This window comes from Pholis gunnellus (assembly GCF_910591455.1).
Source record: "Pholis gunnellus genome assembly, chromosome: 13".
Lineage (NCBI taxonomy): Eukaryota > Metazoa > Chordata > Actinopteri > Perciformes > Pholidae > Pholis > Pholis gunnellus.
Window position 1 is genome coordinate 9,751,503 of NC_136540.1, and position 254,635 is coordinate 10,006,137.

The following is a 254,635-nucleotide window of genomic DNA, read 5'->3' on the forward strand; positions in this document are numbered from 1 at the left end:
ACAAATCATCCATTTATTGTCACATCAGGCAGCTAAGCTACTGTAGTCGCTTCTGTAGAGGATCGTAATTAGACAACCTTCGGATATTGTTAATTTCACAGCCATAGCAACCACACAAGGTTTTAGTATCAGCATGATTGCAATTTAAGTATCCACGACTTTGCAAACACAGATGCTACAGAGGTTAAAGCAGGTAGCCACAGAGACAGACAAAATGATGCTCATGCAAGGGTGCTATTTATCTAGTTCATAGTGAATAGCTGCTTTGTATTTTCAGATTGAACAAACAGAACAGTCACCGCAACGAACGTACTGACCTTTACCAACAAATGGATCTGAAGACCGTCCCAGATTTTCAGGCCAAAAAACAGCCAAAACAAAAGTGTGGAGGAGGTTGCATGAACTAACTGCAGTATTTGGTTGGTTTTATTTATTTAATTTTTTTTATACCTTTTTTTATATTTTAGGCTTGTCCGCCCGTGCGTCTGTCCGTCTGTCCCATCCCATTCTTGTGAATGCGATAGCTCAGGAACACCTGGAGAGTATTTTCTTCAAATTGGCACAAACTTCCACTTGAATTCAAGGATGACCTGATTAGAGTTGTGTTTGTCAAAGGTAACTGTGACCTCATGGAACTCGTTTTTTTTGACACTCAAGAATGAATATGCTTTTTATGACCATTTTACAAAAATGTCTACTTAAATAAAAATGATCAAGTGATGACATTTAGGACAGACATAGATGCAAACTGCAACTTCACTGGTCGGCAGAGGCATAAAACTGAAATGCAGTAATTCTAGTTGTGTTTTTTTCCATTACCATAGATCACAAACGAAAACCAAACAGACTACTGGAATACTGGACTAGTGAGGAAAAGAAGAGGCCAACACCTGGGTGACACAGCCCTGAGGGACAGACTCGCAAGATGGTTTACACTTTGAGCCAAATGGAGAGAGAAACAGAAGACATATCTTTCACAAACTCCAAGTCAACAACCTGCACTTTAGAAGGGGTAAGTCAATAAGCCAGTGGGTGGAATAATTGAAAGTCACAGTAAAAACACACCCATGCAAAAATGCAAGCATACACACTCTGCTCCTCCTGACATTCACACATCTGAGCACTAGAATTGCAGACTGGTGTAAGCCGGTGCAAACCTTTTAATAGAGGAGGTTGATCTATCAACATATCATCTTTAACTGGCAGGAAGACTATTTGTGGAGCTGGTCATCAGACATTACGCACGTCATCACCCCCCCCCCCCCCCCCCCCCCCCCCCCCCCCTCCACACAACCACCAGACATCACAGGTTGCATTCTTACATTTTAGTCCAGAGTCGGCTTTAATTGCATCACAGAATGTCAAATGAAAAATCTATATTTTATTATTTCTACCACGAATCCCAAAGGGCATGGATTAAATGGATGGGAAGATATCTTGGAAACATAACCTAATTCGGTACTGCTATATATATTATTATATTTTCATGAGAGCATGAATGAAACAAAATAAGGTGGGGCAGGAATTCAGTATTATATACAAATGTCATCAGTTGTGTGTACAGCGGTTTGTCTTTTTAACTGAGGGGAATTGCGTTTTCATTATTGTATGTCGAATTGGTATCAATTAACATATCTTTCAAATTTCATTTTCAAAAAAGTTTGGATCATATGCCTAGACATGGCGACTCATCTTGGCTTTCCAATTCTTTCTTTCGTTTTGTCACTTTGACTGTCTCGATGCATTCATGTGCCGGTGGAGAGCTCTGATATGTTGGACTTGCATTAAGGACTTTGCAAAACAACATTGTATTCAAGTGCTCTGTTTTTGATCACAAACCGTATGAACCACCTTAAGAAGGCTGCAATTTGCAAGCATGTTTTGTTTCTTTTCGTATCCCTTTTCATAGAACACTACAAAAGAAACGTCTTTTAAAGTTTGACAGACAACACAATCTTTAGAAAAGCCTCTGGTATGGCTCAGTAAAGCTAAGATATAAGTCGCAAGATGATCAAAGATTACTTTTAGAAGTTCTGAGTAAACAATATTCCAATGAAGGCCAATGCCTGTGTGTCTGTGTGAGGATCCGTGTGTGTGTTATTGCCTTCAAATCTTCTTTGCTTACACACATGAACTCAATCCCAGCCTTTCATCTCACTGAAGCCCACTCAATGGACAAGAGGCTACATTTATTTATATTTTGTTCCTCCCTCTATCTCTCACTATTGATACCATCATGTCTTTCACAGTCCAGACTTGTCCCCAATCTATCTTCCTTTGTCAATTTCATCCTCATCACTTGTCTTCCTCCACTTCCTCTTCTTCCTCTCCTCTTTATGGTGTTGGTAATCCTGCCATTGTAGTTGCGATCATGTTTGTATTTCTAAAATAATTGGATGAAGTGCCGCTGTCTAGACGGGATTGGCACTTCAATTGTTAGCCATCAATCTCCTTTACAGATGACTTGACTGTGCCAGATAACTTTCTGTCAATGAAAAGAAAGAGAAGAAAAGAAATGCGGCTTTGGAGAAAGGGATGACGTATCCAAATTTTAAAGCCACTGAGCAGATTTTATAACAAAAATACAAATAATCATGTTGGTGCATGCGTTTTTGTGTTTTTATAACACACGCCTGTGAGTGCTCTTGCTCGTACAGTACGTGTTGTTACATCTGACTGAATATGCTCAGCAAGCCGTTTAAACTGATTTTATGTATGCTAACTGGCGAAAACTGAATATATATAATCCAACGACCCTCCGTATTCTTTTTAAGAGAAAGAATCCTGTTGAATGGCACATTTTTCAAAACGTCATGGTGCAGCCAGGAGAGCAATTTATTAAGCGTATGCAGATGAACCCAGCAAATGGAAACAACACCACGGGACCTAAAATCGCAGTGGTATAATGAGAGAAATGTCAGGGTCTAAAAGACACTGCAGTGGCTCAAAAACTGAGCTGAATATAAATGACTGGATTGACATAATAATCTAGTTTTTTTTATAGTGACTCCCCTCTCTCCACCAGTATGACTGTTGTTTACGAGAGAGAAAACACAACGATCACAGAGCAAAAATGGATAACGAGACTGCTTCATGCTGCAAGCCTGAGGCCACTCTGAGCCACTGGGTGGTGCAGTGCTGATAACAACCCATTAGCTGCTAAATGAGTGACCTAACGCAAGAAATGATCTAACAGAGCCAGCGCTGAAATGATGAAAACAGCATTTCGAATCAGCAGAAGCATCACTGGTCAGTTTTCGCCCTTTCTTCTTTCATCTTCTGTCACTTTATCTCATTAAAGTTCTTGTTCATGCTATTGAACAAAACAAAATTTGGCAGGGGTGTATCACTTGCTTGCAGGTGTAATCTATAAAAGCAGCATATTCATATATCGTCTTGTATATATATATATATGAGTTATCCTTATGGTCACTTCTGGCAAGCTGGAGTACTGAGAAAGCTGATACAAGAGTTCTACATTTCAGGAGATGTTGATTAGGAAGCAAAAGACTAAAAGAGTGAAGTAGAAAAATAAAGGAATAATGTAGTTTCAATAAACAAGTAAATATGATAGCATAAACAATGCAGTATGTCGTTGTGGTCCCCAGTGACTCATATATCCTAGTTAGGTTTTATAGTTATATGATACCAGTAACTTCACTCTAGCTTTTAAACTGAGCCCGCTATGTTGGCCGGGCCCACCGGTGGGCTGTCGGATCGCTGACCGTTTAAAAAACTACTTTCCATTCTTCTTTGCATATCCTCTTACTACTTGTTGTGGTGGCCCTGCTTAAGCGCGGGATCATTACACTCTCATCTGATCTATTTGAACCTGAAATAAGAACTCAGTTAAGCAATAGGTTGGACTTGAGGATTTATTGAATGGCATTTGAAATGTCATCTCCCGGCACAAGAAAGGCTCTTCATCTATAGTAATTAGATGAATATTTAACAAGCTCTATTATCTGTTCCTGGCAGCCGAAAACAGCCTGAAAAGATGGACTCATTGTGTTCCTCATGGACACAATGAGTCATTACAGGTATTGTTTCTTGCTCACTCTAAAGGTGACAAACTGTCATTTACTCACCATTGATGGCACAATGTTGTGATTTTGTCTTCCCATGGTAATGGGATACAAACAACAACAGCAGCTATACATTTGAAATGCCATCTACCTCTATGATGCTGTCTTTCTTTACCACTTCCCACATCTCTCTTTCTTTCTCTGTCATACTTTAATGTAATTATTCTATTTTCATGCTTCCCAGATCCCTCAAAGAAAGTGTTTGTGTGTCCCCTGATGGTTTTGTTCACTTCCTGTGTGCATGTTCATGCAATGTTCTCTTTTTTATTCCAATTACAGTATATACTTTGATTGCCTGCGCATGAGAGAAAGAAATAGGTGTGTTTTCCACTTCACACTGGCTTGCCCGTTTTATGAGGTGCACTTAGCTAATGTCATTGTAGTTCGATAGGATTACAACAGGGATTTAATACATTTGACATTTATGAGGCTGATTGTTTGGGAGCGTCAGAGGAGCGTTGATTCCACTCTGTAAGTTATTAGGCTGTAGTTGTCTGCGGTGCTGTTGAAATCTACTGCATTATAGTGAAAAATATGTTTGAACAAAAGTATTTCTGATCATAGTACTGCACATAAATCACAGGCATAAACACTAATTATTTCATAGATAGAATAAGTAAAATCATGTACTTTTTTCCATACTCTCTTTTTTTAGTACACACCGGTGAAAACTATTAAGTCAAACAACATGCCCAATGTACACTAATTATATAATCTGTGTAGCAAAATTAGTTATTGATTCACTTATACACTAATATTAAGTCCATTTAAGAAAAAGTGATCATTATTTAAACCAGTCTTGCCATCTGCTTATTGTTTACAGCTTAGTAATTCAGTCTGTTATTGTTTAAGCAATTTGCTACAAATAAAAAAACGTCAAAATGTATTTTTCACCCAAAGCAAATCGCCACCCTTCAGAGAGAGGCAAATTATAATGCAGTTTAACTTTTTTTTCTCAAGTGACTCAAAGATCGCCTACTGTGGTCAGTAAAGCTCACCTTAATGTGTTGTCCTTCGACACATATGCAACACGCTATGAGCAGCTTCTAAAATCTCACAGCACCGCCCTGCTTGCTCGTGTATTCTGTGGTATGAAGGGCTGCTGACAACAAGGACAACTACACGCAGTGGTAGCAAACGTTACTTAGGTGTCCTCTTTCATGAATAACCCGACAGGAAGCTACTAGTAGCAGGAGTGTAAAGTTTGACCTCAGGGTGGCAGGATGTGTCTTCCTTTCGGGAGCATCAATGCCCACAGTAAATGTCATGCTATGTCTCTTCATACATTACACAATGTCTGATGGCGAAGTGAAATGTTGCATACTGACGAAAACGGACAAAGATCCTCTGGGAAGCATAAAAGGCTTCAGCTAATTTCCCTTTACGTCTCATCCCAAGTGAAATGTTTGGTTGCAACACAGGAAATGTAAAGGGGGTTGTTGCAATCAAACTGCCTACAGTACAGTACTACAATTGATGCTGTCCTCCGGTTTTATGTTGCGTCACATTAATATCCTAATCTTCAGGGTAACTTGTACAATATTTCAAAATAAAACAACCCTTTTTGTTATCCTAAAGTGAATCCCCATTTCTCAGTTCTTCTAAACTATGGCATGAATGTAAAATACAGATTTGAACAATAGAAAGGCAAGATGTAAGTATTGTGTCTCTCGATTGCTAAGCCATCTTTACTTATTTGTGATTGCATTATAACGTTGCATGATACTTTTAAAGGACTTGTCAATGCCCAGGGTTCTTCTCAGGGGGATAAACTTTTCAAAATGCAACATAGCGCTGATTACGCAGAGCTAACAAAACATGACTCGAGCCCCTAAACCTGCTACATTGTTAACAACGCATGTCGTTAACACACCATTCCAAAAGGGGAATAAAAAAACACATAACTAATCAGTTGATGGGATCTGTTGCCGTACAATGAGATGATTGTTCATCTTTCCCCGCTGTGTGTCTTTCTATCTCTGGAGCTGCATGATTCCAAGAGAGAGAGAGAAAAAAAGAATGGTTGTGAGTGTGGGTCACTCTCTCACAATGTTTTGCATACCCCATGATGAGACACTGGCACCATCGTATGAGCACTCAGCCCATGGCGGCAGGTGCATGTGACAGCTATCAGCTGCGCTTATTCACACGTGTGCACATGTGCAAAAAATAAAACACACATTCACACACAGCAGGATCAGAAACAGCCTTGTATTGTTTTGATCCTGAGCCCACACATTTGAATGCTGCTCCATGTGGCACTGTTGGAAGGGTTGTTTTAGTCATTCACAGGAAAGCACAATCCTAGTCGGGGATAGATCTTTTTTTGTTGTTTTTTGTTATACATGTGGAGGTGTGTTAGTACAGTAGTCTTTTGTTGTCCTTAGAAAAGACTAAGGACAACAAAAGGTCCAGAGTTCCTGGTTGGTTTCAAAATCGGTCTAAGCTGTACATCAAAAAAAACCACATACCGCTACCTGGTATGACTTCCTCTGTATTACAGTTCACTAATGCATGCCATAGCTCACATGTCTCAAAGTGTTTAATAAAGACAGGGGGGAAAAAAATGAAAAAAGAAGCTCCCTGCTGTTAATTTCTAAGCGTATGCATAACCTCAGTCCCCGCCTGAGTCCCAAACCATTGCCCCTGGAATTGGCATTAATTGCTTGAGAGAGGAAAGTAATTATCTCAGGTAATTATTACTCTGGGTAGAGTGAGAAACTAGACAAGCCTTCTGTGCCGGTTCCCTGCGGAGAGAAGTAAAGAGAATTCTGCCTTTAACGTGTTATAATTGGAGGGGCTGGGCCCTCAAAGCCATAAGCTCTCATGGCTCAAGGGTTTATAGCGCACACACATGCACACATGAACACACACACACACACACACACACACACAGACGCCATCGCCTTCACATTCATTATGAACGCCGACTTTTAGGCCCGAACAGAGGTGAACGAGAATGACTTTGAAGTCCACATTGACAACAATCTGTCGTAATGAACAAACAAACATAGGATTTCATGCAGTTATTATTTTTGTCTCATTTATACACCTAGTTACTATTCAAATTGTATTTACAAATATGTCTTTTAGACAAAAAATAAATGAAGCCGTTAAAGGCGTTTTTAATCCTGAGAGATAATGTCCTTAACCATCAAACAAATAAAACAACTGAGGGTAGCGAGTGAACTTAGAAAGTATGAAAACAGGAACAAGGTTGTGTAATGATGTCTCCGGAGACGTGCCCATGCTACCTGCTGCGCAACAAACATGTCAGTCAAGCGCCAGGTGGTCAGTACCCTGCTAAGCCTTCACATCTGTAAACACACACACACAGTAGCTCCACGAAAACACATTCACAACCATGCACACATAATGTAGTTAAGACAGAAGAAGAAGGTTGCGGACATCCCTGATGTCCTCGTCCTCCAGACTTCTGAACTGCGATCTGTTGTTTGACATCAAGCACACGAGCTAACGTCATAGGAAATACTTTGGTGCTCTCGTATTTATCGGACTGGAAATGAACAATCAAACAAATGGAGGTGCTAAAGGAGCCACTAAAAAATAAATGTATGAAATTTGCTCACACAAATGTGACCACCATTTTTTTTTGCAGTCCCTATTTATTCGCCACTGCAAGTGGCGATTATAGTCCAACTGGCTGAAAGTGTGCATGTGGTTTTTTTGATGTACAGCTTAGACTGATTTTGAAACCTACCAGGAACTCTGGACCTCTTAAAAGAACTTAGAGAGAGAGAGTATTCTCTGATTTTTCTAATCACCCAGAGACTTAGCTGCAGCTCTCTGGTTGAACATGTGTTGATTAGTGAAGCACACAGTGTACATTAGAATGGAAACCTGCAAACTCTGTGGCCTCTGTGGCAATCCCCGTGCTAGAGGATGTGCTCTCAGATTGAATGAAGAAATCACTGGGAGAAAAAAAACTCACCCAATAGTTCATCAGTTAACTTAAATTCAAGTTGTTCAAATTGAAAGAAGCCAATGAACCAACTGAATGTTACAAATCACTCCCTTTCCTTGGATTTTTACCAAGACAACTCGCATGTTAATAGCTTCAGGGCATGCAGTGTGAAGACAGCTGTGATTCAAATAGGCCATTCCCAACCAGGCTCCTGGCTGTGGCAAATGGCTGTTTGTCGTTATTTCTGAAATGCCTTCATTACTGTGTATTTTTCAGAAAATAAAAATCCACTTTTTCTTTTTTTTTATTCAAATTCCACAATTGCATTCAATTTGTTGGTGTTAATCACAGTGTAAACCACTGAAGTTAATCATGCCCACAGTCAGAAACACTCAAGTAAAGAAAAAAACATATCTAAAATGTGCGCCTTACCTCCTGATGTTTTTGGGCTTTATATGGACAGTCTGTCTACTGTTGTTACTTGTTTTAGAGCATTTATAATTTGTATTGCTTTTGTGTCAGTAGGACACACCTAAACATCATAACAGAATCCGTGGATTAGTTCTTTAGGGTACCACTGAAGATGAAGACTGCACTGTCAAGGTCTAGTTTAGATCATGAGGTTCCTAAACCTGTATTGTTAAAGATGTTACTCACAAACTAATGTCCTCTGAAACGATGAGAGAATCATCCCTTTATAACATAAATAAATTAGGAGGACTGCAATTCCGACTTAGATGAAATAACATTCCCACTTTACAGAAGAGGAAGAAGAGTTTTAACCTGAATGGGAAATGTATTGGTTGCTATAGAGAATAGATTGCAAAACCGCAGCAGGTTCACAACATAGTGCGCAATAGGAAGAGCCGTGCTGGATCATATTCTGGTGAAGGAAGGATATTTGCTACTGTTCCCTCATCCTATGAAGTGGAGTCTGGCTGTGGCCATCCTGGAAAATGAAGGGGCAATTTTGTAGCAAAAGAAAATGTTTTTCAGCATGTGAAGACACTGGTTTGCCACTTGTGGATGAATAATAAAAAGCATAAGGGGAAAAGGCTGTCCTCTGAAATCATCTGTCACTGAGGATATTATATATAGACCTGATCAAATGTGTTAATTGTAATTTGTTTTGGTCTTTTCAACAAAACCTGCTCAAATGGATCATTAAACAGAGTGTATTTATTGATTTGACTTACCAGAATCTGTGCCGTGGGGCTCCTGCCCTTGCACCTCTTATCCCTCTTTTTCTCTATCGCTCCTCTGTGTTGGTCATGCTCATTGTACAGACAGGAGAAATAAAAGAGCAGCAGTGCAAAAGATTATATATCTTGCACAACTGATACTGGGAATCAAAGTAAGCCAGTGTGAGGCTGTGTGATGTGCTTGTTTATTCAAGCTCTTCACATTTCAGAAGGTAAAGCTCTGCTATTTCAGAGATGAGGAGGGGAGAAATACTCAGCCGGCTCTGCGATGAGTACTTGCATTTACATTTCTTCTCTTGATTCTTTCATTAATCAGAGCAATGGCTATAACCTACATTTTTAAATAGGGCGATTCATTACATCATTTAGAGAAACAGAAAGAGACATTGTCCAATTCATGCTGTCAAGATAAAAATAAACCGATCTATATTCTGGGCTGATGAACTATTTCAACTAGCCTACTTCAAAATATGCAGCCCGCTATTGCAAAAATACTGTAATACATCTATAGTATTAGTTCATGAAAAAAGTCCTTGGGCAAATTGTAAGTGTGTAGTCACTCATTGGTAATCAGTTAGGGTACAAGCAAAACAGCAAACACCTTCAAATATACAATATTTATGCATGCCAAAAAAACATTGTCTTATTACTTTGCTACTTTGTCTTCATACAGACTTTGATCTGCCAATATCTGCCAAATTACACAGCCAATTTACTTTTAGATTTACTGTCTACAGTATTTTCAAATTACTCTTCATGGCGAAATGAAAGGCTGAATTTTGATAAGTGCTCCTCTCGCTGGATTGCCCATAACTCCACCTTTGCCGCCGTGCATCAAATTCCAATCAGGTAAGCATCTGCTTAGGATTCACTAAACAACCCTTCATATTTACGCTGGGAAAAAAAAAATTAAAGCTTTCAAGGATATTGCTCATTTTCTCCTTCTGCTGTTTGGGATAACGGCTATGATTTATTCATTTCTAACCATTTTGGGTTCTAGATGGTATTCAGGGCCAGTTTTCGTTTTTTTAATCAATGTTGAGACAAGCAGGAGTTGCATTTTGTAATTTATAGCATCATCTCCGTCTGACTCGGCCTGAGTTTGTGTGTGTCTTAGTGTGAGCGTGCGGGTGTGCACAGTTGCATGCAATTGTGTTTTGGAGAGAGAGACAAAGACATAAATGTGTCTACATATTGGCCCATTGTTCATATCTTATTATGACTCATTTGCATGGGGCTTGTTTTTGTGCATCAGCAGGCCTGTCAGCATGTTCTCTGCCTCCAGAAAAGAAGGTCTTTCACCTTGTTGGCACGGCGTTCATTTACTGTATGTGATGTTTCCTTTTCATCATCCAATAGTTACGGTGACTTATTAAAGCCTCAGCATGGATTTTTATTTTGACATCCTTCCAGTGTGTCTAATTTGTGTGATGTGCATTTATTGAAGCTTCTGTTTTTGTATGCATCTCTGACAGTGAACCCCCCCCCCCCCCCGCCTGCGTCACTTGGCCCTGAATGCATTATTACACTTGAGATAAAACGAATAAAGAGGAAGCATTCAAATTTATCTGGATTTATCTTACCCTTTTCATTTGTTTCTACTTTTTTGAAGCATGACTTGCATTGAGATTCGCACTGTGCATAAAAAAAAAGAAAAAGAAGAAAGGGACGGAAATTGGATAGCCTGGGACTTTTTCAGTGATTATGAACACGAGTAACCTGAGTGTATATCATTACAAGGGGCTGGGTGGTGTGTGAATGTATGTGTGTGTGTGTGTGTGTGTGTAGAGGGGGATTACTTTGTTGTTAACTGAGTATTTCTTCATATGAGCTTTATATTATTTGAGCTTAACATCAATTCACTGCAAAACACATCATCTAAACGGTGTCGGTTTCACAGAGACATTATTTCATATCAGGCAGCAGCATGTGTTAATATGCATACACCTTAGCACTAGTGTGTGGGGTGATCCTTATTGTATCCTCAATTAATACCAAAGCAAGAATTTTGTTTTCCAAAGCCTGCAAAGTGCTTAATCCACTAACCCATAAATGTGTTGTGTTAACCACAAAACAGAGCGGTGCGTTTCTCCAGCTTTCTTGCCTTTATATTTAAATAGAAAGAAACAATAGGAATACTTTTCAATCCCAGGCAAAATGACATGCAGGATAATTAAACGGATATTCTCTGATCAAACGAAGCTAGAGTGACGCTACACACTCGCACGCACACAAAGTCATGCATTTCAATTAGGATGCAAGGCTACAGAACATAATGACATGGGCAAATGGAATATGATCAAACCACAAGGTTAGTGTTTGCTGATTATTGTCTACAATTTGCATATGAAAATGTATGTCCAATCATCAGATAATTCAATTTCTCTACTGGGGGCTGTCTGTGTTGTTTTAGTTTTTTTTATCTTGATTTTGAAAGATTGGGCTGCTTACTTCAAGTCTTTCGGAATTTTCACATCTGATTGTTGACAAGTAGCATGTCTGGATGGTTTGGTAAATGTACGACATTGATATAGCACCTTTCTAGTCCTCCGCCAACTCAAAGGGCTTTATACTACATGGCGACATTTACCCCATTCACACTCATACACTGATAGCAGAGCCTGCCATGCAACCTGCTCATCAGGATCTGAACTAATGCTCGTTCACGCACATCGATTGCACAACCTTTGGGAGAAATTTGGGGTTCAGAACCTTGCCCAAGGACACTTTGATATGCGGACCGGAGGAGCTGGTGATCGAGTCGCTGATCTTCGGATTAGTGGACGACCTGCTCTACCTCCTGAGCCTCAGTCGCCTGGTTTCTGATTTTGTCTGCAATGGGCAGAATAAACCCTCGTGGGTGCAACCAGAGCTTTTCAGACCGGAGCTACGAATCTGTAATTGGGTAGGGACAAACCGGTCTGGGCTGAATTCAGTTTGAACACAATGCCCTCTGCTTTGGCATCATTACACACTGAATAATGAAGCAGAGTACAATGCTAATTCAGGATGAGTGTCAGACTAACAATACTCATCCTAAGAGAACATATCCATGTTAACATAAATTATGAAACGAGAGCTCGCAGGTACGATGATGAGTAAAAGTCTGTTCGTCCTTAAAAACTTGGATGCGAGGGACATTTCATTTCGAGAAAATTGCAAATGCCTTCCAAACACTGCAACCAGACTTTTACGCTCTACTTAGAGCACCACAAGAGAGCTCAGAATAGCACATACTGCAAATCAATATATCCTGTAAGAAAGAATGTGCTCAATATGCTGTAAATCCTTCAATGTGGAATTCATAGGGACCAAGGTAACGCAACAAGGGAAGGCATCACTTGTGTTCAGTTTGCATGTCCAGTTTTTACTGACCGTCAGTATTGTCGAATTATTGTAATTGCAGACGTGGCATCCGCACTTTACTGTAATTAAAACCTGGTCACTCCTCCCACTGCCTTACTGATGATAGACTGTGCTGCCAGATAGCGTCTCGTTCCCTCTTAGGTTGATCAGAGGAGTCAAGACTGGATGATGAGCCATAATTGCTCCGGTCAGATAAAATACATCCTGAGGCTCCCTCTAAGCTGGTCTGCTGGTATATCTCTGTTGACATCTATGGATTTTAGTGGATGCATTTATGTTACATTTATAGAGGCGGAAGTCTGCTGTCTGAATCAACGTGTAGCTATTTTGCGTTTCTTTTTATTCTACATTACATTGCTGTGTAATCTCGATTATGGTACTGTACATTTTTGAATTGTAGTGAACTCAATTTGAATTCATTTGAATACAAGGTGTAACCGGCAGGTTGAATACACACGCCCTCAGTGCCTCACATGCGTAATGCGGCCAATTCAATTAATTGCCGTGTCAATACAGGAAATAGATGCCTCAGGGAAGCTCTGATCTTTCTCTGCCGCTACCGCTGTGGTGTCAGTTGTGGTATGACACTGCCGCTTTGTTTGTTAATTCAGGTCGCTAAGTATTAAATATATTTCAGGCCAATGCTCCTGTGTGCTGACTGTGGGAGCCAAGGTCTTAACTAAAGTTATTGCTTGGCTTAATATTTTTATATTTGTTAGAATACTTGTCTTCTTTTTGTCCCTATAGGACTGAGATTGCCACTGCTGCTTTGCTATGCCCATTATAGCTGACAAGCTCAACTTTGTTTGAGTACTACTGTGTTTTTTTTAGCTATACAGCCTTGTGCTTTTTTTGATTGGTAAGTGAATTATTTTATTGCATTTTAGCCATTTAGGTCCTTCAGATTGATTTTAGTCCCGCTACTTTTATCTCTAGTATTTAGATATATATTTATCTACCAAGCATTTCCCCTGTTTGAATAGTTTTTTTTGCATTCACCTAATGAGTGCCCTTATCTGTTTGTTTTTGAGTGGAATCAGTAGGCCCTTTGCAATAACCCCGCCCTGTTTGCAATAAGCTGCATTGTTTTGTGATTTGAGTCTGAGAAATTAAACAGTGGAGCAGAGAATGAAGTCTCTCTCCCTCTGTGTGTGTTGTTATCCGAGCTTCTCTTCGTTTTGTTGACATTTGCCACGTGTGCTTTTTAGTGCATGTTAGTGCACATGAGCGTGCTCTACACTGCACTCATGCGATTGGTACAGCTGATAACGCCGTCCCGGCCGACATCGCGGAAGTGTAGCACCCAGCCTACTTCAGGTAAACACTTTTTGCTCCGCTATCACATTCACTGTAGTTTGCATTGTTAACACTGTGAGCACTGTTAGCACCCTTAGCTGTGAGACACATGGCTCACCATCTTCTTAACCCAGTTAAGAGCCATGAAAACCAATTGAAATGCTCCCAGTCTCATATATTGTACCTTAAAGTGAGAAATGTAGTCTGAACTCAAATTCTGGAGGTGAAGACCTGGTCGAGCCCTCTTCCGGCTCAGTCACACATTAATTGAATTTGATGCAAATGATAAAAAAAATCCATTTGGTTTCCTGAAAATTCTCCAATAAATAGCTATATCTTGAGGTCCTCTAAATTTAAACAAAGAAAATGACATTTCTGAAGATTCAAGTTTGGTACTTCATGTTGACAAAGTACACTTGCAGGATACATCTGCAGCATTAACATCATTTTAGGCCCAACTATGAAAGAGAAAGAGAAGCTCCCCAAAAACATACCCAATCATGCTTCAAATTCTGTGACATCTCCAGTCCTCTTTTACTTTCGTAACATTCAAAGATTTTGCATGTCAACAAGCATCCACTGGCATAACCAAAAAAGCAATTTGGGGGAAGAATTTCCAGCCAAGAGGAGGTAGGGTAGCAAAGTTCTGAAAGCCGATTAAAAACCTCAAACTCTGAGCCAAATAGGTTTGATATCCTGTCCTCAAGAGCATCGGGTTGTGTATTTACCAATCACTGCGCTGCTTGTTTTGTTGAATGTGCTGTCACAATCCACAAGCCACGAATGAGCAGAGCCTAATGATCTTCGGCAGTCCCAGTTCATTTTGGTTTGAAGTGATACATGAAAATTATTGCAGTGTTTACTTGTACAAATTTAGTAAACCTCTCTTCCGCTCTCCTATCAATTTATTCCAAGCCAGCTTATAGCTCAGGCTACCTCAAGCATGGCCGGAAAAGTACAACACAATGGAGTCAATCCTGCACAAAAAGACAGGTGGGAACTGCACACACACTCATGCACACACAGACACAGACACACACACACACACACACACACAAGCTCGGCACACTGAATATAGTAAAGCTGGGCTGGTGCTGTAAATTACAAACTGCAATTCTGTCGTTGCACAAACACACTTACAAACAATGTATAAACACACGTTTTTTGCAACTTGGCACTGTACGGACATTGATTCATTTTATAGATACATTGCTAATTATTGTGCTTTACCGTCACATCCTTAACCTTAATCCCTACCTTATCATTGTGGTAAATCTAATTAAAATGTGTATCACTATCCTTAAGATGTCTGGAAAACAATCTGTACAAGTGATTACTTTTCACGGTCTCCTGTTTTTTCCTGTTTCACCTAATTAGGTCCATTTACACCAGACAAGTCTTTATGTGCAAACTGTTCGCGTGTAAATGACACGCATGCAATTTGTACACCTAGATATGCTCTGGAGTGTCGAGGGTTATGTTCTTAATTATAATTAGTTGTCATTTGTTTACAGATTCTTCTGAAAAAGAAGGGTATTTTATTTAATGAGTACAATTATTATTCTAACACTGTCGTGTGGGGAATGAAAGCTGAAGGTGGTCGGATTGGGGAGGGACTGTGACTGGAGGTGGAGTGACTGCTTTTCCACTGGCCTGCTTATCACTGCCGAGTGCTAAATCAAAGATTCTGAGCTGTGTGGTCTTTATGGTTTATGGCTCACTAAAAAGAGCGCTGCTACTCTAATGTTGATTATTGTCCTATCTGGCATTGAATTTACTAAATCAGTCCATCATCTGGAGGGTCCAAATGTGTACAGAGGATGGCCTGCTCGCAGAGGGTTCTGCTCAGCTTCTGTCACAGGCTGTGCAGCAGTGGGGGAAGGAGATGCGCCTCAGCTAGAATCTTCAGACCACAGGGTGTAGGAGTCACTGAGGGACTGATTGTGTTACTTTGCTGCGTGTTCGTAGTTATTTGATTGTGGCGGGTCTTTGGTGGTGCCTCTGTCAGGCTGGGACGGCAGCCAGGTGCGTGAAGGGAAGCTGCCAGCCAAGGTTCTGGTGACTCCTCCTTCTATTTGTGTACCATGTTGAACGTGTGCTCCGTCTCTGGAGCTGTGATGGTGGGGCCCAGAGATTTCTCTTTTTTTGTTTGGTTATTCAAGTATCCGGGTTTTACATCACTTTTAACCTACGTGAGATCATACTTATATCTCTAAAAAAAATCTGTTCAGGTATATGTTATTCTACCCTAAATTGGTTACTTTTGCCTCCATTCACTTTTGTTTTGCAGCACATGTCAACAACAAATAGCAGGACTTGGCATCCTTTTTACCAATGGTATCATCATTTCTTTCCCCTAAATTAAAAGTAAACTGCTACCCCACATTGGATGTCTGCATTTTGCAGACTTTTTTGCTGACGGACTGCTTGATCTGTGGGTGGCTCACCGCAAGTGGGCTGGAAGATTCTGTTTATTGCTTTATTCATGGCATGTGGGAGCTTCGATTAATGGGTAACAACATCACCTGCAAATTGCTTTAGTTCCATAATACCTCAGCCAGACTATGGCTAGTATTAAGGTATATGTATGTGATGTGCTGTTGATGCAGGAGATGGTCAATATGTGTCATCCAAACGTGTGACCATTTTCCCACCAGGTTTAACAAGTCTCCTTTGTAGGAAAGGGTTAGGAACATTTTCTGTGATAACGCTAGGATTGCTTTTTGCAATAGAGTTATTATAGGAATACTTCAACCTAATGGTGGAAAGTGGTGTTGACTTGTGCTCTCTTAACCCTCTTGTATAATCTGGTCTTTTTAATCAGAGATATTTAAACATGGCTTTAGAATTGTTGTAATTGTACCATTTAATGTATAAGAGCTCAGAGCTCTCAGGAAATAATTAATATGTCTACAAGGTCAGATAGAATTTCATGGTTTGTCATTGCAGACCTGGGTTTTCTATGAATAAAGGAGCCAAATGCAGGAAACTGCTACAAATTGATCAAATGTGTGTTACACATGTGTTCAGTGTCACCCTTTTCAAATGTGTGCTGTGTGTGTGTAAAGGATGTCAGTCAGTTTGATTTCATGTGATATACAAGATCATCTTGATATACATTGGTGTCCAAGATATGATTTCACCAAGCATCAAGCAAAGCCTCTTCTGGCAAAAAAGCTTGAATTTATTCAAGTTATAATAAGAGAATTTAACAGTAAGATGCCCAAGTTTGCCATGACTTAACTAAATAAGCTTCATGTTATGACTTCATGAGTAGGATTCATATTAGTTAACAGAAGAGGATTGACATGTATTTGCTTTTCATCATATTTTATTCATGTCATGTATCCATGTACCTGATATGTATTGTCAAAATACAGTAATCATTGTCAGCAGTGCAGTTTGGACAAAGCAAATGCAGGTTAAAGTCTGAACGATACAGATCCTAATTCAGCCAACACCTTCACTCCACCTGCCTATGCTATTTCCATCATAATAACTGTAAAGGTTTATGAGGCAGTGTGAGCGTACGTGTGTGTGTGTGTGTGTGTCTGTGTGTGTCTTGTGTGTGTGTTTGCTCCCAGGTGACCACTAAACAAAACAGAGAGCTGCAAAAAGTCTAAAGATTTACAGCCGAGGCATGAGCTTTGAGGAGACATGAGTCACACAGGGACATTAAATATTGCAGTATCTCTTCTATGCGCGTGCCTCTGTCAAGGTTTGTCTGACTTTGTGCATGCGGGTGCATGTATGCTTTCTTCTGTTTGTACACATGCACACAATAGTCCATTTAAGTCCGTGCATATCTCTTAATAGGGATATTTTCCTCTCTTTCGTCCATTACCCTCAAGGGGTTTCTGGCCCGCTCTCACCTCCTTGTCATTAGCCGGTGACCACAGCAGCGACCGTGTTGTTCTGATCTTTTCTACTCAGCTCAAGACGGACGAGCTGAGCAGCGTTGTGGAGACTGGGTGAGAAAGGGGTGAAGATACTGAAGAGAGGGGGTGATGGATGAGGGAGGCTTGATTTAGGAGGGGTGGGGACAGGTGAGAGCCAATGAGTGAAATGGGGCGAAGAGGGTAAGAATAGGTGAGGAGAGATGAATGGGCGCCATAAGGGTGGATACCGATAATAAACTGCAAAAGACGAAAGTGAGCTGGTGAGGAAAATATGGATAACAGAGTGGGCTGAAAGCATGTGGGAAAAGATCAAACCCCTATCCAAAGGACAACACTGATATATGAATACACCATTATATTATTAGAAGCACTTAATCACTCTCCTCTGTCTCTGTCTCTTCTCCTTTGTCTCAATACTCATTTTAGACTATCACCTCCCATTCCTTTCTCTCTTTTCTTTTCCTTTGCTCGTGCGTTTTCTATCAGTCGGTTTCCATCAGGACCGTATATTGCAGGGCAGTATATTATGCCTGCCATTATCTGTGTTACAGTAACTGCCTGTCCACTGATAACAGTAATCAATTACATCTCTGTTCACTGTGCCATTAAGCACTGAAGCAGACATTACTTTATATAATACACTCTTCCAATACGTGATCTTTTTTGGTCTCCGGTTCAAACATATCTACCACCTCATTGTTCCCCTTGAATCGCATGTCTTTGTCTTTTTTTTGCCCATGCTGAGTTATCTCATCTCTTTCTGGATCCCAGTCCCCAAAGCTTGACCATGCATGTAACGAACACCACGCTGTAGGATTTAGACTTTATGCTATTATTTTACACCAAATAACATTTTCCTAATGTATATACTGTTGTTAGAATCAAATACCATCTCTTCACTTTCTAGCTGAACCCATCGGGTAATGTACTATATCTGTGTGTCTTAAAATTTGAATATGCTTTGCTCAGTATGGGCATAATAAATTCATAGTACCACAAGAATTGTCATTCTCTCTTAATAACGCTTGTTAAATATGAACTATTATGTAATAAGATGCAAGAAAAGGTGTCAATAGTCACGAAATAACTCAAAATGAAGTCTTTTTTACTCAGAATATGTGTCCATTATAAAATGAGGTCTTGGTCTTAACTAATTCACTTGTAGTTTGAAACGTATTAACCCACACATGTTCCCTATTCTAAAGTTGTCTCCTCTCACACTAAATGCATTATAGCCCACAACCACTGCATTTAACAGATGATATCCTTAAGTGATTAATGTCTATTGAGATGCACAGGTTCTATTCCCAAAAGTAAAAGACTTGAAGTCACTTGGAAATCTCTGAAGTGGTCTTAATAACGGATATATTTCTACTTGGGCTGACTTTGTTTTTCTACCACTGAATGGGAATATAACCTGTGCATTTCAACAGAGCTACATTTTTTCAAGGTGTAACGCATCACTTAAGATTAGGGTCTTTCACTTGCAGCAGTAGTGTGATATAATGGATTTACTAAGTGTGAAGGAGAGACAACTTTAGAACAGCCTGTTTTTGGTTAATAAATGTCTAATAAACTACTAGTGAATTAGTTCTGAGCAAGACCTCACTGTAGAAGGGGGGGCCTATTCTGAGTTAGAAAGACTTAATTTGGAGTTATTTGGACACTAATATATAATACTTCTTAGTTTTGTATTTTGTTACATAAGGAAATACCAATAATATCATTATTTGTTAAGGGAGAATGACAATTATTGTGGTACTATCACCTTATAAGGCCCATATTGAGCAAAGCCATTCAAGATCCTAATACATTTACAACAACTTCCTTACTTACTATCAATAAGCAGTAATTGGGAGGTTATTGAGGGACAACTCTTAATGGCCTAGTAGTTGTAGAATATGGTCATGCAGAGTAAGGCATTAATAAGTGCTTTATAATGACTCATAAGGGCACAATGAGCTACTAATATACAAGCAACTAGTTCATGGTGACAAACTTAACATAAATTGTAACCCAGTTTTTTGTTGTTATACCAAAGCTGCAACATGTATCGAAGTCTTGCATTAACAAACACATAATTAAGGCTGCAGAGGGCTTTTCCTGTGTTATTATTTCCCATATACATTTTTGGTTTTGTTTATTATTTTATTTTGTCTCAATGTCAAATGTGTTATGTATATGGCTCAATATACATTAAAACAAACATAAAAACTGTAGGTACAAAGTTAGTTGTATTAGCTGTGTATGTGTATGTTTGTAAATGTAGTCATATTAGATGCACTTATCAGGAGTTGTGGCTGTACAGATCTAGAAACAGTTGGCGTGTTGGTGGCCATAGGTTTAGTAACAGCAACAGTTTAAAGTGCAGTACTGGTAGTAGGAGGAGTCTAAATGTCACACAGACTAGTTCATAGGTGCTTACATTTTTGTTTTCTGCAGTTTACTGCTATTAGGGATGAATATAAAGGTAAGGCGTCACACCACGCCAAGGCCCACAGCGCTTAGTGAGAAGTCACCGCTATGGAAAAGTAATGAGACCCTTTTCGAGCAAAAGGAAGACGTATTTCCCTGCAGCCTGCCTCAAGCAATGCAGCCCTCTAGGACTCATAGTGCTAATCAAGACAAAGGATATACAAAGGGGGTAGTATTTTGTTCTCATTAATATATAAAGTTTTGTAATAATGTCAAATGGCAACTCAAAGGTCTTTACATTTTTAACTGGAACACGTTTAGGAAGCCTACCATTTGCAACACATAACCCCTTTATGCATTGGTCTCTACGAATGCAGTGATTGTGATTTCATGGTTATCCATGGACCTTGGAAGCAGATGTTGTGCTACAAATACCTGCTCTGTAGACCCTGTTAAGCAAGTGTTTTTGTTCGCCTAACCTTAAACATACATCAACCATGATGTATTTGCTATGACCGCAATCTTCCCCTAACCTTGTCCATACCAATGTTGCCATGCACAGATATTGTTGAAAACAAGAATCGAGGGTTTTGCAGAACCGTCCAATAACTGCCCTTTAAATTGGGTTCCTCCACACATAAAAAGCATTACTGCGGTGAAGCAGTGAATTCCCCCATCCCTTTCTCTCTAAATAATTTGATTTAAAAAAATTCTACCATTGCTTTTGCATCCAGAAAATCACTTTATGCCAAACACATAATTAATTTGGGATTAAAGCTGCTGTGGTAGTGGGGAAAGATTATATCTCTACTCAAAGATGCGTATACTCTAGTGAATTTGTAATCCTTTTCCTCTTATTCCTCTTAGCTCACTGGTGATGTTATGAAACTTAATTCCGATCACAGCTGAGATTCTAAATGTCATCAATGAGCAGATCAGACATTTGGGCTTACTGTTGGATACTACTGTATAAACAAATCTATGGGCAACATAAGTTTGCACTTACTGCCTCTTCCCCAAAAACTATTGCATACAATGTCTCTTTCTAACCAACAGAGTGAAGTAAAAACAGAAATCTATCTTTCAACCAGAGGTACTCAAGTGAAAAATAAACACTGGAATCAGTAGCTGAAATGACTCATAGGCTTAGCTGCCCGACAACGTTCACTAACATTACTGTTATATAGAGTGCCAGCAATGATAAAAATGGGAATTCAGATTGATTTTCCTAGACCACTTGACAGTCATTTGGCAATTAAACAGGGGGTCCACACTGCATCTTCCCAAATTTGAGCTACTTTACTTGCTTTTTTGGCCTCGCTCCCCACAAAAAATTACGAACACAGCTTCACTGCAGCCCTGCTCGGTTGGACTGTCCTAACTCTCTTCCGTGTTCAACACTATGTCGTAAGCGCAAATTGGCCAATCAGAAGGCTCTGTAAGGGTCACTGGAAGTCTGTGAAACTGGAACTCAGACGAGGATGAGCCCTGTTTTACAGGTTTATATACTGTAGGGCCCAGGTTCTCAAAATGATGCCAAACTGCTGTATTAGATAGATTGACTATTAGTGATAAAAGAAGTGAAATATATAGTTATATAGTATATAAAAGTACAATAAAACAGCTATAAGTGCTGAATTGACATTGGCTGACCTCAGCTGACCTGTACACAGACCTTGATTTCTCAGGTATACTTCACTCTATCAAGCCAATTTATTTTTTACAGACCCCTAACCTGTTGAACTATGACTTGTGATGGTTGATTTGGGTGTATCTGCATCATTTCAAATCGCGAAAATTAGTAAAAGTGCATTTTCTTCAGGCGAACCTGAACATTTTCAATTTGAGCTGTGTTATATTCATCCAGCATTTACCAGTAACATATACACTGATATGTACAAATATGAACAAATCTCACAAGTGTTAGTGTTATAATTCCATTGAAATTATTCAAATAGACCTTGTAGTTAGAGAGATAAGCCCCTTTGAGTATGGGTATGAGATTTTCAAGCAGAGGCCTCAAAATAGGGCTAGGATTCATTAAGATGAATTACAACAGAACGGATAGTCTAAGCCTGCTGTGCACAATACATCAGATTTGGGTGAGCAAAATAACATTTCAAAAATAGATGGCATTCCACCTGCTTGCAGTATGCTAGGATATTAATAGGCCTTATATTTATTTGCAATTACTGTGCACTTGGAGTTAAACGAGCATAACAAGACATCAGATTTGTGAGACATTCCAGCTATGAAACACTTCCCCGAAGAGGAGTGAAGGTACAGCAACCTCTAATTTCATGCTGATTTGTAATGACCCATGGCTTGATTTGCCTTTGCCTGCTGGGTCAAACATTGCAAACCTCACAAATAACTACACTCCAAAGGAAGGCTAATGAATGAGCAATAATAATCAAGGCAATGGGTGTTGGTTTGTAGACAAAGCTCTTAGGCGTCGATTGGTAAATTTATGATTTTGTCAAATCGTTCTGGCAGTATCCACAGTGACCCTGTGGGGGACAATAAGGCATAACACTCTATTTCAGCTTATTTATGCATATCAATGATTTCTCAGCATCTTTTGTCATTTCACCTAATCTCTGGATTGTGTTTTAAGGTTTGGACGACACCTAATCTATTCCAAAGCTTTCTGTGTGCACTGCGGCAAAGCTATACCAGAAAAGTCTATTTCATTCTTGTGCCGTTTTAAATCAGCAGCTGGTCCTCACTAAACAAATTGTGTGTGTGTGTGCGTGTGTTCGTGTGTGTGAGTTAATAGTACAGGGAGGGCCTGTAAACTCAGTGAGCCTGATGCCCAGAAAGTTTGTCAGCACCCAGAAACCCTTCAAGCCCATCATCATCTGGACCCCCATCATAAACCCAAGGTTTATTGTATATTTGGCTCTAGACATGCTCGCCGACACCTCAGTCTTAAAAAAAAATAATAGAAGCAATTTGATGAGCCAGTAAAGTTGAAGGATCCAGCAAAGAGATTACTTGTACGTCAAAGGTTGCAGCCTTAAAAGTGTGTAGTAGTCTGCTGTACAGCCGTCATAGTGTGCAATATCGCTGAGGTTACACAGCGTTAATGGACGGTCTGAACCACCTCAAATCCTCCCCTAAGGTTTCTAAAACTGCTCTTTTTGTTTAATGAAACCCTCAAAGTATCACAAAAATGCAAATTTTCTAGCAACTAAGCTGAACCATATGCATGTTGCTATTGTATCTAATGAGCCTTGAATGGGAATTCATGGGTCCAAGAGTTGATTGTGCATCTGAATCAGACAGCTAAACCCCATAGTCATGTTTGTGGTCAGAACTGAAGAACAATCCGAGCTGTGTTGCTTGTGGCCAACAGTTGTTTATAGTGTATTTTTTGTCATCAAAATGTCACATGAATACTTCCATAAAACTGAAAAAAACCCAGTTAGTTCACCCTTCTGTAAGCACTTAGCAGCGCTGGCGGGAGGCAGAAAAGCAATGGAAGATGAGCTGCTGCATGTAAGCACCACATTTGTGTCTTCTCATGAATTCTGTAAAAAAATGCAAAGTGCGTCTTGAATCAATGTGTTGTATTTGCAATCGTGCACAAGAAAACCCCACATCTACCAGATACTAGTTGGATCAGGTCTAAGGGTTACACACACACTACTTTCAGCCTCCTGCAATGTTAATGTAGTTCACATTGGATGCAGGCTCCTGTGTGTTACTGCCCAAAAGTGAAATATTTGGGACCAGCCTGGGTTGCTTAGATGTGTTAATTTAATGCCGTCACAGGACACATTATTTTTTCTTTCTTTTTATATCTCGCAGGCTTTGTTTGTTTCTGTAAAAGACTTTTTTACTTTCATCCCATACAGTTTATTGTTTCGACTTTCACCTTGAAACTACATTTATATAAAACTCCTTTTCCAAAGCAAATACATTTTGGAGAAAATGTAATGCTGCTTGAATTACATTTTCTATTATCATAATGAAGAAATGTGTTTAATTAACGGATCTGGCAAGTCCCAAAGGTTTATACTGAACATATTCGTTAAATGCTAACAAGCATCTAAAGTGTGAGACACAACGTGTTTATTAATATCTAACTATAAAACAAGGAATATATGTCTGTCTGTCTTTGTGTTCTTTGCCGGTGTATTGCTGGGGAGCCAAGGGAAGGCTTTTTGTATAATTTAGACAATACACTTTGAATAAACAAGCAAACTGCATGATGTTCAGCAGCAGGCTTCAGCGCTCTGCAGACTGAGACCAGCATGTTGGCCACAGTGGGAAAACGTATTACTTTTTTCAAACTTGGCAAAGGCAGCACATACCACATTCCTTTCGTTATCACCTTTCACAATCAAAGAATCTGAATCAGAATCAGCTTCAGGCCATGTATGTGTACGCATACATGGAATTTGGCTCCGGTTTCCACTCCGCTCTCAATGTACATACACTATTTTACAATAAACAAGGACAAAAATATAAGAATAAAAAAGGGCAGCAAAAAAAGTAGAACAGATGTAGGTATAAACATTTAACAACTATATACAATATAAGTAAAAACATATTTAAAAAAAAGGGTGTATATATACATTTATACAATACAAAAGCCCTCGACATATAATATTCCCAATCGAGCATTTTGCATTTTCGTGTCGAGAATTCGTCACGCACTTGTGTGTTAAGGCTTTAAGACATATAACACTACAAACGTTACCACCATCAAAATACCCCGCTAATTGAACCCACGCTTTACTTTATAACCGCAGTGATTATGTCAAAGCAAGCAACTAACACGCCTTTTTGGAAATTGTGGATAGTGTTGCCTGTTTAACCAATGTTTCCCCGACCTGAGTGTGTTTTCAGGGATTAAGTGATTTGAGGGCCCCAGGCAAAGGCTGCCTTGCTTTACTTTTCAACCTTTCTCTAACTGCAAAGTTTGGTGTTGGCAGTGGTATAAGAACAGGGCTACTCAAAATGTTTCTTTCTGAAGTAAAACAGTTAAAACTATTGATACCGCACAGGGAAAAACCCTCAAATTCTATTCAAGTGAAGAGTGAAAGAGAGGCATTATCTGCACAATGTACTTAATGTCTGTTAAGGTGGCGCTATTAATTAAAATGTGATGCTGGCTAGTTTAATTAATATTTTAATTGTTATATTTTGTGAGTCAAATGTGAAGTACACAGTAAGTAGTATATGGTTGAGTTAAATCTTTTGTCAAGTGCTTTGCTGGTAACATAATTCAATATCTTTCATATCTAAACATCATAATATATCTATAGCTCTTTGGGTTTCTTATATGCGGGGGCCCCCAGAGACAGGTTGCCTACTTTGTCTAACTGTAAAGTCTGCCCCTGGTGTTTCTTCCCGGTGAACTAGAGTCTATTCACTGGTGTTTCTGACAGTGCGAAGCTGCTACTTGGGTGTGTGTCACAACTATGGCATGGCAGGTGTATTGGTCAGGACCCAAGGAAGCGCAGTGTTGAGTGTGGAGTTGTTTGAATGAGCGTTTCTTGGGAAAGCTGCAAGCAGCAACACCACTGGCCAAGCGTTCGGCCCATTCTGATCAGGTATGGTTTCGATGGGCACTGCGCTAGTTTAATCAAAACTACAATCTTTCACCAACCTTAACTAAAGTACTTAAGTAGCCTAAACCTAACTTTACATGAGACATATGGTACACCGTTTATGTTTTAAGACATTGCTTACCATACAAATACAATTAGCAATGAATCTTTGACATATACAAAATATATCAAGAGAGCAAGAGCAGTGACTGGGAGATTATTGAGTTAATAAGAAATGTTTTTGGCCATAAGATGACAATTGTAAATGATGTTGGTACTCGCACAAAGCCAACTTTATAGCCTGCAAAGAAAATGCAGCAATACACAAAGAAGCATTTTAAAAACAAATGCTGCTTATAGTGTATTAGCTGAACAGATTATATAAAGATAAGGCCATAACAGCAGACTAAAATGGCAGGGACATTTCAAAAGATGTATGTGAAGTCACCTACAGTGAGCTGAAAGTTTCTGAAAATGAAGTCATGTATTTTATTATCATCAGATCTATAAATGATCCAAGGTCAGCCCCAGGCAAGTGCTTGCCATGTTTAAACATTGGCAAGAACTGTCATAACACCCCTGCAGCACCCCAAAAAGTTCAAAGCCGTTGCCTCATATTTTGTCATAAATGCAGCTCAGGAATTTGTCTTTTCTTTGTGTTTACCTTCTTAAAAACAGTGCCACTGGGGATCCTGTGGAGCAAGGTATTTCACAAATAATGACCTCAGATCCAACCATTGTTGCAATGTGATATGGCACAACGGAATGGATGCAAAATAAGTCTTCTAAGATCAGAAAGAAGGGGTCGCGCTGCCTATAAACAGCCATTTTTGCCAGTTGGGTTGTGCTTCAGATTACTTGAATGTTTAAATATATCTAATGAGGCAAACCATAGCAGAGTACCATGGGTGTTAAAGCCTGGGCAATCAGTCAATCACAGACCCACATAAATTAACACATGAGTGGGACAAAATGACTTGGTCTTAGTTTCTCAGAATTAAGTAATATATTTTATCCATCCGACATCCATCATCAGTACCACATGTAGCGGACCCCAGCCGGACAATGGTGAAGCTTACTGATATTTCCAGAGGCCTTTATTATCGTTCAACTTTCATCCTTCCTTTGATGAACAGAAATATATCTTTCTCCAGAAAACACCGTAAGAGCTACGAAACAGATAAAACATGAGTGAGCTCTTACGAGTTTAAACATTCAGTGGCTTACATTTAAATATACATGGGAGCATTAATCAAACATTTTCTCATGTATACTTATCAACAGCATATGTAAAACCGAAATCTAGTATTAGATTAAAATTACAGCTGAGTCATTTAGCTATACCCGTTAAGCTAACATTAGCATCTAATTAAAACAGTAATACAATAAAACACAATAAACACAATAAACACAAAATACCTTGTTCCCGTTCCAGCTAGGTGCTGAAACGTTAATTATGAAAATATATTGCAGAGTAATATATTTCATGTCACCTTTCCTTTCAGTCTGTACCGTAAATTTCGTTCTTAGCTTGAAGCGGAGTCAAGCTACCATACTCAGACGAGATATGGCTCTGCTTCCGCTGGCCAAAAGGACTTCAAAATAAAAGACCCAAAACGTAAAAAAGGCACTTACAAAATAAAAGCTAGCAGGAAGTGATTAACTTGAGTAAAGTAAAAGGTTTGTAGGAAATAATCACAGAACCTCTTAAGAGTCCTTTACACCACAGATGCAGTCCTAATTATACTCTCTTGTTATATGTACTCAAAGATGAAGTTGAATTGTTTCACTGACTTAACTTCACATGTTATTTTAAGATCAGACTGCTGTAAATTTCCATGCTGGATGAGGGTAGCATGACGGTGGCAAAATGAATTGAGTTGGTGTGGGATTTTAAAGCACAGAGATGAAAGTGTGATTGTGTTTGTTTTTTGTCTTTGTTGCCGTGTTTTGTGGGGACTTCACTACCTGCTGGCTCTGGATTACCTTTTAGATCTCTCTTCTAAAGCAACTTAGACACAGATAGTGTCAGAGACACAGCCAGCATCACAGCTCGTGTCCAGTGTTTGGATAACATTCAATAACTATTCAAATGTTCTGCTTTTCAAAAAATGCTCAAAACAAAACACCGGACTGGACTGAGTTGTGTGGATACAACTAGTAGATGAAGATAAAGTATTTTTCACAATTTTCTTAATGAACCAATGTGTTGAATCTCTATTGAAGGATTTATTTTTGGTTCTTTAAAGATATTAATGATCCTACATTGTTTTTATTGGATCAAATCTCAAATGTTTCGACTGACCTGATGATCAGAGATAATGCAGTTTGTTGGTATAGAACATGTTTGCATATGCTGTGGGTATGCCCTTTAGTTCAGATTTACTGATGGAATATCATACATGTTTTTGTGATATTTTCAGTAGTATGTGTTCGGTGACCTACTAACAGTAGTTAGTGGCCAGTAGAGCTTCAGACCAGCATAATGGCGGGCAGGCACGTTTTATTAAGACTCCACAAAGACCATCTTTTCATGAATGGATTATTCAGTTCGTCAAGGTTGCCTCATTTTGAAAGATCTCATTCAGAATGAGATACATGGCTGATCATTATGTAACCAAATTGGGTGGCCTTTTTGAACACCTTTGTTTGATAGTGTTACTGTAACAAAATAGAACATAGGTCAGGTAAGACTTTATAGATCCTATTGACATGTCATATGTCATGGAAGAAACAAATCCATGGAAAACAGGACAGTCAATATTTGTGTATACAGGCATGTGTTTGTTTATGTGTATACATGTTGATATCTACAGGACTGTCTCAGAAAATTAGAATATTGTGATAAAGTTCTTTATTTTGTGTAATGCAATTAAAAAAACAAAAATGTCATGCATTCTGGATTCATTACAAATCAACTGAAATATTGCAAGCCTTTTATTCTTTTAATATTGCTGATTTTGGCTTACAGCTTAAGAAAACTCAAATATCCTATCTCTAAATATTAGAATATCATGAAAAAGTATACTAGTAGGGTATTCAACTAATCACTTGAATCGTCTCATTAACTCGAAACACCTGCAAGGGTTTCCTGAGCCTTGAAAAACACTCAGCTTGGTTCAGTAAACTAAATCACACGTATGGGGATTATCACAATATTCTAATTTTCTGAGACAGTCCTGTATGTGTGTATATATGTAGATACAGTACATGTAGATGCCTGTATGTTTGTATGCATACAGTGTGATTGCAGATGTGTATATATATACATGCTTTTTGTCATATGTCTTCCTTTTTTTGTGAGTCCATTACCTAAATCCTGTCCGTTAGTACCTATAGAACTACTGAGCTTTAGTACGTCAAGCGCTGCCTGCTGCCCGTTTTCACTGTGCCTGATCACACAGACAATAATACAGTTGGTCACTGATGAAGACATGCCTTTTCAGGATTTTCAGGGTCTGTGGCACCTTCAGACATCTAAAAATCCCAGGTGTCACTCTTATCAAGTGTGATGAGCTGAATGTCAGTTTTCCCCAAAGGAGCTAACTTTGGAACAATACCTGTGACTGAGCCAGCACTCTCTCTCTTTCTCCTGCATGGCCTCGCTCTCTCTCTTTCACACACAGACACACACACACACACACACACACGCACGCACGCACGCACGCGCGCATGTGAGAGCTGTGGCCCATGGGGATATTTTTTTTTTGGCTGAGGGATCAGAAGGATGCAGAGCTGTGAATGCTTCAGTCCTGCTTTCCTCTGGTGTGCGCTCTCTCTCACACTGTGTTGGGAATTAACGACTTCTCCGTGGCCCATCAACACCACAAAGCACGTGAGGAGAAAACATAAGAGATGGAGTGTGGGGGGAGCAACTAAGAGAGAAGAAAATAGCAGATAAACGCAGGACCTTATGCTAGATTTCCTTGGCCGTGCACTGTACTGCGTCAGAAGGGGAAGTAAAGGATAATACTAAAAGGCGACTAGAGAGCAATAGGAATGAACCGAAAAGAACAATAAGTTGGTGCTGAGTCAGATTGGTGATATTGGAGGAAGAAGTAATTTCATTTTTTCCTCCCACCAGAGACCAGAGAGAAGAGAGCGAGGTTCAACGCTGCATGCCCTTTCCTTTCACCGTCTCATTCAAGTTAAGACACATACTCTCATTCATGTCATCACAGTTATACACAGATACAGTGCATGTCAACGCATGAATCCAGCACTTAAAGAGAGAACAGGAAATGTAGATAAAGGGAATAAAAGAGTGATGGAAAAAGGTTTGAAGCGAGGGACGGGATCAAGATTCCTTACTTCATTTATCCAACCTTTGATAAGAAAAAAACATTTTAAATGACTTTTAACCTATAATTCAATTATAATGAATTCATATGCACAATTAAAAATTCAACATCACGCATCATTTTAATTGCATCGACTAGCATACATTAGATAAAGCCAGCAATATTGTGTGCTCTGTTTTGCCCACGGCCCCCATGAAGCCACTTATCCACCCACACCCAACATAACAACTCCCCACCCATAAGGCCAGGCGAGGCATGTTTATTTGTATTGTTTAAAGAGCTTTACACGAGACATACAGGCATTAAGAAAAGAACCACAAGACGATACAAAAAACGATTTGAATAAATAGGCCCACGAGGGAAAGGGGACAAAAGAGACGTCATTGTCTTAAGGTTAGACGAGGTTTAGTCACAGAGGGATTTTAAAGTCTTACCACAAATAATTTAGGGAGACTTTGAGAGAGAATCTCATTTTCTCAGGTTTTATGCAGTGCAAAACCTCTTTGATCCAACCATAAAATATAAAGGGAACAACTCCAGAAAAGTTATTTTTAACAAACTATCGAATCTGTTTCATCTCACAGGCGAATTCAAAGCCCCTATGCATTGATAAAGGTGTGGGAGTTGGGCTTGTGGATGACCACGTTATTACAAGCTATGTAACTGCAAAGATTGGCTCTTTTTTTTGTCCTGGATTAATGTTTTTTTTTTCCCCTCTTCCCCATTCGTTGTGGCTCAAATTCCCAATTCAATATTGGTGAGCTGACGGCACAGTGACTAAAAAAAGGTGCTGACAGTGTGTTGGGTCTCGGCAGGCAAGCTTAGGCAAGCGAGCTCCTGTGAGTTACCCTGACAAGGCATTTTTCTTCTTATTTCATGACTCCGTAGGCCTTTACTTGCCAGCTCACCTGTCCCCATACCAAATCAACCATAACTGTCCTCGCTCGATATTATCCCATTATCTCTCTTCTCCCTTTTTTTTTCCAGCAGCCTCAACCCCCTGATGAGTTCAAGCTCTTAAGCCTCAGCTTTGGCTGCTTACTAGCAACTTTCTTTAACTAAAATGCATCTGTTCATCAGCCCTCTTTTATTTGAGCCTGCGCCACCTCATTTCACTCATCTCAGTCTTTCTTTTCATGTACTGTAAAGGAACTTACACTGCAAGTATTACTCATCATTGGATAAACTGTATGAACCACTATTATCAGAAATATGTGAATATAAGTAAACGATATGAGACGCCATTGAAGAAAGCCTTGATTCATTAATATTGTGATTAGCCCACTAATGTCCTTACTCGTGCAGCCATCACTGAGTTGAGGAGGTGCTTTGCTGCTTTGGATGAATTGAACACACAGTTTCTCTTCTCTATCTCCACCATCCTGAGTTGGATTGATTGTAGAATTGACTCGAGGTTGCCTTAAGTACTGGAATTACACCAAAGTGTTGACTTTAGCTTGCTCACATGAGAATTTATGGCACCAACGCTCACAGCCAGTGGGGCTAACTCGCTTAGCTTGGATAGCCTTTAGGTTTTCCATCAGTTAATTTCTCCATCTGCTGGAACTGACAAAGCTGTAGTTTGAAGTAGTAACTTTTTTTTCTACAGCAATAGGTTCAAAGTCAGAGCGAGTTTCCCTTGAAGTAGAGGAGGTAGATACAAAAAAAGAGAAAAATCTTCAGTGAATGTCACTGTTTGTGAAAGAAATAGATTCAATTTAACTCCACGAAAAAGGAGAAGAAAGAAGATAATTCATCTGGCCCAGCTGATCATACGACTCACCTTGAGGAACGATTTTGAAAATGAGTAACATTTGAACAGACCTACTCACGCAGAGTTATTTAAAAAGATAGTTGTCCTTATTGCGGAATAGACGGAAGGAACATCCTGACAAAAATGCAGCAGACAGAGGGATTATATTGGATTATGTTTGCATGTAATTAATCAAACAATTAATTATACAACTAATGGACAGTAGTACATCATTGCATTTTACAATAGTTGTAATAATGGGAGTTTTTCATCACTAAACAAGCAGTGACAAAATATGAAATGTTTTAATTAATGATCTGGTTCCACAAACTGTGAACAATGAAACATGCAAATGCAGCCTTTTAAGAAGGTACGGCTTAAAAAGGTTGATTTTTACTAGGCAATCACTTCACTGTCACCACACGGTATTATTAATGCTGCTTTTGTTGAAGAAGATGAGTTCTAGAGCAAAGCAGGGCAGAGTTCAACAGTGTATTCACTCTAATGGGACGATAGCACCCACACGGAGACTCACTAGCATCTTTAAGTGACAGCTCATGCTGTCTGTTTTAGCGCTTACTGGTCTGAAGAACGGTCGCTGGATCAGATTTGGATAGACGTGGCTCCTTCTACAGTCTGTGTAGGCAGCCAGATTGGTGTGGACCAGCTGGCTGCAGCTCACACATATGAACTGAGATTGGTACTGCTAAAATCATAATCAATAGCAACAGAGCCGTTTTAATGAATTAGCAAGCAGAATGACGGGTTGAATTATAAATAGTGGCTTTGCAAAGGCAGTGATACGTTGGCGTTACCAGTTCTCTGGTTGGTAGAGGACACAATGCAGAGGTAGGAGTGCTGTGAGGAAATCTGTCAGCCTTTAGAAGTCCAAATCCTGATTGATCCAAAGATGAAGGAACCATAATTCTGTAGCAACAAATGATCACTCTCCAACTGATGACAGCATTTCTTGAAGCCAAAATGAAATGTTTTGAAAGGAGGTTATACAAGGAGACATGAACACATATTTTTTATTTAATAAGATATAGCATATGACATACAATAGCCCCTTAGGGATTAGGGTCCCCTTCTGCCTCAGGTTATCGCCAGTTGGATGCCAACTTCCCAGGACCGAACCACTACTTCCACCACAGTGTTTTTCTCTCTTTTGAATTCAAACTGGAGTCCACAATTTGTCACTTTGTACTCTTAGAAAACATGAAAGAATACTTTTCCCCCTGAATTGTTGGTATTCATTGTTACCATTGACATATATTGAAAATATCAAGAAGCTCACATTTTAACAAACTCTGTTCTTTTAAAACATTCATTTTATTTCTTTGATTTTTGAAAGTAATAACCGGCAAACCAATGTAGCATGAAGCTGTCATACAACTGAGAGATGAGAGTACGTGTCAACAGCTGAAGATTAGGTGACCTAATATTTAATTTGCTGTCTTTTTATCATCGTGACATTGAAACTCAGGTTTGCTGATTGCTGATTGACTGATACAACTAAATCTGAAGTTAAACAACAGCTAGCTCCTCAGTGGATGTCCACAATAGTACTGTAGAGCTTCCTTCAGTTTTAAGCACATCATATCTATAAAAGATGATTTCTGCTAAATTTAGGAGGCAGCAAACTTAAAGTCATTTATTTTTCGTTGTGCAACCCAAATTCCTTCAATACTGAACAGACAGTCACTATCTGGTCGACACAAGACCTGCGCACAGTGGCCCAATAATTGACGCCAAACAAAGATGCTGCATTACAAGCTCCGCCAATGGTTTGAAATGGTATATTCCCTGTCCCCTAAGTGGATGTGATCATGGCGTGTTCGCCTCTCCCCCATCCCCCCACCTCCTTTGAAAGTGATTGGGCTATACTTGCATGATGTATTTATATTTTCTTTTGCTAACATTATATATTTACACAGATAACAGACATTTTTTGACATTACGAAAATGTATCAGCCAGGTTATCTGGGAACGTTAGTTGCTAGATCTCGCCTGAGTATGTTGCTGAGACAAAGGTCTCGAAGAAAGTTAATTTTCTTCAAATTTGTCTGCCTGAAAAATTCTATTTCAGTGTCAGAATGTTTGGAAGATCTGTGGCTTGTGAAAAATGGGTCCAATATTTACTTGGGTAGCTATTGAGGGAAAGAATCAGTCATAAACACTTTCCATGATCACTTCCTCCATTGGAGTTTATAGACCCAGGACCCGCCGTTAGTCTCCTAAAGGGGCGGGGCAGTGGCGAAACCCACATGACACGGATACAGGAGACCGACTCTTAGTGGGATGTCTCTGTTCGGAACTCTCTCTGGTGATGCCAGGTTACTGATCGCTAAGGAAGTTGCAGCGACAGTAAGATGAAATCGTTGATGAGAGTGTCAAGTGAGTGTCAAGTGTCTTGGGCATGTTTGTTAGCGGTTTACAAATGCATCAGCATCTTTCGAAAGCTTTCATTGTGTCCATCAACAATGCAATGCCACAGTGCATGTTTCCAGATGTATCCATCTGGGAGAACAATATCGAAAATATCTAAGTTTCAGTGGAGGGCCAATACAGAGAGAAAAGCATGAATTCGTTCATACGTGTGGAGATTTTCTTATCAACACATGCTGGTGGAAGGCGGCAGAAACAGTTGGTTATGTTAGATAAAGTCAGTTTCTGAGGAAGGATTTTTTTGGAGGGGATAAACAAACAGTTGGAATCTCAGCAATCACAGTTGGAACGATTGCCCATCCAATTCCAAGAAGCAAAAAGGCAAAACATAGCTTAATGTTTTTGATAAGAATCAATAACCAATTATTGATGCACAAAAACTGTTGCAATGACATTTTAAGATGTGGATGTGCAGTTCATGCAAGACGTCCAGTATTTTCTGGAGCTGCATGGACAGAGTACTCTCTGTCGAGGGATGCAGTCAAAACATCTGGATCCGTAATAGCCAGGTTTTCTAGCAGCCTCTAGCAGTCATAAAAACATGCACACGTACACACATCTGTGTATCTGTATCAGCTACAAATTGAATTGCTCTTCAAATAAACCTTCCTTTTGGCAGGGTGTATGAAGGTGACATTTGGGAATGAGACAAGATCGGACATTTAGCCAGGAATTAGCAGATTGTGCACTCGGCTTTGCCCCCACAAGCGGAAAATTCAAACACTGCCCGGTATGTTTGTCCTTTACTGTGAGATGAAGTAGGAATGAATGAGCTGCCAAATTACCCATGTTCCTACACTTACCTCTGTAGCCGTAAGATCAAATGAATTAAAACAAGCAAATGGGAGAAAAGTGCTGAGAGTGAGGTTTGGAAAATGGTATCTACTAATTAGTCACATAAACCCTTGGGCTTTTTAACTGTGTGAGCATTTGTATGCGGAGTGCGACCGTACGTTTGGTTTTCAGGTTCTACTTTAAAGTTTTAGACTGAAGACACATAAAATACAGTCGGCCTCACGCAGGAAGCAATACAAAAACAATTTTCCTCTTTATTTTTGTCCTTATCCACGATTTGTTTTTATTTTGTTAATATTGATTTCTTGGATTTAAATTTGAGCAATATTTTTAAAAAAGCATGAATATCATTGAATCAAATTTAGATATTTATATGTTAAAAGTAATTAAAATGATTGGATTATTAAATGTGTGGGCAAAAGAAATATATTGGTCCATGGATCTCAATTAAGAGGATAAAACGCCTTTGGATGATATTGCGTGGGTTCAGCTTCTGAATGCATTACATTCTGCCCTTCAATGCTTTTAGATTTTTCCGTAATGCCAGTAATTGACGCTCTGGATTAGTTTACTTTGTTTAAGTTTATAAAACAGTAACTTATTTTCACTACTGCTGAAGTTCTTCTTCTCATAACCGTTGTGGTTTTTGTTGACAAATAGTTCATCCAATCACCTGCCAAGTATTTTTTGAAAGTTCTTGCCCTTTTACAAACGATTAGCAAAGACGGCTTCTGTGTAACAACATCTGGTTGGTCAGGTTAAGAGTTTTTGGCACAACATGCCCTAATATGGTGTGACCTCCGTTAATAATAAACAATTGACCACATGCCTCCAATTTATGATCAAGTGGGATTCATCACTCAGCACACCTGGATAAGAGCAGATTTGGAAGGTAAAGAACGTTTGGTGCATCTGGAGTTGACTTCTATTTTCTTCTCTTAACAGAAAATTTTAAGAAAATTTGAGAGAATGTTGCTGCATAAAGCCTATTGTTTCTATAATAACTTTTCATTGTTTCTATGTTTACTGGGTTTTTTTTAAGCAACTAGTAAAGCATTTTTTTACTTTCTTGAGAAAAGTTATTTTTAATTATAGCTTATTTTTATGAAAATTGCCTAGAAAAATATGTGGAACAAGTGTCAAATAAAACTAATTCCAATGAATTGTCTTTAAAAAGCAAAGATCTTCTATATTTTCCTTTGCCCATGTTGCAGCTTCTTTTAGCTGAGGAGCTGATAAATTCTCACTTTCGGCCTTTTATTTTCCCCTTCCTCCTTTCTAAATGTCAGTGCCGCCAGATCACTGTGCCGTCGTTCCACCTCTGAACACTCAAACGGAATTGAGGGGAGTCAAGAGGAACCGGAACAATTTGGCCTGATAGCACACCCTCTGCTCAACATTGCTAAGCGACCACCGTGAACTCAATTTCGTGAGCCTTCCCTTACCTACAGGCTAGAGCTAGGGAGTGAGAAAGAGTGTGTTTTCATGTGTGTTCAGAAGGCCCACTTCTCCACTGAATCATCCCAAAATCTGTGCAAGTTCTGGTCTGTTGGGTTTCAGTCTACACTTGGGCTTGGTGTATGTTCATGTATGTGTAGTAGCCTACTTGTGTGCATGTTTGGGTGCACATGGCATTTGTGTGGTTCTGCATGAGTGAGAGGTCTCTGGCCCAACTAGATACCTCAGCTGTGGACAGTCACACTCATATTACAAATAAATGACAAATGATGGAGCATATTATTACTTTGTGTGTGTGTGTGTGTGTGTGTGTGTGTGTGTGTGTGTGTGTGTGTGTGTGTGTGTGTGTGTGTGTGTGTGTGTGTGTGTGTGTGTGTGTGTGTGTGAGAATGAGTGAGTGGGTCTCTGTTGGTCACTGATGTAAAAACATAGGCATCATAGAGCAACATGTTTAAATATGTATAACTAGATTTATCAAAGAAGCAACTTTAAAATCTTTGAATAATATTTCACAAATGTGTGCTCTAATTTTAAAAGTATATTGCAAATGTAAACATTTGCAATTCATAAATGATAGCACTCACTTTTTAAGCGTTGGCATATCCTATTTTTTTGACATTATATATACTTTATATACTTTGAATGAGACTTCTACATTGCTCGACATATCCTGCACGTCTACCTTTCTTCTTTCTCCATAAATAAAGCACCAAATACCAATTTCATTTATTTGATATAAACACTACAACTATTTGTCATTGTCATGTTCAGAATTTCATCTATCAGCCACCTTAATCAGTTGTTTCATCGTCATCACAGAGTGCGGTTGGAAAATTGAAGCATCAAGAGCCCATTTTTAGCACTTCATCTTAGCTTTACTCCCACTGATTTGGCATCATTGCTACTGCTTAATGCGGGATATGGCAATCAAACACGGAAATGTAACTTAAATGGACTGGCTAATAATGTATCCCTGGCTGCCAGGAAACAGTTGATGTTCTCAGCTCTGGCTTCTTCCATCCAGACCGGCGCTGGATCTGATTGAATAAAGTGATGTACTCTGTCCAAGCGCATTGTCGGAGACATACAGGCGAGCAGACAAATAACACATAAAAAGACCCACAGAGGCAGAAACAAAAACAGGAATACAGGCCAGACTAGACTCCAGTGTTTTCGAATGGACACGTCAGACTTTGCCCTTCATTTTTCATTCTGTGTAAACAAATGAAACTCAAACTTCATGTTCTAGCCGAGTCAGATCTGTTCTGTTTGTATTTGTCAAAACTTGGCCGGCACAATTCAGCATACTTTCACACCTCTCTGCAATCCAGTTTGAACATGCAAATGTTGCTGGTACAGGTGTTGTTTCTGAAATTCACTGTGGCACACACGTTGTGTTGAACTACCAGCAAGACATAATGTGGCATTTCACAGGCAACAAAACATGCAGGAAGAGGATTCTGACCTTTTAAAGTTGAAATTTATGAATACAATTGATAACCGCACAGACACACACACACACACACACACACACACACACACACACACACACACACACACACACACACACACACACACACCTACACACACACATACACACACTTATTCTTCAGTCTGGTCTGCAAGTAACATGATCATTATTTAGATCCTAAAAGATGATGACCAACAAAGGACATAATATATTATATAATATTTTCAATTAGCTTCAGCAGGGTTTCCCTTGTAATGCAAACAAAACTCAAAAGTGAGTGAGAGAGTGAGAGGGTGTGAGTGAGTGACAGGGAGAGTGAGTGATTAACAAAAGCACTGTTTTAGGAGAGTACTTATTTTTAGGAGACAGGGCTGGAAGGAGGGAGAATAGTGTGCATGAGAAACAATGCAAGTGTACGTGACGGATAACATGGATGAAAGAGAATAGTCGTGTGTAAAATAATTCATGTTTAATTAAAGGAAGGTTGGTTCATAGAACACGCGCAGTTTGAATTCCCAGCTGCAGATTGGCTCCTGGAAATGTTCCAATGAAAGCCGATATCGTCTGTGTGGTGATTTTGGTGAAGTGGCCACAATTGAAATTGCAGGTCACATGACTTTAACCCAGAAAGTCTCTTTACCACACATAACCATTACAAAAAAACACTTCCGTAAAGCAATAAAGAAATAGACGTCACAAACACTTATTGCAATTAGTTTCAGCATTGTCAAATCTGAGTCATTAGTTAAAAAAATAAAGTAATGTGGAGTAATGTGTTGCATCAACATTTTATTTCCATGCTATTTTATGTGTACAGGGAGTCAGTTATTTTAGTCAGAAACCCTAATGTGCATGTGCTATGGTCCAAAAGTTAGCATCTATAAGAGCGACTGAAGAGAACGCTCACCATATTGCTCCTATTGAGCAACTTTTATCGGAAGACTGTGTCCAATAGAATAATGTTGGATGTCAGCCAATGACGGAATTAAACTGTAAAAATGTTTTCATACATTCACATATATATTTTCATCATCTGTCATCTTTTTAAGAAGCTATTACTCTGTCTGACTCACCTCTGCTCTCAATCACATAACACAGACATTCCCTCTTGGTTTCACTGGAGAGTATTATATGAGTGCGGCCATATTGGTGTGTGTTAGACAGAATAGCAGCGTGTGAGTGATTACAGAGTACTGTGTATATGTTTGAGGGTGAGTATAGTGGTGTACTGCGTGTATGATTCTGATTCTGTGAGCGAATAAGGTGTATGGCCTAAATGGCCTGTCTGGTGTTGTAGTCATTCTAGTTACTTACTTAAAAACACACGTAGACCATTACCACAACCACCACACAAGGCTGCTTTCCACCAACAACCACATGTTTTTGAAAGGAGCACAAACTGAAAGAAAAGGTAAAGCATTCACAATTCCTGGTTAATGGGCTAAAAAACACAAAACCGCCAGTATGGTCTTTTAAAGCCCACTGCCAAATAGCACACAGCTTTGGAGCCCCTAACAGTAAATGTTCTGTTTGTGAATACGCCCGGATATGAACTTGACCATAGTTACCAAGCAACACGACCAACACATGCTTTGTTTTCTGTCTCAATGCCAGGTATCTACTACAAATCAAACATTGACACTCACAGAAAAAACATGTACGCTAGAAGTTCAGGCACATACATTTTTTTAAGAGTATGAACGAATGTCATCCAGAAGTCTTTTACGCCTCTGAATGGATGTGGAATGCTGCAATGCTCATTAACAAGAGGGCAGTTCCTGCCGCCTTTGTATTCAGAGTTTGGTCTAGGAACACTTTCCGAGTGAGTGGAACTGAAACAATTGGTGTGCCACTCTAATCTCGACACTGCTACTGAGCATTGGATCTGGCTGCGTTTGGCAGGCGGTCTCCCCTTGTGGTGTGGCAGCCTGCAAAAAGGCTCGGGTCTCTGTGGCACTTCATGGTTGCCAAAATCTGAAGGAAAGGTCATTTACACTGCAGACACAGTGGGGGAGAAAAACCCAGGTGTCTGCAAGAGACGCTGCCCGTGTGTCATGCTGAAGTTATGCGTCCATTCTGGATAGCGGCTACTGGGCTGTGAAGCCTTTTCAGTTACTGATGCGTTGTATTGGCTACATCTCATTTCCTTCCTCTGCCACCTGTGCAGGAGCACAGCTTATCAATGTGCTTTTTCCTGCTCTGTCCCGACTGAATGTATGTACTTACTGACTTACATGGTTATGTGTCTTCACAAACTGCAGGAATATACTTGGCTAAAAATCAATGTTACCACACATAATGTGATGAGCTCCAGCAGTTCTTAAACAGCTCTGATTTGATATCAGCTGGGTCATTTCATGCTCATTCCAGATCACCGACTCATCTAGCAGATAATGCTTTTTTTGCTTGAAGTAGATAGTCAAAAGCAGGCAACAGGAAAATGGATGGCAGGAGAGTGCTGCAGAAAATAGAGCACTCCAAACCCCCCCCAAATCCTGGCAACAACACCCACACGCTTCCAGATGTCACACCACAAACTTCTAAACTGTATGTTATTAAGAGATGTCAGGAGTCCAAGAAAAGTGTGAAGGAGACATAATGTGTAAAATTCAAATCTGCTTTTTTCTTACCAGTTGCATCTCCATATTGAAACTGAATTTGAGCATGTTTTACAAACAGATACACTGGACAGATATACTCCTTAAATACAGACAAATAACATACTTTTCTTTTTTTCTGATGCAAATATGAAAGACTTGTTTTTTTTCACAAAGCATTCATGACATGCCTGCGTGATTCTTTCTTTGATTTTCTTTTATTTTTTGAAATATTTAATTATTTATTCAATTATTATTGATTTCACATGTGTTAGTGTGGATGGCTTTGTACAGAATTGACAAAGTAAGTCGTTCAAATCAACACGCGCACTCACACACATAGACACGGATGAAATAAAATGTCAATATAAAAGCTGAGTTGATTTATGCCATGCCCCGCCTTGTTCCATTCAAGCCAAAGTGCTCGGCCCTCAGCTTGGCAACGTGTGTCAGCCTACATTAGGTGGACCAGTGAACAATGGTCTCAGCCAGGAGCAGGTGGTTACTTGAAACTCTGAGAGGTGGGTGTGCATTAGTGGCTGTGTGTATGTGTGTGTGTGTGTGTGTGTACAGTACGTGTGTGTGACAGAGAGAGGGAAAGAGAGACTGGTCTATCTGCCATCTGGACAATCCCAGGTGAGGCGGAAACTCAAATGTGCTGTTTCTATCAGTTCACTGACTGGCCTCTCCCCTGGATCCAAGCGCTTTTTGAGAGAAGACCCAGTGGTGCCTTGCTATGCCTCTAGTGATGGCACACACCAATTTTGGGAGTGTGAAATGAGCCATTACAAGGTGTGCAGCACCCCCTCTTAAAGTGAATTGACCCAAAATGAGATCAGCAGGCCGAGGCAGGTCAAGTTTATTTATAGCACGCTGTTCACAAACAGATCATTTACGGAAAACGGGGGACGACTTAACAAGTGTGCGTGTGTGCACATGTATAGGGGCAGTGTGTTTACGTAAAGTACCATCCTGCAGAGGAAGAAAATGAATGACAGCTGAGAGTCAAGGCAGGTTGTGAGTATTGCAGAGTAAAATAACTTTACTCCATGTCATCATTTTTCAAATGAGAGTCAAACTTTTTGAACTGAAAAAGTTACTGGCGATATGTATTTTCTTTTTTTTTTTTATGTTGGGGAACACTTCCTGCGAAGCAGCTTTAGTTGTGTGACTGACTTGAAGTTATCAGCATAGGTAGGCAACTTCTAATGAGCAAAGTTTTTAATTTGATAAATAATGCATAGGCTGTTTTTAGAAGCCATCTTACAATCAAGCTAAAGATGCAATCTAGAAGAGAGAGAGAGAGAGAGACCCCGTGCCTCTGCCCCAGAAAACTGACATGAAAGATTAGACATACTACAGTATGTGATTGTCAAATGCATGTTATTACACAAATGATTTTGATAGATTAATAACTAATTCTGCGTTTCATTCACTCGACATACTTGACCAACATTTTTTAAGACAATACCTTATTAATTCTTAAAGCCTCTGATTCCGAGCTTCTGATGCCCCTCCAGAGATTAGTCTGATGATGCCTTATGTTCATATACGTACAATAATTACATAGTTCAAAGCAGTTTTGTGGGCTCTTCGGCTATTCACTTATATCCTCGCATATGCTCATTATAATCCTCTTCCTCTTAAATTCGTGTGGCATCACACAGCAGTTTGTACTGTAGCCCCCTTCTCTCTGATCTAACAACCAGAATGCTTCAAATTACTTAAAGGCTCTCTGGACGATATTCAAAGTGTTCATGCAAAGATAAAGATGTAAAGATATAGTGGGAGTCATGGCGACCTGAGCAGAGAATGGAGTCTGTCTTCCTCTCTGTGTGTTGTAATCCGAGCATCTCCGTGCTTTGTTTACATAGTGGTGCCATGAGTGTAAAATACATCTCTTTCCCAATGTAAGTCTATGGGGAAAATAAGTGTAATTCCACTGTTTGGCCACTATGTCAAATTTGCTTCAAAACACCAGCACTCCTCCTGGGAGCTCTGACGAGCTTACCTTTTATTTGCATATTAACACACGAGAGCGTGCCCCATATATATATATATATATATATACAGTATATATACATTTATATATGGTTTTATGATAAACCATTTTAATTAATTTCTATATTTGTTCCCAAGGTACCGTCATCTAGGTAAAATATCCAAATGCTGTTCCTACCCCTTGTTCTCAGTTTTTGAACGTACAAAGTAGACATCGAAATAACCGGGGTAAACATCACATATACCTCAGCCATGAACTGTACGTCTCTCTGCTACACCGCTGACTCATCAACCCCCTGTACTGTGGAACCTACTCTCTCTCTCTCTCTCTCCCTCTATTTCAGTCTTAACAGCTTTTTTTCCCCCAAAGGGCTGTAGACCGCTTCCACCCTCTGTCCCTTCCACCTTTACACCGCCTTGTCCCATCACATCCCACTTCACCTCTCAACCCTTCTGATTGTCCTCCGCAAGACAATTTTCAGAGCTCAGGCAGTTGTCAACCTCAATACTTCACAGCCCTGTAACCGGGATCATCACTATCAACAGAGCAGCAAGCAACGCAACATATACTGTAAGTTGCCCAGTTCATGTGGAAGGACAGCTCACACCCAGAAGCACGTTTTGTGTGCTCTTTCTCATGTTTTGAATTCTGAGCCCATTCCACTTGTACGCTGCAAAAAATGATTCAGCTTGTCTCTCAGGTTGCAACCTGGTGTGGCTGACAAGAAGAACGTCCATTTGGGATCCTGTGAGCGATGGATTCCACACCATATTTCCAGGCACTAAAATCACACTCAAATGTTCAGGTTTAGCAGTTGCTGATGCAGATACGTGACATGAGGCTTCAACATAACCTATGCAAACTCTGTTATACGTACTGTATGACATTCATCCATTTTGCTTTGGGTTTATAGGAGAGGCAACAATCCTTTTCAACTTCCCACCCCTCCACACGTTTTATTTTTTTGTTTATGTAGGTGTGTATAAGTGTGTGTGTATGAAGATGCATCTTTATGTATTTCATAGCTATTTATTTATTTTACTGTGCAAACATCTACGATACAACGAGAATAAATTAAACAAGATATAATAGAACTTGAACTATCCGGAAGGAAACTGTTGTGCAGCAGTTGCAGTACAAAGTAGGAAAGTGATCAAAAACAGTCCACTTTAGGGATTTTACACACATTTGTGCCAATAAATGAGGCAAGCTTTTGTCTTTTTCAAAGGAAAAGGGGCGTAAACCATGAACTGTATAAAAGGCGTAAACTCATCAGATTGGGCCTATTTTTCTGTTCAGACTTTTAAACACTCAGCGAGTCTACAAACTAGTTGAAATTGATATTTTTTGCAGCGGCGCTCAGTCGCTAAAGCCCCCCTTCCCCCCCCCCCCCCCCCCCCCCCCCCCCCCCCCCCCCCCCTACACACCGCCACGTCGGTAAGCCTCGGTCCTTCGCGATTGGCTCACCTTTCATGTCCGTCAAAGCTGTGTGGGCGGGACTCAAACAATTCACTCGTGCTCCCTGCGCTGTGGACTGTGCGCCACAGCAGACCGAGTGCGGGGCAGACAGTAGTACGGCAGCGGCAAGCATCTACTCTGTGACCGGAGAACGACTGCTCTCAGCCCCTGGGTTTTTACACCGCTGTTGTTCTCTCCTGCAAAACTGAGCCCACACGTTACCGCTGTTGCATCCCGGCGCGTTGCTTCTTTGAAGAGTGAGAAACGTTTCCACAAGCGGCACAGGCTTTTTCGGGGTCGTGAAGTCGGTTGTGTCAAACCCCGTTTTCCCAGAGACGCACAAAAGACGCACGTCCCAAGTCCACCTGGATAGCCGACCAAAAAGCCGTCCGGTCCGCTTCGAGGTCCAGCGGGGAGACGCGAGGAGAAGTTAGCGCGGAAAGGCAAGAAACAACGAAGACAGGATGAATCTCAAGAGTCATTTGATTTTCACCCTCTACACTATTTATGGGATTCTTCTGAAAGGTGAGTCTGGGGCGAGTGGTGCGCACATGCGCTTGTGTTTTCTGTGTGTTTTGTGTTACGCGCGCACGTTACAGGCCAACAACAGGGCAGGGTGGAGGGGCAGCAGGACGCGCGGTCACACGCGGGTCCTGGCTGAAAGGTGCGGAGCGCCCTCTCCCTCGCAGGGTTCATGCGTGTCTGTGCCTGCACGCGTTTGGACGTGCGTTGAATGTGCGTGCGTATGCAAACGTGCGTGCTGTGTGAGACAGCTAGAGGAGGGAGAGAGAGAGAGAAAGCTTGTCCACTAACATTCGGGATGTCTTGGATGTTAATGTTCAGGAATGCGGGGAATCTTATTTTCATAATTGTACACGGTAGACAGTGCAGCCATTCAGACTGATGCGTCTCCTGCGTCTGCAATTCTGTCCTGTGCGTGAGTGGCAATGAAACGAAAAAAAACGAGCCCGCAAGGAAGACACACCTCAACATGAAGTAACCAACCCGGCGGTTGTTTTTGACTTGCAGCACTTGGATGAGTCACAGAGAGACTCTGGCAACGTTTTACGCACCGAAACAGTTTGATGGAGCTGATCGCAGCCACGCACAGCATTTTGATTCCACATTTCTGTTGTTGTTGTTGTTGTTGTTTTCTTTTAGGAATGTTTGACTTCTGTTTCATCTGTGCAGGTGTGGCGTCTGTCGCTAGTGCGCACAGTCATCTGGTGGTGTTGTGTGTCTGCGTGGCAGTTTTAAAGGAAGGTTACTGCCAATAACCTTAAAACGAGTTGTAGGAAGTGATTGGAACGTTCTCCACTTCAATTCTGAACGTTTGAATTTCCGGTATGATAGCTGGTGATATTAAGGTTTTTTTTTATCTTCCTCTCAGATGAATCCTCATATTGCCGATATCCACAACACTGTAGCAGGGATATTTGTTCACGTTTTAAGATGAGAATCAATTTGGGTCACGGCTGAACTCGATTTGGATCAATCAATGAGAATATTGATTAATAATGATTTGGAGACTATTTGTCATAATTACGATAAACAGCTCCCCACAGAGGACTGGACTGTAAACACCAGATTAAGGTGCCATTGGGGGTCAAGGTCATTGGGCGGCCTGTTTGTGAGACGGTTTAATGTATTGTATAGGCATATGCATTAAAGTGGAACTAAAATAGACAAATGACCGTGAAATATGTCCAACTTCTTTAGGTTTCTCTATGCTTGCCATTGTGTTCTCCGAGTGTCTTGAACAGATACATGTGTGAGTAACAACTAAGTAGGATCGGGGAAATGCAGTAAAAGGAAAGTTAGTTCTGGGGTTATTATGAGTACGATTTATTATACATCAACTTGGAGTCATTAGAGAACGTCTTCGTATCAGGCTCCTATTTTGAGGGTGCAGTGCAGACGCTCTGTGGAATATCTTTTGCTTTCAGAATAGTTCCACTTTTTACGAATCTGTACGACCCAGTGGTATTCGATGTGGCAATTTCTTACCACAAAGTGCACTTAAATACAGTGTTGGGTACTGGATGGAAGTCCGATCTTTTGGCGAGCAAGGGAAGTAAAATGCCATTCATTTATGTGAGAAGTCTTGCATTTCTGGACAGCTACATTCAGGCTGTGTTGAACAGTGGCAGGAAGGTGATGGATTCACTCCAAAACAACTGTCAGTCTAACAGCAGGGCCACATATGCCACGCTGAGCTTCGGTTTTGTCATATAAAGTCCACTTCATCCCCCTCGAATCATAGCAAGATGTATATAAAGCATTTATTATAGCAGAACAGATTCATCAAAAATGAAAGTCTTGACTTTAACTGCTGTTTTCTTTTTTTTTAATCCACACGAGTAAATGAGAAATCCCAAATGAGAGATCATTTGTGCTTGATTCCCTTGATCATTTGTTGTTGTCTCTTTGAAGTGTTTGTGTGTGTATGCATATGAGAGAGAGAGAGGGAGAGCAGTCCTTCCTCAGTAACCAGACATAAGGCCATTTGTGACTTAATGAATTGATATGTAATGAGGTATCTTAGGGTATCTGCTATATCTTACAGCTCGCGCCACCTCATTTATTGACGTAACAGGGCCCTTATTTTCCTCTTTATTCTCATAAGGGTGGCACACTCATTATGAGTGTGTGTGTGTGTGTGTGTGTGTGTGTTTTGGGCGTGTATTTGCATAATATCCCTGCGAATGTGTGCCACGTTTGTTTAGCTTACGTCTGAAGAGGCCTAAGCAAAGACATAGCGGTGGCGGTTACAGCAGAGAGTGCATGATGTCGGGGCACATTGCATGTGTGGCTCCCCCACCACACACCCTCACATCAGTCTCTCTCTCTCTCTCTCTCTCTCTCGCTCCCTAACCCTGAAGAGGATAATGCTAGGCTGCTTGATTTGAACAGTCATCTCGCGACACGAGGCCTATTATTGTATAGGTTCCACACAGCGGGCAGGTCAGCCTCCCTCCTGAATGAAGTCTATCTAGCCGAAGCCGCATCCGTGCGCTCCGTAAATGACAGCTGTTTCAGCCCCTCTGGCCCGGTGCCAGCTGGCATCAAGAGATCCAGACACACTGCATCTCTGTCACTAGACTAGACCTGCGCGGCGTATATAGTGTGAACGTGAAGCGCTGCGATGGAGGTTGTTGTTTACCAACAGCCCGAGTTGTTAACATATTATCCAGTGTGTCTCATGTGCCCATGCCGGAGCCAGAGGAAAAAAAAAAACGCCTGTTATGCAAATGTGCCTCTTACGTAAGAGCTCGGGGCTGAGCAGCAGACGAGGGAGGGGGGGAGGGGGGGGGGGGGAGAGATGGGAGGCAAGAGAGCGACGGAGAAAGCGGGAGATATTCTGGAATAGAGAGTTGATGTAAGAGTGATGTGGGAGGAGAGGTGTGGAGGAGGAACGTTCAATCTCCCCAGCTAAAGTCTGTGATATGTGCACTGGTTGTTTGCTGTTTGCTGATGGCTCGTCTCCGCCGCTCTGTCTGTTTCCTGGCAGTCTGTCTGTTTTGAACTCTGATCTCGCTAGCCTAAACACAAACCCCCGCTGCGGGATGTGTTTATCCCCGCAGTGAGTCTAAGCTGCTGAAGGCTGACCCTCCATCCCTCTGTACTTCCGTCCATTCCTCCCTCGCCGCATCCTCCCGTCCTGGTGTGGGAGCTTTGTACCACAGCAGCGTGGGAAAGCTTCTGATAACAAGCGGCCTTGTGTGTGTGTGTGTGTGTGTGTGTGTGTGTGTGTGTGTGTGTGTGTGTGTGTGTGTGTGTGTGTGTGTGTTTGCAGAGCCGCCGATTACGCGAGATGTTCTCTCTTTCCTCGCTCACTTGCGCTCACCCTCCCACTTCTGTGCGTTTTTTTTGCGAGCGTGTTCATTTTCACGGACACGCTTTGACAGGTAGAACATGTGAGGTGCGCTGTACCTTAAACCGATGCCATGAAGCTTCAATGCCGAGAATCCTCAGTAGAGCAGCCCTGGCTCAATGAGCATCACACAGACACACAGCGCTGGCTCCGCTGTGGATGCATTGCTGCTCTGCCAAGGGATTTCCCATGATCAAAGCCAGTCTTTTGTTAGTCCAGGTGTTAAAAAGTTAAAACAGAAAGGAGGAGGCGGCTGGAGGGGAACGTGGTCGGATTCAGAGCTCACAGGTTTCTCCGTGGCAAAGCGGAAATGTGCCTCTGCAGAACGGCTCGAGAGACGCTTCCAGTGAACCTGCCACCTGCTCCAACTCTTTCTCATATTGGTGCACATATTTGGCGCAGGTTTTTTTGCTTCGTACAGCTATGACGTGTCAAATACAGACGCTGGTTTCAGCGTGTTTAGACATAGGGGTGAAATGAGGCAGGAGGAGACAGGCGGCCAGTAATTGTTAAGCTTTAATACACATGTATTCGCAGATGGTAGCGATTCACAAGTGGCAAAAGAAACGGAACCTAGCAAGACACCACGTAGGAGTGAAAAGTTCTAAAGTTTCATGCAAATGTACGCCGGCGTGCGCAACTCGGCTCCCAAAGCAGCCTGTGGAAATCTCCGAGGCTTTTTTTTTTTACGAGTCTGCAAAATAGGATGCGCCCCAAACTGAACGATGCAGTTGCCAGACTGATCAGGCGTCACTGTTTTATGGTACCAGTCCAGTAGCGTTGGGTATGGAAAGGTAAGAAAGATTTTACTCAGCAAATATCCCCCTTAAAAAGAGAAAGAACAGCAGTAAATTAACTGATCTCTTAAACTCCAGTCATCTAATCGAGGCCTACTCCGAAAACATCTTCCAAATCTGAGCCCTATAATTTATTGTATATCCTTATTGCTGAATATCTCCACAGATTCAGCTTCTCTGGGAACACAGCTGCTGAGGTTTCATACGTAACTTGCTGGTCTCCAGGTCTTTTCATTGTGTCGGCCCACACATGCACGACCAGAGCTTTAAAGCAGTTACTCACCTTACTGGATGCCGCAGCACACAGAGCTTTACTGATCCTAGTAAATTGGCTGTGTGATGGCAGTGACGCACCATCACGAGTGGTTGCAAAAATGTGACATTTAAATGACAGTAATTCTAATCAATAGTATATTATTTTAGCTACAGGGACGGGTATTATCTTCTAGAATCCTATTTTGGTGATGCAGTGAGGTAGCTTCCAGGTTACAGAGGCAGAAGATGTCACTAACCGGTTGCTAATCCGCAAATTACCATTTTTGCAGAGAATCAATGCAGAGTAAATTTAGATTTTTTTTATTTTGGCATCAAGGCTACGTTTCATGTTTCTTAGGCAGAGTGGGATTTTGAAAAGCCAGCCCAAAGCGAGAGAAGGGAGAGATGAAATACAGCCTCCCATGGAGAACGGGGAGGATACGAGCCCACAGGTGGATTTGGCTGCAACGTTTGCACCCCAAATAGACCTCCCAGTAGGTGAAAGAAGTGTGCAAAATCAGCTAACATATCCGCTGATGGGGGGGCTTTTCTTCAAGGTTAACCCGTAGCTATTTATGTATTCTAGACAGAATATGAACCACTGTGCAGTTATTGATGTGGGACTTTTGTGATGATAAAATGAAATACCGTTCCAGTTAGAAAAGAATGCTGGAGGTTGCATTGGTGTTCACTTTTATGTGTGGCGAGCTTATGCTGTGACCTATAGCACTGATTTTTGATATGGTGCATCATTTTTCCTCTGGTGCGTCTTGATTGACGAGCAAACTTCTCTGATGTTTTTGGGGTTTCTTTTGTTTGAGTCAGACTCCATCGATCAGATATAATCTAGCCATACGAGTTACGCACAAGCACACACATTGGGAAAGCCACAGAGTGTGTTATTGAGTGCGAGCGCCTCGGCCTGTGTGTACGCGTGCGTGCATTTGTGATGTCTGTATTAGCGTTGAATTCCGAAGGATTAGCGAGTGGCTAATCGGAAGTCTCCAGTCTTTGGCAAGCCATGTGTCACTAATCTCAAACTCTCTGGAATTAAGACACACAAACACAATCACCTTTTGGATTAAAACTCCCCGACCAGAGGGTGTTTATAATCTTTCACTCAAACCAGGAAAAGCTAAAGGAAGGTTCGAGATGAAGGAAAAAAAAACAAGACAACAATACAATATTTACTACCTCTCTTTGTCTCACACATGCATACGTACTGTATGCAGACTTGCAAATCAGCAAACAAATGAAGTGAGTTGATTCAACATGCTCTTTCAGTGCTCTACAGATCCTCCTAACACCTCTTAGCCTAGATAATGTTCTTTTTATGTCGTGTGCCCTTTCATCTGACAGCTGCTTTTCATGCAACTCCCCGAGGGCCAGAGTCTGGAGATTTGTTAGTACATGTTACAGTAATCATTTTCTTCAACCGAGATAGAGATATGGACAGCCGCGACTCTGCCTGGTCCCTCAGCTCTTCTGCCCCCAACTCTGATACTGTTTGGGGACTCTTGTTTCTGCTCTTGACAGAAATGTATGCAGCCAAAGCAAAGACGGCTCATATTGTGTACAGTATCGTTCTCGCGCCATATGTGCGCACTATAAACACACACACACACTGGCACACGTATACATGTACAGTATGAAGGCAACAGTGAGGAAACGACAGACGTGTTTTGTTTTCAGGGACTGCGTTTTGCTGGAGTAAACACGATGACGCTTAAAAGAAAAAAAGTTGCTCTTTTTTACTGTACTGCTGCCATTTTTATGATCCAGACTCGGCTTTCTCTGTGTCCACACACGAACGCATCTTTCTTTATATTTTTTTTGTCAAATCAAGGTTTTCAGGAAGGGTAAATTCACAGGGGACTATGTTGTAAAAGGTTGAAGATTTAGCTAAGGCAGAATGGAGTAGGAAGAGAGAGATACTGCTATCTCCAGGCCCTACGATTGGGGGGGGGGGGGCGAGATAGGAACAGACCAACAAATCTCTTCTCTTCTGACACGGCAAAAAAAAAGCATTATTTCTATATAGCCGACGGTTCATTAAAGGGAAAGTCCAGTCAGTTCATGTACAGGAAATGAACCTATAATCACAGAAAGGTGCTCCCCCAGTCACTAAATCACCACTGCTATTCCATGAAGTAATCCCTAAAATGAGTTGCATCCCTCTTTAATGACAGTGCTGTTACACATTTCTAATGGATACTCATACTTGTTCATTTGTCATTGCCACGATTTTGCTTTAATTTGGCTTCGAAAAGCAGCTGCGACAGCTATACCCGCGCGAGTCTTCTTAACGTCACAGTCCTTTAATAACGTGCAAAGCATTAATTTAGTGCTTAATCGCTTAACTTGTACTTAAACAATAAATATGGAATTATGTCATGATACTAATTGAAAAGCCGGCTTTATTGCAACCACAAATGCAGATCTGTGCACTTGTTTTAGCATCGCGGTCTCAAAGGAAGCCTAGAAGTAGCTAAAGCTAATTGAAATATAATTCCCCAAAGACACATGTTCATGTTAATTGACTTTCTGTGTGTGCCTCTGTTTGTGTGTGTGTGTGTGTGTGTGTGTGTGCGTGCACACTAGAGTGTGTATGTGTGTAGGTTTTTGTATTCATATTATCGCCAGAAGTCACTTTCTTGTCCCTTGTCTAATCATCAGCTTGAGGGTCCTCCCACATCTTAATTCAGTTTTTGAAAGCTATTAGACACTCTTTCGGATGAGCCCTTTCTAAACACTTTAAAGGCAGTGAAATTATGCAGTTAACACACTCAAATTGAGCTTGTTCTTCCATTGTGGTTGGTGCACACCGTAAAAAACCCAAGCAGTTTTTTACTGCTGTGTTGTTTCAGTTCTTATATATAATATATATATATATTATATAATATATATATATATTATATATAAGTAGTAATGTTCAGAACAATAGGGCTTCAGATGGGAGCAAACAGAGGATTTCCGTGTGTGGGTGCACAGGTTTCTGTGTGCGTTTCCGTGTGAAGTAGAGAGAATGCATATTATGTGTAAAGCCTGGAATTAAAACTGCAGGTGTGAAATATCATCCAATTGAAAAGGTTTCACACTCATACCCCTGTTAGCAGACACGCACACGCACACGCACACGCACACGCACACACACAATACAATGAAAGCTTTGACCATAACCTCAGAGTTGAAAACTAACTGATATGAGAAGTGGGCTTTCAGAAGAGGTTTCTTTGGTGCTCTGGCCATGGTGCCTTCTTGTTCTCAATACATAATGCATCAAGTACATTCATTTGTACATCCATATATATATATATATATATATATATATATATATATATATATATATATATATATAAAGAAGTACTCTATTCATCATGACAGTGTCCTTGCAATTTTACTTCTCCATATGTCTCCATTCCTCTGTCATACTGCATGATGCCTTGTCTGTGTTTTTTTTTTACCAGTATGGATCCTGTTTCTAAGGAGAATTTCAAAATCCTATATTAGTTCTAAGTTTGGAGTCTGGCCGCTTTCTGTGTCGAGATTGCTCCAGGCCTGTGGTAGAGGGGAGGGAAGATGGAGTCAAGTGAGACAATTTATAACAGTTAAAAACCAAATGAACTGAGACCCTTGGCTTGGGTGAGCGAGCGGCAGCATACATAATGTGCCTTAGGGATTTCTTCTCCACACACATTGTGTCTGTCTGTGTGTGTGTGTGTGTGTGTGTGTGTGTGTGTGTGTGTGTGTGTGTGTGTGTGTGTGTGTTTTGTGTGTGTGTCCAAGCTAGCAAACACATAGCCTCCACCATCTGTCTCTGTTTGCCACATTGCAAATCCATTATATGCTACACAACATTATTCCCCCCACTCTAAGTGGCACACACCCCTGAGCTCACTTCCACTATCCTACTCAGTGGAACGGTGACAATTTGCCACCGCATACACATCTTTGTTAAAGATGCCGTGGCATGTTTCCAGCTGGATTTTAATACATATTTTCATGCTCCATTTGAATTTTTGTAAGTTGGTGTTTAGCATTGATGGTTTGAGATTTTACAAGCCTGTTTGCTTGTTCCCGCTGCTTCACGTGTCAGTTTGTGTGATATTTTCTAGTTGTTGGACTAGTTGGACTGTCACTGGACTTGAATAATCCTACCACCTCCAGAATTATTATTATTATTATTGTCATTATTTTGGCAGACGGATTTTACACACAAACACGCTGCATGAATCTGGCTAAGGTTTGGCTCAGTAGTTTTATAGCTAACTCATCTCCACTTCTAATCAAAACGCGTCCCCAGCTCTGAACCTCCTGCTGAGGAAACAAAGAAGTTATTATGTTTTTAAATGGCCCCCAATTACGGGTAATTTCACCGCCTATCTTAAAGCTATTTGCTGTTCTCTCACTTTGCTCCGGTTGGGCAGAGCGAGCATTGTGCTTAGCAAAAAAAAAACAAAAACGACTAGACAAGTCAGACATTCAGCAGATGCATTCTTTCGAAAAACAGAATGGTCTGCCTTTCCTGCACTCCCTCTCTGTTTCTCCTCATCTCTTATCATTAGAAATGGGAAACACAGTTTGCTCAATTCCCCCTTTATCTTCCTCATTAGTGTGTGTCTCACAGTGCACTCAATTACTCAGTCCATCACTCTCCTTTACCCACAAGTCAAAAGCTTCCACTGGCGGAAGTGAGTCGAACTCCTCACGTAGTTAGAATCCAGTAAGACTCATTAGTGACTCGTGAGTGATGCCAAAGTTGTGCATTCATATGCTTAACATCAACATTTTAGATATGCTTGTTTGCTTTGAGACAATTTGTAGAGCGGCCTCGTCAGTTCACATGCTGGATGCTTCATTTCTGTGCTTCTTAACTCTTACGCTGCCATTCAAAGCCCAACTGCCGTGGCGATTTACAGTTTTAAATGTAAATCTATAGCCCACCTGGGTAGTGCATTTAGCACAGCTGGATTGGTTGTGATGGATTGGATTTCAGTTGTAGCCTGGCTGTATGTTCCAGCATTTGGCAGCAGTCATTTATTTTTAGATTGTTTGACATTTCAGTAAAAGCTGCTTTTTTTTTTCCACTGGAGAATTTGTCAACATAAATTTTCCTTTTAGAAATGTGTCACTGCTCCTGGTAGCGTTGTATATCGTCTGGCTGTTTCATATCTAGATAACCGGAATAAAGAGGCTGTCTTTGCAGAAAGTGAACTAAAAGGGAATGTAGAATACAAAGGGCAAACTGTTCAAGTTATGAATTGCAAGTAAAAGACTTATGAAACAATCACTATTAAACCCATTTATGCAGCTGAATTAAGTCATTTCCTTTTGAGAATATTTTTCTTTTTTCTTCTGTTATGCTGTTCATTCTGTACACATGGCATCTATTGCACCTCGGTCCATCCTGGGAGAGGGATCCCTCCTCTGTTGCTCTCCCACAGGTCTCTCCCTCTTTTCTCCCCATTGAAGGGTTTTTGGGGGGAGGTTTTCCTGTTCCGATGTGAGGGTTCCGGGACAAGAGGATGTCGCATGTGTACAGATTGTAAAGCCCTCTGAGGCAAATTTGTGATTTGTGATTTTGGGCTATACAAAAATTAATTCAATTTGAATTCAATTATCTTGATCGAAGAGACACGAGGTCTTTTCTAACATTGCCTTTCTGAAGCTTTCGACTCTATATTTCCTTCTCTCAATGTTTCCTTATCTCCCTTTGCAAATTCATGCTATGGCCACAATCCCAGGCTAGTTTGCCGACATGCTACTCTACGCAATATGTGTATCCGGTTCAGATGGACCAGCTAATGCTAATCTCTGCTAATCCTCTGAGAAGCACTCTCAGTGCAACATTATCATGCGAGTCTGTAGTTGAGATGGAAAGTGGAGGAGAGGGGACAGCGGAATGGTAAATGGCGATATCAGCGCAGCAAATATTAAATTATAACGGCTGACGCTCAAATCCTCACATCAGTGGTCACCTTCCAACGCCCGCTTCTACACACACACGCACACACACACACTAACAAAGGTATACACGTGCACTTACAGAGCTGCAGACACAAGCTATTACTGAAAAGATCGGCCCAAAATCTCTTCGCGCGGCAGCAATAATGAGACGGTGTTAACCACAGTTTCACTGAGCGGGTAAATGGTAGACTACTCTCCAGGACTCAGCGCTGATCCTAAGCCCTTGTCGTAATGCACTAGTCACCCTAATCCTGACCTTATTAAAAGTGAGACAGAAAGGAGCCATATCTTTGGACTGTAGCAGTTCTTCGATACAGCTGGTCCTAGCCCAGCCTGTTTGAGAGGAGGTGACCTTCACGTGACACAATCCTGGAGCCACCTTTCACCTTATAGGCATTATGATCACGGAGCCCAGGGAACGTCGGTCACATTTTGAGTTTCTGACAAATCTGATGTCATTTATTAAGAATAAGCAAAATTGGATTCTAAGAAAAGTGCAGCGTGTAAACTGCACAGAATACAATATGTCTGAGGTTTCCTGTTTGATATGGATTTCCATATTCACACACTGTGGAAGTGCAATGCGATACCCTGCTATACGGCGAGTGGTGCTCCGCGTCAAAATGCACATGTCGGCAAGAAATAATTTGACCATAATTTGAAATAATAAGAAATCTTCTATCAGCAGTACATTTACACCATTTCATGCTCGTCTCCCCATGGCAAATGTATAGTGATGACAATGTTTTTTCTTATCTAAAATCTCTAATGAAAAATTGTAGTTTTGATATATTTTCATGACATCAAGGCCTGAACTAGTCTTGATGTCTTTTCATGCCCCACATAGGGCAGATCTACTTGAGTTAAATTGATCAGTAAAGGATAATCATGAAATTGATGAATTGCAGTCTTGCTCTACTCTCTCATAAATACATGGTTCTGCCGTGCGGTTGGAGTGATGGAATATGTTGATTCCAAAACTTGTTTCCTCACACTTTTGGGTTCATTAAGTCCACAAAGAGATATGACTGCATGTGTATGTCCGTTCCTCCCATAGATAAATGCCATTTAAATCAATGACTCTTTCCCACTTTAAATTAAGCAAAATCACTGACATTATGGTGCATTACGTCTATACATTAAGAATAAATCAAGAAAAACTAGACTGCGTGTACTTGTGAAGCAACTAAGTAGACATTTATTTGCTAATTTGTATCAAATTAGGCCTTTTAAAGTATGCCGCTGTACCAAACAGAAATGCGGCTTGAACTGCTTGCAGGGCTTTCATTCCTTTCCAGCTTGATTAGAAAAACTAATAGCATAATCCCTGAAGTCCCAGCAGTGCTCCTGATATCCAATGGGTACTTGACATTCAAAGGAGACCACCGTTGGTAGAAGAGATAACAGGAAAGTGAAAGCAGGAAATGCAACAGGGAAAGGTGATGGGTTGTTCCGAGATGTTATGCGAGTATATATTGAGCCCGTGGCTCGGCTGGGATCCTGAGTAACATGTTACAGGCCACTGCTGTGCCAACGCTCCCGTAAAGCCTCACTGGGACGAGATGAGATGAGACAGGGATGAGGGTAACAGCAAGACCTTGTGTGTGTGTGTGTGTGTGTGTGTGTGTGTGTGTGTGTGTGAGTCATAAATGTGTTCAGGGTGAGGGGGATGAGAAAAATTAGGAGGTTGTGATGCTAACAGGATCAATGGGGGAGAATAGAGGAATTCCTCTATCACATCTGCTTCTCCACCATACTAACAGGAACTAGAGCAGAGACAGATTAACCCGGAGAATTCCAAAAAAATAGAAATAGATTAAAGAAAGCGCAGTGAAAAAAAAAAAAAAAAAAAAAAAGCACAGCCAAAAAATGAACAGCAGCCATGCGTGAGATATTCAGGAAATGAGCCTTGACAATATTGTGCACAAAACACACAAACCCACACACACACTATCTGACAAAAATGACTAGTATGCACAATTTTTTAACCATGTATTATGTATGCAGGCACAATCACAGAGAAACACACAATGAAGAAACCATGTTTTATAAGGTCCATTTCATTTCTGCTCTTTGAGAAGCATCTCAGTGAATGTAATAAAATAGTTGGTTTATATGTTGTTTTTTTCCCTCCCTTTTATCTTTATGTCTCTCCTTGCACTCCTCCACACTCTCTCTTTTCTTATCTGGATGTTTCATTTCTCTCTTACCCCCCCCGACACCTCACTCACCAGCGTCACCCCGGGGCTTTCATCCTGGCAGGGTGCTTCCTTTATGAGAATACTCCAATTGGCAGACAAGCGCCCTTGTCAGACACCATTCATTGCACTTGCATAGATATGAAAAGTGTTTTAACAAGCGCCACTGAGTTTTGTGGTACAGCGGAAACTGCATACCAATGGAAATGCAGATCCTGTGACCAAATTAAAGAGGCAGTGAAGTTTGGAGACAGTTATGTTGATGTCCTTGTCATACATAAAAAAAAGTTTCGCTGGAGCCGCCCCAAGGTGGTGAGTAAGTTAAGTTTGCTTTGCTTTGCTGATATCCGTGGAGAATGTGGACTTCTGAAGTTAACTGAGCCGGATACGGTAGCATATTCTCTGAATTGGATTCTCTTGTATTCAATTTGGTCAAATATATCTCCACTTAATCTTGGCTGTCACTACAATAACTTGGTCTTCAGATACTAAGGCACATGCTGTATAATTGGATATGTTAATAGCTACCGTATATTCTGAGCAAGAGAGCGAGGCACAGTAGTAATTTATACATAAGATAAATAGCTGTTAGATGCAACATCTGGACAGAAACGGCCAGTTGGAGTTGCCGACGCACCCACATGAATGGTCTGCTGTGAGGTTACTTGGAGAAGATTTAGGCCTCTTTGATGGATTCATGGTTACTGTAGAGCTCATTGATGGTTCTGTGCTTGTTGGGGTTTGAATAAGAAAGTGTTGAAAGGGATGTTTGGCCGGGGGAAAGGAGAAATACACTCAAATCTAATGAGAGGGATGGATGGTCCATTAAGAGTCAAAAACTCAGTTTGACAATATTTTAGTCTCGTGCCAAATAAAAAGTACAGATGCAGATGGGGATTTTTCTCCCAGCTTGGCCATTCAAATTCACTATTTAAATTGCTCCTGACCTTTTTTATTTTGTTTTATTTTGTCCCGATGATGTCTTTTTTTGCATTTTTCACATTGACTGTAACAAACGTGCAGGCCAAAGAACCTGCAGCTCTAGACGGCACTTTTAAATTTGATAACCTTCTAGTGATCCCTAACAAAGGCCTATATAGTAGATCTACTGTGCAGCTATTGTTTTGAAACATATTTTGAGCAAATCATCTTTCACCATCAGTGTCATGGTGCATGCTGACAATTCTAATCCCAGCAAGCCCTAATATCAACATGAATTGATCATTGCTGTCCCACACTTATTGCACCTCCTCCCCTCCTATGAAGTAGTCATGTTCTCAGCAAGTCTTCAAAATATGAAATGGGCATGAGTGAGGCAAAAATGGCACCAGGCGGTTGTGAAGGTCTGCCGTGTCATTCTGTGTGAATGAAACTTGGGTAAGTCTGTCGCTAAAGTAGCCCGATCTTCTGCAGGCAGCTACAGCAGAGAGACTAAATGTCTTAAAAGGAGCTTTGTCATCATAACGGAGGGTTCTACAATGATCTAGGCCACAAGGACACTGTCTCTGAAAATATAGAAAGTAGGTGCTTTATAGACCATGACATATAATTTCCTCTTTTCAGAAGGATGCGTACAGTGCTCTGTTTCCATCAGAATGCACCCAGGCTGTACTGATGAATCTGTTACACCAGCAAGCTACGTTCTTTTCCTTTCATTCTCCGTGTCCTTTACACTCTCTTTCTCTCTCTCTCTGACTGTCTATCTCTGGATGAAGTGAGACTTTCAGCTTTATATCACTGCTGGGGCATTGCAGCTGCATAAAGGTTATGTGCATCAGAAGACAGTTAATATGCAGCGTCTGTCAGAAATCATTTCTGACCTAAGCATGTCTGTGTCTTGCCCTCTATAATGTTTAGTGTATAGCATATGAATTCCCCACGAATGGTGTCAAGACATCGGTGGTGGTGAAAGAAATTGTGGATGTGTCTTTCGGACGCAACCTATTCCTGTAGTTGAAGGGTTAATGGGTTTGACTAGGCATAGGATTTTCTGAGGAGCGTGTTGAACGTGACCTGGAGTTGTATCCCAATATGAGGGCTGCGGAGCGGGTGTGGAGAAATCTAATTGGTTGAGAACACGAAGAGGCAGCTGACAGTAGGGCTGTGCAAAAAATATCAAATAGCTTACTGTCGCGATCATTTTTCAAACGACAGTGTATCGATATGTCTGCGACTGCTATCGATACATTAAAAAAAACTGATTAAAAATGTCTTTTAAATTCCCTTGAGTGTGCCACACAACCTCCTCCTCCTCCGCTCCTGTAATGCTAGATGTCGCTGCCTATTTCCTTCTAAGCTAAGGCCAGTGACCTCTCGGGCCTGTCACACGATCCGGCCAATAGGCTCGTTCAAGATGAGCCAATCCTGCACAGAATCGATCACCGGCGATCGCAGCACAATGCGTTTCCGGTTAGATTTATGTCCGACTTGCGCTGACGTCACGCACACGTGGTGAACGTGGCTTCGCAGTTGCTCTCCACCGACTGCATGACCCAGGGCATGATGGGAAACGCCTGGCTGTTGCCAGGTCAAAGAGCTGATTGGCACTTAGATTTGACAACAAATATATTTATCTGTGTAATTGTAATTACTTAACGCTCAATTGTTGGCTATTAGTCTCATGTTGTGCAATGAAGGTTTAATTTAAAAACATCTTGTGTGATTGATGACAATAAAGCTTATTTGTATAACGCATCAAAACAAGCCGCAAAGTGTTTCACAGACATAAATGCACATTTCCAGTTGAAAACTGGACCGTCTTTGTCCGCTGAGTTCTCAGTATGTTATGTACATATTAGACTATCCAGGTGGTAAACCGCAAGTCGTATTCTCAGCTTGATTTTTATTACAAAATATTGCAATATGTATCGTATCGTGTCACGTGTATCGCGATACGTATCGTATTGTGAGGTGCTTATCAATACACAACCCTAGCTGCCAGTGTGGAAAAACCATGAATAAAGTCTTTGTGATTGAACCTTCATTTTTACATTTAAAATCTATTTATAGATGGATAATCAATTAAGCTTGATTCAAATGAAAACAAAATGCCACTTTGTAGAAAAAAGTATTTCTATTAATTTAATTTATAAGAGAGAAAATGCCGTTTATTCTGGCAATGAAATGTTCAAACATTGCTTGGTACCAAAAGCAAGGTATCGCTTGGCTTTTAACTTTACAACTTTAAAGTAATACCCAGCCCTAGGCATTAAACTGTAAAGGCTACTTAATGGTACAACGCTGATTATACATTATGCAGGGAAGGACACTGCACAGTACACAAAATAATCCAACTCTTAAAGCCCTTCCTGATTTGAATTTTAACAAGGCTTGGTCACAGGTTCTGCGCAGTTTTCTTTCTAACTTTGTGTTAATTAAATCGGGAAGATGTGTTCGCAAGAACCAACGTGTGAGGTGAACAAAAATAAAAGGGGTCTCACCATTTTCCACTTTCAATTGTATCGGGCTGAAAACGACGCCATTAAATTAACAGTGGCACTATTGTGTGCCTCATTGGACTCCGTGCCACAGGTGAAGTAGACACATTTAACATAATGAGACGGCATAAAAGTTTCACAACGGACACTGATCGCGTATTGTAAGCTTCTGAACAGCTGCAAGGAATCTCATATCCGTCTGAATTTGTCTCTCTCTCTCTGTGTGTGTGTGTGTGTGTGTGTGTGTGTGTGTGTGTGTGTGTGTGTGTGTTCCTTTTGCTCCGTCTCCCGGAGGGGAGAAACATGACTTGTTTACAGTGTCTGTTGCGACAACTAAATGAAATCACATTTCCCATCAGTCAGTGGGCTAATTGAGGCTAGCTCTTCCATTAGTTGTCTGCTCACATCTTCTTTGTAGGGAGCCAGATCGATCAATGCTCAGCCAGAGTTGGATGCTGGCGTGCATACACACGCACACCCTCAACACACGCGCGAGCATTTATAAACCGCTCAAAGTTTAGGACTTGCAGGTGCAACAATTTTGCATATTTTCCTTCGTTTCATACTAAAAATTGCAGCTTCATCTTTCCCTAGTGTTTTAATTTCAACATTCTTTTCTGTTTTGCATGCAATCCAAGTGGAGTTTCACTGCTGCATAAGGCTCTGAGACAGAAGGTGATACAATAAAGGATAATACTTTCCATGCTCCCAATGTATTTATTAGGGAATCGGGGTGTTGAGTTGCTCTTTCACCATCTTTTGTGGTGTAAGAAGGAATCTGGCTGTTCCCACACTCTTGGCAAATCCTGCTTTCCCCAAATGCTTTTCTCAGTAATTCTGTTGTCCTGCCAACGGTGAGTGAAAGCGCAGAAGTGCATTATGGCCTGGTCATGCATGAGTAACGAGGGGCCCCTTTCAATGTGTGTGCGCGTGTGTGTGTGTGTGTGTGTGTGTGTGTGTGTGCTTGCTGCCCCATAGAAACCTAGTTATTATGTGGTGGCCCTAAGTGTCCCCCTGCTCCTCAGTTATCGCGCATGCACACTCACACATATGCACACAAAAACGCACATCAGCATTCATTAGAAACTTGCTTCTGCAGTTCACTGTAATGAATACACCCACGCCATCGTTCAGCACCTTTTCCCTCAAATCCCCCCCCCCCCCCCCCCCCCCCCCTGTATTTTCCTGCATAAACCATCTGTAGCAGGGAGGCATTAACAGTAAAACTCCCTGAGTATGATTTTATATTCAGAGCAGGTTGCTCTGAGCTTCTTTACTGTTGACGAACCATGCCAAGACAAACCTGACTCAGTTAGTGAAAATCAAAGTGTGACAATTTCCCACATGCCGCAGAGAGATCATTTTGCTGTTGGATGAGGCAGCAGTTTGGATTCAGTGTTGTGAGGATTATGGTGATACATTAGTCCCAATCTGTGTTGATCTAGCAAAGCAGGAGATGAACAGCCCGTATGTCCGATTGTCATTTGGATGGGTTTGGGTTTTTATCGCGTCTGCTTTGGTCCAGTGTGTCTTGGCGACGCTTTTGAAAGCTGCACCGTGTTTGCTTTTCCATACATTTCTCCTGCCAGTGCCGGCAACTGTCATCAGCAGAAAGCACGCACTGCCAATACCTGATTCAGCCGTATAGATCCACGTTATAACTCTAAATGAATTTAAATTTAATGACGTATTCACAAGAGCGGGAAATAGTAACACGCCATGCAGCTTTTCTGCAGAAAAAAACCCATTTTATTATTATATCATTCAGTACATATACATACATTTTTATTTTTTAACACACATTCGATATTTTCAATGTTACTGCAGTACCATTTTTGAAAAAAGTCTCGTCTTTCACGTAACACATAATAATAATCTCCCCATCCACTCTCAAAATGCTTTACTTCTGGAAGGACAGGAAGCTGATTTTCTTTTCCGGCGCTGCTCACTGCCTGTCTTCTCTCCTACTCCCCCTTCCGCTCACTAACGTGACATGATGCAGACATGCAATAACGTCATAAGCGATTACTTAAGCAGAAATTAAAGCTGTACAACAAGTAGACGCATGTTAGATTTGACTCTTGAGATGACCCGGCTTTTAGCCTTGTGCACGTTGCTTACTGGTGCTGACAGCAGCCTGTCACACACACACAGCAGGTGCTTACACGGAAGCAGATCATTACAGTTGATTTAGAATCATTTGAATCTGAAGCTAGATGGATATTCCCTCCGCTGAATGATGAACCAGTCACCAAGCATCCTGCTTTACATGAGGGACTTTTCTCATACAAGCAACCTAACACACCCATCAACTGGTGTATCTCTGATCTCACTCCATGTCAGTGTCTCAGTCACATGCAGGTGAGATGTAATCAGTGTGGCTCTCACACACACACACACACACACACACACACACACACCTTTAGCCAAGGTCATGTGCAACTTGTATGCCATGCTGAGGTGTGTTTGCTGATGTTGTGTCGCATTCTTTATGCCCCTCTTCTCTCTGTTCCCACCATTTTTTTCCCATGTGTGGGGTTGGTGCGTGTGTGTGTGCGTGCGTGCGTGCGTGTGTGTGTGCGTGTGTGCTTGAGCTTGAGTGTAAGCGCTCAGACATGCTGTCATTCTCCCTCGCTACAGGCACATTTGTGGTTTGGAGGCTGGCATTGTGCGGCTTCTTTCTTTTAGTCACATTCTATTTTTGTTTTGCCTCAAATGCGGCATGACTGCTAGCCCACGGCATAGTATAGTGCAAAGTTAACAGAATGCCAGCTCACAGGATTTGTGTTATGTCTTTGTTTGTTTATGTGTCTACGTCTCAAATCAATGAAAACCTACTGTTACACAAGATGTGTAAATATATGTTGCAGCACTAGCAGAAATCTAATGGATTTATCTTTGCTCTGATTTGTGTGGCTGCGGGTGTTGCTTATGTGCCTTGGTGATGTGGAAACTGGTAGTGAATGGTTAAATAATGACCAGCGGTGACAGAGACGGACGTTTTGAGGCTCTGGATTTGCCGCTTTTCCTCGGCCCCTCAGCATGCAGCCAGCGAGAGCCAAAATGGCTCTGCAGGGTCAGCTTTGGCCCCCTGACAGGCTGACGAAGCGAGCGCTGTCTATTAGGGACCAGGCCTATTAAATGATCAGAGAGCAGGTTCCCCTGACGCCGCTCTGGCTGAGAGGCCTCAACTACCTCCTGGAGCCCGGCCCAGAGGTGTGTGTTTGTGTGCAAAATGTATGTTTAAGCATATTTTCAGTTGCCTTTTGAAATACTTGTATTGTGTAAAGTCCCCCTACACATTTTGATATGTCAGTAAATGAAATGACACAAAGCAACCATCCATGCATACTCATCCTAAATGTGTGTGAGAGAGTAGCGGTATAGAACGGGCACAGCCCACAGGGTGTTGTGCTGTATCTAGTGCAGTAGCCCAGGAGCCAGATTTATTTCTACAGAGCCGTTCTGCGGATTTGTTTGCATGCTGGGAGGCTGAAACAAGCATTGAATTCAAACCCTCAAATACTCGTTTGTGTCACCGCTGGTCATTATTTGACCATTTGCCAACTGCTTTCCCAACAGCAACTATGAAGGCATGGGTACACGGTCGCAGCGAATCATGAAGACGCTCACACGTGGCCCTTGTTATGTGGAAAGAAGTAGCATTGTGTGTCAGCTGTCGCTTTCATACAGCTCCTTCTTTACAATTCTCTACAGCCATTGTTTTTGACACTTCACAAGCCCTGCTGTGCAGAGTTCACAGGTTTAGGTGTTTCTATTCGTGGTGGCACGTTCCGAATGCAATTGATGCAATCCCGTTTGGCCGCGCTCACGAGGAGATACTGAACCTTTCCCTTTCCAGGAACTTTGAGGTGTTACCAGGAGTGTTGTGGATCGCGATTGATCAAGCAAGCACATCGCCGCATATGTAAACATCACAGGAGGTGACTTTTATGGTTTAGGATCTCTGCAAGAGGTCTAGCAAAAGAAACGCATCAAATTCATCCCTTAGCCAAGGTCAAGGTTTCCAAAGCTTTCAGAGTTTCTACCAGTGAACTAATGTGGAAAACCAAAAGACGCCAGAAGTCGGTCATTTTCAAAAACCTCTCCCAACTCTTTGTTCTTCTTATTTTCTCCACCCACTCTGTCTTTGTGGTTGGAAATCATGAGTTGCTCATGGCAGACAGACGGCTCCAGATTTCATTTAAATAACGTCCACAAAAACACAGAATCATGCCATTTGCAGGCCAATTGTGTTGGTTTGTTTCACTGTGTGTGTGTGTGTGTGTGTGTGTGTGTGTGTGTGTGTGTGTGTGTGTGTGTGTGTGTGTGTGTGTGTGTGTGTGTGTGTGTTTACACGGATTATACCTCTCACTCTCTTCCTTAAGTAAAGCTGGATTTTCGGGATATTGAGAAGTTTCACATGTTAATTGGCAACCTGTTTTCTTCGGACTAATGTAGCACAGGAGGTAGAGCGGGAGTGGAAATGTTATTGTCTTTGTGTATTCACCAACAAATACAATTTCTTAAAGCTGTTTTTATAAAAGTGAAATGACAATGGTAGTTTGTGTGTGTGTGTGTGTGTGTGTGTGTGTGTGTGTGTGTGTGTGTGTGTGTGTGTGTGTGTGTGTACACTTGTTGTGCATGCTCATGCTTTAGAGTGTCATTAATCAAGTGGAGTATTATTGTTTTCAGCATCTCGCCCAAGTCTACCCATTACCATTTTAATGACATTACTCTGCTATTAATCTGCTCACCACACAGCCACTGGTCCAACTTATAAAACTATCAAAGAAGTACTTTGATAAAAAAGAGTGAGAAAAAAACAAGACTATAAAGACAGAAGGAACAGTAATTAAAAAGCCACTCTAATGAAAGAAAACTCATAAACAAGAAATAGGGGTGAAATAATGGAAAAAGTGCATATGCTGCAGTTTTGAATTAGATGTATGACAGATAAATGGATGCTCTATTCAGCACAGAAACACCGAGTCTGTGGCAAAAAACTAAGTCATACCCAATGCCTCCAGCCATACCCATTATAACTGTAAATTAGTGTGTTCCCTAGAGCCTAATCAGATAACTAAATTAAAGCTGCCATCAACATCTTGCAGTCTACATTTAGGCACTCGGGGAAACAGTTTCCAAATGGTTTTTAATGTCTCCTTGAAAGTTTGAAACTACGCAATGTTTTCTGTGCTTTCTCAAGCGTCTTAAGGAGGAAGTGAAGCTGAAGTCCATCATAATTGGGAAGATTTTTCTTTACCAAATGATGAGCTGATTAACCTTGGTCACCAGGTCTAATGAATCTGTGAAATTCATTTACGTGGGGCGTAGGAGGAGGACTTGCGGGCATCCACACTGATGAAGGGCAAGAGAGGCCTTTGGTCTGCACTTGGCCACTGCACCTCTTAAATTTAGGCCCTTCACCTCAATTTTCAACACGGATAAGAACAAAATCAACCATCAAATGCACAATATTAATACATCTTTTATGCATACCCCAATGTATACAATTGAATATATCACTATAGGGCTTCAGTCAAGTAGAAATGGTGTGAACAAGTGTTACAAGAGCAGAATACAAAAAGGCTGCCTAGGGGTAAACGCCAGTCGCTCACTCTCTCTCTCTCACACACACACCCACACAAAAGGTGTGCTTGTGTGTGTGTAGAATACAAAGATAGCTGCCTGAGTTTACCTGCTTGTAACACACAGTTTAAAGGAGACACATCCATTCCAAAGCTTTGTTGTTCCTCAACGGCAAGCGTGACTTGGAGTTTGAAAATAAAGTGTGCTTAGCTCGACCTATCGCATGTTGGAGAGACTGAATATCAATCCTGTGTAATAACAGTTGATGCATACATCATGATCAAATGTACCATTGAAGGTAGACGTGAAGCTTTTACGTGGCAGACATCTTGTGGTATACCACATTTACAGACATAACTTTTTATATCCAGTATAGTTATTCTGTTTTTTATTTTAAATGAACCCATTCTACCCTACAGTATCTGGTCTGATGTAAACAGCACAAGCTCACTAACATCAAATATTTAGCAATTCAACACTGTCAAACTTGTATTCATCAAGAATAGGGCTGAACAATAAGGGGAAAATAATCTAATGGTGATTAAGTATGCCCCCTTTTTTTAAGGCACAAGTTGATAACGTCGTACTCATCATCTCACTCATATGCTTTCTCTCTCCACCGAACACTCACTAACGTTCCGCCGGGCTTGCAGTACACTGGCGGAAACCCTGACCGAGTATGCCAGGCAACCTTGCAGCTAAACTAAATGATGTGATGGAGACTTACTGGGGAAGTGGCTGCGTGTGTCCATGACAGTGCACACGACATCGCGGCTGCTAACTCTCCCGGACGGGTGAAGTGGAGTTTGCGCCTACATTGCAGCTTGTGGTAAATCCTGGATTTAATGTAGCACTAATACAAATCCAATTGAGTCTTAATGTTTCACTATTTTGTGTTGGGGATTTACAAATGTCTTGAGTTCCAGATATGTTTTCCTCCCGTCTCTCTCATTAGCTGCCAATGGGGCAAATCCTTCTCCACTTCTTGCTCAGGAACACTGTGTATCTCAATCAGGCCTTTTATTTACTGGTTGCTTGCAGTGATGCAATAATTAAAGCTCATCCTGCTGCTTTGCTCTTTCTAAGTTGCTCTGGAGTACGGATCTTCTGATCAGGCTGTTAATCCTTAATGAATTATTGATTTCGTGCATTAGGAATTGGTCATCCAGTGCCGGAACTTTTTTTTCAACATTTTTGGATTCACTATTCCAAATGTCTATATATTAATACATTGCTCAATGCAGCTACTCTAAACGTTCCAAAGTGACAAGCTATCTTAGGGATAGAGATGCATTTCATAATATTACATGTATTACTTTTTTTTCCTATGATTAATGTGACTCTTAACGTTTCATTGCCTGCCCAGGAATATTAGATGGAAATTAGCATTGTGCAATATATGGTGCAATAAATTAATTGTACACTGTCCCTTTTTTAAGTAGAAGTAATTGAATGAATTAATAATAACCCTTTCACGATGTTGCAACATGCTATGTTTAGAAATGCAGTTCCCCTGTTAACAGAGCAGTAGGACTTAAAATGTAATGGTAACATGTTTTGTTTTTTATGTCAAAATTTCATCAAATAGACTTTATGCTTATATGATTCTTTCATAAAGGGGATATGAAAAAAATATAATATTATCGTATCAATCTCAAGCCTGCTAGTGTCAAGTCAGGTCAAATCAGTCTCAATGTAGACACAATCATTAAATGCAATCTTTGCCATGAGCGACGCATAATCGAGGAGAAGATTGCGCCAGGTAATGGAGGAGAAACAGGAAGGATGCGAGAGTGAAAGGATCGTATGAATGCCTGACATGGGTTCAGATAGCGTATTGGAGAGAATATAATACTGTAGAGAAACGTCAGGCTGTCATGAAAAGTGTTTGTGGTGGCTTACACAAACAGATAAACAGATAGAAGCCCTAGCGCCTACCGTTGTGGCTTCTGAATCCGAGCAGCTCTACCCATGCAACCAGGCTGACTGACTTGTTTTCTCCCCCCTCTCATCCTATTTTACCACACTTTCACTTCGTATCTTTGTTCTCCCAGCAATTCTCTTTTCAAGTGTCATTTTTGATATATGCATAGATGCTCTGACGGGAAGAGGATTCCTGAAAGTCGCATCTCGGGCGCCCCAAATGTGCTGTCCAAGAAAAAGTCTTATTGGCTTATCGTGCGCTGAGAAGACCCATTCACATAATCCTTAAGCAGCTAGAATCCAGAACATCCATCCCTGTCAGCCATTGTTCTCTTCAGGAAAAAACGGATAGTGTGTGCGAGTTTGCCTGAAAGCATGCCCCATACATATAAACGATGCTGCCTACCCGTCCATGCTTTCATGTATCTTTGTTTGTCGCACGCTGAGCTGCAAATGTGTGTTCATGCGTGTGTGTCTAGGTGTCACTATAGGAAAAGAATAGCGGTGATTGGAAACATGAAAATATGTCTCTATTTAGATGGCGGCGAGAGGAAGAGAGAAGCTTCGTCACTCTATTGTAAAATTAACCAAAAGAGGACTGAGCCCATTGTTGTCAATAATCCAACTATTTCCATTTCAAAAGCAGAGCTAAGTGGCTGTGATGGACACAAAGGCAGCCCCATTACCACTGTCGTTCTGTGCCTGTTGGATCACAGGACCGTGTTCGCCATGGGATGTCTGTGTAGTCGAGGGGCAAACTTTGCATGGTTCCCCTAGATATAGTTTGTGAACACTTAATTGGGAATTAATGCAGCTCATCAGAACCGACCGACGTCGTTGCCGTCAGTGTTGTAGTAATGATGTGTGCTGTTGTGGTTCTCCGTTTGTGTGCCTTTTGTGTGTGGGAGTGTGTGTGTGTGTGTGTGTGGGGGGGGGGGGGGGGGTTCCCCTGGCAACCTGACCAGGGTCAACATGTCACACTGTTTCACTAGCTGAGTGTGCTGCCATATGCAAATGAGGCCGGCGCCAGCCTTCATACATTAGCGTTAGTGGGCATTTGCATAACATCAACTTTTTCTGGTGGAGAAATAGGGCATGTGAGCGAAAGGACGTTTAGAAAGACATTTATTTATTTTTGGGCGAAAAAATTTACGAAATACTGACGAAAAAACCACTACCGTGGTCAAAAGACGCTATTATGACAATCTCTATCGCAAAAAATAAATTAATAATCCAATTCATCTATAACTAGCGTGCGTTTTGTCTCTTTTTATTTTTTATTTGCCGAAATAATTACACTCAGAATAAGAGTGTAGGGAAGCGGAGAAAGAGGCTGTAACTATAATTGTACAAAAGCGTGATTAAAAAGGCGCTGGATTATCTACACAATTATCAAATGTAGATTGTTAACATAGTTCACTTTTAAAAATATCAGGGTTAACGTCAATAGCCGTATCTAAATGGGAGTAACAGAAAGCCTTTTCACCAGTTATCCGATAAACAGTAACTCCTGCAAAAGAAACGTGTCTGTGTGGTCTCTAGCCGGGCTGACGATGCTCTGTGTTTATGAGGTTGGGACATGCTAACTACGTCATGATTGACATGATTTGGCAAAAAACACTACACTTTATATTTTCAGTATCGAGGTACATCGTTAAAAGCGAAATGATATCATACAGTACGTCTGTTATGTGCGTGTTTGTGTGTGCTCGAGGGTGTTTACAATACGGATTTGTCTCCAATCAGCTTTCCACAAACCAAGCTGTTCTCCAGAGATCAAACAGCCTCCCTCTCACTAGCTCGCTTGTGGATCAGGTGTTGAGATTCCAGCGTGCACCTCCCCCTTTATCTGTGGATTGCACCCTCTGTCTCTGTTGCTCTATCCATTATTCTCTGTCTATGTTGCACTATTGCGGTCTGTTTTTGTCGCTGCTACTGTTTGGGGGCAAAATAGACTGAAAAGCGAAAATATAACAGCAGATAAACAAATCAAATGTTCTGCTTTTGCTCATTAGTTCCTCTTCATCTGCGCCTTTTTATGAGTTCGCTGATTGTGAAGTAAACATAAAACGAGTTGTCTGTAAATGAAATTTGTGGCCGCATAGTGCCAGGTGTTTGGACTATTAAAATACACCGAGTAAATATCATTTTATCGTGCCATATACAGCATACTGTACACAAACTAATGGCAGAAGAATGAATGAAGGAGGGAGGGAGAAAGGGATGGATGGATGGTGAGCCTATTAAATACAATTGTCAGCATTTGTCATCTAACTATACATTAAGGAATCTCTGTCTGTGAGTTTGCATGTGGTCATGTCCTTTGCATATCTGGAGAACCACTCAGCCGCTCTACTTCACTCTTGGCGGTTGTATTGCCGGGGACCCAAGGGAGTGCCATGATGAAATTGGTGCAATTTGGACATGCGAGAATACTAATAAACAAGCGAACGGGGTCTGCGAGAGATATTGGGGGGACTGCAGAGTTGAACGTGGTTTCCGCAGTGGGTCTTCACTTTTGCTGCTGAATGCTTACAACCACACTCGTCTTCACTTCCCTGGTGTCAACGAGCGTTGTTCTCCATAACACTGCGAGCAGAACTGCTACACACATATTCAGAGTCTTGCTCAAGGACACTGTGACATGCGGACAGTAGGATCCGCCAACCTCGTGGTTAAAGGAAATGGTAAATGGACTTTACTTGTGTCGCTTTTCTATTCTTCCCGACCTCAAAGCGCTTTAGCGCTACATCTCATCAGTCACCCATTCACACCCATCCATCCACTGATGGCAGGGGCTACCATGCAATGTGCCACCTGCCCATCAGGACTCTAACTAACATTCATTCCCATTCATACAAGGCAGGCACAGCTTGCTGGGAGCAATTTGGTGTCAAGTGTCTCGCCCGGGGACACATTGACACGGACGAGTGGAGCCGGCGATCGAACCGCCGGGCCTCTGATTGAAGGGGCGACCCCGCTCTATCACTGAGCCACAGTCGCCCCCCGAGGACAATCCGCTTTACCCACTGAGCCACGGCCATCCCCAATTGGCAATTGGCCCGCTCCGCACGGACACGTGTTTTCCGAACGGCCAATCCCCAAACCGGCACTGTACTAGTGCTTACAAAATCTATTCAACCCTATGTTTTGTTCCATAACAGTCTTCATATATTATCCATTTAAAATGTGTGAATTTGTTATTTAAGAAAATGAAGAAAGACATAGTATGAACTTGTTTGTTTGCATGTGTGTGTGTGTGTGTGCGTGTGCGTGTGTGTCCCAGCCAACAGTGAGGAAGCCTGTTAGGCACAGATAAATGTCTGACCCTCCCTGGGGTTCGCTTTTAGTTCACAGAGTGTAGTTTTTCACGGTGATTGGATATCGACAAAGGCATCATGCTCTGGGCCATAAGTTGACCATACACACATTCACATTCACACATATACACACACACACATACACACGTAGAAAAATTGAAAATATATGGACGTGAGGATATTCAAAGATCATCTTTGTAGAAAAGGATGGATTAGAAAGAGATCCACATGATCTTTCATCGGTTCATACTTTGCTGTCTGGCTTTGTCCTTATTTTCTCATTCGTTCCTTTTTATATCACCTTTGATATTTTCTGTCGTCACTCATTCACCGAGGCTGTGGGTGATTGTCTCCGCTTGTCGTATTTCTTTTTTTTTAAAGCCCTTTTGTTGCCGGCTGCTAAAAGCTGTTCCCCTGAAGGTGCAACAGTGAGGAACCTGCAAGAAGCAAGACCATCTTTTCCCCACACTCCCCCACTTTCTCACTTCTCACCTCCCATTTCTTATTTAGTCTTCCTGCTGCGTCTTCTGCTCCTCTTCATCTGTGCCGCCCTCCTCCTTTTTCCGATCCCCTCCCTATCTCCCCATTTTATTTTCACGTTGAACTGCCGCCTGCTGTGGAAGCTTATGCAACATCCCATACTACACACAAGACACACGCATGCATACAGACTGCGCAACGCAAGAACACGCGCACAGTCACAAGAGGCAAACTGGAAACTAGAGAAAAGAAGGGTAAAGACGACGAGAAGAAGAAGAAGAAGAAGGGATGAGAGTAGTTTTCTCTGACTCATGCAAACCATAATTGTGTTTTGAACCCTCATCTGAGCAATGAAGCAAAGTTTACTGAGCAGTTGTGATATATCCGGCGGTCTAATGTTTACATGTTTGTCATTGCTCTGTGGCATAACTTGACACCAGGCCACAAATTTGATTAGCTGGAAACAAACGATCGAGTTGTTTGGTAGTTTTTCCTCAAGAAAGCTTCTATGTACTCTGCTTCCATTTAATGATGTCTGTTTTAATGTTCTCTCTTGACTGTCTGACCTCTTTTAATAAAAGAAGCTTCAAAATTTCTCGCCTGCAAAGAAACAATCACAGTACAAAGCAGTGTGTATATATATATATAGTGTATATATATATATATATATACTGTATATATACTAGCTTCAAACTGGCATGTCTACTCTGGATAGACTGTGACTTGTTTGGGGTGCAAATTGAAGTTTTTATGGGGGAATCGGTATGGAGTCCCTGCCGTTTTATTCAGTAAAGTCAGTCAGTTATAACAAAATCGGGCAATGAAAGAAATTGAGAATTGTGGAAAAATGCTTTAGATAATGTCAGAAAATCACATTTCTTTAGTGATGGTTTGACAGGTGACACTCTTTCCATCTATCATACTTTATAAATCCACCACCACAGCAAGCCTGCTGTATATCCACACTATTTTCCTTGTGTAGTTGTGATTTTTGTTTGTTTTTGCCTGCTCCGATTTCCCCGATGGAAACTTAAAGCATCCACATCGATTTCCCTTTAAACCTCTGTTTGCGCCATAAAAATTGGATGCTTGTTGTTTAAACTATATGGTTTCTCATGCTCCTCCTCTCCTCTGTTTTCCTGTTCAGGTTTTTCTTTTTCCCAAATGAATCCATATTTAAATTATTCAGTCGTGGCTAAGTGGTTTAAGAGAACGTCCCCCTTGACGTGTCGTGTTCTAGGACACTATGTTGAGATCATCAATTGTGTCGAGCATAGGTTTTAAAGCTTTGGCGGCATTATATATTTTGTTAGTTACAGTATATCCATCTGCTGCGCTCACTTCATTTTAAAGCCCTCTGACATGCTGGGTTTTTTAAGTATAAACTGACCCAGTGTCTCACCGGTGTCTTGCTGTCTCGGTCGGTTCATCACAGCCACAGTAAATGCACTTCCAGATGAGTTTCTCCACCACATCTAAAAACTAAACTTTGAGATCACACAGGCCATCGGGTAGCATAAAGTTGACTTGCCGTCACGGTCTCAGCTAAGGCTGATGTATCCTTTATACAAATGCAGTTCAAAGAACAACTTTGTACTGTATTTGTGTGCTTTTGTACTGTACGTGGGCATACGTGTTAACCGAGAATCCTTTAATCCCGTATGGCATGCCACATATTGTGACAGGGGCTGTCCCCTCCCACAGCTTTGATTTTGTGTGAGAAAAGATAATTATTTCACCTTTCACTTGAAATTCATTATCAGAGGGAGAGAGAGGGACAGGTAAATGACAGGTAATTGCTTTTCAGAGTCAACACCATTCTTCCTCCAACACACCAGAGCGAGCGGGGAGATGTGAGGAATAGAAAAAGAGCTGGTGAGAGAAGCGAGACAGAGACAGAGTGGGAGGAATGAGAAGGAAGGGCTAATTTCCATAATGAAAAGGTAATAATTTGTGGTGTTAGAGTTAGTTTCAGTCTTGTGTCTATGGCGTTTCAGCTCCTTGCTCGAGGTCATTGTGTGGTACCAGCCATGCATGCTAATTCATTAACAAAACCTCGCCCACATGGCTTGCCCCCCCCCTTCTCAAGAATGTCAGTTTCACCTTCCCTCCTTCTTCTCATCTTTCCAATCCCATTTACCCCCAATCCCTTCCCGCCACACCCGGCTTCCTGTTCTCCGTTTCCTTTCCCACATTATCTTTTTTTTCTTGCGCCATCCAAGGGACCCATATGGTAATAAGAAATATACACATGAATTATATCCACTCTTTTGAATCCCACAAAGGCTATGCAATACTATTTCATCTAGCGCTCCCGCTTACTTGTTCAATTCTTATATTGTAACATCAATGGGGGCCCTCCACGTTCTCTTCTCACGCACAAGTACACACACACACACACACACACGCGCACACACACCCCTCCACCCAGCTACATGAATGATTTAGGAGCATGCACATTGACTATCTGCCACCTGCCTTGGGCTCTGCTGAGGCCCACCTAGCGGCTGCTGGCCCTGCATGTTAATGCCTACTGGATAGGGACTTGCATGTTAACATGGAGTGGGACACTAGGGTAGCTGACAGAGTGACAAGGAGCTGACACTGTGCACCTCTACTGCCGTTTAAAGGGCTAAGATAAGGTATCAAGGAAGCTCTGCATATAAGTTGTTTCACTCGGAGCGTTGCACGTGTTCCGCTGACTTACCTGACGTAATAATTGAGCTATTGGACACTAGTTGGACTTGACTTGAAGAGCCCACCACTGAATCCTTTTTAAATATGTATGATCTTAAAAGGGGTTGAGGCCAAAGCGGTTGCAGAATGGTACGGAAATAACATAGCAGCTGTCGTAGTCCTAGGCGGAGAGGTTCGGTCCTTTCAGCCAGCGCTGGCTACGGCGGCTGCTGCTGTTGCTATGTGACTCAAAGGAGACGTGTGTGTGAAGTGCACTTGCCCTTTTGCTAGCTAGAAGTTTTTAGTCTTTCTACTGCTGGCACCGTGAGCCCAAATCGCATGCCAAGCTCTCGGTGCTGTCGGGATCGTGCAGCAGCAGTGCGTTCTTTGTGTCGGGTCAGGAACATGACGTACATAGGGGGAGGGGGAGGGGGGGGGGGGGGGGGGGTTTGTGCTGTGCATTTTACACTGTCAAAGAGAAGTGGGAAGTATCAAGCATTTTATAATGCTGATGGTGATGAGCTGGCCTTGACCGACACATAAATGATGCATCGAGTGAGACACACGTTTCAGAAAACCAGCATACATCTGTCTGTGTATAGAGCGCGTGAACGAGTGCTTTTCGCCCGCTTATCATGCTTCTAAATATACTTCTAACAAGTTTAGAGTCTGCTGTGATAATGAGAGTTGCGATCCTCCATCACACTCTTTGCATTTTTCCGAAGCTTCCTCTGTAAATATCATCTTGCAGTCAATTTTGTCTTTTCCTTGGTTTCAACATGCATTGTTCATCATTGTGTGATTGGAGCTAGTTTCCGAGCTCAGACAGCAGAGGGAGGTAATTGAAATTCATTGTATGTGTATGGTCACTTTCTCCCCATTCATTTTTGTTTCCAACTCACTTGGTTTTCTAAATAGACTTAATTCTTTTTCAATATGAAAACATGTGCTTGAGGAATATTAATGTCTAACTTGCAGCCAATTTTAAGAGGTTGAATACATTGCAGGTCTAGAAAAGATGGTTCCTGAAATTTAATTGGCTTTATTAATAATCAAGCAGGCATAATTTCAAAGATATTCCAGCCATTTGCAGTGATAAATGTGGATTTGGTGTGGCGGGCCCACACACGACATCCTCTTTTTATGTTTGAGATAACTACTAATCTTTGAGGGGATCAATCTACATTGTCCTAGAAACATTATCTGTAGAAAACTATTGTTGTACCAGTTCTACAATTTTAAGAAACAACAAAACTCAGTTTGGGTTTCAAACCTGCTCACTATCTTAAGGTTTTGCTGTTTGATTTATGCATATATATATATATATATATATGTTCTGTAAGTGACATTGTGGTCTATGCGTAACTGTATAACAGGATTAATCCAGCTGGGTTGCATATCTCGTCCCATTATCTCCCACTGGCAAGGCAGAGTGTGTCAAGCTGAAGAGGCTGTCAGTGGGTGGGCGACATATTCTACACAACTAGAGGGGGATTTTATAGAGTCTGGCAACCGCTACAAATAGGACACAGTCAGGCAGCTCCCCTACCTCTATCCACCTCCCTCCGCCGTCTGGGCTTGTCACTACTAAAAGGGGAACAAAGACGAGAGCAGCTAAGGGATTAGATTGATCTTGTTTTCGAGGAGAAATGTGTTGTTAGTATGTTGCTCGGATTTTTAACAGGTTTTTCTGTAACATCCTGCACATGGGGTTGATGCTCAAGGTGTGCAGGAAGTTGGCTGGCTCATCAAAACATGCACTTGTTTAACTTCTCCTTCAATCCAGATAATCAACTCCTGAATATTCTCAGTTGCTAATGTGAGTGCAAAATACGCTCCCTCTTTGATGGCCTGTCATTTAAAGCAGACAGGCATGACCGTTAATTCAGGCACGAGCGCAACTGCATCAACACTTTGCCTATCTCAAATGAATCTGACATCTGTGATGCTGCTTGACAACGCAGTGAGAGTGCAGCCGACAGGACCATAATGTCAAGTGATGGACTGCCGTACACCTCAAATGCACAAACCCAATGGCAAACGACTGCAGTAAACGTCAACAAAGCCCATTATCAAACGCTGCAGGGCCCAATGGTGTGAATAATATAAGCGTACATGCTAATGATGAACGATTAGTTGAGTAATTGTTGATTGGCAGAAAATTATTAAAAAATTGAATAATTGCTGAAGTAATTTATCAACCATTTTACAATGCACCGCAAACTGTTGGTGCAGAAACGGAAAGGAATCTCAAACACACACACACACACACACACACACACACACACACACACACACACACACACACACACACACACAGAAGCGGCCACATTCTGACACTTCAAGTGTTGATTGTGCTCATTAGCATTCATAATCCTGATTTCTGTCATCAAGTCAACCCATAATTGTTTATTTATTTATTTTTTTTGCCTTTTAAGGTTGTCAGTAGGAAAGATTTTAAGCGACAGAGAACACGATAGTGCCACTTTCAAAAACGCTTATTCCTTAATTAACCCAGGCATGCATTCACCCTCGAAGAGGAACTGCTGTGGCACGCATGGGCCGTATCTTGTTTACTGCAAGCATCCGAGAGAGAGAGAGGGAGAGAGAGGGAGAAAGGGACGGACTTCCAATGTTTTCCTGTTGGTCACTGAGGCGTGGATAAATATTCTACTTGTTACAATAAGTGGAAGAGACAGAGGTTGTCTGAGCATTCCTTTCCACTCTCCACCGTAGTTTGCAGAATAGTCTGCAGGGAGCGAGCTGTATTCTTTTGTTCAGGCGATAACTGTCCGTTCACAAACTACAGCGCCACGAAATGAGGATGCATATCAGAAAAACAATTTGACAGGACATCCCTATATTTTTGCATTATTACTAATTTTGAAGTGAACATTTAATGCGGTCACCACTTGCTTACCTTTACAACAACATCCTCTTTGCGGCGTCTACTTCTATTAGGGGATATGGTCATTATTTAATCTCGTGTCACCTATCTGTGAGCCTATAATACAATTGGCTCTGAGCTCTGACGGTGAACTTGTCCCATCCCCCCCCCCCCCTGCGCACTAAAGAAGGAAATTAACAAAAGGATTTAGCGGCTTTTTTTGCGGCCACTAAACCTGCACATATGAGACTCAAAAGCATCCATGTAATACTCGAAGCACCCACAAAGGGTGAAATGCACCCCTAACTGCCCTGCTAAGCAAATAGCATCTTGGTGCCTCTGTGCTATTTGCTCGTATTTTTAAACTAGGTAATATGTATAGATTAGGTGCAAAATTGGCCCCGTTCTATGCAAAAACTGTCCAATTGACAGCGATCAGTGCTAATAGCTATGAGCAGTTACAGTGAAATAATATGCGTCTTCAGAGAGTTAGTGGTGACTGAGGTATAAGAGGTGACACGCCCGGACCTTCCAGTGATCATGGCAGCGGTGAATGTAGCCAGGCGAAGGCATCGTCATGCTCCGCTCAAACTCATTTATTTCGCAATGCAGTGACAATTGTGTCATGAAAAATAAACGAATGCTCCCCTACATGTCGTTTTGAAAATATATAAAAAAAATAAAACATGTAAGAAGTCATGAAAACTAAGGTTATTATGAAAAACGAATAAAAAGAAAATTACGTTTTGCCTCTCCACCTCCAACAACATTGTAAATTGCACTCGGCTGCTAAAACATCATGGGCATGTTTGCGCTGTAATTTCATAAGTGCAATATTCTTTGTGTATCAGACCATAAGGGCAGATAGAGGTTGCGATTGATGCGCAATTCACAGTGCAATCTGTTCTTTGTGAATTCAATCGAAGCAGTAGCTGCTCTGCCGGCTGTCTGCTTCCCCGGCAAGTACCCTGTTGGTGACAGTTTCCTTGCCGATTCCACAAGTTCCTTGTTGTGGAGCAAACACAGGCATTGATAATTCCTGTGACAATTTAAAACTCAGTGCACATAGCCATGCTGAAGTCACTGTAGTGTGTTAGGCTACAAATGAACGGCTGTGAGCAGTGTGGAAGCCGAGCGAGTCTCTTGTTGGACATGGGGATTTGAAAGCCAGCGTGATGTGTCCTGCGCCGGATGCGTTCAAAGCTCAGTGGCTACAGGCATTATCTCTCCACGGGAACATTAAGGAGAGAAACACACTACTAAATACCCTTAAATACAAATATTTTACACAGCGTACTACACACGATTCACTCCACTACATGTATACTGAATTATAACAATTGAATGGTTACATGGTGAGGTGGATATCTAGACCCAGAGGGTGTTTTTTCTTCATGCTGTATTAGTTATGTAAATCTACTGCATTATCATTATGCATCAAATATTTTAAAGAAGCATTTTCCATGTGCATATCTCAAACACATCACATGTACAAATATGTATCCAAATGTATAAGCCTCATACAATGACCACGACTGATCCACCGGTTTGGAAGGAACGTGTATGTGTACAACATCAATGTGTTGAACAGTCGCTCTGACAGTTGGTGGACAGACAGACTGGAGTACAGGGCAGCAGACCGGCGTGCAGGGCACTCTGGGGACAGCAGACACTCTAACCCCCCCCCCCCCCCCCGGGTCAGTGATGAGGGACAGAGGGCACCACAGGGAGCCAGCTGACACCTGGTTCCCTCTGAGAGAGTCTGCTTCTCATCTGGCCTCTTTGTTTCACTTTCCAACTCCCAATGCCCTCTCTAGACATTTTGTAAATGCCAGTTCGGCATTGGTATACGATGTCTGGTTGATGTTTTTCTTTTTTCCACCTTCACAGATTTCATACAAGATTTGCATCTGAGGTATACGCTTGAACACATGCTGTACGTAGCACATATATTAAGTCCAATCTCTTCTATTGTCTTTGACAAAAACACTACACTACTTTTGTTCTGGTACAGAACTGTGCACATCCTGTGATAATTGCACTTGCATCTGCTTTCACAACATACTGTATGTATGTTTCACTAATACGAGCCCTGAGGACAAGACAGTTGTGTCTGTAATAATAGCATCCTCGGCAGGGCTGAGCCTGTGCGATGCCAACGGCACGCCGACGCGACACATGTCAGGTGCAGCTCCAACCGATTGTTACCTCCACCCAATGTTCTTGTGTTGAGCGGGGATGAAACATTGATGCTAAAAGGAGGTGCAGCCTTGATTGGAGCAGATGTGACATGTTTTGTCAAATGACCTACTTCTGTCCCTATTATGAATTAAAATTGTATGATGAAGACTGGGGCGACTAATGAATGATACATGGTGGGGGTGGGGCCAAGTGGGTGGAAAGGGAAAACAAAGGTTATATGGAAAGACATTTTTTTAATTATTTTTTTTGGTCTGCATGCTATGCGTATGCATGTTAAAACCACACATTCCGCTTCATGTGCCATAGAAAAGATTGCATTAACCTAGAGCATGAGCCAAAACACAAACAGGAATAGTGACCCAAACACCACCCGCCGAGCCTGGCTGCTAATGGCTCTTTAATTGGTTGAGTGTTTGCAGGGAGGTAGCTGGAGACAGATGTTATCTGGCCCTGCTCTCTGTAGGAGGTGAGAGTGGGGCTCTAATGGTCTGCGCATATGGAACCAGGAGTTGGAGCTGGGGTGGAGACGCAGCCTGCTGATCTAGGCCCCTTTAGCTACTTAATGCTGAATTAGTTTAGCGTGGGAAGAAAGTTGACTTGAAGGAAGATTAATTTCCACATTTTGTACCGGACCCCATTGTGCCAACATAAGCGCATATAGTGTGTCCACGGCTGGTGGTAACAATACTCTTGCCCTTATGGACAAACGCAGGCTTTGAGTATAGGGTGCAGTTTTATTGACGAATGGACAACGGCTCCTCTCAAGAAAAGTTGTATGTCTGTCTTGGCCCCCGCCCTCGTTTGTCTTTCTTACTGACTCCTTCGTTCCCTCATCCTCCCCGTCTTTGTCTCTCCCCTCTTTCTCCATCTCGCTTGCTCCCCCTGGCTCATTGAGGCACAACTGTGTGTTGTGAGAGATCATATCCTCTTGACCTTGCTCCAGGAGCTCTGATATATTTCATCTCTCATTGATTTTCTATCCTCTGCCATTTTTTTTATCGCCCACTCCCTCCCTTCCATTGCCATCTTTCTTCCTATCCACAGAATCATTTTCATCTCTCATCCCATACAAACATACTAACAGAATTTCTATTAGAAAGAAAAAAAAAGAATCGAAAAAGCAAGAAAGTGAGGGAATAGGACAAGATCGCATTTTCCATCAGACTGAACTATGAGAAGATGTCCACAAACAAATAGAAAAATACAGGGATGCCAGCGAAGTAAAGATGAGAAAAAAAAAGGTGGAAAGGAAAATCAATACACTCACGTTCACGCAGGTGCAAACACACACAGAAAATAAGGTGTGTGTTTTATGAGTAGGCCCTACTTACAAAGCAGCCGTTTACGCCTATACAATCACAGCAGCACTTCACTCCGAGGTCTCTAAACACTTGGGTGTCACTACCTGTGAAAGGAAAGAAGAGACACAAAACAACTTCTTTTACCAAGTGACTTTTTGACCTTGACGCCCCTGCTAATGTGTTTTGACTAACACAGTCTGTCCCATTAGCATCCATGCTGTTGAAGGCCACCGGGTCGCCCGCCGTATGTTGTGATGGTTCACAGGGTTCAGGGTTATAGTTACGCAGGCAGTATTGGCGTAGTGTTCACTGTCTGCGGAGGTTGACTTGGCCCACGACCTGCTGCACCTGAGTTCCCCCCCCCCCCCGCGGAATGGCTCTTTGTGGCTTTGTGTGCCCGACCTCAGCTGTCACTCAAATCCTTTCATCGCCTCTCATTGGAGTGCTTCATGCCTTGTTAGGGATGAGGAGTTAGAATAAACATAGGACGAACGATGACAAAACACGAGAGACATCTCACAGAGGAATACGGTGGCCAAGGTTTTCCCTGTCAACTCATTTCAGCAGTTTGCCTCATGTCGTCGTAGACAGACACACACACACACACACACACACCCCTGCAGTGAGCAGCTCCCAGAGAGCAGCACCTTTCCCTGGTCAAGAACATGAGTAATTCATATCTGGGGAGGTTGGCGCAAACTAAGCGGCATGAACAGACTCCCCATTGATTTGTCGGCTTGATTCAAAACCGGGTTACGCAACATCTTGCTCCGTTTTCCTCGCCATTATAACTAATTGTTCTCTTAATTTAGCCATCAACAAAATGTGTGTGTGTGTGTGTGTGTGTGTGTGTGTGTGTGTGTGTGTGTGTGTGTGTGTGTGTGTGTGTGTGTGTGTGTGTGTGTGTGTGTGTGCACATGGGTGTTCTTATGTAATCGGATGAATTCATGCACTGCCAGATATATTTATTATTAGGGAGATGGGGATTTGGACAGTTATCTATTACAATAATGTTTCCTTTCAGCAAAAATTAAAATGAGGTGCTTACATAATTCTCTGTTTCACTGTATTATGGCAATGCTTTTTGCTGCTGTCCTCATTTTGTTCCTTTTTTTTTTCTTTTGGTCGGGTGCCTTTGTTTATTCTTTTCTCTAATAAGGGGTCAGGTCAGTGTCAGTCCATGATGAATTCTTAAGCAGTCACCATTTAAGTATATGTTTATACCCAAACAAAAACAGCTCTCTCCCTTCTTCTTTGTTTACGGGTTCTTTCTGCTGTATGTCTGTCTCTCTCATTGTGTGTGTGTGTGTGTGTGTGTGTGTGTGTGTGTGTGTGTGTGTGTGTGTGTGTGTGTGTGTGTGTGTGTGTGTGTGTGTGTGTGTGTGTGTGTGTGTGTGTGTGTGTGTGTGTGTGTGTGTGTGTGTGTGTGTGTGTGTGTGTGCGCGCGCGCGCGCTCTGTCTTTGTGTCCCCTCGCAGGATTGTCTAGCCTGCCAAAAAGGGAAAGGTTACAGCACTGCCACTATCCAGCCTTCTCCTCTAATTGGCATTTGTAGAGAGACACAGATAAATAAATAAGCAAATCAGGAGTTCAATAGACAGGAGATCACATCAGGTCCTCTGTTGTTCTATTGATTTCATATTGGATGAACAGAAATGATTTTCAATGATGTAGAAAACAAATTTTAGTAACAAGCTGATGGCCAGACAAGGTATTTAGCCACTCCTCTGACCTGTGGATAAAATGGCAGCTGCGGCAGCTATTGTACCTGAACCAATACAGTTCAATGTTGGTATTTTGGCCATTCAAAAATCCTCTTTTCCTTTTGTGTCATTTTCTTTGTATGTCTTTTATATGATTAAAACTACTTAACACTCTTTCTGTCTCCTGCAATTCATGGTGGCATACTGGTTTCATTTCCACTGTATTGTCTGGAAGACAATGCAATGCAAATGGGTCAAACAATGTTGTAGCTGAGGAGTGAGAGATGCTTTTTGTTTGCTGATGATCCATCCTGCATTTAGTCAGCCCCAAATCAAGGAGATGTGAATCCTTTTTTGAAATATATAAATATATATATTTCTTGCCAGACGTGGGAGAGGTACTGTTTTGACTGCAGGCTAGATGCCAGTGACAGCATACTGAGGTATCAGATTAAGGCAGAGGAACAATCTCACAATATCTCAGTAGCATTGAGACAAAAGGGAGATTTGTATACGGAGTAAAGACAAACAATGTTTCTGCATTTTATCCTGGTTCAATGTACAGGTACCACACCTACAGTCCACTAAGGACAGTTTTCAGTTGATGTCTATATTCATTTTGCTGTAGTGGAGGACAAGGCTCACCTTAATATCTGTTCAGAAAGCTATGTGTTTATTAGGCCAGTTAGAGAGCTCCACCGGTGCGCTGTAGACGCCACAGGCACCGACTAACAGGCTGACAACTTGACCAGTAGACATAGCTTCCTAAATTAAATTTTGTTTTTCATAATGTAATATTCAAGGAGAGATGAGTTATTAACGCTACATGTTCTTGCATTAGAAAATATTAGAAAACCAAACAAGTTAATATATATTCCAGCTGTATTTTTTATTGTTGTTTTTTTTTTTTGTAACTGCCACCTGCAATTAATTTTATAGTATTTAAATAATGATTTTGTCTTAAAAGCCATTTTGGAAGCAATTATACCTGGACTAATAACTTATTCATATTTGATAATGAGTTTCACATTTATAGTGGTTGTTTTCACTGCTTGTCTACGGGAATATATCAGAACTTTTTAAAAATAAATCATTAAAAAAAAAAGTTGGAATGAACCTCGTTTTTTACCATCGGGGGGAAGATGAGTAATTTGTTCTGTATTTGTTTGTTTAATGGGATAAGCCTTACCTCAACTCAACCTCGTATTATTAACACGCTTTTCTATCAGGATGCATCGATCACTGCAGAGGCTCCTTCATCAAGAGACGTGGAACGCTGTGCCAGCCAGAATAATGTATTCAGCTCTGCCGTTTATTTTAATGGGGCTTTCACTGAATTCACAAGTCATTCACAAGTGCTCCTTTAAATTAGCCAACAGACATTGTTTGTCTTGCTACTATAATCTGACATGATGTCTTGGTTTAATTGGTCCTGATCATTTTGTGTTTGTTATCCCGAGTTGTTACTGTACACATTATTGTGATTAACAAGTGTAGAAGGCTAAGTAATGTTAGTGATAATCTTCTCCAGAACATGAATATCTATTATGTATGCACATATTGTCTAGCCATGTTTTGAATACTTTGAATATGACTTTACTCGTCACCACATCAAGTAACATCAGCGAATTGCTGACCCTTGACAAAATGTCAACCACCAAGCCATAGCATGTTTCCACCACTTTGTACCAAAAGTTGCTTCGGGAAATTCCTTTTTATGGATCACTTTCTCTGTGTCTTGTCTGTTGCCTTACCCAACCCTGTCCATCTCATCAGAGAGAGTGGAGGACATGGTGGGAAGCTTGACCTCTGTGTATTTTCATGGTTGACTGGAAAAAACCTGAGTCTACCTCTCCCTGCGGAGCAGGAGAGGATTGTAGAGTGCAGGCCATGACAATCTATTCCCTCTGTGCCCATGGTTGGCCTCTCGTGGACAGCCGGTTCCACAGCTGACATTTACGCACAACTTACTCGGCTCTCAGAGGAACGACTAAAAAGAAAATGTAAGACATCTTAAAAGAGCTGTATTTAACATTCTGAACACTAACAGAGCAGCAACCAACTCTTTGCTATGTACAGATATAGTGGAGTATTGTCTAGCTGAGCAGAGAATGAAGTTGCTCTCCCTCTGTGTGTGTGTTGTTATACGAGCTTCTCCTTGCTTTGTTGACATAGCCGGGTTAGCCGCACATGCCTATAGGGCATATTCGTGCATGTGAGCTCTGCACTGATGTCAGATGATGGTTATAACTGATAACGCTGTCCGACAGCATCAACGTGAAAGCGTAGCACCCACCCCACAGTTCCCCCTCAGATAAACACTGCTGGCTTTTGGAGTTAGCACTGTTAGCACTGCTAGCACTGTTAGCACTGTTAGCTGTAAGCCTCTAGCTTGCCGTTGACGTGTTGAGAGCCGTTGAGAGGCAATCGGGAACGCTCATCATGCTGTTGTGACATGATTACAAGCAAGGGACACTTAAGACTCTGCTCCAAGTTAGGTAACAATCATTTTCCCTTGCAAACTTTGTTTGTCACTCTAGCTGTTCAAAACATACTGAATAATCAATTTTAGTTCAGACAAGAAAGTACTATGAGCATCCATGGGTTCCTGTTCCTTTTTCAGCTTAATTTATCAAAGTTATAAGCAGTTGAGAATTAACTTTCTATTTGTAGATTATGTCTTTATTTCTATGTGCATGCGTTATATTGGAAAAATAAATGTGTTGGTGTGTGTGTGTGTGTGTCTTCACAGGCAACAACACTGTATTCACACGACATTTCACACAAGTGCTGAAAATACTCTCTTTTGCACTCACACACACACCATTGCAGGATGTGCTGTTTATTTCTTTGACTCTAACCCCTCTCGTTCTCTTTTTCTCTCTCTGTCATAGGTGAGTTCTGGGACCCTGGGTGCATGTGTCATGGTTGTGAGAAGCACTGGGTTGGTCGTCACAGTAGGCACTCATTTTACATTCAATTTTTTTTCTCCACTTCTTAGATTCACTTGGTGAATTTACTGTGATTCTTAAGGGCATCTACACTTAACTTCCATGAGTAATGGCTGATTATAGTTGTGGGCGCTACACTAGATAGTCATTAGGCATATGCACTGTGTACGGGCTTTGCTCAAGATTTAGAGTGCTGTCCATGGTGCTGAAAACAAATTTATCGCCGCCAATACATTTGTGCTCCGTTGTGTAACAGGTCTATTGTGTGTGCAAGAATCTGTGGGAGCATGTGCCAGTGTTTCCTTGTCCATCGTTGCAGTGTGTGTGATTGTGTGTGTGTGTGTGTGTGTGTGTGTGTGTGTGTGTGTGTGTGTGTGTAGCTCCATTATCTCTGCGTCTGAACTGTTTTCCCGTCCCATGCATCATCCACCCCCGTCTGTCTCCATGTCAGGCCTGATAACAGCTCCTATTGCCCACAGAGATGACTAATCAATAACACACAACCATGGGAACAACGGCTTGCTGTTCACACACACACGCACACACACACTCACTCGCAAACAGACACACACACACACACACACACACACACACAAAGGTGGACATATTGGCTCACTGTCCGCAAACAATGCATTGACTGCTGTAGGCTGACAAAGAATCTGTTGTTTTCAGATTTCAGGATATCTGGAAGACTCACACTTCCACGACACCTCCACTACTGCCACACCATGGCTACGCTACACCTTCACTTAAATATAAATATATATATATCTATATAATGTAAAGAAATGCATGTGCTCACTCACACACACCAATCTGCCAATAGACCCACAATCAGTCATGGATTATCAGCCTGACAGTATCACTGTGTGGCGCCGAGGATGTTTCTTTTTTTACAAAGAATCTCCAGTTTCTTTCTCCTTGCATCACGCTCACCATTTGTTCTGTTGCCTTCTTATCTATTCATGTTCTCCACTTTAATGCTCTCCTTGTACGCGGCCTGTCGACTTCTGTGGAAGCTAAATCAGCGCCTCAGCTGAGTGGGACTGCTTACTGATTTCACTTGATTCAATGCCCCTCACCTTCAATCAGTATCTCAGTCGGCCTCAGTGGAATAACACGGGATAGTTGACAATAAATGCATAAAAAGCCTTAGAAGGTACTGACAAAGCACTTTACCTTCTTACCCTTTCTTTTTATAGTCTCTTTTCTCCCACCTCTCAGCGAGGTGTAACTCCCATAGACAGAGTGGCCTGTATAAAGGCTTGTCTGCTGTCCTGATTCCCCCCTGAGGTGCCATTCTGACCCAATAACTCTGTCATTCCATTCATGCTCCATTCGCTCCTCTTTCTGCTCCCTTCCCTTCCTCTCATCCTCCTCTCACTCTCTCTCGGCCGCTTGCTCTCTCTCCCTCCGGTGGCCAGAATGCTTTAATTGAGTTTTTTTTATTCTAGTCAATTAAAAGTGCCGGCCCAGCTAGAGACCAAACTAGTCTGCATAGTCCTCTTTTTTTTTTTTTTTCCTCGGGCTGCCTCGTTATGTATTCAATCCACTTTTGATATCACTAAGTAGCTAAGAAAGCACAGGGTGTGTACTTTCATTTCATATGTGTCATTAAACAGTTTTGACATTGTTTACAATGTAATTTATCTTTCTCTATGACGCCTTCCCTTCCCCCAAAAGAAATCCCATTTAAATGGTAATTCAAACTTCCATTAAGTTGGGGCCTTTGTGAATTCCATACAGAAGTTGCTCTATTCCTCCCTTCTGCATCAGTAGGCATGTGAGGCATGATTGTTTACTTCCAAAAAAACAAATATTCATCAAACCGGAACACCAGCTTCGTTGTCTTCAGTTGATAATGCTTTCCTCTTCTCATTTAGCTTCATATTTTGTTGGTCACTGAGGAGACGAATGATGGCGCTAAGTTCATACGGATCATTCAAGATGATGGCGCGTCATAACTATATGTCGCCTGCCGATGCATAATAACTTTGTAATAAAATGGAAGGTTCGCCGAGGTCTGAATGAGCTGGTCCACTTCAGACTCCCGAGTCGCACTTTGGGTACAAATTGATATGCGGATGTTGACACAAACTGCGCCACATATCACTACTTAAATGTTTTCTCTCCCTTGTTTTTGCCGAATCGCAATTTGGTTTGTGCAACGTAGAGAGACAGTGGAAGTGAAGGTGATGCTTTTCGTATGCAAATGAGGAAATGAACTGTGAGAATTGCAGCATTCATTCAAGAAAAGCAGAGAGATTTATGATGGCTGTGGGGTTAATTTTCTTTAAATGGCTTAATCAGCAAACCGTTTGGAAGGCATAACTCTGAAATGGAAGTTGGCCTCTTCACACACACACACACACACACACACACACACACACACACACACACACACACTTACACTGCTTACAGTATAGTCCTATCATAAAGTAGGTTGCAGCATTGACGTAGAAAGCAGATGTATTTCTATCTGTTTTCCAGGTCAATTGTCTGTCAGTTTCTGATTCAAGAGCAGTTTTGTGCTACATAACTTACCCCACTGAGACACGGAATTCAGTGTACTCCTTTGTCAAATTTTATTTAAAATTCTACATTTTTTTTCAACAACTTTACTTAGCAAATTATTCATTGGAATGGTACATTTGATATCGTGTTGAATTTTGAGCCGGTCACGTCACGTTATTGCACACGAAGAAAAGAATACAGAATAGAAGAAACTGTTGAAACTCTCAGCGTTATGATGAAACACTTTGGTCCCGTTGAGCATTCAAGCCCTCACATTGTCGTCCTCAAACCACTGACCTTCTCTGACGTCGCAGTGTGCTTCTTACATTTCTTTCACCAACGAATGACATTGGCGGTTGCAGGTGCTGAAGGCATGTTAGAGAATATAGTAACGTGATGGATGTGAGACGGTCGTGGTCTCGCTGTGGACTGTGAGTGGAGGATCATGTCAGGTGCCAAGAGGACCTACAGTTTAAAAACATGGCTGCACCCCTGTCCTTCCTATCTCAGTTTATCGTCACTCTTTGAAATGCATTTAATAGAGTGTTTCTGTGTTTAAAAGCTCACTTTTAATTAATTCCTAAATCAAATTATTGCCAACAAAGCTGTTGTGTCGTCGCATGTATTTAAACCACGATGAAGACGATGTGTCACTTAGATGTATGGTTGTGTGGGAAAGTAAACACCATTTACAAATCGACTGCTCCACTTCCAATAATCTAAACAGTAATGGATGACTCACAGAAACAAACACTGCCCAGCTAACCTTGAGGTGTGAACATTTACAACTACTATCTATAAGGCCTGATTGTTGGCCTTTCATTATTTAAAGGTTTGCATGGGAGCAGTGGAAATGCCACAAATAACTGAGTGAAGATAACTGATGTTGCCTGTAGACTGCGGAGAAGGATAATCAATCAATACCTGTATCAATACCAGAGTTGGCTATTCAGCTGTAAGCAATGGGCTTAAGAACGACCAGGCTACGTGGCTGGTTGTAAAACATATTTCTAGCTCTGTTTTGTCAGACTTTTTTCTTCCTCAGTCAAGTTGCTCACCTTTCCTTTATGCATGCTTAATGAGTTGTCAGTATCACGTTCACAGCTTGAAAAGATTGACACCCATTGCGCCGGACCATTTGATCTTCTGTCACGATATCAGACATTTGGTATTTAATAATGTCGATAACGATATATATCAAGATATGGTTTGATTTCTCGTAATTCGATGAATGTATAGTCTGTATTCAATAACTGCATGGTACAGCCTATTTCTGTATACAGCTGTGTGAATTAAATACTTGACAAATGAAAAGCACCGACTATTCTATTTTCTCATCCAATCAAGAACGTTGGTGCAAACTGAACATCACCGTTTCAATTGCAATTACACAGGAAACAAAAAAAAATACACTGATTGTGTTTACATGCAAACACATAAATACAGAGTAATGAGATTAAGGCAATACGTTTTATCCAACAACAAATCAGAACACGTGAGAGCAATGGTCAAATTAAACAAGAATTGTCTTCTACTGCTGTCCAAATAACACATATATCCTAAACAAATGCAACCCCCCCCCCCCCCCCCCCCCCAAATAAAAACACATTAGTTTAACTAACTGATGGGGTATTCCAATAAGCGTAATTCTTGGGTGTAGGCACACAAGAATTGAACAATAAAGCTTAATGAGTGAATGAATATATTAAGAAAATCCTGCAATTCCGGTGGAAACACTCCTCACAATTTATTTTGCGCTCCACCGTTGCACATTATTCTCCACCACTATCTAGATAACCCTGTCCTGAGCCTGTCCACGCACTACTGTATTCTTCTAGTTGAACTCAAAGCTTGGAGAAGCTTGTGACTAGAAGGTTGCCAATAGTAGTCCAGTTTGTTCATTGTGTTGAATGGTAATGTGGTAATGTCAAGTTTAATGTAAAAAACAAAACCTCAATCTTCTAATTATATTCCTTCAAAATGTTTCACATCAGAATTTCTGAAAAAAAACACGACATAATTGTCTATCACAATACCTCCTATATGTGATTTCATCACAATATTGAATGACGCGAAATGATCATATTGAATCATCATAGCTTTTCAAATGAGCTTTCAATGTCATCACCCTAAAAAAATGTTTCTTCATCATTTTCTGTATCTGGGAGATCAGATATTCATAAAAAGTCATGAACAAGACACCAAACCCCATCCTCTCTTATCGTCACACACTTTACCGTGTAGTGATGTGTAGCTTCATGTTCTCGTCGGTAATCATTTGTAAGATGCTCCATCATTGTTTTCAACATCCAAATGAGGTTTCTGATTGGAAGCTCACCACAGGTTAAGGCACAAAAGATTGTTGCATTACATCCTGTTGACTGGTAAATTTCACTGCACTCATTTTAATTGCTTTGGATGAGAACACCAGCACAATAACCAAAATGTAAATGAAGGCATTCTTGCCAAACAAAAACAACATTTATGAGGAAAGTTGACGGGGGGGAGTTATTGTATATGATTAGGAATAAACTTTTCTGATGAGCTATCCTAACCTACATTGATAGCGAAAACACAAATGTGAAAAATAAAGGCACATCAAAGGCAGTGTTCTAGATGACGGAGATAAATATACAGCATCATTTCTACCCACATCTGTCCACAGATGGACTGTGCTAATGCTAATGCTAATGTAACTAATACCCCGACACAACCGAGAACATCCTGTAAGACTACGACTGGATATTAAAAATGTCAAGTACATGGAACCTGCTTCTTCTAAATGTTTTTATTATTATATATTATAATAATTAGATCCGTCCGTCCGTCTGCACTGTACAATAGTGCAGTCTTCCTCTTTCTTCTTTCAAGTCTCTCTGTTTCCATGGTTACTGACGACTGAAAGAGGCAGGTAGAAGTAGGATATACTCTTTGAGTCTCTCTACTATTTGGACTCGCCCGGCTTAAAATCCTTAACCGAATTGTCCTCCATTTAAATGAGGTTAGGAGTGCTGGTAAGGGAAGGACGTCGAGTGCTTTTTCTAATGCACTTCCATTGTCACGACAGGAACGCAGTGCAAAGGAGAGTTTCGAGAAACGCCGTCCTGACTCTCTCTTTACTTTGCTTTTTGTTCAGCTCGGCTGTTTGACATGTCATAATAAAAGTGGTTTCTTGTACAAGCACTGCAGCAATATATCAGAATAGCGTGGCCTCTTTGTGTTTACAGGGCAGTAACCAGCTGGCAGCGCAACAACCACTGCAAACAATAGACAGGATTTGCATGGACGTGCAGCTAGATCACAGCCTCTGAGGCTTTTCTTTTTATTATATTCGATGCATTCTGCCGTGAGAAAAGTTCATACCTGACCCAGTTCGGAATTGTTGCAGTGGAACAATTCTAATTTTAAGTTGCTATATTAAAATAGAAACAAATAAAAAACTTTTCTCACAGTGGAATAAAGTTAATTTACGCACTGCATGTCATTGTTTCACTTACTTATAACCATAGTATCTACCTATTTCTGTCTTTTTTTTTTTTTTAGTCTTGAGTCTTGAGGGACATGTTGCCTTTATTTCCATCAAGTAACGCCGCCTTTGATGTCAAATCCTCTTCCCTCTCCTGTTCAAATGACACCCTTGTTATTTCTTATGTCCATCACTTCTCCCACAGCTGTCGTTATTATAAGATGTCTGAATCTCTGGCAAAAATATCAATTCTTTACACACACACACTATAGCCACTGAGGATCCTCAATAGGCATTTTTCTTTAGCTGTGATTAGGTTTGTGTCTGACCTATTAGATCAGAATTTGATTCATTGGTTTCCAGCCAGAAGGTTCTTGTTATTGGCGAGTATCCTGCCATTTGACAGGACGGCGGTGTGGTATTGAATAACCCTCCTTCACTCAACCACTGAAATATGATTTGCTCCGTCGCAGAGCACCTGCTGATTTGATGTTTTGGCAGATTGTTGCTCTTTCATGAGAAGTGGTCAAAAAGCGTGCCACCTTTTTGTCTTTTTAGTGTTAAATGTGATGTGTGATGTTGAGACTTCCCGTTTTCTAGTGGATAGTAAAGGTAGATGAACTTATCAGGTCAGCTCAAGTTGACTTTGTTCATAGGGTGCATTTTAAAATATCAAATGGACTTACGGTATCTCAGTTGATGGCACAAACAAGAGGACAGTCAAACTTGAGATGGAAGCAAAGCATTTACAATTGGATTACAAACAAGGAGAAGAAGCCCATTTTGAAATGAATAATTCACTGCACCGTCCTCATAAAATCCTCGCATGCCCTTCACAAACACACAAACAGGCATTTTGTCTTTCAGTCTTGGCACAGTTATAGGGTGGTACGCTTACAGACCAGATACCTTTTGTCAACTCACCTCAGCAGGATGTAATGATATTGATGACAGGAAGTCATCATGGAGGACATGTAACACAGCAGGAAATGTCTTAGGTGAAACATGTCTCCTCTCTACTCATCAATTCTTTAGCAACCTGCTGTCACCTCTCTCTTCTGGGTGCAGCAACACATCTACTCTTGCTCTTTTCTCTCTCTCTCTCTATTTTTGTCTCTCTCTCTCTCTCTATTTTTGTCTTTTTGTCTCGCTCTCTCTCTCTAGTAGGGGGACTTTTAGACAAAATTGTTTCATTCACACCTATGCCTGTGGTGATGTTATCAAAGAGGTTGTATATAATCATCCACGTTTCAATGGGACAAAAGGCCTCGGAAGAAACTGTGTGACATACAGACCAGTGAGAACAGTGACTAAGTGTAGTTGTGTATAGCAAAGTCAAGTATATGCAAAATTAAAGTCCACCTGAAATCGCCTTGAGCCATCCATTTTTGTAGTCAAAAATCATGTAAATGTGTTTTAAATGTAATGTAATACCAGCCAGGACAGCAAAGCTGGGTATTAGTTTTCACCTTGTGTGTGTCATCAACGCAAAGTGCGGTCCTGCAGACACTGACTGTAGCAGGAACTGTCACAAAAAGGGTTTTGAGTACTTTGACAGATGTTTATGTCTGTCTGTCTGTCTGTTGGCACACACACACACTTTACAACCTTGGCCCGATTTGGCATTGCGGCCTGTGTGGTCTCATCACAACATGGTTTTTAGTTAACTATTTTTATTATTATTAAAAGGGAGGGAAAAAAAGGTCTTTGGAGGAATATCAGAAATACTCATTTTGCTTTCAGACAGCAGGAGGGCGTGACGGTGCCCATGTTTGATTGACAGCAGCTGGCAGACTGAGCACCAGCAGGGAAATGAGAGACAAAGTCAACACACTTACACAGAGTTCAAGTCGGTGCCATTGAAGAGTGAGCACCGCGACATTAAAATGACATTTTGCAAGTATGTTTACATCCTGCTTAATGTGCTGCAACTGAGCCGCTAGTTAGTTCTCTATTCTGCAAGCTGGCGTTTGGTGGTTCGTTCATTAAACTGAGGTGCAGGACAGGGCCTATGTTCGTCTTTGTAAATTAGATAAGAAGTAGACTTCAGCAGAAAATAAACCGAATGTGGTTGTTGTACACAGTTTGTGACTCTTGCGTTGTGTAGGAGGCTGCTGTCTGGCACAGTGTCACCTTCCACACTGCCGATGGAAAAAACCCTGACTTTGCTGCTTTGATTAGCTTGCGCTTGAAAACACTGTGGCATCAAGGTTGAAAAAAAAAAACGATTAGTATAACTATAACGGACCAGGCAGAATCAGCAGGCTAACGTTAAACGTTTACTCCCCGTAATATGATCTGTATTTGGATACCTTTCCATGGCAAAGTGAAATGCCCATTAATGCAAGGTCTACTGCAGTTGCCCACAGCATGTGGATGTGATCGTGTTTGCCAGATCACCTCCGGTTGCAGTCCGCCTTAAATTGCGATTGGATGCCGGCCAGAGTCATCCAGGTGCAAACGCAGTCTGGCCCAGTGTCTTCACAGTTTGTTAAAAGTAGTTCTCACAGGGTTCAAACATTATGACACACACGTAACCTTCCGCACAGCTGTACTGGGAAAAAGTGCCCTGTGAGCTCCTCCCACCTGTCACTGCTCGTTTCCCTCATTCATAATGAAGACGTCTCTGTACAGCTGTACAACACTTGCAGCAAAACCAACCTGTTGTGGTATCTGACGCGTCCTTAGAACCAGCCAATAACGATCATGTTTTTCTCTCATTTCAGCTAGACAGTAAATACAGGCTGCACCTGCCATATGTATTTATTGACTGTGCTACCTCTCCACCTGCTCCGCTGCTTTGCATATGAAGTACATGAAAAATGACTTGGCGTCATAAAAGGGATACCTATTTTTAAAAAAAAAACGGTGTGTAAATGCAAAGAGTGGGGGATTTTTTTCTTCTTCTTATCTGGGTAGAATATCTGCATTCAGATCATATTTTAATGGGGCTCACAAGTGTTTTTCTGCTGCTGTGCACTGCGGTTGAATGAGCGTTGTGTTTGCATCTTGTAAGCTCTCTGTGGTAGGTAATGCTGGTCATGTTGCTGAAGTACACTTTAGTACAAATCACATTTTCTGTTCTTTATTTGACCTAATTATCGTTCTGTTATCTGTGTTACTATCTGACAGGTAAAAAGAAAAAAAAGATCCATAAATTCTCTCTCTTTCTCAGTATGTGTCTGTGTCTCCCACTGAGCCGAAAAGAGTCTTGCTGTTCAGCTGAATCTACTAGTGAATTAGCAGCTTTACCGCCTGGCAGGTGCCTCATTAGAAATATATTAGTGCTGTTGTCAGTAACCCAACACAACCTGTTTAAATGTCTATAGCTTTGTGTGAGAGAGATATTATGTGTGTCTGTGTGCGTGTGGTTTAATTGGACCTGAGCTAATTCAGTGCAGCAGTGTTTTAATACGCAAACTGAACACGTCGATTTTTAGACTTTCGGTATTTTCGACATTTTTGGTATGAAGTGCCACACAGGCAGCTGTGTGTGTGTATGAGGTGAGGTTTCTACAAGTGGTTACAAGTTCCCTGATAATATTTCTAATGTGTAATAAAAACTCAAAATGTAAAAAGAAATATATTTTGACAGCAAATGTTAACCTTTTGTCAACAACTTTTACATTTCAAGTTTTACTTGAAAGCCCGGTGCCTCTCACGGACGCTGAATGGTGCCTTGTGCGTCGATTCCGAGGGCTGTGACTAAACGCCGGTATTTGACGAACAGGAAATGTTGTGTCCAACCCCGGTGCATGCTAGTGCGTTTTGCAGAGAGTTCTGGAATTTGTTGAAGTTTTGTCCTCTTAAATGAAAAGCTGCACGGCATAAACCCATACAGGCACGACTAAACTTGCTGGCCAAGCAGCCGTGTAAAGTTTTGGTTTGCATCTGAATCCGGTTGTAGGGGTGGCAGTCACCACCCTTTTTAAAACCGCGCATGGTGTCTGGGCGTTACGCACCGCCTCTTCCGCAGTACCCAGTTGCAAGCCTGTGCCTAATGCAGCCCGTGGAGGCTTCCACTCAGCCTTGTTGTGTTTTAAATGGGAACTGGCTGATTCCAGCCATAAGTGTGCTTTGGTGAAAATCCTTTGTTGCTCCAGAGTTTCCAAGTCACCACAGAATAAATTTTTGTTTTTCGTAAAGCTGCAAGTGCTGTTTAATCCCCTGCTTAGTTCAGATTCTGACAACGTCTTCCAGTTTTTTTGTAGGCGTCTGTGCTGTTAAATATACTAAACAAAACAAACAGCAATTGCCTTAATAAGGATTTAGAAAGAGCTTTTTGAAGACGCATGGGAGAGTAAGTGGTGTTGCGCATTCTTTGAAGGGTTTTAACCTTAATCCGACCCATGCATGTGACATTTGAGGTCTCGTCTGCTCAGCATGACCCCAGAATTCCCCGGGTTTATCAGTGTGTAACTTCCTGTTTTCTTCCCATAGCACACTCGGATTAAGATAAGATCCAAATCCCAAAGGCATTGGAAAATACTGTTTAAAACATATCAAAGACCAGAAGCCAATGAATAAATGCAGCCTACATGGGGGAAAAGCAGACGTATTGTTGTATGAATATGTTTACCAATTTTATTGTTAGTCCCTTTTACATTTTAGTGCAACAAAAAAGAGGGAGAACTTTTTGGACTGCATGTCAAGGCTCCAAAATGCCTTTCTGTTGCTCAACCTGTGGCTTGTCTTTATGTTGTAACACTAAATACTGCAGGGCTCCGTACCATCATTAACGGAGCACTTAACGAGTGAAATGACCCGAAAGAAACCAAAAACGTTTTTGCTTTGCTGTCCAATTTTTCTTTTGACTTCAAACAGGGTTTCAGTTATTTTGCAGTGCTTGTGTGTCAGAGCAAAAGGGATGAGGCTTTTGGTGTGAGGAGCAGAGAAACACTCAGTGAACTACAAAAGTGTGGAAATTGAGAGAGTTAAGTCTTTGGCTGCTGACAGAGTTAATTGAAGCAGAGCCGAAAGGTTTTCAGGCTGCTTCCACAGACACTGAGATCTAAATTAACCAAGACTTTTAGACACTGGGTTCTTTATCCAGTGCCTGTGCACATGGCTAAACATACAGTATGCGGGCGTTCTCACACACACAGTAAGCGCGCACACACTGATGGAGAAATGACTGTTATCCAGTCGGAATTAGAATTCCACAAAGCAGAACGTAAAATTGGAAACAATCACAATCAGGTTTGTTTGGCTCAAGATGTGCTGTGAGAAAATGTCAAAAAATAATAATACAATGTCCATGAGAGCCAGCGATGACAAAATGTCTTTCTTTTCTTGCAATGCACAGGCAAAGTGGGCCTGGCCTGCATGTATCATATCGGTAGTAAATTACTCACATTTGACACTGAATGTTGATTTTGCGACTGTGTACACTATCAGTTTGCTCAAAACAAGGACATGTGGACGATGAGACGATATGACATTTAACATAATAGGTTGCTGGACGTCTGCAACTGAAGTGTTACGAGTGTGTATTTGTGCAGACTTTATATTGACTTTTCCCAATATCGATCATTTGAACAAACCCTAATAGTCAGAAGATCTTTAACTAAGTTTTGCTCTGTAATTAGGTGTTGTGACCTTGTCCCTCCAAGTCAAGAAATATATTTTGAATGAATGGCTCAGCCAAGTGCTGACGTTTACTGGCATCACAAAGGGATTTTGATCTCAATTCATGCATTTTGCATGGCATATGTGCTGCTTTATTTTTCTGAACCAGGAATGCTTCATCCGCAAATCTTTCTTTCTTCTACTGAGCAAGTAGAGAAAAGCGTGCCTATTTGAGTTGTCAACGATCTTAACACCCAGGCCTTTTGCTGTAAAGTAGCATAATGAAATACAAAAAAATGCTAAATGAATAAATGTGATATGATGAATAACTGAGGCCCCCTCTGTAGACCTTCAGTTTAAATTGCTGAAAGGAATAGCAGATGAATACCAGAAGCAGTCTCTAACATAAACTAATTCTTAGGTAAAAAGCAAAATGCATTGCGGATATCTATTTAAATAACATTCAGGATAGAATGAGAAAGCCGAAATTAATGGTCTGATTTTTGCTATGTTTTGCAGTTTAAGAAACGGTATTGAACCAATTTATCAACATGGTGTTTGAATTTGAATTTAACATCCAATATAATGCCCAAATTCCTGGAGTTAGGTTTGACGTAGGGGGCAAAAGGGCCAATACACTGGAGACTGTGGTGTGTTCTGGGCCAATAATGAGAAGCTCAGTTATGTCAGAATCCAGCCGAAGTTAGTTCATTTATTGCGGCTGATGGACCACAACAAAGCCCTCAGGAAAAGTTGTGTTCTTCTAACAAGTCATGTTTCGGTGTATGGTTTCCTTTGGTAAGTTGCCATCTGTTCAGCAGTTTTACTTCCACTCTGCTTTGAACCGCTACACACATGGGAGGACGTGGGTGAGAAAATAGCCAAGCTCACAATAATCACAATTTCATTGTCATCCGGTGAGATTCATTTCAACTAGTCATTTAGAAATAGTCTTCTGTTACAAATAGGGTGTACATTAGAAGCCCGACAGTCTTCTTGCATGTGTGTGTGTGTGGGTGTGTTTGTCTGTGTGTGTTTGTATTACTTAGCATGTCACTCACACTTCACTATGAACTGTTTATACACTTGACTTGACAACCATGTCATTGGTCTTTTACTTCTTCTCCTGTGGGGTTTATGAGGCCAAGACAAACTGGACCACTGACTCATAGTCAGTAAACCAAACTGTGATGCACAGCGTCCTACCTGGACACCACACCAGTATTCAACTTTGAGTTGTTGTAAAAATATTCTGAATGATTATCAAAAAGAAAACAGGTGCAAACTCCCGAGCATGAGTAGTCCCGGTGATAAAATATGAACCGTTATGATAACAATAACAAGAAGTAATCTTTTTGGTCACAGTTTTTCTTTCTTCTTCTCATTTATCACACACACTCTCACACACACACACACACACACACACACACACACACACACACACTCACACTCACACTCACACTCACACACGCACACCCTTTTTTCTCCCTCTGTCTCTAAGCTGTGTGCCATTATCATCTAGGGGATTTACAAGCAGTCACAATGCTTCTCTGAGGTTGTGCTCAGACAAAAACATGTCTTCAGATATTTTGGTCTTACTTGAGCAGATGAGGCTCTAAGTGTGTTTGACAGCAGTGATGTACTTAAATGTTTGAGTTCCATGCCCTGTCCAAATATTCATTGTCAAGCTTTCACAAAACAGGAAGATACAGGCTATGCTCTGAGAGGCTGTATAATACACACAACCAGGGATTTAGTACTGCAGGGCAAACATGGACAATCTGAGTTTTGCCTGTGTGTGTGTGTGTGTGTGTGTGTGTGTGTGTGTGTGTGTGTGTGTGTGTCATCTAATTTGCCCGAATGAATGGGGATCATAAAGCTGATATGGTAACGGTCCTACCATTAATATTTCAGATTTAACCGCACCTGCACATTTCATGCTGCTCCACTAGCTCGTCTTTGGAGTACAGCCCCACATATGATGAGCCCGTGTGGTGAGACATTAGAGCTGAGCGTATGGTACTTGAACACCCCCCCCCCCCCCCCCCCCCCACACACACACACACACACACACACACACACACACACACACACAAACACTTAGGCACACATACTTTCGCCATGTCAGCGCTTGTTCCAGATGCGTCTCGGTGGGTAAAGCAGCCATTAACACATTAATGCGTCTTAACCGTGTCAGTGCAGCTGGACACCTCAGGATGTGCTCCTCCACACACACACACACACACACACACACACACACACACACACACTGCTCAGCTTCCTGCAGCAGGTAGAGCTGAGCTCGTTGCGCAGCAGCAGCAGCAGCAGCAGCAGGACACACTGTGACTGGGTGTTTGCTCACGATGACGTTAAGTCAATCCACAGAGGCATTAATGTGTTTACTGAAGAAAAGTTACTATTTTCCACCTGCTAAAGATCGCTTTGTTCACTGAGGTGAGTTTGACTGCCTAATGTTAGGTTTTATGTCAGTGACCCGAGCTAATGTGCAGGCTCTCGGTTGGCACAAAAGCTATAGTGAGGTATCTTAAGGCTCCCTCTTTGTGCCTCATTAGTTTTGCTATCGTCTGATTGGAGCAGATGAGCCTGTACTTTGCTTTTGGCTTCAGACCAGGGCTCATTACCCCTCCACTCTCACTCTCTGTCCATGCTTACCTTTTTTTCCCCCCTGTCTATTTCTCCCTCACACACATTCACATAAGCCGTTTAAATATAGCAGCATGTGGACCCACGCTTTTAAGAAATGTCATTAATGGATTTATTAGACTTGTCATTCATGCCTTTTGCACAATCTGTTATCAATAGCTGCAAATACAGTCAAATACAAATGAATTGGGAAAAAAAAGCACAAAACAGAGCCTCCTTCATCATGTGGAGCTGCCAATGATGACTGACACTGAACGACGTCTCAACATTTCACAAAATGCCAGGATCTCATCCGCCCACTCTCCTTGGAAATGCATATGCAGAAATGTAGATACATGGATCCTTTCTTCCCTAATGAACACACTCTTCCCCCGCCTGCCTCTATGATGTCTGCCAGTCACTCAGCTGGAAAAGACGGATAGTCTCTGATACTTTTTCCTCTCCATCATGAAGGGGAGATGACCTCACTGCTGTGTGTGTGTGACTGTAAATGTGCAAACAGTGATTTGTAATGTTAAGAACACAGTGTTATCTTTTTTTTAAAAACGGTAATAGTGATGACAGTGGGGGAAATCATTGTCATAAATGATACGGAATGTCATGCATTAATGTAATAACTATTGTTTCTCCTTTTTTTTCCCTCTCATTCTCTCTGCTTTTCTATCTCTGTCTCTCCAGGTAAGTCAGTCATTTGTGGTGCAACCTCCTCTGAAGTGCTGGATCTGTGAGTGAAAGAAAACGCATGTTTCGTTGAGCAGTGATGACAGCTGGACATTTCTTTAAGTCTGTTTTAGACCTTTTTTTGAGTACCCCATTAAATTAACACTTGTTCAAGAACCTCGATGTTATTCAGGCAGGCCAGGCTGTAGTTCATCTTTCTCTTCGCTCCCATGACAAATTTCAAACCAGGTCTGTCCAGTTATTGCCAGAAAGCTTCTTCTTTTTTTCTTTTTTTTTTAAGCGGTTCTGGCAAGTTTTCTAGCCGAGAGCCGTCTCACTGGAAACGAGAGAGTCCATTTCAGTTCTTTGAACATGGGTTAACCAGGGGAGATCACCAAGCAATATTTTACAGCACACAGTTTGACATCTCAGCAGCAAATAAACCCGTGTAAACCCTCAGAGGCCCTTCCTGCGCATTTCTGTTACATCCAATGTTATTTGGCCAAAAGCAAGGAATAAGTAGTACACTGACTGCACTATTCACTGCTTTCTTGTTGTGTTTCAAAGAATCCATTTGCCTGCTCCTGGAGCTGAACTTCTACTCTATGGGCTCTTGCCATCAGTGATATGGTGCAAATCAAAGTAATTCAGTTCAAGATGCACATTAACAGACGTCCGGGGGTTTAGTTACCCCAACCCAAAGCTACGTTTTTATTTGTAATATGATAATACATGGTTAGAAGGGAACAGTTATCTGAAACGCTGCTGAACATTAGGTGGCAGCTACGATGTGAGCTCCTGAGCAGCGCTAGTCTCTTCAGTTCAGACGTGCCGTACCCAATCAGCTCTCGGAGCAAATGAAAGTACGTTCAACTCTGCCAAAAGACATTTCTTGACGCGTCATGCCACTTAGCACAGGCTGCAACATTGTCTCCCCTGTGTTCATCAGGTCCATCGGTGAAAACACAAAGTGGACAACTGAAATCAGCTCAAAGGCCTCATGTGGTCACACGCATTTGGTGGCACTTGGGGTATTGCGCGAGGTACACATTTTCTCTTTTTGAAGGCCATTTTTTATGTCTTCAGTACATGCTGTTCTCCCTTAGAAAGTCACTGCCATCTATTTTCTGATATCAGCGCTTCCTTTTATTACAACCATTTTAGTACTATTTCGTTTTTTTTTTTCAAAGTTTTAGCTTGAGGCATCGTGTAAAAACTCATTAAACTTTGAATCAGGACAATGATGTAATCGGAGACACAAAGTCACGGCAGCACTAATGCAGTCACATTCGTAAAGAGTGCTAATCTGCTAATTTGAGCAAACAGGCATGTCTTGTTCAGTAGCGTGTGTGTTGCACTTAATTATATTTGGTAAGAGGGCACAGAGATTACTGAAAATATTTGTTGTTAATATGTAAACCGTTTTTTATTTTCCCGTTAACATTAATAACGAGTCTTAATTTTCAGTTATTCTTTTGTAGCCTCTGGTGGTGTGTTGGGTGGCATTTACACTGGGGAATCACACTTTACCCTCTCTCCTTTGCTGACTGTTGCTTTGAGACTGTTGATTATGGTTGTGCCTCAGGTATTTAAATTGGGAAATTGCTCCTGACCTCATTTGCATAAACGTACTTAATAAATGAGGTGCTAAACTACATACATTTCCACATATTAAGTGATTGCTAACAGAAGTAACTATTTCATCTCTTGGTAAATAAGGCCCACATCTTAAAATTCCACATGGAGCCACATGAGTCTTCAATACTCTGGGGATCTGTCCGCTCGGCTCTGTCACTTTTCATTAGTAGGGGAGAGGTTATGCATCAGTGTTCCAAATAGGAATTATCCACGACGATGAAAAAAAAAACACACTCCCAATAAGTTAATCGAGGGAAACAATGCCGGCAAAATCCTGAATATCCTCTCCAACCTGGCTTAACTAAGGCTCTGGAAGTATTAAAGAGTTCAAATGATAGAAGAGATATCCACACGCTTCAGTAGATCCATACAGAGTACCCGTTATTAAACATACAGGAGAGAGTTTATGATTTATGATTAGCTTATTTAAGATTGTTTGTTTTTTTCACAAAAAATTATGTAAAAACATATGCAGGAAACCTGTCTGTTGTCAAACAGCTTTTCTCAGTTCTAATTAGTTTGTACTCCCACTTCACCACTTGTAGATGAAGCCTACCAATATTACTGGTGTTGATAGACTGAGAGTTTTGAAATATGCTGTTAGTATTTTGTCATTATTAGCCTCGTAATTTATGTCGAACACACACATGCACATGGATCTGGAGAGCAAAAACGGTGAACGCAAGAAAATGATGATAAAAATGAAATGTGATTTAGGTAACATTTGATCGAGGTCGTTCAGTGCTCCAGAGGTTAACTATTCAAGATGAAGAGATTTGCCTATTTGTCATCATAAAACATTTTTTTAAAGTTTGACCTTCACCTGAACTGTGACTATTAACACATTTTCCCTTAGACTGTCACATGAATCCCAGCTAAATTATTTTGCGGTCTGCACTGGCCCGAGCCATTATATCCCTATGGTTGGCTGAACCCGGTGCTACTTTGCGAGTTATTTTATCTTTTTGAATTCTGTTTGCCACCGACCTTTCTCATGTGTTCAATCTGATTGCAGTTGGGCAGGTAGCTTCAACAACAAAGAAATGCCTCTTGATTTTCCAGAGATGTGATATTCGTCTATTAGCTTTTTCATTTTCAGTATAACATCGACAATTATATGATGACATAGAGCATCGACGTGAGTTCTCCCGAACTGACGCTGCACCCAACTCAAAGGTGAGTGCATCTGAAACCCCTTGTGCTGGGGAGACGGGGCAACCTTCCAATCCTCAACCAAAGCGGACCCCCATGTCTAACACTAACTGCCTCCGAAAAACTCTGACCCAGACAGCAAATATCTTTTCACTGGCACGTTACAATCGCGGGATAAATACTGACCTCTTGACTTACTCTGCCACTGGGGCTCTCTTCTCCCCAATCAACTCGCATATAGTGCCTAAAACTGACACTTTTGCACATGCATTATTTCACTTTATACTGTCAATTATGTATAGTCTGCAGATGAAGCCAGTTTTTTTGTAGTTTCTTGGCTAGCTTTACATTAACTTTGTTGGGGAACTCCATTCTCAACATCAGAGAAGCAGACAACTCTGCTTTGGTCAGTGGGATAGATTGAGGAAGTGGTTGGCACTGCTTGTTACATTAGTGAGGTTAGAAGTGAGCAAATCTACATTGATGCTTGTCTGTCCTCCTCAGCCACCAGCGATGGCTCCCTCTGAGCTCACAGCGGTTTTTGTTTATTTATTTCTGAAGATATTTATAGCAACATGACATAAATACCTTTCAGACATCCTGAAAGCTTGAAACAGTCAGATTACACCTTGTTTTAACATTAACTGAATTATGTTTTTCACAGTCGCATTCTGCTAGTTAGCAACTCGTACATCCTGGACTGAGTTGTTAGTTAGCGATACTACGGCACATCTTCAGGTTTCACTGTACAGCAATACATTTGTTCCAAAAAATTCTGAAACATGGAAACTGAAGTATCAACATGAGTGAAAATGTTAAAAAGGAGAAGCTCAACAAACCCCAATGTCTTCTTTGTAAGACTGAGGTTATGGGAATGATTCATCCAACCCTTCACTCGCTGTATTAGCACTTTCCCCATAACTTACTCCAAGTACATTTATGCATACAAATACACACACACATGCACGTATTTGCAGATGATTTTCTTGTACATTTTTCCTCTTTTGTGCTTTCATTTCTACTTTGTACAACGTCTGCTTTTCTTCTCCTCACCGTCCTCCCCTCTCTTCTGCTGGACTGAACTTCACCAGCCCGCTGTAACCTCATTCCACCCTTCAGTCCTCCACCAGGACATTACCAGAGCAGCCCCTCCCAATGTCCCCGGTCTTCTTTTTATACACAGACACGTAGGCACACAAGCACCCCCACAAACGGGGAACATTCCGCTTGCATACACACACACACAGTCTGGCAGACGCGTGCACACCCTCCCAGCTGTCTCTGGTAAAACATTAAGCACTCAGACGTTTGATCGTGCAGAGTAAGGCCGACTACAGAAATAGTAACAAATGAACCCTCAGCAAAAGTGAAACTGTTGTCCCATCTCTGTGTGCTTTGATTGGAGCATATAGCACACAAACCCACCATCCCAAAAAAAAAAAGAGGCTCTGCTGCAGTAAAACCATGCTGTAGCAAAACACATACATCTGGTCTTCATTAGCGCGGCATTACTCATCTGGGATCCATGCCCCAGCAATTGAGACCACCCTTCGGTTTTCTCTTAAGTGGTTACTGGAGTCATGAACTACTGGTTTGGCTCATCATAAAATAAAAAAAAAACAATAAAAGAAGGAAAAAGAAAGAAATACTATCTGGTATGCATTAACAGAGCACGTCCAAATTGGTCGTAAAGCGCTGTTTTTTTTATTTTCTAGATTGTGTGTATATCCTTGTGGGATCAGGGAACTGGCTTTGTGGTAGAGCTTTTATGATGTGCTATGGCCCAGTGTTCTTGTTTGATCGTCATGTGATTTGATTTAAATGCTTGAATAGACGTGTGTAGCATTCATATATGTATGTTGGGAAACATCCATTGAGGCTGTAGGCCTCCTTCCTCCTCAGCGTATAGTTTCTGACCGATGAGAGAGCCACTTCTATATTGCGTTGCCTCTGCTCTTTGCATTCATGGATAACCTAGGCTGTCCTTATTAACACAGGCAAGTGATCAAATACTGTGCTAAAAAGTCAACAAAGGGATTCAAGAACAGAGTTTTTCATGAACAGAAGATATAATCACACAGACAATGAACACACTTGAAAGCTGTCAAATCTCATCTGCCTCTGTGCCCGTTCCTCTTCCATCCCTCCGTTTTTTGTGTGATCTACCACATTTCGGGGGTATAAACAATCTCCAAACTGGCTCAGGACTGGCCTAGGGTTCCTTTCCAGACACCAGGAGCTGCCGCATCCTGTTCGGTGCCACATCTGATTGGCAACACAAACACACACACGCAGGCAAACACTTCACAAACCTGCACAACCCTCAGCTTATTGGAAAGACCGAAGCCCATGGAGCAGTTGGCTCGTCTGTGCTCCACCAAAGCACCAAGAAACACATCAAATAAAACCAAATCTGTGACTGGGTTGGCAAACACCAAGGCGGCAGCAGTTGCATAAAAAAGAAAAGAAAAAACTAAAACCCTAAATAACCCTCGTAATTTGGCCTTTACTGTTCCAGAGCTGTTGGGAAAAGTCGTATGTAGTCCAAACTCAAAAGTGACAAATTGACTCAGTTTTAATGAAATGCACATTTTTCTTAATAGTTGAGTAAGCTCATATGTCAATGTGCAAATTAAATTCAGCTCATTAAGTGTTGTTGGCTACGCTGAAATCAGTATGTAAATCAAGAGAGATTGCGAAACAGATTTTATGAAAACGCACTGTGCAGTCTTTTTCTTCCTTGCTCATGCATCTGTTAGCATATACGCGCGGTTATTGAATCCCAGTTTCCTTTGGGCTAGACAGGTATGTACAGTAGGTGAAGTTACCATTTTCTCTGCAGGGCGTATATATGAGTGTGTACACAAGGCTAACTAGAGGAGATTGAAAGGTGGACAGAGAGGGGAGGGAGAAGTTTGTGTGCAGTGTGCAAGGACGTAGCCGTCTTTCTGTTATTGAATCTCTGAGGTGAACCTCAAGCTGCAGGAAGGAGCCAGCAATAACAGAGCTCAGAAACCCACGGTACAATGTTTTCTGCTCTGATAGCCAACACAAATGTGGGCATTACTGGTGTCTGGGAGCACTACAGGGCGCCAGTTTGAGTCATGACACGTGGCAGGATGGCATAGCTGTTAGAGTGACTGACTTGTTTCTGAAAGGTCACAGATCTGAACCCCTCAGCAGTCAGTAGTGATGTAACGGATCCCCCCCCCCCCCCCCCCCCCCCCCCCTCACGGTTCGGGACGCATGTGAACCGCGGATTAATTACACAGTTTAACGTTAACCATCACAGTGTGAAATAAAGTTTTACTGACTATCGTTCCGATTGCTTGACGGAGGCGTTTTCACAGCAACATAAACAGATATCAGAGGGAATTATGACCTGTTTACAATACCTCTAAGCAGCTTATAGTACACCATAAAAACTACTAATGACAGTATTTGTTTTAATCCATAAAAATTCAGTCTTTTATTTTCTAACCATTTGAATTGTGTATTTTTATGAACGGAAATAAACACTATAGATAACTATAACAAAGTATAAGGTTAACGTTTAGAATTGTCGATGGTTTGCACTGACTTCAGAGCGGTTTAAATGAGTCTGGAGCCTCGTAGACCAGCTGTGTGATATATAACAACACACGGGTCTGTATCTGCCAATACGGATCATCAATGATCGACATTTAGTGTCAGCCGCAAAAAAGAAACGTCATCAGGGATCTCTAAAAGTTATATTTACTCCCTTTTTTTTTCCTTTTGTGCTGACCTGTGATCCGACCCGTGACTCTGATCCCAGATCCGTTCCGAACCGTGAGTTTTATGATCCGTTGCCCCGCGAGCAGTCAGTCACACGCAGACACTGCGGCGCCCTGCCCATTAAACAAACCCTGCACCTGCCAACTCTTTCAGTTTAATTCAGTTCACCTAAGCTTCGCTGTTATGAATGGAGACAAAGCGGCAACATCAAAGCATTCCAGTAGCACAGCGTTTATGCACAGCTTTTGTTTTGAATGTCCATCATAAAGATATAAAAGTGTAAGAAAATTTGCATGGGGACATTTCTGTAACAATAATTTCCCACAAATAAAATATTCTCCACAAGACAACACAGTGAACTGGCATCTTATTAAGATTCAAGGAAAGGGAATATATTATTATACAAGACCCTTTTGATAAGAGTTGAATGAAACGGAAGAGCTGTGTTGTATAGTACAATTACAAATATCCTGTAAGATTATAAGAGATATTGCCGAGGTCAGATGTTCTCTATTCTACAGTGAATTTCAGTATATATCAACTTAAAACACAGAGCTGTGTGGTGTAAGGTTGGTATTGCTTTTTTTATTATTCAGGTTGTCACGAGAAAGAGCTTGGTTGCCTAATTTCTCTGTATATAAATATCATTGTGATTTTATATCCAAAGGGTACAGAGCCTATTTCTCCACTCTTTTATTTTCCAGAAAGGCTCTCATATGTGTCCCAGATGAATTGCTGGAGATAAAAGTAGCCTTTTGGTGGATGTAAAATGGAGTTAGATTGAGTGGGAGGGAGCCGTGGTCTGGGGTCTTGGCTTTGTTGCTGTTAAATATAGGCTTGAGAAACACCACAAATTGAGGGCCTAGTCTCTATATTAGATCATTCTGAGGCCCACTGGCACAGAAATGCATTAATGAAAAACACAAAACACACATGCACACACTATTGTAGATGGTTTTGCTTTCCCTCCTTCTGTCTAACTCACACATACATTAAGTAGACACTTCGAAACTTTTGGAAGATTGGAGAAGATCTTGCAGTAAAAAGGAGAAGAGAATTGTCTGAGCTTTGTTGCAGGAGTAGACCTAAAGTATAATATCACATGGCTTCACTTGATGTTTTCTCGTGGCGTTTGTTTCACAGTATAATGTGTGGCGTTTTACTAGTCTGTCGATTTTACGACTCCCTGATGTTCTTATGTGCTATAAAACTCAGACTGAGGCATCCGAGTTTGGTTTTAATTGCATGTTTGCGCCTTGGCTCTTGCGCATTTTTTACTTTTAAACATAACAAACACACCTGTGAAGTGTCCCGATATCAATATCACAAGCAGCGCTGTCTCCCAGTTTCTTTTGTACCGACCTAAGATCAAACACAGCGCTGATATGAGTTTGACCTGAAGGGGGCAGGGACTCTCTCGGGAAGATTTACTGTGGACCAAGTGAGAGCCAATAAACACTCCATTCAAACAGAGCGATGACACGGAACAGGCGGATGTTTGTGTGTGTGTGTCTGTGTGCTCCTTCTCATCGGGTCCGAAGTATCCTGTGACACTTCAAGATCAGAGAAGCAAGAAATTGGCACTTGTGAGCACCATTTAGCAGGCTTTGATGTAAAATAATGGCTGAGGTTAAGGGAAGTCTTACGGGTGGAGAAACTGATCGAAAGTTGAGCAATTGTCCTCAACCATAGCAGCACAAGGGTGGATTGTTTTTTCAATTGATTTTTATCTGAGTGCGGTCTCATGAATCGCTAAGGGGGGGGGGGGGGGGGGGGGGGGGTGGGGGGTGGGTGTTACTGTCCTCTGCCCCATCGGAGTCCACATCGCCCCACACGGAGAATGGAGGTTTAGGATTGAGGCTAAAAGGTTGATTGCATTAGTGACTTCTATCAGGATTCATTTGAAGAATGGTTTAGAAACAAAGAGATGGTATTTGAACTCTGAGAGTGACCTTGACATTCAGCTGTCCAAGCAATCTTACCCATTGGGATGTGTGCGTCTGTGTCGGCTGCAGAAGATCCACAAGAGCATAAAGTGAAAAACAACACACAGAGTAAAGCTTTTTATTCTTCTTTTTTTGGTGCCTCTTTTACTCTCTCTCTCTCTCTCTCTCGCTCTCTCTAAATGCAACATTCATTAATTAATAATGCACAAAATCAAATTCAAATAATGCGTCCGATTTTTGAGATATGATCGGGCAAACAGAATTATAAAAGTGCAGTCTGAGGAGACGTGAATGACGGGGGGGGGGGGGGGGGAGTTTAAGGACACGAGGGGGAGATCAAAAAGTAGGATAGGGGTCAAGAAAACATTCACTCACACACGCATACATGCACACATGAATGATGCACACCCCGGGGGCACACACATGAGAAGCTTTCTGCTCTGTGCTCACTGTGAAGTAGAGCGTAGGTAGCCATGACGATAGCACACATCATCATGGGAGTGGGAGTGAGTGAACAAAGGATGTGAAGGAAATAAAAAAACATTTAAAAAAAAAAAAACCTTTATTTTGCTCAGCTGCAGAGCACCTGGACTTGGAAGTGTTATAGTGTTATATACATTCCTTTATTCTACGATTCTTCCTGTTTTAGACATTTCTCCAATTTGTAATCGGCTCCTGTTTGATTTTGCTGTTTCCACACTAGTAGTCACATGGGTACCTACATTTTTTTTTTTAATTCATGAATTTCTCCACGTTTGCAATAAAGCCTTCACATGACTGGTGTTTCAGGTGTTTTATTAACCCAAGTTATGAGTAAGGCATGTATGAAGGAGAGAAGGAAAGGGAACAGTGACCTACATGGCAATATACAGTAAAATGCATTTCCGACCGCATCCATCCCAGGTTGTTACGTAACCGACTTTCCCGGAAGGGATAAAGAAGGTGATGACAGACTGGATTGCAACCTTCAGGTAGTCGTAATAATCTTGCTCTACCCCAGAGGTCAGTGGCAGCAACTCCCTGCGTCACGTGGACACAAACTAATGCATTTGCACCCATGCAACGACACTTTGATCAGACCACAGATTCAAGAAAAATGTCTTCAGGGGAGCAGTAACGCGCATAAAGTTCCGGTTCAGTGTTTGGTAGGTGCTATTTAAATGCAATGTTCTCCCCTCTATTCTTGTCTACCTACCTCTCCCTCTACATGTGATGGATGGTATGCCTCATTATTAATACTAATATAGGCCTGTCTGCATCCACTGGCTGTAGGCCTTGCAAATTGAATTTGTCAGAAGCCTTTTTTTTTTCTTTTTTTTATTCACTCCCTCACAGTTTTCAAGGGTGTGTGACTAAGCTGGCTAGTTTTTACACCATCTGAAAACATTTGCGTTTATTCTCCTCCCGTTCGAAGTGTGTGGGTATATATATATATATATATATATGTGTGTGTGGACCTTTTGCACAGACCGTTCTTTATTCAAATGACCTTGTATCGACCCAGATCATGTCGGCTTTATCCGGGGAGAAAAGACGGAGTGCTGAATCCACAGCCTTTTCCTTTCTTATCCACTCTTCGTTCTTTAACGTTGTCAAGTCTCGGCTCCTGTTCTCTTTATTTTTCTCATTTTCACACCACTTCACCCCCCACTTCACCCCCCCCCCCCCCCCCCCCCATGACATCTAGTTCCAAAATCTTACGTGGTTTTACTACACTGCCGCAGAACACTTACCCCTACCAAGTAGCAATTTAAAAAAAAAATAGGCCCTTATTCTTTCTCCCTGACTTTGTCTGTGTGACACCCATACTAAATGAGCCGACGTCCACTGCTCGGGAGATGAAAGATGGGCAGAGACAAGTCGTACCCCACTTGCTTACTCTCTCCCTCCGTCTTTTGTTTCCCTTTCTGTTCTCTATTCTCTCTCATGCTCTCTCCCCCGCTGAGCCGGAATCTGACAGATGTTGAAAACACAAATTTATTAATTTTGACTAGTGTGCGTGCGTGCGTGCGTGCGTGCGTGCGTGCGTGCGTGTATACACAAACAGGATGCACCGGCGTGTGTCTGTGTGTGTGTGTGTGCGCGCTTTGGCCAGCATGCGATGTGTGATCACGCATACACCTGGTGCATTTACACTTTGTCTGTCTCTCTCAGCCATCAATATGCTGCCGAGGCGTAAGCTGGGTGTGATGATCCTGTCATGGCTGGCCAGCTGGCTCTTGACTTTCTGCTTGTTCGGATGGTAACACATTACCGATTGGGGAACAACATAGACAACCCAGGTCCCTCCTTCTTGCCTGCTATTGTATGTGCACAGCGTAGCTGAACACGGCTGTAATCGACCCGTAAAAAGCTCAACTCTTGCAACCTTTGGATCATTCTATTCACATTGCAGATGTGCTGTTTTTCGTCCCCTTTATCAATCTCACCGTCTGTTCTTATTTGTCTTTGCTACACCAATTACAGTACCTCCTTCTCAAACGTATACCCTCCCCCACTCTGCCCTCTGTTACTTCCATCTCATCTCCTCCATCACATTCACTTTATTCCTATCAACACATTCTTTCCAGACGTTCTTTCCCTCCTATGTGTTTTCTCACCTCTTCTTCACAACCTTATCTATCCGTTTTCCTACTCTGCTCACTCTGCTGCCACTGTGCAGCCTTCGCCTCGCTCTTGTTGCGCTTCCATTAATGCATTCCAGCAACCCCTTTTACTTGCAACCTTACATACTAATACATATAAACGTATTGTCTTGATCTTGCACAAAAAATATTGTTGCCATACTATCTTATTGCACAGTGAATATTCTATATTTAGGACAAGCACAGTGGCTGAATTGCAGAGAATCATTAGGGACCATTAAGGTTTCAGCTGTTCCACAGAGAGTGATGGAGTCACTCTGACACCTTCAGTGGAGAAATTAGGTGGGAGGTATGATCGAGGGGAGCAAATATGAGATGAAAATGAAGAGGGCAAATGAAATAAAATATGAAAAACCTATCGCAAATGTATTCTGGATGATGCCAAGACCAACTAGAAAGATGTGGGAAAAAAAGTGTGATGCATGAGTGTGTGGCAAAGTACAGATGTGATTTCAGATTGATCATGATGATGAATTGGGTGATTAAGAAAAGGATGAAAAAGTGTGACAATGTGAGGAGTTATGATGATGCGCATGCTTGTGTTATTGTTAATCTTTGTAAGAAACAATGCAACGTAAGAATGAGAGACACACTGGGATAGTAATACTCTGTTGGTGTGTGTGTGTGTGTTTGGGTGGAGTAGCCATCGCTCCCTCTGCATTTCAGTGGGTATTTTGTAACATATAATTCATGAATTTCAAACACTTCGCTGCTCAACCGTTTTATTTGTCTCTGGCGGCTCTGTTTTTATGCACACAGTAGTAAACTGCACTGGAGTTGCATGTGTTAAAAAAAAAATATAAGAAATGTGTACAATATCTAGCATGTACTACATCTGTACTGTATGTCGGGGGTTACATAGACGATTAAATCTGTGCTTCATGTGTGAAGGAGGGAGACTGGGATAAGGAAAGAGATCTATCAAAATGACGCTTACAGGCTCCAAGACTTGTGTGCTGCTCGGCCAAAGTGGAGTAGAAGTCCCTCAGCTCATGCCTGGTACTCACACATCTATTTTAATTCCGCTGCTCACTGTCAGTCTTGCCTGACTAACACGTGATCAATATGGGCAGACATCCATGTAATTATGATAGATCGGATTTCTGTGAGCATGAAACTTGTGTCGGGGGGGGGGGGGGGGGGTTGTGACATGTTGAGCAGGACATTAGGACTGTTCTCATAGAACCGCATTTCGCTGCTTCTGGTTTCCCCAGAAAATGTCTGCAGTTCGCCCACATCTGAAGTTCGTATCGTTCACGCGGGTCAATCCTTTTTCTCGTCTATTTGCACTGTTCTTGCATCTACTTTAAAATCCATTAGGAGTGCATTTAAATATACTGTAAATGGTTTAGTGTTTGCCCGTTCATTCCATACCTTTTGGAAAGAACACTCTTTTTTTTTTTTGTTTAAGCGTGGAGCGCAAAGTGCGGCTGCAGTCAAGGTAACAAGGTAATCAGCATTCACTGGGTCTTCTCTTGACTTTGTCGTTCCCGTCTCACATCCCAGGCTTTGTGTGTGTGTGTGTGTGTGTGTGTGTGTGTGTGTGTGTGTGTGTGTGTGTGATGTGTGCATATGTGCTTAGCATCTTGTGCACTTGTGTAACTTTTATTGCTACTGGAACATTCATACAATTCAGTTCTCCGGTCCCTGCATTCTCATGGCTTATTCCAGCGTCGAAAAAGCATCCTTTATGGAGATAAATATACGCCTGCACTTCCGAGAAAAGAAGTGTGTTGTTCCTCTAATGGATTGAGGCATTGAAGGACACAGATGGAAGACCTGACCAATACTGCACCGTAGTTACTCTGGTTGCAAAAGGCACGTCTTTGTTATTCTACTATTTCCAATGTAGATGTATTAAAGTAGAAGGAGTACATCTTAACAATTTAGCACATGAGCGTATCCCTGTGAGTTTAGACAAATCGTAAATAGATATTCATGTCAGACAACAGAGAATTCAAATAGAACTTGCATCTTTAAAGTATGTATTTGGATACTGCAAATTAATGAGATGGGCTGCAATCATCAAAGGGGCCTTAACGACGACCCGTATTAGGGATAAAGACAAGGAAACAAGGTTCACAAGGTCCTTAATTACCCGTCTGATTAATTACCGAATGCCAGGTCAAGTTGCACAGATGAGTTTTGAGTAAGGTGTGAGACCCATCAAACTGAAGCACAGCATCTGTTGTGGTTATAAAATGTAGAAAGCTGTGAGTGATTTGCTTGCATTCGCTCAATAACATTCAGCGGCCTCTGCTCTTAGTGATGAGGCATGTTTTGGCCTCAGGAAGTAAGTTGAACATTTTTACAAAAATGGGATCTGTGGCGTGTACTTGTGGTTTTGTTCGTGGTTACCTCAGGGTGGAGTGGGCATCGAGGTATTGTTGCCTTGCCACAAAGGTATGTTAGAAAATCTACAAACATTGAAGACATTTACTCTGAATGCCGACGCTGCAAACCACCCAAACCAACTTTATTATTTGAGTATCATTACATTGTGTTGATATGTGTGGCATCGACAGCTCGGAGGTATCGGATGAAACACATGCTGTTGAAACAGTTGATCAGTGATTCACAAAGTGGAGTACAGGGACCCTCAGGGGTCCGTGGCACTATGCCAAGGGGTCCACAAAATGTGTTTGATATAAAATATGAAATTTTGTTGTACCATTTAAAAAAAAAAAAAAAAAAAAAAAAAAAATCTCCATATCTACAGATGGGGACCATTGGTGCCAATAAAATACACATATTGTGTCTATTTCTCCCACCCACCGTAGCTTTTGGGCCAATAGAAACTCTGATGTGATTGTGACGAATAACGTCAATCTGTCATAAATCATTTCACTCACTTTAATGCACCAATTCCAACAAGATGTTCTAAAGCAAGCTCAATTACTACGATGCGTGCTGTAACGCGGTTAGGATTTGTGCAGAATAATGATAATGTAATATTGAATGTCTGGCTTCATTAGGACTTTGGCGGTCTCGTAACGGTTCATTTTCTGAAAGCTTTTAAGATCAATTACTTGAAAAGTATAAATGCTCTCATGTTGACTCCATTTGAGTTTTTGAGTTAAATGACCCTCTTGTCTAAAAGTGGCATTATTAACACGATTACAATTGAGTGAACTATGAAACAGATCTGAAGTATTTCAGTAGACCAGTTTAAGAACACATACTGTTCCAACGATATAAGAATCCAAGCAGCCACACGCTTGATCGGCGTTATAAGATTATAGCGGTTCTCGCTGTAGACAATAGAAAACCAGTTGTGAATGTTCAATTGCTGTGTGTTTTGGAGCGCAGCGCTACCAGGGAACTGAAGCTTGCACCGTGCAAGCTAACGGCAAAGGTGACTGTGTAGCTACAAAAGAGTTTTGAGATTGTCTTCAACGTTTCGATTGCAGTGTCGCCTCCAACTTTTAGAGGGAAGTTTTTCCCCAGAGTCTATAGGTGACACAACGGCAACGGCATGTTCCTCACTTGTGTATCGCTTTTCGACCGCGGCCGCAAGCTTTCAGGTCAGACGACCCTAGAGATATGGAGGAGATATAAGGAGCGATATGAGATGTATGATGCAATCTCACTAAATGCCACGGGAACAAACGGGAAAGACGTTGGAATCAATTGTGCTCCACACTAGGATTCAGTGACGAGAGGTCAGCACTGAGGTACCGGTGAGAAGTCTTAACGGCGGCATTGTGAGCCAGCCGCAGACGTGATGCGCCATAAAAGGTGTTGCAGAAGGCTAGGTGAGAGGAAATATTGGTGGTAATAACTTTCTCCAGATCATGAGGCAATAATGAATACAATCAATCATTCTTGTGGGGGAAAAACCTGAAATAAGGCCCAGGCTGAACACAACCGGAGTGAATGCTTTATCATATTTAGGACGTAAATGTACCATTACAATGAATTCACACACACTTGTGTGGTACGAAGTGGAAGCATAGCCCGAGCTGTGGGTGAATTTGAAATTTTCTGCAGCAGTGCACCTCCACAAAGCCAGACTGTTTTTTGTTGTGTCGAGTTTGATGATACAACAAAAAAAAATGCGACATTCCCTATGCTGACAAGCAAACATCACTGAATAACTCAAGCAAAGCGTTTGCCAATCAACACGACGTAGCGCCAGTAAAAACATGCAGATTATTTCCTCTGTTTGAGTGGACTCCAGCAGGCCCTTTTTGATGCTGTGTTGGCACAGTGTGCATTTATCCAGTGAATAACAAACAAGTCACACTTGTTTAGTTTAAAAGAAGTGCAAATCTGATTTCATATGTCAGTCACCGGCGCCCAGCGAAAGCAATGTTCAGTGCACAAATCTGTTTTTCAGTTTGTCAAATTGCGCTGCAGTGTGCGAATTATCAAGCGGTAGTCCAACAATCACTTGAGACTCTCTGACCGTGATGGGCCCAAGGGTGTTTCTGTTTTTATGATAACAATTTTGATATAATTCAACTTTTTCCTCAGATTGTTGCATTCAGACAAAACGCGTGTTATTATTCACTGCAATTCAGCCACTGTGCTATGTAAGTTTACATGTAAAGGTAATCTACATTAAATGCCAGCATTAAACATGTATCAATAATAAAACATGTAATAGCACAAAGTAAATAAAGCATCTAAAAAAGCCTATGGATTTGTCCTAATCCAGGGTTCAGGTTTGTTATCCTAGTAAACATGAGAGCAGTCATTTCTTCCTGCATGCTGTAGAATGTTCTGTGCTTTTGGCCCAATAGGACTGAAGCCAACCCAAATTTTACGATAAGCACTTAAGACAAACGAGTGAGTCCTCTGCAGTGTTGTGGTTTATGTGAGAGCAAGGCATATGTTTCAAAGATGCAAATAGATTAATAAATCCAAAACTAAGTGCCAACATATAACATTATCTATGTCTGAGCAGATGTATGCATGTGTAGTTAAAAAGAGGCTGAGTGGCAAATACAAGTGTCTAAGCTTTATCTACTATTCTGTAATGCAATCGGTAATTCTTGTCAAATGAATACCCGAGGGGCAAGAAAGTGGAGAGCTATAGTAGAGATACTTCCACAGAATGTCAGTTCTTTCAGCCAGGATATATACAATATATCCCTAACATATATTACTTTTTTTTTTTTTTTCTGTGGAAGCCGTTTTATTTATCTTTATAATGTCATCTGTCAAGTGTCACTTGTTTGCTTTTTATTGCCTCCTGTGCTCGATCAGTGCCTCGTAGCATGGAAGTAGTTTAGTGCTGCATATTTAAAGATTCCCCGTCCCTGTGTTAAGCTGTTGTTGTTTCTGAAGAGCGGGAAAGTTCACAAGAGTTGTGGGGAAATGGCAAAAATAGGTCACGGAGGGTTGCAGAAACTCACATACTCATTTGCGAGGATGAGAGGGTGAGAAGAGCCGAGCAGAGGCGATGCGTCAGCCGTGCTGCCAGACAGCCGAGGTTCACCTCAGCACCCCACTAAGAGGGCGTTGGGCACGGGTAGAGAGGCTTGCTGTTCCCCTGTCTAACTCTGTCACAGCCTCCCTATGGGAGTCTGCCATGTGTCAGCAACCTTAATTACTACACCTCATCTCCGCAAAGATTAATGACGCCTCTGTTCTCCCAGTATTTATCATCTCATCTGCTCATTTACATTCTGCCGTGCGCATACTGTACGTGTGTGTGTGTGTGTGTGTGTGTGTGTGTAGGCGTGTGTGTGTGTGTGTGTGCCAGTGTTTGTGTGCCGCAGTCACAGTGACAGGCTCGTCCTCTGTGTTATGTTTTTATCTGTGATTCCCACTTAAAATACAGTAAAATACCTTGAAAATGGAGCATGCTGTTAAACCCATTGGTTTTCTTAATTACCTTCGATGTTGAGGCCCCGCATGGCGAGGCTTTGTTTTGGCGTTTGCTAGTGTGAGCTCATGTTTCATCATTAGTCTTTTTTTATTTCACACAGCTTGTCGTGTGTGTTTATGTCTCTCTATCAATGCCCGCAGTCGCCTACTGTATTGTGTTACAATGTGGGCATGTTTGAAGCGGCCTTTGCTTGTATTCGTGTGTATCATTGAGGATATTCTACAGAATTATCGGTGCTTAACCTCGGCTACAAATAATGATGCATCATATTAACTTGGTCACAGTGTAGCGGCTCCGACCTGAATAGACCTTCAGACACAATGTTTCGACAGAGACCTACAAAAACACATCATGTGGAAGGTCAGAAGGGTTTGTCCGTCTTTATCTCCGGCTAGCTTTATTTAATATTTATCTTCGGACTTTTCTACTCTCTGCCCCTTTGATGCACACATCATGACCCACCTGCCAGATCACTCGTCTGGTTCAAATGCCAGTAAACTACAACCCAGTTAAGGGACACTGCCCTACCGTGTAATTGTTCGTTTTAATAGGGATCAAGACTCAGGCCTCCTTCAATTGGCTACCTTTGTTCGCCTGTCTGAATGCGTGGCATGTCAGTGAATCCATTCTAAGTCAAACCCCTAGCGGTTCGTATTCATTTAAATCGTTGTTCGGATGTGAATTGCTGCGAAAATTAGCCCTGATTAGCATGCGCAACTGCAATTTTATCCTTGAATCCCCTTTTCTCCTCAACTCAGCAAGTGTTCATTTGTCTGGATAATGTCACAAATATAAACAAAATGTGAAAATAGCTGGGCAAGATGCCTGCAGCCAAATTACAGTTATTAATATCAATTTATTCCCAACCTCTTGTCTTTCATACAGTTTTTGCATAATCAAGCTGTCATCAGGCAGAAACATAGAGATTGGGAGGATGTGGGGTAGAGCGGGTAGAAAGGGGAAGTAAAAAAGAGGGATAAACATAGTTGAAACCTCGGGGAAAATGTATTTCTCTTCAATTTTCTCCGCAACAGTAACTGAGCGAGACACTGCATGCAGTCTGTCAACAGCTTGAAAAGTGCAGAGTGCGTGTGTGCGGGGGGGAAGTAGTCATTAAGACTGTCGAACAATACGTTTTAAAGATGTGTGTACATGGGGATTACAGGCAGATAGTCAGAAGGGTAGTTTAAGTAGACATTTGATACTATTAAGAAAAGCTCAAAATCCAGCTAGGAGAGAACATTAAAATGTCCCTGCTGCCAAAGACGACAGTTGTGTATTGTGCTTTTTAATAATTCCTATTATCTCTGATTATCTAAAGCACCAACTGAGAAGGTTCAGTGGGCTAATTGATTAAAGAGTCGTTAATTTACATCATAATGTGAGGGGAAAAGAAATTCTACCCCGTGTGACAGATGACGGATGATGATAGGCAACTTAATTACCGTATAATTAATGCGAGCAGAAGCATATTGTGGGATATTGCATTTAGACTTGTACTTCTTCTCCCAAGATTTGATTCTTGATTATGTTTTCGGATGGTAATTTGTGCTTTAGCTGGTATTGTGATGTGCAAGGGTTTGTTCAGGCTCTTCCGAACTCCTGATATGAACAGTAGTGACAGCCTTGCATAAGTGGGCACAGTAATCCGGTGCTTTTACTATGTGTGTCATTGATAGTTTCTCACTTATCATTAGGAGGCTTGCTGTATTATGAATTACGAGCATGTACTTTGTAAAATAGCAACATGCAACAGATCCTTAACATGTCAGCAGTCTAAGTCTGGTGCAATAAAACAAGACGAAGCAACAAGCTCCAAATGTAATGAAATCTGTCAAAAACAATGTCAAACTAAATTTTCGCTTTTGTCATACACCTGGTCCATAATCAGTTATTGGATATTATCTCTGCTTCCCAAGTGTTTATTAGCCACAGCTTAGTGGCCTGGAACTGACACATGCTATAGCAATTAACCTTGAGACTTTTGTGCACAACAGCAAAGGTCCAATCGGTTAAATATAGCCTGTTACGTCAGTGGATGGTGTGTGCACGATGTTGTCTGTGGTGCGTCTGCTTATGTGTGTGTGTGTGTGCACCAAACCTATTTTATTAAAGAAGAAAGGAGGACTTTTATATTTCAACAAAAATACTATTTCAACTTTGAAATGAATCCAGTCCAATCGCTTAAATAAACCTATTTGATAATCAAGCGTGTGATAATATTGTTCAATGACAATGACGCAGCACAACGATGTATTTTAATGATCTGTGCGATATTTCAATTTAAGTAAAGTCCTGTATCAAGATAAGTACTTTTAGGCTCCACTTTAAATTGACTGCCATCACTTAACCTTGTAAAACTCCTTAAAATCTACTATGCGGTCACTTAAAAACCGATTAGCTTATGGCTGTATTTTTAAGTATTGTGCCATGGTGTATTACGGTTCCAATATTCTTATGGAAATTGCACGAGATATTTCCAACTAACCTTGGACAAAGAAAGGGCTGAGGAGGGAGAGGAAGTAACAGATAGGAGTATTAATCACAAGACAGTCTCACCAACACTCCCACCGCATCACCTCCTACATGCAAACACACACACACACCCACACACACACACACACACTATCTAACAGAAGGCTTCAGCCACATACATGGAACTCCCTGCCAGACAGAACCAATCACTCTCGCCAAGGCAATGAGATCCCTGATGAGCAGCATCAATAGTAATCATAGAATTTGCCATGACGGTGATGGATTTGTATGCCTTTTTGCCCTCATTACAGGCCAGTCTGATAGCTTAGCTAAACTCATATTTACTTAGCTAAACTCATAAACATTAACATCAGTATTTTTAAGGGTGATTATTTTCAATATGAAAGTATCATTTTTCTGAAGTTCCTTTCAATTGTTGTATTCTATCTTAATTTTTCTGATTTTACATTTATCCAATGTTTTTTTTTTTACTGTAGCTCGTTGTCCTAGTTATTGACATGGCAGCTGATTTTATATTTCCATAACTGAGCCCAGTGTATGTCATGGAAATTATTTTTCCATTATAGTTTAGCCACTATGGTTGTGAATGACGGAAAACAGACTGTTGGCTATTATTCCAGTTACTTGGCACAACGTCTGTAGTGCGTTGCACTTTGCAGTCAATTTCCTCTCAGCTACAAATAAAGACTTCAATTCATTTGAACTGAGTAGGCCGTTTCACTGTCAACAGGCCCTTCCTATCATCCAAATTTTTCTCTGAAGCTCTATTAGCGAAGAATATTTAATTTCAACACTCCTACAGTGCTAGCGTTGGACTGAAATGATAGTACATGCAGCTTGGCTGAAGTGGATCTTGCCATATTTTTTTAGAAGCAGCCTAATTTGCTGTTTATATGGCATAATGTAGGTGCTGCAGCTATTGAATAACAGAGTTTAACATGAATTCACACGCCACCCTTTTTGACAAAGGGATTCAAGTGATTAATGTAGTCTCATAAAACATACTAACTATCAATTTGGAACTAAATCAATAACTACAACTACAAAAGTGTTATATCAGTAGATAGTAACGGTTTAAGCGTCTTGGAGTTCTCTCCTGTCCAACACTAAACAGACCAGGGTACGTGCATGGACACACGTGGTCAGAGCAAAGCACTACGGAGAAAGAGCTTTGAGTTTCCTCTACACATGTGTATGTCTGTTTAAGGCCAATTCAAAGTGTGTACGTGACCACTTGTTGGACAATGGCGCCGGGTTAGAAAAGAGAAGGATTGCACGCAAAGACCATGTGTCTGTGTGAAAATATCTACCATCCAACTACCCAATAACATGACTACAAAGAGATCACAACAATAAAGCTCAGTGATTCATGTTGAACCAAATCAATGCATGTTCATTGACAAAATTCAAGCGGTCCACTAGCCGTGTACTGTTTCGTTATGCTCTGCCCGGTTAAAGTTACCAGTCCATGAAGGGGGGTGGGGCCTGCTGCTTTGGTAGCTTAGCTGGCAATTCAGTCTATTATTGTGAGACAGGCTGCGAAGAGTTTTGGTTCAGTTGTTGTCTTCGCTGTGCAGGTCGGAGAAAACCGGTCGCTTCTTTGAGCACCTTGCGAGAGATAGCAGCTTGACGCTATCGAGCTCCATTGGCAGACTCTGTTTACTCTGAGTTAGCAGTGTGTACTTGGCCAACCAGGAATGTTTCAGGCAGGCCCCCGCGAGCCATCAAGGGAGAGCATTGAAAAAACGAAAAGAGAGGGAAGAAACGGAGGAGCTGAGATTTTGACGATACGATGACGTCATGGCTTGTCAGTAAATGATGAGGCCATGGGCGGAGTTCGGGGGGATTGTCAGGTTACGGTTACAGGAGGTGATTGAAGGCGAGGTGTGACTGTTATCGTAACGGTTTACGTTTCACAATAAAAGTTCAGTTTAAGTCACACAATGAACAAATTCATGGAGCTCCGGTGGTACCTACAAGATAAATGCTGAGGGGTTCCTGCTCTAACTTCATTATCTAATGTAAAGAAGAAAGGGCATTTTTTCTTTCTAAGCGTGCCAAAAAGCCGGGCATCTAACTTCCAAAAACCTTTAACACATGCTAAATAGAATTATGTAAGAATATAATGACAATATTGTCTCATGTAACCCTCAGTTGAACTAAAAGTGTTGCAGTTTTACTCGGCAATAGAATGTTCAATGTATTTCAATTAATCGGTTCTTCACCCTGATATGATTGCAGGAATTAGTGGTGACATGAAGTGAGATCTGCAGGGACATGGCAGAATGTGGAGGGAAGGGAGGAGCGAGGGTGCAACGACACCTTTACCAGGTCACGGAAGAGTGGAGAGTGTGTCTGAAGGTTAATCTAAACTGTTGGGTAAACAAACACAATCCTGCAGCTCAGGACGGTCTGTATGAGTGCTGTGTGTGTGTGTGTGTGTGTGTGTGTGTGTGTGCGTGTGGTATCAAGGGTATTGTAACCTTTGTTATTGCACCACACAAATAGGAGCATTAGGGTGCAAACATTATCCTAATTGGTCATTTGGTTCCTTTTTTTCCTCCAGGTTAGCTGCATAGATTAAATTTATAACCTGCTATAAAGCCCATGGGACCATGCTTAGCTCATCTCTTGCAGAGTGGGAGTTCATGCACCCACACACATATGGAGTTTATACTTCTATAAACACATCTGGTACTAATTTTCTCATGTATCTTAATACTTTATAGGACCTTTGTCCTATCGGAAAACAGATGTATGGTATGGTATGCTACAAAGAACTGTAGTCTTCCGTTTTTATTTTGTTTGATGAATATATTTTTTTTATTTTCGATTTTCTAAAGTGTCTGAAAATGTACGTTTTGTATGAGTGAGTCCACTTGGAATCAAATCCCAACTCAAACAGTGTTTCCTCTCATGTCTTAAAGCTATAGTATTCTTTCATGGTAAAGTTCTAGCCTCTCTGTGTGAAGGATATGGGTCGGTTGTAGCTCATTGGGCAAGGAGGATCACCCTCTAACCCCAAGGTGAGTGGTTCCATCCCCAGTTCCTATTGTCCTCATGTGTTTGAGCCAAACAACGGACCCTAAATTGCTGGGCATATTAGAAGCAAAGTATTGAGCGAGGAGAGGAACTTTCTTTTGACAGCAGAAAGAAAAAGGAATAATAGCGTGAAATTCTATAATTGAAAACAATTAGACGGACAGAGGAAATTGACAGAGAAAAGGTTTAGAGAAATAAAAGAGAGAGTTAGAAGAAGGGAGAGAGAAAGAGAGTTTATTAGCCAGGTTGTTATAGACTGTCTTTGCTGTTGTTTCCAAGGGAACAGCTATGCCGCGTGTGTGGAGGTTGCTGTAACCCCTGAATTCTCAGGCATTACGTTTGGCTATGGGCTGAAATTGGCTGGGATATAACAGGATAACATCTAATCTCTCCAATTAGATCCACCAGGGGGCTTCCCACTGTTTGGGTGTCTGTGTGTATTAGCTTGTGTGTGTGTGTGTGTGTGTGTGTGTGTGTGGAGAGGGTTTTGGGGGGTTGCGTGTGTGTGTGTGTGTGACAATCTGTCCTCACACAATGGGCTAGTCTGTCACAGGCATACTTTGTCTATCAAAGCAAAATGCATCATCCACTAATTGCAATGCATTACTACACAGCACAATGCCATCACGTTACGGTCTGCGGAAAAAGTATGTGGATTTCTCTCACTCTAGCCAATATGTAAGCTTTTCCTGTCCTTTTCTCACACTCTTCAATAGCCATCTAAGTGCATACTCAATACTCTTTACGTTAGCATACATAATGTATAATTATCTACGCTCAGCACTCCTGTGCTGCACTTCAACCGATTTCCAGTCTTATTCTCCTCTATCCTCTTTCCCATCTGTCCTCGGGGCACAAAATGTGTTCCTCTCATCTCTTGCGAGGCATAAATCTCTCTATTTCACGTCTATCAATCTCCCACTCGCTCTGCCCCCTGCACCCCCGTGCAACACCTAGCAGCACTGGGATGTGATTTAAGCAAATACTTCCTAATCGCTGTATAATTGTTGCAGTGTACTAACTGAACGGTCAAGAACATAAAAGTGAATAATCTTCCGATCATGTGATAAGCAACTTGACTCAAAATGGCAACTTTTCTGAACACCAGTTTCTATTGTAGTAAGGACATTACTTTTAATTATGTTGTATATCACACCAGTTTCGTTGTGATCCAGGTACACATCAGCGTGACACATCCCTGCACATGATGTCTGAGAAAGCAACAAAGCAAATGTTTTACAATGTTGTCTGAATAATAATTATATCATTATTAACGGTTTTTAGAATCAATAGTGTCTCATGATTGTCTGTGAAATCTGCAGAATGCAAATGAGATTGAGAACAGTAGCAATAGTCTTCTGCTCTGGCCTAATATCTTTGACTAGAACGGATTAGGACACTGTGTCAGTCTGTCTCTCAAACATGATACGATGTCACTCGACTGATTTTAATGAGACTTGAGAGGAAGACGGATTCAAGCACGGTGACTTAAAAAGATCTACCGTAGTTGACCGGATGGAGGTCAACTTCTCTAAATCACAATGTCCCTAATTAAACCGTTGGTATGATTGATGCTTGTTATACACATACAGCTGTCCTTAACACTATTGTTACAATTTCAGTGATTAGCTTAGCAGAGGCTGGTAGATGTAAAGGTGTAATCCACTGAAAGAAATACATTTGAAAACCCCTTTTTTTTCCTGAATGCGTTTAATTTTTCAGTGTTTATATATAATTTTTCATTGTTGGCCTTATTGAAATTATTATTTCACCAAAAAGTGTACATCATACAGCAACAATGTTCTAAGATACTGTACAAGCCATTAAGGCTAACAGTGCTCATCTTCATGAGTGTGTGCTGGTTCAACCGTAGCCTGTATATAAGAAGTGAACGTAGTCGCGACGTCACCCGTTGGTTTGTGGACTGCCAATTTGAAGCCTCGAGTTTGGCATTTTGCCCATCGCGGACTTGGATTTCGGCCCAAGATACACATCTGTCCCAGGATACGCATCTGTGTGTCTGTAAACATTCAACACATGAGATTGTAACTTCAATTAAGGCATGATTGTTTAAATGACTCCTAGAGTCCAAAGTCTTTAAAAAACGATTTGCTGCCTTGAGTAAACGTGACTATAAATACCCTTGCATTATCAAAATGCGCTTGCATGACTTGAGTAAAATTAAAGTGTTGATTGGAAAAATAAAAATAAAAGATCCCAAATGGGAATGATGGCAAAAAATGAAATCTGAGCAGCCAGGCATGGGAAGAAATATGTCGGCAGCTGTCAGGGATGGTTAAAGACGCGGTTATTAAAAAAAAAAAAAAACAGCACATGGAGGAAAATCCTAGATAATTAGCAAACTGAATTCCCTTGCCGTAGAGATTTATTTAAAAAATAAACGTGCAGCATTAAAAAATGACAGACTAAGCTGTCCGTATTACCATCCCAAGCAGTCTATCTGGTACAGCAGTCATTAGTTGTTTGAGCGGGCCAGATCTACCTACGCCAGGGAAAAGTTAATCTTGCAGTTTCTCGTATTCCATGAGTGAAAAAGCACTTATGTGTGCCTAGATTTCTGCAGTCACAAAATTGTATAATCAGACTTTTCAGAGAAAGAAACCACTGTCTGATTTGAGTATATGGCATGGGCAGAGGAAGAAAGAAAATGAGAGCTTTCACTCACTGCTGTCCAAGCTCAGCTACCAACAAGGAGCCATAGCAGATCCGCCTCACTGGGGTTACATTTAGAACATGTAATGTTTCTTTACATACGTTTTCAAAATGACATTCACGTGCTGTGAACTACCAACGAGAGGAGCAAAAAAAAAAAATGTTACGGATTATGTTCCCAGCTTCAAGTTATTTTTCCCTCCTAGGAACTCACCCTTTCCTGTAAAGCTCTGCGACCTTTAAGCATGGGCTAATCGCAGTTTGCCCGTCTTGCTGCTGGGTCTTAATCCACTGACTCTTTATTCTTTATTCAATCTCTTTATTCAACACTTAGAGACCCACACTAATCTTTATCCAACAAATGTTACATACCGTGCCCACTATCTCGCTCTCGTTCGCCTTCTCTCCAAACACACAGGCACATGTGCAAACATTTACCTCTTCTTGCTTTCCAAATTTCATTTTTTCATACTGTAATTTGCGCATATTGCATGGCCTAATCCAGGCAAATCTAAATCAAGATTACCCCATTTTTTTTTGTGTAGCATTAGCGCAACACAAATAGTCATAAAGTCTGTACGAGATAACAGTGGAGTGAAGACAGAGGCTCCGGGTTGTCTCTTTATTACTGCATTTGTTAAGGAAACGTCCTATATCTGTGTGGGAGTGGATGAAAACTTGTTTAGGAAATAATAAATACACTTTCTTTTGACACCCATGCATACGTTTTGAAGATGAGGTGAAGCAATGTGAGCGATTAAATAATTCATCAACTTTTCTCATGCGATGGCAGAGAGGGCTTCTGGATCGACATGCTGCAGCACGCCGATGCTCGCACATTGGAGATAGAGCTAGAACGAGGTTAAGAGGTCTGTTGGCTCAGCGGGTCTGTTGCATTGGTACTGTAGAACAAAAAGCTGTTCTATGCCTGTATGTGACTGCGTTGCGAGAGCAGGTGGGTGAGCAGAGTCTTCTGTGAGTGTCGGGCTGTGAAGCAGCTGTCTGAGACGATGACTCTTGACGAAGATGGATGAGATGGCTACACGAGGCGCTGTCCACTAGCTGGGGTACACACCGCCCTACAGCAAGGAGATACAAAAGCACGCACGCTCACACACACACACACACACACATTATGTTTCTCTCTTTTACTCCGTCTTACATCCAGTGTAACTCTGTTTTACGTGCACCAAAAATGCAGAATCTCTGAAGGTATAGCTCCCGAAGCTCCCCTGTGTCGCCGTGCTGCTGAACTGGCAAGTAGAATGAATGGCTGCTCTGAGATTAGCTAAATCTGAAAATCCTAATGCCATGCTTGTCTCTGCCAGCTGACACAGGACCAGACTCTCGCTGACATAAACAGTGTGTTTACACAAACACACAGGCACATACGCACTGAGCTAGCCTTTTAGCACACACTGTATTTCCTGATAGATAACATATTCATTGGATTTCTCTTCTTTTCTTTGTCAACTACGGTGTCACCCAGCGGTCATCACTCGAGCAGTTAGTTACAAGTTGCACACACACACACACACACACACACACACGTAAAGACCAAGATCACACAGATTTACCAATGGGATACAAACTAATACCACACAATTTCTGTTTGCTTTTTTTGCTTTTTTGAAAGATGCAGTTATGAAGAGTGAAAGAATGAGGACTTGTGGGCGTAGCATATTTGTCTCCACCATTTCAGCTTCAGGGTTTTTTTTTTGTTTTATTTATTTTATTTTATTTTTGTGGGAAGGGATGTTGGAATGTTGCTTGACAGGTAGACAGATGAAAGGAGGCAGAAATAGAGACAGAGAGAGCAAAAGTGAGACTAAGGCCAGGGGTACTCGCACACATAGTCTTCCTCACTTACACTCAGTCATGCGCACACACACACACACGCGCACAAAAAGTGGGGAGCTGTCGCTTGTCACTGCCAGTCACTTAGTCACAGAGGCGTGGACAGCCACCTTGTACAGAGTACGTTTATATACAGAGGGAAGACAAGGACAGAGAGACACGGTAAAGGGCGGCAGGTGCAGAGAGACAATGGGTTAGAGAGCAAAACACATGGCAGCAGTTAAAAAAACAAAAACACTCAGGCATGAAAACTTTTGACTGCTCTAAGAAGAAAGAAGATTACCAATCTAGGCAAGGCTTCTAGAAAGCTTGCTTCGATTTTCTGATTGGTTGCTACTCTGTTCCGTGTAGTCGCTGTGTGTGTTTGGGTTTTTAGGTTTTATAGTGATTGGTGGCTGCTAGGTAGTCACAGAACAGAGATATAGTGTCATCTGGCCAAATTATGAAATATATCACATAGAAAACCTCTGTTGTTTAACCGTGGCTTCTTTTTTAGACAGAGTCAACTTCCCCCCTGAGTTATATGACGAGTTATATTTCCATTTATAAACATGCTGCTTATTAGGGCCTTAGATTGTGTTTACCATTCAGCTCTCAGGTTCATTACTGTAGATGATAACAATGCTCACCACTGCATTTTATATGATAAGGTCAGCTGCTCTTTCTTGATTGAGAGACATAATAACCATCGCACATCATTATTGCTTTGGAACTCCGTGTTTAAGCTGCTCACCTGATGTGTTTGGAACTTCTTACCAGCGCTGATGGAGACGAAATATTACTGTTAGCACACCGGTCTCATTAACATGTGAAGCCAAATCAAAAACGCTTTTGTGTTTTAATGTATTAAGTTTATATTTAGGGGAAAAGAAATGTTAGAAAGATTGTGTTTAGCAGTGCACATTCACTCAGTAAGTCGCCTCTTTTCATAGCATTGATGTCTAAACTATGAGAGAACACTGACAACGTGGCTGAAGAATAAAGATAAGCTTGCAAAATAATGCATATTTTGAAATGAATGGTATAAAACAACTCGTGTTGTTTTGAAAGGTAACAACAAAAATGGTCCGAAGCAGACATACTGGTGTATTAAAAATAATATTTTAGAATATTAACAATGTCCAGTGGGCAAATAAAACAGAAAAACAGGGGCTGGTAAAGATACACAGCACAACTAACTAACCCAGAGCCCATGTGCTCAGTATGCATGGCAGTAGAAAAGACAGGATATTTAAATACAGACCACCATTGAAAAAAATACATATCTTGTTTAATGTTCAATGTAGCTAAAATGGTCCACTCTGTAAATGTGCTGTTGCCTTGCATGGTCCTTGATGTGTTTGTACGACTGCAGGACAAAATAACATGTCTTCCCTTTCCTATCCTCTGTGCTGCCATATTGTTTTTCTGTTGTGTTGTTAAGTCTCCACTGCTTGGGAACCTGTTAGCTCGCTCGTATTGTTGCCATCCTCCTCCTCTCTTACATTCACCAGCTGATGTGAGGCAAGGCCGCCTTGTAGTGCCTGCTGTCTATTTACTCCCATTCAGGGGATTCACTTGAGAGGCCACAGCTCAAATAAATTCACTCAACAGCCACTGCTCAGTAGGGACCTCTCTCCCCCCTTCCCCGCTCACTTGCTCATTCTCTCTCCACGCCTCTCCCTCTACCTCCCTCTGACTCCCCGACTCTTTTTTTTTTTCCTGTCTTTTTTCATTTCTGTTTCTAGCCCCGTCTCCCTAATTTAGTGCCATTCTGTCGTCTGTCTTTCTGCTTTTCTCCCTTTCAAACTGATGTAGCAACACCGGAGCAATCACCCAGCACCACGGTGGTGCTGTAGAACTTTAAAAAAAAAAAAAAAAAAAAAGAAGGGCCGCTGGGTTGCTTAAAACAAGTGTTACTTAAAGCAATGTCATTTGTCGCAGATAACTTGGGTTGTGCTGTGTGAAGGTGTTTCTGCAGCAGCGATGGAGATGTGTGGCGGGGGTGCATCTGTTGGTTGGCTGTACAGAAAGGTTATTATGTTGCAGAATCCATGTATTTCTTTTTTTTCTTCTTTTAAAGGCACATGAACACTCGCATACCTTACATGCACATGCTGTAGGCTCACAAATATACACACACATGTGGACACACAGACAACTGATCCTGTGTTTCTCCTCTCCAGAAGGAGCATGAATAAAACAGGAGTGCAGAGACTTAGTGAGAAGCAGTGAGAGAGACACGGGGTGTACTGGCAGTTCTCTCTGCAGCAGTGTGTTCGTGCCACAATCTCCGTGTCTGGAATTACAGGATTAGTTTGGACGCTCTCAGCTCTGAGAATACACACTCTTTTGCTAACCTGTCGGCGCGAATATGCACACATCTATAGACGCCCATGTGCACGCACTTTCTTTGTGTTTCAGAAGACATTTGATATGTGCGGTGTATGATTTGTTATTTTTCCTGAATCCAAGAAATAAAAAGACAATGAGACATGTTCATTTTAGTTATTTCTAATGCAAAATTAAGTGGACACACCAACTTCAGATTAGCTTTTACCCCACGTAATCTTCTCAGTTAAATTATTTATAGTAAGATATAAGAACACATTTAAAACAGAGTCTACCTTTCTGTAAATAGCAACACATTCTCTATAGAAAGATATCTCAGAAATTAAATTATGTGCCTTTCCTTCTGAATAATATTGACATCAATACACTGAAACCGTGTGTGTGTGTGTGTGTGTGTGTGTGTCTATCTACTTGCTCTCTTAGCTGGTCTCTGAATCAATACCTCAAAATCCCCAGGGTTTCTTTGCCGTGCTAGTGAAGCAGTTATGAATTCTGAAGACTCAGCTGACTGAACCTCTGACCCTGAAAATCGCCCACTGAAAAGAAATGAATGCTGCCACTATGTTATTTCAGTCTGTAAACAAATGGAATGTGGAATGTGGAAAAACGCAATGCCTTTCACTGCTTTTAATGTTTGATTCTCCGGAACGACCTCAATTCTGTGAAGGTCTGAAAAAGAGCCTCATTCCCAAAATGAGATATCTACTATTTGGAAAGATAAGTAGCACCCTTTCTTAAAAAAGTATGACTGATGGCAATAGGTGAAAAATACACCGGTAGCCTTTTTAAAGGATTCGTGGTGGCTTTAGTCCTTTGCTCAGGAAAACTTTCTCAGGTTGATTCTTCTGACTCAATTATTTCAGCATGGTAAGGCTGTTTGAAAAATCCAACTTCGATTTAAAAATAAGATCACAATACTTTAGGAGGAGGATCGCCTTAGCCTTGCAATGTTTTGGGGGAATTGGGGGGCCAGATCATGCAATTCTGAAAGCACAGATCTATGACTGCTGTTGTGTTTCATTATTCCAGTATCCCCACAGATTTATAGGTTGTCATTTTTTTGATTTTGAAGACCAACAAATAAGCCTTACATTTGCAGGATGTAACTATGAGTGCATGTACATGAGTTAATACTGTACTCCGGTCTGTCTAGACTGTTCTCTTGCGTCGTTCATAAAATCAGCCCGTATCCGTTGTGCATGTGTGAGTGTCTGTTTGGCTGCGTAAGTGTGTTTGTCTTTACTCAAGTGTGTGCGTGCAGCTTGGCTCGCCAGTTTGTCAGATAAGAGGAGCAGTGGGAGGCCTATGAAAGCTTAATGTGCAGCTTCATATTTAAAAGGAAGTGCATTAGGGGTTCTGTGCCCCCATCAGTCCTCTCACAGCGTCGCTCTCCTGCCTGCAGCCCTGCTGAAATCCCACTCGAAACCAGCGACCCCAGCTCACTCCACCTCTGTCGCGGCAATGGAACGCAGTCGCGAATGAATGAGTGTGCATTTAGTTGGAAATGTCCTCTCAATAGCTCAGTACAAGTTAGCATTTGCAGCACAAAGTGAGCCAATACGTTGCCGAACAGTGAGCAGAGGAATTGGCAGACAATCGTGTTTTTCTTCGAATTTCATTTTATATAACTTTGGGTACTGAACGATGGCAATCGCAAGAGTCAATCGAAATTAAATCAAATAAATATGCACGGTTCATTTGAATGGATATTGTCAACTGATAAACACGTTTGTCAGCCAACTACTGAATGGGAAATGGGCTGCAGTTCTTTGCTTAAAGTGACTCTCTGTAATTTGCAGAATGCCAGCTGCTGAGGTCTTGACTGGCAGTCACAGGAGAATAATAAATGCTCAAATGTAGTGTGAAAGTGGGGAAAAGAGCAAGAAGTCAAGAACAGACTCCATAATACGGTTTATACAGCTAATATTCGTCAGCATAAGCCATTGGTCATACCAGACCTGGCAATATCAGTGACACCCCTGATCATATTCAAGTTTGAAGCTGAATTAAATCGTTGACCCTGTATCATTTCAACAGATTAAAAATGACCGACATTTCTTCTTGAGCTGGTTTAACTGCTTTTACTAGTAGTAGTAGTCTGGGCCACAGACGGGTCTTCCACCCTTTTTTGCTAATGCCTTCACAATGTACCTGACTTTATTACAGTCATTGTTAATGGGCGGAGCAAAAATCAAGGTAATTGTGCAGTAATAGCAGGAGACCACTTTTCCCCCGGTAGAAGAACAGCGTGAGATCTTATGTCAGCGTTCAATTATGGGATGATAGCCTACAGAGGCTTTCTGTAGAGATGTTATATTGTAAGAGATATATCTCTGGCAACTCTATGAGAAATGTATTCCTGCATTAATGTTGAATCAGAACAAAGTGGGAAATCTATAGAAAAGGGCCCCTTTGGTTTTGAGGGCTTGACTCTAAAATCTGATATTTATGGTTTCTGAGATGTCTACATTACACTTTGTATGCCTTGAGTACACAATCACAAAGCGTTGTTACTGGTGTAAAGGAAAATATCAATATGTTGTACATGCATTGACATGCATAATGTTGGATTCCTCTCTCTTTCTTTGGTGAGAGCCCTTTGAGTCCGTCATTTCTGTCTTAACATGTGCATCGTACTTTGTTTTTGGGTTCTGCAGCTGCTGCTGCTGACTCATTGACTATTCAGTGCTGAAACATGCATTTCAGGGGCTGTTAGGAGTCACTGATAAGCAAACAAAATCTTCTCAATTGCCACGGTCTACAAGAGAATTGTGTATATTAAAACGCATAGCTGTGAATTGATTTTTAATCACATTACTGCCGAAGGCCCGACACATTTATGTGTTAATGTTTCTACAGTGAGAAACTGTGGATTGCAACTGTCAACCGTAGCTTCCCCTCTATAAAGGATGATAAAAAAAAGCCCCGTCTCATGTTGTGATCCATTTTCCCTGTTGGTCCGCTGTTCGTTTTGGGTATTGTTGTTGTTTTGATAAAAGCCCAGTCGGGGTAACAGCAGGATTCCAAAGCCTGCTTGATGTGACTGTGTTCCCTGTCGTGAGACCCTTTTTGTGGACACTTTGTCCACCTGGTGGTGTAAGGTCTGGATTGCTCTCGGCTTTTGTTCCAGCGGATGGTGCAAGCAAAAAGGTTGCACTAGTTTGCACTTGTTTCCTGTACAGCTTGATGTCAGGTTTATCTTGTTCTTTTGGAGCGACTGCAGAGTTCGGAAAGGTCAGTTTGTTGTTCCACATCTCCTCTCTCTCTGATGTGATATAGGAGCATGCTGAGGCAACGCCCGGTGCACCCACATCACCCCATACCAAAGCACGAATGGAGTAACATTGTCTGCTTTGTTAAATGTAGTTAGGAGTGCTCCAAATTGTACATCACAGTCAGTAAACAGCCCCTAAATGTGTGATGCAGCATAGAAGGGCAACCCCCCCCCCCACCCCCCGGTCAGGACTCTGTGGTTTACACACCTGCAGGAATACAAACACAGCCTTAAGCTTTATTATGTTCACATAATAGTTTGAAAGTGCGTCGCACTGGAGAAACTCTTACTGACCTGTCTTTATCTTGGCAGTTCACAGACAGCTTAGTCCAGTTCAAAACTTTGAGGACATGACATTATGGCACCCGAAGAGTTCAAGGCTGTGAAATTCCTTACCGCTCAATTAAACTGATGCCTGTCAACTGTGCGGTGCAACATTTACTCTAAACTCTAAACAGGAGCCGGTGAATGTGGTTTAAGACAATCGTCCATACCCCTCCCAGAGTGGTCCTTTTTGTGCTTGTAGAAAAATGCATTTTTTTTTTTTTTATGCCAGTGGAACATTTTTTTATGCATCCTTGGCTTCCTGCTTGCATATCTGAAAGTAAATGTTCTTTGTGTGTGTGCTGTTTGAATTTTTGATCTCAGTTTTTCTGAGAGTAGCTCATGCGGAGTTGACCTGTGCTGTGTTTCTACTGGGCGTGTTGGTGCACGAACTCCTTCTCAAGCAGAGAACCTCAAGGTTTGTGCTTTGCTTTCCGATGTTGTCTGACTGCAGAGAATGCAAGAGGACAAAAGAAAAACAAAACAAAGATACCGCTTTTATTTTTTTGGAATAAATACATACACTGAAAGAGTGCCATTGCAGCCTGTAATGCTGAAGCATGTATGCACTTGCTCTTCACATCTATAGCTATGGATGTCCCAAATCATTCCTACGGATAGGAGTCGGGGCCAATGCTTGCATATTTTTGATGGATCCGTATCAGCAAAACTCTACAGTTTAGTGTTGCGGTGCACTGTTCTTCTTTAGAACAGTGGGTTCCACTGTGCAGGCATGTTGAAAAGGATAGTGTGTGAAAGTGGAAAACCAGTGATTGGCTTTCTGAGAGTAGGGTTTGGTAAAATACACGGATCCGCAAAACTAAGCTGTTTTCTGTACTCTCGTATGAGCAAACATTCAGCAAGCAGCTTCTCATTCCAGCCAGCCGGTGCCGACTGTCGCTTTCACTGCTAATTACCGTTAACTCCGTGAGTATGTTGATGGCAGGCCAAGGAAAAGTGTTTATGTAGTTCTCACAACTCCAACAGAACGATACATCCTCGGGCATAAACTTTCATTCATATCATATCAATAATTTCAGCTGGTTCAGCCTTTATAGATTTGAATCAGGACCTTCAGTGTTTGGATCAAGTAGCTTGTGAAAAATAAGGTGGGCCAAAGATAGAAGGCTTATTTCAGTGTGTCCAATACATATTTAGGTAAATATAAGTATTGTATCAGAAGATGTGCATTATTGAAGGAAAAAAAAGAACCATGCTTCATTATAACCTACTGCTTCTGACTCTCTTCTCCATCTCTGCCCTTTACTCTCCTTTATTGTACTTTAAGGTGAAGGAAGAACTAATTGCATTTCTTAAGTAGGAATTACTCAAAATCTTCTTCGTGTTTTGTTTTCCCTTAATTACCATCTTAATTCGTTTTTAATGTGTGCTTTTACACTGGACTTGTCTCTGTGATGATGATTTTTTTACATGGTGATTAAGACCAATAATGTGAATTTCCTCGCTCTCGCTCTCGCTCTCCCTCTCTCCGTCTCACAAGTAGAGTATTAGCCTCACACTCATCACTTCCCTAGTCCTGCATCATAGTCTCCCAATTACTGAGAGTCAGTGTGGTTCAATGCAGAACAAAGGCTTATTTGAGGCATGTCACCAGCTAATTTGTGACATGTGGATAGTTCTTTGAAATGATATCACACATAGGCTGTTGGGTGACATGAATGAATCAGGCTGGGAGGAAACAGCACTCCACTTTGATCTCATTAGCAGCCTTTGCTCCACTTTGCTTCTAGTTGCACGTTGGAGCTGGACTCGGTGTTTATCAGCTATTTAAACGAAGTCACGGAGAGGAGAGGATGCTAAGCCAAACCGGGGAGGCCTTAACTTGAAACAGCTTATTATGAGAGACATGTTTTTACTTGTAATTTCCCCAGCATCATAAGTGTGTTTTATCCTATTTTAGAAATAAACAAATGCAATGGCAATGTGTGAATTACAGCAATGAACTAGCTCGGTTTTGTTCTTCCCTCTCGTTCAGCTCAATAGGCTCCGTAATTAGCTTGAGTGTGTCTGGGCAGGGGAAGAGCACAGAGGCCTTGATACCCGGACGTGACCATGAAAAGCATTTTCTTGTTGGGCTCTAAACACTAAATGATGTCTTCTCCCGTACGTGGGCCATGAGGCCTTGTGATCGACCTATGATCAAGCTTTGATGTTTCTATAATTCCCCAGTACCTCTTGTATCTGAAGGAGGGTCAAGCCAAAAGGTATGAAAAGATCATCATAAGCAGACTCTTCAGTTTCTGTAGTTTCCGGCCGGTCCTTTCAGCTTAAATTAGAGAGACAGTCGGAGAAACACTTGATTGGAAAGAATGTTCGGCAAATAATCGTATACATGCATACTACCAAACATAACCCTCATCCATCAAACCAATGTAAATTGGTGTTTTTTTTAATAATTTCATCTGTAACACCCGTATTACATCTGCAGGGATACTGAATATGAATACAATAAAAACATACAGTATTGTTTTTTTCTTAGCTGATTTAAATGGACAGTACAGCCTTTGTTTTAATCCCGGTTTATGTTAACATGGGTTAGTGTTAGACATTTGAGTGAAAGCAGGTTCCAGTCGTGTAATATATTTTTGGCTGGTTTACTCTTTTGTTTACCTTTTGAATCTGAATGAAAGGCCACTAGCACAGTAGATAATCCTTAAGAAAATGGGGTCATCCATTGTCTGTCTGTCTCTCCTGCTCTGTATTGCCCTCTATCTACCTGCTCTTCGTCCTCTCTTTACCTTTTCAGAGTAATCTGTTATGTCTGTTAGAAAAGGTTGTCACTCATCCAGCCCTCAACAACCCTGCAAATGCTGTTTCAGCCTTCAAACTAAAAAAATGTGTGTAATTTATCACATTTGATTGGTTGCTTCCTGTATCTTTTCGATAAACTTTGTCTGTGTAATACTATATGCAAAGTGCAAATCAGACACTTTTCACAGGCTCCGGGTTAGTATTCATTGTGCTGCTGTTACTATAGTGACAAACGTGGTGATTTCACAGAACAAAATAAATTCACTCTTCCTTTTTTCAGAAAGGTTCCATTTACTTTAAATGCTGCCAATTTGCCAGAATTGACGGTGTTTGTCTGACACTAAACGCTTCAACTGATGATTCCCAACTAGCAGACAGCGCAGCTCTACATATGTGTTCACATGATGAACTGATATTCCTCCGCACTGGATACCTATTTTATGGATAGGAGATGGGAAAATTACAAGGTGGGAATATAATATTGGAAGCTCCAGGTTGTTCTGTTTGGGTGCGGTTGTATTTCTAGGCTTACTCTCATCAATAATCCGTCTTTCCTATCCCATACTCCCATGTTATTTTAAAAGCCTTTCCTGTAAATCTAATTGCAATGTTTTGCTTCAACCTCTCTGTATGACCACTGTGACTTATGCACTCACACACACCTATGTAGACACCCCGCCTCTGGCATCGCAGTGGTTGTCTTTTCTCACTTTGGATCTCCCAGCTGTAACCCCTTGACCTCTGTTCCCCAGCTACTGTATTGTTTGGTGCCTCTCTGTTGTGAGTGAGTCACTGCAGGTGTCCCGGGCATGGTAAATAAAACATCCTTCCACCAGTGATGAAATATTGAACAGACAAGGCACTGAGATGCTTGTCTTGTCTGAGGTAGGGGGGGGGTGGGGAGCCAGAGTGGTTGTGGATGCAGAAAATGGAGAGGAAACAGCGCTATGGTTGGGGTGAAACAGAGTGACAATATGGGTGAAAGCACATCCCCACCGAGAATCCAGTTGAAAGAAATTGTACTACAAGAGAAGAAAGATGGGGGAGGAAATGGAAACTGATAATGGACTGCAGGCAGAGCCGCTCCATCTTCCTCTTTCTTTTTCCCTTTTTGTCTCTCGCACTCAACAATTAATACGCAAACTGTGCACAAGAACAGAGGCCAATGCGGGTCTCGGTTGCTTTTCAGCTTGAGGTGTGTGCTGGTCCCTTCTTTTGTTCATTCATTAAGATCTTGCTGAGTCACTCTGCAGAAGCTGCACACAGCCTCACACTATCTCAAACCCGCTGTCACATCAACAGTACCACATGCCTGGAAGGCTGCAGTAAGCAGCAAGGAACAACACAACAGCTCTCTTTCTCTCGTTCACACATTCAAACGAAAGGGGGTGGGGGGGGGGGGGCTGTTATTCATGCTGTAAACACAGGGCGCTTCTGGTTGCTCGCTTGTGTGGTCATATATTTCATGTCCATGAAATGCGCTTATCTTGGTACGAGGTGGATATTAAGACAACATTTTAGTTTTCTTCCCCTTGACCCAAGTCTTTCTGGCCACCTCTGGGAGGGAGAAGAAGAAGGGAGTAAATGGAAACTAGAAAGGATGCAGTAAATGATGAGAGATGACAAGGAAGTGTGTCTTCCCCCCCCCCCCCCCCCCCCCCACCACCTGTGATTACCACACAGTTTGTGTACAAAACCACTCCGTCCCTCACCAGGAAATGTTGGATTGAACATTTACAGTGAATCTCGCATAATTATATGCTCTGTATGCATTCTTTTTTGCATGTTTACATTATGTGTTTTTGAAGTGTGCACTTCACCTGGTAACCATTTATTCTCACTGTACCTTTTGCTTTAGTTTGAGAACTTTTCAAACAGACTCAAATATTGCAACAGAGCATCGTGCTGTAGGTGCATCGACGGCTGCATGTCTAAAATGAAGGATACACCTGCTCAATGCACACCGACACAAACCGAGTCAAACGGTGTTCAAGAAAATGTAATGTGGTGGTTGTCCCTGCTGTGTTTAAGCATGTCATTTTACCAACCCTTTCCTGTGTACCGCGACAGCACCACAGACACTAATTGCTACTTTTCAGCTTGGAACCACAAAGGAAATAGTACCTATAACAAACCTTAAATCAAATGCCTCAATTACTTTGATTGGCATTTGTATGGTGCAAATGGGTATGGTAAAACATTCCTTCGTTCTGCGTCTGAGGTATTTTTAAGTTGTCACTTGTGCAGGCGTGAGAGGAAGAAAAGAAGCTCGTATGCCTGAGCATATGTTCCTGCGTGAAGGCACATTTTAGTTGACTTCTATCTTCAGAGGAAAGTGCACTTGAATGCTTTGTACCTGCTGAGATAAATAAAGGTCACACACTGAAAAAAATCAACACCACAGTAGAACTACTTGCAGCCTACGGGCCAGTCCGTGTGTGCTCACGTGCATGCAATGTATCACTCCTTACAAATCCCCCCCTCGCTGATTAAATTGGAAGAAGCAATCCAAAGCAAATGGCAAAACAAAGGTTTACTAATGGTTTTGGTCGAGCATTAAATTTATTCCTGAGCCTTGGATGCTTTCCATCTGGTAAGAAGTGAAGCCGTCACTGTAGATGACGGGGGCAGATGTCTCACATTTGTTAAACCATCAAACCAGTAAATACATATTTATTGACTTTATTAACAATAATCTGTTACATTTATCATCTTACTTTTGTAACTTTATATTATTCTATCTAACTTAAAATTCAGCAATCAACAAAGCAGAACAATATAAATGACAATACTTGAAAATTGGGAAGTAAAATAGGATCAATTCCTTAGATTAATTTAACGTTTTCTTTCATATTATATCTAATATTTAGTAAAGGTAGCATAAGCAAACACTAGAAATGGGCATTAAATCAGAAAGAAAGGAGAACAAGTCTTGTGGACATCCAAAGTCATAGAGCTACAGTAAAAAGATTCCCACAGATGGAATTCAATACTTGCGAATCTTTAAAATGAAGTGAAACACTTTATCCTGATGGCCGGTTAAATAGATGTTTTTTGCAGTTTTCTCATGCAAACGAGCAACAAGCTAATAAGTGGTCATGGCTCACTTAGAATGTAGCCTGTAGATTGTCTACATATCTACTATTTTTCTCAAGTTTGGATTTATTTCTTGTGTCTAAACGATTTTGTGGGAAAGCAGCATAGCAAGATGGAAAGTCCAACCTTTTTATGTTTGTTTGCATTTCATGAATGACTGTGAAAGTTTCAGTACGCATTCTTCATCCCTGGAAATCATGTTTCCCCATGCCTCCATTACATCAAGTCTTTTAGGATTGTAATTACATGAACTCTTAATGTGATTAGGTAGCTGCTTTATACCAGCTACTAATGTCAGCATTGGCTGTAATGGGAGGTAATGATGCTGGATTTGATGCTGCCAGACAGAAAGACATGAATCAGAGGATTAATGTTCTCATCCGAGCCATTAACTGTTCGGAGTTGTTAACTGTGGAGAATCAGCGGACACAGCCGTAGGCTGAACAAAAGGGCAGCGCTCTCCAAATTCAAACTGATGTCATCATCTTTAAGCTCTCAAAAAAAAAATGTGTGTAATTGTAAGTTTAAGTGTTGCAAAACTTGGTATTCCACGCAAACTTGTTTTTTGAGAAAACTGGAATATGAAATGTGCCATTTGACTGACCAAATTCTAAATGTAGAACAACAAATCTTTAATTCAATTGGTTCTCTTTAGATCGGCTTAGATATTGGCGGATTTCTCCTTTTTGAAAGTCACTGCGAGCATGAATGAGAATTCCAACAGGCAGGCCATCTGTACACCAAACTCAAGTCCAAGAATGAAAAAAGTGCTCATGAAATCTTTGTTGGTACACATTTTGCCCACCGATGCAGCATCCCACACGCTGACGTCAGATCTAAGAAATCAGTCTTCATCATGGTCGGAGATTGCCTCCATGACTCTCCGTGCTCTCGTTATGTGAAGAGGGAAGACTGATTGGTTGATTTGTGTAGATAATGTTTTGGACTGTGCAACTGCTTATTATTGAAAATAGGTAAATGCAATATAAATATCCTTGCACGGAGCTTGAGTCTTTCATGACCAAGTCAGACCACCACCACCTCCTAATCAATTATCAACTAATAGTTACATTTACATTCAGTATCGTGTCTCTTCTCCAGATATTTCTAGCACAATATACCTCGTGTTTTTGGCCTGTTTTGAATACAATAAAACACATCAACCTAGTGAAGAGACAAAGTTTATCACTTTGTGTGCTTGTATAAACGTGCATACTCTGTGTGCATGCTGGTGTCCTTGTGTATATTCCGGTGCATCTGTTTTGGTGCAAAAGCAAACACATTTATATAAAACGAGTAGTTTAGTTGAGCAGAAGCATCTGGACTTTCCTAAGCTGTCATTGCCTCCGTGTTACACTTCTGGCGTTATTGCAATCTGGAAAAGAGTGTTCTCTTATGGTTGAAGAAAATTGACAAATAATTAGCCAAATTCTAAGTCGTTTCCCGACATATTGTTTACCAAATGTGTGCATAGGGATCTAATAAGATTCTGGCATTCTAACTTTGAAAACTTGAACGTTACCCCGAAGTGATTCACGCATCACTTGTACACCTTCAGTCTCGGGTGACAGCATGTCAAAAGAGCTCTGATTGTAATTCATCCCTTGGAAGTGACTCAGTGAAGAATTCCTTTCTTGCTCATGAGCATGTGGTGCCTGCACAACTAACTGCCCTGAACCTGCTGCACAAGAGAGCAGCAAAAAACATTTGTGGCAATATTTATTTTAGTTCAGCCAATTTTTATTTTCTCATCTGCTAAACAATAAAAAAATTAAAAAAAATGAACCTCCAACAGCGTTTGCCTCTGTAATGCGCAGCCTGTTTATTACCGGTGATAAGTTCGACCTGCAGTTAAGAGATTGGCGAATTGTGGAAAAGCAAAACAACAGAAACATTGCTTTGCACACGATGCACACACAGATGCTCACATAAACTCACACGCACATTAAAGCATCTGGTGGTTATATTGTATTTGCCTTTTAAGTAACTAACAGCTGTCCACTGGTTGATTTCTAATTAGAAAGCTATTGATTACACTCAATACCAAACTTCCACTTTAGGCCTGATGAGCAAACACAACAGATGTTTGTAAACATCAATATGGGATTCATTATTTAATGAATGCCATAAATTCACTTAGTTTTAGTATCCTATTTCAAAACATAAGTACAGACACTTTCTAATATTAATGAGTTGCAGGTCCCACCACAATCTGAGACCAATACTGCAGTTTTAGGTTGAAGTTTTTCTTCAGCCACTAAATATAAAATGTGTAAACTAGCCAATTGTTGGGCGACTTTTGAATGGCTGAATGTTGCACTGTCTGCACAAAATGTACCATATAATCCAGTGGGAGTCAAATCATCAGCTAACGTTGTAGTTCACTCTCAATTAATCAATGAGTCAATCCCCTGAAAATGTATAGGCATCAATGTTCATAATCAATTAATATTATTTAATCGATTTAAATGTAAAAACGAGAAACATTTGCCTATTCTAGCCATTCAAATGTTCTGCTATTCTTAGTTTTATCATGAATTTGCAATCATTGGAAATTTTAATCAGCATTATTGGCACTATTTTCCGATATTCTATAAACCTAACGTTAACTGATTGGTCCAAAAGGTATTTACAGATGAATCAATAATGAAACTAATTGTTCGCGTGTGAGAGAGTTCTTTATTTCTATCTTTTACCGCGAGACTGCTGACTGGGGTAAAGTTCAATGTTGATTTACAAGTTTTGACATCCATTAAACATGCCTCAGTTTCAAAGTTATGTTCCAGCCAAGGGTGCTTCAGCCACGTCCCTGCCGCTTGGGTTTGCCCTGCAGTTTGTCCTTAATTAGAGCTGTTTTTTTGTGTGTGTGTGTCAGCTCGTCTTCCTAACAGAGGAAGCAGGCAAACATAGAGACGAACCGGCAGTACAAAGGTTCCAATCCAAAGTTCTGTCTCCGCTGTGAGCTTCTGTTGTTTTGCACGTAACGCCCGGCTTCATTTCATTTGTCCGGCCTTGTCGATAGCCAATCGGTCCTCTTTCCTCTCAGCTGATAATGACAACTGGTGTATCTGTCATTTGTAAAGCCCACAGACTCAAACACACCACCATACACCTCATCACCAGTGAGTAATGCTGGTTTAACAGCCCCACACAGCCAAAATGACATTACCAGTTAAGTGGGACTATTCCTTACCAGAGGAAATGGAGTTTAGGGTGCGCTGCCAAGATGGTTGTTGATGGTTGGCTTTCCGGAAGAGTAATCGGCACAGATAGATTTACTTGGTGGTGGCATTTCTTTTTGTCGTCAGCCAGATGTATAAATAACGATTTCTTTGTTAATTGGTTTCACCTGTAGTAAAAATGCCTGCAAAACTATATTTCACAAAACTCATTTGTTATTTTTTTTTTTTAATTGCTGTATGCTAACGTGATCATTCATTCTCTTCAATGAATGTGTCTGTGTGTATCCAGGCCCGTGCGTGTGTGTGTGTGTGTGACATCACACACGGCAACCTCTCGCTAAACCCTCTTATCCTTCCTCCAGGGGCAAAGCTTAGTGTAAACAAAGGGAGAGAGCGAGAAGAAAGGGAGAGGCGGAGTGGATTATCTTCCCTCTCCTCTTGAATCCTGGGGAGATCAGCGAGTCATTTACACATCATAATTCATTTAAAATGTAATATTCCCCAAAATCTAATGGACTTCTACACAACAGCTGTTGCATGGCTTATGACACACTCCGGTGAAAGCAACCAATCAAGTCTGGGGTGTCACTGCAGTTCGGTGTCCCAGCATTTAAGCTGCCCAGGGAAGAATGATGTGTGCTTTTCTCCTCCTCCTTTCTTTCTTCTCACCGAGCTCCAATCCTGAGCTTCTCTTAATGTTGCTCTAATGAGAGGCGGGAGGGATTTCAATTGTGTTTATATGTTGATACTTTGTTCGTCAGACACACATACGCACACAAGGCTTGCCCCTAAAGAGCCAGGTCCCTCGCTGGGCACAGACATAGATATAGCCGTTGTTACCTTCATGTTTCTAATTTGTTGCAGGGACAAGAAACACACACACACACACACACACACACACACACACACGTCTTAACCCAGCAGAGATAGCCGTATCATCTTTAGCAATAACATCATCACTAATATGAATGAATTATCGTATTATCGTAGACATACACTTTCATTACTCTTGGCATGTTTTGTGAACAATAATCCTCATTTCTTCTCTTTTTTTCCTCTTTCATTTCCTCTCCCTGCTCCCCTGACTGTTACCTGACCGCTGTTGTTCCATCAACAGGTAAGCACACAATTTCCTGTCCCCAAAACAAAAGTCTGCTGTCTGACTTGCCTCCACTCCCCTTGGAAACATCTTTTTGCCCCCACTTGATCAAAGCCTTTTTTGCCTGGCAGGTATTAGAGATGCTACTGATATTACATTCACTCCTCAGAAGTGAAAATGTAGGCCAAAATTATTTTATTCTTAAGGAATATCAAAGAAGTTGTGTTTGTAATATTTCACTTTCAATCCAAAGTTGTTTGCATCCAATGTAACATTTCTATATAGATACCTTCCCTATCACGCTCTGCCTCCTTCTATTCAGGAACTGAATGTCTTTTCCTCTCATATTTCTATTGTACTGAGATAAAATGATGAGGGCCAATCAGTCTTTGAATCCCTGTCTTTTTTTTTTTAATACCACAATTACATTGGTAAGAATCATCAAGAGAATTTAAATGGGATGTCATGGGTAGCTGGTAACCGAAATGCTGCACCTATTTTACTAATCCGCTCTTAAAGCTACATCTCTTTTCTCATTACTCCCTCGCTTCCCTTTTACTGAAGCACCATTACAACAAAATGGAAGGAAGGTGGCACCGCAACAAACCTGCAATGAGAGCACCAATACTCACGCACCAGGCCAGTAGGACATTAATCAGAGAGGCAACAAAGAGACCAAAGATAACCCTGAAGGTGCTGGAAAGCTCCACAGAGGAGATTGGAGTATCTGTTCATACGACCACTTTAAGCCGTGCACTCCACAGAGATGGGCTTTATTGAAGAGTGGCCAGAAAAATACATTGCTTAAAGATAAAACAAGTTTGGAGTTGGCCAAAGGTAGGTGGGAGACTCCAAAGATGTTTTCGAAATTATTTTTGTAATAATGGATTTATTGGTGCTCCGTTAGATCATGTGATCGATCATGTGACACTTTAGGGGCTTCATAGCAAAGGGGGGTGAGTACATGTGCACGCACCACTTTTCAGTTTGCAGAGTGTTCTGTTGAGAGAGAGAGAGAGAGAGAGCAGGTGTGTGACGATGAGTATGAAGTTTACAGTGACATTAAAGCTGCGAACGTAGCAGTTTCGTACGTGTCCACGTTATTTGTCGGTGAAAAATTGCTACAAGATACAATGCAACAACTTCGGCTCAGGCTCACTTAAGATAGTCTGACCTTTTAAGGTCAACCAGCAATATTCTCCTTTAAGTGACAGCCGCTCCTCTTAGTTTAGTTTTTTTTTTATTCTTAATTGTTCTTTTAACTGTTTAACTGTTAGCATTAATCAGTCAAATACTTATTGCCGTTTAACCGTTAAATTGTTAATTATTAACATCCCTAATTGTGTATGCTGAGCAGTTTGTCAGTTGAGATAAGCTTTCCTGAATTGAGCTATTTGCAGTGAGTGTTTCTTATAATTCCTTCCTCTTTAAGAGTTTAGATAACAACAAGGGGTCACTGATACATTTGAAAAGACAAAATCAGGAAATGTAACTTATGAATTTGAGACGAGAGAGATTAAGCAGATTTTATTTTGATTTGGATGAACTTGATGTGGTTCAAGTGGAACAAACATGGCATAGAATTCTGATTAAGTACATCAAAATTGGACCGTTTTTTTTCCTAACAAGTAACGGGGAATTAGGACTGCATTCGTTTTAACCCAATAGCTCTGCATATAAATAAACCCAAATCTGTTTGCTCATTATAGCTAGCCTATTTAAGCTATTTAAGCTGCCTGCAAGTGCCAATAGGTTGCACCCACAGGCAAGAAAATGAACAAGGAAACAAATCATTGCTAAATGTTTGATAGTGCTGAAAACTAAGCCTGTGAGTATGTTCAGAGTGTCAAGCACTAGCAATTAAAACTGTAGACCTTTTAAGCACAAAGTGTTGTTCTCCCAGTACTGTGTTAAAAGGCAAAGAGGAAAACTAGAAGCCCTGAGCAGCAGCAACTCGAGCATCTGTTTAACAGTGGTATCCTAAAAAGAGTCTTTCTGTGGAGACGGGGCCATAGTTAGGGAGGAGTTAGAGGTTAGTGGGAAGCTTTCAGGGGTCAAGCCACTGATGGTGGCTGCAGTAAATATCTGTAATGGCCAATAATAAACAGAGAACATATAAGGTCCCTGCTATTGTCAGCAGAAAGCTCGATACTACATCATTCTAATGGCATCCCAAATGGACAATGTCTGCCACTGTCTCTAAGCAACTAAGGCAAGAACAGCCATCACCCCTTCTTCTGTTTAACTACCCAAGGCCCGGAGAAATACACCTTGTAGTACCTCATAAGATCTTACCATCCCCCACAATATAATTCAATCCAGTGAAAAGAGCTAATATTAGTCCTGTGCTGCCAGTTTAACTGGCTTACTTTAGTGTTGGAAGGGCCCAGCATGTGTAGAGCTCGGCAGTAAATTACCGTTCCGCCCTCTGGACCTGTTACCCACCTGCACTTATTCCACCAATGTAAGGCAAGGATTCCAAATCATTATCTGTGTGGGAGACTTTATGTCTGTCACGCTCACATAGATTTATAAGAATAACTAACAATTGTCATAAAAGTGAAATATACCCAGTGATAACAATATTTATAGTACACAAACATTACAAATATGACAGTGTAAGTTTTAGTTCTGACCCTAGATCTGCACAACAGTCTATGCTTCTGAGAGATTGGGTTCATTTGAGTGCACATTCATGCAAACACTCACAGTGTGCACTCTCGTACACAGACAGGCTCACATAGCATAAGTCACAGAGAGCCATCTGTGCAGTGTAGAGCATAGGCCCAAAGTCAATAATCTTAATATCCACTGACTTCTCATATATGGTATGCATTTGCGCTCCAAAAACCCCGGTGCACACACTGCCAAATGGTAAAGCTCGTACTTGACTTCTCTGTATTGCAGTGTTCCATGGTGGACACTGAACATCCACAGTAGCAGTCAGCTAAAAGATAATGCCCCGTACTCAAGGGAAATGTTAGGGCTTTAAAGGCTTTTGTTTCGGGCTGTCCTGCTATACTGCTAGAGTTGACATAGTCTACGTAATGGAGAGTAAACAAAAATGGCCCTGTACGTCACTCATATGAAGTGGCTTTAAAACCTCAGATCATACTCCAAAAAAAGAAATCGGTAGAGGTAAACAGATTAGGCAAACCAAGTATCCGTTACAAGTGCTGCGACTACAATTTGCATCAGCCACAGCACTGCCGCAGCTGTTTGGTTTTCTAAGTTACAAGTATTGGATCTTATTGTGCGGATCCAGTTTTGAATATGAAGTGATTGGCATAACTCTAGCAGAATGTGCTACAAAGAAACATTTCAGCCTGACTAGCGTGGTGCTGATTAACCATTCATATAATGCAACGATATGACAAGTGACAGAAGAAGAAAGTTTGATGTTCCAGGTTTCACTGTATTGACATTTAGAGGGTAGCATATTGAATATATGGTTAGCACATAGTAGACGCTGTTTAATTCAGCATCTAACCATCGGCTGCCAGCCCTGGGTCCCTCATTACCCATCAGCCCATTTGCCAGCTGCCTCATCATTACCCATCTCCCATGGCGGCCCCTGTCACTCAAAATGCCTGGGAAGAAGCTGGAAAGTCAATTAATGTGTGTTGTATGCAAACATGTCTTTCCGCCTGTCTTTCTCCCCTGTGTGTGTGTGTGTGTGTGTGTGTGTGTGTGTGTGTGTGTGTGTGTGTGTGTGTGTGTGTGTGTGTGTGTGCGTGTGCGTGTGTGTGTGTGTGATACAGCAAGAGGGCGGATGTGTGTTGAGTAAATACTGTCCAGTTGAACATTATGTGGTCAGTACTGAAGGTTGCGGATTCCTGACCTTTGAGACATTTTCTGAAAATGTATGACCAGTGCTGAGTTATGTGCACAAAGACGACGTATTCAGGCAAACTTTCTGTTTGCAAACCTTTCCTATACTGTACAAGTGGCACCCGATGGGGACGGAACCTAATGAGAGCCCTCCCCAAGATTTTTCTATCATATTTACATTTGGAAAGTCGCACGTTTTAGAACATGATTTTGAGGACCACATTGACCGTTAGCCTACTGACTGCTTTCTCTGCTTTGTAGCAGGGCTTTCCATGAGGATATGGAGCAGCCAGTCAGTGGGGAAAAAGTAATTACCTCGGTGGGCCTCTGGCACATTCTAATGCCACTATTCCATCATATAATTATTCCATATATTTAATGAGGTTGATCCGATGGAAAACGTAGTGAATTATTGTACGGGAGAATTAGGCTTCATTTGTGTTTTGATCCACACCGTCTGTAATAAGCCCTTACCATTTAAAACTTACTATTCCTTCTGACTGATCAAAACAATTCATTAGTTAATGCATTGGCACTTTCACTACAAGGTTTATCAAGAAATGTCGCAATGATGGTCAATGTAATGCTTCACATGAAATTGTAATGCACCCCTAGTTAAAGAATATAAACAGTGTTATTAGAAGAGGGGACGTGTTTATAATCCAATGTCTTCTCTAGACTTTGTGTTGGTTTTAAATATAATTATTTATAAAATAAACCAATGCCAAAAATGCATGTATTTCCTTAACAAAGGGAAATACCTTGGAAATAAAGAAGGGACAAATCAGTTTACAGCGTTCATAAAAGGAGGGCGTATTTAACATATCAACAACTGTTTATTGAGTGGGGCACATATTGGTTCCTCTATAGTGTAATGTATAAAATGGCAGAATCCTTAATTCTAACCAACACGACTGATTCAGCACAACATTTGTGCATTTTGTTTGTAGCAGCTTGGTTTTGTTTGTCCAAGATTTCAACAAATGGGTCCTGTAATCCCAAGGCATCAGCATGCATACTGATGCTTTGCTGCAGTGCTTTTGTCAAATGAGTTGCTGCAGATGAACCAGCCTTTAGTTGGCTGCAGGTAGTCAACGTTCTGGAAGGGAAAGCCTTCATACTACCTAGAAGCAGTCTTAGTTTAGCTACAATAGTATACTCCATTAACCTTTAATATCCTTATTTATTGGGATTCTTTCGATAATCACATTGAAGTTGTGTTTGTATGTTAATCTGGATATTTCTACTGGAAATGTATAACTGAAGTGTTCACATTACTATCATTGTTACTCTGTATTATCAAGACGTTTCTGCTGTTGCATCAGGTCATCAGTTGAGTGAGTTTGCCTTGCCAGAGAGAGTTTTTACTTGTTGCTCCTATGCAAACTACAAATCAGATATTAGTATTTTTTCTTGAATTTTCTCAGGAATATTCAAGACGGAGGCATGCAAAGCAAATTCCCAAGAACAGTACAGTGCATTTCAGCCGCAGATATTTCGTAACCAGATGTTTTTGCCAATTGGCTCCATTTGTAAGTAGCCGGTGTACCAATTTGAAATTCAGTGGGAGGTGTAGCTTGAATTTCTCAGGTTTAATGTGTTGGGCTAGGATGAAGTGTGTGTGGGTAGTCGAGTGTTTACATCATCTGAAAATGTCAAAACGGATGATACTGAAGTAGAAGCAAATGAGCAGATGATAAGAAGTGTAGGGGGTGAGAAGAGAGAAGGAGAAAGTTTTTTTTCAATGCCAGATGGAAGAGCAGTTGGCACCTCTCTCATTACTGTGGGGATGGATTTTCCTCTATCGCACCCACATACACATACAATCACACAAACAAACATGCACACACTCCCATGCACACACATGCAGAGCTACCTCCTGCCAACCCAAACCACCTGCCCAGCACCTGGTCATCAAAGCAAGACCAAGGAGGGCTCTCATCTTTAGCGGAGAGAGAAAGGAAAGGATTAGAGCATTGGAGGAAGGAGTGGAAGGGCACCTCATGCCATATGCTTTCACCTTTGGTTGTTGCATCGCTGTGTTGATGCCCGATTCTTCTCTTTGCTAATCATCAGTTTACCTGAATCGGCGTTCTATCATCTCCTGCCATATTGCATCTCAGTCTTTCTTTCTGCTGCGTGTCTTGTGGACAGACGTGTGTCTCTGTGTCACGCCCTCGCCATCAAGACGAGCAAGGCCCGTCGTGCCTGCGATAAATTAAATGTGACACAGATGGGCGGGAGTAGCTTCACCCTTTGATCCAAGTGGTGCAACAGAAGGACATACCCTGACCAACACATGTCAGACAAAACTGTTGGGCACCACCAAAGATAGCTTTATGGTCCCATTGGATGTGGGCCAGGGTGTGAAACCAGAGGGAGTCGGACACACACGCACACATTCATAGAAATGGGACCATGGACAGAAACGCAGCTGCAATTGTTGAATTTGAAGAGTCACAAAGTACATGGCGTCAACCAACGTGTATGATAAAACGTGTGATAGTGATACAATGCGTGATTGTGTTGAAGGCTACATGCACACTTTTGAATAAATCATTTCTGCAAGTGTGAACTTCTGTCTCTTTGCCTGTCAAGCTGGATCTCCTCTCCAGATGTAGCTGGAAGGTGACAGTCTGAGTCAGAGCTGAACAATGTGCTCCAATGGAAATGCACTCAGTCTCATTGTTTGGCAGATATGTCACTCACACAAGAGCAGACAACAGCATCAAGTCGGTGAGCGTTCAGAATTATCTGATGTACAACAGCATAGTGAACATGATTTTCTATGCTCGAGTGTCAGTCGCTTTCTCATCTCTTTTTACTTTGAAAATACATTTTGTAAGTGTCATCTTTGCCCGAGTAGTCTGCGTACGTATATATATATAAATTCATTTATTGTCTCTCTCAATATTAGCTGAGTATTTTCCTGGGGTCAGAATTGGGTAGTACGGGCCTGACCTGATGGGGATCAAAGAAATTGAAGTGATGTAGATCTGACACAAACATCATTCATCTTCTCTTCAGATGAATCAGTCAATTTTAGATGATGTCCGTCTCAAACAAAAGCATTGCCACAATTAGCAAAACAAATTTGTCGGCTATTGGCTAAATTATAATGACAATGTGCACATGAATATATTATTGAGGCTTATAGGCCAATAGCAATTCCCCATGTGCGTTTAATCTATCCATCTTACTCTATTTGATGGCTCTATTCATCCTCTTATTCAAGAGTAAACACAGTAACCATTCTTGGGGAAAAAACGGTCGTCTTGGAGCACAAGGGTTTAAAACAGGACTCAAATATAAGTTGACCATATTGAACTCACTGTGTGTGATATAGTAATCCCCTGATTTCTGTTGTTTGTCTTTTGATATTTGCTTTGACTGAAAGCAGAAAGGCACCTTATTATTCATGCCTCAGCTGTAAGATAGATGTGGTGTTGTATGTGGAAAGGCATCACTGCAACACACTGAACACCTTCCAATACCATGCAAGTGACAAAGGCACTTCCAGTTGTATTAAATTGCACGGGTGTTCATGATACTTTGTCCACCTTCTGTGTCAGAGGTGCCACCAGTGTGTGGTTATGGGATTAAGACTTTCAGGGGGTCCCAGGCAGAAGACCTCTGGGCATGTTAGGTGGTATATCACTAAACAGGTTACATCAACGTAAAGGAACCCTTTTTGTCACAGGGCCCAGAAAGTAGAGCACCTGCTGTTATGTTAGAATGGCTGGTTTGATGGTAGGGTGATACATAAAAATACATGTGCCCAAATGGCATACTCTATTTTGCTATAATGCCGTTGTAGACTTGAAATATAATAGTTACTAAGGAGATATAATACCACAGTTGCTTCTAAATTGGGTAACGGGTGAAGGAAATCATTTTGCTACCATGCTAATGTCTTTGGAGATAATAGTCTATTAGGTTCCTGCTTTATAGCATGGGCTCTGCAGTACTTACACCAAACTGTCTCCAACCAGCCTAGGTTAGTCAGGCTTGGAAACCTAATGAGAACAATGACCTTGTGCTCCATTTGGATGGGTGGATAGTCTGTCTTTCTCTGCGCCCCCACCACTACTATCCTCTACAGACATCTATCTTTAAGAATTTCCTCATTTCGTCATTATTTTTCTTCTTCTTATATTCCCATAGTCATGTTTAGTCATCCGTTCATCTCTCTTTCTCTCTCTCTCTCTCTCTCTCTCTCTCTCCTCGTGTTGTATTCCATTGGGCTCTGCACAGGCATCCTAAATACAATTACAGTCCGCAGCTGAATGGAGAGGAAGGGTCCTCTGGGATCCCAAGACACAGGAAATGGTCAGGAGGGTTGGACTGAGGAGGGAACAACAAATCCCTAATTCAATTGGCTGAACCTTGGCAACAAGCCCCTGGCGACTCTTACTGTGGAATCAGTGGAATCAAACAATTCGGCTCAAACCGCAGGAGAGATTTTCATCCACAGTAGCAGACATACACTGACAAATTGACACAAAATGCATCCCATTTTACCTTTCCGTAGCATTAAGCATCCCCCTATTTCCTCCCTTTTGTATTTTCCCATACCCCTTCCTTCCATTGTTGCACTATACTTAATATTGGCCACCAAGTGATAACGAATTTCATTTAAGAGTCTCCATATGTAAACTGTAAAGGCGATCAATAGCTGTTTTATATGTCCTCAATGATGACCTCCAACACAGCGTTTATGGGTTACAATTGATGACTGAGAAGCTGCACACTCTGTACTCTGTACAAATATACAGAGTGTGTGTAGAGTGAGAATAAGACAATCAATCTGTAGCGGCACTAAATATTTTAATCCACACTTGTGGGTGTCCATTTGCAACCCAAAGAAAAGGCCAGGCAGCATTCTTTTGTGAATATAGAAATGACCAGAAAGAAAATCTCAGTTGTGTCACATTATTAGTAATTGGTGTTCCTCTTTGGAAAGTATAGGCATCGTGTGTCCCCTATAATGCTCTCTCAGCTAATATCGGCAAGAGCGCTAAAACACAGGGTTTTGAAAAAAGAACTGTGACTGCAACTATCTCTAACTGCGATTACAAATGCCATCATGCAATCGTAACCCCAGCCTTTCATTAATGGCATGTCACATGTAGCCAATGACCTGAATACGAGAAACTAAAGTCATCAGTCAGCTTTGAGACATTTACAAATGACTGGAAGGATTTGTATCGTTGCTCTGCGTCACCCATGCATTGCTAGAATTTGCTGTTATTCACCTATTTGCAAAGATTTATTTATAATACTTAATGGCTGAATGCTTTGTTTTGTGACTAACCCAAAAAGGTGGGGTGCTATTTTAAAAAAGAGGTGCATTTATTTATTGCATCATATTGTGTTCTTTTCCATCCTCTCCTTCAGCTCTGCATCTTTTGCCATTTCCTCCTCTCACTTCCTCCCACTCTCCTACAGTAAGCCTCCATTCTCAGATGTGGCCGCTCTCTTTTGCTCTTAACGTTTGTGTGAATAGCAGCATTAGGCCCCATACCCCTGATAATTGGAACAAAGTGGGGAATCGATGCAGAGGGCACACACATACACACATATTCGCAACAATATAAACAAATCACATTTCCTCACAAACACTCACACACACCATTGGATTCGCATACACACAACACTGGAATCAATACAACTCAGGGGCAGGATTTTCCTCTGCATTTACAATGCATGCTCCGGACAATCCTGCATTGAACATTTTGTGCAACGGAAAAAAGCAATGACTAAAATGTTTGAGGTTGTTTGTTGTTGGTTCTTCCTTTTTATATGGTCTCATGAGGTCTCCTTTATCTCTGGCCAGTAACTTGCAGCTAGCCGAGGCAGCTAACCACCGGTCAGAAAACACAAGCTAAACACTGAAAAGCTGTTTGCATTTTCCTCACTGAGATGTATTAAGTGTTTTGGAAAAATGTGACAAATTCTAACCACCTGGCTGGCACAGTTTAGTGCTTACCTGATATGTTTAGCCACATCTACCTTTTATGCACCACTGCTCAGCATACACGTATGTAATCCAATTATTTTTTTTCCCACAATCTGGCATTACACACCAAACAATGTCAGTGATGGACAGAAATGGGTTGAGGAATCATGAATCCGCCTCTCCTTTGATCAATGCCTGTCCACATATACAGTACGTGTGTGCGTTTGGGCCCGCATGGATGCACATACACGTGTGTATTCCACAAAATATATGCGTTGTCTCTCATGGAGTTTCTGCTAGGGGAGGAAAGAGCAGCCAAGTGAGACTAACAGGCGGGTCTAAGTGGAAGTGTGCTGATGGGTCTAAGTGGAAGTGTGCTGATGTAGGACGTTACTACATCCTATTAAAGAAGGAAAGATATTTGATCTTGGCCTCCAGTTGTCCTCCTTTCAAGACAGGAACTATAAATGTCTCTGCAGACGGTCAATGTCTGTCTCTCCACAGTTACCCTATTTGTCTGTTCGGTGCTGGAGAACCACACTGACTTGTGTTCTCCCCCGAACTATGTGAAGGCCGTAGTAAACAACACAGAGTATGTAACGAACTAGGGCTCTTCCGCATTGCGTCATTTTGTCATTTTTAGAGTGAAAGTGTTGTTACTTTGCTTTTGCATCGCCAGCTTTATCACCCCTGCCAACAAAAAACAGGTAAGATTTAATAAAAAGCTGTTTTTAAGTTTTAATAATGTTACTATTTAGATTCCCAAAATGTGATCCGTATTTTCAAATTTCTGCCGACATTTTCTTCAGCTGTGAGGAGCTGCTGCTGGCTGTGTGAGAACAAAAAGCACATGTCAACAGTGTTTTTGTAATTGCTCTCACTGCCAGTTGGGGGTAGACACAGGTCAGCACTGCATGTTTAACCATTAAAACATTTTAATAATAAATCAAGAACCACCAATTTGGAGAAAGCTAGCTACTAGCTAGCAGATAGTCAAGTTGGTTTAATACGCTGTCAAGATAAACTAATATTTATACATTTAAATTCTCTGTGCAGACCTTTTGTCTACCCTTTGGCAGTGAGAGTAATTGCAAAGACACTGTCGACATGTGCTTCCGTGTGCCGAATCCGACCAGCAGATGTACTCGTATGCTTCGCTACTTGTGCAGTTCCCCATCACAAAGCCATTTACACCAAGAGACAAAATACAAATGAATATAAATGTCCTCATAGGTGATTTCAGACCATTTTCACATGTCGTCCTCCTAGCCACTGATGGCTGATGGATGCGGTACTGTAAACCATCCAATCGTCGACAACGCTATAACGCTAAGCTGGAGGAACTAATACACTTGAGTTCAAACTGGAAGTCAAGGAATGAGCCGGGCAGCATGTGGTGAATAGTTTCTATAAATCCATACAAAATGATTACTTTTAATACATTTACATTTACATTTATACCACCTTTGTACAGACCTTCAGTCATGTGAGCAGTTACTGGATATTTCAGTTGGTTGTCAATCTAATAAAATGGATCGATAACAAAGGGTGTAGGCTAAGTGAAGAAGACTGAGAAAGAAGAAGGGCAAACAAAAGACATTAACTTTGTGTAATTGATTTCTCTGAAGTTGACTTTTTTTCAAGTCGATACTCCAGGAAATATTACCCCGCCAATTAACGGTTGAATCAAATTGTCGGCTGCTGGCAAAATGTAGGTGAATTCAATAACAGATTGTTGCCGGCATGGAGCATACTTACATTTCATTTTCATTTGCTGTAAGTTTTTAAAAGATAAAACTAGAGCAGAAGCCAGCAATAAAATGGGGGTTTCATGTTTTAAACACATTCTTAACCGTCTTAAGTTGTGCTGTCACAGTGTCCTTGAATTTCCCTTAATTTCCCTCATATCAAATTAACACGAGTGTATCACAATAAATGACCCCCAAAAAAATCTAAATAGTGGTTTCCTTCATGCTAACAGACGTAACTATGTATATCCAAATATTCAGTTACCTTTTAACTAAATCAATCTGTATGTACTTGCAAACAATTAAATGTGTTACATATGTTATCACACTGCAAAGGTACTGCATAGCTGGTTATCAGTGAGTCATTGTCTTTTAAAATATAACATGAACAAGAACATGCTGGTTGTTCTCGATTTGTCCCCTGCTCTTTGTGCTTTGCACCATAAAAGAAATGTCATAAACTGTTGTCATGTTTCTATTTCACAGCTCATTTAGTCATGCAATTTGCTCTGCCCTTTGTTTCATTGGTATTATAAAGTCATTTGGCTAATTCCAAGACAATTTAGTAAAGTGCAGGAAAATGTCAACAAAAGTCAGACATTTAACCACATTAAACACATTAAACACATTTCTTGCCTATTTTCTTCTATTTTCTACTCTATTTTGAACTGACTTCAAAACATCAATTTAGGTTAGGGAAACAGCCCAAGTTCACCTCTCAGGTCGAAAGATGTTTTATCCTTTTTTATGCCGTTAGCTTATTTAACAGCAGCAAAGATGGCAGATATTAAAGGGCCTTTTAATCTTAACAGTTCTGAATCTCTGTAACGTAGATTTTAACAGCTGCTGGTGTAAATAGTAATAATCATCTCTGCTTGTGATTTTTGCTCAAAACACACAAGTAGTTATTGTTTTAAATAAATGTATAGAAATTCACAAATATATGTGTTTAAAAGTATCATAAAACGTATTTTGTTGTTACATTTATATACAAACTATTGAAGTGTGAGTAGTTTCAAATACTTTAAAATGTACATATTTGTAGATTGTATTAATATATAATAAAATACATGTGTGAGACTTTCTGTATGCATACATTAATATTGAAATTGATTTGACACCACAGAAACCAAAGACAAAGTCATATGTGAGCTCAGTAGTTCACAGCATGTGTCGTTCTTTGTCAGATCACTGATAATTGAAACAGACTTCCATTATTTATAGCTGAAATTATAATTTTCCTCCCTTCTGCACACAATTACATTTTTTATTTTATTTGACACCACAGGCATCATAAGTTATTAAAATGTATCTGCACGATCGTCATGTCTGCACAAGGCCTTGTTCATCTTTTCACACACTCACACACACACTGTTGCTTCTTCACAAATGTGCTTTGCCCAAATACTTCCTAAATGCCATGTCATATTAATGTCTGTCCTATCACATCAAGCACTGATTGACCTTTCTTTACTTAAAGCGCTGTGTGTGTGTGTCTTGAGTTTATAATTTATGGAAACGTAAAGAAGTAGTCATTTGGAAGACATACTCTGCATCACATGATGAAACAAATATACATCCATCTTTTGTGGAGTAACAAAGTGGAGGAGAAATGATCAAGATTGTGTTTGTGTACTTGGCCAGTGTTAGCATGAGAGTCATAGTGCCAAGAATGTTGAAGGATAAAGACAATGAGATGCCCTTAAATCGTAATTAACGGATTATAGAGAAGTGTTGTTGTGCTTGTGGCCACATGCTACCGGTATGAAATGTAACTTTTTACAGGCAGACATAAGAATTGCTATGTCTTTCCCTCTTGACTATTCAAATATATCTGTATTTGTTTTTAAAGTTTGCCACTATTAAGTTAATATGCGGTATATTTATAAGCATTCTGAATTCAGTCTTTCTCCCTGGGAAAATAACTGTAAAATTACAGTTACGGTTACCATCACATGATGGCTAAAATGGGCATTTTGTTCATTTTTTCGAGTTATAAGATGCTATATGCGTAAAATTACATCTGGATTACACTTTGGGAAAAATAACCTCCTCAACTGAGACTTACAGCAACTGCAGGGGTAAATAAACTCATCTTAAAACATCAGAATAGTTGTGTGGAAAGTGCTGATTGACAGGAACACGGTAGAGACAGAACTATTACATTAAAAAGACCCAATAAGGAAGATATGAATACATTATGAAACTTTGCAGGTTGAAGTAAATCAAAGAATATGAGGAACCAGAGAAATAATATATTGGAGAACATGATTCAAGTGAGGGCAGGATAACATGTTTCCTGGAAACATTCTTTTTATTTTATGATGGAAGACAGAATTGCCTTGGAGGCAATATTGGAGCTGAAGAAATTACTTCAAGAGCCTAGAATGAAGGTAGCTATACTATTTGATGGAAGACAAATAAGACCTGGGCAGTCAATGTCCCTAGGTGTGTCAGTGGAAGTCGTAGAGAGCACACCAAAAGTTGCTTGTGGAGTTTACAGGATTTGTGATGGAATAACCGTGGGAGAAGTTTTTGAGAAGAGATCCCAGAGTCGATTAATTTCATGTGGATGCAAAGTAAGATGGGGCCCAGGACACGGGCCTGATGAACCTCACAGGGAATACCTTAAAGTAAGGCTCACATTCCACAAAAACGTAAACCTTTTTGGGATATTCAGGTAGTCTGTCCTCCCTCTGTGCATGTAGAAGAGTCAGCGATCTCCAAGCTAATGAAGCCCATCGGTGGTTGACAGTTTCAAAGGCAGCAGACCAGTATAGCAAGATGGGCCACTCCTGTGAAGAGAAGTGTGGTAGTGACAGCAATGATTCTAGTGTTATGACGGCCTGAAGCCTGAGGGAATGGGAGTCTAAGTCACAGGAAAGTTGATTTACAATCATGTTTCCTCCATTTCTGTACGTCTTTAAGCTACAAATTTACGATTTTGAGTCTCCTTTAACACACAACTGTTAGAGCTATAGCTAAAAACTTTATTGGGATGTCACTTTAATGATTTCGGAAGGATGAGACACCAAACTCTATTGCTTGACATGAGGTAGGCTTTGGGTCAGTTTTATAGGAGTGCTGATATATATAGGGAGACGTACTTTAAAGTGAGACATCATTCTTTCAGACTGTCAGAAAGAAGTACATTGTTTCAGCATTCGGTTCGATGATTTACTTCACACCGTCCTCTGAACTATGAACAATAAAGGTGGGACAAAGAATTTAGCTGTTTTCATGAGTTTACTGCAGTTGTGATTTTTGAAGCCCAAGTCTCTGTCTGGTACCGACGTCATTATGAAGGTAGAAAGGAAACGGCTATTGTGTGGTTCACTTAAATGTGCGGTGCTGCATTTAGAAATTTCAATTCAGTACTGTTGGCGAAATAATATCCAATCATTGGTTTGTCAATAACTCCATTACTGCAAGATCATTTTTTGTACATTGGAAGACGTCAGAAACGAGTTATCAGTGGTAACCAGGACAAGGAATCTGAATTAATCCAAGTCAGAGCTTAATTGTTCTCTGATTAGAAGGGTTTTAGCATTTGCTAGAGAGGGAAGCCGGCTAAGTAAATAAACATTTATTACTCATTAATTATTATTATTATTAAATAGTTTGAGTTCCTTGAACAGAGAGCACTACTGTATGAGGTGTCCCATTTTTTTTCCAAAGATACGTTCTTATCAGAGGTCATCTTGTTTGTGTTCCCTTGTGTTGCTGCCAGTTTGTCCAGACCAACTCAGTTTGTGTGTCTTCAGGTAATTGAAAGGCTCCAGAGATATCCCGAGATACAAAACTCCTACTGATGGAAAAACAAACCCCCTATTCATTTGATTCACTCTCTCTTTGACCAATCAACCAACAGTTTGAATAAAGTTTCCATCAAAGAAAAACATACATTTGATTTACTGTCAACTATTTCATTGATGAACATTAACATGTTTGGTTAAGTTGACGATGCTAAATAGTGATTTAATTGACGATACTTACAGCTCTACTGAAAGTGGGAGTCAAACCATGACCGTCCAGCACCATTCAGCATAAGGTTGTCCCTTTTTCTATTTTACTCTGACCACCTATTGGGATGATGTTATCTTCATTGTCTAAATAAGTGTAGATTTCATACAGGCCCTTAATGCATGTGTGGTGATGAGATTCAGTGTCTTTTGATAATCTCATGATTTGTGTGAGATGAGTGTGAAAATGTGCAGGTATAAAGTGTGACATTTCGTATTTAAATGATTCTAAACCATATAGCTGAAGTGTAACTTTTACTAGAAACTGCAAACAGTGGTGAGGTCTGACAGTATCACACCTGACTGAGCAATCTGAACGTGTCTCCTGAGGCCACTTTAGCGATAGCCGCCTAGCCTCGTTTCCATAACTGCTGATTTGCCAGAGTTGACAGGTGCGATTGTACCAACTGAATACTTGCCTCAGAGGATTAAAACGTATCCATTCATTAAATCTCAATGGATTGTTCCTCTTGAGCATTATATATGCAGTGGCCTTTTTCCTGAGTTACCAACTGACAATCACCGGTTACCACTCATCTATGAGAGCATAGCCATGTGTCAGGTAACTGACATTTGAATGGCCTCCTCACTCACTGTGTGGTGTTGAGGTGTCAACACCTTTGTCTGGCCCTGACAGAAAGTCAGCTCTGATGGATATGACATTGCGGCTCCTTGACATTATTGCTCCCATTGAGAGGTCCGTAGGTGTCCACACCTACAGGATACAGGATGTCTCTGTCTGTCCGTTTTCACACACCGACACATTCACATGCACGCCCCCGTGCACAAAGTGAGCATAAGGCACGAAGCCAAATGGCATAATCCTTCAATGATCCATCAAGTGTTTGAGCAGCCATTGTGTCCTGACCATTAACTGGGCGAGGAGAGCATCTTTGAGATGTTAATGTTGCTGCTCTCATTTAGCGCATAGCCAACACCAAATGCCAACTGCTAATCAGCCATGTATGTTAGAGAGAGAAAGAAAGGGAGAGCGGGGACCATTAAGGCTTTTCAAAAATTCACACAGACAATCTTCCTCATTATTTGTGTGGATAACCAATCATAATCCAGCCCGAGCCAATAATTGGGTTTTTTTTTGGGAACCTTATGGAATGCAGTGGATGCTCTGTATTTATGTAAACCTTCTATGTGCAATGAACAATACCAGCCATTAGACAATAATTGGAGCACAATTACTGGGTAACTGGTGACAGCAAGTTCCAGCCAAAGGTGCAGCTACAAAGAAAGTTGGTTTTGTATGTAAGTTTTTGACCATTACCCAAACCCTTAACAAAGTATTTTTCTTTTCTAGCCCTGTAGGTGTAGACTTTTATTACCTTAATAATTTGATGCTAAACTGAGATGGAGGGAGAGGTTTTATATCTTATAATTATCTTATTTTATCACTTGAAGCTAAATTAAAAGCTTAATTTATAGTAACATTTATAGTGCTGTACCGAATAGTTGGAAGCTTTATTCATAATGTTGATTCTAACACATTTTTTTTTTTTTGCACAGTATTTATGCACAGTTTCAAATAAAGATTATGCTACACTAATCAGTGTTTCCCCCATATTTATTTTGTATGTGGCAATCATTGGTATCCTCTGCTCCTGTGTTTCAGTGTGCTGGGTTTAGCCTCTCCAGACACATTGGGCTGAGCAGAGGAGAGAGGGGTGAAGAGAACGTTGTCTGTACCCGTTACAAACAGGCTCGGCAGTGAATAAATAGTATGATACTATTTGTAGGATTTGATTTCAGTGGTGGCTGGGTGGTATTCCATCTCGTGTGATACAAACATTTGTTATTACTCCAGAGCATTTCAAAGACAAAACGTCCACATTTTATAAAAAGATATATTTAGAAATTTCAAAAATGTACTAAATCTTTTATATCTAATACAATTGTCTGCTTAAATCAATATTTGTTGGCATTTGACCTTTCCAAAACAACATTTTCACTGCGGTCAAAAACCTGTAAAAAAAAATACTAACTGATTTAACCCGGTGATCCGATCACTTTATATATATGTTGAATCTGTTCTGAGATTTTTTAGGGTGATGACATCATATTTCAAGCTTGACATCTAATTTCAAGCTTCTTTCAAAAACCTTGATAAATGCTTTGAATCTAAAAAAAATATGTATTATCAAAATCATTTGTTAGATACAGCCCTAAAAATGATATTATGACTTTCATACAGAAATCTCTCCTTGTGTTGTACTGTAGCATCTGTTTGTGTGTGGGAGGTTTCCGCCTCTCTGATACTTCAATATTTATTAAAGTAGTTTACAGTAATATTGTTCTAAAACATGCTGCTACAAATCGTCTCTATCTAATGTTACTGGCTCACCTGGTTTACAAATCAAGTGCCTCCTGCACAGCCGTAACAGTAGCCAGAACACATTTGTGACACTGAATACCTGTAGTCAGTGTTTTCAGGGGTCGATGAATAGAAGGAAAAGGAAAGCTTCTAGCCAAACACACAGCAACACATGCATGCCCACACAAATGTGCAGCGTGGTGCATTGGGAAGTTCGGGCTTATTGTGTGATGCACTGTGATGTTGGGGGTGGACATTTAACAGATGGCGCCAGCTATCTCCCGGGATAGTAATGTTCAATTATCTGTGTCCAATTTACACTTTTGTAATGGGTGAGAAAGACAAGGAGAGAGGAAAGGGAGAGAGAGGTGGTTTAAATGAAAGCTCGGATAGACAGGAACCATGCTGGTGGTGTAACAATGACTGGAATATGAACTTATTTGTCTTATAATAAGCTATGTTATGCTGCAGAGGCTGCATCACAGTTTAGCACAGCTGTGTCCACCTCCCCCCTTCACCTCCCCCTTTTTCCTTACACAGCTCCCGTGGGCTTGTGCCTGTGGATAGCTCTAATAGGAGCATGTTGAGGTCAACTTTAATTTGATGGGGGGGAAAAGCAAACAAGTTACCATTTCATTTATTTATTTTGTTCAATTGTAACACTCCAAAGGAATTAGTTCCTGTTCAATTTGTTCAAAATGACCGAGATAAGTTCAAATTTGTCTTTGGTAATTGGACATGGTTTTTCTTTTGTTCTTCTGTAAATATAAGCTGAGGCATGAAATGGAATTTATTCATGTTTTCCAGCCTTTGAAAAGGTAACAGGGTGAGGCGATGTGTGTGTCAGTGCCTTGATATTTTTATTTTTTTATTTTATCTGTTTTGAAAGCACAAATATGTTGGTCTTTCTTCTGCCCATGTGTAACATTTGTTTGTGTCACAAGTGGCCTTTATACATTCATAATATCTTTGATGAAGACCTGTTTCAGAATATAAATGCATTCAAGTGTCTTTAATTCTGTAAATCCAGTGAAACCATTTGTATCCTTACTGAGCTGAATCAATAAGACATTTTCCAACATCAAAAAACACTTCTACTAAATATAACAGGTGTTTTCCAACAGATTAATCTAAATAGAAAAATTAACATGTCTAGGGAATTACTCCTTTTTTTTTTTTAATTAATTTTGTCTAATTGTTTGGGTGGTTGAAAAACAAATGCAACATTTAACCAGGCAGGTCACTTACAAAACAAACTCCCATTACAAGGACAACCCGGCATGACTCCTGCCAGGCTAGCCCGGCAGGAGGCAAGCACACCCACACGATCACACAAAACAGGGCAAAACAGATGGAGTGGGAGGAGGAAAGGGAAAGAAAACCTTGCAAAGCACCGACTTACATCAGTCATGTAAACCAATAGACGGGTAAAAGAAAACGAATAGAATCACTGCAATTAGTAAATGTGCAGAAAGTATTAATGATATACATTTGTTTTTAAGGGGGACACATTTGCCACTTTGAGTTTGAATGAATCAAATATTACACTTAACGCTGAACTTGCCAATAGTCGGGTATTGTTGTTTACATCAATACTCCACCTACTCCAGAGGGCTGGCTCACAGCTGCTCTACATTAGACAAATCACTGGTGAACATAATTCTTGCAAGTGACAGCTTTCCCTGCGGAATAACACTGTTAAAATAGAAAAAACATGACAACATCCTGCACTGATCTATGTACTGGCAGCACATATACCAATGCCAGATTGATGGGTGGTTAAAAAATAATATCTGTTGATAGTTCTTCAGAAAAGTAGGAAGGGAGGACTATAAACAACATAGCTGAACAAAATAGTACTTGTCAGATTGTTTGAAGCTATTATTGAGGATGTACTGGAGAAGCAAAAGACGTCAGACCAGAGGATCTGTGCAGGAGGCCTCGCTGACCTGGTTAGCTGGAGTTTGTTTAAATCCCACGGGAAACCTGTGTGTTGCACTGCTCCTCACCTCACCACAGCAGTTTCATTAGAAACTCTACTGCACTTCCCTGTCTCTCTCGTGTGTGTGTGTGTATTGATACATTTTGTGTATTTATGTGAATCACCCACACACACTTGCTTGGGTTTTACTTAAGAGAGACTGTATGAATAATGCAAGCTTTTGAAGTGGAATGAATGCTTTAACGCAGACACAGGCCACGGACAAACATGCAAGGTTAGCCACTTTACGCTACCTCATCTCCCCCTGTTGTCTTTTTTTTCTTCTACTTGCTCCACTGGTCCGCCCATGGATAGAACAGCACATGGCGTACTGTTGATTGTTTAAATAAAAAACACACTCACTATAAACGCCATTGAAGAAGAACGCTGCGGGTGCAGGGATGAAAAGGAAGAGAATGCAAGAAAAAGGAGAGAAAGCTCTAGTCGTGGACTTGAAGGAAAGATAAATCCACATGTGTCTTTGAGCCCTTTCTTCTTCCCTTTATCCTTCATAGCTGCGGTCTCCAGTGAACTGCTGCCCACTGAGACAGGCTGCGGCCCTGATGCCCTCGAGATTGCCTATTGCCATCATTAGAAAAGACCACTTGCACTGCAGCGGTCCACACACACACAGTGTTTTGCCTCTAAACGAACTCAGGAAAATCTTAACACTCACACACGCACGCACATGCATGCAACATTCATTAGGGCTGCAAAGCCCCACAGGTCCAGAGCTTTCAGCCCTTCCTGTCGGACGTCTATTCTCCTCTTGACCCGCTGGAAATCCACAGAAACCCAAAGCCCTAAATAGAATGGGATATAAAGGTGATGGTTTGGAAATGGGAGGTAACAGCCCGGCGATGACTGAGGCAGTAACAATCACAGGGAGCTTGCGCTGTTTGATGCCAAATGGTCCCTCGAGGGTGAAGCTCTACCGGTCAGCTCCCTATAGAGACACAGTGAACACTTTGCCAATTTACCATTATTCCAGCCTTTGTAATGCAACACAGCACCAACATGCCTTTGTTCACTGACCTTTGAATAATTCAGCTTGAGCAAAATGCTATGACACATTTTTGATCAAAGTCTCACTATCAAGGGGAGGAGGCATTTTCCAGGCGCCGTGTTCCTCTCCACCGATGATAAAAGCTTCCCATCTCAACACGATCTCAGACTAACGGTAAGGATAAAGCCACATAATAGAAAAACCCTCAGAAATATATGACAATTTATATGTTGGAATAAAAAGCTAATGCTGAGAAAGGTATTGCTGCCACATATTCCCTTGCCCTGTAGGGATTTGACCTCTGCACAGGGTGAACGTATTATCTGGAGGTTTTCCTTGGAAATCTCCTGTCCCTTCACCCTGTGATGAATGGCTGTAGATTACAGGTTGGTGACCAGGTATACACATCCACTTCAAAGATTTGTCTAGAGGAAGCCATTTGTTACCCCCAAGGCATCTATCACAATATAACTTCACCTTCTAAAACTATTCATTTGAAGAAGCAGTGGAAACAAAAAGCATCCGCTGAGTTATAGGCTGTAGCCGGACTGTCCATCATCTAACGGCAGTACCTGTTTGACATTGTGCGGCGTGTGTGTGTGTGTGTGTGTGTGTGTGTGTGTGTGTGTGTGTGTGTGTATGCAAACGTGTGCGCAAGTCTATGCATTTGTGTGTGTCCATCATCCTATGGCAATTCCTGGTCTGACTTTTCTTGTTGGGGAGATTCATGATTTCGATATCCCCCGGGTGTTTTGTGGGAATTGAAATGTGCTTCTAGCTCAGAGGGATTTCTTTAATGCTTTAAATGGCAACATTTTATGGGATGTGTGGGTGTGTGTATGCCGATGCGCATGCACGTGTCCATATTTGTTTATGTGGTCAAAGGGCAGTTTTCATGAGATGACCATAGTCAAACCCACAATTTTATTATCTTCTTTCCTCTTGTCTGATCCTTATTCATCTCCGCCTCTCTCTCTTTTATACCATCCTCTGCACTATGATGGATAAAAACGATGCATACTATATTACCCACAGTAATATGATAAGAGTGGATTTAAGATTTCTGCGATAGTTGCAGTCCAGAGGGTGTCTTAGATGGATTAATGAGATGAGTTTGGTGCTCCTGTCATGTCAGTTTTTAAGAACATACTCATCAAGAATTCATCATATGCCCAGTGGAAAAAAGTAAAATGTTAAGTATTAGCTGATGAGTTGAGACTCTGCTTCAAAAATGGAGAATGCTTAATAGCCCCAAGGGTCATAATTTATGTTGACTCTCCTTTTTATTTCACAGGCATGCTTGTAGCATGGGACAAACCCATGGCGCTGTGCTTTTTTTTAGAGGGTTTCTATACCTAATGAAGATGGCTGCTACTGCAGAAATAACTTACATTTAAGAAGCCTTCTGGGATGCCAAATCTTTGATGTTTAAAAACTCAAAGCTCATTCCAGTGCTGTAGTCGAGACCAACTTGACCGGGTCAACTCGAGTCTGTTTCAAGACGAGGTCCAATGGTGGTGGAGAAGTCAAGACCAGAGCGAATCGAGTCCGGTTCATGACCATAATAGGCAATAATGTCTTGTCATTGCTAATCCTATGCTCTGCTGTGCCCTTGATAACAGCTCTTTTCAGTGAATGCAGGCAGAATGCATAATAGATCGGGTTTAAATAAAACGGTCTTGAGTGCTACAGCCCTGGCCCCAATCCATTCAAATCCAAGCTCACCATTTGTCAAGCAAAAGCAGTTAATTAACATGATCTATGAATCTGTTCTAACTGTGGGGATAAGGATCAGTAAAGGATTATGTGCAGTACACAATGCATAGCACCACATGTTCCTGATGAGGTCGGCAGTGTGCGCGGGAGGGCGTGATGCTGTATTTGCTGCGTGGGTGTGCAATCTGTGAAAAACCTGGGAGGTATGCAATTTGGTAGAACTACATGTTTTGATATATACGCGGTGTCTGCTGTGTGAGTGTGCATGCCCACGAATATGTGTAGCTGTAGTGAGCAGTGTACACATAGTGTGTGTTTTTGTGTAGCTGTGCTTTGACCTTTCCTACAGCACAGCTGTGAAGTCAAGTGACAGAGGAGCTGTAAACCAAAATGTCCTGACATTAAAACCACCAGGCTACTGTCACTGAGCCCTCTTCCTAATGCAATAACTGTGGATTGTATTGTTTCTGAAATGTTTTCTTTGCTAAAACTTGCTGTTATGTCATGGACCACTGAATTACCAAAGGCAAAGACAGGAAAAGCACCGTTGCTGCCAATTAACTGGGTGTGCTTCTCTGTACCAGATCTACAGCAACATAAAGAACAAAGTTCTGAGTGTTGGCAGTGCTTCAGGTGTGGTGCCCCCATGTGTTCACTGTGTTTTTAGCTGGAGGCCATTGATAATCAGCAATAAACTGTGAATCCCTTGAGACGTTATATGTGTGTACAAATTCACGATGACCGGCACAGTCTTGAGTTTCATTCAGTATTCTTAAACATCCCCAGACCCTAAATATCCTCATCAAAGTAAAGAAACCAATCAGAGTCCCTATTAACACAAATCTAGCGAGGGGGGGGGCATTGTCTTACGATGCTGACACGTTGTTAACTTTATTTGAACAAAATGGCTACTTTTATAATGATTAGTATAGACCCTATAGCAGGGGGTATTCAATTATAATTCAACGAGTTCGAGAGAATTTCCTTATGCAAATGTCCGGAACATCACAATAATGTCTAACTTGCGCTCTGATTTAGTGTCATGTATGTTGAAGGAGCCTCGCAGTTGTATATCAACCTTTGTGTGTAGTCAACAACTGACTGTCAAATCAAATAAAGAAAGTGAAAATGTAATAATACCTCAACAATATTTATTATCAGCTGTATGACTTATATATAATACATACTCTAATAATGAATACATGTTCTCTCGTTTCAAGTAAAATCAGGGCTGCATTTAAGAAAAATACTGAACAGAAAGCTTTTGAAAAATGTAAAATAAAGTACTTCATTTTAGAAAAAATGAATTGAACTAAATTGTCCTGCAGCTTTAAATTCACTCAGATATGAGTGGGTACGTTTGCTTTGTCACGTAGTGGTGCTTCACATCGCCGCTTTTAATAATCGTCACGGGCTCTGAACAGATGAGACATACTGGTTTTAAACTACCCGTGGAGAGTCTGTCCATTATCGGTTGAAGACTCTGGTCTCGTTGTCCACATTTCTCTTTTTAGAGAACGCTTTGAAGAATAACTTCTGTGACTCACATACTTCTCCGACTATTCGGTCTATTGCCCCCGTTTCTCCAGTGTGTGTTTGATCTCACTCAAGCCGCGATGCATATCGAAATACATACATTTGATTGGCCGAGTAGCATCACGTGATATGTTTAACAACGCATGCAATTGGTCGGTTCGTTTCCTGGACAGCGGAACGAGTCCTGTAAAGGCTAGAAAAGCTGCGCCGGTTAAAATAGAAGCGCTCCGTCAACATTTGAGAATTATCTATCGGTTGTAGGTCCGCCTATTAGTCACCCGTGCTCTACACTGTTGACACGTGAGTTGCAAACAGAAAAATAAAAATAAAAGTGGGCTCCAGATTGCCTGGTGTCATTCAAACATGGTCTGGTGATGGTGATACACCAGATTTTCATCATGAACAAAAAAATGTGGAAGCTGTTCACTCTGAAACTCTAAACACTGCTGTAGACCATCTTTGGTGTTGATGAAACAAATGTCAGTGTGTATGCGTTATCAGCACGTGTGCCTCTGTGCGTGTGTGTGTGTGTTTTATTGGTATTCGGCTTATGAGCAGATGATTGTACCACGGGCAGGGTGTGTATGTGTAATCATGTTAAGAAGTGGAAATCAAATATGCTAGATTAAATGACAAAACAAACAGATGTGTGCCTCCCTGTAATGTGAGAAAACAAGGACGAGGTAGACAGATCTAATAAAGCGGGCAGTATGGTGGCAATAAGCTGAGTTAAGTAAGCTTGATTCCATCTATTAGCACTGTTTACCATCTCCTTTATTACCCTGAGATGAATTGCGGCCCTTAGCAAAAGCTGTTCTAAATCAAATAAGATTCAAACACATTTGCTTGTATTCATTCTGAGCTATATTTACGCTGATGATTCTCTTGAAATCAAAACAGTCACTATTGTGTGAATTCGTGTCACAATGTATATTTTCCTCAATGTTGTTATGCTGTTGCGTACGAGTGGGTCGATGGCTCCATGTACAGCCACGTCGTAGGGTGACAAAGAGGGTGTTAAGGTTTTACAGCAATCTGCTCACCGGTGGAATATTGGTTGTATTCCAAAGGCCTGGAGTACATCAAACATATTGCAAAACAGCTGCTTCTGTACGGCGGATAAGCTAAACTCTCCATCATGCCATGTGACAGCTCGGAGAGCCATGCTGCACACATCGATCTCCATAGGCTTTTCACTGCATGTCAGACTCTGAATATATCTGCCACTGTGAAAGAAGGTAGCCCGAGGGGGGGAAGGAACTACAGAAGGGGAGAGAAGGATACGGGAAAGGAAAGGGTTAAAAGGGGGGGGGGGGCCGAGTGAATATGAAAAGCCAGGGGAGACAAACTCCCGAATGAGCATAAGTTGAAGGGAGAAGAACAGAGAGGGAAAAGAAGAGGAAAACAGGAAGGATGTTGGAATTGAACACATGTCTTCCCTGGAGACTTATACCCTTAGGGAATACTATGATCACTGCTGTGTGCGTGCGTGTGTGTGTGTCTGTGCGTGTGTGTGTCACAGTAGGTGGTGTCTGTATGAACTATCACACAGTTTATTTATGATGGCACCCCGCTGACAGAGACAGAGAACAACCCGAGTTGTACCGATCCACCACCACATACAGTCACTCACTTTTCACTGTCTTGGATAACATCTGTGTGTGTTTCCATACTGTACACACACAATACTTTGACCAATAGCTCCAAGTAAGGCCTTCATGTTCATACGACAATTATTCCTCAAAATGAAATTGAGAAATAATCAAACAAAACTCTGAATGTTTGTCTCAAATGTAGGGTAATTAATCAGCAGGTATTTGTGATGATAAAATAGATTCTATCAAATGTATACGAGAAGTGTCTTTAGGTGGGAATGTCCTTACGTTTCTATAATGTAGAGTAGATCTGATGGATTTTTTAACCGGCGGGAACAATCAGACTTCTGTAAAGCTCAGTGGGCTTCCACCTGCAGGTAACCGGTTAGTAAAAACCTGGAGCTATGTAGCGTAGTTCCAGTGTTTTTGACCACTCGGGAGCAGAGAGATTCCAATTTAAACAGCAAGTAAGACTAATACAATGTTGGAAAACAACTGCTTGATTGCACAGCCAACAGAGCAACTTTCACCACCTGATTGTACAGTAAATCCAATATTGCTGCCGTTGTACTCCTGATGTGGTCCCATGTTTGGTCCACCAACCACAGTTATTGGAACAGCGGTCCAATGAACCAATAGATTAAAAAAGAAAAATACAGTGGTCTTTGTATGGTCAGTGCTAGGTGCTTGACTTTGACATTGTAGAAAGTATTTTTTTAATTGAAAATATAGCTTGATAGCGCTTTAAATGCATTAAAAAATCCCATATATTATTGAATTTATTTTAATGTTCATTAAAAAATATATATATCTATTGCTTGCTCATCATAGAAAAATGGAAACAATATTTTCAAATAACACTTTACTGGACATGAGACAATCGGAAAGGAGGAATCAGAAGAGAATGCATCAGGTTGAACTAATGCATTCTGGAAGAATAGCTGAGTTTGATCCCATTCAGGTTCCAGCTTCTTAGGTATCTTTAGTGCATTCTGTCCAAACAGGAGAATGGAGAGCATGTGAGAGGTGGCCATTGTGTTATCTATTTGGAATACTCTGCTCATGAAATGGTAAAATGGGGGAATGAGAGAGTGGAATGAAAAGTGTTTTGTTCAATTTCAGCTTGCCAGGACTTACCAAACTGTTGTGTTGGTTGCCTGGAAACTGTAATACGCGGATAGTGCACATAGGAAGACTCCCACCTCTTTTCTTCGCTGCTTGTGTTCTTGCTTTCTATAGGCATATATATATATATATATATATATATAGATTTATATAATAGTTGTCTAGCTATATAATGTGGGTTTTTTTTCTCCCATATTTCGTTTTTTTTTTTTTATGGGAATTGACTTCACAGAGCCACTCCTGTGACAGGGAACTCATACATTGACAGCAGGGATGAAAGGCAGGAATAGAGCGAGGTCAGACTTTGCTGAGAGGATATTTCACAAAGCCATCAGTCTCATGTAGAAGGCAGTGTTGGTAGACACCCGCTGGCCCCTTTCTCTGTCTGACCCTCTCACCCTTGACTAGTGAAACAGCAGCAAGGTGGGACATTGTCACCGGTTGTGTGTGTGTGTGTGTGTGTGTGTGTGTGTGTGTGTGTGTGTGTGTGTGTGTGTGTGTGTGTGTGTGTGTGTGTGTGTGTGTGTGTGTGTGTGTGTGTGTGTGTGTGTGTGTGTGTGTGTGTGTGTGTGTTTGCATGGCTTTCTAACAGAGGATTAGTGGAGCTTTTTAGAGTTGTTTTCCCACTTCGTTCCTCTCCAATTTGCTCCATTAGATGACGTAGACATGTCGATCGGCGATGAAAGATAGATGCAACTACTTTGTAGTATTATTTTCCTTTTTTAAACACAGCTGGTCTATTTGCCTCTCAACTCCGTACAAAGTCCTGCTGATCGCCTGCTGCATGTCGGTCATGCTCAAGATCGGTTTTGAATCCTTTCAAATCTCACAATTCCTTCAGTCTTTTAAATGACCGATCAAGGTTAACCTGAAAATAGAATTCTCAAATAAATAAATGAGCTTCTTTTTAACATATTACTCATTGGGAAACTTTGCCTGTGAAAATCTAAACCAAGGCTCCTCGGGTCTGTGTGGCGTGAATTGTTTTGTCTTATTTTGTGGGGAATCGGACTGTGTGACCGGCATTAAGAAGAACTATAGAGAAACAGACAATCTCGTTGCTGATCGTCTCATTTGCTCATGTCGGTCATATAGAGGCATCGGCATTCAATTTGGACTGTTTCAGAACCAGTTTAAAACCTGCTAGTACTAGCTTTGAGTTAAGTGTAAATTCACTATAAGATCACAGGAAATGATCAGTCTCTCTCGCTCTCTTTCACTTCCTCGCTCTATCTCTCTTGCACCTTGGCGATCTGTGAAATAGTGCTAACAAAACATAATCATCTCCATCAGCCGCTGAAAATTGGCTGTCATGATTTGATGGCTCTCAGATATAAACAAAACAATATGGATGTGAGAGTCAAAAGACTGTCCAGCAGCTGGCTTGTATTTCTTGCCGTTCTTCCGGATTGCTTTCCGCTCCCTCTCTGACAATGAATTTCAACCTATGTACAGTATGTTTTTCAGCCAAAATAGGAAATTATATATATATGTTATGTACAGGGAGAGTGATTTATTAATCTGTAATCGAAAAGAAAGCACTATTTTTTTTATAACCTGCAGACCCGGCACCTGCGGTTATATTCTCTTCATTCTTCCCCTCTCATTCTTTATCAGGCACTGTCTCCTAGAGCTGTACAGGTTTATCAGGCTCACTGGAGGCATTCCAATAGATCCATCAATTTAGCAAAGCAGTGTGTGTGAAGCATAGGAGTCATTCCCTCGGGATACACACGCAAATACAGACGCGCGCGCGCTAATAGACAATCTATGTTGTTTATTTGTCTTTCTTCTGTGTTTTTACCAGCAGGAGGTCTCTGAGGTGACGCTCTTGTTGTTGGTTAGGTTGTCTGTCATGTGCTTCCCTTTTGTTTTTGCACGTGGCTATATGTCGGCCTATATGGTTTTCACTAAGCTGTGCGTTGAACCTTCCCATATCATCATATTCCCATAACAGTCCTGTCTGTGCTTCCCCTCTGTGATTACAGTGCTGTCAATCACAACCTAATATGACGGTGCACCAGGGTGTGCATGAGCACACACACACACACACAGAGACTCTCTGTTTGTCCACATAAAATTGGAGCCATACAGGCATCAGCTGAGAACGAGATAATCAACTGTAAAATGTTCATAAAGTCTGTCATTTCCCCCCCAAAAAAATCAAATGAAGCACATCATTCACTAATCAACAACATGATACCTACAGTATGCCCATATCCTTATGGGCCTTGTAAGCTCATTAGAAAGCAACAAGCTTCCCTGCATGATCCACATGATGTGATGCGACTAATTGAAAGGTGCCACACTGTAAGATCTCAATTTGCTGATGAGCTAAATCGGGACATTCTCTTTCAGGGGTTGAGGAATGGGAGGGTTTCAGCACTCGTGATTGACATTGACGATAAAGACAATGCTGTTTCTGCATATACGCGACAGATACAGGCACACGCCGTTCTTCCCGCACTTATCTAATCAGTTGCTTTGTCTTCTGTCTTTTCTTTCCCCTCTCTTGTTTTCTGGCGTCTGCCTCTCTTGCTGTCCATCCAACACCCTCTTGTCTGCTTGGGTACTTCAGTGATGGCTTCAAAAGGCAAAGCTCGAGGTGAGTCGTGGCTGCATTTCCCTGCTGTGCCTCATACTCCTGACAAAACGCCTTACAAAAGGAACATCAGAACAGTTGAACAGAATTGACTTTTATCGTTTTGCAAAAATAATTTCCATTTCTTTTCTTTTTCTTCCCTCGTTATTGTGCTGTTTGCTTCTTTCCAGAACAGTCACAGTTTTTGATGAAAGGCAAACGTGCCGTTTGGTTTTCATACCTTTTTTAATGTGTTTTAGTAAACAGACTAATCAACACTACGCAAACAATGGAAATCATGACAAATGTTTCGCTTTGGGTCAGAATGTCTTTTAGAAACGGTAGCACCACTACAGCATGAAGCTCATCTTGTCTTCATATTCATATATATCAATTATTTAAGCACATAAACTCTGGAGAGCACTGTCCGAGGTCATACGATTAATTATCAGGTATTTAATTGTGTAATATTGCCTATTACCATTGCCAGGCACTGGAGAGATGGCAGTAAATTACCATGATCAACATCTTCTCCATCATTCTCTGTCTGCAAGAGAGCGGATTATAGATCAGAGAGGAGAGGCAAAGTGTTTATGTGAGAGGAGATAATCTGATTTCAGTAAATATGCCTCTCAAAACTAAGAATTGAGTCAACCATGACTATGATCTGATTCTGTTTTGTTACCATCTTTGGCTAATGATGATAGAAGCACAGGTCTTGAACACAGTCACATTCCTGAGCAGAGATGTGATGATGCGTTCAATGAAAGGAGAGAAATCAGCTCAGAGGGGGGAATTGCAAACTTGGCCAGATGTACACATCAACTTGAGTTTGTCAAAAGATTGGTGAAAGGCGGCATTTTTAGTATAGATATATTTTATGTTATGGAATCTGAGCCAAAGGTGAAAATCAATGTCGACCGATATGAAAATATATGTGCGGAAAATGTACGTGTTTGAGTGCAAATAATAGCCATTGAGATAAAAAAAAAAACCACCCCGTTGAAACACCTTGATCTTAATGAAGTGGCCCGTCTATTAAAAAACTAATCGAATCCAGTCGACAGATAAAATATCGTTGTGTAAATGCTCTTTCAAGTTACTTTCTGTTTTCAGAAAAATCTATACTCTTTCTGCACATGCTCCTCCAGCGGAGTTAAGAGTGTTCCCATGGGAAGGCACACTACACTTTTTTAAATAAGTGGCGTTTACTAGGGAGATTCTAAATCACAGTGGGTAGCTGGCCTGCTGTTTAATAACTGCAGTGGTCTTCTCTGATAAAACTGGTGCTTCTGTACAAATAAGCAGTAAATCCATACTGCATTTCAAGTGCTTGAAGCATGGTTTGCCATTTTCAACAGATTGCCCATTGTGGAGTGATAGATTTGGTATATTGCTCACTTCAAATCCTCTCTTCAAAATGCAGTCGCCCTTTTTCCTCGTCGTCCTCCTCTTCCTTGTCACCATCCTCAGTAGAAGTAATGGCAGTAACAGCATCAACATCACATGTTTCCAGTAGCACTCCCCAATGCAGGATTTTCTTGTTTTCCTGCTGCGTCTGAATGCGTAATTCATTTAAAGCTTCCCTCCAGGCCAGCATCCAGCTGCATGTGCAGTGTTTGTTTGAAAGATCTCTGTCTCATTCAGTCTTGACCCTCCTCTCATTAAAGGCCTTCCCTACCTGACTATCATTCTTTTCTATCTTACTGTGACAGTATAGGAAATCCATTGCTCTCTTAATAGGGGAACAGAGAATGTGTAGTTCAGAGTCGAGCACATGTCTCCCTCCTGCCTCTTTCGATGTTATAATGAGGATATTGGTAGGAAAACACAACAAGCTCGGTGAGAATTATGCTGAAAAGTGGCAGATAAAGGCTCAGTTCACCTCAAAGCACCAGTTCATCAGCGTGTGGCCCTGAGAAAAAGATCTGTATGTGACTGATGGACTCTGAGTGACTGGTTAAGGGTGCCTTGTGCATATATATATATATATATATATATATATATATATATATATAACGATAGTACAGCTAATTACTGTATACAGCACCAACAATTATTTCTAACCTGTCATCTAACCTTTATTTTAAGAAAATGTGAGAACATAATGGCATCTCTGTCAACAATGCACATGAGCATGAAAAACAACCTCATTAAACACAACACACAGATATATGGCACTTGCCCAGGGGGTGGGTGGGTGGGTGTGTGTGTGTGTGTGTTCACAGAACACACAGTTTCCAGGTACCTATGTCTTGAACCTGAAGCTATGCACTTTATTAATACTCGTTGTAACTTAGAGCGAGTGTTGTGTTGTTCAAAGTGTGTCATACGTAGAGTTCCTGATACAAACTGAAGGTTCTATAGTAAAAATAATACTTCAACTCATCCATCCATCCATTTTCCTCCGCTCATCCGGGGTCGGGTCAGTGGTTTTCAAAGTCTGACACTGTGAGTCCCCCCTCAGACAAAATTGAGTAATGCGATATTAATGTAAAGTATAAATTAATTAGGTAGTTAAGTTTTGGAACTATCATACAATGCTTTGGGGGATGTTAACAAGAAGTACGATGTGCTTGAGCCCCCTCCGTTTAGCTTATATTTATTTATATTTATACTTTAGCCTACATTTTGGCAAATTTGTATCATCCAAAATGTGCCAAATTAGCTATTAGCAATGTGATGATTCTCAGACAAGTTCTAGAGGATTAATGGACCTTTACGTGTTGACATCGGAGATATTTAGACATGAAAAAATCCTCAAATGATATACTTAGCTGTACTCCTGCTGGGTGCGACCAGTGTGAGCTTCGCTTTGAGACTAGATCTTCAGCGTCAACCCTGCCCTGACTGAAAGTTTTGATAAAAGAGCATTGCCGTTTGACACACAAGCTAAATGATAAGAGCTGTTTTTAAAGCTAGCACTTTCTGTTCACTGAATCTTGCAGATCTCCCCTGGGGCGAGGAGTATTTCCCAAGATCACTCTTAGATGAACAGTATCTGTCACCGCATCACCAGACATTAGAAAATCACACTGTGGCATGTTGATTTGGGGAATTGGAGAGTTTTTGGTGGCAGCAGTGATTAGTCTGATTTCCCTCATGAATGCCACTAGTCTGCGATCATTCTGCCCTCGCCCCCTTCTGAAAGCATCAAAACAGAATAAATACAAGTTAAGCGCATTTTCCCTCCACATCAGTTTGATGACATTTGAAAATGTCCTTAGCCACAACGAATATGACCCAGCCTGGTAAAGCCAAATGGTGTTTTCTAAAGTTCTCACATTATCACTATGTATTTGTTTGTTTTTTTAGCATGTCATTTCACACCACGGCAATTTTATACGCTCGGAGCAAGTCGGGGGGAAGGACGGGGCGGATGGATGGGGTCAAACAAACGCATGACTTTAACCAAGGAGACCACTGTCAACCGTTGACTTATTTACCTGGATTACTTCATTTGCATACAAATCTTAATTTGCATAACTTGTTTTAACCCAAACCATGATCTTTCTAAACCCAAACAAGTAGTTTTGGTACATAAACATGGTTTGGTTTTAAAATTACAATGTTGCCCACGTGTTTAAAACTGTGCCGGCACATACGTATGTGAGGAGTTGGGAATGAGAACAATGAGTTCAATGACACACAAAAGCTTAATATGCGTAGACATGACACGCAATGTTGTTAAAAGTGGCGTGCTATTTATATGCCTTCTCATGGCATCGCTTTGACTGACCTTATGCTTTTCTGAAATTGTTTCACAAAAACTACTAAGCCAGCAAGCGTATGCTTTGCCATATTTAAAGAGGTAATAAAGTGGAATATCTGAGCCTAGATGTACTGTACGTAGCCAAAGCTTTGCCTTCTGTGTCCTTGCAGTGCTGAAAATAGACCAGATGAGGCTGGGGACTTGCTTTTTTTATGGAAAGGATGAACTGAAAATAACATTTAGTGTATATTGCACTGCTCACTTTCAACCAGAACCGGTGACATTAGTAAGACACAACCCCAACACACTATCTACACATACATGCAGTATTTACAATCATGGCTATGTACAAAGAGCCAAATACAAGCACACAGAGAAAAGCATCTATACCAGCTTATATTTGTATGCATAAATCAGGGCATTCTCATTGAAATGCCTGTTTCCCACATGTCTGCTTGACATCACAGAGAGTTTGAGAAACTCGTCCTCTTTGGCTTGAAGGAGGCATTCAAGATAGCATTAATGTTGCACTTGCTTTAGTTGTTTACTGTTGTCCCTCCTTCCATGTTTTCACTTATCTGTCAAAAATACGTACTTTTGTCCTTGCCATTACTAGGCTTAGCGCTCAGCTGCTTCTGCTCTCTTTTGCCAGCTGGAAGAAAGCAGTGTATAAAGTATTTATGAAGGCCAGGTTTACCTCTTTCATAAAACCAGGAGATGTCTGCCCTTGGCTCAGAAAAGGATAGTGAGATCCCCGGCCATTCTGGACAGAGCAAGCTTGAACTCAGGCGGCTTGCATGCAGAGAACGGGCAGAGGTTTATATCGCTGCCCTTTAAATTGATGTGGCTGAATCAAGGGCAAGAATAGGCTACCGGGCAAATAATATGGGTGTCTGGAAGCATGTTTGGTCACTAGAGGTGCAACGGACCACGTGTTCACATGTAACCTCGTAAAATGTAGTTTTGGTCGTACGAACTTGGAATAAATCCAGTTGTATGAAGGAGATGTTTTCACAGCAACATAAAATAGATATTACAGATAAATGATGACCTGTTCACTCTAGCTCTAAGCTGCTAATAATACATCATTACAACTACTACTGAAAAGATTTGTTTTTATCAATAAATACAATCTTTTATTTCCTAGTCATTTGAATTGTGTGTTTTTTTTTTTTAGGGGAAACAACTATCAGTAAAGTAAAAGGGTAACATTTAGAATGATTGATGGTTTACAGACTTCAGTGTGGTTGAAATGATTTCTGGGATGGTGACAAAATAAAATAGTCTGGAGCCTTGTCGACCAGCTGCTGTAATCACACAACAATATGGATCATCAATGATCAGCAATTAGATTCGGCGGCAAAAACAAATATGATCAGGGATCTCTAAAAGTTATGACTCTGATCCATGATATGATCCGTCTCACCGATACTGGTCACCGATTTTAAATTAGTGTTTGGGCTTTTGTAAATGATAATAATATATATATATATGCACTACACCCATGTATATACAGTATGTGACCCCTAAACCAGGTATAAAATGAAGCATGACTTTTCTGTACGGTTACACCCTAATAAATAGGATTCACAGTTGTTCCTCAGCAACGACAAAAACAGAGAAACTGCACTGTGCTTTGGCAAGTGTGTTCCCTGTAGTGCTTTGTTCATAGAAGAATGTGCTGTCATGGGAGAATTGTTTCCTGGATGTTTTGTAATCACCATATCACCTTCTGTTATCACCGTTCACACCCTAGATGTGACTGGAAACACCCTCCCCCAATCTCAAAGACAAGCCAAAAAGATGTCACTCTCCTCTCTGACAGCTCTGGATTCCTACCAAGCTGCCTTCTCTCGGTCACCCCATGCCGCGCTTAAACAACACCTATTATCTCTGTGGAGAAGTGGCTGATACTTTGTTGATCTGAGTTCAGTTGTTGAGTTGGACGTCAACTTTGTGATGGCAGCCCCCAACAGCTGCCCGGTCTAATTACTGTATGTAAATACCAACAGCACTGCCACAGCCAGCCTCTCTGGTGCAGGATAATTAATTTCATATCTGCAGATCAGAAATGACTGTCCTGAGGTGGTTGTACCCCAGTGTTGAATACAAAGGTAGCTCCGCCCTCTGCAGGGGTTGCATTCAATTTGCTCACAGCAGGAGTCTTATCACTGTCAAAAGAGCAAGTTGAGATTCTGTGTGTAAACACACACACACACACACACAGACACAGAAATTAACATACAGTTCACTCAGAAACACAAACAAAGCAGAGAAATAGAAGGTTTCATCACTTCAGTTATAAGAAGCAGAAAGTAGAGAAGCTAGTTAGCGATCAGTTAGTTGCAGCATGAGCTTTACATTCATTGATATTTATATAGTATTTCCATAAAAATTGATTTTGTCACGGAAAATGCATATATCCTTAGATATATGGAGAACAAATTGAGCGTTTGTTTCACTTAGAATGGAAGTCAATATAAATGTAACTGTATTCTCAACACTTTACCCTTTAGATTTTAGTCCTTCAGTACAAAATATCCGGCTGTATAACGGCTGGCTTGCACAACATGTGTCTTCACCTTCTCGTTTTTATTCCAGAAATGTAAAAGATAATAGACTTGCGGAGCTGTAACCCTCCACCTTTCTTATTTAAAAAGACGCGTTTATAGTTTTGTCACGCTGGTATTTTTTTTAATTTTCATGTGAATATACAGTTTAATTTAAATGTGAATGCTGGAGGCTTATTCTTCAGCTGTAATAGTGTTATGAAATGTTGATAAATCACATTAGAGCTGCACCGTGGATTTGGGATGAATGTTGATAGAAGGCGTGAAAAAGGTCACCGCGAAAGAGAAAGAAACAAGACTGTCTGTTTGCATGACATGTTCCTGAGAAAAAGGAAGGAGTTGGTGTGAAAATTGTCACAGCGGGAGGGAGAGTCCCAGAGCGAGAGCAGGGAGTGATGATGCACTCGTCTGTTATGATATGTCAGCTTCTCTTCCAGGAAGTTACCGGTAATATTTTGTGTTCCATATTATCGGCTAAAATTGGTTCTCGCCCAGAAAAAAAAAGAAAAAAACTGACTGAAAGTTCAGGTTTATTTGCGTTTTCAACATTTTGATGGCGCTGTAAACCAGGAAGGAGGTTGGTAGATAAGTTTTCTTCCTCAAGGACGTTGTGACAGGATACATGGCTGATTGATGAATTCACACCGGCTCTTTAGCTGATCAAACTCTCGACCTTGTATGGTCTCTCCAATCACCGGGCCACCCTGCTGCCTGACACTCTGAGAATCACTCAGTCTGAGAAGCTTGTGTATCCAGCTGTGTAGCCACCTGCATAACCGTATAGACTCTAGCTGCTCATGGCAAAGCCGCCGTATACTTTGTAATCTTCTGCATCTCATTCATGATCTTCTGAGTGAGATGCAGTTTCAACAGTGAGCGATTGGAGGTCGTTTTTTTATCACTTCATTATTGTGACTTCTCATTTTTGTAAATATCTGTCCCAGTTTATACTATAACAGCTTTTTGGTTCATACTTTACCTTCTCCTTACCGTAGTGCCTGCACACAGTTCTCATGTTGCAATGACGGTTTATTGCCAACACTACGACTATGTTAACTTTAAGGATTATCTACTGTGGACTTGTTTACAACCTGCCTTATTGTCCTACCACTTTGTTTCTTGCTTCATTGAAGCAACATCCCAGTGTTTCCGGATCTCAGAGATTTCTTTTCATGTCCGATAGAAACGAGACTGATCCTTTTGAATTCAAATCTACAGTGATGAAATCCAGAGTTTGCATTGATAGGGCATTTATGTTCGACTGGCTTAAAAGGTGAATTGGCTAATCAAAACTGTGGACTGCCTCTATCCATTTTTGTAATCCTGTATTCCCGGCCCATGCATCATAGCTCTACAGCTCAGTTGAGCTCCAGTCCTGGTATAAAGGTCAGTAGCTCCGGGCTGTCCGTCTGTCTCCCTGCATCGCTCTCTTTTTCTCTGCTTCTTGAATGCCTAAATAAGAAAGGTTAGTAGACTCAGCTGCTCTTGCTTGAAAGGTCATGTTGGAGAGCGGACAGGAAGCATCCGGGATACTCTTATTGGTATTATTTGTCCAGTAGTTTGCTTTGGCAACAGGTACTGTCTGTCTGAATGTACCTTTTTTGTCGTAGAAATATCTCTACTGGCTGCACCAGCATCTACTTTTGACGTAGTCGTAATAGTTTAGTCTTTTTGAGAAATATTAGAGACGCTACTTTGTGTGGTGGGAGGCACAAGTCCAAATGATTGTGGGGGAGCTTTGCCGCCAGCCTTGATTATTAGCCAGTGCATACAGTGGGTACTGGAGGGTACTGAATGGTCCCATTAAATCTTAAGATCCAGCTCATCTCTGGAGACAGCTGGATGAAGGGTAAAGTGTGAGAATCTAGAGGAAATAATAATTTGCTACTTGTTTAGAGGCAGCTGCAACCGGCGTTGCAATAGTCACCATAAATAAATCGACGCTTGCCTTGCTCTATAGTATAAGACAGTTACGGTGACACACGTATATTATCCAACTCAAGCTAAATAAAGCAAAGCTAATTTCATTATGTCATTACTTCATAATGTCATGCACTTGAGGATGTTGTTGACCTGGCTTAGCCTTGGCATGTCAGTCAAAGTGGAGGGCAATTAAACTGACCCCACTCTCCACGAGAGATATAGCCCAATTGAGCACAAGAAAGGAGGTAGGATCAGGATAAATTTGAAAGACTGGGGAGCACCAGGAAACAGAGAGAATACGAAAATGAGAGACAAAGAAAGTGGAAATGCCACCCTTCAGGGATCAACCAGAGGAGGAAACGTGACTCACAGAGAGAGAGAGAGAGAGAGAGAGAGAGAGAGGAATTGAGAGAAGGGAATTGAGTGGAATGGTTGTGAACTGGAAAAGAGAGTGCAAGAAACTGAAAGTAGGAGAAAGCTTGGAGGTGAAGTGAGGGAAGGACCTAAATTTAGACATGGAAATCAGGAGAGAACAGCTGCCTCTTTCCCTCAGGAGATACATTTAAATCAGGTCTGGGTGGCCAGGGGGGGGAGAATGGAAGAACCTACTCCATTGGCCAATTAGGCACACGGAACACTGCACTGTTCTAATATAACCATCATTGTGGCCCCTTTGGCCCTTTCAGTCCCACCGGACGTGTTTGACCAGACACCGACGAAGGGCTTAGGCAGGGGGATCCCCGGACTATTGTGACTTTGCATAAGTGGAGAGGAGAAAAAGGAAAGGAAAGCAAAAAATAAACTTGAATATATGCTATAATATGTAGCTTCTGTCCTGATAAGTAAACATGCAGCCTCTCATGTGTGACACCTATGCACAGTATGTACCGTATGTAATATATATATATTTTCAAATGTATTTATTGCAGTGAAATTCAAACACTATTTATTATGTTACATTATATTATTAAATATATTCTATCATTTTTTCATAGTCTACATTTTGGAAACACCCATATTCCCAAGGGGCACGTTAAAAGGACTTTGCCGTACTCTCGTGTTTTTTCTGTGTTTGTCAAAAGCAGATCATTTGAAGAACAAACTAGCTGATTATATATTCAGGGATGAGTACAGGGTTGACAATACAACAAACAAGCATATCTCCAAAGTGTCTCCATCTTCAATTGCATTTTGCAGGGACACATCCACTGCATAATGTCGAATTCTACACTACATCATATTGTGCAGAAACTCGCACAGAAATCATCATTTCCACCATTCGGTATGGCAGTTAACCATTAATTTCCCTTTGCGGCCGGCACAAAAGAAATAAATTGTTTCACACTGGGCTGTATGTTGCCCAACTGCGTGAGTGAGAAAAATGAGGAAAAAAATAAGTGATTTAAAGAGAGGAAGTAATAAATAGAGCGACGGCTGGCGCAGGAGAACGGTAAATCGTTGGCAGATCATGTGTCATGCAAAACTACCATGAATAAAACATATTCCTATCCTCCCATAGCTCTGCTCCACCCCCCCCCCCCCCCCCCCCCCCCCCCGTTTCCCTGCCCTTCCCTCTCTATCTCTCACACGCATGATTAACCTCGGGAGGCCTTAATCAACACTGGAAATGACCCGTGCTCCTTGACTTACCTCTCTCTACCTTTCCTCCCCTCCTTCACCTCACCCTCTCTCCTCTCAACATGTCCTTCACCACAGGTCTGTCAGTGATGGGGTTTGCTTCACCCGCTAACCCTGCAGACAAGCACTGTTTGATGGTTTGTTTATCTTACCTGCGCAGTCATTAACTGAAGAAAGGGAAACACAAAATTGCCAGCAAAATGAGATCTAATACCGAAACAGCGTTTGAATGGGAAGGTATCAAACAGGAATGGAATTTAAAAAAAACTCCTCAATTCCAAATATTTCTTACTTCTTTATTTCCTGAAATATGTTTTTTTTTTTCAGCTTCATGATCCTTTCCCGGGGGAGGGGTGGGGGGGTGGTTTAAGATGGGAGAGTTAGCAGGGGATGAATAATCTTTCTTACCTAAGCCTTTAGTCACACAGTCTTTAAAACCTGTCCTCTGGGAACAGGGACAGGGATAGATATATGGTTATTATTATGTACTTGCTCACAGCCTCCCTCACACACACACACACACACACACACGTACACACCCACTAAAACATACGCACACACGCACAACAGTGAGCTGTCCAGAGTTCTGAAAACTGGCAGCTATTGGCTCGCAATAGAGACCTGTCCATGGCGCTGAAAACTCTCTCTACTTGGACTATTCACATGCAACAATATAACACGCTCCTCTCATTGGATGCGGGCATTGCACACACCAGCGTCCACACATGCACACACACAAGTCTACTAAAAATGTTTTTTAATTGGTCTCCCCTGTGTAGCTGAGGTTCCAGGGTTGGTACCGCAGGCTAAATGCCCCCTTTGTGTTCTATGTTAGGGTCCAATTTAGCACACAGTGGTGATTGGCCATCCTGGCTGAACATTTGCTTTTTAATTAGGGTGCTAAGCCTTTTTCAAAGACATAAACCAGATTTCCTCTCTTGACTTCTAGAGACGGACAAGTCTTTTCTTTGTTTTATGTACATCTTTATGAACCGACTGGATTTTTAAAGTCTCATTACTTTCTAGCTTTAATTTTTTGTGATCATCTGAAATTCATCAAGCAAATTTCATCAACAGAGCAACCTTACACATCAAGCACTCAAACGTGTACCGTCTGTTTAACTCTGTGTGCCGTTGTGTCTTTCGATCTCCCCCTTTGCCGATGCATCTTCATCTCTTTTCACACATTTCTCTTCTGGGTTGTGTTACAGGCCTCAGCGGTCAGTACCCACTGGTTCAGAATATGACGGTGACAGAGGGTGGGACGGCGAACATGACCTGCCGTGTGGAGTATAATGACAACACCTCCCTCCAGTGGTCAAACCCAGCACAGCAGACCCTCTTTTTTGGGGACAAGAAAGGTACGTTTTGAATATTGACAGACAGCAGCTGCTGCACAACAGATGCAGTCTTACAGAGTATTCCCTGTTAGGTTTATGGTGGTTGAGAAATGCACAAAACACATAAAACTATGGGTTTTTTTAGGCTGGAGAGCAACCCGAACAACCCCTCGTGTTCCTGTGTGTTTGTCAGTTGAATAAGCTGCTGTTTTTGTTGTGTCATACCATCTGTCCCACATTTCATGTGTCTGTGTTTTCCTGGTGATGTTTGTTTTCACAGACAGTGCATTCATAGTGCATAGAAAAAGATACACAGCTTTCCTTTTGGGATGGATTGCATGAGGCTATTTTCTTTTCTTCACTTAATCCGTCAACCTTACAGACACCCCTCTGTTAAGGAAAACAAATACGGCCAGCTCTCTATTTCACTAACTAACTAGTCGAGCACATTAACTGCCATGAACAATTTGGGGTTTTAATGTTTGTGATTTTTTGTGTGCAGTCGATTTCACTTCAGTGTCAGAAGTGGTTTTTGAGTATATTTGAAAAGTCGAAATGGATAAAAAAAAATGTAATTTGGTTGGAATCTGAATCAATAGATGCATACACAATACTTTCATCTTGTTGTTCAAATCAAATTAGGACATCAGAAACAGCCTGCACACTCTCAAAGTCAACCATTCACCCCGCTGTGCAAGTGTCCTTCACACACAACCCTGCAGTACTTAGCTCGTACTGCCTCTAGCACACACAATGCAGTGGTGAATACAAATCCAGCGAAAAAGAAGTTAGTTACATATCATAACGCCAGATTCTGGGTTCATCCCTGCTCAGTCGGGAACATTTTCTTTTTGTGGCCTTGTGCCCTGCACAGGCCTCTCGCACGTCCGCAGTAGCGATGTGTGACCATAGTTCTGCTCCCAATTTAAACCGGCATTTCTTCAGCTGGTGTAAGTTGGGCCCACAGCTTATAGGGCAACACCTATATACTCACCTAGAATCTGGAGTTACGGTACGTATCTAACGTTCTCTTTTGAGAGGCGTCGCTATCGGGTTCCCAATGCCCCCACTGTGACACCGAGGTCCACAAGAAGACAACACGCACCGCTTCACAAACCGCAGATGCCGAACGTAAGAATGTGCAGGGAAGGCGCCGACTGCGACGCGGTTAACACACACACAGCCCCGTGTCGAGACAAATATATCACACTCTCTTCACACAGCACTGCCGTTGCAGAAGAGTGGGGGACGTCAATTGACCTTCACTAAGCCCCTCCCCCCCCCCCCCCCCCCTGGTTACTGTTGCTAGGCCTGTCAAGCTTTCGCGCCTGCCATGTCAATAGCAGTGAGAGATATTCGATCGGAGAGAAGAGCAGATTATTGGCATGATGGTTTTGAAATAGCATAAAGAAGTAGATAGAAAGCACTACAATATACTTTTTAAAAACTACATTTGCAATATAATTTGTCGGCGGAGTATTGTGAATGAGGCGGCCATTAAAATCAAGGGAAAACGTTTTGACTCACTATAGCTTTCTTTATCTAATATAAAACTAATTTATTTTTGTAAAACTCACCAGAATATTGCTTGCACATCATGGGCTTGATTCATACACTGGATATCTTGAATTAATTATAATATGTATTCAACCATCTTTGTTATCTGTGTGTATGTGTAAAGCTAGCTGGCGGTGTTAGCATCTTACCTTGGAGTACACAAAGTTTTTGTTGATAGTCTGATGAATTCAGCTGGGAGTGAAGTCTTCCACCACGTTTAATCAATAACTGACATCTCTCCTCTTTAGGCTTCTGGCTTTCTATGCCTACTTCCAGTTGCTAACGAAGGATTTGACAATGGCCGTTCTAGGGAGAAGCTTAGACAAGGATCAATTCTGTTGATGATCAGATTAGATGCTCCTAGAGGTGCCTGATTGGGCAACTCTTCATCTGACATCTAACACATCGAACACTGAAAGAGTTCGGGAGGTTTCGGGTATACATCTAGCAGAAAGAATCGGATGAAAGGGCACAGAGAAGCCCAGATGTCTGCCACTGCCAGCCCTCTTAGGAGGGCCATGGACAAGGATAACGCTCTCGTTTGAGAGCGCTCAGATGCCCTACAGAGGTCCCACTCCTGCTGCAGTGTAGGCTAGTGTGATGGCGTCACGCAGCCAGTGAGACTGATGTTGTTTTGACAGAGCCATGTCTTGAGAGTGCCCTCTGTATAATGAAGGAGCAGCTGCAGCGTTATGTTTATGTTAAACATACGTGCGACATACTGAGACAAAGCGCACACTTGTCAGAATTGATGAGATGCTTCTTCTGCCTCATTCTGGTGAGGATGCATTTCTACAGAGAAATGAAAAAAAAGAGTTTAAGACTTTAGGTGTAAATGAGGGATTTGGCTGTAAGGTTGCTCTTCTCTAATGGAAAAGCAGGATGACGAGACCGACAGAGGGCATAGGTCACTCACTCTCCTAGCCGATGTCAGGGCCAGGAGGAGCGCGTCTTGAAAGATAGTATCTCAAGAGAGATTTGGGCTATTGGGCTACTGACACCGGGCGTGCTGAGATATCACCTCTAACTGACTTTGAAGGATGGGAGGAGGCTGATAATTCAGTAATGCACGTTTTAAACAAGGATTTGTTACCCGTGAAAATGTGAGGGAGTGGCTGAGCTGCGCCAGCTGCATTGTGACTTGTGCAGCGGCGAGCCTTTGCCATGTTGTTTTGATGCTTGGCAAGCCTTGAAAATGTGCCTTGGTGGCAGGTAAATGATGTGGAGAAGGAGAGAGTCGCTGCTGCGAGGCTCCTGGCCACTGTGGGGATGGAGGAAGCCTGCAAATGTGGAGAACCTGCTATGGAGGGAGCTGAGCCAGCAGACTTGTGTCCGTCACAGCGCTCTTCATTGGGGATTTGTTGACTGTTGGACGCTGAAGAAAAGATGGTAGAAGCCCTCTTTGTCACAGCTGCGATGTGAGAGGCCTGTGGAGGGCGAAAGGAAAATAATCTTTATAACAGTGCATGTGCTCACATAGCGACAGCTCTTAGAGGGCAAAGCCTACATGAAATAGAACAAACCAAATAACCCGAGCCTTGTATGATACAGCATTATGGCCTTGTGTGTAATTGATGGGGTGGGAGCATTACATGAACAGTGACAGGCAGTGGACTTCTTTGCACCCAATCAGCTAGTTGGTAGTGTATTCGTACGTTTTTTGCAATGGGTTATGGACCAAAGGGAAGACATCATAATATAGTAGCGCACTTATAGTAACACATTTCCAGAATAGCTACAGGTGACTTGGAGGCGCATAGATATCAGCGATGAAGGTTAGATTTTTGCAGAATAGCCATATTAGCGGACCCTGCGTTACTGACTCCCCTTGAAATGATGTAAATTAAATGAGACTCATTAAAATGTGTTTACTCAAACGAGTAGTTCAAACGTGTGGATTTGGATACGTTTTGCAATATTTAACAATACAGCATGAATTAAGCATGAAATCACTGGGGCTTAATATTGTTTTTACTAATACGAAGAATATTATATATACTGAATAAAGTTTTGTAGTACAGGACTTTTAACAGCCTCATCAACCTCACAGCCCACTTCCTGAGAGAAAATGGCCTGCCATTAATGTGATCTGCAGAAAAGCACTTTATATAGTGGAAACCTGCACCTTGCTGCAGAGAAATTCCTTCCATTAAATGGATGCAAACCCTTGTTATCTTTCCACACATTCACAGGCTCAGTAACACACACTCACACACTAACAAACACATGCACACACGTTGTGGGTGTGGCGCACCGCCGCCACTGTTTTAATGGCTAATAAGTACAAAGGCTTTATTCCTGACCTTCCACACCCTCTTCAGTAAAGTCCCCATAAAGAGGATTCATGGGTGTTATTTTGTTGGTTCATGCCTGCTGAAATGATTGTGCCCTGTGCGTCTCTCGGCTGTATTAGTTGAGTGTAATAGAGTATGAATCACACTCTCTTGTAAGTGTCTGGATTAAGCACATATGGGATTTACACAGACTTCTTCCATTATCCATCTGCCCACTGGCCTGCCATGCATTGGTGTGTTCGCACACTGTACGTGTATAGGTGTGTGTGCGTGTGCGTCTGTGTGTGTCTATATGTGTATGTATTTTGCATACAACAAGTGAATACATGCAAAGCATTTCAATTTTTTTGCCATTCACATTTTTACTTACAGCAGTAAAAAAACCTGTATTGAACATCAAATTCAACAGTTGATGTTCTCTGCAGGTCATTCCGTATCACACCAGGGGTCGGTCTTGGGGGTTTATTTCATGGCATGTTCAGTGCAGAGCTCTGAGATTGGAAATGAAAAAGAAGCCAAAAACTCTGTTATTATGAGAAAAGCAAAAGGATACTACCGAGGCCCCCAGAATTGTGTCGCTGTTTTGGATCGTTGTGAATGAGTGTGTGCTTTGGGAGTTGTCTTGCTGAATGTGGTAAATTCAGATGCACATGCTGATGGGAGCACTGAAATGTTGAGCGTTTCCAAAGTGCCACTGGCAGTGTGAGAAAGGAAAGATGTCTCAGCTGCAAACGCCTTTGAGCACAGTAGGTTTCAGATTAATTGTCCTTGCTGCCTGTTGGGAAGAAGAAGAAGAAGAAGAAGAAGAAGATGGGGATTACGGAAAGCACACAGTTGCTCTAAAATACAACCTTAACTCACCAACGTTTTGCATAATTTGCTCGGTTACAATTCGTTGAAAATTGTTTGTTCGTAATATTGTTCTATACAGTTCAACATCTACCTTCTTGAAGGTTAATGGTTGACTCCACATAAGTAAACACAATACAATTTCACGCTTTTCCTTTTTTTTTTTTACTGATGTCATACGAAATAGATTCATATTACAGACTTATGTATACACCGGCAACTGTCCAAAAAATCATCTGAATCTATTATGTTCGTTGTCTAATTCCACAGATTGTTGTCTGTGCACGTATGCCTGCATGTGTTGTATCTCAAAGAGTGTCAGTTACAACCTCTATTAAAGTCAGCCACAGAGCATTAGCATAAACATATTGTTTTTTCAAAGACAAATGCAGCAACTGACTCCATTACAGTCCTTTGAGTGGTGCCCGTTTGGCTGCTGTTGTTGTTTAATGTCAGAGCCGAGGCTCACCTCCAAGACATTTAGTCGGATGAAAGAGACTCCTCTTGTCTTCCGTCCTCCAGAAGGTGCTCCTATGGCTGTGAAGAGTTGTTTGAATTTCAAATAAGTCATTGTCCCGAAAGTACCCAATTTTGTCCTTTCCGTCACTTACCACTGAGGGACTTGAGCTTCGACAGCGAGCGAGAGATGAGCACTGGGCAATGGGGATTCTCTCCTTTATAAGATTCAAAAGAGGCTAAGTATCTCTTTACAAATTGCTCTTTTGGTTTCATTGTAATTCAAGAACTGATAATAGCTTTATTTCCTGGATGGAGAAATTTTGCACTGAGGCGTAATTACAATGTATTCGTTATTCCCGAACGAGAAAAAAACCCCCCAATGTGTAATTACTTTCCAGGCCAAATTTGCTGGCCTAATTAGTGGACGCGTCATGTGTGAGCAGTGGCTAAGGTATGACATTGAAAAAATGTATTCAACGCGGTTACTGTAATTTGCTAACCCTTTTTTCATCCCAGTTCTTTTCCAACACCCACATCAGTATTTTCGTTTTCAACCCACAGTACTCTCTTTACTCTGCCCGTGATGCTGCGGGCGGGGTGCGCCGCATACGCACGCTAAATGTGTGTCCGTGTCAGACGCCGAGGAGCACTGAACAAGCTGCGGTACTTGGCGCCTTGGGAGTGAGAATGGGTGGCTCTTGATCCCGTTTTCTTCCCTCTAATTGTCTTTCCATCCCTGCCTTCCGAAATGTGGCAGGACCGTGGTTTACCTATCCTTAAAAATGGCATAAAGTATTTGCCTATTCCGCACACATTTGGTAGATCTGAATGCATTATTATTATTATTATTATTAGCTGTGTCCAAAATGTGACTACTGCAGCGGACACATATATTGGCAAATATTGAAACAAACAGATGCTGTACGTATTTCTCAGGTGGGGTATCAAGGGTGACTACATTAAGGTGCTGGTCATTTTTGTCATAGCAAAGAGAATCTGGGTGCTCTGCAGGATAAAACAGTGACACACAAGACAGTGAGTCATGGGTTTGATTGCATTTTTATTCAGTCTTGCCTCACTAACATCAGGAAATCAGAGTCACCACGCACATTTATTGGTTCATTAGTACAATGCAGTATCTGCCGCTTTTGGGTGTAATAGTAGTACCATTTTTATGTTTTCCCAAAGCGCCTGGTGTACCTGCGGTGGATATCTCTGCCTACGCTGTGTCATCTGCACATTTATTGGATCTGTTTAAAAATTAAGATTAGTGTTCTGGGTGAACAGCTACCGGCCAACTGCTCATTTTTAGACCTCTGAGCTGCTAAATATGAAGCCATTCGTGTCCTCAGATGTCAAATATGCAGCTGTCTGAATCAATTTGCTGGCTGTTTTGTGGTTGAGTGCGTGTTTGAGTGTGTACGTAAGTGCACATATATATATATATATATATGTGTGTGCATGTGAAATGTCAAGCATTCCACCTCTCCAGTATGCACCCATGAAAGCTTTGATGCATTCAGAATATCTGTGCCTGAGCAATTTAGGGGATAGGCTTTTAAAAGTGTTCCAAAGTAAATAACAAAATAAGAAATGCTCGACAGAGTTTTTATTAAACAGATAGCAGAACTTTCTCTCAAAACTTAATCTTAGCAGGAAAGTTAAACTTTTGAGACAGCTGTCTTTTTTATTATTTATTTCCTGGAAGAGTGCCTCTATGAAACATCCTTTCATATCGGCCTGAAGATGGATACGGTATTCGCTCTGATAAAAAAAAAAAAAAAAAACTTGACTGTAAATCTCCAAAGATCCCTAACAAGTCCCCTCTCCCCAAGACAAGCACCATAAAACATGAGAGGAAAAGGAGGAAAAATGGAGACGGAATATAGGCCTTGGTGGGATAAAGGGGAGGAATTAAGGAGGCATTTTATTAGAGCTTTCAGACGCAGTTATCACCTCTGAAAGACTCAGGCAAACTTTTCTTTCACCTTGGTCCTTCTGCGTCGTCTCTCTTTGTCACCTCTCTTTGCATATGTCTGTTTTTGAGTATAACGTTCAGCTTTTGATTAAAAAAAAAAACAACCTTTTTCTATTTACTCTACATTGTATTTAGAGGTTGCAGTCAGGTATAATAATTACAAGCAGAGATCTATATAGTTGTCATTGTCTGTGTGTGTGTGTCGCCTGTGGAACAGAGGAACTGGTGTCAGATAAATGTCAGCTTTGTTGTTGTTTTTTTAGCTGTACACCTTGAAAGCAGGTTGGGGTGAGAAAGAAACTCCATTGTGAAGTGAAGCGATATATATCCAGTCATTACTGCCTTTATTAGTAGAGCTACTTATCATCCGTGAGGTGTAGAGAAAAATACCTGAGGCAAATGGGAATAATTAGCTCACACTTAGTGGTGCACGTAGGCTTAGTGGTTTTGTCTTCCGGGACAAAGTTCTAGAGCACCGAGGAAAGAAACCACATTTTATAATAGAATTCAGGATTTCTTTATTTTGGTATTATCGAAATGAAAATGTAACTCTACAAACACTGTCCACTTTATTTTGGGACACTTTTCAAAGTCATTTTTGAAGGACAGCTGTAGTGGGTATCCTAGAAGAGACCACGGTACTAGCTAGAGGGGAAAATGTATACTATGCAAAACACAAGAGGGTTTATAGGGAAGAGCTGTCTCCTCACTGACCCGCTTCTCACAAGGACTTAATGAAGTAGGGCTGGTGGAGGTGTCCCACTGAACTTGGCATGGCAGGTAGAAACTGATGAAAGGAAATCATTTCTGTCACAGGAAATCTCCACAAGCCAATTACTGTGTATGGAGTATGGCACATTTTTACATTTTAAAAAGCTGGTGTGCCTTTGGAAAGGCATAACAGGTAATGGAGGTTGAGGAACGGCAGAGATACAGAATATACATTAAGCTATTCAATAAACATTGCATGCTGTTGCTTCTCTCTCTCTCTCTCTCTCTCTCTGTCTCTATCTCTATCTCTTCCACACACACACACACGCACACATATACGCAGACAAGCTCAAGTCTCCAGATGGGGTGTTGACAAGGAAAAGAGACCAGTCACATCCAGACACAGGCAGCTGAATGTATATTCTGAAATGTGCACTTTTCTCATTATAACTGTGTGTCACTTGAATGAGCAAACACCTGCCGAGGTTCCATAGTAATACATACTGTCCCTGGAAAGACGAAGGGACGGGGGGGGACGGGGGGGGCAGTGGAGAGCCTGGGAGAGAGGAAAGGGCAGGGGGGGAGAAAAGGCAAAGGGAGAAAGTGAAATGTGCAAACATGATAGGTTTAAAGGGAGTGAGTTTAGAGTCATGACTATTTGCTTATGCATGCACTCTGTACGCCTATAATATAATCGCATGCCTAATGTTCAAATGTAATTAGCTGCCATACATACACATGCCCGCACACGCTTTGTTTACTCACCCGCTGCTTTTAATGATGGAGACAAGCAGGGAAAAACTGCAAGATATGCAGCCAATTTGGGTATGTGCTGTGTGCCAACACAACAATACATATACATACATATACATACACAGTGATGTGTTGCAATTTTACTGAGGCTCTGGCAACATACTGATGAGTCACAAAACAATCAGCTGTGTCGTGTGATAATGATAATAATAATGATAGGTTTCCCCATGTTGAGTTGGAAAATGTTTTTTGGCACTTCCACTCCTGTCGTTTGGTTCCTATATAGCTCCTTTAGTGGGACTTACAAGCCAAGTGTTTTGAACATGAAGGTTAATTAATGGACAGTTTTGGTGATCAAAATGAATTCCAGGCATTCACCGCATTTACCACAACGTCTGACTGTGTCGTACTCAGATTTTCGATGCTCGACCAAAAGACCAAGCCCCATAACTCGCATTTGGAGCTGGGGAAAAGGGTGTTGTGTCATGTTTTTGTGACTGTGCTCGTGGTGCATTCATGGGTTGTCAAATAGCTACAAGTTACAGTACAATCATTTTGCTGCGCAACTTTGGAAACCAAAAAAGCAAAGCAGGATGTTTTGAGAAATGTAATGTGAAGTAGGAAGCATCTTTAATGGTGGAAAAAAGTTGCTGAGCCTCGGGTGAGAAGAAATGGTTTGGTGGAAATTCCCCGACACATTTTTAAAAAAATTGTATTAACCTCTTACCTATTAATGGTTCAAAGATTATGATTGAATCCATTGAATAGGACTGTTTTACCCGCTGACTTAACATCTTCTCACGGGATGAAAACGTCACTTTTAATTTAAAAGACACACAACATGTTTGACCTTCTCCCTCTCACTTCTCCTTTTCAAAGATGTCTCTTTCTTCTTTTCCTTTACAGAGTTTTCTTAAGATGACTTTTCCCCTCTCTGTTCTGTCCCTTTCTGAATATGCTGTTTGGGAATAGAGAGCCTTGTGACTTCGATGTTATAGCCGTTTACTCTCTGTTATCTGATCGGTCATGGCTTCATTCGGGGGAAGCGCAACACAGCCTTCGAGCCGAGGGTCATCAGCCCTCATAATAAGATGAGCAATCTTTCTGCCTCCACTGGGTTTCTGAATATGAAACTGCATTGGAGTCGGCAAACTCATAAAATTGCCAGCGTCTCAAGGTACTGCGTATTTGTTCTGCCGAGATTAAGGGAATCAAATGTATGAAAGACAACTCTCTCTCTCTCTCTCTCGCTCTCTCTCTCTCTCTCTCTCTCTCTCTCACACACACTCAAACTGTATGCTCTGTGTACTTCAGCAGCAAAATAGATGGAGGTGTATTGACCATTTGTTGCTGAAACAAATCAAACTTTGATGCTGACAAGTGCTGCTTTGCTTTCTGTCTCTCTTTTTATGTACAGCGAGAGGCGCAGATAAAGGCTAAATGAGCAAAGAAATATGGACGTACATTCAGTTAGTAGATACTCCGTAATACAAATCCGCCACCCTTTGTTGTTGTCGCCAATAACATCCTCCATGAACACATTCTGGACTGACAGCGGTAATAGTGTCTAATGGCTGGCAGGCAGCTGCAGCGCAAATAGCAAAGGATGCGTTCCTCTCGTCTGCTCGCTCCGTCGGTATCCAACCTTTCACTGGGCGTAGAATGAGAAAAGGGAGGTTACATTGCTAGGGAGAGAAGGGGAAAAGATAGAAGACTTTGTTCATTTAATAGATAAATCCTTTTAAGAATTTGAGTGATGTGTGTGTGTGTGTGTGTGTGGATGTGTTCACTCCTTTCATCCTTTCATTATTGCATGGTCTTTGAGACAGATGTACGGTCTACATTTGTAAAATCTTGCAAGTGTACAAATGACCAAATCTTGGTTTTGATATTTTAAATAGATCAAGTTTATTTAAATGTTTATGCCCAATTTAAATGAAGTGTGACAAATAGGCTATATGACTATCAGGGCCCTAACAATTTAAAGACAAAGCCATTGATGTGAGAATTTGTTTTTAAGGTTTTATTCATTTGATTAAATGAAAAAAAATAGTATAGCATCTTTACCAGTTATATCACTATTTCACGGTTATGCGTTACACCTTTCATGTTTTTTTTTTGTTGTTTTTTTAAATCCAACCTTCCAGGGGGATCAAGGTGATCCTGCTTTTTGGCTCTAAATGATCCTGATCTCCGCCTTTAACCACTGAAATTTGCAGAAACAACACGTAAAGCATTATAGGATCACTAAATCCAGATTCTAACTCAAATGATCAGAATCTTCAGATTATTCTCTTTTTATAATCTGTGTTCAACAACATGCAGGTGACGAGGGGACGTTTTGATATTACCAGTTATTCAATGCAGTTGCTTCAGCCAAGTCACGTTTCAATTAGGCTCTCTCGTTACAAATGCGGATGCAATGTCATCACAGCTTTTGAGGTCATTGAGTTCTCGTTACCTTGCTTAAGATGACCAAGAAGTCAAAGAACTATCTATCTATCCACTACCCTCAGTCTCACACAAACACCTTCCCACAATGGGCTGTTGAAGAGAGGGAAGGAGGAAAGTAGAGCTGCATCGCGACAGCTAGCCAGCCGGCCACAGTGGATGTATTTTCTGACATTTGCCTGCTCATACTTCCTTGCCCAAAGCAAATAAGACGACTGTTGAAAAGAAACATTGTTTAACTTGTACACATTCACAGGTTAGTGGAGCTGCCTGGGCCGACAGAATGAGGTCTGTGGGGGTTGGAGGAAGGAGAGGAAGTGACAGAAAGGAAATACGGAGGCAAAGAGAATCTATTCTTTGTCTGGAATCAGTGCAAACAAATCTATTCTTTGTCTTAGTTTATTTTTTAAAGGGGACAAGGTTTATATATTTGTGTGCAGACATACTGAATTAAATAACTATCCTTTTAGTACAGGTCTCACCATTAACTCAACGGGCAGTGCGTCACACTACATCTAATTTGTTGGTCTTGCATTGATGGCGATGTGTACTCGTATACACACACACACACACACACACACACACACACACATATACAGAAACAGGAATGTACTGTCACCAGTGTCAAGCCTAAAGATATGGCATGTGCTCATATCAACGTGTCACGCCTGCTCAGGCTCAGTACACAGCCTGTAGAGATAAACCGGTGTTGTGAGGGACAGGAAGGGACAGAACAAATGCAATATAAACGAGAGAGAGCAGCTGTCGTTTAACCAAACTGATTACAACTCTACTGCCATTTACTGTAGGTGTTTAGCGTGGAACCGGCAAAGCAAAGCTATCCATCCCTTGGCAGGCCAAATGACACAAGATAGTGTGCTCGCTGACAATTTTCTACATTTGTCAGTTCCATGATCATTGCAGCAATGCATACACAGACTCTGTAAAAAAAAAAAAAAAAAAGAAATGCAGCCTGTGTGCCAATATCTCCTTCACAGTCACCTCAAGGGTTATAGACCAGTGACTGACAAATTACAGATGTAAGTGGGTGAAAACACATCTACTGCAGCAGTCGCCATTGATTCAATCAATCAAATATAAGACTGAGACCTTTGGCCATACCATTAATTGTCGCAAGTTACTTAAAGCTCTTTTCAAAGTTAATTGACTTTGTAGGTACATTTTTTTTTTATAGTTTTTTATTGAATCAAGTGTTTGTTATAGAGTAAACTAATTAAAGTTTGTGTTGTAGTTTAAAAAAAAAAGTTACATTATTGTTTTGGAAACTTTGAAAACTTTGAAACTATGGGAGAGAGACTTGTGGTAATGCTGACTGAAAGCCTTAGGATGTTGAAACGCAGTTTCAGTTCTTTACATACCTCTCGTATCATTTTTACCATTCAGCCGGCCGTTCTTTAAAGTACTCTACAAACAGACTGTCTAATGGCCTTTACTCTTCAAGTCTTTGTAGAGAGGTAACACCACCAGGGTGCTTTACTTTTTATGGGATTTATCCCAAATTACCATAAGATAAGAATGTTCTTTCATGTAGCCTCATATGAAAGAAAACATCAACAAATGTACAAAGATGTTCAATAATCTTTTTTGCTGAACCCAAACAGTCACACACACACACACACACACACACACACACACACACACACACACACTGCACTTGAGCGAGATGTTCTCTGAGTCACTTTGATGGAGAGCTGTTCCTATTAAATACGGTTTGTAGAAAGGTGTTGTACTTGCAAAAGGAAGGCTTGCATAAATCTCTTGAGCAGCCAAGGCCACAGACACAGAATGGATTAACTTTTTATCGCACTCAACGATCCACATATTGTCTTTTTTAAAGTAGAAGTCAGCCTTTTTGGTGGTTTTGTTTTGTACATCACAATGTACTGTTTGGATACAACAGGCATGAATTATGTCATGGTCAAGGTATTACCAATTTCTGAAAAACTTGTTCCCACTGTATCACAGACAAGAAGTACAAAGTCTACTTTGAAGACCATGGAGTATCTTTCAACAAGCCATCCAATTTCAGCAAATCCATTTCAACTCTCACATCTTGCCAAATTCTCATTTGGCCTTTTTCCCCAGCCTGTTATTGCAGTATTGATTTTCATTCCTGTTATGTCTTTCGTAAGATTACATTTTCATATAAGTAAAATATCTGCGAGGGTTTCCACCACAGAAAATGGTATGGTTTCAAAATAGAGGTGCATCGACCTGTACATTTTCAGATTCAACAGGAAGTTCAGGTCTGAGGTCCCATTTCAGTTAGAATTAAAAAAAAATGTATTCATTTAAATGTATTCATGCATATATCACTTACACTAACACAGCGTGGTGTGGCTACCTCAAGTGCAATTTTTCATGTCAAAGTATGAAATGGAACGAGCAAAAACAATACTCTACCACCAAGTTTAGCATTTCAAAAAGATTGGGCAAAATTTTATATCCGTGTGTGTAATAAATGTTTGTAGTACTACGCTTGGATACGATTAATATGTGTGTGGTTAACATGGCACTGTTTTGTTTTTTTCAACACTATGCACATGTTAAGCATCATACAACAGAGCAGCAAAGTAGCATATCACTGATCTCTCTTTTTCATTTTGCAGTTGCCTACTGTTGCCATGGTTAATGCGCCTTATTTGACTTGTTTGTCTGTGTGCATATTGTGCCCCCACAGACATAACATTTACAAAATGGTCATCAAATAACACACAGTTTCTATTTTTTAATGCTTACTAACTCCCCTCTCTGTCTGTATCTCTGTCCAGCTTTAAGGGACAACAGGATTGAGCTGGTGCATGCGTCATGGTCAGAGCTGACCATTAGCATCAGTGATGTCACGCTGACGGATGAAGGCATGTACACCTGTTCTCTCTTCACCATGCCTGTGAGAACAGCCAAAGCCTACATGACGGTTCTAGGTAAGTACCGATTTCATATTAGGTATAGTATTTAATTCCTGCTTAATAGAAATGTTCATTTGTCAATTCACTGTTACTGAAGATCAGTCTGCAACAACATAGTTTGATGGTGCGCACACCTTCCTTCAACCTCAACCTGTCCAGGCTGGTTCACCATAATTAAGAAGATCCAACATCTCCCAGAATTACTTTGAAGCACGGGCGTTGCTTTCAACTGTGGATTACACATTTGGAGAGAAAGCTAAATTGGTAGATTAGTAAGAAGACGAGGGCAAAGAAAAAGTTGTTTCGCTCACTTAATCACATTGCTTGTGGTGGCAATGCCCTTACAGTCTACAGAGGCTAATGTTTGTGATATCGTGCATGTTGTCTATTTGGAAAAGCTTATTGGGACATTCTAATGTCTGCTGTGAAAAAGGTCTATAGTATAATTGTTTAGTGTGTACATTTAAGACCTTAAAAGAGCAATATATCACCAAACATAAGATGGGCCCAGTAATGCAAGGTATAGTGCATCGCCAATTGCTGTAGTTTGCACAAACGGGTTCAACGGTTTCAATGAAATTAGGTGGAAGGTCAGGCCATGGGGCAGCGGGAAGATCAGCAGGTTTTTTTTGACAAAAAAGCAACTCTGACAGAGGGTTATATTACTGTCTGTATTCAGTTTTGTGTCTGTTTATTTCAGTCCAAACCATTATCGGTTCTGTCTTCTGTTTTTCCCTTCAAGACTAACTAAAATTAACAAATCCACAGCAGTTACAAATAGTCTGTTGCTTACGCCAGCGTCTGCAGACAAATAAAAACATACTGTTGGGCCCTCGAGTAATGTTTGTGTTGTGATCATCGCCCCTCACAAACTTTATCTCATTTCCTGCCACTGGGCTTATTATCTTGCCAATTAGTTTTCGCTAATGTTAATAGATGTCCTAGTGCACTCCAGGACCATTAGCAGGCTCTCTGTGTTAACAAGCATTCAGAGAATTAGACACATTAAAGGCGACTGCTCAATAATAAAATTATTTTGCAATACTGAACAATAGTTAATGGTGCAAGCCAGGAAACAGGGAGATGTATTAAACATTGAAAATGGTCTGTGAATGGCCTGGTTATATCTGCCACTGCTTCAGGAAAGTGTGCTGGGAATGAAAACAAGACAACATTGAAAATGATTTGGACAAAATATCAAACTGAATTGAGCCTCAAATTCAGATCTTCTCAACATACATTTGTGAATAAATATACATGTGTTCATCTTTTAGCTCACACACAATGTTGAAAACAATATAAATAAGATTAGAAATGAATGACATGATTTGAAGTGTTAAATAATGAAGTGTGAACTCTTGTAATGGTATAACACTGCTGATGAGGCAGTGCTTTGATCTAACTGTTTAACATTCTAACACACTCGCAATGACTACGCTAACGGGACGGAGTTTAGCAGGTATAATTGGAGTTTATCATGTTTACCATTTTGGTTCATCGTCTTTGCATTCCAGCGTTTCATAATTGAACTATACATGAAGAACAGCTGAAGCTAATAGGAATGAATTAGTTTTGCAGGTATTTGGTTGTAAAACAAATTACTGGAAAAATACAAATTTGACCTGATGGTGGGGAAAGAGAATACGAGATTGGGGCCATGCTCACAGTGCATACAACGGCAAAAGTGCTGACAGAGCTAACACCTGAGGGGTAACTGGAGGGTGGGTGCTATATGCGTCCACAACGATGTCGTCATCTCGGGCTTTATCGGTCGTAATCGCCATATGAGAGCAGTGCAGAGCGGCGGCCATGAGCCTATCAGTGGGGTACGCTCACGTGCACGAACATGAACTAAAAGCTTGGACGGACGGCCCGGATATAAAAACAAAGCAAGGCGAGGCTCTGATTACAACACACACAGAGGGAGAGCAACTTCCATCCCTGCTCAGATAGTTGTTCCTTGCTATATTAATGTTCAGAATGTCATATATTGGTCCTTTTTAGGGGTCACCAAAATTATTACATATCATCCTGAGGGGCAAATATGTGCAACACATTTCAGAGTAAGTGAGACATTTCAAATCTCATGGTGCTGCTCGGAAAAGTCATGGAATCACCAAAGTCATTAGAATTCATCCATTGGGGGAATTTCTCGACACAATTCCATGGCAATCCATCCAATAGGTATTTCTGGACCAAAGTGTTGGATCGACATTGCCATGCAGCTACTGTAGTTTAGCAACATGACAGACTTAACCCTCGGTTATGTTTCTCATTAGTAATAGCATAGCTGTCTTTGATTTTAGTTCTAAATAACTTCTGAAATAAATTACCTCTCTGTATTTTGTATTAAATGCATCTTTTATAAATGTGTAGATTAGCATAAAGCAATATGATCAAATTTAACCATAGGAGTTATCGGTGAACAGGAAGTTTTCCCCCTCACATCTGACATCAAGCTCAGATTGTGTTGTTGTTGTTGTGCTTAAACACTCACGCACACATGGATACTCCAAAGCACATACAGATCCATGACGCACAAATGAGCATACAAACAAACGGACCCGCAGTCCTTTACATTTGCACACGCGCAGGCACACACATGCAAACGGAGAGACGGATTAGCAGCCTCTAACCACCCAAGGGGGAGCGTGACTGTATAAAATTAACATTGTATTCGATCTGTTGATCTCGTTCAGTCTTGGAGAAAAACCATCAAACACTTATTTCTGAGGCAAGCCACACTTAATCAGTCACATACTTATACATGCAGCACAGTAGATATAGAGACACTTCACACACTTAAAAACCCATGCATTCAACAAACGTGCACAGAAAAACGTAAAGGATTTAGTTAGTTGAGGAGGGAAAGATATCACTCTGTGCTGTATTTACCAAGCTGCAGCCATTGTTAGGATTGTGGATGGTAAACAGAAAACAGGAGTCTGGTAATAAACCTTACTGGAGGTGGTGAGACAGACAAGGCCAGAGTCAGTCAATGGCATTGACTGACAGACCTTTCAGACTCTCAGCCTGAGGCAGACTTATTGCTCATTGACATTAGAAGGGCAGCCTCTACACACTTAAAACACTCATTATAGGAAAGGCCAGTAATTAACATTTTCTGTACAACCTCGTGGCCTCCTCTGTGTCCACAAGCCTTTGCTTACTCACATTTACACACACACCTATACAAACACACACATATACACACATACAAAAACATATTTGTCAACTTACACCTTGTGCTATTTAGCTGGATATTCAATAGCTACTATTTATATGTTAGAAAATAGCAGTAAAAAAGTACAACTCTATTTACAAAACTCTATTTACCTCTTTTGTAATTGCGCTGAGGCAGATATTTCACAACCTGGCCAAAGAAAATCTACACGACTTGATGCCAGCGGTGCCGAATGAAGTTTTTTTTCTGAAAATGTTCTACATTTTAAAGTTGAATGCAATCTGGTGCATTTTGAGCGCAAAATTCAGAGGCTAAATCTAAGAATAACTTTATGCTCTTGTAAATATTTTCCTTATTTAATCATAAACACATCGGTTGATACAACTAGAGGTATGTGAGAAAACATGCTTCTCTGTAATTTTGGTGAACTGACCCTTGAAGACTGTTAGAGAGTCCAATCCACCGCTGTGTCAGAAAGAGTCCGAGCTGATGCATCATCGGGCTGCTCGGGGATGCTGCGCTGTCGTCTGCTCTCTAATCTGCCTGCAGGAGCGCAAGCTAGAGGAGCATTTCCAATAAGGCATAACAATATTATTGTTGCATAATGACATTCCGCAGTGTGTCAATAAATTCCATCGCTGTAATTTCCCATTCCATCCTTCAGGTGTGCCAGAGAAACCAGAGATCGATGGCCTGACGAAGCCTGCTTTGGAGGGGGACCACATCACTCTGACCTGCATGACTCAGGGCAGCAAGCCCGCTGCCGACCTGCGCTGGTTCAGGAATGAAAAGGAGGTCAAAGGTATGTAACGTCTGCACCTGCATTTACATCTGCATCACTGCTCTGGGTACACAAACTCATGCGTAATACCATCAGGGCCGCCCCCCTCTTAGTTGACTCATTTGTAAACGAATCAGTCATGTTGTTTTTTGTCGACTGACATTTCTTTAGTTGGTAAGTCGTTTTTTTTAAAGCTTTTTTTATGCTGAATGACTTATTTCCAAGAAACTTAACACAATTAAATGAACTAGTCGACTGGTCAAGGACAGCCCTAAATGTCATTCAGGCAATATGTCAAAGGTTTCACCTTAGTTGTTATAAAACATGGCAAATTTATATTTAGGAGAAAAAAAAGAAATATTTTCCTTATTAATTGGACTTACATATTTGTAATTGTGAGCATTTTCTCAATGAAGAAGTGAAGTTACTTACTGTAGTTTTAAATAGATAAAAGTTAATCATCCTGTGCTATTACTGATGTTGCTAAAATAGAAATTATTTACGGATTTATTGATATTTCCAATACCATGCTATAACTTCCCTTTATGGTAAACCGTTCCATTAGGCCCACAATCTCCACTGTGTTGTCAGACACTAAAAACTATTGACTATCACATTTCAGCATGGCTCAGACCACCAGAGAGCAAATGTGCTAGAAAATAGGAATTTGTGTTATAGAATACATTGAAAGTCTTTTTCATAAAACTGGTACCATGAAACTGCTGAAGCGGGATGTCTCAACAGTGTATTATTTTTCCGAACAAGTTGTTTCTAATAGAGCGGATTCAGCAAGTGTCCTTCGGCCTGAGACCGATGCATTAACCTCCCTTGTTATCAGAGGGCAGTTCTAAATCACACTGACTGGAATACACACCTCATTTCCACCCAGCCCCTGTTCTGTTCTACTTGATGAACCATCGGCTTTGTAATTGTTTGAACAGGAGAGCGAGAGAGGGAGAATGGGAAAAAAAAATATTGAAGAAAAGAGAGATAGGGACATGAAATGACGAGATGAGCTCTTTGAGGAACAGAGAAACAGATGTGGTTCTGTATCAAATAAAATGTGAAACCCAGTGGGGCAGACTGTCACAGATCATCGGCACAGTTGCAGAACTTTTTTTTTACAAAGGTCTTTATGCTGTTTCACAAAGTAGATTGAAGTCAGATAGCAAAATGCAAATCACCCTTTTCTAATTCAAATGACTGCATGTGTAAACAAAGAGATAGGATTGAGAATCACAGATTACATATTTTTTGTATTAGAACTGCCATAAACAATAGTGGTTTGCAAAGGCACTGTCAAAGTCTTTGTGTAACCCAACAGATCACTGAAACCCAGTAGTGAGAATAACAAGCAGCCAGGTGTTGCACATCCTGAATGCTCAACTAAATGTAGAACATTTTAAATTAAAAAATGCATTTCATTATTAAAAAAATGTATTAATTGTCATTATTATGATATGGAATAGTTGAATCTCTATACAAATTATCACACGTGTATGTTCTACAAACTATTTCACTCATTAAATAATGTCTGTGAGTAGTTCCTCGAGTTGGTTGGTTAACTTTTTTCTAATCACTATGTTTTTCTAATGTATTAGAGTAATTTGTCACTCCACTTTACAGTTCCTCTTGTTGCTTTTCTGAGGAACATGAAGCTTATAGAAGAATATATACACTAATTAGCAGAGTGGGTATTTTTCCTTACAGGCTTATTGTGTCTCTACGGGTGATTAAGGCTTCTCCCAGTGGCACACTACTGAGAGAAGAGCTCCCTGTCAGGCAAATGGAAACCTAGCCAGGACGTAATGTTCTTTCAATTTGCCACAGAAAGTTAACAGGTAGTCAGAGATATCCTTGGTGGTTTGAAGTGAAGGTAGTCTCAAGAGGATACGCCTTCTCATTAAGGTCAGATGCTATAATTCTCTCCTCAACGTTGGCACACTACTCCCTTTAATTTGGGTCTTGTACAATTTCATATCAGTATATTATTCACTGTGACAAGGTTGTCGTTTTTTTGCCCAGAAAGGACACCAATAACGTTTATAACTCTTAACATTGTTGAAACTACTTGTAAAGATGGCCGTTTTTATATATATATATAATGAAAAGCACATTCACATTGTGTGTTTTTTTCTTTTTTGTAAAAGAAGTCTCGGTAACATTATCCCAAAACAGAAAGCAGAACCTTGAGACTTTATACAAATGTCAGATTAGAAGATTCTTGTCAGATCTGCTGTTGGACTAGTCAAGAATTTCAATCAGAGGTAATGTTTCGGCCCTCGCTGAGTTCACTGAAAAGCTCTCTCGGTGTGTGCCATTACACCCTTTCTACCCCGGCATAAGCCCAGACAGCTCAGCCCGCTATCTCACATGAGGGTTTACCGGGGTCCAGATAAGCAAGCAGATAAGCCCAGATCAATGCTGGTTTTGCACACAGTTTCAAGCAGATATCATGGTGTCTTTCCATTTGATTAACTGTAGTTGGGAGATAATATTGAATTTGTCTCATCACGTCTATTCAGACTTCCTCAGAACATCCTCTGAGCTAAATTTAAAAAAAAAAAAAAAAGCGTGTCAATCTCACACTTTGACTCTTGACAGAGTGAAGACAAAATCCCGATCTGATTTTTAACACCACAAATGATCACTTCTGATTAAATCTCCCATCAAACCGTGGTAGCTAACCTTGTCACCATTATCTTTTTTTATTACACCTCAGAAATTATTGGTTTCAAAGGTGAAGGACACATTGATTCCTTTATTAATACCCTGCCTCTCTTGACAAGGTGTCTGTTGTTAATTATCAGTTCGTCAATCAGTGGGATGCTTTTGTCAGACGTATTCAGGACGTATTTAGTTCAGGAAAAAAATCAGTTCTTGAGATTGTGATCGACACATTTACACATGTTGTTCTCTTTCGTCACACCATAAATCATTACTAGGAAGGTGTGAACTGTAAGCAAGACGCAGTCAGTGTGACTTGTTCTGTATCTCAGCAATAGAGTTTATTTGCGTGTAAGCCACTCTTCAGCGGTCTGACTTTTTTAAAACAGGCAATATAAATAAACATGTAAGAAAGCAAACACAAAGAGCAACGCAGGGTAATACACAATGTATGCATGCATGTGGAGGTGTATGTGAGTGCAACTGAAGTGTTCATCATCCTGACAGGATCAGGGTGTGTTCAATGTGAAAAGCCATCTGATTGTGGGCGACCATGCTGGGAATAAATGACAATTGTGACATATTGGTGTGGGATCTGGGGGAATAGAGAAGATTATATTACCAGCAGAGCCACTGGAGCAGTCCATCACCCATTCGCATGCAGTTAACGGACACCCTATGCTAAGTGTGTGTGTGTGTGTCTGTGTGTGTATATATGTGTGTGAGCAAAACAGACAGATGGAGCAGACAGCCTGCATGTGAGGACATAAGCTTGTGTGTGAGGATCCAATATTCTTATTTCTCAGTCTCTTTGTCCCCCAGATCCCCTCAGTCCCCACCCAGTAATGATATATTTCTATCTCAGTTACACACCGTAACCCAGAGAGACCTCTGCCAATATCACCACATGTAGCGCTTGTTTACACACCACTGAACCAGAGGGAGCTGTGTGGAGACCAAGCGAGGCAGAGATGAAATGAATATTTATTTCAAATAAGGGTGGGGATGTTCGCTATCAGACTAGTATTATCGTACTCCCTGACCTAAACTGTAGAGGTTATTGCTTCATCATGTTACGCGATAACTCTATTCCAACGGGGCTTAAGGAAGAAAACACAAAGATCTGATTCAAATTCGCTGGAGGCCACATCCCTATTCTGTTGTCAAAGTTGTTAGTCAAGGACAAGGAACTATTACTGCAGACATAACTTTCACTATTTTAGGTCGTTGTCTCCTGACTTTTCAATACGCTAACACTCAAGTCTGCCCCGCACACTGAAGAGTTGAATAGTGACTGAACAAACCTTTTCAAATTGCGCTGGCTTTTTCTTCATTCATGGGTAATTGTCCTTGACTACTTTGAGTGAGAACAGGATAAGGTGGCCATCGTTATTCTAAGGTTTGCTCTGGAAAGAGCTATCGAGGAGAGTGAATAGGCTATAGCTCCTGGAGCCCATTTCAAAGAGGATGATGTTGAAGTTGATGAGACCGCTAGTGACATTGTGAACACTAAAATAAGAATTAAGTTCAGGAATTTAAAGTCGTTTTCCACTTAAAAGAGGAATATCTTTTCAGCCATTTCAACAGCGTTCGACAACGCTGCACACTACTTCAAAAGTCTGTGTTGGGACTGCATTAATACTATCCAGCTCCCTGGGGTTGTGTGGATCAATGACCATTAAAGATGTAATTTCAAGATGGCTCCTGCAAGTCACAGTGGCATGAATAAAAGATGTCTAAGTCACACACACAAAAACGCATATTCACCCTCTATATCCTGTATACACGTGTCGCACAACTTGCACACGTGCCTGTAATGAGTTCTGTTGAGATCTGTTGGTATGTTAGTTAACATCAAGGCACTGGGTTCAGATAAAGTAAAGCTCTCTAGTGTTATGTTCTTTACATCTCTTTGTAGCATCACAACTTTAATTGTAATTGTTTCTGTCAAACCTTTCAGCCACAAGATAGGTGAAAATGAAGAGCAGAATTATCTTGAGCATGAAAAGTCTTTCTTTCTCTTTAAACTTGTTTCACCTTGATTTAATATGCCGAGGTAGAGGTGTACCTGCTTTATCCTCTTTCTCTGGCATCATAAGAGTGTGTGATCAGGTTAACAGAGTTAGACTTGAGCACTGTGGCGAAAGAAGATAAGATCAGATTGCTACCCCCGCTGTCTATGTCCATTAAGAGCAACATCCTGGAGGTGGAGCACCTGTCCAGTTTCTTAAATGCCAAGGCACCGAGACCTATCAGACCTCTTCTTTTGAGCTGGCGAAAAAAAACCTGTCGTCGGTATCCACAGCAGACATTTCTCTGCTGTAAATGCTCAGAGAGTTTCATGTCAGAAAGGACATTATGACGGGTCTGCCAGGCACTGATACCATAGAAACTCAACAGTGCTCCCTGGTCATAGTCACCCGTCAGATAAGTGCAGAGTCGAACTGGTAAGACAGCTCAGCCAACAGGCCCAGCTCCCTGACGCTGCAGGGTGGCCAGAATATGTGAGACGACGGTGGCTGGCATAATATATCATCTCCACACCTCACTGGAGCTGGAGCCTGCTGTGTATTAGTGCTCTTGTTTCAGAGTTGAGCCATGCTGCTCGTCTGACAGACAAAGGAAAGCATGCAGACTAGGTAGTTACCTGGCAACATTTTGTTTTCTGTTTGCATTGTGAATTTTATTGTATCTAAATGAGCATTTTGTACTATTTATATATATTTTGCTTTTCCTCACCCTCACCCACAGGCGATTTCACAGGCAAATTGTTTTAAATCTCAGATGGGATGCAGTTCAGGGTATATTGAGTCAGCCCTCGGACCCCTGCTGCCAGGATTAGTCAGCTCTGCTGCCGTTGTTGATTCCTCCGCCACCCCAGCAGTCCTCTTCTGTCTTTCTTCTCCCCCCCCCCCCATCTTCTTTTCTTGGGTCGTTCCTCTCTCCTGTGAAATGGCATAAAAGGGTCAGATTCTCACACTTTTACGCCTGTCATTTCCATTTCTAATCCTCCAAGGCTATGTCTTGGCTCGCGCCAACGATGCAGAGCTGTGAGCAGCACCTTACCTCACAGACAAATACTGCCAGGCTTTCTTTGTTGAAGCGAGGTTCCAGAGGTGAATATAGTAGGATAGCGTGCATTTTTCGTATTTGAAAACGTATATAAAGAGACAGAGGGAGCTGCAAAATAGCCAAGAGATGTATTAATAGGATAATGTGCGAAAGGCAGTTGTAGACGGTACACATGGGGTTGCTACTGGTTGCACTATGTATATACATAATTATGATGATAGGCTCATGAGCTTAAAGAAGATGCATTTTTTATTTGCTTGCCAGTTAAAATAATAATATAAAGATGAGCTGAATTGTGTCTCTGTTATATACTGTAGAAACTCTAAGAAAAATCTAATTGTTGATACATTTGTTGGGAAGTTGCCAGTAGCAGCTTAAAGTAGCTCAGTAGCTGCTATTTATTGGAATTTTCAGCATTTTTAAATAGTTCCAACAATATCGTTCCCCACAAAATACATTTTTTACAGTGGTATGAGACTGGCCAGATGACTTTTTTCGACTGACAACCATGGCCTGTGATGGCAGCTCGTTGTCAGCTGCTCCTTTTAGCTGCACTTAAAATGTGATAAGATATTTAGCGACCAATTGTACAGTACCTTCTCTCCCCCACGCATGCACACACACACACTCCTGTGCACACACAACAGTAGCAGAAGCCATGAGTGCATGCAGATTGACACATTTTAACAATGACGTATTACTTGCTGTTAGACAACTGTTATTAAGTTCTCAAAGTGGATCTAAAAAGACTTTGGACTGAATAATGATATTAATGAACTCCAACTTTGTGCGAGCACGTTTTGTACTCTTATCCTGAATCTCACAGATGCAATCAGAATCCATTCAAATCGCCATCAGGCTTTTAAGAGTGTAAATGAGTCTAGACACTATCAGCACACAGTAGGATTATACAGAAAGTGAGCTTCTCTATTGAATACAAATATTAAGAACTAACTTTTAGAACCAATCCTGTGTTGTTGTTTTTTTTGCTGAAGGCCTACCTGCAATAGTAAATAGAGGAGTCAGAACATCAGGGTAGTTGCACAATTCAGGATGATTCATTGAGATTTAAGTATTTTGAATTGGCATACTTTTAAAAAAAAAAGTGATTATACACTTTTCAAACTTCAAATAAACTAACATATAGAGGAATTTGAAACGGCTATTTGGATACCCATTTTTAAATCAAGTGACTTTATTTTTCAGATGCGTCGGTGTGTAATTGCAATTTTTTGGGCGGGCAAGTCAGTTAAACCATAGCCAACCGTTAACCCCAATACTAACCTCAACAATAACATACAAATATTAACAGAAGAATACAGGAATTTAACAAAAAGAAGGATAAGGTTACTTTCACAACAGTACATCTGTGGGAGGAACCTTCTGCAGACAGACAAAGAAAGACAAGTTCAACTAACGGAGAGACAAAGAGGCAGGGAGAAGCAGTCTATGAGGACGTGGAATAACTAATAAAAATAGAAGGAGAATGTTTGCAACCACTAAAGCATGCCAAGAGATTAGAGATGAGATGTCCCATCTCTCTAGGCCTCCACTCTCTTGCCGCCTTCTATTTCTTCTTTGTGAGAAAGAAACTCAGCCATTCCCCCTCTCTCTTGTTGTCTGTGTGGATGTTGCTAACACTGCAAAGCTGTCAATCATTCATCTCTAGGGGAGGCGGGCTCATTGCCTCAGTTTGGGGGGGGGAGTGACTGAGGAGAATGGTTGATTGGCAGAATCGAGAGGGAGAGGAGACAGTGGGGTGGAATGCTTAGAAAGTGGAGCAGATGAGCGCAGAGGAGAGAAGGATATGGAGCGTAAACAGTCTCTTCAGGAGATACAAACAAAGGTGGCCAGCATAAGACAGAGAAAGAGACTCTGCATACACTGAAGCTTTCTTGAATTTGTTATGATGATTAAAGAAAAAAGGACATTTTTACAAAGCAGGGCAACACCTGAATGAAGAGATAAGCCTGGACAGCTGGATGCAGTATTACAGTATTTTCTTTCCCATAATGAAAAAAACCTTGTAGGAGTGGGAATGAACAGGCTTAACATGGTTTAAAATATTGGCTGCTGGCGTGATGCGAGCAGACCATCCAGCCCCAAAAAGACTTGGTTGAGCAGATGTGTGTGAGAAGAATGTTTTAAAAATACCTGCTCGGGGGTGGTTACGTATCACAAATTAAGTTACAGCCAGTAGGTAAAAGCAGATCTAGCGGTGGTGAGTTGTGAATGTTGGCATGTGTGTAGTCTGGAGGAGGATGGTCATTTTGTATTGCATAACACGTACTTAACAGTCTCTGAATTTCGGAGAACATTCGTGTCATATGCGTAGGCTGAGGCTTCGTCAAAAATTGGCATCCTTAAATGTCGTCTGGTACCTGAACACAGTTACAGTTCTTCAAGTTTTTTGCTAGAATTTGTGGAGGATCACTATCGGACTTTGACGTTTCCCGAATCCAGAGGGTTATTCTTTTTCAACTAGGAGGGTGTTAAACAGCAAGCATTAATGAGGTGTTCTGGGTATGTAAAGAGAATATAAGTCTAGTACTGGACTGTCATTCTGTTTGGCATTGAAACTCTGGTCATTTAGACTGAGCACAGGGCACCCAGGACCAGGTACGGAGTGTCGAGCTCAAGGACAGTTTGATGGGGACGGAGGAAGTCAGCGGTGCGGGAGTCAACTCTGTGACCTTCTCGTTATAAGGACCTCTCTACTTACTAGGCGTCACTGCTTTCAGGGATGGTGATTTATTGTGAGCCAATAAAATTACAAGAACATTAAAGTGGTGGTCAAAGATTTGGGTCACGAGGGTTGGTCGTGAAACGTCAATCAAACAAATTTGGCTTATCTAAGGCCCAGATCAGTGGGGATGGCAAATGAAGCAATAAGTGGAATGATGTGCTCAAGGAGCAAGCCAAATTTCCGTTTTAGGAAGCTAGGTTGGAGGAGTTCTCCAATGCCTTGGCAATGAATTAGGGCGTTAATGGACACAGAGCGGTAACTCAGCTGTTCGGATGGATATTACAAGGCAGGTGTGGCAGGGATAGCTCTGAAAGCAGGTTGTACAGATGGAGAGGACTGTGTATAATGATTCTTTGCAACTAGGCTGATTGAAGTTATTGCCAAAGATCTGATTGGCCCCGGTAATGTTCTTGTCCCAATGAGGCTGGAAATGGTTGTCAGGTAGATGGGTTGGAGGGAGAGGAAAGTGTTTGGTGAGATTTAGACATTGTGTGGGAGGAGCAGTGAAGCCCAGAAAGCCCCAGGCAAAGATAGTAGTTGGGGGCCAGAGGTGTTAAAAAAGGCCTAGGGTGTAAATATACACATTACATTCAAAGAGCCACTAACCTAGAAGTGAGGCATGTGGGTTTTGTTAGAGTCTGGAATGGGTCGTGTGCTGTACAGATGCCAAAGCAGCATCCTGGGAGATGTGTGATGTGAGGTGGAATTGTTTTCTCATCTGATCATTTGTTTGTTTTTTTATTCAGTCTTTTGTGTAAAGCATTTTCTAGTGCAGAATTCTTACAGGAATAGTTGTATACATAATTCCTCCAAAATGCCCTTGAACTATGATGAAGGTATCAATATAAAGACACTGGGAAAATTCCATTTAGGTGCTTGTTGCGTCGCATGATAGGCCCCTGTTTATATGGATAGAAGACCTTGGTAGAGTCTGGCTGTGGTGGTAAAGCAGGGCCTGTTGTACACGGGGGCATCACATTGATGTGCGGCCCTCACACCTTGCAAGATAAATGTGCTGCATCCGTGACAGTATGCAACTTTCTCCAAAGGTGCCAAAGAGGTGAATGCAAGTGGGAAGACATTTACAGTACGGAGCTCTCTGCAGCTGCACGTGGACAGAAATGATGATGGAGTGGCCTACACCTGCAAAGTGGACCATGTGGCACTCACACAGACACCGCAGCAAGCCACAGAAGTCCTGGAGGTCCACTGTGAGTGCACACACTGAAACATGCACATGCTCAAACACACACATGGAGTGTGCGTTGTGAAACCTCACAGTGTACGGAAGAGAAATTACATTAAAGAGGAAGTTACTACGAATGCTTCTAAGGCTGCAGAATCCTGTTGGATGGCAAAGAGAATTTGATAATTTGATGAAAAACTCCATGTGCTCTGTTTGAATCATGACAATGTTCTTATAATGACATATCATAAGTTACAATTATTTTTCACATTACGTCTTAAATAGTATATATTTCAATCATATTTTGAAAATTATAGGATTTTCTTCAAGGAAAACTCAAGGGGATGAACCTTTTTTGTCTGATGCTTTTAACCATTTGGTTTTGAATATTTTAGTTCATTGTTAAATCATGCCCCAATATTAAGTAAATGATGGGATGTTTATCTTAATATGTATGTAATCCTGATCGTCAGCCCTCACTCGGTGCCTCTCTGTCTCTCCTAGATGCTCCTCGTGTGCAGATTATCCACTCCCTTGCAGTCCCCCAGGAGGGTCAGTACTTAAAGCTGGAGTGTGTGTCCAAAGGAAACCCTTCGTAAGTCACTCAAATTCTGTATTAGTTTATGTCAGCCTTTCATATTACGCTTCAGACAGGAAAATGAATCATACCTTGTTTCTCTCTCACATCCTCTAACCTCCCAGGCCAGATCCTGTGATGTGGACAAAGGACGGGGGTGAACTTCCTGACCTGGACAGGATGATTGTAGAGGGGAGGGAGCTCACCTTTACTTCACTCAACAAGACAGACAATGGCACCTACCGCTGCGAAGCCGGCAACCACCTAGGGACCAGCAGTGCCCAATATGTGCTCTACGTCTATGGTGAGTTAAAAGGGAACGGCTGATATGGGTAATTGTGTTTCATGTGGTCAAGTCCAAAGGTAAAGAAACTAATTTGAAATATCGTACGGATGAGGCAAAAAGAAGCTGCAATGCAGGATGCCTTGGACTCCAATAATGCTACATGAAATAGGGGAAACTATGAACCTCACAGGCAATAGCTCCAAACTCTGTTGAAAAAACCAGGATTATAATACATCCTGATCTGCATACTGTATCAGTGCTAGGAGTGATTAGTGGTACCATCTCTCACAGGCAGAATAAGGGCCTTGGGTGACACAAATGCCACCAACGCCTTTCCTTAAATAAACCTGCGTCCCAGATCCTACTCACACACACGCACAGGAGAGAAATGTGTGAGGGTGGCAGAATTTAGTGCTGCATTGTCAGGAATATCACCAGGAAGGATAAGTAATTCCTAAAACGCCAGAGGAGGTGGGGGGATAAAGGGCCCAAGTGTGAGGGAAAACAGATAGCGCGTCCTCACTTCCGTTTCTCCACTGCCATTTGTCTCCTGGCATTAAGGAATAATGCTTAAAAATGAGCAGAGCAGAGACGCATCTCTTTTACCCTCTGTTTTAGCAACTTCGGGTTGTGTGTTGACGAGGAACAAAAATGCTGGTAGTGTTTGGCCAGAGAGATCATACGACTGGAGGCAAAATATATTTTCCCTAAGTGGATCAATCAAGTATTACATTATTATCATTACATGCGCTTAGGGGGTGTTTTATTTGCTCTCTAATTTGAAAGCAGAGCTAATCTGATGAACATGGGAGAAAGCTGTGCTTTGACAGAGCTGTGTTTTCTAGTAGGTTCATGACTGTCCTCGTTAGATGTACAGTTGTATCTAACCAGATGTGGAGCCGATGGAAAATATGACTAATGCCGAGTTTACGCGACGAGACTTTAGCCCGGATTTTACACTCTCTGACAAATTTTGGAGATCGCCGCTATGTATTAAATATCCTGTAGTGTACAAATTGTTTTAACTGGCATTATTCCAAATAATTCCTGTCTCGGGCATGTTCTTGCATCTCTCCCCGAATCACTTCTCACAAGTGTCTTGTCCGGTTTTTCTCCCCGTGAAATATCTTGTAATATGTATAGACTGTATGAAAGAAGTGGATGTAGCCACCATGACGTCGTACCGATTTGTTTTTTTCGACCACCATTTCGAAGCTTCTAGTCTGTCATTTTGTCCGTTGCCTTCTAGGTTTTTTGGAGCCAGAAGTGACCATAATTGGACGAGAGGGTTGAGCTGGGGAGGGATACACATTGCTGCTGTGATTGATAGGTCACCGGGGTCGTGATTTGTCTATCACAAGGTTGACACGCCCTAAAGCATAAGCTGCTTTATCGTCTACTTTATCTAAATGGGACCGTAATTTACAAAATGATCATGCTTTATTGAAGAATACTTGCGATTGACGTCATAACCTATTTGGGAAAATATTTACTGAGATAGTAAATCAAGTGAGAAGTAGTGTAATTTTCTAATCTAAAATTTTAGTCTAAAATATTCTAAACAAACTGATTTCTTTCTTTAACCAGTGAAAGTGCCCCCTGCTGGCCATACAGAACAGAATCATAATAATACAGGTTCATTATTTCTCCAACAAGAACCTCTTAGAACTGAGAACTGGACCATGTCATTACACAAATGCAAGACATGGACAGTCAAGTGCTTTATTAGATCCATGTATGAAAGTAAGGATGTAAATGTCAGAGAAAGATAATGACATCTTCTAAATGAAGGGTTTTGTAATGGCTTACAACTTGATCTTCAGCTAGCAGCACTTAGAAGTCTCTGTTAAATTAAAATGGGTAGGTTCAAGGTAAGGAAAGGTCAAATCCAAATGTTATACAACTAAAACTTGACAAATTATGATTCCTGTCGTCGCACTATATTTTAGTTTTCACACTAGTCCAGATGCTACTGTGAAAAGACAAATGTAATGATATCAATTTACTCACATTTTTGTATTTACTGCAGGAAGACTTTTGTTTTTAAAGCATCCCAAATGCAGTCATAACAATACAAGATATTTAGTTCAATAATTACTGTCACAAGTGCCACATTTGCATTTAAAGCCACAAAACAGCTCAGCACTGCAGGACTGATGCATACTATCTGATATATCTGAGATGTTTTCCTTCATATTCAAATCTGTTGTGAAGATAAGAATAATGCCCATGTCTGAATCTGATTACCAGAGTTAAATGAAGACACAGCCTATAGCAGCATATTGATTTGGGATCCGCCAAGGTCGAATAATATAAACAAAATAACAAAAGTAATGTTATTGGTCCACTCAAATAGATATATCAGCCTATATTTCTTATTGATGCTCTATACAGTTCAAAGTTTAATTTTGCACTTCCTATTAACATGCCACAATGTCTGTGTGCATCTAACAATTCCTTCAAACTTCAGCTCAATGTAACAACAAGACTAACCGATGCACTTAATTGCAGTGATGTTATTAAACTGATAAATTCTATGCCGCAAAAAGGGGAAATAGGAGGGTCGAAGAGGCCTATTCATTACCTGTTCTTTTGAAATGGCACACAGCCTGTTCCTACCCTTCATTAGTGATTACCACACCTTTTAGCCTTTCACAATTGCTGCCATAATTCTTTGAAAATACCTTTTTAATGGTTCCCCTTCAACGAGAAGACGCTTTCTCTCTACCCTCTTTCCCAGCGACATGCACTTAGCTGCTTAGTGATTCACGCTGAGGCTGAAATGTCACAGAGACACGCAGGACAGTCGGCCCTGAGAAAGAGTACCACCGCCAATTAAAAGCCTCACGCTCACCATAAAAAGCAGAGTGGCACAAACATAAAAGCCAACGTGGTAGTGTAACCTCATTAACTTTGTCGCGGAATGTTTCGGTCCCATTTTTCCTGTTGCTTTAACTTGTGACAGTGAGAAACACTGCCTTGGATGAAGCCCTGTTATCATTATGCTGCGGTGAGAAATAGAAAACATAGCATGATAATGATGGCTTGGCTACCTTCTCCCGAAATCATCCTTGCAAAGCTGCATCATTGGCACCGATCATTTGTTAAATGACTTCTGTCATTTGGTGTCGAGAGGTTTCCAGTGTGGGATCTTTCCTCACAGACTTGAGCCAATCAGGGTTAATCCTGTTCTCATGCTACAGAAATGACCCTCATATTCAAAGACAGAACATATGAAATTACAATGATGATGAAAAAAAAGGTGTGTTACTCTGAACATAACTTGAAAATGGCAATTTGCTAAATGTTTCTTCCATCACTTATATTGCAATTTTGCCTCTGCGCCAGTGACCGCCGTGGCCTGAGGCATTATGTTTCTCCGATGTCCTTCCATGCGTTCGTCCCATTCTTGTGAAAGCAGTATCTTAAGAACACCTGGGGGAATTGAGGAAAATGTCTTGTCCTTGATGCTCTATATACAGTTAATGATGAACAGGTATTACACAAAAGCACCTATGTGTTGTTTCTTAAATATGACTCATGGGAAAATGTACGCAAAGAAAGTCATTAAAAGTCAATTGTATGAGAAGCCACACAAAAAGGATGAGCAATTAAACTAATGTATGTCGTGTATTGCATCACTTTGCATCAACAGTATCTCATTATTGCATTTCAAAAAGTGTTTTCAACTCTTTTATTTTCATGCTTTGAATTGTTTCATAATCATACCTTTTTTGTTTCCCATCACTGTATAATGTGTTGACCAGTTTGTGTACTTTTTTAAAGTATGTAACTGCCACCATGTGAATTCATGTTTTGTTGTTGTATTGTTTTGTACATATGTGTCTGTCTATCACCCCCACCAGACTTCCCCACAACCCTGCCTCCATCCACCACTCCCCTCCTACATTCCATCCCTCCAGATCCTACCGCTCTATTAGGCTCCCACGTCTCAGACCGCACAGTCACTGGCAACAGAGGTACAGTACCACCCCACGCATCTCCACAGCCACCTCAGCATGCTACTGTATATTCCCGCTTCCCTCTTACTTTTATGTTTCCTCGGTCCTATTGCTTCTCTCTCAGCTGTTTCTCTGCCATCAAGCTTCAGTGTTCATGCCTCATGTGGACACACTGGAGACACCAAAACCTGGAAAATGTCTGATGATAAACGTGCTTCCTAGGACAAACTTCTTTCCTGTCTACCTTTTTTTTTTATTTTTCTTCTCCCTTTAGGATTGTAAACATAAACTGTGTGTCTTTTTGATGGACAATGACATGCATGTCTATTTGAAGTTACCTGTTTTGTGTTTTTACATTAAGGACATTATTCAAATGTCCTAAGTCTCTAAGACGCTCTCGTTCATTGTATTCACAAAGAGTCTAGCTGTTCAAATACACAATCTACTGTCCCCTTGGCATTTCAAATAGTTCAGTACTGCTGTGCCCTGAAACCTCAAAGAAGCAAATGTCATGTCCAACTGGAAATGTCTGGCCACTGGAGATGTCTCATCATGACTCCTAATGCTGTGTTCAAAGTGAAAGAATTCTGACTTGAAAAGCTCCTTTTCAGAGAGATAACACAGTAGCCATCATGTAGGCATCTTACTGCTTGTTGTTGTTCTTTGAGAATATATTTCTGTGTGATACAACCCGTAAAGAATTATCATATAACATTTGAAAAAGGAAAAAAAGAATATGAATGAAAATGAAATGCTGGAGAGGCATAACATACTGATGTCTTCTCCAATTTCAAGCCCCTCTCATCCTTGCAGAGGCTGATGACATAGATTTAAACTTTAAAGTGAGTGTGCAGTATAAATTAAATCATCTCCATCCTTAGGCAACCAATGCCATCCACACAAACCATTTTTCTCATAATAGTGTTAATGCCTCTAGGACATCTTTCAATAAATCTCTTGACTCAGAAACCTCACAGTTTGGACCCTAAAGTTTTCGTGTGGTGGTCTGGTTTGTTGGAGGTACGTTGACCCATGGAGGTTGAATGTCACTTTTCTGCTGAGGAAGCAGCTGAAGCTATTGTAGAACATGGAGGGATACCAGCTACAACCAGTTTACCTCTAGAGAATATTTGCTGCATCTTGGACAAGGTTAGGGACATGGTGTTTGAGTATTCGATCCCTCCCAAGTCTGAGCGAGGAGGTCACCCAAGAACCCGCTGGTGGTCTCCAGAAAGATGTTCTCAACAGGGATAGAAATACTGCTGAGTTGGGTGATAAAAGGAACAATTTGAGGAACTTGAGAATGCTGTCAACACAGTTGAAAGGCTTAGGGGAAGCCTTGCCGTTCCTTATGGTGTAGGTCACCGAGGTGGTCAAAAAGCCCTGCAGTTATAAAGTGCCAGATTGATGGAATTCACCCTGAGGTGGTGAAATTTCTGAATATTCTGCTGTCATGGTTGACCTGCCGGCTTGGAGGTTGGGGACAGTATCTATGGAATAACAGATGGATGTTGGTGTTCCCATTTTCATGCCCCCATGCCGGTGACAGCCATGGCCGGAGGCATTATGTTTTCGGGTTGTCCATTCGTCGGGTCCATTCTCAGGAACGCAAAATCTCAGGAACGCCTGGAGGGAATTTCCTCAAATTTGGCACAAATGTCCACTTGAACTCAAGGATGACCTGGTTAGATTTTGGTGGTCAGTGTGACCTCACGTCTGTCCCATTGTTGTGAAGCGTGGGCTTCAAAAACAATTAAGATTGCGTCTCCCGTGGTGTCTTGTGGGGTGATACATGAATATAAGTGCTTGGACAGCTGTTATGAGCAATCCGATCCTGTATAGTCGAAGTAGCAGCTCTGCTTAGTGCTGATAATGTAGTTCTGTTGTCCTCTTACGCAGCTTTCGATTCCCCCGCCCACCTCCAGTGGAGGACAAAGATGTCCCCCCACTGGAGATGTTCCAGCATGTTCAACTAAACTAGCTCTGCATTTAAAGGCGGCAGTTAAGTTGTTTTGGGCAAGATGCATACTGGAAATCTCTCTGTGGAGGCTCTTTTGTACAACCGACTGGGAGGAGACCTTGGAGCAGACAGACATACCGGGGGAATTACATGATATACTGTACATATAGAGCCTCAAATGCTTTAGGAGGAGCTGGAGACTGTGGCTGAGGAAAGGGATGTTTTGGCATGACAGATGGAATAGATGTCACAAACCTTTGGGATAATATGAATCTATTTCCCCAAATGATTTCTGTATGACTGAAACATTTATTCTTGGTGAATGTCCAATTTATATCATTTATTTTAAGATTTACCTTAATAATCCAAAGACAACAAATGTACCACTGGACAAACACCCTAAGAAAGAAAAAGTTGAAAGAACAATTGTTATGTTGAATTGCAGTTCGTCTAGTGATTCTGCCTTTTTTCGTACTGCGACACCAACAATAATGCTGACATAGCGCCATGTCTGCTACAGTAAAGTGATGTGTCAATCAAAGTGTTTGAGTGACATGTCAATTTAAAACTAATGTGCTGTGAAAAGCTGTATGCAAATACATATTCTTAAAGTTGTTACAAAGTTGTTACAAGACTATTGTACATATTTCACATATATTTAACACAGTACTTCTCGTAAAACATAAAAATTCAACCCCAAATAGAACTCAGACTAAATAGTATAAATGCATAAGATTCAAGTCACTGATTACTTCTCTGTGTCTTAAATTCTCTGCATTTCTTTCTGCAGTTCTCTCAAGCAGCTCCCTTCATTGTCATTAATGTGTCTGTTTTCTATAGATGTAGCAGAGCTCACCTTCTCTGCCACTTTCATAGGCTTCACAGTCACATTCACTCAGAATACTTTCCTCTTATCACTTCTGCTTTCTCTAAATTTCCATCTCTAAAGTCCTTCAAGAGTCTCGACTCCCTTTCTACCTCTCCTCCGCTGCTTTGCTTCCTATCGAAGCTTTTGTTTCACTTGTCTCTCAACCACTTCTTGTCTTCTACCCTCACACCTCCTCACATCTTGTTGGATATTCCTCATCAGCATGTCTCTATTCTTCTCTGATTTCTGTTTGTGTAGTGCAGAGACACAAGAGAAGCTGAGCCTCTTAGTGTATCTTTAGGGAATCTAAATATCAGACTCCTTCACTGTGTCCCCAGTCACAGGATACTACACTATCTGCTTTCATGTGTCTACTTGATTTATTACCAGGTCTTTTGATGGGCTCTGCATGAAAGCAAACAACTGTGGAGCTGTACCAGCCCCTTGACGTTTTGTCTTTTTAATAAAGTTGTCTTCCTGTACAGATGAAATACACAGTGTAGGTTCAGCATTACAGCATCCTATGCAGAATATTAGCATATTATATATCTGATGAGCTCTTTTAGGTGCACCTTTCTCTGCTCCGTCATCTTTTTTATACTAGTCTTGCATCTTTCCTCTCTTGCACGTCATCAGCAAATGATCGTCACAACTGAGGTTGAGGCTTCTTCAAACAAGAAACGGTTTGAGAGAAGAACAGAGAAGAGATAAGCAGTTGGTGTTGAAAATAAACAAACAAAGAAGATCACTGTAGATGTACAGTTTATTGGTTTTCATTGAATGGATGATCGCCTTTTCCCAGCTTAACCCCTTCAACGTTGTTCATTTGTCCAGGCTAAAAAACCTGGAAAGTGATCCTGGTAATTTGGAAAATCAGTTAGGCCTGTACAGGATCTGTAACATTCAGCAAAAGTCACACCAAGAGTGTTGCTTTGTGTGTTCACTGTATTCCTATTGTAGCGTGAGGCCTAACATATCCCCGCAACTACATCAGCAATTTTAGATTACGATATGACAAATACCCCATGGCAATGTAGAAACCGAGTCAAATGAATGATTTCAATGGTGTAATTAAGTTACAGTGTGCAAGTTGATTTCTGTGGGGATGCAGCCACCTGCCTTATTTTCTCCATCACCTTAGATATAGAGCTTAAGCGTGCCGTTACTGAAACCTTTAGTTGAATTCATTGGAGATATTTAAATGGGGAAGAAATCACAATAAATGCCAATACTCCTTAGCCATCATTACACTCAATCAGTTGGGAATACAGTAAACCATGTAAGATAAAAATATTTGATCATGGATATTCTATGTGTGCTAAAGCCTCAATTATACTCCCAAACATACTCGTAATCTGACAGCTGCCGACGCCACGGACACCATCCACACAAAACCGCAGAGTCGCAACAAATTGGCGGTACATGGACAATTGCACAGAGCCTACATGTACACCCTCTGATGACAACATTTGCTCTGCGGACCCTTGCATATTTGCGGAGGCGGAATGTATAACTAGCTTCTGTCTCCCAGACTTTCAGAGTTAAGATCTCAGTTGTAATTGACCTGCTATTATATTAGACGGTGACCACATCATTACTGTTGTGTTGCAGGAAAGCAGACGTGATTTTGCGGGACACATGAGCAATAGAGAAATTACAACTATTAGGCTATAAAGATATTGATTATATATTAGCTCACTCCTCTTTGCCAAGTAGCTTCAGAAGAAAGTGATGGCTGCGCATCATTAATAAACAACCCATTGAATAGTTTTTTACAAACACTTTGTGGAGATTAGCATGAATATTAGAAGTTTGCCTTTGTTCAGCTCTTTATATAGTCGGAATGATTTTCAACTGAAGAGGCTGGAAAACATTTGCTACAGTACAAATGGAAGGGCGTACGGTACAAGTATACAAAATAAAACAACAGTCTAAACTTTGATTACCAAGTACAAAATATCTAATACTAGCTCGGTATTTTTGAAATCTTCCATCACCAAATTGCACATATTTCACATTTTAAAAAAGGCAAAAATGATTTTTCTTTTCAAACCAAACACAGTTTCTGTGGGGGAAATTATGTTAGTTTAGGAAAGAAACAGCATTGCTACATAGCAATGACTGAAAACATTTTTTTCTCCCTGTACTTAGCAATAGCTTGTTTTCCTCTCAGTAGTTACAAGATTTCATATTTTGTATCTACAAAAAAGTGTTAATGTTAGTTAATGTGACATTATTTTACAATATGATTTTCCAATGATAGCTTATCTTCTGTTTATTTTTCATGACTTAGTGGCAGTAAGTGTTAGTGGGCAATACAATAATGCACCAATGGAAGCATTATTCATGCTTTCAGGGATATTTGTCAATAAATACTTCATACTGTAGACTCAGCGGTTCTAATGGTAATTTAAATTTGGCGGTAATCCATGCCTTTAATACTAACTGTTGTCGACCTTTGGGGTGTAGTGTAAAGATATGCAAGAGATTCCTCTGTTTTTTCCTCCGTACTGTATAATGCCAGGACTGATGCATAACTGCGGTCTGTGATTCACTTTATTAATGAAGTGCTGGCAGGTATGCCCAACACACACACACCTTCAATGGCCCAGCCAGCCTTAATGGCTGTAATAACTCTTTCGCTAAGTATCAGAGGTCTATGCAATGTCATCAGATCCCCCCTCCCCACGAACACACACACACACATGCACGTCCCCCCCACCCCCATCACTGAGTTCTCTAAAATTTGCCAAATGCTCTTTCATGGCTTGCAAATTAGCTTTGACCTTGTGTAGCTGAAAGGTTGAATCATGCACGAGGGTTTCTTTGGTGTTTCAAATATTTACTATTCACTTCTCATAATCAGCATTCGTGTGGCCAACTCCAGACCCTGTAGTCTAAAATTGCCGCAGAAAAAGGGCCCACTGCAGAGGAGACAGCAATTATTCATGCCTAGTGTCTATGCCTGTGGAGAGGACAGAAAGACTAAAATAATACCCATCTACCTCCTTGCAGAGTAAGAGTTCTCTTTTCTTTGGTCCATTCGTTGTTCCTTGAGAGGAACAGAAGACGGAAGTAAAGAATTGTACCAACAACCTTAATCAGAGCACATACTATAACATGGAATACATTGCTAAATTGTCTTACATTTATTCCAGAGGGCTGGTTGCTATATGTGAGGCTTTAAACTGTCAGTGGGGTCCAATGGAGGTTACCACAGCAATCCCTAACTATCATGTTTTTTATGCTTGTACTCTAAAGCAAAATACAAAGGATTTTGCTCTCTTGGAGTTGATAGCAGTGACCGCACACTAGGAGGAGAATTAAAGATTGGAGCAAGGGATTGGTTAGGGTTCAAAAGTCGGGATTAGTTTGAGATTTCACCCTCTTCAAGTGAGCGCTGGCCGAAAAGCTGCATATGAATAAGACATTAAAACGGAACCCTCTTATCCTGTTAGCCGTACTGAACATTTTTTATTTAAGATATGTTCATATAGTTGAGGGCTAAAAGCAGTGGCTGGTGAACAGACATCCTTTGTGTAACGTGATGTTGTACAGTAACATATATATATATATATATCAGAAGCTGTTCATTTGCCTCAGTCAGAGGTGCTTTCTAAGTGAGCTAAGAGGAGGAAATTGTTGGGAATTCCTTTGTCTAGTGCTCAGTTTTTTTTATTCAAAATAGCTGATTGCTAATATTCATATTCATGCTAATTAGCATGAATATTAGAAGTTTGCCGTTGTTCAGCTCTTTATGTGGTCGGAATGATTTTCAACTGAAGAGGCTGCTATAGTACAAATGGAAGGGCATACGGTACAAGTATACAAAATATCTAATACTAGCGAGGTATTTTTGAAACCTTCCACCACCAAATTGCACATATTTCACATTTTAAAAAAGGCAAAAAAGTTGAGTTTAGTAGAAAACCTGCAGCAGTAGAAAATCAACTGAAGATAACGAGACCGATTACTCAAATTCCTTTAATAACATGCTTGATAACGTACATTTTAGGCAGACTGTTGAAATTACCCTTTCAAATTATTGAGGTATTAAAGGGGAAGGTTGAACTCCACAAGTTATGTTTTATGTCTTTAACCCGACTTTCACCTATTTGCTGCTTTAGACCGAGGACAAACCTTTTGTGAAAATTAAATTAGGGAGGGGACAATTTTCATTACTTAGAGGAAGTCGTAACTGCTTTATTCCATTGCTATTGATTTTGTTTTAAATGGAGGGACCAGGTTAGGCCATAGGATGAGCTAAAGACATATATTCTTGAGGGCAAGTATTCAGGACAGCTGGTTGGTTCATGTGCTTAAACCAGAAAGGCTGGGTTCAGGTTGCCGCATCCCTGAGGGGGTGAAATGGTTAAATATTGAGCACTACCTACCATCTTCTCTCCATTTTCTCTTCCACTCTCCACCCTTTCCAACATAAAGCTGAGGAGCACAGGAGAAATTAAAACATAATGCAAAGGTCTTTCCACTTATTGCTGGGCAATTATTATTGATGGCCTGTCACTTTAACTCGCTTTGGGGAAGAATTATAGCAACAATTTGGAACAAAGTGTAGAAAGGAAAAAGAGCAATCATTAGATCCTGGGGCCGGTGTTATGAATTACTTGTAATAGCCCTTCTATTCATTAAATCTCAATGGCAGGGGACACATTCAGCAATCTTCAGGAGGCGCTCACACACACACACAGTTAAGGTAGTCTAATATTCATTTGTTGACATGAAGTTGTATTTAGCCTTTTATTCATTTTTCTCTGCTTGTCTCCCTCGGGGGGGGTTGTTGAGCTTGTTGTGGCAACTCATTGCCGTGTGGGCTAGTTATTTTCCCCTGCTCTTGTTCTGCTGTTTTTTCACACGGTGCAATTCATCCGAGCTAACCAGCAGCACAATGCAGTTTATGTATCTGAAAAGCAGCAGCAATATATTTATGATTAAGTTACCACAAATGAGTAACATTGGTGTCGTTGGTCATCTCCCTGCCTTGCTGTTTTGAAGAGGTTATGGGTTTTGCCGAACATAGAGCTGCTTTGATAAATTGATTATTGGATGCAACTTAATGAATTCGTATGATTAATCATCTTGCTTTTCTTATAACTTCATGCTGTTACCCTGCTGACCACAATTTCTTTTCATTCTGAGAAGAGAGAAGGAGGTTGTTGAATATTCAAGATAGTGTCCAAGTCCATGTGTGGGCTTTATTGAATGATTAGCAGAAGTAATTTGTTTTCAGAATCTAATTAATCCACTCTGACCCAGCAAGTAATAATGTGCAGGAAGCACACAAACACACACACACACACTTGTCTCGGTTACGTCTCCTCTTTTCTGTCTTTCTAACGCTGTCTTTCATGCATGGGTGCATGCATTCAAAAGTGTATCCACATGTGTCTTTCAGCCCTCTTCTACAGCCTCCAGGGACTCTTTCATCTTGGCAGTTGAGCCAGCATTAGATGCAGATTGGTGAATTTCCAGTCTCAGCCAAAAAGTTGGGCATAATTGACTCATCGAACAAGTGAAGTCTGCAGGCACTTTCTGAATTGAGACACAGCTCTTAACTTCTGTTCTGTTTGCAGGCTCCTCTTTATTTTGTCTCTAACTTTAACTTACAAACTATTACAGCAGGATTGATGCAGAGTAATATGTGTCTCTTTATGTTTCACGCTAAATGATGTAACATGCAGGGTTAAGCCATTCGAGGCGAGGCGTCAGGGTTTTATTTAGTTTTAGTTTTTGGTCACAGTTTATTTCAGGTAATCAGACTGTATCTTAGGTAACGGTCACTGGGCCTCATTCGGGAAGCAATACTATACAAGAACATATTTCTTTTTATTTTGTTTTTATCCACAACTTGTTTTTATTTTTGTTAGATTCACCAATGTTTTCTTTTTTTTGCTCTTCTCTCAGACAATTTGACAAGTGGTCAAGAGCAAGATAAGAACACAAATTGTTTATCAAACGCAATTAAAAACCAAGACAAGATACGAGACAACTTCAAATAATAATAATCAAATTCAGAGTAATTATAATAATTTGATTATCAAATTAAAAATGTATTAACTGCACATATCTACAAAAGAAAAAAAGATGCTCACACACACAAAGATTCCCTGACCCACACCGCAGACACGAGGACGCTGCAGCTCTATAAGCCTATGCTTAAGCTAGCTGCTGCCGAGCAACTGAAACCATTGCTTCACAGAGCTATATCTATCTCAGATAGAGAGGAAAGGTGTTCCAAAAAAAGATGCCTCAATGGTGTGAAAGATTATTTTATTATTAACAAATGTAATACCGAGAGTGAGCGAAATGTGTATATTAAGCTGCGGCGAAGGCCATTTGAGTTGCATACGGATATGTTTCCAGGATGCTGAATCTGATGAATTGTTAATTGAAAAGATGACTTTAGATAAAAGGCAGAGCAGTTTTTAATAGAAATATGTTACATGTCCTCAGTTTGTAATCTGGCAATACTGACCAGATAAAGCTGTTTATATCTTGTGAAGACAGAACTAATAGACAACTTTAATGGTAAATTCTTAATACAGATTCAGATAATCAAACCAACCAAGTCAAACCTGTTGGTACTCAATGCAGTACATTTATATCTATGTATTCATTTGTTACATTTTATGTTATGAAAGCAATATTTAATTCAAGCCTGATGCTGCCTTACATATAAAAGACTGATCCCAGTGATTTGGACACAGTGAGGCAGAGATAGCTTATTAGTTAAACACTGGTATCGGATCGGTACTCGGTATCGGCCGATACCCAAAGCCCAGGAATCAGAACTGAAAGAGTCTGATTGTGATGTCATGTCTAGTGATGACCTGATTGAGGAAGGAGGTCGGCAGAGTTTTTTTTTATATAGACTCATCAATTCTCTCCAGCTGAGTTCTTGATGGAATATTTGAGCTTTTACTTGAATTGATAATGTTCTTTTGCTCCAAGGGCGTAGGCTTGGTCTCAACATGGGTGGGGACACATATTAAAGAAAGATTTCTGCTGATGTTTAAAATTGTCTTCACATTCAAAACATGAATCAGCTGATGAAATTATCACCACAAGATAGCGGTCGTATTAATGACTGTCAGTTTGAAGCGGTTTCATGTCATTCCGATGCAGAGAAATGGTCGTCTGTTTAGGAAATAATTACAGAGGTCTGGACCTCGTTGACCTCAACGCTGGCTACAACCGATCACACCAGAAGTACGTTACTCTGTCAACAAGCGGTTCTGCTCTTCTCCCTTTCTCTCTCTGTGTGAGTCTTTCCACTGCAAAGATGATGCGAACGTTATTTGAGAAGTTTGCTTAAACACCACTCGGTATCGCATATCCTTTCACTGTAACCCCGTATGGAGCCAGGATCAGCGAAACAGACCAGATGAGAAGTTAGTGGGGCAGTTTAAGAGCAACAGTTTTGGTTCAGTCCGGCCAAGCAGTGGCTCACAGAAGCCATGAACCCCTTTAATATATTAAACAAGCCCAACTCGCAAAGCCAGGCGACAAGGAGGGTGTTATAAATATTAAAAGAGGAGTTTGCTCTTCCACGCTCTCATATTAAATCGCAGAGAGAAGAATGTATGTGCCCTTATTAAAAGATAATGTGTTCTGGACCTATTAAATGTATGACCCTCCCTCTAGATCCCTCTCCTCCTTGTCATTCTTGCTCTAACTGAAATGTTTGCCTTTTCCTGTCCATCATCTTTTTCTTTTTCTGTGTGTCTTGCTGTATTTTTCTCCTTCCATGTGGACCAGACCAGAATGCAAAAGACTGCAATAGATGAACCATGTTTTGTATTTACACGTTGTAGGCTGTGATGAATTTATGCCACAGGCTTCTGTTGCTTCGTGAGTATCCAGTTGATGGAATACTTCTCGGGAAATTTAACCTTCTGTATCAAATACTCTCCCCCAGTTGGCTTGAAAGATGCCTTAATCGATTTAGCATTGGACTCTTATGACTGCAGAAAAAAACAGAGATACTGTCATTTTTATTCAATTTATTCAAAATGTTTCCTCCTTGTTAAGACCTTGACGTTACCCACCTACATTACCCACAATTCAACTCCACCACTGACAGTTCAGTCGGAGATTCTGGTGTGTTATGCTAGCAGCAGCTAATGTAGCCTTGAGCTGCTAGCCTCAAGGAGAAATGAGGAGCGAACTACAGTACAGAGGTCGAGTAAGCTCACTCACTTCTAACTCCGCACCTCCGCAACTTTCATTTTCAAACCTGAAGTGTTTCAGCCCTAACCGACGCTGACTCAAGCTATACAACGTTTTTCACAAATAGTCCTCCTTGAGACCTGTAAACTGACTTGGATGGCATCACAAAGCATCAAACCATCCATAGAAACGTACCAGATTTTCAGCCATTTGTGAAACTGTGAGTGTATACAAACTGACTTCAGTAGCTATCCTGTAGCAGCAGGACCAGACAACATGCTCTTGAAGTGACAAGGCGTTAGGCTTATAGCCCAACCTCTTGAACATGACACCAGCATATTGCGTAGTACTCTATAGGCAGACATATGACTGCCATGGCTTGTTTGTGCTCGCGCTGGGTTGAAACAGCCGGACTGAAGCGCAGCAGCAGGACAGTGAGTGTGTGTATGATGGTTAAAAAAAAAAAAAAAACACTCACCGTCCTGACAGATAGAGGTGAAGAGACACAACCATGTGTGTAACTAAACGCAGAGTCCTCGCCCCGCTGGGCCGTGCCAGGGGAACATTCCTCTACTCTCTGCTCCACTGACCAAGCAGAACTGCAGCACAGTGAAACCGCGCCACGCACGTCTGTGTGTATCAGCGTGTGCGCTGGTATGAGTGTGTGTGTGTTTGTCCACTGGGAGGCGGTGAAGTGTGACGGCCTGGTCACTCAGGCTATGGAGAGTTATGGAGCGAGAGCAAGCCAGCTGTTCAATTTGGCCACATGGGCGGACACCGAAAGAAACGGAGAATACTGAAGAGAAACAGTGTCAATACGAGACGTGTGCTGTATGTCTAAACCACCTTTCTATCACTGCTTACCCTGCTCTGACATTGCCATATTCTAGCTATCATGAGCCCACATACATACACAGTGAGTGACAAGGTGGTATATGGCATGCCCTGGCACTCGGAGGAGGATAATGAGATGAGTGCTAATTTCTCAGGTGTCATGGACTGATATGAATAATACAGGCTATCCCATTACCCATATCCCCCATCGCTGTCACTGTCAACTTTTTTCATTTGCCTACAGTGGACACCATCAGTGCCATGTCCTCCCTCTACACTTAAATAACCTACAAGCCAGACTTTGTGGACAGAGGAAGTTGAGTTGAATAAAGGAAATAAGCTATTTTTTTTTTAAATCAAGGGAAACCTTTGATGGGTTTTTGCATGAGGCGTGAATAGGCACATCTTCACTCGTTCGTTCGCTCGCTATCATTTCCGCAGTTTTTCCAACAGCTAGGGACCTGTAGCAACTCTCCAACACCCAATTCATTTTCCTAACAACAATCCTCGCCAAGACACAGAAAAAGATTGATCTTTCCTTTTTATTTTCTGTGTGATGATTTATTTACTGTGTACTAGTCTTCCACTGCCGCCCTGGTTTGCATGTTGGGGACTCCTGCAGCACCGTGGGGGGTGATCCTGAATTATTCACCTCTTTTTTTTCCGAGTTCCTCTTTCATTCTCTTTTTCCTTCATTTTTCGGGGCGAATGTGTGTCTGCCTGTAGCTCCTCTTTGTGTCAATGCGGTGTCCATCTCTCATGCTCTCTCTCTCCATGTTATTATGCTCAGAGAGCTCGGCAGCTCTGTTCCGACTGCATGATGTGAAAGGAGAGAGGAATGACAGCAGCTCGTTAGAGCAGGAACGAGGTGGAAATAATCTTTTTCCTCCTTGCTCTGTTTTGTATCGTCTGTCTTGCTGTTCCTCTGCCCTCACTCCGTTACCTCACCAACCGGCGCCTTCATCTGCTCTCTTTGTTTCTCTCTCTGTCTTTCCTCAGATCCCAATGCTCTGGGGCAGCACGGCACTGACCATGCCTTGATCGGAGGAGTGGTGGCTGTGGTGGTCTTTGTCACCTTGTGTTTAATCATTGTTCTGGGAAGATACCTGGCCAGGCATAAAGGTAAAACCACAGTGGAAAAGACCTGAGTCTCTCGAGGCTCATGGAACTAGTTAAGCATGTCCTACTTCTCCAATGAGACATCAAAGTCCCTCCCCTATTCCCAAGTTACAAGTGTGTGACATACCTGCAGCGACTGAAGGCTTAAAGGGACAATCATTTCTGAAATTGGTCGAGTCTTGAGCGAGAGCAATGTAGATGTCAGCCGCTCATAGGATGCAATGTAATCCGGCTGGGGCAAGCTGCCAGCGTCATTTACGTCCACTAAAAGGGCTTTTCTTTTTTTGTTGCCAGTGAGAGAGAGCGATTGTTAACATAAGTGTCTGACGTTATAGAAAGAGTCTTGCTAAAGGGGAAGTCTCATTCTGAAATCTTGCTCGGGGACGTGTTGCTGGAAGACAACAGTGGAAACGTGAGAGTACAGAAAGTTTCTCTTGAAAAGATGTTCAGTGTTCTGGCTGAATATTTACATGTGGATTCCAATGCATCCCGTATTTATTTGAGCCAGAGTAAACAGATAAAGTGCTCAAGAGCCGCCAGGCCGAGGAGCTCAGGAGACTGGTGGTAGTTCCTGTGGGGGCTGTGCCCTTATGCCCACAGAGGGAAAATGCAGTAAAGAGTGTGACCTTTTGCTGCCCGATATTCAAATTTTACAATGAGACACCGAGACCAGCATTCGGACACAATAACAAACAGACCTGGATCAAGCAAACGATAAGGGAAAAGGTTTTACTTCTCTGTAGGTTCCCTTACAACGTTGTCAGACGCTTATGAAAACAATCTTATCCAGTCAGTGTCAGAAAAGTAACTCGCTCGCAGATCGTTTCGCTGCTGCCAGTTACAGTGTTCTCTCCTAATACTGGACCAATTTCAAAAAAGGTTGTACCCATTATTCACTTGAATAATGGGTATAATATAGAATATATGAAAAGCACCCTTTAATAACCTTTTAGTTACCCTTTAAGTCCTGCAAACATTGGTAGCATTGATGGACATTTGTCTTCGATGTGTCAGACTCATTTGGTTATGATCTGGTCTATTTTTTAAGAACAATTTAGAAATGTCTCTGTATTTATTTTAAATAATTATATTATATTCACGAGAGAGAGAGAGTGCTATGACATAATCATTAACCCCTTCCTACTCAGCAAAAATTGCCTCACTTATACAAAATCAAGTTCTGCGTCACATTGTTTGGACGTCGAACTTTAAGTATGAAGGCAAATCAATGTCAAAATCCGCGAGCACAAATGAGATCGTGTGTAGACTAGAGGTCCCGCGTGGGCAACTCAAACAGCCGCGCACGCAAATTACTTTCACATCACTCTGCGAAATTGAAGCCTGCGAGGAGAAACCATGATTTGATGGCATCACTACTCTTCTGCTCGCAGAACTTTCACCTGCTCGCTCACGAGTGTTTTTTTCTTTTTGACAGTAAGTGGGCGGACCCAGTCGCCATTTTATCACTTAATTTAATTGGTTACAATCCTATTTTTGGATTGGCCGGATATCACTCCCCACACAGACGCTAGGTGGTGGTATAAAGGTGGTTTTCAATCCTCCACTAAACACTGTTCTACTACATCTCACATGTAAATATTCTACTTTTTACTCCACTACATCTCAGAGGTGTAGGAGCCATAACTTATGTCTGTGTATTTATGTCCGTTTGTATTGGTAGCCTACCTCAAGCTGACGACAGGTGGCAGTGTGGATTAGTGTGGCAGGTAAATTCTATATGCGGCACAGGTGCAACAGGCAGGCTAATGATGCATGGTGACGGGGAGATCGCACGATTTTTACCGCTCGGACGCTTGTGTTCACTGGGCAGCAAACCAGAAAGCCAAGTCAGTCATCATATCACCGCACACGTTTGCTTGCAATATAAAGGCAATCAATCAAACAGTGAATCAGCCTGGAATCTCGTCATTGAAGCGCGTAAAAAACATGGTCTGCTCCCGCACCCAGCTGAGTGGCTAATTGCTGGAATTAGATATAGTCACGACAGAGGTAAATATAGTACTTTCCACACCATTAGCCTACATCTCAGAGGTAAATATTCTCCATTTGTCTGACAGCTTTTGTTAACTTTTCAGACTGTAGAGGCTGATGAAATACAAAGCATGTTAATAGCGTTTTGAAATAAAATAATTCAATTGTGTTTCTTTTTTAAATAAACTGGAGTCACTCCATCATTCAATGTGTGTTTGATAGTCAAACCTCTTGTGACAAACAAGGATCTTTGTGGTTCTTGATTGATTAAAACATGATGTGATAATATTTAATAACGCTGGTGTGTTTACAGAAGTTAACAGATAAAATGTAGTTGTATATTCCATGAGCAAGAATTTTGACCCGGTAAAGGATCTGGAGCCAAGGTTAGGAAACACTGTTGGTATAGTTACTGTTTGCCAAGTGAGTTCCCAAACTTAAATCACTGACAAGTAATGAGTGGATGAAAAATGATTCAGATCCTTAACTGCAGTAAAAGTACTAATACTATACTGAGGAAATAATCCACTACGGGTAAAGTCCTGCATTCAAAACCTTAGTCAAGTATGTTATTATCAGCAAAATGTACTTTAAGTACCCAAAGTAAAAGTACACGTGCAGTAAAATGTTCCCTGTCAGTGTTATATATCTGATGTTTCAGGATACATATTATTGCTGCATTAATGTGTATGCTGCATGTTTTGAACTCCTCTACATACTGTTGGTTAGTTTAAGCTACGGCAATCATATTCTGTAAAATCATCTTATGTTTGTTGTGTCAGTGCAGTACATTATTTACATCTGAGATGTAGTGGACTAAAAAGTGCAATATTTACCTCTGAGATGTAGTAGAACAGTGTTTAGTGGAGGATTGAAAACCACCTTTATACCGCCACCTAGCGTCTGCGTCAGGAAGAATATCCGGCCAATCCAAAGACGAGGATTGTAGTAATGAAGTGATACAATAGTGACTGGGTCCGCCCACCTACTATCAGAAAGTAAAAACACTCGAGAGCGAGCAGGTGAAAGCTTTGCGAGCTGAAGAGCGGTGATAGAAGTCGTGCACCAGGGGGCGCTCCTCGCCCTCAAAGCATGGTTTTCTCCTAGCGGGCTTCGCAGAGATGTTCTGCGCAGAGTGATGTGAAAGCGCCGCAGAAGTAATTACAGTAAAGTTGTTTGTTGATGCAGGTTTTTTTTACACACCTACTCTCTGCTGTATTTGCATATACTCTCCTTGCCGCTCATCATTATGTCTATGAATTATGTAGCATTACTGATGTTGTCTTCAGATGCGTTTTTCTCCCCAGGCAGTAAACACCATGCAGAGCTGCTCGATATTTGTTTTTCTTGATATAAGTTTGTTTTTTGTTTCCTCAGGAACGTACTTGACAAACGAGGCTAAAGGGGCGGACGACGCGCCCGACGCCGATACAGCTATTATCAACGCTGAGGGCAACCATGCACACGCAGAAGAGAAGAAAGAGTACTTCATTTAGACTGCAGAGGGAGCTGTGCAGCTCTCTCCTTCCCCTTGCCCCTCTTTCAATCTCTGTATCACTTGTTTTCTCTCTCTCTCTCTGTCTCCCCCTTTTCTTCTCCACTTCTGACCACTGCCCTCGCTGTGTCAACAAGGAACCCGCAGGCAGTCCACAGACAGAGAAGTTCCTTCAGTGTTTTCCTATTATTGCCTTTTTTCTATCTTTTACATCTTGTCCTTTCTTTTTTTCTTTCTTTTTTTGGCAGCCGGTTTTCACAGGCAGCTTGCTGTTGCTGCCAAAGTTTGTCCCCCTTTCTCATAATTGTCCTCGTCTTTGATATGAATGCCTGGAAGTCTGTATAACTCCCATGACTGCTTCTTACATGAGCCCTTCTGCATCTTCTTTCCTGTTTCCCTTCAAGCAGGCATCCAAACACACACGATATCCCCTTTGTTCACACACGTTCACAAACGCATATCATATATCACATCAACACGGTGCCTAAAAATACAGACGCCATTGAACTTCTGTCAATGCCTTCATGTATCGTCTGTCAGTAGCAATGTAAATGCTTTGTAGATGGGTTCACTGGACCATCATTTCATTGATTAGCTCACAGCTTTTGATTATACATTGCGTCTTTTTTATTTTAATGAAGATCTTTGCTGTTTACGCCTTATACATGTCTATCACACTGAATATGGTACTTTTAGATCCACCCCCCCACCCCCATCCCCTCTAAATAGACTTGTAATTAAACAGTTGACCCTTGTAAGATAAGAGGAAGGTTTTGTGTAACACTGTAGCAAGGTTTGTCAGATAAGTGTGTAATATGATTTTCATTATTAGGGTAGGGGGTAATAAAGGGTAGTGTGGTATTGTTTAGAGCAGATAATACACACAGATGCTAGATGAAGCATTCCATCAAATAAACTCAATCAAGCGTATAAAACCATTTGCTAAATCTGCTGTACTTTTGTCTGTATATTCTTGCACTGTCGAGGCTGCAGTTTAGTGAAACACCAACACCTTCAGTGTCCTCTTGACAGCTTACAATAGTTTGTGATTCACATAATGGGTTCAGGTGTACAGAAAGAAGTAATCCCCTCTCTCTAAACGCTGTATAAATTGTACTGAAATGATTTGAGCTCTTCGCTTTAAATTCCATTTTTTTTAATGTTTCTAAGGCTTAAGGACCCTGTGAAATGTAAAATGAACCATTAAGAGTTAGTAAAATAAGTACACAGTTACTGTATGGCTATAAATATTTACTGTTGTCTTACGTTGGTTGCCTCTTAGCTTGAGGTCCTGGCAGCTTTTCACAGTGGATTGTATACACACTTCTGTTCATTTACCGGCTCATAGATAAACATCCAATCATATTCATATTTTATACAAATAGTGATAAAATAAATTTGACTAAAACACATTATTGTTCATATTTCCACATCCAAATTTCTGTTCAAACTATTTAGTTAAATTGTATGTACCACCACCATGTCATGAACTCCCTACTCTCAAACGGCATAACTGCTCCACTTATTTTCATTTTGTCAGAGTCGCTTGCCATGAACTGAACTTTGATTTCCATTTCATGGGGTCTTCAAGCAAAAAAAAAAAGAAAAAATGTAAAATAGTGTGAGTGCTGGGTCATGGATCTGCAGGGGCCTCCTTTCCAAAACTAAAAACTGAAGACAAATAGAGAAGCACAAACATGTCTGAATGAGTAACTGTGTTCCTTTGCCAACAATTAGATTGCCTTGGGAATGGTTCTTCTATTCAAATGGGTAGTGGAAAGATGACAAGGCTGTCTTTGATTCTATTCTAGGGGGGAAAATACAGTGCATCTTTTTGAAAATGTAAGCTAAAACATGTTTTTATTAAAATATTGTAATAGTTTTGGTTTAAATGGTTCCAATCTCCCTGCTGTGTATTGTGTCTGCTAAAATGTGGTTGATTGTGAAAATTGCTGTTAAATTCTGGATTCCTACAAATTTGTATATTAGCCACTTTATCTATTTACTTTACTTTTTCATTGCATAATACTTATTGGAAAACTTTTAAACAAATGTATTTTGTTTTGGCACAAGGCATGTATATAATGGGTGAAAACTAAACTTTGGTAATCCACATTAGCATGTTTTTGTTTGGTTCATATTTTTATTTATTTGAACTGAAGTTATTTAAGAGAGAACTACAATGAAAGTATGTTTGTAACTTAATTTTGGAGAGCAGTGGTTCCTTGTGTTTGTGGCGTGCTCTTGGGTGCTACAGATCGGAAGAATTCGGTGTTGTAATGGATGCGATTAACAAAAAAAGACAAATTACAAAACTGAACAGAAATGGAAAATTATGTCTTATCTGTCTCCACCAAATCCTTAAAATACAAATTGGAATTGAAAAGCATTCAAGCATACATTGCCTTCATGTTGGAGGCGTTTAAAGTTTCACAAAAGCTTAGACAAACATAACCTTGTGAACAACTTCTGTTTCTCTTCATATATCCCTGCCGTTTGTCTTTCATCAGTTTGCAGGAATTTGGCTGATTTACTCTCCTGTGAAAGAGCGATAAACAATGTGGCTTCTGAAACTAAAGACTTAAAAGGCAAGGCACTAATCTACTAAAATGGAGCAAATTATTACCAAGGGCAATAAAATAGTGGGCCCAGCTGTCTCCAATTCAGTGGCCAATTTACAACATTATGCAAATAAGGTCAGCAAGTAAGGTCTTTCTCTATGTGTCTCCAGCACTGCTGGAGTGAATCACAAGTTGGGAATCATTAAACCTATCACCACTGATGTAGAATTTAGGTTGCATATTACATTCAGATATGTTTTAAAAAATGCAAAAGCTTTGCCACAGTTTCCACATTTGATCATTTTAGAGCACTTCAATCAATATCCCACTACAGTTTGTCTTCAGCCTCACCACGTTCCGGGCTAAAGCACTCTAGACTCTGGTCTTTGGAAATCTTCTGTATCACATACTGTACTTTTATCACACTGATGTAATGTCTTTTTTTTTTTTTTTTTTTTTACTTTTTTTTTATCTAGTTCTTTTCATTGTGTCTTAATCAATGATGGTGTCAGTCAAATGTTTGTGTTGCTTTACGCCTGCGTATCAATCTTAGAAATAAGAGAGTGGACGAATGGATCTGTTGATTCTGAAGTCGGAGAAGCAGATGGTTTTGTATTAAATGAACACTCGTAAATAATCAGGTCTGCAGTGATGAGTTGGTGTTTAGAAATGAAACAGGTGCCATTTACTGAATTATGCACTCTGACTAATTTGATGGATATTTCTTAGTAAATGGTGACATGTGTTTTACTTTTGTTGTTGTTTTTCTTTCTGAAAACCATATGTAAATATTTCTTTTGACATGGCGGTAATGAGCTAATTTGTTGCAAATGGCTTTTTATGATGGTTAGACCAAACCTGATTTGATTTTGTTTTGTATTAGTTAACAGCCTGGCACGTACCATTATGAACTATTCTAAAATGATAGAATCAACTATCATAGTGAGTAACATCATTGGGTCGGTTATTAGTCGTATTTCTTTTTATGTTTTCGGTTGAAACTAAGCTTTAAACTTGTTGCCTCCTTGCTTTCCACCAATACCAGTTTGGTAAATATCCCCGACATCATGGGCCTCTAATTTCATCCTGGCGGCAAGACCGTGACAGCGCTAACGTAGCCGCAGTGCCATTTTCATTGGGCACTAGTCCATTTAATTGACTTGCCTCTGCTTTGTTTCCTGGCTCCAAACAAACCCACTTTCTTTGACTGACGGTGGGAGTGGTGCAGCTGAGATTACTGATTTATGCAGATCGAGCAGTAACTTTTGCATGAAATTGCTCTCAATTTTGTGAAATTTTGTAATGTTGGCGGTTGCACATAACAGACTTTTACAAAATCAAGTATGCGTGACTTTTAATCGTATGTGTGTGTTCCACTCTATTAGGCAACGGGAAGTAATGAAAAAAACCCATTTTAATATAATACTAAGTTACTGTCAATATTGACCAAGTGCACTCATATAATTATGTTATATGATCATCATATCACAAGATTTCAGTGTGTACCCTGAAATTTAAAATCAGCTTTAAAAAGGGACATCCCAGGATCCTTGGACGCATATTTGGGGAGCTGCACCTCCAGTTTGCTTCTCTGCCCTCCTTCTGTCTGTTTCTTTTAACAAAAAGGGATGAGATAAGCTAATGTGATCATTGAAGCTTGTCCAAACTCCACCTGATGACTGCATTATGTATTCATCCCGCTACAGCCTTTTCCCCACAATGCACTGCCCCAGGAGCGCACCCCTGGCCACAACATATTGCAGTCAGTCGGGCACACACACACATGCATTTTTGCTCAAGTTTGCGCAAGCAATTGTCTCCAGTTTCAGGAAATTAGATGCCCATATCAACTAAAAATACCAACTCTAAATTCCTTATTAAAAAAGGGATGAACATGAAAGAAATGGCCTTTTTTGAGTCATAATCTGTATTTTTTTCACTGTATCGGTTTGCATTTTGTTTTAACTTAAAGGTTTTGTTCTCAACAGCAGTGATAATAGCATGACATGGCCCGGTCCAGTCGTATCTCTCCTCCCCTGACCCTTCATATCTTTGTACAGTTTGGTTTCAGCGCATTTCATTGTTCATCTGCAATATTGAAACTAGAATCAATCAGCTTAGCCTCCATGTTGTCACAATGACAACAAGTGACACAATCACATGTTGAGATGTTTTTTCCTTTTTTATAATTACATCACTTTCTTTTGTTTTGCATCTCAGGAATCTCTTTCATTTAGATCTTTTTTTGTTTCGTTTTCTGTCTAAAAATGGGGACTTGTGAGCACTTCTCACTCTGCTACTGTAGTCTCTGAATGCTGACACCATGTGTTTGTTGAATTTAAGATTATCGCAATGTTAATAAAGTTATTCAGTGATTCTTCAGTCATTCTCTCATCTTGCTGTCATTGGGATTTTTGACTTAGGAAACAGATTTTTGATATGATGGCTGACTTGAAATCCTGACATTTATAAATATGCTGCAAATAATCACACATTTCAAAAATGATAGAAGTTGTGTTTGTACACAATGTTATCTTATATTAGCTGATGGTATGTAAGCAGTTCAATGCTTTTACCTTCTATCATGATGTTTTTCATGTAGCAACACTCAACTTTATGTATATCAGTCCTCAGATGAAAGGAGTAAAGGAGTAGTAACGCATTATCACTCACAAAATACAAAATATCCACAGTGAAGATCAGGATTAGAGCTAGACACTTTAATTAGCCTCTGGTGTACCTTAGCGAAATAAGGGGTTTCATATCAAGCCGTACTGAGAGGGCTTGATTCGATATATAGCACAGTAATGAAGGTGTTTTTCTCCCATTGTCTGTGGGATTTATTACATTTAATTTAGAGGTTCGTTCTGATGTATGAAATGGAAATTGTTGAATAAATAGAAACAGAAACATCTGTATGAGCCTGATTCTATGTTTTTGTATCATTGTTTTCCTTCTGGAAGCCTCTTAACATTCTCTGAGTTGAGAGATAAGCACCGATGATACACTAATACTGCTGCTTTGGAAGTGTCTGACTTTGTTCCACTCAAACAATCAAACGCAAACACATGCACAGACACATGTTTATGCATTTTAATTAACAAGAGTAATTCCTGTTATGTTTAGGCCCCTTGTCTGTGGTGGTGTGATAATGCCATTCAGTTTGTCCAATGGAGTCTTTCAGCGGTCTGAGCAGTACTTTCCGATATTCATTGACTAGTCTATATAATCTCATTTTCTTACAGCTTTACATTTTTTAATATATCACAGTGAATCCCTAAAACTTAAACACCTGAGCATGCATTGTATTATAGTGCCATAATAGGATCTATAATAGGATCTATATGTATTCACTTCAGTACTTTACGATTTAGGGTGTTGGCTCAGGATATGCCTGTCTGGCGGTAGTAAAGGGAAAATTCTTTAAATCTTGACCATGTGACTTCCATAATTTCTGCTCGATCAGCATCAGGAGAGTGAATGTGCATACATGTGAGGAAGGATGGAGCACATAAAGAGGTACATGAAAATATGAAAGGGGAGAGACTACGAAAGCTGGAAATGAATCAGATAGATAGGAGGGAGAGGTTTCTGTTTCAGTGATCAAAAGACACTTGCGGGGGGAGGTAAGTAATGGCAATAATATGTCTTGTTAGACTGAAGAAAACAGCTGCAATCAGCCCACCTGTCAGGAATAACTGAAGCCAGGAGAGGGTTGCATTTCTGCAGATGAGATGTGATTCTTCTGCTGATGAAAAGTGAGGGGTGAGTGAAAAACTCAATTACCACTCAATCTATCAGAGCCGTTTTGAGAACTGGGACAGAGAAGCTAGGATACCAGACATAAATAATGTCAAGCCGGTTTTGTAGCCAAGTGTTTGCGTTCCCTGAGGAAGAATGATGTCCCAACTTTCTTAAATGAGCAGAAAGTTCTTTGTTTGTAGTCTTCAAGTTTTGTTTGATGGTGCAGAAGAATAACAGGACAGATGGAGGGGACAGGTGGGATGACAGGCAACAATAGATTTGAGGCGATGCAGTGAATGAATAGGATGTAACATAGTCTGTCACAAAAGCCAAACCCACGGCTGTATTTTTGTAAGCCTATGTTCATCACTGTCAACATGATGCCTCGTGGCCAATCACACCCTAAATGTTGGAAAACTTTCTGCTGTAAAATTACAGTAAATTACTGGCCGAAAGTTTGCCATTAAGCCACTTTACAATTTACAGCATCTTGACTGTATCAAAATATTACAGTATCTTGACTTTACCGGAGAAATACAGTAACTTATTGCAATCAAAATGTAAAGGAATTTGTCAGCAGTAAGCAGAACATTTGTGTGAAAAGAAACACTTGACCGGGATCATAGGAGCAAGCGTTATGACTCCCAGAATGCATTGCTTTCACAGCAAAATACAGTGTAAGCATAAGAGAGTATAGGTTACTGTATGTCACTGTAAATTTGCATCACAGTGTAATACTAAAGTGATATCACATAACCATATTGCCCGAGCATTTAAAAAACAAAAACACATTCATCTCTTCAGAACGGCATCAATTAGATATTTCAAACTCCTTGCTGAGAAAACCAAAAGCCCCGCAGCCACAGAGTTTAGACTTTCTCCAAACACGATCTTTCAGAACTTTTCAGAAATTTTTTCTTTTCTTGATCTAGGTTATTTTACTTCTAGGTTGTCAACATTCAAATAAATAATCAATGCATTCAAATGTATGTGGTCACTAAGTGATTTGCTGGTAAGTGATTTGACAATCATTCGAAATGTCCCAGAGCAAAACAATCAGGATAGAATAATGTGATTTATTGATATTAAATTGAAGGAAGATGACAAAAAGATATTCCCCTTAATCGTACTGTTTTGTGCAAAAATATTGATTGATGCATTCATTTAGGTTTGTCAGTGCAAGACTATTTTAGAATGAATAATAGCCTACCTCTTGGCCAAGCAACAACATGACAACATGTTCATGTTCAGACCTTTTTGATACAAAGCTGAAATCCAAAGACACTGAAATATGACTGAGATCAGTCATCAGTGAAGACACGTATAGCTCAGGTTCTCATATAACTTAATAACGTGAATGTTCACTGTTCGGGTGGTAAAGCACTTTGGTGCCCTTTGGTTTATCTTTGGGAGAGAAAGAAGAGAACGCTTTATAAAGGGAACAGCAATTAGAAAGAAGGAAGCAGATGGATGTGCTGGTGAAAAGAGAGATAACTGATACAGTAAGTCTCCATCTTTGAAGGCTGCTTCACAAAGGGCTGTTGAAGATGAATGGTGCCCCCTCCACGGACAACCACACACACACACACACATCTCTCGTTAAGTGTCCCTTTCTGAATGTGCCGAGCTTCACACCTGCCCAGTGCTGTCAGTCTGCCAGCTGTGAGAGCTGCAGCTGTCTTGAAGATATCAGCCACTCCATATGCAAATACCTTCCTGTTCTTTATGATGTGGATTCACTTGCCCACATCTCTGGTTGCCTCCTTTCAGGCATTCAGTCAGAGCCATTTCGTTCCATCCCTCCATCAATCCCAATCTTTCCCTTAATCGCTTTCCCTCCATTATATCACCTGCCCTCTACACAGGCCCCATAACTCATCTTCATTTCCCTCTTCATCCCTCCTCTGCAATATCCTGTGTTGCCAGATCTCCGTTTACTCTGCAGGGCGATTCACTTTAGAGGGATCGAACAGGGATTTCAGCAGAGATGTTAGTGGCCTTTGATGTTCAGTAATTGTGCTGACCATGTGTAGCCACAACCACACTCTCTCTCTCTCACACACACACACACACACACACACACACACACACACACACACACACACACACACACACACACACACACACACACACACACACACACACACACACACATTCAATGGCCGGTTTGCTGTGCTGCAAGATGCCATCAGAGAGAATTTTTGCACAAAAAGCTTTGATGTCTACAAGCTTTACTTTGAAGGAATTTTCCCCACATGAGCCCATGAACACACTGAGTTCCTCAAACAACAGCTCTTTTACTTTTCTGAAGTTCAAGCCAAAGACCAGAGGTGATCAGGCAAGTGACCTTGAGGTAAGACTTTTGACAGACACAGTCACCCCATGTCGGGGAGACATGCTGGGAATAGAGACCTCTTTCATGTGCTGTGACAACAAAATAAAATAAATTCCAGAGAGACAGTCGTTTATTGGTGAAGTGCCCCATCAAGCAGGTGTAACGTCACCATGCCAACCATCAATCAGTCCATCGACATTTCCGCAACAATTGACAAGCGTAACGCTTTCCGATCATTCCAATTCAGAGTCTGCAGACATTGTTTTTCTGATTATTTGAGACATACCAAACTAAACCAGTTCATGTACCACAGTTTGTCAAATTAAACTGATAGAATAGAGCAAAATGAAGGTCAAAAACGTCATAGTATATATAGTATGTTGAAAAAGTCAAAAAAATAGAATGTCGATAAAACGTTATAAAAAGTAATTGTATAAGATGTCCAAAACAATTCATTGTATTTTATGTAAAGAAAAAGTATACGTTGAAAAAACGTCATAGTATAGAATGTAAAAAAAAGTCCTAAAAAGTCATCGTATACTCAAAACAATTTATTGCATTTTATGTCAAAATAGTCACTGAAAGACCAAGTATAACATGTCGCAATAAAGTCATACTTGACTTTTCTGTCATACTATTCTATGACTTTTTTGAATTATTAAGTATTAAGTAATTATTTGTAATGATATAATATACTAAGACTTTTTAATTATATTTCCATGAGATTCTATACTATAACTTTTGTAGACTTTTATATGGCGTACTATATTATAACTTTTGGACAAACTGTACAATACTTCTTTAATTACCTAGACATACTACATTATGACTTTTAATGACATTTTCATCACACACCATACCGTGACTTTGTTACAAAATGTTTATTGCAAATCCTTTTATGGCTCTTTGACATACTTACGGTGACTTTTTATGACTTTTTTTTTCCATAAGTTACATTTTGTTTTACTTGACTGTGACTTTTATGTGACATTTTTACGACATGCTGTTCTTGACATTTTTACAATATACTAACTATCACTGTTTTATTCATGATATTTTGTTCAGTATAATTCTGTGACATTTGTGTGGCATACTAGACTGTACTATACATTTTTATTATTCTTTTATGGCAAACTATACTGTACCTACTTACATGTAATGACATGGCATACTATGACCTTTAAATGCAACTTGTATTATCTACTGTACTATAATTGTTAATGGCATACTATATAATATTACATTTTTTACGAACATTTTTACAAGATATTTTTTTATGACAGACTTATAGTATAAGACTCCAATAACCTTTTTATGACATACGATGCCATGAATTGTTATGCCATTTTGGGGCATACAATACTATTACTATTTTCTTGTATACTATGCTATGATATTTTCAAGAACTTACCATAGTAGGACTGAATCCGTCATACCATACTATGACTATTTTTTACATTATCATGACATTTTGTTCATTATAATTCTGACATTTCTGTGGCATACTCTATGACTTCATAAACTACAATTCTTTGACTTCATTTTTGCATACAATACTAACATTTCTTTGAAGTAACATTTCTCTGTCTTATCAGTAACAGTATTTCTACTTCAGTAAAATGTCTGTACAGTAACAATACTTTTACTCGAGTATGAACTCCTAGTTCTCTTTACATCCATGCCGACCACTGAGGTGCACCAAACCTCCCTTGCTCCTTTCAGGCTCCTCAGTCGCCGATAGACAAGAGTGTTGTAGTAAAGGGCATCTTGTTGCCTGTGTAAATATGTGAGAGTGAAGCAGAGTGATGCCGGAAGAGCATTTGCATCTACAAACCTAACATTGGGTAAAAACGTTTTGCACAACATCGCCCTCTGTCTCCTTGTGTTTCCTGTCTCCGTCTATATGCTCATAGCGTCAATTAAAGGCCTCAGAAGTCTGTAAAAACATCTGAGCAAGATTCTAAAAGATCAAAGCATAGAAATTAACTTTGCTTTTAAATCAGAAAACAGCCGTATCATCATTATTGTTTTTATTCTATCGTCTGATCATTTTATCATGATAATCTGCACAGCTTTTGGAGCACTGGCAATGTGTAAAGTTGACCAAATGTGGCAGAAGTTTTCCAACTGCTCATTTCATGTGGGAGAACATATTCATTAAAGCTGACAGTCTGGACATGAAACTAAAAGCAGCTGTGCTGCTTCACATCTAAAGTAATGACAGCACAGAGCCAACGCTGTATGTGTTTCTTCAATCACTGTTCATCCAAATGCCTATGAAGCCCGTTCTATGTGAGACACCCGTGTCGTAGGACGATATCATGGTGGAATGGGAGCTTTATAGAGGATTGCAAATCATTAGTCGGCCTTTGGCTAGATGCTGCCGTGGTTGCAGTGATACTGCTAATTTATTTCTGCAGCACAACTAATGGAGGATATAAAAGGCCTCAGGTTTGTCCATTCCAGGCTGTGCATCTAAAGGGCACAGCTCCAAATGATGAGAAAGCGCAGTGTTAAATGAGAGTTTTGTGGCAGTTAGAATGTGTATGTGCTCGGGTGGTCTGAATGGTGGTGCCTCATTAAATAGCTGAAGAGTTGTGTTATTTTATTACAAGCAGCGACAGCGTGGTGTGGTGTGGATGTATTGTTTTCACCTTGTGAGTCTCTGTGTGTGTCACCAGAAAGGGGGCCGGAACGCCACCATAGTTATCGTTTACTATGAAATCAAACATATTTGAACTTTGCCTATCTTGCTTTCATATATAATTCAACACTGTGCTGTGTGCTGGTTCTCTCTTTACATTTTAAAAAGAAGAAGAAAAACTAATACTGACACAGAATTACACAACAGGAGCTCTAGAGAAACCATTTTGGTGTCACATAAATACAGATTTGTGACCTCATGTAATAGGATTTATAAATCCCGACCTAACCTTCAAAACTTTTTTGGAGGTGCAAGATACGAAATTGGGAGAATTCCGATTGCCTCTCAACGTCTCTCAAAATGGCGAAAGTGAGCCGGCGGCTCACAACGTTGCAACCAACGCTGACAGTTCAAACACCTGCGAAAGAGCTGACAGAGCTAACGGTGTTTACTTGAGGGGGAAATGGAGGGTGGGTGCCACGTTTTTGCGACGAAAGCTGTCTGTCAGGAAGGCATTGTTAGCTGTAACCGCTGTATGAGTGCAGTGCAGAGTAGGGGCTGTGAGCGAGCCAGTGAGGCACGATCACATGCACTAACATGCACTACAATAATGTGCGGCCGGCCCAGCTGTGTCGACAAAACAAGGGAAAGCTCTGATGACAACACACAAAGAGGGAGAGTGACTTCTTTCTTTTCTCACTTAGAAATTACTCCTCTACATCTTTACACAACAAATTGTTGTTTGCTGCTATATTCATGTTTGGAATGTTAAATATAGCTCCTTTATAGTCCCTGTACAGGTCCTTAAACTCATTTGGTCATAACAATAATTTCATCTTGCTTTGAAACCGAGCAGACACACACCACCCAACTGTAAGAATGAAAAAAAAGGGTTGAAAAACTTGTAGCCCTATCAGAGGTCGGGGGCAAAAGGGTCACGATGAACCAGATGTTTTTCACTGGGCTTTGACTCCACATGCTTCTCAATCCACACACGTTGCCCCCCGTGGTTTGTCCAGAGGTAATGATCTATGTCGAGAGAAAAGTACGACTTTACACCAAGGTACTACATGGGGGTCAGGGTCACCTTTGAACAGATGTTATGGCAGGGGCTGCTGCCAGTCCGTCAGGACATGGGTCAGTATTAAGCAGATGCTGCAGACGACCAGAAGGGATTACCGTGTCACATCCTCTTTGAGTTGACTAAATGCTGCCGTCTCTGTCAAGAGACCCCCTGCTTGTGAGTGAGAAAGTGGAAGTCCAGCTTTTGTGCTGTTGCCAGGGCGTTGCTAAGAAATCATTGGTAATGTTAACATATTGTGAGAAAGCGCTGTTGAACCCTGAAAAGAACCGTTTTGACTCTCTGCTGTCATGTCATTCATCCTGTGTGGTAACCTTAAGAAAGGGAGATTAATAACACTCAGAAAAATACAGTATGAAATATAAAAGTGTAATAAACAGTATTGACACATTGGTTAACTTATTTGTGCTATTTAGAAATTGATATGATTTTTTTAATAAATGTTTTCGTATTTAGCAGGGAATTAATTGCATTTCAACACTGGATGTAAAAATATACAATCAATGCAATCTTTGTTAAACTGTGCCAATGGCAACTAATCCCATAGTGTTAATTGTTTCCGGTAAGACTGGGGAGTTCTTTAATGAATCATTTTGTTCTACATAAAAAAATGTGTTGGAAAACATTGGAATTAAATTATGGATTATAATGTTATTAGTCAATCATGATATTTTTTTAGTTCAGTATTTTACTTTCCCCCCCGCTTACCTTGCAGTGTGCAGCTTCTGTCTGCAGGAACAAATGCAAATTAAGTGTTTCATCATTTCGTTCTCACGTTTTATTCCTAGTAGTACGAGCAAAATTAAAGATGTGTTAATATTTTTCGACAAGAATCCAATTATGCATTTAAATAGTTTCCCTTTAAATAATAAATACACTAATTCTTTTGTTCTCACTTTGCCTTCTTCTGTGTTTTCTGTGTTTCTTTCATGCACTGGTTGACACACACACACACACACTCACGATGGTATGATTTAGCCCAGCAGTGTGCTGTTTATTAGAGAATGGGCAGACTGCTGAGCTCGACACCTCCCCACTGTTTCTGAATAATAAGTATTAACGGTGTGCTGTATCCTCAATGAAAAATGCTCCAATAGAGTGGTGGTAGCTGCATTTGGTGCGCGTGGGGCGTGTAGTACATGTGTGCCTTTTTACAAATAACTGCAGCTGAATTATGACCTTATTTGCATTAACCAGAAGGCTTTGTTGTATAGCAAGAGCTTTATTAATTCATGAAACTATCATGCTGTCATTCTTCCTCCCGGAGGTGATTAATATGGCTGTGACATAGAAGAAAAGTGAATTCCCTCTGGAAAAGTATGCACTATGAATCTTCTCATCTATCTATCATTTATCTATGCTGTATATTTGTCGAGCATAATAAATCAATTTACATTATACTTCTAGTCACACCAAGCTCTTCTTTGTATACTATGCATGGCTTTCAACATTTATGCACACGGGCACACCAACACAGATACAACCGTTAAGGTTTCAGTACACACTTCCTTTACCAAATGAGACGCAAAGGCAGCTTCTGCTGTTCAGCAACATTTGTGGAGGAAACTCGAACAATAACTTTCTTTGGCAAGTTGGCTGACGAAGGGCTTTGACAAGGTCGCAATTACTGTGTTTCTTAACTTAAACGTGTTTTTCTTCAGAAAGAGTTGAAGCATAATTTACTGTACACAACTGACCTTTTCAAGTATAATATGCACAGCATTGATCTAAAAAGTAAGTCATCTGCTAATTAAATATTTTTCAGTTTGAGGTTTTTTATTTTTGTTAAAAGAAATAACAAATCCAGTCACTCAAAATAAAAAGGGCACATTTTTCTCCTTTCGGTCTGTACAGGAAGGTGTTTATGTCCTTTATGTTCTTCCCGGCGCTGATTTTACTTCACAGCGCCGAGACATGGCAGACAGCACTTTAAAATTTGCGAACTAAATAGATGCTCATGCAAAATATAGAGAGCAAAGGCAAGATTGAATAAGTGAAGGAGAAATAAAGAGATGGAGATGAATGAACGAGGTGAAGGACTGAGGAATTTCTTTCCCTGATGGGGTGTCAAAATCACTTTTCACTAATGTCCCTCTTAACCCTGAATGTGTCGCTGCGCGTGTATACACACACACACACACACACACACACACACACACACACACACACACACACACACACACACACACACACACACACACACACACACACACACACACACACACACACACACGCACACACTTCCACAGGCACAGCCATTCGTTTCCTTGAGCCATCTGGTCTGAGCTTTTAAAGCCAGTTTAGTGGGCCAGTGAGCACAGACAGAAAGAGACAGAGAGGGGGAGCAAGGTGAAAATGGGGACAAGTGCTCGAACTTAAGAGAGACGAAGAAGAACCACAGTGAATTTTGGGTCACCTTGTCGTAAACATCCGCTGACTTTATTAAAGGGACAGTTCGACATTTAGGGAAATACACTTCTTCACTTTCCTACCGAGAGTGAAATGAGAAAATCGACAGTAATGTACAGTATATATGCAGGAGCCAGCAGTTGGTTAGCTTAGCTTAGCACAAAGACTGAAAACAGGGGAAGCAGCTAGCATGAAAGGTAGCATCTCTAAAGCTCACAATTTAACACATATCTCATTTGTTTAATCCACACAAAAGAAACGTAATGTAAAACAACATGTTGAGTGCCGGACGATTTCTTTGTGGGCACATTGACTTCCTGGAGTCCTTGCTGGTTGCTTGGCAACATTACAGTGATGACAAGATGTTACTGTGCTCGGCCAAGATATTGTCAAGTGTATAATCCCTTTTTTTAATTTGACTCTCTTTTTTGTGTGTGCGGATGCTAAACTAATCCAACTAGCTGCTAGCGCTAGCTTTATATTTACTGGAGACATGAGAGTAGTTTCAATCTACTCATAATTCTCGAGTAAAAGCCAAAATGTCTAACTAGTCCTTTAACTCGACCTCTCTTTACCTTTGATGATTGTCAAGCTTTGGAAAGTCTTTGTCACAGATGTTGGGGCGAAACATCTTGCAAGGTAAAAGTATTTTACCCACGGCTCCATGGACCTGTAAGGGGCTGCTGTTCATCTTTTAAAGTGCAGCTATAATGGTCAGACTAATATCTATGTCAGCCGAGCTACAGATTAGACAAAGAATGAAATGGTGTGTTTTGAATTGATGTCAAAGAATTATCGATTACCGCGCCGTGTACGTTCAAGAAACAGACACAAATGAGCAGCTTTATCATGAGGCCATTCAGGAGGTGTCCAATTTCCCTTCACTAGTCATTGATAAGCACTCTCCTTGCCTGTCACTCAGGACTTAGACTGATTCCCTCTCAGCCCACGAGCCCAATTTAGTCTCCACATGAATCTATCACACAGCGATGTTATCTGCAAGTAACCCAATATCCCTCTTCCCCCTCCATCCATCTTTCCTTCTATGTCTCTCTGCCCTCCTCGCCACCTTTCTCTTTCTCTGTTTCTGCCTGGTCCCTCGCCGTCATTGCTCTTGTACCTATCACTGTCTTCTACCCGCCGTCTTTCATCCACTGATCCCTTTCTGGAGGACCTCACAAACTAATCAAGTGAAGGGGAGAACCTGACTTTGCATATAGATCATATCCACAGTTGACAAGGGATAGAGAAGAAAAATGTCCCCATCGCTTACATATGAAGCATTTCAGCAACGTGATGGATGAGTTGCATTTAGCTTCAGCAAACTTTTGAGACAATTCACTGATATGACTTGATTAATGGCCGAGCTGAGACGTCCACTGCAAGAGGGAACCTTTTGGGGGAAGGAAATTCTCCTCAGAGGATGTCCGATAAAACACTGAATGCCTGGTTCTGTCGATCAGCCCCCTCATACTCCTATTAAAGAATACGGAGTAGATTTATGTGCAATCTTCTGAACGATGACACTAGATACAGTATTTATTATTGAAATGACATTACATGAGTTTTAGGATGAAAATCAAGATGCCATCAGCAAAAAGAGGGACCAAATAAGTATCATAAATGCTGATTGGCTGGGGGCCCACGGACTCAAACTGCTTTGGTAATGGGCTCCAGAGGTAAGGGAAATGATAGTGATATAAAAGACAACTCTAGGGGGGAGAGCCGAGGGACTCTGAACCTGAACAAGCATGTATCACCTGTCAGCACAAAACTGTAGACAGGATATTAAAATCCTCAATTATGAAAATTAGTTTTTTTTTTAAGCCAGGATGTTGTGAAGCAAAGACTTAATTAATCAATCTCTAATGGTCAAATATCTTCGTGGTATCTAGGGAGAGAATATCCCTCGGGGTTTATGACCTGGGGGTGCATCACATAATATGAAGCAGATGTTAAACATAATCAGAGCTGCATCTTAATTTTAATGAATCCTGCAGGGTCATAATAAGTGCCATTAAATACCACATGGCACCACAAAGCCTAAAACCCATGGCGATATAGCTGGTGTCGATTATGCGACAATATGGAGCGCGAGAAACTATTGAGTACTGAGAGTGCGGGTGTTTTAAAGGGGTGATGTAGTGCAGGAGATACTTTATTTCAACAAGTCAGCCTAACCAAAGTCACGCCCTTTCCTGGCCCTATTCTGCCCAGTATGCCAGTCTATTCCTGGTAAGTGCAGAGGCAACACTTGTGCAAAGAGTACAACACGAAGAGTACAGTTTCTTTTTTTCCTCCCTATAAAATGCAGAGTGTCCTGAGAGTCAAGGCTGCTGATGGAAGACAGGCACACAGGGAAAATTCTGAATCATGCATATCATTAGTGTTACACTCTGCCAAGCTCTGCACATTTAGTGTCTCATTAAAGGTCTGGTTTGACATCAGGTTCGGTGCGTTATTGCAGTAGTGATCGTGTATGTGGAAAAGCTGCTGCATCAACAACCTTTTTGTTTGTTTGTTAGAGCCTGACACTGAAGTCCATACCACAGTCAGCAGGACACTGCGGCTACTTTCAAATTAAAAGCCCAAATCTTTTCCTGAAAAATGAACATTTTTGAAGAGTCTACAGTTCCCTGTTTCTACCTTACCTCCCTCTCTGGAAGCTGTATAGCCCCCCCCCCCCCCCCCCACACACACACACACACACATACACAGGGAGCAGTTTTTGTCAGTTAAGAGGACATTACATTAACTTAATTATCCTGGAGACCTAACTATAACATGCTACAACTATTAGGTTTAAGCTCTCGGGGACCTAATGTGAGTTGAATCCCCATAATGTGACTGTGTGAACTGACTTTTGTCCCCACAACATCATAGAGACAAGACACACACACACACTCACAGACACAGACACTCATGATAACAGATATAATTGTGATTCTGTTCCTTTTCAATCAATGTGTATATGTACAATTTGTACACGCAGTAATTATCCTCTCTCTTTGTTTGATTGATTTTGTGTTTGAGAGAATAAAATAAAATTCAGGAGAACAACTTTATATAGATACAGAAATACAGCGCATCTTCCTGAGCTGTGACTGCATCCCTTACAATGATGTTCTAATACCATCAACATCGTACTGAATATCTTATCAAACAAATCCATAATTGAAAAGTAATTGAAAGTAGTGTATCAGAGCAGAAAAGAAGAAGTACAGGTTAATATAGAATTGAATCTATAATGATGCTAAAGTGATTCAATATCATTGTTGCTGTCTAGGATTATTGAAACACACCAAAAAACCTAATTTGCTATTTTTTTTGTTCTCACTTTGTATTTAGCAGCTGGAACTATCGATCCTCCGCCTTTGACTAGTTGTATGTATAAGGCTTTAAAAGATTTCTGTCAGCAACAGCAAACGAGAAGAGCTGCTCTTAGTATAGATATTGACCTCAAACCTCCGTATCTGTATGCAAATGTGGTCTTTCTCTTCGTCAGCTTCTTCAATTCCTTTGAGATACATTAAGTAGAGGTGAAATGCCCCTTAATGCTTGCCATATCATTCTATTTTAATTGAATCTGAGAATCTGTTACATGTATAGGTTTGTCATTATTCTCAATACCATTGATAGTGTCACATTTATGTGATAATATCGTTAGCATGCGATAGCACTGAATTCTCGCCTCTGTATTGATTTGCTCTTGCGAGGTGATCACAAATTGCTGAATGTTTCCAAAATACTTGTTGCCATAAACTCGTCACTGCTAACTTACTCTAGACCGTTGTACTTATTCCATACATGGCATGCCAACGGAGGTGTATGGGAATGCAAAAGCCTTCTGCTTATATAACACACTTATTTGCATCCTTGGGCCTCAAATACTTGTCCACTTGAAAGCAAAACAAATGTACATTTTGAGTGGATTATTTATAAACTAGCTTTATACAACCAGGCTGAGTCCATGTTGATGACATAACTCCTGAACCTAGTTCAAATCTCCTAAACGCATCCATTGCAGCTATAACCCTAACCCTTATAAAAACACATACATACATATATAAAAGTCTTGCAAGTAAACATTCTTGGACATGGTTCATCAACAATGCTCTTCCATAAGAAACAGCCAGGTATTGTCTTTAAGCTTGTTGCGTCGTTGCTTACATAGACTGTGTCGCAAACATCTATCAAACATGTCCTTGCCAAAGTCATCTGTTGGCCTGTCATCAGCAAACAAATGATTGCCCCGCCTTCATTGTCTCACCTCTCTCCCTTTTCTAACTCTACATAGATCTCTATCACCATGGGCATAAAGCCATCTTAGCATGTCATGTTTTTTAATATCCCCTTGTGCCACCTATAAATATTTATTAAAGATCTGCCATTAAGATGGGCCAAAAAGGACCCGGTGCTAGACTGCAAGCAAACACCTTTTGTTTGACTTCTGTAATACACTTCTGGTTTAGAAGCCAAACTGCATACGTTATAAGAGAGCGGACATGCTCCAGCATCATAAGGCATGAGGACTTTCGCGCCCTATACAGCACATAAGCGTATAGTCATGACTTTGATTTAGCAATTTAAAGCTCAGAGCCGTGTGAGAAGACAAAGTAATGTAAGATTTAGAGGTAAGAAAAGAAAAATGAAAAAATTGTTCTGATATCCATATAGTTGGAACTTCTAAATATCAGATACTGAGTTTGGAATTGCGAACAGGTGACATAATGTCTAGAATATTTTAGTACCCTAACAGGCCAAACAGTGTTTGGACACTTTCAGCATGGCACACATCACAGTCTTAACAGGGATTAGACCCTCACGACTTCATGCTGAGGTGAAATATTTGACTACGTGAGAAGAACTACCCTAACTTTGGAACAGCATTGTCATTGACAATGACGGTGTATCTATAGGCATTTAATGGGAGAATACTGTAAATGCATTCATTTGAAAAGAGTGAGATGAGAAAGAAACTTGTGTTTTTTGAGCCAAAGGGGCTTAAAAAACTGTGTCCTCTATCTGTCCCTTCTCACGTCTCTCCTTCCCATAACTCTTCACCTTATTCCTATTTCTTCCCTCTTCCCCAGTCACACCAGCCCTCCGGCCCCTCCGGCACCTCCACCTCTCCATTTGGCTGCTGTACTTTCTGTCCTGCTTCGTTCTCCCTCCAAGGCCCTGTCTGGCCCAGTTTAGATCTGCGACTTAAGTGTGTGCGTGTGTGTGTGTGTGTGTGTGTGTGTGTGTGTGTGTGTGTGCGTCAGTGTGTCTTTGTACCTTTGTCTGTGCATTTGAGTGTGTGATGACGTTATGTGCTTATCAGCTACAATGTTCAGCTTTGCTCTGATTAGCTCATAAAGACTATTGGAAAGTTATCTATGTTAATAAATTATACTTGCGTGTGCATACTTAGGGAACGTGAGGTGAAGTACAAAAAGATACATTTACAGCAGCTGCAGTGACACTGACATCAAGTTTTACAATTTCTTAAGTAAAGTTAAAAAGTGCAAATGGGATGTCAAAGTGGCGGGCTTATGATGTGCGTGTAATCCTTACATCTACATACATAATGCACAGTGCAGGGAAGGTATCAAAATACAAATGCGTCAGTGCAACCACATTTGTAAGTCAAAAAGCATAGCATTACTTAAAATCAATAGAGATCACAAGGGCAAAGCATCTGTTCTATTTTCTGCTCAACTTCTTTTGAACTGACATAGTTAAATTAGCATCGTGTTTGGCTCCGTGTTCTTCTTCTGGAAAGCTGGCTTTGTATCAACAAATAAGTGAAATGTATGTATCAAAGTGAGCTTGATTTTCTGCACAGTCTAGTAATTACCCAATCAACGCATTGGCTGCTTCCATTCTGTCCGTTTTGGGGATTGAAATCATTACATTAAAAACAAATTCATCTTTATTTGTGTAGTAAACACAGTTTATAAAAAAAGAGTGGTATGGGTGTATTTCAGGTTGTGGTAAATCGACACCAATAGAAATGTATGAGCCTTTGTTTTTTCACAAGAAATATGTCACTTTTAAGTAAGGCATTTAGTAAACAGTGCAACATTTAGGTCGCCTTTATACTACACTATAGATAGAATCCCCTCTAGAGGATAATGCAGCTGAATACATAGTTCTCCACACTGTAGAAAGCATTATACAACCAACTCATATTTAATAGTCACAACGCTGTTAAAGAAAGAAGTGACTAAATACACTCCAGTTTATTATTTTAAGGAAAAAATGAAGCAGAGTTCCCGACAGTCGCAGACGGTGGAACAAATGAAAAACTAAAGAAATACATGTTTTAACTAAGTTTATGGCAAACGTCGTTTTGATATTAGGAAACACTGGCAATAACAATACCACAACTATTAGAACATTGCCAACCATCTTTGAACATATAGTCTCATGTGAGTAATTATAGTAATTAAGTCGTAATTAAGAGATCAAATTAATGTGTTTATGATGTATTGGAGCAAAAACCAAATACTACTTGCATGAATTTTCTATCTCAATTTTCTACCCTCTTGCAGCATCTAGCAGTAAGTGTATTTTTTTTCTGTAATGATTCTCCATGTTGACGTTGAGATGCGCTGCTTCCTTTCTTGTAAAAACAGATTTATCTGAAAACATGTTGAAACGCTCTTGGAGGAGCTCACCTTGTTCATGGCACCCCAGTGGGTCATGCTCCAGAGCAGGTGTTGCTAACCTTTGGCTCGGGGGCACTCTCTATTAAAAAAAGAAAAAGAAAGAAAGTCTGAGAAGT

The 254,635-nt window shown here is 41.0% G+C and overlaps 1 protein-coding gene across 2 annotated transcripts; it reads left to right on the top strand.

Moving 5' to 3' along the window:
• Positions 1-44,249: 44,249 nt before the first annotated feature.
• cadm2a (cell adhesion molecule 2a) lies at positions 44,250-238,032 on the top strand. Of its 2 annotated transcripts, XM_079171374.1 has the most exons (10): positions 44,250-44,557; positions 184,063-184,212; positions 198,036-198,188; positions 202,022-202,159; positions 211,673-211,834; positions 212,314-212,404; positions 212,512-212,690; positions 216,539-216,652; positions 229,483-229,605; positions 232,972-238,032. In XM_079171374.1, the coding sequence occupies exons 1-10, from the start codon at positions 44,497-44,499 to the stop codon at positions 233,088-233,090; spliced, it is 1,290 nt and encodes a 429-aa protein (XP_079027500.1). In that variant the 5' UTR covers positions 44,250-44,496; the 3' UTR covers positions 233,091-238,032. The 2 variants fall into 2 exon arrangements, with proteins under 2 accessions (XP_079027500.1, XP_079027501.1); XM_079171375.1 differs by lacking the exon at positions 229,483-229,605.
• Positions 238,033-254,635: the final 16,603 nt, after the last annotated feature.

Excerpts from the sequence above, each read along its gene's own strand:
- cadm2a (XM_079171374.1), top strand. The coding sequence starts at position 44,497 with ATGAATCTCAAGAGTCATTTGATTTTCACCCTCTACACTATTTATGGG. Across the intron at positions 184,213-198,035 it reads CTTTTTTGGGGACAAGAAAG|CTTTAAGGGACAACAGGATT; the intron begins GTACGTTTTGAA and ends ATCTCTGTCCAG. Across the intron at positions 212,405-212,511 it reads GTGTCCAAAGGAAACCCTTC|GCCAGATCCTGTGATGTGGA; the intron begins GTAAGTCACTCA and ends CTAACCTCCCAG.